Source organism: Bos mutus, chromosome 5, assembly GCF_027580195.1.
Source record: "Bos mutus isolate GX-2022 chromosome 5, NWIPB_WYAK_1.1, whole genome shotgun sequence".
Lineage (NCBI taxonomy): Eukaryota > Metazoa > Chordata > Mammalia > Artiodactyla > Bovidae > Bos > Bos mutus.
This window is the reverse complement of record NC_091621.1, coordinates 62,488,034-62,776,391: the sequence shown is the minus strand read 5'-3', so window position 1 is coordinate 62,776,391 and position 288,358 is coordinate 62,488,034. Positions and strand designations below refer to the sequence as shown.

Sequence of the window (288,358 nt, the reverse complement as noted above, 5' to 3'; positions counted from 1 at the left end):
GTTTCTGTGGCTAGAGACCAGTCCTTCTGTCCCTCGGTAATCTTAAACAGGAACAATCTGTACTGAGTTCCAGTAATTAGAAGTGTGCTTGAGTTACTGAGGAGTAAGACTATAAGAAATACACAGAGGATCTATGGGATGACACATACTTACTGTTTGTACTTAGAACATGATTTTATAAACATGAGAAAGACATAGCTGCAAAATCGTCATACAGCTAATATAAATAACTCAAGCCAAAAATATATCTGAGGCTCTAATGAACTTATTTAAGTAATTTAAGATTGATTCAAACATTGTCAAAACTATTCTTTATTTTTGAGTTATGTAGATAGCTAAAAAGAAAAAAACATACTTGAGATCATAATAAGATCCCACAACAAAGGAGAAAAAATGCAGTCACCCAACACTAAAATAATTTGAAATGCCTTCATGTTCCCTCTTCATGGCCATTATGACATACCTTGATAATCAAGAAAGGCAAAACCGATTGTCCTTGCTTATTTCACAGGGTTATGGCAAGGCAAACATGAGACAGCAGGCAAAGAGGAAGTTGAAAGTAAGAGACAATACAGTATACAATGCCTTGGTAATTTCCAGCACGATTATTTAATGGAAGAGGGGAAAACTCTCCTAGCTGGTCAAGACGTGGCAGTGGAGAAAGAATCCAGATGTAGATTCAGAAGATAACTTCTTTGCATAATCTTTGCTGACTATGTTTATAGAAGTAAATGTCAAGGTAAGCTTGGCAAGGAACAAAAGAGATGAGTCACATTTCTCCAGTCTCATTCCCGAGATGTTATCTTTTACCTTTCTGAGTATGTACAAGGCTGACACTGGGTTTCTGATCCTTTATGGGAAACAGTATGCAAACTCTCAAATAAGAGCAGGGCAGTCATTTTTCATATGTGCTTTGTTTTCATTTCTATGACTTGGAAAGACCAAGTTTCCAAACGCAGAAATCCATGTAGTTGCCCTGCAATGCAAGTCCTTGCTTGCACCCTGGACTTAATAAAGCAATTAGTTTTAGACAGGCTCTTAGAAGCGAATGTAAGCTTTGAATTGAAAACGCTTTTCTCTGTGTCTTGCTTTCACATCAGACATAGCCAAGTTCATTTAGAGAGTAGAAAGGTGTGAATAAGACTTGTCAGTGCCTCAGTCTTTTTGTGTTTTAAGTATATTTTCCTATGTCTCTGGAACAGCCATTATGTCATAACCCGCCAAACCAACAGGTGTTAACAGCAAGAAACTATGCCAATTGCTTTTAGGATACATTGACTTTTATGGCTAAAAATCTTGACTTAATATGTTAGTAGAAAAGACTATTTTACAGCTTCCTTAGAGCTTTATAATGAGAGTGGGATAGCCCTTTCTCAGCTATAATATCTTGGATCATTGTCTCATTTTTTGCTTTTCTTTTATTCCCAAACTTCTTTACAATATTTTATATTTGTCACCTCTGTTTCCTTCCTATTTATTCCTTATTTTCTTGTGGTCTTAATTCAGCCCCGCTACTATTCTAAAATTTTCTTCACAGTTAGTCACTAGTAACCTTTTAGGAAACGCATGTAAAGACGTCTTAAAACTGACTTTTTTGGACCTTCCTGTGACGGTTGCTTTGTTGCTTGCCCCACTGCCTTAAAGTCTTCCTTTGGTCTCTTAACTTCTGTGATACTATATAAGACTCATGCTCAGAACCAGCAGATAGGCTCAGTTTCTCTATTTGGATTATGGCGTAAAACCCTAAAGTTATTCTGTACTCACCTCCGTCTCTTTTCTACTAAGTCTTCACTCTTTTCCCTTCGTAATATTCTTTCTCCTTTTTCCCTTCCAAATCCCACTGTTATCACCCTTGTCCAAGTTCTGTGTCAGGCTTGTTCTTAACTGGCCTCTTTGTATTCAGTTTTTCCTCATTCCAACTGTTACTAAGCTACTGCTAGATTTTTTTTCCCCAAACACTTTTTTTAAACAACTCACTCCATCAGGCTCTGTGCTTGAACGTGGCTGGATTCAAGCCATTTGGGAATGCGTCTGTTTGAGATGTATTTCCCTTAAAACTAGACAGATACTTACAGTGAAGATGCAGATCAGTGACTGTCTTGGATGCAAATGCTGAGGTGGGCCAATTTAGTCTGATGCTTGGAGTCAGATTCCGTAGCCTAGGGGTCAGGGCTCTGCAATCAAGGCAATTAAAAGAGTGAAATGTAGCTTCTGCAGAACTGGGTTGAATAATATTAAGGGCTTTAAAGCAGAAAACTCAGGCGAGTCTGAGGACAAACGAGAGTAGGTATTACGGCATGTGTTCAAAGGAAAGAGCCAATCAATGGACTGTGTTGAACCAAGTTTCGTTCTTATACTGCTAGAGATGATGCAGATGAAGGGGCAGTGGTCAAACTGAGTTCTATAGTTTCTGCTGGGATTTTTTTTTTTTTCACTTAATATGTCAAAATTTTTTCTGTTTCAGTACATAGAGTAATACATTATCTTTAAAATTTTTATTGAAATACAGTTAATTTACAATGTTGTGTTAGTTTTAGATGTACAGCAAGATGATTTAGTTTTAGTCTTTTTCAGATTCTTTTCCAGTGTAGATTGTTATAAGATATTGAGTATAGTTCCTGGTGCCTTACAGTAGGTCCTCTTTTATTGTATTCATAGTAGCATGTATGTTAATCCCAAATCCCTTATTTATTGTTCCTTTCTCCTAACACATTCTTTTTTAAATTTACTTTTAATTGGAGGACAATTGCTTTGCAATGTTGTGTTGGTTTCTGCCATACAACAACATGAATCAGCCACCAGTATATAGGTCCCCTCCCTCTTGAACGTCCCTCCCATCTCCACCCCATCCCACCATCTAGATGGTCACATAGCACTGGGTTGGACTCCCTGTGTTTTATAGTAATGTCCCACTATCTGCTGTGATTGTTGCTTATGGAGTAAAGAAATAGGCTAAGGATTTTCTAGGCTGATTTGCAGGAGGGTGATTCTTCCATGAGTTCCTTTATATGGACCAATTGTATTAACCAAATGAATGTAATTAATTGTTCCCTAGCCCATTCTAGGGGCCTTTCAGATAGCTCTAGTGGTAAAGAACCTGCCTGCCAATGCAGGAGACAGAAAAGACATGAGTTTGATCCCTGGGTCGGGAAGATCCCCTGGAGGAGGGCGTAGAAACCCATTCCAGTAGTCTTGCCTGGAGAATCCCATGGACAGAGGAGCCTCAAGGGCTACAGTCCATGGGGTTGCAAAGAGTCAGACACGACTGAGCGACTAAGCACAGCACAGCACAGCACTACATGCTGGAGAACCCCCAAGTGATATATTCCCACTATCAACTTCCTCCACTGTTCCTATATAAGCCAGCTCAAAGTGCCTACTTTGCTCCTTAAAGCTTTTTTCCCCCTCCTGCCACTCATTTGCTGCGTAATCCACAGCAGTTAATTCCGTTACTATGTATCCTTTTTTTAAGAAGATGTAAAGACCTTGAAGAAGAGCTAAAGAGCCTCTTGATGAAAGTGAAAGAGGACAGAGAAAAAGTTGGCTTAAAGCTCAACATTCAGAAAACGAAGATCATGGCATCTGGTCCCATCACTTCATGGCAAACAGATGGGGAAACAGTGGAAACAGTGGCTGACTTTATTTTGGGGGCTCCAAAATCACTGCAGATGGTGACTGCAGCCATGAAATTAAAAGACATTTACTCTTTGGAAGGAAAGTTATGACCAACCTAGACAGCATATTAAAAATCAGAGACATTATTTTGCCAACAAAGGTCCTTCTAGTCAAGGCTATGGTTTTTCCAATGGTCATGTATGGATGTGAGAGTTGGACTATAAAGAAAGCTGAGCACCAGAGAATCGATGCTTTTGAACTGTAGTGTTGGAGAAGACTCTTGAGAGTCCCTTAAACTGCAAGGAGATCAAACCAGTCCATCCTAAAGGAGTCAGTCCTGAATGTTCTTTGAAAGGACTGATATTGAGGCTGAAACTCCAATACTTTGGCCACCTGATGCGAAGAACTGACTCATTGGAAAAGACCCTGATGCTGGGAAAGATTGAAGGCAGGAGGAGAAGGAGACGACAGAATGAGATAATTAGAAGGCATCACTGACTCAATGGACATGAGTCTGAGTGAACTCCAGGAGTTGGTGATGGACAGGGAGGCCTGGCGTGCTGTGGTTCATGGGGTCACATAGAGTCAGATACGACTGTGACTGAACTGAACTGACCTGAAAGACCTTGAGGGCAGAAACCTTATCTTTGTATTCTATCACTCAGAAAAGGACTCTGCACACAGCATGTACTAAGTGCTTTTTTAAAAGGGTGGTATTGATCATCTGTTTCATTTCCAATGGACGATGTCCTAAGAGAATCAGCTTCATGTTTTATGTAGTCTAATGTGGGATGAACCAGGAGAGGGCAACTGGCATTTACCTCACACTTACGGTGTGTTAGGTACCATGCAAATTTTCTCTTGTAATAATAATAAGAACAGCTGGCCTTTATTTAGATTTATTGTGCCTTGCATGAAATGAAGTGATTTATATACATTATTCATTTACTCCTTATAACGACAATGTGGGATAGGTCTCATTGTTTTGGTCATTTTACAGATGATGTGATGATACTGTTGCTTAGAGAATTTTAATTTTTAAAAGTTAAGTGTTAAGTTTCACAGCAGTTAAGTGTAGAGGTGGACCTCAAAAATCTTTCAATCTGCTTTTACTCTATTGCATTGCTTTAACTGCAAGAATAAATGTTGAATGAACATACAATTTCAATACACATCTCATCTCTTTCTTCATCAACTACTTGGGTTTCTCAGTATCACTTGGAAAATTGTTTGAAATGCAATTTTGCAGACCCCACAACAGACCTGCTGAATCAAACACTCTACAAGTGGGACCCCCAAATTTCTTTTAAGCAAAAAAGATCTGGATGATTCCGATGAATGTTAAGGCTTGAGAACTGCTGGCTTGTCTTCTCTCTCACTGTCAGTATCTTTACATGGCTCTATACTTATTTATAATTCATGCTGAATGCCTGCAGTCTATGTATTGTATTTTATTATATGCCATCATTGAAACTGTATTTGAATTTTCCTTTATATTTTCCAATTCCTATTTTTAATTTGTCTTGTGTATTCTTGGAGGCTGCTTTTGGTGAATGAGGCCTCACATAAAAAGCACAAAAATATTGTATGTTGAGTGTACTTATGTGAATGCCAGTTACTATATTTCAGGATAAGCCTCAGATCTGTTTTCGCAGGGTCCTGGACATTTTGTATTTACTGGGAAGGAAGCAGAATGAGAAGCAAAACTTAATCCATTCAGGAAAGATTTATCTCTGCCACTTTATGCCCTTTGTCAGAGGAGCTAAACATTTTGGTCATTGATTTCACCTTGGTAAAAGAGAAGGTCATTGCCTTCTCTTCCAAGCTTTGCTGGGCATCGGTAAGGATGGCAGCATATAAATTGTTTCTACATCTCTCAAGTCTACCTGGGATTCACTGGAAATCTGCCCAGATGTTCAAGATTTGATGATGCATGAGCTAAATGTTCATCTTCTCTTCTCTAAAACATAATGATTGTCTACTGCTCATTTTAGCCATCGGGCTTTTCAGGACCAGGTGTCTATTCCAAATGAATGAACGTTTCCTGCCCTGCTCTTCTCACCTGCATATCAAACACATTGAACCTTATGGAGTTGGTTTTGAAGATAATGTTAGGCTTTATGAATGTTTTCTCCCATTTTCAACAGGGAAATGAGTCAGAAATGGCAAAGTGAATAGTTAATTTCCCTTCTTTTTATGCAGCTCTCCTGTTATATTTATAATAAAAGTGTACTTTACTTGAGTCTAACTCAGTTCATTTATTCTGATTTTTGAATTTAAAATACAAGTAAAGTGACTAAACTAGTTTACAAGATTTAAGTTACTTCTTTTTCTTGTGTGTTTAAGGGAAATGACCCTAATGTTTATCATTTGGATCTTGCTTCTGTATTTAAAATTTGCTTAATAAAAAGATCTTCTTTCTTTTCCCTCTGTCTCTCCTCCTTCATTTCCCCTTCCTCCTTCTGCAGCTCCCGGCTCCACTTTAATTATGAAAAAAGAAAAGAAAAGCCAACAATATTTGTTGAGCATTTATTCTGTCCCAGGAACTGTACTTTCTTCATTAACTACTTGGGTTTCTCAGTATCACGTGGAAAATTGTACTTACTTCTTCAGATTCTTTTTTCCAACTATTTTATTCATGGTAATCTTTCCTACTCCCACTGGCTCACGATCATCTTTCTACTGAGACTTTCATTCTCTAGACAATGTGTCACGTATTTCTATTGACTCAGCTTCGTAAACCTCCCTTAAATCTATCCTTACTGCTCTATCATCACTGACTGACTCATCTTTCAGCCTAAGTATCTAACAGAACTCTTAATGGGTTTCCCTGACCTCATTTTCTCCAGCCTTTAGTGCACATGTATTTTTATCACTATCAAAATGATCTTTCCAACATGCAAATCTAGTCAGTGATTAATTCAGCAAAAATTTATTGTGTGTCTACTGTTTTCCCAGATGCTTTGTGCTGTGAATATTTCTTTGAATATGGCAAGGTCTAAAACCTCAAAATATTCCTATTTGGCAGAGAAGACAGACGAATAATTGGACAATTATTATGGAGTGTAATATGTAAAAGGATAAAAATATGTGCACAGTATTAAAGAAGGAAAAATGAGTCTTGAGCAGTGAGTTGGTAGAGAGATTTAGGAAAAACTTGTTGGGCAAAATAATATCCTGTAAGGCATCTCAAAAGATGAATACAAGATAATTTAGGGAAGAAGATGAAGGTCAGGCTGGACATGGATGCTAGAGGAAAGGATTACCAGGGGTAATCTTTAGCAAAGGCAACAAAAAAGAAAGAGCTTGATGTTTTCAGAACTAAAGAAATTCTGTTTATTGTTAGTTTAAGCTCCTAATTTGGGGGATAGTATATTATATAACAGTAGATAACTAATGCAGGAACTGAAGGGCTGTTTACAAAAATAGTATAAAGAAAATTTGAACTAGATTGGCAACTACAGAGATGGAGAGAAAGATATGGACATAAGAAACCCATAGGAATTAAAATCTTTAGGATATGGTGCTGACTAGATGGTAATGAGAGTGAGTGAGGGAATAGAATCAAGGATGACTCTCCGGATAAATTCCAATTTGGCCATAACATAGACACTACTCCCCCCATACTTAAAACTTGTTAATGTTGTTGTCCAGTTGCTCAGTTGTGTCCAACTCTTTGTGACCCCATGGACTGCAGCACGCCAGGCTTCCCTGTCCTTCACCATCTCCTGGAGTTTGCTGAAACTCATGTCCATTGAGTCGGTGATGCCATCCACCCATCCCATCCTCTGTCATCCCCTTCTCCTCCTGCCTTCAATCTTTCCCAGCATCAGGGTCTTTTCCAGTAAGTTGGCTCTTTGCATCAGGTGGCCAAAGTACTGGAGCTTCAGCTTCAGCATCAGTCTTCTAATGAATATTCAGGGTTGATTTCTTTAGGACTGACTGGTTGGATCTCCTTGCAGTCCAAGTGACTCTCAGGAGTCTTCTCCAGCACCACAGCCTAATAAAGGCACTTAGCCTTTATTGTCCAGCTCTCACATTCATAAGTGACTACTGGAAAAACCATAGCTTTGACTATATAGACCTTTGTAGGCAAAGTAATGTCTCTGGTTTTTAATATGCTGCTTAAGATTGTCATTAACAAAACTTGTTAATGGTTCCTCATTCTTTCTAGGAAAAAGATAAAATATCAACATAGATAGCTCTGACTCTACAAGCTGACTCTTTTCTTACCTTACCAACTTTATTACCAGTTTCCCCCTTTTATTTCCCCTTCTACTGCTATTGATTTGGAACATATGCTCTCTTGCTTTTTCTTACTTTTCTTCTGATGATCTCTATTTTAGGAATGTCTTTTCTCTTTGACTCAACCTCAACTGCTCACATGTACTTCAACCACATAAAACATTCTTTTAAGAATACCATGTTTCTCCCATCCCTCCACCCAAGTTAAATATTTGGTTTTCTTTGTTATTGCAGCATTTTGAGCCCACCAGGCTCCTTTGTTCATGGGTTTCTCCAGGCAAGAACACTGGAGTGGGTTGCCATTTCCTTCTCCAATGCATGAAGGTGAAAAGTGAAAGTGAAGTCGCTTAGTCCTGTCCAACTCTGAGCGACTCCATGGACTGCAGCCTACCAGGCTCCTCTGTCCATGGGATTTTCCAGGCAAGAGTACTGGAGTGGGGTGCCATCGCCTTCTCCGAACTGCCTATACTAGCATCCGATATATAGTGTCCTTGGTCTCTCCACAGCCTGATCATTCGATCAATTTTTAATCGGTTTGTGATTTTTTTCTTTATTTTTTGTTACCAATAGTAAAATCCTTTCTATTTCTGACCTTTCTTCATATCCCAGTAGTCCAAGAAGATGAGAGGCACATGGAGAATCCCTGGTGTCAACTTACAGTTTGGACCTAAACCCATAAAGCCTAGGCTAGATGAGCCAGCCCACAGACCATGCACGGATGTGTGGTCAAGAAAAAAATGCTGCTTTTTAGAACCACTGAACTTCAGCATTGTTTGTTAAACAGCGTTATGGCAGCAATCGCTGACTGATAAAATCAGTTCCTTTCTTTCTTTCCCTTTCATTCTCAATGCTACCATCCTCTTTCTTTCATTATTCACCTGTAGTATTGCTGTAGACCACTGAGAAAAGTCTTCCAACCTTTAATTTCTTTTCCTTTCAACTTATTTTATGTACTACATCAGATAATCTTCCTGCTCTAAACCGTTCAGTGGTTTCATATTATTCTTCAAATAAAGTCCAAATAAGTAGTCTGTCTCCATTTACTGAAATTCTATCTGTCCTTCAACGTCCATCTCAAATGTCACTTTCTTTAGAGACCACTGTCTTCCTTCCAAGTGATGGGCTCTGGTTTCTCCCAAGGACTTTAGCATCTCCCCTGTTCTTCTGTGCCTCAGCCCCTGGTGACGAGCATTCTGTTCCCTGTTTGGTTTTTTAGATTCTCTATACAAAAAAGCTTGTGATATGTGATATCATACAACATTTATCTGTGTCTCATCAAGCATAGTGCCCTCAAGGTCCATCTGTGTTGTCCAAATGGCATGATTTCCACTTTTTTGAAGCAAATATATGTATACATATAAGTATATATACACACACACATCCCCTTTATTCATTCATCTGTTGATTTTTCCAACTTCTAAATATTGAAGCTCTCCAGCATTTAGTCAGTGAAAACTCTATTTTTGTTTATTCTGCTTAGAACATTTCATCTTCTTGAATTTATGGACCGATATATTTCATTAGGTTTGAAAAATTATTGGTTATCGTCTCTTCAACTATTGCCTCTGTCCTCTTCTTTTTGTAAATCCAATTATATATGTTAGCTTTCACAGTGCCCTGTAGCCCTATTAACACATGCCTAGATTTCTCTTTTCTAGTTTATTTTTTGTGAACTTTCCCAGTTTTCTATTTTTCTTTTCAGTCTGGTATAATTTTGTTTTATATCCTTCCATGAATTCTTAATCTTGGTAATTACAATTTTAGCTGTTTTCAAACTCGCTGTGATTTCTTTTTATGGTTTTCAGCTGTCAGCTTTCTATGACTAAAGTAAACATGATTGTCTTAAGGTCTAATTATGGAAATTTCAACATCTGCAACCCTGGTGGATCTCTCTACTGTGTACTGTTTCTGTCATATCTCCTTGTGTAATTTAGTATCTTTGATTGTATGTCAGATATTATATTTGAAGTTGGTTGTAGAATACTTTGAGGCCGATGTATATATTAGGTTCTTTGATCTAGGCTCTAAGAGTTTTTATGAAGTTCTCAAGGGCACTAGCAATCTAGGATTACCTTAATTCCGAGTCAGTATTGAGATTTTCCGGATTACTCAAATAATTTGAAGTCAGAATCTTTGATACTTTCCTGAAGATATGTATGTTTTTGTAATAGATAGGGATTTACTTTAAAAATATGTATTTATTTATTTGGTTGCGTTGGTCTTATTTACAACACGCCAAATCTTTTGCCGCGTCCTGCGACTCTCTCTAGCTGTGGCATGCAAACTTAGTTGCCCTGTGCCATGCGGAATCTTAGTTTCCTGACCAGGGATTGAACTCGCAACCCTGGGTGCACTGGATCCTTGCATTAGAAGGTGAATTCTTAACCACTGGACCATCAAGGCAGTCCCAGCATTTACATTTTAGCAAAGGAATTATCTTGTTTACTTTCTTGTTATTCTCACTCTTATGCACTCATAAAATCTCATGAATTTAAACATTCGTATACATTTGTGAGGCTTGAATTTGTTTTGTAACCCTGGATGTCTCCCTTGAATTCCAATCTTGTATATCCAGTGTCTGCTCAGTTGTCTCAATTCAGATATTTAACAACATTTTCAAATTAAACCTGTCTGAAAATAAACTCCAGCTTTTCCCCAAAGCCTGCTCTTCTTGAAATCTTTCCAATCTCTGTTGATGGCAGATCTATCCTGGATACTTTGTCTAAAAATCGTAACACCATTGCCTACCAGGTCTCCCTGCGTCCACATGGAGAGTAAGATACCTTTTGGATCTCATGAGGTGTACCACATGGTATATTTTTGACCTCTTCTGCTACTTGGTTCCTAGTTCTTAGCTGGTTTTCAAACATTCCAGGAATGATTCAGGCTTTTGGAGGTGCTCACCCCTCTACCTGGACCATATTTTCTTCAGACAGCCACAAAGGAAATTGTGGGTCTTTTTTCAAATGACGCTATCCGGGAGGCTTTTTCTGACCACCCTGCTTGCATTTGTTATCTCCATCCTGCTCTAATCCTTGCCAATGTCTCATCATTCCCTGTAATAGTTCTCCTGCTTTATTTTTTTAGATAGCATTTATCATCCTCTGCAATACTATTTTATTTCTTTATGCTTACTTCTTATTTTTCTGTCTCTCCTCCCATTCCATTAGAATATAAGCTTCACAAGGATCTTGATCCATTTTCTTTACTAACAAACTCCCAACACCAGGAATATATTGCATGGCACATGATAACGTTAAATAAGTATTTGTTAACTGAGTTAATGTTCCCAGTCAGAGGAAAAAAGTGCACTTTGTGGTCATTTTCAGAACTGAAATCTTATTAATGCAAAAAGGCTGTTTCCCTTTGGGCCAACAAAGCAAGATTGCTTAAAATATGATCAACAAGAAATATTTAATCCCTCAAACTTTATCCTATTAAGTTGATTGCAGCTGTCCAGTTTATAATGAAATGCCAGTGGTTACTCTAGTTTTATGTTATAAAGGAACTTTGAGGCAGCAAATAAAAAAATGTCACTGAATTGATATATGCTGACAATTCGATTACCATCTGCTTCTCTATGCTTCTGGCATAATCAATTGTGAGTACTTATTTTTGTGTTTACACAGTGAAAGGCATTGGTGTGGTGTTTCACACAGACCACTTTAATCTGCCTGAACAGTACTTTGATGAACTTCTGAGAAATGGCAGTGACCAAAATCTCTTGCCAATTAGATATTTGAGCCAGGACACATCAGGACATTGACTTAGATGTTTTAATATTATTCTACTCACTGCTCATACCTTAATAGGCTTTCAAAACATTAAATGCTAACCAAATTCTGAGAATTTATTTTTAATCCTGATTTTACAGATGAGGAAGCAAATGGGGAAGAAGTTAAATGGCTTATTTAAAGCTGTGTCACAAATTAACAGCATACTGGGACTTTGTGCCAGGCACTCTTGGCTCATGTTTCTAAGTTTATAAATGTCATGATTTGATGCCAGCATAATCCAGGAATCTAGGCCTGAGGAATATAATTTATCTTCTGGGGATGCTGCTGTGATGACTGGAGACTTCCCTGTTAAAATCCAGGGTCTGAAACAAGACCTGGTTCCCATTGATAAACAATGGAGCTCTAACGTGTGTTTCTGTCCTTCAGGAAGAAGCATCATTTTGGTGTTTCCCCAACCTTATAGATAGAGGGGCTAAAATAATATGCTTAATGGAAAAATAAAGAGTTCCACATGTTCTGATGTTAGTACAATGGAGTATTATAGTTTATAGAGTTAGAATTTTCTTCTCCAGGAGAATAGACTTAAGTTAGGTATCACTTTGCTAGACAACCACACACTCAGTTATAGATATGTGGAGTAGCTTGCTGTGTATCAAAATCTATGTGTTCCTTATTGGGTATAAGGGATTATTACTGTATCTTGTCCTCGGGCAAGGACTCCTTTCTTTATATTAGAAAGAGAGGCTTAGAAGTATAATTATACTTGGTTAAAACTGCCAATTGGTTGATGAGGCTTTTTAAAAAATTCTTTCATATTCTTAGTTTCCTCATCTGTACAATAGTGATCATTGTAGAATCTCTAACAAAGTTGTTATAAGAATTAAATACAATAATCTCAGGTTGAATGTTTGGAACAGTGCTTGGCACATGACAAGTACTAAATGACTGTACTGTCATTCTTCTCATTTTCCTCAGAGCCATTATTAAATGATGATGATTATTAAATGAAGATGAGAACACATGCTCTTCAGATGAATACAATGGAGATAGTGAGGAATTCTTTTCATCCCCTATATTTCAAAGATCAGCTATGAGAGCTTTTGCTACCAGATGCAAGATAAGGACATCAACTACTTTAATAGGTAACTCCAACATAGAAAGTCAACAGCTAAATTAGAATTGTAAAGCAATAAAAGCAAATGTCAAGAAAATATTAAGTCATTTTTACTTAGATTTTTAAAAATGGCAAGAGTATAATTACAGACCGTAGTTGAATAGTTAATTGATGTGAACCCAGAAAATAGAAGTTAGCGTGAAGGTAGCAGTATAAAACTAATGTTAACAGGTGGCATATAAATAACAGAAATTATGGGGAGGTGAGTGAGTAAATTATTTGGTGGGAAGATGGTCGCTACCTAGCCTAATTACAAGTCTATGAAGATGTCCAATGTGGCAGACATAGATTGTCCTATCTGTATCCTTTCCAACTTTCTTTCAATGTGTCCCTTTGTATTGCAGAGATTGGGAAGCTAAAAACCATTTCTCCTCGACTCCTTTAATAATGAGTGCCAAGTGTAGTTTAGGTCTTATCAGTCAGCTGAACCTGTATAAGATTTGAATTTGTACCTGAATTATGCCATGAAAAGAAGAGCAAGGAGTCTCCATTTTTCTGGTTGAGATTGCTGTAGAGGTGGATGGCACTGGGTCTGGCCTTGAAAGTGGCTGCCCCTAGAGTTCAGTTTTAAGGTTGATTTTGATGTCTGCCTTGTTAATTATTTGTGCCCAGTTTTGCCAGCAAGGTGTACATTTTCAGACAGTCTTATCATCGTTAATTAAACAAATAAATCACATCAAATGTCAACTATTATTATTATTGTTATTACTTTGTTAAGAAGCAGAGTACAATGTTGAAAAATGTCATGAGGACATTTTTCAACACTCATAACTGAGTTGGGATTACCCAGGCTCTGCCACTAACAGCCTGGTGACATTTGGCAAGTTTCTTAACTCTCTGTGTATCAGTTTCTTCATTTGGAAAGTGAGGATAATAATATCTTCCTCTGAATGTTGTTGTAAGGATTGAATAGTCAGTATACATAAAGTGCTTAGAATGGTTCCTTGCTTGTGGTACATATATGGCATCAGTTCAGTTCAGTTCAGTTGCTCAGTCGTGTCCGACTCTTTGCGACCCCATGAATCACAGCATGCCAGACCTCCCTGTCCATCACCAACTCCCGGACTTCACTCAGACTCACGTCCATCGAGTTGATGATGCCATCCAGCCATCTCATCCTCTGTCGTCCCCTTCTCCTCCTGCCCCCAATCCCTCCCAGCATCAGAGTCGTTTCCAGTGAGTCAACTCTTCGCGTGAGGTGGCCAAAGTACTGGAGTTTCAGCTTTAGCATCATTCCTTTCAATGAACACCCAGGGCTGATCTCTTTCAGAATGGACTGGTTGGATCTCCTTGCAGTCCAAGGGACCCTCAAGAGTCTTCTCCAACACCACAGTTCAAAAGCATCAATTCTTTGGTGCTCAGCTTTCTTCACAGTCCAACTCTCACATCCATACATGACCACTGGAAAATATATGGCATCAGCTGTTATTAATATCTTTCCAATTTGTTAAATGTGAATTTGAGCATTAAAGTGTCTAAATGATGTGAAATTCTGACTTATTAAAAGAGAACAACTAGTATTTCTGGGAAAACTTGGATTTCAGTGATTTTAGTAACTGAATATTTTTTTTCCACATTTGTGAAATAAACATACATAGAATAACTTTTTTGAGTTCACCTAATAAAAGCAGTGTACATAGATTAAATTATTCAGATAATTCTTAATATAACATAGTTTGCTCCACAAGAGTAATAAAAAAGTGATCTTTCTGTAGCTCTTACCGATGTTTATTGGAACCTAATGATTTTTTATTCTTATAATTTTTATTTAAAAGGAAGACGTAAATTATTAATACTCTGTCACATTTCCTGAGTTCTTTTTTTTTTTAAACTTTACATAATTGTATTAGTTTTGCCAAATATCAAAATGAATCCACCACAGGTATACATGTGTTCCCCATCCTGAACCCTCCTCCCTCCTCCCTCCCCATACCATCCCTCTGGGTCGTCCCAGTGCACTAGCCCCAAGCATCCAGTATCGTGCATTGAACCTGGACTGGGTTCTTAAATTGTTTAAAGTAGGGTGATGATTTCAAAGAAAGAAAGTCAAGATATTTTTGATTTGCTATAGAAGTAAAAGTAGGCTATGGAATGAATTTTCTCTTTTTTGTCAGTTAGCCTATTTGTGGAACATTAACATCTTATCTTTATTTTTCCTCCTCTAATGGAAAGGTGACTATTAATGTTTCATTTTTCAAACATCAAGATATATGATCAGAAGGTGAAAGTGCTCGGGTATGGATACACGGGAAATCCAGTGCTTCTTTGTTGGCATTTGGTGTTGGGGGTGAGGAGCGCTGCCCCCAGACAACGCGGGTGTTCTGAGCTCCCTGCTCAGCACTCCCTCTGCTCTACTCCCGAGGTGCGCCGCACACGTTCACTGAGTAAGCACAGAGGCTCTCTGACAGCAGGCAGGCTTGCTGTATCAGGTCCTGCCCTGCCCTGGACTGATCCTCCTCAGGGATGTCAGCTGCCTTTGCTTTCCTTCTCCGGTCTTGTCTCTAGGATCTCTGAGACTCAAGGAAAGGGTCAGCCACCAGTCAAAAATTTTTATGTCAGTTCAACAAACAGACATAAAAGTCAAAGAATTTCGGGTTGCTCGCATTCTATGTAGAAAATTCAAAGTTAATGACTGATAAATCTATCTATCTATCTATCTATATATATAGATTTGTAGTAGAAAGAATATTTCTGTTTTACAGTTTGCCTCAGAATTCATTTGGGGGAAGGATAGACCCTGTTTAAGAAAGTACCCTCACGGTCACTGTGAGAATGATCTGAGAAACTGCCCCTGACACACCCAGCTTTCACTTTCTTCACTCTCCTCCTTTTTTCTCCTATGGGCTTGGTCAAAGTAGGATTGACTGAGATCAGGGGGATCTGCATTGCTCACTTCGTATAAGGATAGGAGAACTTTGTGTTTCTGAAAGATCAAGCGAGACAAGGAGAGAAGTTCTTAGAATGAGGAAGATAACAGAAAGATTTAGATCAGCACTATATATATAAAATATTTTTATATTTATTTATTATTTATGTTTGAAATTATATGTAAAATATAATATGTCATATAGATATATAATTTAAATTTTTCTAGTAGGAAGACTTAAAAAGAAAATTGTGAAGTTAATTTTAATAACATGTTTTACACTAACAGCATGTCCCAGTTTTGACTAGCCAGATTTCAAGAGCTCAGTGGCCCCTGTGGCTAGTGGGGACTATATTGGGCAGCACAATATAGTGAGAGGAGCCCTAGCATCGTTACAGTTCTGAGTTGTGGGAACAGATGAGGGTTCTTAAATTAAAAACTTTAATTCATTTTCTGTGTTTTGCCAAGATTTAACCCCCTCTCCACCATCCCTGTGTGTTCAGTAAAGTGCTGTAATTGTATGTAGAGTATTTTTTTGAAAGTTATTTTTATCTGTATTGGCAGGAGTACAGTTTCTTAAGTATTCACCCAAGCCAAGAACATAACGTCTCCCCCTCGTTTCCAGAAGTCTGATAAAGCCAAGTCTCATTCATTCTACAGCCTTATCATCTCCTGTATTCCTCTCCTCCTGTATCTCCACTTCGCTTTGTTTGCACTGTACATGAAAAAGAAAAGGGGCTGCGTTCCACAGTTGAACTATACAAGGCAGAGAAATAAAACAGCCATCAGAAAACAGATGTGAGTGAGATAAGAACCCAGCCTCAGGTCTGACTTTTTGTGACCCCATGGACTATAGCCTGCCAGGCTCCTCTCTCCATGGGATTCTCCAGGCATGAATACTGGAGTGGGTTGCCGTTTCCTTCTCAAGGGGATCTTCCTGACCCAGGGATTGAACCCGGGTCTCCTGCCTTGCAGGAAGATTCTTTACCATCTGGGCTATAGGGAAATCTCACAAGAATCCAATTGAAAGGACAAATCAGAGAAGCCTTGGAGATATGGCAAGTTTCCCACTCTGTATTGGATGGGAACTTGACTCACTTTTATTCAAGTACTAAAATTAATTTTGGAGAAGTTCATACCGTTCAAACAAGTAGTAATTTTTATGGGAAGGCATAAGTGTGAGATCTGAGAAAGTGTACCTAGGATGAATTAACGTAGCAATATTCTATCTTGGGAAAGTAATTTGCTGACCAGAACTAAATTACAGGTCGACAATATGGTATAGTACAGGTTTGCATACAAAACAAGTATGAATTGACATATGGTTATTTATAGTCTTTGTTTTCGCATTTAAGATGACTACCATATATTTCATAGCAGGAATATTAATGTATAATGGGGTGCTCCCTCAGACCCCATGATCAGATGTGACATAATATAAAGTATATGCACTTTTCACTTTTTGAAGTCCTCAAAATTTAGAATCCCAAATTCCAGGTGACCTCTTGAGTTTCCGGTAAGGGACTGTCGACCTGAATTTGGATTGAAGGTGGGGTGAGGGCAGGGGGAGGAGGAATGGGAAAAGCTTTCCTAAAAAGCCTGACATCACAGCCTTGGCTTGTCAGCTTTCTGCTTACAGACACACCGCTTCTTCCGTGGTGACTGAACAAATGTTCTTTCTCTCTTTTCCTTAGCAGCCCTCATATCTTTCATTCTTTGTTGTTTGTCTTCTACCTCTGAAGTCCTATAGGGCTGTGTACAGGTCTCCACATAAAATTCAAGCAGTGTTGGACAGTTGGGGCAAACTCTTGAGTCTCAAAGTAAGAGTTGCTATTAATCAGAAGTTCACTTCAGAATTTTTCTGATGCAAAAGAGAAGATTGACTCAGGTTGATTATGTTTGAATGTGTTGCTTGATCTTGAAGGCGTCTGGAAAGCAGAACATGGGCAGTAAATATGGGCTAATGTTATGCATCTGTCACTAGTTTATATATAGCATAGTGATTCTAATCCTGCTGGAAGAGTAAGCAGCTCATGGCGTATGCTACTCAGGTATACGATCTAAATCTAGAGACTCTTTCATCTAAAAGAGTTAACAGTTCTCTAGATGGGGCTATTTGTGTGTCCTTTTTTAAGTGATTGAAGTACAACTGATTTACAGTATTGCGTTAATTTATGCCGTATGGCAAAGTGACTCAGTTATATACACACATATACATTGCTGCTGTTATTCAGTCACTAATTTGTGTCCTACTTTTTGCAACCCCATGAACTGTAACATACCCAGGCTTCCCTGTCCTTCACTATCTCCCTGAGTTTGCTCAAACTCATGTCCATTGAGTTGGTGATGGTATTCAATAATCTCATCCTCTGTTGCCACCTTCTCCTGGCCTCAGTCTTTCCCAGCATCAGGGTCTTTTCCAGTGAGTTAGCTCTTCGAATCAGGTGGCCAAAGTATTGGAGCGTCAACTTCAGCATCAGTCCTTCCAGTGAATATTCAGGGTTGACTTCCTTTAGGATTGACTGGTTTGATCTCTTTGCTGTCCAAGGGACTCTCACGAGTTTTCTCCAGTTCCCCATTCGAAAGCATCAATTCTCCAGTGCTTAACCTTCTTTATGGTCTAACTCTCACAACTGTACATGACTACTGGGAAAAAAAATGCATGTACATAAATATGTATTAATATTTGCATTCTTTTTCATATTCTTTTCCATTATGGTTTATCACAGGATATTGAATATGGTTTCCTGAGCTATACGCTAAGACCTGGTTGTTTATCCATTCTGTATCTAATAGCTTACACCTGTTAATCCCAGACTCTCAATCCATTCCTTCCCCGCCCCCTTGACAACCACAAGTCTGTTCTTTATGTCTGTGAGTCTGTTTCTGTTTTGTGGGTAAGTTCATTTATGTCATATTTTAGATTCCATAAATAAGTGATTGCTGTTGCTGCTGCTAAGTCACTTCAGTCATGTCCGACTCTGCGACCCCATAGACGGCAGCCCACCAGGCTCCCCCGTCTCTGGGATTCTCCAGGCAAGAACACTGGAGTGGGTTGCCATTTGCTTCTCCAATGCATGAAAGTGAAGTCGCTCAGTCGTGTCCAACTCTTAGCGACCCCATGGACTGTAGCCCACTAGGCTCCTTCATCCATGGGACTTACCAGGCAAGAGTACTGGAGTGGGGTGCCATTGCCTTCTTCGAAATAAGTGATTAGATGGGGCTAAAAGTGATCATGTATGGATGTGAAAGTTGGACTGTGAAGAAAGCTGAGCACCGAAGAATCGATGCTTTTGAACTGTGGTGTTGGAGAAGACTCTTGAGAGACCCCTGGACTGCAAGGAGATCCAACCAGACCATTTTAAAGGGGATCAGTCCTGGGTGTTCATTGAAAGGACTGAAGCTAAAGCTGAAACTCCAATACTTTGGCCACCTCATGTGAAGAGTTGACTCATTGGAAAAGAGTCTGATGCTGGGAGGGGTTGGGGGCAGGAGGAGACAGGGATAACAGAGGATGAGATGGCTGGATGGCATCACCGACTCGATGGACATGAGTTTGAGTAAACTCTGGGAGTTAGTGATGGACAGGGAGGCCTGGTGTGCTGCGATTCATGAGGTCACAAAGAGTCAGACATGACTGAGTGACTGAACAAAATCTGTTATATACCCAGAGAATAATTTATTGATACATGGCCACAGAGATGTGTATATTTCTTGGGTATATTTAGAGGCATCCACAACAGTCTGATATTTTGCATCTTTCTTTATATAATGCCTGATGCAAACTCTAGGAAGGAGTTTGCTCTCTCTGAAATTGAGAGTCCTGCATGACCAAAAGTCTTTGTTCCCCACAAATCTCTTCAGATTATTTTTTTCTGTTTATCTTACTGAGCCAAACTTCTTTCAAGAATTATATCTCTTCTATGTGATATTCATTTTGAAAATGCTTCTCTTTCTATGTACCAATGACAGAATAATGTGTTCCTTGCTGAACAGAATGCTGAGTAATTTCTTATCCAATAAAAATGAAAAAATGAAGCTGTTCAGAAGAAACTTCCAAATGGCCTGCAAAGAAAACTCCAAAGAGATACACCAGCAAGCTGGGAGATCAAAGGGTAACATTCAGGACACATCCATTTGCATTTATCTTTCATCTGGGCAGCGAGTAATATGCCAGTCATTGGCCTTTTACTGTTTCTAAGGCAGCAAACAAATATTATAGTAACTGGAGAAAAGACCTGCAGCCTTGTGGTCGATAAGAGAAAACTCTAAAGTAGGCCTTCAGTTTACAGACAACTATCGTGATTGGTTTTCAGTCAGAGACCAGACGGAGCAGTAGTGATTGGCCTGTGCTGAGTCATCTCACCACAGAAGAGTAAGGACCCTTTCTCCAGAAAGATGCATGCATACACAGTGTTACATGACTTAGGTATTAGCGGATGGGTTCTCTGAAGCCTATGTCTATACACAGAATAATTCTAGAAAGAGAAGAACATAGGAAGCAAGTATAAATATGTTTTTTAATTTTTTTTTTTTTTTACTTTTAAACTCTGTTCTGGAATATAATGCTTTGTTTTGTATCTGTATCTTAAAGAAATTACTAAGAAAAAGTAATGGTCAGTTATTTAATTCTGGAATTGTAAGTGACTAAAATAATAGATAATAGGAATCACAATAAGATTAATTTCAAAATCCTGGCAGGACAGACCATCTTGAGATTTTCCCAAGGTCTAAAGTGTCAATTTATCTGGAGACTAAAGGAATTTTATCAAAAGAGCCTCTGTGGGAGTAGAACCACCTTCCTCATACTTGAGTTAATGCTGCCGCTCCGCAGCATGAGTTTGGACCTTTGAATATTCACTATCTCCTTTAGATGCGCTTCCTGTGGATGGTGTATGCTGCAGAGTGGAGGGAATAATGGGGCTGAGAGGTCAGGGTGGCAGGTAACCAGGCACTAATATCTCTGTGAATGGTCTCCAACTTAAAAGACATTCAAGAATTACTGTTAACTAAGGAGCATACTCATGCGAAGAGATGACTCGTTGGAAAAGACTCTGATGCTGGGAGGGATTGGGGGCAGGAGGAAAAGGGGACGACAGAGGATGAGCTGGCTGGATGGCATCACCGACTCGATGGATATGAGTCTGAGTGAACTCTGGGAGTTGGTGACGGACAGGGAGGCCTGGCGTGCTGTGATTCATGGGGTCACAAAGAGTCGGACACGACTGAGCGACTGAACTGAACTGAACTGAAGGAGCATACTGAATTCCATGCCTTATGGAATCCAGCAACACTATCTAAACATTAACTTTCCAGGGCCTCGAAATTCACTTTCTGGGCAGTTTTCATAGCTATTGTCTTTGTCTCCCTTTTGGGCTGCTCCAGTGGCTCAGTGGTCAAGAATCGGCCTGCAATGCAGGAGACACTGGTTCAACTACTGGGTTGGGAAGATCCCTTAGAAAAGGAAATGGTAACCCACTTTAGTATTCTTATCTGGGGAATTCCATGGCCAGAGGAGCCTAGTGGGCTACAGTCCATGGGGTGACAAAAGAGTTGGACGTAACATAGCGACTCAACAACAATGACTCATATTTTATTCTTTTTACAACCAGCTATGACTTCCACCCACTCCAGTACTCTTGCCTGGAAAATCCCATGGACAGAGGAGCCTGGTAGGCTACAGTCCATGAGGTCACAAAGAGTCGGACACGACTGAGCGACTTCACTTTCACTTTTCATGCATTGGAGAAGGAAATAGCATCCCACTCCAGTGTTCTTGCCTGGAGAATCCCAGGGAGGGCAGAGCCTGGTGGGCTGCCCTCTATGGGGTCGCACAGAGTCGGACACGACTGAAGTGACTTAGCAGCAGCAGAGTCAGAAAAATGACTTCCTGGTGGCTCAGATGGTAAAGCCTCTGTCTACAATGTGGGAGACCCGGGTTCAATCCCTGGGTAGGGAAGATCCCCTGGAGAAGGAAATGGCAATCCACTCCAGTACTATTGCCTGGAAAATCCCATGGACAGAGGAGCTTGGTAGGCTACAGTCCATGAGGTCACAAAGAGTCGGACACGACTGAGCGACGTAAGAGATGTGGCTTCGATGCCTGTGTTGGGAAGATCCCCTGGAGGAGGGCATGGCAACCCACTCCAGTATTCTTGCCTGGAGAATCCCACGGACAGAGGAGCCATATGGTCGCAAAGAGTCAGACACGACTGAAGTGACTTAGCATGAATGCACATGGTGGTTATTATTGCCGTTCTTATTTTTTGGATGAGGAAATGAAGGTCAGAGAAGTCAAATAACTTGCCCCCACATCCGCGCTGTGATAAATCTGGGACTTCAAGTTTTTGATTTCCCTCCTTTTGACTCAATCAAGAACAATACATTCCACATAGTGACACTTCCAGGCATTGGTGTGGTTATCACTATCAGTAAGGATTTGTAAAATGAAACTGAGTTCTTCTAGGGCAGGAAGGATCAGGGCTACACAAGTGTGCTAAGCTCTAAGAAGCATGGATCACTGGGGCATGGTCGATAGAGAATAGTGGCTCTTGGGATTTGGGAATTTGGCAGCAAAAAACATAGAAAATAGAATCCTAAAAAAGAAAAGAAAATAGAATCCTTACTTCTCAGTTCTCTCAGTCTACTCTAACATAGCACAGTTTGATGATGAGGTGGAAGGGGTCTTTAGAAATGAGAAAAATAAAATAAAATAAAATAAAAAAGCAGAGGCCCAGTCAACCTTGTGCTTCATTCTTTAGTAAAGAAGATGCTGGGAAGCTTTTCCCTCCCCAATTCCAGTTTAAAGCTGAAAGGCCAGAAGTACTAGAACAAATAGTGACCAAGGCACAGTATGTTCTAAACCTCATGACAAAGTAGATGCAGATAAATAGCAGGAACTGGAGGGCACTCATCCAAGAGTCTTGAAGGAACACAAGAATAAAATAGTCTGCAGGTCTAAGGCAATTTATAGTCACGGATGACCCTTGCGTGTTCCAGAGTTTGAGGACAGGTAACAAATCCACTTCCCTGTTAACAAAAAGTTCAACATTTGTTGCTGATTTGTTTTTATTTCTACTTAAAGCAATCAATTCACAAATGTTCATTGAGTATTTTGTGTTAGATATTATGACTTATTATGTTTTTGACGTTTCAGATTGAATTTTACTAGATTTCCGGAAAGCTCAACCAATACCCAGACATTCCACAAGAATTCTTACAGATATAGCTAGCAGCCTGCCTATTCAGGACTTTAATCTATTATAAGTTAAATACCACTAGTTTAGGAAAAGAAAATCACAGACCAATACCCAAAACCAATAATATAGTTGAGCAAAATTAGTTTTCTTTCAAGTAATTTAACAGATGATGTTTTATGGACTTTTCCTAAATAGAAATTAAGTTTTTGAATGAGGATTACAGCAAAGTGTATGTTTATTTATTTTCTGTCCTGCTAAACTAGAAATGGTTCTCTGGATTTTTTAAATAGAAGGTTAGAATGGCTTTGGATTGATACTTTTAAGTTCTTTTATTCCACACTTTTCAGTCAACTTACAAAACTATCAGAAAAAAAGAATTTTGATAGAGTCTTTAACAGTGGCGATATTCACCCAAAGATAAGCAGTATATAGGTGAAAAGGTACTTTTGCTGATGGTTTTTAAAATGCAGCAATTAAGGCAAGATACTTTAGCAGCTGTAGATGTTGCAAACTTTTTTTTTCTCTTTAAATAATACTAATCTGTAAAAGACAGCTGGATTTCTGCTCCCTGCTCCATCTTTCCATGGCTCAAATGTTAAGGGAAGACAGAGGACCTATGGGAAAGGAGAGCGAGGAAAAGAAAGAGTCACACTTGGCTGTTCTTAAAACTAACTGCATTACAGCCCCCTGACTGTTGCTAGGACCAGGGTAGTAGTAGTTACAACGAGTCTGCAACATATTTGTATATCTTTTAATTTTGGATGACATAGTATGATTATACATTCCTAGAAAGCCTTATGTAATGGTGGGTCATTTAATAGTAAGATTCCTTTCTATTTTATCTTTTCATTATATATATTACCTGGTTCAAGAAGTGAGTTTTTTTTTGTTGTTGTTGTTGTTGTTGTAAAGGGAAGGAAGTTAGACTTCAAGAGATTAGAGGAGGGTTTGTTTGACCTTCCTAAATGTAGTCATTCTCAGAGACCTGTATTTTATAGATGGTAATAAAGTTTTTCTTATGTCTACCTATCAATTAATGCTGGTCTTTGAGTGAGAAATTAATGTGTTCCTCAGAAATTGTTGCTAGTTATCTGGAAATTTTCCTCACATGGAATAAGGAGTCAACATTATGTCTAAATGTAGCATGAAGACAGAGTTTATGAATGTGCTCTTCTTTAGAACTACTGTCAAAATTATGGAGGGTCAACATGTTTTTTTCTGCTTTCTGAAGTAAGTATTGGTTGAGCTGAATTGTGATGAGTTGAATAGTATTCCAACTTCAGGCTTTTGTTCATATTTGTATCTCCAGACTCTACAAAAAAAAAAAACATCTTGAGCATCTATTAAGATCTGGGACATTGTGATGTTTAGGAAGATGCTGTTCAGTCACATGTCATGTCCAGCTCTTTGCAAACCCATGGACTGCAGCACACCAGGCTTCCCTGTCCTCCACTATCTCCTGGAGTTTGCTTAAATTCATGTCCATTGAGTTAGTGATGCTATCTAACCATCTCATCCTCTGCTGCCCTCTTCTCCTTTTGCCTTTGATCTTTCCCAGCATCAAGGGCTTTTCTAGTGGGTCAGTTCTTCGCCTCAGGTGGCCGAAGTATTGGAGCCTCAGCTTCAGCATCAGTCCTTCCAATGAATATTCAGGACTGATTTCCTTTAGGACTGGTTTGATTCCCCTGCAGTCCAAGGGACTCTCAAGAGTCTTATCCAGCACCACAGTTGAAAAGCATCAATTCTTCAGCACTCAGCCTTCTTTATGGTTCAGCTCTCACATCCGCACATGGCTACTGGAAAAACCATACCTTTGACCATACGGACCTCTGTTGGCATAATGATGTTTTTAAATATGCTGTCTAGGTTTGTCATAGCTTTCCTTCCAAAGAGCAAGCATCTTTTAATTTCATGGCTGCAGTCACTGTATGCAGTGATTTTGGAGCCCAAGAAAATTAAGTCTGTCACTGTTTCCACTTTTCCCTCTTCTATTTGCCATGAAGTGATGGGACTGGATGCCATGATCTTAGTTTTTTGAATGTTGAATTTCAAGTCAGCTTTTTCACTCTCCTCTTTCAACCTCATCAAAAGGCTCTTTAGCTCCTCTTTGCTTTCTGCCATTAGAGTGATATCATCTGCATATCTGAGATTGTTGGTATTTCTCCTGGCAATCATGATTCCAGCTTGTGATTCATCTAGCTGGCATTTTGCATGATATACTGTGCATATAAGTTAAATAAGCAGGGTAACAATATACAGACTTGACATAATCCTTTTCCAATTTTGAACCAGTCAGTTGTTCCATGTCCAGTTCTAACTCTTGCTTCTTGACCCACATACAGGTTTCTCACAAAACAGGTAAGGTGGTCTAGTATTCTGGTATTCTCTTTAAGAATTTTCCGCAGTTTGTTGTAATCCACACAAATCAAAGGCTTTACTGTAGTCAATGAATCACAAGTAGATGTTTTTCTGGAATTCGCTTGTTTAGAAAGATAGGCTTTAATAGAGAACTAGGTTGCCATTGTGGTTCCATTGCTAACTAGCCATGTAATTTCTTGATGTCTTTGTATCTCAGCTGTTTTATTTGTAAAATATAATATTAGTGCCTTCCTTATAGAGTTAAGGAACATAATGTATAGTCTGGGATTGTGTTCAGATCTATTCCTTGCCCTTCCCCAGCTCTACTTTGTGTCCTAAAGAGGCTGACTCCTGGGAGCTACATTTCCCCAGGCTCCTGTGTCAGCAGACTGCTGGTTGGTGAAAAATTGAGGGGGTGGAAAGAAGGGAGCCCTGGAGAAGGGAAAGGCTATCCACTCCAGTATTTTGTCCTGGAGAACCCCATGGACTGTATGGTCCATGAGGTCGCAAAGAGTCGTACACAGTTGAGCAACTTTCACATCACATTCACAAAGAAGGGAGAGGCCAAGGCATTTCTCCTTCCCTTGTGGCTCAGATGGTAAAGAATCTGCCTGCAAAGCAGGAGGCCCAGGTTCAATCCCTGGGTCAGGAAGATCCCCTGGAGAAGGGAATGGCTACCCACTCCAGTATTCTTGCCTGGAGAATCCCATGGAGAGAAGAGCCTGGCGGGCTACAGTCCATCAGGCCGCAAAGAGTCTGACACGACTGAGTGATAACACTCTACAGTCAGGGATATTCTTGGGCAATGGCTGTATCTTTTCCAGGGCACGAACCCCTGCTGGACAGATGCACTTTGCTTCCCACTTCCTTCAGGTGTCCCTAGCTTCTAGGCTCCTTCCTCCGTTTTCTCTCCATCCTATGGGTTAGGATGGCTTCCTGCTACTACTGCTCTCTGACTTTACCTCACTCTTCCCTGTTTGAGTTTCTGTCCCTCCAATCACTTGTATAACTAATTCCCTAAATCAATTTATCTGTCACAGATTCTTAACATGGTTTCTGCTTTCCCGGTAGGTTCTTTACATGTATATAAAATATTTAGAATACTGCCTGGCCAATAGTATTTTCTCCTTAGATGATAGGTGTAAACAAATATCGGAGAAGGCAATGGCACCCCACTCCAGTACTCTTGCCTGGAAAATCCCATGGATGGAGGAGCCTGGTAGGCTGCAGTTCATGGGGTCACTAAGAGTCGGACATGACTGAGCAACTTCACTTTCATTTTTCACTTTCATGCATTGGAGAAGGAAATGGCAACCCACTCCAGTGTTCTTGCCTGGAGAATTCCAGGGATGGGGGAAGCTGGTGGGCTGCCATCTATGGGGTCGCACAGAGTCGGACACAACTGAAGTGACTTAGCATAGCTTAGCATAGCATAAACAAATATAAACCAAATGAGGAATCTGGAAGCAGTTTGGAAGTAGAAATGAGGAAATCTGTAAGCAATTTAAGTATAAGGAAAAAACCCACAGCATCCTTTTCCACAGTTCCAAAATCTGTAAAATCTCTGAATACCTGAGTTTTTAAAAAATAAGTTTGTGGCAAATTCATTTGATTACAATGAACTGACATGTTTCATTGCATAACATGGGTGTGTTTTAATCACAGAAGACTGATCAGGCTCCACTGGGAATGTTAAGTAACAAATGGTATGTGCATATATTCTCTATATAAACTCCCCAAAATTCTGAATTCAGAAATTCACTGGACCCAAGGATTTGGAACAGGGGATTGTGTGGTCATATCAGATTTCAGAAAAAGAAAAAAATTGAAATGGCTTTGAAGAATGGAAGTGACAGGAGATGGGGAATTCTGAGTAAAAAGGCAATTCTAAAGAAAAATGTGGAAAAAAGAAAAAAAAATAAGGTGAATGTGAAAAATAGTAAGTAGGAGAAGGAGGAGGAAAAAAGAGTAAGTAGGACACAGATTATAAAAAAAATCTTCAAATGTTGGATTTTATTGTTAAGAAATAGAGAGCCATTGAATTTTGAGCAGAAGAGTGACTTAAATAAACATTGTGCTTAAATAAGTATTTATCTAGGTAGTCCACCATAAAGAAAAAAAACCTTTTAGAGATGGAGATGCGTTTAACAGGCTAATTTAACAGGATGAGTAAGTGCAACTGAAGTGACATAGTGGCATGCCAAGCAAAGCACAAATATAGCATCTATAGGACTTGATAAGTAATTGGATATGGGGAAGAGAAAGCATGATGGTTAATTTTATGTGTCAGCTTGACTGGGCTAAAGGATGCACACATAGCTGATAAAACTTTATTTCTAGAATATTTCCAGAAGAGATTAGTATTTGAACCAGTAGACTGAGCATAGATGATTGCCCTCACCAATGTGGGTGGGTGTCATCCTGTCCACTGAAGATCGATTAGAACAGAAAGACCAAGAAAGGGCATGGCGTGGAACACCCGTCTGCTCCTGCCCTTGGACATTCGTGCTCCCAATCCGTAGGCCTTTAGACTTGGGCCAGCACTGACCTGCTGTCTTGGTTCTCAGACCTTTGGGTGTGAATTGGATCTATGCCACTGACTTTCCTGGCCCTCCAGGTTGCAAACTGCAGATTGTGGGCTTTCTATAATTGATTTCTTTCTGTATGCCTTTATATAACCTATTGATTCTGTTTCTCTGGAGAATCCTGACTACTACAGAAGGCTATATAGAATGATTAAGGTCTCGTGTGGGCAACTGAAAGATCAGTGCTGCTGTTGGAAGGGACAGGCTACCCACCCCAGTATTCCTGGGCTTCCCTGGTGGCTCAGCAGTAAAGAATCTGCCTGCAGTGTGGGAAATCTGGCTTCAATCCCTGGGTTGGGAAGATCCCCTGGAGAAGGAAACCACTACCCACTCCAGTATTCTGGCCTGGAGAATTCCATGGAGTCTGCCAGGAGTCTGGCAGGCTACAGTCCCTGTGGTAGCAGACTAGAACTTTGACTTAGCAGGTATACATACATGAGGCAGAAAGAGGAGCAAGTTTTTGTGGAAGATAGTATGTTTAAGTTATGACATATTGAGAGACTCAAATATTAAAGCAATTTGGAAATGATAAGATATTTATGAAAAAACAGATATTTATGAAGATGACAAGTAAATATCAATTTTGGTAGAGTCATTTATGGATTCATGAGACTTTGAGAAAATCAATTTTGAGTATGTTTTTCATTTGAAATTAACATGTAGAAATCTGACTGCTGAACTGATGGATTTGCTTTGGTAAACCTCTTCAAAACAAAAGCCTTGGCAATGCTAGAATTTAAATATATATACTTCAGGGGAGCAGTCTTGGGTGTTCATTGGTAGAACTAATGTTGAAGCTGAAACTCCAATACTTTGGCCACCTGATGCGAAGAGCTGACTCATTTGAAAAGATCCTGATGCTGGGAAAGATAGAGGGCAAGAGGAGAAGGGGACAACAGAGGATGAGATGGCTGGATGGCATCACCAACTCGATGGACATGGGTTTGAGTGAACTCCGGGAGTTGGTGAGGGACAGGGAGGCCTGGCCTGCTGCGGTTCATGGGGTTGCAAAGAGTCGGACATGACTGAACCACTGAACTGAACTGAACTTCAGGTAAAACTAGAAATTTACATTCTGATGTTAACAATTCATTTCTCTAGCAAATGTGCCACAGTTCCAGAATTACAAATTCAATGAACCCATAATTATGAAAAAAATTCCAGAGTGACATTTATGATTTTCACTTCTTGTGAATTTGGAATTACCATTTTAAGGTGATATGAAAATTCTTATTCTTTTAAAGTAGTTTATAAAGTGGACATTTATCACTTTTTTTGTGACATGTCAGTCACAAAACCACAAGCATATTTCATCATTGCTCAAGTACCACTGAAACTGCAGTGTCACAGAAACAGATGGCCTTCTCTAATTATAGAGAAAGTGCCTTGCTTAAAGGCAAACAGTCTTCAAATTTACATCTAGCTCCTTTTCATTTAGTGGGTCTCCTTGTGGCTAGAGTGGAATTAACTGTGGTGAAATACACACAAAGACACCTGTATTAGCGTCTTTAGAGCTGCCATAACAAAATACCCCAGATGGAGTGGCCGAAGCAACAGAAATTTACTGTCTCGTGTGTTTGGAGGCTGTAAGTCCAAATCAAGGTATGAGCAGGGTCGGTTCCACTTGAGATCTGTGAGGGAAGGATTTATTCCAGACCTCCCTCCTTGGATTATAGACGGCTGTCTTCTTTATGCATGTCTATCTGCGTCCAGATTTCTCCTTTCGTGAGGGCATCAATCATACTGGATTGGAGCATACTTTTATGATCTCATTTTAATTTGATTACCTCGTAAAGACCCTATCTCCAAATAAAGTCACATGTTGAGGCACCAAGAGTTAAGGGTCTACCCTATCTTTTTTTTTTTTTGGCAGGGTGGGGGGGACACAATTCAACCCATAAGAATACTTCCTCATAAGTAAGGTATATTCCTATGACTCAAGTGCTCCTAAATCCCACTTTAATATAGATAAATATTAGAGAAAGGCTCTGGAATTTCTTGAGAACTAAATAGAAAGCTTGCTGCTGAGCAGATGTAAGGACCTCCTGGTTGGTAGACAGGCACAGCTCTTTCAAGGAGGAAAATTGGTAATAAATGAAAGATGATTATTTCCTGAATGAGTCCTCTTTACTTTTAGAATAAAGATATTATCTCCAAAAAACTAGAGCCTGGATACAACATAATTGTCTACCTATGATTAAAAACAATAACTTTGATATGGAAAATATTTTGAGAGGTACTTTTATCTCATTTAAGTGTTTGTCTTAACTTTTTATTTCCTTAATTGTAAGTTTCTAATGACAGGACTTTGTCTTACACTTGCTATGTAGTAAGTTTGTCAAATGAATGAGTAAACTAATGAGCAAATGACACTGTTATATAGCACTGCATTATCATTTGGGGGAAGAATAAGGAAGAGGAGATGAAAAATGAATAATAGAATCCTGTATAAATAGAATTAAAATGATATCATAGAACATTATAACTTAGAGATTTTGGAGATCCTGTTAAGTGGGAAGTTTATTTTCTCCTTTTACAACAGAGGATTGAGGTTCAAAGATGTCAATGTTTCTGATATCATGGGACCAAGTTAGTAACATGGTGCAGGCCTTTTGAAATCAGTTTTTTTTCTGTTGCTGTTTTTTTTTTTTTTTTTTTAAACCAGTAATCATTTATTTTCAAGATTTGTAGGTCAACTGAGGGTTGACTGCTCTCAGCTGGACATGGTTGGTGGCTCTGTTGAGACAGTCTGGGCTCTGCTCACACATCTGGAAGTCAGCTGAGCTAGGCTGCACTTGACTTTGATTTGACTGTTCGCCGTGTCTGTCATTTTTCTCCTAGCAAACTTGAGTATGTTCTCACGTCAATGACAGAGGAGCAAGAGAGCAAGCCTGATTGTGCAAGCTCTTTCACACTTTTGGTTATGTCGTGTTGCTAATATTCCATTGGTGACGTCAAAGGGCTGAGCTCAAGGTGAAGGGATGGGATCTATTTTTCCTCTTCAGTGAAAGGAGCTGTGAAGTTACATGGCAAAGGCCATGGATATGGGGGGTAGGTTATGAAGAATTGAGGCTTTAAACTACTGCAAGTGATGAATGTTGGGGAGGGTGAAATAGAGGGTGGGAGTTCATGACTTTTTTTTTGGCTAAGAATAAGGTACATGCAATCTTGGCTCTACTGCACATTTTTGAGAAAATTGGCTGTCCTCAGTTCTTTTATCTATGAGCAGGGATTAATGATATCTGTTATTATTGGATAATTGTAAAAAATAAAGAGGAAGCACTTATAAAACATTCATCATGTAGTATATTTTGAACTTATATTAGGTCTCTTCCCTCTTTTCCAGAGTAATTTAGGGGTGTACATCCCTAAAAACCAAAAAGACCATTACAAAGCAAAAGACGAATAGACACACAGGGTACCGATATACAGTAGTGCTTTAATATAGAAGAGGAACAAAATAGGAGAAAATTTTCTTGGCCTGAAGAAGATAACAGAAAGAAGATTAACAGAGAGGACTGGAGAGGGTATTCCAAGAGTAGAGGACAATAAAAGAAAAACAAAACAAAATGTGGGGATTATGTCAAAATGAACATATTTAGAAGATTGTCTCACTCCAGTGTTTTCCCCTATGTGGGAGACTAGAGAAAGAGGCCAGTCCCAGGTGGGTCCTTAAAAATTTTTGAAAAAATTCTCTCACTTCCATCTGGTCTCTTCCTTTCCTCTCCTAGGATTTTTTAGGGATTTGTGAAGAGAGGACTCAAGGAGGCTGGGCTTAGATATGCTTTGTTTCTCGCCTGTCTTCTGGTCTTTTCTCACTGCTTATTCTAACCCTTGCTAAGAATGCATGTGGCATTATTTGTTTTTATTTGTAAAGCATTGGTCGATGACCAGCTCTGTGCCAGGCGTTGTACCTAATGCTGAGTAGAGGTGATGGAGTGGTGGTGGTGGTGGTGGAGGACATATTACAGAGATGTCTGAAGATGGTTTCTGCTACCAGGGAGCTGCATATTCTCCATTTGCCCCCACCCCCGATAATCTCCTCTCTTTCCCCTGCACTGTCTCTAAGGCTGATGTCTTGCTTTCTGGCTTCCAATGGAATTCAGTCAATAAACTATTAGCAAGAGGTCAGAGACTAGGAGATAAGAGAGTTTGGTTCCTGTTCTACAGGCTTGTCAGTTGGCTTTGGCTACACCCCTAAAAGGGCTTCCCTGGTGGCCCAGCGGTAAAGTATTCACCTGCAGTGAAGGAGACCCAGGAGACATGGGTTCAATCCCTGGGTTGGGAAGATCCCCTGGAGGAGGAAATGGCAACCTTGCTGGGAAAATCTCATGGACAGAGGATCCTGCTGGGCTATAGTTTATAGGGTCACAAAGATTCAGACACAACTGTAATGACTGAGCACACACTCCTTAAAGTCAGAGCTCCTGTTCCCTTTCCTAGGAGGTATGTATCCAGCTTCTCCTGAGTTCTGGTAAGTGCTCCTTCCTAGGCTTTTAGGCCTAGAGCTGGTGATGATTTCTGTGTGACTAATCCTGGGGTGCCTCATCAGTACCTGGTGGTTAATCCACCCACACCTTTGCAGATGCCCCTTCACTAACCTTCTTCACTTCTGATTATGTCAGGGTTCCTCAGGACCCTGACCCAATACACCTTTCTACTGTAAAGTCAGAATGGAAGTTGAGAGACAGGTGGTACTAATGTGCTCTTTCCAAAAGGAAGCTTTGCTGAATTAGTGATATCCTATTTAAAAAAATATATTTCATACATTTGCCTTTTTGCTTGGAAAATGCTTTCATCGGGGCTATGTGTATCTCTGACAGAGAAGACAGCAGGTACTGTGTAGTGTAGTGGCTTTTCACCTCCCTCCCTCTACCTTTGCTTCCTTCCTTCTTTCTACCCTCCTTTTCTCCTTTCTTCCTTTCTTCTTCTGTTTACTTGCTATGCACAGAAAGATAAAAGAGATGACATTTGAAATTGAAGCAATGTTTGTACAAAACCATAGAGCTGGTGTTTTGTGGAAAGAAGTCAGATAATTTGGTTCCCACTTTATATCAGGAAAATTTAAAGTGCTGGCGTTTCTATTCATGCATTATACTGTTTATGACATACTTCTAACCTAAATACCTCGCTCTCCATGACCTCCCTGCTGCCTTGCAGTCTGTTGCCAAATTATATATATATATGACTTGTACAATATCTCAGGGATTCCCAGGTGGTGCTTGTGGTACAGAACCTCCCTGCCAATGCAGGTAGACATGAGACCTGGATTTGATCCCCGGTTCGGGAAGATCCCCTGGAGGAGAAGATGGCAACCCACTCCAGTATTCTTGCCTTAGAATCCGTGGACAGAGGAGCCTGATGGGCTGCAGTCCACGATATCTTAAGAACTTATTTTCTTTGATTCTATATCTACATTCGTCTTAAAATCTTACTCTATGGTGCATTTGAAATAAACACAAACTTGAATGTATGATGACTTAATTAGGTTTTTTTCTTCAAAGCCAAACTCAACTTAGCTCACCAATCCCATGTACAATTCTAGCAGAAACTCATTCTTAAATGCAAGGGTACCACAGTTATGCCATATATTCCTGGATGGGATATCAGACAAGAGCCTGCTCTGGGGTCTGGGTCCTGCCTGCGTTGTTTCCTGTCTCATCCTCTGATGTTCAGTCACATGCGGCCAGGCTGAACCATTTGCAGTTCCTCAAACAGCGCTGTCCCTGCCTCTGCTTTCAAACATGTAGTTCTTTCAGCTGAGTAAACCATGCTCCCCTTTCTCTCTCATCACCTTCTTTACTACAAGTGAATGAACAAATATCTAGTCTCTTTATTTGACCTCTCCTTCAGAAAATTCAATAAACACCTAGTTTACAAAAATCCTATGGAAGAAAAGTTATTCTCATTCCAAAGATGGAGAACCTGATGTTCAGAGATATACTCAGAATCATAAAATTGATAAATATGTGAGCTGTGCAGATGGAACTGAAATTTTTGTTTCTGACTCTAAATTTTGTGTGTCTCTCTGTACTTACCATAACCTATTTATTCATGTAGCAGATGTTTGTGGAACTTCTCGTATGTATTAATCACTGGTATACAGAGACAGTTTAAAAATTCTCACAGTTCAGTGGAAATGGTGCATATGTGGAGAGATAAGCCCAACAACTGGAGAAGAATTAAATGGCAGTAGAATTAGAGGGAGAGAAAAGGAAAAGTGCCTGCCCTCTGGGAAGCTGTGAGAAAACCTCCAAGAGAGACAACATTCCAGTTAGTCTTTAAATGTAAGTAAGCCTTCATTGGAAAAGACTCTGATGCTGGGAGGGATTGGAGGCAGGAGGAGAAGGGGACGACAGAGGATGAGATGGCTGGATGGCATCACTGACTCAATGGACTTGAGTCTGAGTGAACTCCGGGAGTTGGTGATGGACAGGGAGGCCTGGCGTGCTGTGATTCATGGGGTCGCAAAGAGTCGGACACGACTAAGCGACTGATCTGATCTGATCTGATCTGAAGCCTTTCCTAAAGTGAAAGTGAAAGTGAAGTCACTCAGTCATGTCTGACTCTTAGCGACCCCATGGACTGCAGCCCACCAGGCTCCTCCACCATGGGATTTTCCAGGCAAGAGTATTGGAGTGGGGTGCCATTGCCTTCTCTATGAGCTCTATGCTGCTGCTGCTGCTAAGTCGCTTCAGTCGTGTCTGACTCTGTGCGACCCCATAGACGGCAGCCTACCAGGTTCCTCTGTTCCTGGGATTCTCCAGGCAAGAATACTGGAGTGGGTTGCCATTTCCTTCTCCAGTGCATGAAAGGGAAAAGTGAAAGTGAAGTCACTCAGTCATGTCTGACTCTTCGCGACCCCATGGACTGCAGCCTACCAGGCTCCTCCGTCCATGGGAGTTTCCAGGCAAGAGTATTGGCGTGGGGTGCCATTGCCATGCAGCTTAGCCTCTCCTAAGCTGAATGCAATTCAGGCAGGGATAACTGATACTTTACTTAAAATCTTGGTAGTTTGTTTATTATGCATTGACTTACGTTTAAGAAAGCATTTACTTTTTTGGCTGGGCTGGGTCTCGGTTGTAGCACACAGGATCTTTGTCAGGGCATTCAGGCTCCCGCAAGGCATGTCCTGCGGCCTGTGGGCTCCTAGTTCTCCGACCAGGGATGGAAACCGAATCCCCTGCCCTGGATGTGGTTCTCAACCCCTGGACCACCAGGAAAGTACCTTGACTTAGAATTTTAAAAATATTACATTAAAGTATTCGTCTTGATTTTTTTAGGTTTTTTTTTTGTGTGTGTGTGTGTGCCCCTTTAAACTTTGTGTTTGAAGTAACTTTTCAAGTGAAAGATGACAGTTTAGTTTTGGTAGAGTGAAAAGTGCGAATTGGTATCAGTGGTGGGGAGTTGGAGACTGTCCAAAGATATGGCGCCTGCTGGATTGTGAAGTGACTGAGTAACAGACTAGAAATTCTGGTTTTGATTTTTTTTTAAATAGTCCTTGGAAGTCTTTTTGAAAAATTGAGAGTGGTAAAATCAGATTTAAACTTTGGAAAATCTCTTTATAGATTACTCAGTGGAGGGGGTAAGATTTGAATGTGGCAATAAATTAACAGTTGGTTTCATCAAATAAGATTAATATTTAAAATCTAAATAAAAGCCTAAAAGATAGTTATGAATTGGGAGTAATATGATCTTATATTTAATTGTAATTAAAATTTTCTGTATTAATTATATAATTAATTCTTTCTTCATGGGATGCTAATTTGTCCAAGATTTTTGAGGGGGATGAAACTGGAGCCTATTATACAGAGTGAAGTAAGACAGAAAGAAAAACACCAATACAGTATACTAACGCATATATATGGAATTTAGAAAAATGATAACGATAATCCTGTATACGAGACAGCAAAAGAGACACAGATGTATAGAACAGTCTTTTGGACTCTGTGGGAGAGGGAGAGGGGGGAATGATTTGGGAGAATGGCATTGAAACATGTATAATATCATATAAGAAACGAATCGCCAGTCCAGGTTCAATGCAGGATACAGGAAGCTTGGGGCTGGTGCACTGGGATGACCCAGAGGGATGGTACGGGGAGAGAGGTGGGAGGGGGGTTCAGGATGGGGAGCACGTGTACACCCGTGGCAGATTCATGTTGATGTATGGCAAAACCAATACAATATTGTAAAGTAATTAGCGTCCAATTAAAATAAATAAATTTAAATTAAAAAAAACAAAAACCGTCTTCTCTTCTACTTTTTAATATTTTATTTGACTCTAAACTGTAAAATGATGGTAAAGTGCAGCTTTACATCTCCATCCCATAGTATCTTATCTCATGAACATTGCTTTATGTGTTTTCAAAAAAATCAACAGCATAAACCTCAGGGTTGATACTGTTTCGCATGTCACCACCAAGTGAAACACACATACACACAAAATAAGTGCAAAAATCCTGAGCAATTGAAAGTATCTCCCAGTTACTCAAGAGTTGCCTCCCAATACTCTACAAACTTTTTCAACCCTAATAAGTAGAAGGCCTCTCCACCACATGACTGTTTAACTCATTTAGTCTAGTTTTTTCATTTGTTGACTTAGCAACAGTCTTTGACTCTGAGACCTAAAAAAATACATGCTATAAGCAGTAAATGCTGATTTACCTAATCAAGTGAGCATCCTTGAAGACAATTAGTTCAAATATAGGTCAACCAGAGTATGTCATGTTTTATTAAGTTGTGCTGATTTTTTTGAGAGGGTTCTCAGAGTAACTATACTGAAGAATTAAGATATGAAAATGATAAGTGATGGCAGCATTTAATGTTCCTGATCAATTTGCAATATGTCATCAACAAGAGTCGTAGCAAAAAAAGGTATGAAGTTAAAAGGCTTGGAGCATAAAAGGTATGGAGCAAAGGCTAAGGTAAGCTTTTTCCTGGCAAAATACGAATTACTCTGGAAGGTAATACATAACTTTATTTTGGTAGTAACTTCTGGCTGACCTGAAGGATATTGTTTAATAGATTTTTCTAAGTGTTCTTGATAGATTTTCTTCATGAACCTCAATGCTAAGTGCCGCATCTTGGATGTTATCATCTCTTTTTTCAGTGGCCAGAGAAAGAGTCGTTGAGAAGCCCCTCTCTAGTTTGTTAAACAGACCATCTTTAAGCAATTAGGAAAATGAATATGTATCTCTAGCAGATGTTAGTTTGGCTCTGCCGTCATCTTTCCTCCCCTTTTCTCCTTTGTTTTCCTTGACCCTTTTATACTTTTATATTTACATTTAGGTCTATGATCCATTCTGAGTTTTTTTTATAAAGTGGAAGTACAAGTTAAGGTAATTTTGGTTTTTTTGCATATGGATGTCCAGTTGTTCTTGCACCACTTGTTGAAAAGAAATCCCCCTCCATTGGATTGTTTGCACATTGCCAAATACCAGATGCCTGCACTTGTGTTTATTTTTCTGTTTCACTGACCTTTGCTCTTTCACCATTACTCTGTTTTGATCACTGAAGCTTTATATAGCAAGTCAGAAAAATCAGATACTGTGATTCCTCCAACTTTGATCTTCCTTTGGTTTTTAATTGTTTTGGTTATTCTAGTTCTTTTACTTCCTTGAAAGCTTTTAAAATCAGCTTGTTTATATTGTCTGGGAAGAAGAATCATGCTTCTTCTGGGTTTTTAATTGGGATTTCATTAAATTTATAGATCAATTAAGGGAGACTCCTTATCTTAACAGTATTCTGTCTTCCAATACATGGATACTGTATATCTCTTCATTTTTTCATCTCTTCTTCAATTTCTTTCATCTATGTTTTGAAGTCTTCAGCATATGTATCATGCATGTATTTATCACATTTACACCTTAGTATTTCATCTTTTTTGGAGTTGTTGTAAATAATACTTTTTAAAGTTTTCGTTTTTATTTGTACATTCATAGTATATAGAAACAGGGATGGATTTTTATATTGATGTGACACTGCTAAACTCACTCTTAGTTCTAGGAGCTTTCCTTAAATATACCTTGGGATTTTCTATGTAGAAAATCATGTCCTCTGCTAATAGAGGTTGTTTTATCTCTTTCTTTCCAAACTAAATGAATACCTTTTGTTTTTTCTTCTCCTGCTTTTTCGCTATGGCTGGAATCCCAGGAATATTGAAAAGGCATGGTGAGAGCAGACATCTTTGCCTTGTTCCATATCTTAGAGCACATTCAGTTTTTTACCACTAAGTATTATATTACTTGGTATTTTGCAGATTCCCTAATTGATTAAGAAAGTTTCCTTCTATTTCTACTTTTTTAAAGATTTTTTTAAAATACCCTGAATAAGTTTGGATTTTGTGGAAGCCTTTCCTGCCTATATTTATATGATCGCATGGTCATTCTTCTTTAGTGTATTAATAAGATACATTACATTGATTTTTGAATGTTGATCCAGCATTGAATTCCCTGGATAAATCATACTCCGTCATGATGTATTATCTTTTTAAAATATTCCTAGATTCAATTTCCTAAGGTATTTGTATCTACATTCATGAAGCATATAGTTCTGTAATTTTATGTTTTGCACTTTGGTATAAGAATAATGTGGCCCACTTAAATTAGCTTGAAAGTATTATCTCTACTTTTATTTTCTGGAAAAGACTGTGGAGAAATTGTATTATTTGTTCCTCAAAGATTTGGTAGAATTTGGCAGTGAAACCATTTGCGCCTAGACTCTGCTTTGTTGGAATGTTTTTGAATTTTATTTAATAGTTGTATGACTATCCAGGTTAGCTATATCTTTTTGAGTGAGTTTTAGTATATTTCTGATTTTAAGAAATTGGCGCATTTTACCTAAATTGTTAAATTTTAGGACATAAACTTGCTCATTATATTCCTTTACTATTAATATTCTTTGAAGGTCATCAATGGGGGCTGTATTGACAATCCCTCTTTCATTATTTATATTAATTGTTTGTGTTTCTCTCTTTTATTCTTCATCAGTTTGGCTAGTGGTTTATCAATTTGTTTGATTTTTTTCAAAGAACCATTTTTTGTTGTACAAATGTCCTGCATTGTTTTTTGCTTTTCAATTCACTGCTTTCTGCTCTTTATCATTTCCTTTCCTCTACTTGCTTTGGATTTAGTTTGCTCTTCAAATCTCTTAAGATAGACACTAGACTTTTCTTTTTTCCCAAGATAGGCATCTAATGCTGTAAGTTTTTCTCCAAGAAATGCTTTGGTTGAATCGCACAAATTTTGATATATTTTATTTTCATTTTTATTTTGTTACAAATATTTTCTAATCCAACCTCCCTTTGCAGCCTTATCTTCTAACACTTCCCTCATGTATTAAATATCTTGTGTTGCAGGTATTTTAGTAAAGAAAATACTTTTAGAACTTTAAAAATTTTTAGAACTTTTTCTAAAACACTGTTTTTGTCAGCTGATGAAGTAGGCACTTTATATATACTTGTTTGACTTTATGCTTTTGTTCCTTTGCTTTTGATGTTTCTGTTACTGTGAATATCCTTTTTATTAGCTCAATCTGTCAGTCTTATCCTCCTCAAATGTTATATGCTTTCTCTGATCACTTCCTGGCGAAGCAATATCTCTTTTGAGCTCCTGAAGTATATTGTGCCTTGCTTATGTCATTTAATAATTATTTCCTTAGAGTTACCCATTTTCTTTGGCTCCAGAGCAGTAGTCCCCAATCTTTTTGGCACTAGGGACTGGTTTCATGGAAGACAATTATTCCATAGACTGGGAGTGGGGTGGGAATGGTTTCCGGATGATTCAGGCACATTAAATTTATTGTGCTCTTTATGTCTAATCTAATGCCGCCATTGATCTGACAGGAGGTACTGGTTCGTGGCCCGGAGGTTGGGAACCCTTGCTCTAGAGAATACTGGTAGCTTTACTCTGAGTAAGGCAAACAGTGGTCAGAGAAAACAGTTTTTCAGATTTTTTTGATCGCAGAATATCCGTAAATGGCTTCTTTGTGTACTTGATTACTCCTACAGATGCCAATATACCTAATTATGTGGTGATGAGCGAGGCAGCATCTGCTGACTCTTCTTTGCCAGCTAAACTTACACCCAGAATGCTGAGGAATATTTAACCTGTTCTTTGCTTAGGGTTTCCAGTGATAAAAAATCCAGAGTGTACACATTTGGCATGTCTGTGAAAAATTCTGTGTTGCATCTGTAGTCTAACTCATCCCCAGGTACCAGATAAGAATCCATTCTCTTTCTTCAAGGCTTCTCTTTCTTCTTCTACCACTGCCCTTCCTTCCAACACACTCTGCTTTTGTCCTTTTTATTCCTTCTTTTCTCTAGTTCCAAGTCTCTACCTTCCTGCCTGTTCGAGTCACAGCCCTTCTCCCAGTAGTTAACAAGACCCTTGTCTTATTTCTTTCAAATCATACACTACTGTATATGAAATAGATAACCAACAGGGATGTAAGGTACAGTAGAGGGAACTATGCTCAGTATTTCATAATAACCTATAAGAGAAGAGAATCTGAAAAAAATATGTATGTGTGTAAAACTGAATCACTTTGCTTTCCACCTGAAACTAACACAACACTCTAAATCAACTATACTTTAATAAAAAATAAATAAAGCTGGGAAAAAACCCCAAATCATATGGATGAAGATTTGGCAATGTGAGTCACTGTTCTTCTTATGACTGGATCTGGAGAGGTAGATGTTGCCTCAAGAAGTAGGGAAGGGTGGTAGATTGCCTCGTACATTCAGTTCAGTTCAGTTATTCAGTCATGTCCGACTCTTTGTGACCCCATGGACTGCAGGATGCAAGGCTTCCCTGTCTATCACCAACTCTTGGAGCTTGCTCAAACTCATGACCATCAAGTCAGTGATGCCATCCAACCATCCCATCCTCTGTCTTCCCTTTCTTCTCCTGCCTTTAATCTTTCCCTGTATCAAGGTCTTTTCTAAGGAGTCAGTTCTTTGCAACAGGTGGCCAAAGTATTGGAGGTTCAGCTTCATCATCAGTCCTTCCAATGAATATTCAGGACTGATTTCCTTTAGAATTGAGTGATTTGATCTCCTTGCTGTTCAAGAGACTCTCAAGAATCTTCTCCAACACCACAGTTCAAAAGCATCAATTCTTTAGCACTCAGCTTTCTTTATAGTCCAAATCTCACATCTGTATATGACTACTGGAAAAACATATACAGATGTGAGATTTGGACTATAAAGATTATTGTGTGGATCATAATAAACTGTGGAAAATTCTGAAAGAGATGGGAATACCAGACCACCTGATCTGCCTCTTGAGAAATTTGTATGCAGGTCAGGAAGCAATAGTTAGAACCGGACATGGAACAACAGACTGGTTCCAAATAGGAAAAGGAGTACGTCAAGGCTGTATATTGTCACCCTGGTTATTTAACTTCTATGCAGAGTACATCATGAGAAATGCTGGACTGGAAGAAACACAGGCTGGAATCAAGATTGCCAGGAGAGATATCAATAACCTCAGATATGCAGATGACACCACCCTTATGGCGGAAGTGAAGAGGAACTCAAAAGCCTCTTGATGAAAGTGACAGTGGAGAGTGAAAAAGTTGGCTTAAAGCTCAACATTCAGAAAATGAAGATCATGGTATCCAGTCCCACCACTTCATGGGAAATAGATGGGGAAACAGTGTAAACAGTGTCAGACTTTATTTTTCTGGGCTCCAAAATCACTACAGATGGTGACTGCAGCCATGAAATTAAAAGACGCTTACTCCTTGGAAGGAAAGTTATGACCAACCTAGATAGCATATTCAAAAGCAGAGACATTACTTTGCCAACAAAGGTTTGTCTAGTCAAAGCTATGGTTTTTCCTGTGGTCATGTATGGATGTGAAAGTTGGACTCTGAAGAAGGCTGAGTGCTGAAGAATTGATGCTTTTGAACTGTGGTGTTGGAGAAGACTCTTGAGAGTCCCTTGGACTGCAAGGAGATCCAAGCAGTCCATTCTGAAGGAGATCAGCCCTGGGATTTCTTTGGAGGGAATGATACTAAAGCTGAAACTCCAGTACTTTGGCCACCTCATGCGAAGAGTTGACTCATCGGAAAAGACTCTGATGCTGGGAGGGATTGGGGGCAGGAGGAGAAGGGGACGCCAGAGGATGAGATGGCTGGATGGCATCACTGACTGGATGGACGTGAGTCTGAGTGAACTCCGGGAGTTGGTGATGGACAGGGAGGCCTGGCATGGGGAGGTGATTCATGGGGTCGCAAAGAGTCGGACACGACTGAGCGACTGATCTGATCTGATCTGATCTGACTGGAAAAACCATAGCTTTGACTGGATGGACCTTTGTCTCTGCTTTTTAATATGCTGTCTAGGTTTGTCATAGCTTTTCTTCCAAGGAGCAAGCATCTTTTAATTTCATGGCTGCAGTCACCATCTGCAGTGATTTTGGAGCCCAAGAAAATAAATTCAGCCACTGTTTCTCCATCTATTTGCCATGAAGTGGTGGGACCCGATACCATGATCATAATTTTTGAATGTTGAGTTTTAAGCCAGCTTTTTCACTCTCTTCTTTCACTTTTAACAAGAGGCTCTTTTGCTCCTCTTCACTTTCTGCCATAAGGGTGGTGTCTGCATATCTGAGGTTATTCATATTTTCCCAGCAATCTTGATTCCAGCTTGTGCTTCATCCAGCCCAGCATTTCACATGATGTACTCTGCATAGAAGTTAAATAAGCAGGGTGACAATATACAGCCTTGACATACTCCTTTCCCAGTTTGAAACCAGTCTGTTGTTCCATGTCCAGTTCTAACTGTTGCTTCTTGACCTACATACAGATTTCTCAGGAGGCAGGTAAGGTGGTCTGCGATTCCCATCTTTTGAGGAATTTTTCACAATTTGTTGTGATCCACACAGTCAAAGGCTTTGATTTAGTCAATAAAGCAGAAGTAGATGTTTTTTGGAACTTTCTTGCTTTTTTGATTATCCAATGGATGTTGGCAATTTGACTTCCTCTGCCTTTTCTAAATCCAGGTAGAACATCTGGAAGTTCTCTGTTCATGTACTGTTAAGCCTAGCTTGGAAATTTTTGATTATTACTTTGCTAGCATGTGAGATGAATGCAATTGTGCAGTAGTTTGAGCATTCTTTGGCATTGCCTTTCTTTGGGATTGGAATGAAAACTGCCCTTTTTTAGTCCTGTGGCCACTGCTGAGTTTTTCAAATTTGCTGGCGTATTGAGTATAGCACTTTCACAGCATCTTCTTTTAGGATTGGAAATAGCTCAACGAATTCCATCACCTCCACTAGCTGTGTTCATAGTGATTCTTCCTATGGCCCACTTGCTTTCACATTCCAGGATGTCTGGCTCTAGGTGAGTGATCAGTCCATTGTGATTAATTTGGTCATGAAGATCTTTTTGTACAGTTCTTTTGTGTATTCTTGCTACCTCTTCTTAATATCTTCTGCTTCTGTTAGGTCCATACCATTTCTGTCCTTTATCAAGTCCATCTTTGCATGAAATGTTCCCTTGGTATCTCTAATTTTCTTAAAGAGATCTCTAGTCTTTCCCATTCTGTAATTTTCCTCTATTTCTTTGCATTGATCACTGAGGAAGGCTTTCTTATCTCTCCTTGCTATTCTTTGGAACTCAGCATTCAGATGCTTATATCTTTCCTTTTCTCCTTTGCTTTTCACTTCTCTTCTTTTCACAGCTATTTGTAAGGCCTCCTCAGACAGCCATTTTGCCTTTTTGCATTTCTTTTTCTTGGGGATGGTCTTGATCTCTGTCTCTTGTACAATGAATCAAGTTGAAAACAATTGGCATGTTAAAATGACTCAGAAAATTATTTAAAACAAACCTTTTTATTCAGGAAAATGTGCTGAACTGTGTTTTTAAAAGCAAATCAGTGTTGGTCCAAGAAGACTTAACTAAAGTTACTTTGAACATTGCATTACTCTGTTAGAAGCCTCTCAGATTAAGACTCTTTAGTGAGATTATAGAGGTGAAAGGAATAAGCATGATTCACGTTTTTACTCAGGGGAACTTGTGTTCCTTCAGCTAGGAAGGCAAATCCTTCTTTTCATGCATCCTTAGGTTCTGCCCCTAAGTTTTTTTTTCACATTGAACACTTCTTTCATACCATGTGTCATACTGGGTAGATTGGCAACTCCATTCCAGGTGTGGTCCTTGTCTGGGGGTAAAGATGGAACCGATACCAAGGTGACTGTTATCCTGGCTTGCTCTTTTAGCTTTTGTCCATACTGAGATGAAGATTGAAGTTTCATTTCAACAACCCAGACATATATATCTATTTAAACAATGGCCAAATGAAGTTCTTTTTTTTTTTAATTTTATTTTATTTTTAAACTTTACATAATTGTATTACTTTTGCCAAATATCAAAATGAATCCGCCACAGGTATACATGTGTTCCCCATCCCTGTTCTTTAAAATAAGACTTGGAATAACTGAGGTCAATTCTGAAGACACAGTATAAAGCTATCAGTAATTTAAAGATAAGTTTTAAAATAGTAAATATAGGGTTATAAGTGACAAATTGCAATCAGTTCAGTTCAGTCACTCAGTCGTGTCTGACTCTTTGCAACCTCATGGACTGCAGCACGCCAGGCTTTCCTGTCCATCACCAACTCCCAGAGCTTACTCAAACTCATGTCTATAGAGTCAGTGATGCCATCCAGCCATCTCATCCTCTGTTGTCCCCTTCTCCTCCTTCCTTCAATCTTTCCCAGCATCAGGGTCTTTTCTAAGGAGTTAGTTCTTTGTAATGGTGGTCAAAGTATTGGAGTTTCAGCTTCAGCATCAGTCTTTCCAGTGAATATTCAAGACTGATTTCCTTTAGGATTGACTGGTTTAATCTCCTTACAGCCCAAGGGACTCTTAAGAGTCTTGTCTAACACCACAGTTCAAAAACATCACTTCTTCAGCGCTCAGCTTTCTTTATAGTCCAACTCTCACGTCTATACATGACTACTGGAAAAACCATACTTTTGACTATATGAACTTTTGCTGGCAAAGTAATGTCTCTTCTTTTTAATATGCTGTCTAGGTTGGTCACAGGTTTTCTTCCAAGGAGCAAGCGTCTTTTGGTTTCATGGTTCCAGTCACGATCTGCAGTGATTTTTGGAGCCCAAGAAATTAAAGCCTGTCATTGTTTCCATTATTTAACCATCTATTTGTCATGAAGTGATGGGACTGGATGCCATGATCTTCATTTTCGGAATGTTGAGTTTTAAGCCAGCTTTTTCACTCTCTTCTTTCACCTTCATCAAGAGACTCTTTAGTTGTTCTTGGCTTTCTGCTATTAAAGTGGTGTCATCTGCATATCTGAGGTTGTTGATATTTCTCCTGGAAATCTTGATTCCAGCTTTTGCTTCATTCATGCCAGCATTTCTCATGATGTACTGTGCATATAAGTTAAATAAGCAGGGTGACAATATACAGCCTTGACGTACTCCTTTCCCAATTACAATATGTATACTTAATAATCACTCTTTATTAGAGAAGAGAAAAACATTGGATTGTTTTTAGTTTCCGGCTATTACAAATAAGTCGTAACTTCCATAGACATCCGTGTATAAGTTTATGTGTGAATTGATACTTTCATATTTCTCTGGTAAAACCTGGAAATAGAAATTTTCCATCATATAGTAGGAATAAAATACCTTTTAAAGAAATTGTCAAACTGTTTTTCAAAGTAATTGTACCATTTTACATTTCTAGTACCAGTGTGTGAGAATTCCAGTTGTTCTGGAATTTTTAATGTTAATCTGTCTTTCCCTAGTTACAAATGATGTTAAGCATCTTTTGATGTGCTTATTTGCCATCGATACATCTTCCTTTATCTTTCTTGGTGAAGTCTGTTCAGTTTTTTACTCCATCTTTAAAAGTTGGGTTGTTTGTTTTATTGAGTTATAAGAAATACATATATGTATATATGCACACACATATATGTTTTCATTCTAGATCAATCCCTTATTAGAAAAATGTTTTTTTAAATGTTTTTTCCCAATAGTTTTTGAAGAGTAAAAGTTTCTAAATTTGATGAAATAAAATGTGATGTTTTTATAGTTTGTGGCTTTTGTATTATATTGAAAAATCTTTGCAAAAACAAGGTGATGAAGATCTCTTGAATTTTCTGCTAGAAAATTTTGCTCTTAATTTAAGGTTCACGATCCAGTTCAAGTTAATTTTGTATAAGTTCCCTAACCATGTGGCTCTCCGGTTGTCCTAGCACCATTTGTTAAGATTCTCATTTTCCTATTGAATTGCATTACATTAGCACAGCTGTGGAGAAGGCAACGGCAACCCACTCCAGTGTTCTTGCCTGGAGAATCCCAGGGACGGGGAAGCCTGGTGGGCTGCCGTCTATGGGGTTGCACAGAGTCGGACACGACTGACGCGACTTAGCAGCAGCAGCACAGCTGTAGAAAACAAATTGATCATATATGTACTGATCTATTTCTGTATTCTCTATTTCATTTTTCTGAGCTTATTGTCTGTGTTTTCAATAATACTATGTTGTTATTTATTGTAACTTTATAATAGGCCTTGAAATCGAAAAGATAGATCCCTCAACTACATTCTTTTTTTTTTTTTAACATTCTTTATTAAAATTGTTTTGGTGGTTCTCTGTCCTTTGAAGTTTTACAAAAATGCCTATTGAGACTTTGGGATTCCATTTAATCTATAGACCAATTTGGGGAAAAATGACATCCAAACAATATTAAGTCTTCCAATCCATGAATACGGTGCATGTCTCCATTTACTTAGGTCTTTTAATTTTTGCAGAATATTTTAAGTCTTTAATGTACGGAGCTTATGCATATTATGTTTGTTCTTTGAGGTTGTTCTTAAGTTTTGTTAGAATAAATCAGAGCAACCTTTAGCCTTAGGTTAATTTGCTTCACTACTGAAGTAATACTCTTCCTAACACTTTGCCCAGTACCCTGTGAATTACAGTTTTCCACTGTGTCTTATGGGAACTTGAACTATTCCTAGCCCTAGATGGGTTTTATTTGTTGTTGTGGTTTTTGCTGGCATCAAATGGTTTATACTTACATGCGTATACTAACCAATACTCAACTGCATTTTTAAGGGGGGCTTTCTGCAGGTCTCAGGAATGCTCTCCAGTCTTCAGTACTCTGTCTTGCAAACTCTGCCTGTCTCAGACTGCTGCATCTCTGAGCTTGTCTTCTCAACTCAAAGAGATCACCAGTCTTTGCCTGGGATTCCCATCTCTACTCAGACGCTAGACTGAGGCAATCGAAATGCTCGATACTGTGTCTCAGAGTGATCACTGTCCAGTGTTACCTGACATCTGGTATCTGAAAACCATTGCTTCATACATTTTGTACAGGTTTTTGGTTGTTTCAGTTGGGAAGTTAAATCTGGTCCCTGTTACTCCAGTTTTGCCAGAAACAGAAGTAATATTGCTTTTAAAATATTCCTTCTACAGCTTATCTTTTAGCATTTGTACATTTAAAAAATTTTTATTATTTTAATTGGCGGATAATTGCTTTACAATGTTGTGTTGGTTTCTGCTGTACAACAATGAGAATCAGCTATGAGTATACATATAACCCCTTCGTCTTGAGCTTCCCTCCCAGGAAGCTCCAACCCAGCCCCATCCCACCCCTCTAAGTCATCACAGAGCACCGAGCTGAGTTCCCTGTAATATACAGTCCCTTCCTACTCAGTATCTAGTTTACACATGGTCGTATATATGTCAGTACTACTCTCTCAATTCGTTCCACCCTGTCCTTCCCCTGCTGGTGCACAAGCCCATTCTCTACATCTGTGACTCTATTCCTGCCCTACAAAGAGGCATTTGTACATCTTTATTTTGAAAGTTATATCTCTCTGCCTTTATGTAAATTATGACTTTTAAATTTTAATGGTTGCTTTTGAGGTGAATGTTTCAGGTAAAACTTGAATCCTGGTGGAGAACTGAGACATAATATAGAAACGATTGTGCATTTGAAGGCTTATTAATCACAAAATGTGGCTTTCTAAGAAAAGTAAAGCAGGCGCCAAGTAGGTCTGAAAATGCCCTGAGCCAGCAGGGAAACGGAGATGGGCTTGGCTTTTACTTTGATTATGGGGTGGGACTACTCACCCTGGGGCAGGCTTACATGGTTTGAACTTGTGCTGGAGCCAGAGGAGAGCTCTCTTATCAGCTTGCCCACATGTGGTACAGAAGAAGACGTGGGAGTGGCAAGGCTTGAAAGCTGTCAACACTCAAACATCAAAAATGGAGTCATATTCTTAATTTACAACTCACTCTCATATTTGGCTGATGACTGAAAAGAGTCATGTTTCATTTAATTGAACTTGACCTTTTTAAAGTAAGTCATTATGGCTCTATATAAGTCTTCTAGCCTGAGGTCAGTAAGGGAGGTAAAAGCTTTATTAAATGCCCAGCAAGAGCCCAGCATTGTGATTTTGAGAAGGGAAATGAGCATTTTGATCCCATTCAGTAATGTTTGGAACTCTGATGGGGCTGAGGGAGTGAGGCCTTGTACTGTGGCTTTAAGTATGTGCAGAACATGTGAAATCTTAGTTTATATTTTGGGTATATACAAGGCAAGGTATTTCCAAAGCTCTTTAAATAAAGAAAGTAACCTTGAGTAAGAAATTGTTCTTGCTGGACTAGATGAACAGATTAATGACACTGACTAAACAGGTTTTAGAAACGTACAAATGGTGCCAAAATTTCTCCAGGGCATCCTGTACATGAAGTTTTCGGTTGTGTTGGCTTTTGGGTTCTATCCATGCTTTGAGATATCCTAGTTAAAGCAGCAACCCTTCAGTGAACATCCATCACGTGTTGGTATTCCTAAAGCACTGTTCATAAAATACAAAAAAACCCCACCTCCTTTGCTATTCTCTCAGCTGTTAGAACTGGACATGGAACAACAGACTGGTTCCAAATCGGGAGAGGAGTATGTCAGTGCAGTATATTGTCACCCTGCTTATTTAATTTATATGCAGAGCACATCATGCGAAGTGCCAGGCTGGACGAAGCACAAGCTGGAATCAAGACTGCTGGGAGAAATATCAATAACCTCAGGTATGCAGATGACACCACCCTCATGGCAGAAAGGGAAGAGGAACTAAAGAGCCTCTTGATGAAAGTGAAAGAGGAGAGTGAAAAAGTTGGCTTAAAGCTCAACATTCAGAAAATGAAGATCATGGCATCTGGTCCCATCATTTCATGGCAAATAGATGGGGAAACAATGGAAACAGTGAGAGACTTTATTTTGGGGGGCTCCAAAATCACTTTAGATGGTGCCTGCAGTCATGAAATTAAAAGATACTTGCTCCTTGGAAGAAAACCTGTGACCAACCTAGACAGCATATTAAAAAGCAAAGACATTACTTTGCCAACAAAGGGCTGTCTAGTCAAAGCTATGGTTTTTCCAGTAGTCACGTATGGATGTGAGATTTGGACTATAAAGAAAGCTGAACATCAAAGAATTGATGCTTTTGAACTGTGGTGTTGGAGAAGACTCTTGAGAGTCTCTTGGACTGCAAGGAGATCCAACCTTTAGTCAATCCTAAAGGAAATCAATCCTGAATATTCATTGGAAGGACTGATGCTGAAGCTGAAACTCCAATACTTTGGCCACCTAATATGAAGAACTGACTCATTGGAAAAGACCCTGATGCTGTGAAAGATTGGAGGTGGGAGGAGAAGTGGATGACAGAGGATGAGATGGCTGGATGGTATCACTTACTCTGTGGACATGAGTTTGAGTAAGATCCGGGAGTTGGTGATGGATGGGGAGGCCTGGTGTGCTGCAGTCCATGGGGTCGCAAAGAGTAGGATATGACAGAGCGACTGAACTTAAGTGAGTTCCCAAGGGGCTCCTGAGATAGCAAAGGGATCTTTGAGAGGGCTGACTTTCTCTGGAAATAAGGCATATTTATATGGCCAGGTACTGACAGGTAAAAGCTGTAGTTAAGATGGCCCCTCCTGTAGGTAAGACATGCTAGAATGGCCAAGTTTGTCTCTATCCTGTGGAGACCATTTCTATTTTAGCAGAGAGGCCTTGGGGGCCTTGCCGAGCTTGCAGAGCACTGTATTCATAACCCAAAGCATAATGGGCAGCTGGGTGTGGAGGATCATGGTCAAGGCCCGTGAGAGCTTTAGTTTCCAGGATGACCCAGAATAGGGTCAATGATTGTCCCTTTAATGCAACAATCTGATATGGCAGATATCCCAGAAGTCTGTGGGTGACCTATGGCCATCATGGATGGTCCATAGACTTCAACAGGCAATAGAGGGAGTTGCTAAAGCCTCAATATGGGGGAGTCTCTGGGGGAACACTAAGGAGAGTGCTCTAGTATTGTTATTTGGACAGATTCTAGAGCCTTTATTGTGAGGACTCTTCATTGAAGGTGGGTCAATTTGGGAAAAACAACATAAATGAGATTAAGAAAGATTTAAGTGAGGAATATGTTGCCATCAGAACCTAACGAGGCTTAAAAGATGTTGAGCTTGTTTTAGCATTGTGGGTGCTTAGAGGGTTGACAGCTGTTTCTTGACAGTGCTGGGGTGGAGTGGCTGTTAGGAACGTGACAGTGGTGTGTACTGCAGTGACGACTCTTCCTCAGATAGGTGACTGACCGTAAGTAGTCTTTATACAACAGGAGTGGGCCTGTGTAGTCCACAGTGTATCAGCCTTCCCTTGAGTGCTGTCTAAAATTAGGGCCCATGCCTGGTTGAGCCATACATCCGGTGGTCACAGGGTAAGAGTCATTCTCCTGAGTTTAGAGTCAGTCACAACTTAGGCTGGAATCAAACTCATGATTCAGTCCGAGATACACAGATAGATTTGGTCCAGGACACATGACCCAGGGTATCTTTAAGGAGGACCCCAAACTTATACTCCTGTCTCTAAATGTTAGTTTTGAAAACTTTCTGCTTAGGTCAGTTAAGTCAGAGAGACTCAGTAGGACACAGCAAACTCAGCACAGAGCAGCACAGCTCAGAGTGCAAGCTTGCCAACACGCAGCAGCAAAGCTCAAAGAACATACTAGATAGCAGGCTGCAGAGCCAATTGCTTGATCCAATACATTCCCTTTATACCAGTTTGCATCAGCATAGGAAAAGAAAAGTCAATAGTACATGGTTATACTGAAACACAGAGCTCTTAATTTAGTATATCAGTTGAAAAATAACTACATTACAGTGTGGCTGGTACCCATAGAAGTAGGATGAAGGCACAAAAGGGAGTGTAGTCATCTTTTAGGTAGAGGAGGATTTAAAGAGAAGGGGACACTTGAGTTGTTCTGGAAGGAAGATTTGGAGTTTGCCAGGTGGAAAACTGATGGAGTAGGGATGAGGTGGATTGGTATTATAAGCTGAAAGAATTGTACCTGCAAAGATGCGCAATAGTTCCTTTAAGTAATTATAAGAAGCTCAGGATGGTTGAAGCAGACCATTCACAACAGCAGTTAGGCTAAAGCAGAAAATGGAGAGCTTTATGTTCCACTTAAGGAAAATCATGTTAAAGTTTGCATTTGGAAGATCAGTACTACAGCAGTATATGAATGGCTTAGGGGAAATGTCTAGAAGCAGGGAGGCCCAAGGCTATTATTAGCCCATGTGAAACTTTTATGAAAATTAGATAATGGTATCCTGGATCACAGCAAACTGGACAATTCTTAAAGAGATGGGAATATCAAACCACCTTACCTGTCTCCTGAGAAACCTGTACGCAGGTCAAGAAGCAACAGTTAGAACTGGACATGGAACAATGGACTGGTTCAAAATTGGGAAAGGAGTACATCAAGGCTGTATATTGTCACCCTGCTTATTTCTTATTTAACATCTATGCAGAGTACATCATGTGAAATGCCAGGCTGAATGACTCACAAGCTGGAATCAAGACTGCCCAGAGAAATATCCACAACCTCAAGTATAGAGTTGACACTACTTTAATGGCGGAAAGTGAAGAGGAACTAAAGAACCTCTCGAAGAAGGTGAAAGATGAGAGTGAAAAAGTTGGCTTAAAACTCAACATTCAGAAAACTAAGATCATGGCATCCACTCCCATCACTTCATGGCAAATAGATGGGGAAAAAATGGAAACGTGACAGATTTTATTTACTTGGGCTTCAAAATCACTGCAGACAATGACTGCAGACATAAAATTAAAAACACCTACTCCTTGGAAGAAAAGCTATGACAAACCTGAACAGTATATTAAAAAGCAAAGACATCACTTTGCTGACAAAGATCCATCTAGTCAAAGCTATGGTTTTTCCAGTATTTGTGTATGAATGTGAGAGTTGGACCATAAAGAAGGCTGAGCACTGAAGAACTGATGCTTTTGAATTGTGGTGCTGGGGAAGACTTGAGAGTCCCTTGGACAGCAAGGAGACCCCCAATCCATCCTAAAGGAAATCAACGCTGAATATTCATTGGAAGGACTGATGCTGAAGCTGAAGCTCCAATACTTTGGCCACCTGATGTGAAGAGCTGACTTGTTGGAAAAGACCCTGATGCTGGGAAAGATTGAGGGCAAGAGCAGAAAGTGATGACAGAGGATGAGATGGTTGGATGGCATCATATGCTCCATAGACATGAGTTTGAACAAACTCAGGGAGACAGCGAAGGACAGGGAAGCCTGGGGCTCTGCAGTCCATGGGGTCAAAGAGTCAGACACAACTTAGCGACTGAACGATAACAATCCTGTCTCAAGCTATCTTATTTATTGGAAAATTCACATTGCTGATTACAGTGGATGTTTTATTGTGAAGTGAGAAACTTTTGTAAAAACACATATAAATATACAATGCTCATAAAGTAAATGGTGCCTTCATCAACAATTTCAAGTGTGGTGAATGTACAGAGCACAACCTGTGTGAGCATGCATATCTATTATCTGTTAAAGCCAGTAGCAACACTATAAAATGATATAATCCAAGGGCTTGATTATTATATGATTATTATATGATTATTCAGACTTGAAATTCTAGCTGTAAAATTTGAAAAAGGAGTAGGACTCTTAAGAAGGCTCCTGTCCCTTGGGAAATGGGTGGATAATGGTGTCATCTACTAAAATGGATAATAATAAAGGAAACAAAAGTGGACTAAGGAAAAAAATAAAAAAAGGAAACAGGGTGGTAGTTGGAGGAGATGTTTTAGGAAATGATTGTTTGGCTTAGTTTTAGACATACAGAATTTGTAGTGTTTTTGAATTTACCTATAGGAGAAGGCAATGGCACCCCACTCCAGAACTCTTTCCTGGAAAATCCCATGGATGGAGGAGCCTGGTAGGCTGCAGTCCATGGGGTCGAGAAGAGTCGGACACGACTGAGAGACTTCACTTTCACTTTTCACTTTCATGCATTAGAGAAGGAAATGGCAACCCACTCCAGTGATCTTGCCAGGGATGGGGGAGCCTAGTGGGCTGCAGTCCATGGGGTCACACAGAGTTGGACATGACTGAAGCGACTTAGCAGCACCTTAGCAGCATAGGCAGTTAGGGTCTTCCTAGGTGATGCTGGGGGTAAGGAACCTGCCTGCCAGTGAAGGAGACGTAAGAGATGCAGGTTTGATCCCTGGTTCAGGAAGATTCCCTGGAGGAGGGCATAGTATGCTTGCTTGGAGAATCTCATGGACAGGGGAGCCTGGCGGGCTACAGTTCATCGCGTTGCAGAGTCGGACACAACTAAAACAACTCAGCGCACATGGACAGGCAGTTAGATATGCTGATTTGGAACTCAAGACGAAACAAGTAGATTTAAATCACAGACTTAATAGTCACCAACATACTGGTAGTCTTGAGAGTCCCTTGGACTGCAAGGAGATCCAACCAGTCCATTCTGAAGGAGATCAGCCCTGGGATTTCTTTGGAAGGGATGATGCTAAAGCTGAAACTCCAGTACTTTGGCTACCTCATGTGAAGAGTTGACTCATTGGAAAAGACTCTCATGCTGGGAGGGATTGGGGGCAGGAGGAGAAGGGGACGACAGAGGATGAGATGGCTGGACGGCATCACTGACTCGATGGACGTGAGTCTGAGTGAACTCTGGGAGTTGGTGATGGACAGGGAGGCCTGGCGTGCTGTGATTCATGGGGTCGCAAAGAGTCGGACACGACTGAGTGACCGAACTGAACTGAAAAGACATGATAATATGTCATGCTTAATTACAGGAAGTTGCATGGCTGAAAGAATCAAAAGTAAGCATGGTTCCTTCATCTCTTTCTCCCATTTTTTCTGATACTGTCTCATGGTTCTTGTATGATTTTATCCGGGGAGAAATTGAGTCTCCCAAACAACTGGTATCGGATTGTCATTCTTCTGCCCTGACGTGTGGGAGCTTGGAGACAGATTTAATTCAGCTTTGAAGAAATGAAGCACTGTGCCTTCTCTGGAATCTACTAATTCATACTCTGTATGTAGAGGCAACAAAACCTCCTGGTTGAAGACACTGGCTCTGGAGGCCAGTGTTCCTTCAGCATGAGAATGAGGCATCCTAAAGTGGAATATGGCACATACAGAGAAGAACCAGCAAAATGGGGATAACACAGTGATAAGGGAAATCGGGACAGAGAAGCAGTGGGCGAAGTGGTTAGGGACCTTGACTCTGAGATCAGATTGCCTGGGTTATAATGCAAGCTCTGCCTCTTACTTGCTATATTAACATGTTAATTCATTTCATTGAGTCAATTTCCTCATCTGTAGGATGGGACAATAATGGAATGACCTCACAGAGTTGTTTTATTAATCATAGGATTCAACGAAGTGATGTGTATAAAACTTTTAATTTAGTGCCTACCACATTTGTTTTTAGCAAATGCTAGTGATGTGCATTTTATGTAAGGAATTACGTGCTTGCTGTCGGTGGCTGTGTCTTTACAGTCTGTAAGGAAAATGTACCTATAATTAATTGATACTTTTTCTAATTTATTCATAAAAGGATTTGATGTGGCATTATCATTAAATATAAAGAGATCAGAATGAAAGGACAAATAAGTTGAGTCATATAAAGCCAAGGAGACACAGAAGCACATGCCATAAAGTCCAATACTATATCTGCAAGTGGCTGTAATTCAACTTATCAAAGTAAAAAGAGTGGAGTATATGTTTTAGGCTGTTCCTTCTTTCGAAGATAGTTCCTGGGGTTATGGCCTTTGTATATTTTCACTCTGCACTCCTTTCATCTTGGCAGTAACGTTTCACTCTTCTTGAAGAGAAAATGTTTTCAGAAAGGTCTTTTCTCTGGTCTTCCCAATTTTGATTATGTGTTCTACCATATGCCCAGATCAGAAGTAAAACTTTGGGCATGTCTTGGTTCCTTTCTCCCTGTATCTCCTCCATGTCTTCCTCCTTTGCAGTGCCTCTCCCATCAGATCTCACATTTCCATTCTCACCATCATCCCTCTGGTTTAGATCTTCATCATTTCCTGGATGTCCTTTTATTATTTCCCTGTTTTTTTCCCCTCTTCCATTTGATCTCACCCTATGTCAGTCTCTCTGATAAAAACATCCCTACCAGATGTAGCTTCCCCAAACAGTTCTAATCCTATTATCCACTTGCTCAAAAGCTTTGAGTGGCTCCCTATTGCACTCCAAGTAAAAGATAAACACCTGATGTTCAAGGGATGCTCACAATCGAATCCCACTTTTTATTTCCAGATTTATCTTTTACCGTGTTCCACCACATAGCTGTGTTCTAATTACTTCCCCCAGTGCTTTCTTCTTTCCTGTTCCTGCATGTTTAGAGCAATGTCTTAATTGTCTCTGTGTTCTGTGAAACACAGAGCAGAATGCCTTGCTTAAGGTAGAGAGTTCAGCTAAACACTGGAGTTTTGTGTTTTGTGAATTCAAAACCCATGGAGTGCTGCCCTCTTTTGGTTACAGTAGCCCAGGGTCCAAACCACCAAATAGGGCATGATGCTGAATGACTCATCTTTTCCTTTTGGTTAGAACCCTCATGGAAACAAACAAGGCAGGGTGAAATAATTCCATCCTCTTTTCCCATTTTATCTAGCTTCACAGATTGTTTGTTTAGGAAGATAGAAAGAAGAAACAATTCTGTATAGAAAACTTGGACCTCTACTGATTCAAAATCATATATTATATGTAAACTCAGAGCTGGAGTAAAGCCAGTAGTACTTTGAACATTTCCAGAACTCCAAGAATATTCAGATTTTAACATAGACTTTTATGTAAAGATTAGGGGATGATCAAAGAACATATATTCCCTAAAGGCTTTCTAAGGTTAAGGACAGGCTCCAGATTAAAAGGATACTGAGGCGAGTAGCAAGGTGAGTTTTTCATGCTGACACTTGGTATTCGATCAAGTAAGAAATAATGTGACCTGCCCTAGAATAAAAACAGTATTTCTCCTTTATTTCTTTAAATTAATTTTTTTATTGGAGTATCGTTGATTTACAATGTGATAGTTTCTGCTGTCCAGTGAGTCAGTTACACATATACGTATATCCACTCTTTTTTAGATTCTGTTCCCATATGGGTCATTACGGAGTAGTGAGTAGAGTTCCCTGAGCTATCCAGTAGGTTCTTACTGATAATGAGTACCTCCGCAGGGCCTTGCTGGGGCCCCAGTTTGTGACCTCACCTGAGCCAGTCTTGAAGACCCAGAAGAAGTAGAGAGGGAGAATGACTCCAAGTCTAATAAGAAAGATGGTCATATTTTAAATAAGGGATGACAGGATAATAGATGCTCAGGAAAAAGATCCCAAGTGAATAAGGTCCTTGATTATGGTATGAATGTCTAGGGCTATTAATTTTAGAGCTTTGTAAGCATGTCTTTGTGGTGAATCACATTGAACCTCACTAGGTATGAAGACGGAGAAGGCAATGGCACCCCACTCCAGTACTCCTGCCTGGAAAATCCCATGGACGGAGGAGCCTGGTGGGCTGCAGTCCATGGGGTCGCTGAGGGTCGGACACGACTGAGCGACTCCACTTTCACTTTTCACTTTCATGCATTGGAGAAGGAAACGGCAACCCACTCCAGTGTTCTTGCCTGGAGAATCCCAGGGACGGGGGAGCCTGGTGGGTTGCCGTCTGTGGGATGGCAGAGTCAGACACGACTGAAGCGACTTAGCAGCAACAGCAGCAGGTATGAAGAATACGAATAGTAGATAAGCATGCACTGTAAAGAACAGGAAATCTCAATTAAGGCAGGCCTTCTGCTTTATCTGAGATGTCAATAAAACCAAACTTCCTTGGATCTGAAAGGGAAAGGCCTTCTAACACTGAAACTCAGTGGGTGACAGGATGCTCCACACCTCTCGGAGGAGGATGGAAAGGCTGCTGCCTAATGCAATCTTGGCACCATCTTTGATGAGGAGCTAATGTTAGCAGAAAGATCAGGTGTCAGTCATGACCAGAGTTATTCCTTACTATCTTGAGAAGGTCACCGGATTGCTGCCCCTTCTTTTTTGAAACCTGATCTGGGGACCACAAACAGCCACAATGAGTTGGATCACTGCCACGTGTTCTAAATTGGGCTGACAAGGCTGACTCAGTGCCAGGAGCAGACACAGGATGCAGCTTGAAATATTCAGATGGAAAGTGGGTCGGGTTCTTTTTCATTTTCAGGAATGCTATTTGAGGAGATAGGATTGTATAAGAACATCAAAGAGTAGATTGTTGATAAATGAGATTTGTCTTGCATTTGGGTAGAGGAGACCCCCAAAAGTCTGCCCCTTTTCCATGTTAAATTTTCGGTCGTGGATTACTGTGCTGTCTTGGGAGGCTGCTGTTTCTTTCCAATGTGGTGGACCTTCTCTTTAACATTGTAAATTTAAAATTTGTTGGTCTGTATGAAACAATGGAAAAATCCTTCTTGTGAACAAGGATATGTACAAAGCCATAAATACAGTTTCTTTTATTTCTGTGTGAATTTTCAAGCAGCACCTCACTAGAGTTGAACTTTTGCTATGTAAATAAAGCCATCTGGTGTATCCAAAGGATTTCAGTCTCTAGAGAACAGGATCATAAACAATTGATCCTCCCAGAAATTTCAGTATGTAAGTTTGAGTGGTGCTTTCCCACAGCACGACTTTAATTATTTTATCTGGTTTTAATCTTCTAAGGGCTTGATAATGTGGTCTCTCTAATCTAATGTTTTATTGTGGGTATATAAGGGAAAAGTCTACCCCACCACTTTTATTAATGTAAAGAAAAATGCATCCTTTTAGGTATTTTGCTGAATGGATCACAAATAGATGCTCAGATTAAGAGAGTTTGGAAGACGGAAGTATATTATTCCATTTTTCTGATGGGAAAATGAGACATCGAAGGGATAAGTTCAAGGTCCCACGTACCACAGCTATTAACTACTAAACGTGATCCAGATTTTGTGAATCCCGGTTGAATAATCTTTTTACTTAACACTGTCTTCAACTTGATGTTTATTTTCTTTGAGGGATGAATATCAAGCATGTCTCTTAGCAAAACAAAGAAAATCCAATCTTTGACCAATTGACCAAATAAGACCCACCAGCTGGGAAACTGGTTGTCTCATAAAAGTGAAATTAGCTTTATTCTGCTTTTCTTTTTTCTTTAACCTCTCCTGCCCTCTTTAGTAGAAATTGTTTAGTATTGTTTCATTTCATGGAAGAAATGAATTTCTGGGAGGCTTCTGAAACTAGAATATGTTTGTCTAGAAGACCAAAAGGGATTGGTCACAAAAGTCTTATTCACTGAATGCTGGCCAGAGAGTGACTCAATCCACAAAGCTGTATTAGAATCTTAAAGATGAACGCCCTCTGCCTGGGTCCCACACCCCAAAAGTAGCATTTCTTTGGTCAGGGTTGGGCTCTCTAAAATAGTTCTAAACATGCAGGCCAGGTGTGAGAACTACTATTTGATGCACCTTATTCCACAGAGACAGTGAGCTTGTGGATTCCAGTCTTTCTGCTAGGGTGGTCTTCTGAGGAATAATTTTAAGTGAAGCTAAGAAATCAGATATCAATATCGAATGAGGCTCAAGAGGGATAGAAAACAGCTGAATGTAGTGAAAAGACTCAAAACCTGTTTCCACTTTTTCCCTTAGGTTTGACTAGACCTCCAGTAAAGCTTGGGTGGTTGGAAGTATGGAAGGAACATAGATTGACAGGGCCTTCTGACCGTGGCCCCTGCCAGAACTGGCCCCAGCTCCTCCGGCACCATTTTCATAGCAAGTTGAAATACTATGGACTCTGCCTTTTAAATTTGGATGTGTAACAATGCTGGGGGCTTTCCAGGTGGTGGCTCAGTGGCAGAGAGTCTACCTGCGAGTGCAGGATATGAGTGTTGGATCCCTGGGTCAGGAAGATCTCCTGGAGAAGGAAATGGCAACCCACTGCAGTATTCTTGCCTGGGATATCCCATGGACAGAGAAGCCTGGCGGACTACAGTCCATGGGGTCTCAAAGAATCAGACATGACTGAGCGATTAAATAACAACAGTGTAACAATGCTGTTGTTTTTATGATTTATTTTGGCACACAATGGCATTAATAGCAAGCATCTTCACTGAAATTATATTTGGATGTGACTTATGCACACACTGATATCTGCTGAGCTATTTGTTTGGGAACAGAATGTGCCCTGCCTCTTAAGTGACCCACAAAAGAGCCTCCTGGGTCCAGTAGAACATATACTTCAACTAGTACAATGTTTAAATACCTTAATGCTTAGAAATAATACAAAGACATTCAAAGGAGTATAAAAAATAGTTAAAGCTGATGTGTACTTTTTCTCCTGGACAAGAAGATATCACTGGCATCAGGTCAATGTTTTCAGTTTGGTAAGAAGCTATTCAGGAGTTTATTTAATGACAAAACCATGGACAGAGTGAACCTTGTAGCTTGGTATGAGAATTCAAGTTTCGCTTAGTGTTAGTATTCTTAGTGGTTCCTCTTTAAGAAGAGTTCTTCCTTTAATTTCCCAAGCTGGTGTGAAGGAGTCTGGTGAGGCTACAGCAAAGAGGGAGAGGACAGCTCTCTACCTAAGGCAGCCAGTTCTCTGCTCAGAGACTGTTAGCGTGAGGGACTGCACTGGGAAGACTGCTCTGGGGGTAGTTTCATCCATAGGCGTGAGACCACTACCTCTTTACTTTTTAGGATAGATCCGTTCTGGCCATAAGACACACTTTAAGTTTATATTTATATTATGGCCTTATAAATATTGGATATTGCCAGATACCTATTTTAGAACAAGGCAGGGAAGTGCTAAGTGAATTTTTTTTTTTTTCAGAAAACCACTCGATGTGTTGCTTAATACATTTAAATTTACTCAAATTTAATTCCTAAAGTTTTGTTCTGTTTGTTATCTCTCCTTCAAAATAAGAATGCCAGATCCAAACAGTTAACTTGTTATTGAGATGGCATATTAAGAACCTTTTTGACAATTGGTTCTTTAAAGACTTTGCTGTTAAACTAGTTTCTAAAGATTCATTGTAACACATAATATACAAGAGTGATGCTCAGGGCCAGCTAGTGTGAGTGAGTTCTGGTCCCAGCTCCTCTACTCACTAGGTCTGTGACATTAGCAGCAAATCATCTTGATCTCTGTTCCTAGAGCTACAGAATGCACAGGAACTGCTACACTGACTTTAAATACTATGGTGCACTTAAACACTTTGCATTTCATTGAGGAAATTCTAAAATGAAATTTCATACAGATTTGCTTTCAAAACATTCATCTCTGTGTAAATTATTACTTTATAATAATTTATATAATATATGTATAAATAATAAATATTTATATAATATATATATAATACTATTTAAGTAGTCATCACTTAGAAGAATCACAATTTATACTCAAGAATATGTACCAAATTATTTGTGAAAGAGGTAGCAAGATGGATCCCCACCGACCCCCCTGCCCAACCCTCGCTCTTTCCTTCTATGGGAAAAATCAGCTTTCCTGGCCTGTGTCTCTTGGAAGTTCTGATTTTGTCTCTCATGGATACTCTCAGGACATATGGCAAACTTTTGATGAAACTAGTGTGACAAGTCAGACTCCAGAGCCAGACTTTCTGCTTGGCGACTGTTTCCGTTCTCACAGACTTTGCTGTGCAGCTGGTTTTCTACCTCCAGCAAAACCAGTGCAGTGACGCGAGGGCCCGGCCTGCATGTGCAGTCACTGTCCGCTGCGTTGCCCTGATTGGGATGGCCTCTGTCCAAGATCAGTGGTCGCCCCCGCCCCCTCGAATTCTCTCTCAGAGCCTTACTCTTAGTCCCTCCTTCTTTGCTGAACCATATGACCTTACTTTCTCACAGAACTCTATGGGAAAATAGAGGCTACGTGTGTGCTCCATTTGGTTAAAAGTGAATTTCCATGCAGGAAATGTTGCTTTGTCTAAAATAAGGTCCTGGATTTAACATAAAAAGGGAAGTTTCTCCAAGATTCTGTGAAGCATTACCCAACTGAAACTCTTGTCGCTTAAAAATAGCCTGTTCTCTTAATAGACAGGTCTTTTTGAAGGAAAATGCTGTGTAATCCTGTGTGAAAAAGGATATGTATATTTTTGTCCAATGTATTATTACATTTTAAATGAGGGAAATAGCTGTCAAATCAAAAGCTTTGATAATTGATGAAAATAATAAAAACCTAGTAAGTGGTTGTTAGAAATTATGTTTAATAATTTTTAACCATTAAACTCCTAAAAGTAAGCACAGGGAGTGTATAGTATATTTCAATATTTCATGAATAAAAAGAAAATTATTACTTTGATAATCAGTTGAAATCGGAGAAAATGTCCTCTTCACTGTTACACAGTATGGGCTTATTCAATATGATTTTTAAAACATATCTGTTGTTTTAGAAAATTATTGGTAGAGTTATAGCAGCAACATTTAGATAATTGGATATCTGTAATGGACCCTCTAACCCCCTTAATCTGGAAAATATAAAATGTCCTCTAGATGGAGCACCAAGACTTTCTTTGTTAAGATAAGGAAGTCTTATTTTTATAAAAGGAACCCCAGGACTTCATTTTAAACAGAAAATAAGGAACTTTTTCTTAACTTTGGCATGTATTACCCAGAAAACCTACTATTAGATGAAGGAAATGTTATATTTCAGGCCATTTATCCTTACATGTAAAATGTGTTTGATTTTTAATTCTCTAAGTGAGATCCACTGAGTTCTGGCATATGCATGAGCCAGAAAAGCTGCACATGTTCTCTAAAGACTTGAGTGTGAGTATGAGGGGGGATGGTGAAGGCTTAGAGCCACAGAGGTCAGGAAACGGCCCTTTACTAGACAGAAGCATCTCCAAAGGTGGCTGCAATGTGTACCGAAGAAGTAAGCATGAATGTGAAATATATAAAGGAAGCTAGAAGTCACCTAATGCATTCCTCTTATTTTGCCAAAGAAGAAATTGAGACCTAGAGAAGTAGAGGTCTTTCTTTTAGCCTGATGAAAATAGATGGGGAAACAATGAAAACAGTAACAGACTTTATTTTCTTGGGCTCCAAAATCACTGCAGATGGTGACTGCAGCCATGAAATAAAAAGACACTTGCTCCTTGGAAGAAAAGCTATGACCAACCTAGACAGCATATTAAAAAGCAGAGACATTACTTTGCCAACAAAGGTCCATCTAGTCAAAGCTATGTTTTTTCCAGTAGTCGTGTATGGATGTGAGAGTTGGACTATAAAGAAATCTGAGCACCGAAGAATTGATGCTTTTGAACTGTGGTGTTGGAGAAGACTCTTGAGAGTCCCTTGGGCTGCAAGGAGATCAAACTAGTCCATTCTAAAGGAAATCAGTCCTAAATATTCACTGGAAGGACTGATGCTGAAGCTGAACCTCCAGTACTTTGGCGACCTCATGCGAAGAACTGACTCATTGGGAAAAGATCCTGATGCTGGGAAAGATTGAAGGTGGGAGGAGAAGGGGACGACAGAGGATGAGACGGTTGGATGGCATCACTGACTCAATGGACATGAGTTTGAGCAAGCTCCGGGAGTTGGTGATAGATAGGGAAGCCTGGCGTACTGCAGTCCATGGGGTTGCAAAGAGTAGAACATGACTGAGTGACTGAACTGAACTGGATTAGTGATATCACAGATAAAATTGAATGAAGCTTTGTGGTTTTAGAAGTCTGAAAACACATTTTCTTCTAAAACACATTTTCCTTTGGGAATTATGTTCCCAGAAGCGTATGAACTCTCACGATGGAAACTGACATGTACCATGAAATTCCTTCTATATAGCCAAGGTTTAGTCTTATAACCTAGTCTTTGAGGAACTTAAATCTTGAATAGAGTTTTGTTTTTTTTTTAGATAGGAAACTGTGAGTTCATTTCTTAGATAGCCTTATAATCTAATATGCATTTTACTAAGCATGATTCTTTTTTCCCCTAGCTTTACTGAGATTTCACTGACATCGTGTAAGCTTAAGGCGCACAGCATAAGGATTTGAAATCCATACACATTGTGAAATCTAAGCATGATTCTTCAATCTTCCTATTAGTTCTGTGAGATGGCCAGTAATCCTTTTGCTCTGGTTGCCCAGAGTTAGTTTACTTACAACTAAAGAACCTTGTGATTCCAGCAGTTACCATCTACTCAATAATGAACTTTTAAATTTAAATCACCCAGCAAAGTTGCCTTAATTGAATAATTTAAGAGTATTTAAGACTGATTTGTATAGGAAACATTAAAGCACTCTTATCTAATTGCCTTGACCAGAAACATAATCAGAATATTATGTTCTAGATCTTTTGAACAATGGCAAAAGTTGAATTCTAGTCATTAACCTGACAACACTATTGTAGTAAATACTTCTTTCCTCAGTAAGAAAAGTTTTCCCTTATGTACTATTATACTAGAGAATGCTCTAAAATTATATTTAAGATAGCATTTACATTCTTTTCTGATGATAAAAGTAATACAGATTTATTTTGCTCAGGCTTTTTCCTAAACCTAAAAATTATGTAAAATGAATATTGCCTCTTTTCCTGTTAGAAATGAGAAAAAAATCCTCCAAACTGGTAAAGCTGTACAAATAGTAAGCTATAGAAGTATGTGAGTCAGACTAAAATAACAGTGAAATATTATGGCTGTTGAGATATTTTCCTTGTTCAGATTCCTTTTGAAAAGCATTTGGCTTAACCCTGCTATGTCAAAAATGTGTATAAAAACCTCATTTTTCTTTCTAATGTAATTTCTTTTAATATACCCAGCAACTAATCACTCACTTCCACCCCACCCCCATTGGCTAGTATCTCAGAATATAATTTTTTAAAAGGAGTTTGATGTTTATAAAAGTTTCTTAAGCTATTATAACTAATCTTTGGAATGATGCAGTATGATATGAGTTATAACCTGACAAGTGTCATGTTTTAACAATGAAATCTACTGGAAACAGGCCATTCTTATCTTAATGACGTTTTAAGACAAAATTTGCAGTTTGGCTCAGGTTGTGAAACAGGGGAAAAGAATGCTCCAAAGCCGGAGAGCAGGCACACTGGCTTTCCGAAGTGCGCCAGCAGAGGGCTTTCTGGGCTTGCTGCGCGTGCCTTGTTAATGGCAGATTTATAGTGCAATTGAAGAAAAATTACCTCATAAAATATAAATTCAGATTAAAGGGAAGTCAATTTCCTAGATATAAGCTACCTAATTAGATAGAGAGGCTGGTTGTAGATTGAAATTTATATGATTTATCTCAACCTAATGTTTGACGTTTTGATGTAACATTCTTTTGAAGGTCACAGCGTGTGTTAATCCGGTAGAAGTGCAGATTGTGGGGTCCACATCTATTAGATTTGGATACTGGGGTGTCTTGCTGTGACTGACACTATAGTGGCACTGGAGCCAGGTCCTCCTGACTCAGGAAAGACTATTGTTAAATTTGCAGGAATTTAATGAGTCAGACATGAAATTAAAAGATTCTCACTCCTTGGAAGAAAAGCTATGGCAAATCTCGACAGCATATTAAAAAGCAGAGACATCACTTGGCTGACAAAGGTCCATATGGTCAAAGCTATGGTTTTTCCAATAGTTATGTACGGATGTGAGAGCTGGACTGTAGAGAAGGCTGAGCGCTGAAGAATTGAAGCTTCTGAAGTGTGGTGCTGGAGAAGACTCTTGAGAGTTCCTTGCACTGCAAGGAGATCAAGCCAGTCAATCCTAAAGGAAATCAAACCTGGATATTCACCCTCTGCTGGCTTACTTTTGAAAGCCAATGTGCCTGCTCTCAGGCTTTGGAGCATTCTTTTCCTGTTTCACAACCTGAGCCAAACTGCAAATTTTGTCTTAAAACGTCATTAAGATAAGAATGGCCTGTTTCCAGTAGATTTCATTGTTAAAACATGACATGTCTGTTTATAAACCATATCATACTGCATGATTCCAAAGATTAGTTATAATAGCCTAAAAAACTTTTGTAAACATCAAACTCCTTTATAAAATTGTATTCTGTGATATTAGGGGTGGAAGTGGGTGATTATTTGCTGGGAAGGACTGATGCTGAAGCTGAAACTCCAACACTTTGGCCATCTGACGAGAATAGACAACTCACTGGAAAAGATCCTGATGCTGGGAAAGACTGAAGGCAGGAGGAAAAGGGGGTGACAGAGGATGAGATAGTTGGATGGCATCATTGACTCAATAGCTTTGTGTTTGAGCAAACTCAGGGAGACAGTGAAGGAGAGGGAAGCCTGGCCTGTTGCAGTCCATGGGGTTGCAAAGAATCTGACATGACGTAGCGACGCAACAACAAAAATGAGTCAGTTGGTTTCACATTTGTAGCTCAAAATTGGCGATGGTGGGAGTATTTACATGATGGAAATCTGCAAACACTCTAAATCTGGGCCCTCCTTTCCCCGCCGAACTGGTTGATAAACATTTACCAGCCCATCACTGGATATATAGATTTGAAAAAGGGGGAGATTTTCTTGAGAATCATGCCGTCTCAAACCATTTTCATGCCCATACATGCCGCCTCTGTCCAGCTTGGCTGAGCGCAGAGAAGGTCGTTCCTGAAGATTTGGTTTCAGTGTATTCAGTATTGGGAGGTCAGTTTGGCTGGGTCTGGAGATGGCTCTGGAATACCTGTGGGGTTTGGTGGGGAGGGGGCTGGGCGGGTGAGACAGTGAGTGCAGGCCTCCGTGTATCTGTGAGCACTGGACCGCTGCCCCTCTCCCCTCATCCGTTGTTTATTTTCTCCCCTCTGATCTTTCGCAGGATGTAGTAAATGAGATTGTCCCAAGTGAGGTTAACCTGTCTTAGTTCTGTCTTGTAAAATGCTGTAGCCTTTCTGCTTCACACTTCACATGCCTTTTGGCATTGATGTAATCATATTATTTATAAATGTGATGGGGCCTCAGTTTTATGGACACCACACACAGATGTGCAATAAAAAATTAAATTCTTAGTTTTTTTCTGTTGCTGACCTTATTATGAACACCATCCAGGGCTTCTCCTTGGTTGGCTTAGGTTAATGTCCTTTAGACTTCCAGTTCCTTCCCCAGCTGGCATCTGGGTGTGGGGGTGCACTTGTCTTGGACTGTCTGTGGGACTCTGAGATTTGTGCAGCGTTCTCTGAACTAGTGCAGGTCTCTGCTAGGAGTCGCTGGTCTGGACTCCTCAGCAATCTTTGCTATATAATCAGTCTTATCCCTCATGTTTTTCTGATGTTCGCAGCTGCTTATGGAAGCTTCTGTAACTCTTGCCTTGTTCCTCTGGTTGTTTTCTCTGATGGTACTGAGCTCTGATTCAGCTCTCACTGGCTTTGTGGAATACTTTAAAGTCTGAAAGTATGGTCATGCAGTCCAACCCGCAGATTTCTGCTTCTGAGGCAGTTCAGATAACTACCGTCTTGAAGGTTCCGAAGTCAGCCTCTCAACAACCTTCTGCAGCATTCCCGTGGAGGCCTGGTCTCGTCTGTCAAGTGGCATCTGTCCAGTGGCTGGGAGAGCGCCACTCAGGTCTGCCCTTGACTTACTCCAGCTTGGCTCCTACCTTCAGCATGTCCTTTGTGGAGCCACCTTCTTTCCTACCATTGGTTCTTTCTCCTCCCCACAGTCTTTCTGGATATGTGTGATGACCTGTAACTCTTTCCTCTTGCCACATTGGGAACCCTATATAAAACTCTATGACCCAATTCCTTAGTCCTGCCTCTTAATATGTAAGAGTGGGAAATAAGTGTCTATAGTATAGAAAATCTCCTTCGTCATTGGAAAACCTTGGCTTTTAAGCTTATTATCTTTTGCAGACAAAATATCCTATTTTGTAGGCTTGAAACTGAATATTACATTTTCCTCTTTTCCCTCTGAATAATATGAAATCCCAAATGTGGATGTACGCCTCCTTCTAACTTGGGAAGGGTCATACACATAAAATTGCAAAGGAGTAAAACATATTATTGATAACATATTTAAAACATTATCCCTGTTACATACTTGTCACTTCGCTCACCCTCTGGGTTATACACTTCACGAAAGAAGGCTTTCCTATGGCTTAAGAACGGTTCTTTCTTTTTTTTTTAATTAAAAATTTTTTCTCTCGGCCATGCCTAATGGCTTGTGGGGTCTTAGTTCCCTGACCAGGGATTGAGCCTGGGGGCCCACAGCAGTGAAGGCGCCTAACCCCTGGACGCCAGGGTACTCCCCAAGAGCTGTTCTCTTCTGAGCAGCCTCTTAGGGTTTGTGTTTTTAGTAACTCCCTCTTTGCGGTTTATCCCTATCAATTCTTAAAGAAGTAAATATATCCCTTTGAATAAGCAAACAAGAAACTCTACATGGGCTTCACATAGGGTCAAACTTGCTTTCCTTCTAGTGTTTCCTATCTCTAGAGACATCACCACCCACTCAGTCTTGCCAGATAACATCATCCTTTACACCTTCTTTCCTCTCATGCCCCACGGCTGATTAACTAGCAAATTCTATTTCTCTACTTACAAATGTTTCTCGAATTAATTTCTTTTTCTCACTTCTCACATCTTTCACCCTAGTCCAAATTACTATCATCTCTTAACCATTTCTTAACATTGGTCTTTTGCAGCTGTTTCCATGCATTTGCTTTCATTCCCAGTGAATGTAGAGTAATCTTAAAACAAACAGATAAATAAAAAATACAATTTATTGTATGCATGTGTGTATATTTATGTGTATATATTATGATATGTGCACACATACATACATATGTATACATACATATGGTGTTTTAGTCTCTAAGTCATGTCCGACTCTTTGCGACGCCATGGACTGTAGCCCGGCAGGCTCCTCTGTCCATGGGATTCTCCAGGCAAGAATACTGGAGTGGGTTTCCATTTCCTTCTCCAGGGGATCTTCCCAACCCAGGAATTGAACCTGGGTCTCCTGCATTGCAGGCAGATTCTTTACCAACTGAGCTATGAGGGAAGCCCACATACATACACATACATATATATGTAAAATCCTGTTTATGTTACTCCTTTGCTTCAAACTCTCCACTACTTTCTATTCTTCTGAAGATAAAGTCCAAAATTCTTTATTGTTATTCAGTCACTCAGTCGTGTCCAACTCTGTGACCCCATGGACTGCAGCATGCCAAGCTTCCCTGTCCTTCACCACCTCCCAGAGTTTGCTCAAACTCATGCCCATTGAGTCGATGATGCTATCTAACCATCTCATGCTCTGTTGTCCCCTTCTCCTGCCCTCAATCTTTCTCAGCACCAGGGACTTTTCCAGTGACCTGGCTCTTCGCATCAGGTGGCCAAAGTATTGGAGCTTCAGCTTCAGCATCAGTCCTTGCAATGAATATGTAAGGTTGATTTCCTTTAGGGTTGACTGCTTTGGATCTCCTTGCTGTCCAAGGGACTCTCAAGAGTTTTCTCCAGCACCACAGTTCAAAAGCGTAAAAATTCTTACTTCTTCTTCTTCCCAAAGCACTTGAATGACCTCTCTTTGCTGCTTCCAGATCTCAACTTTGTTTTCTTCTCTCCCTGGCTCACTCTGCCCAGAGGCACTAAACCTTTTATTTCTTCAAATTTCCTGTTCTCTCTCCTTCTTAAGGCATCTACATAAGCTGTTTTTTTCTGCTTGGTAAAGCCTTGGTTCTCTCTGGTTAACTCCAGTTCTCAGTTTAAAAGTAACCTTCTCTTAGAAGTCCCTTCTGACCCTCCCCTTTCCTGCAAGTCTTTTTCAAGACATCTTGTGCTTTCTTTAAGAGCACATATTGCAATTGCATAATTTCATAATTATTTTAATGTTTTTTACCTCACTGAAGAAAGAGGCTAGCATATTCATTTTTCTTTTTTTTTTTGCCTAGAATTATAGTGCCCTTTTAATTATAGTGCCCATCAATGAAGAGATGCTTTGAGTGTTTTATCTTTATATGTTTTATCTTCATACTAGCTAACATAGTCGGAGAAGGCGATAGCACCCCACTCCAGTACTCTTGCCCAGAAAATCCCATGGATGGAGGAGTCTGGTGGGCTGCAGTCCATGGGGTCACGAAGAGTCGCACGTGACTGAGCGACTTCCCTTTCACTTTTCACTTTCATGCATTGGAGAAGGAAATGGCAACCCACTCCAGTGTTCTTGCCTAGAGAATCCCAGGGACAGGGGAGCCTGGTGGGCTGCTGTCTATGGGAATCGGACACACACAGAATCGGACACACACAAAATCGGACATGACTGAAGTGACTTAGCAGCTAACATAGTGTTTTACCCCCAGTAAATGTCCTAAAACTTATACCAACAAATAATTATTTTCTCTATATTTTCCCCTCTGCCTCTTGCTATCTTCTCATCCATAGGAAAAGGAGAATTCTTTGTGAGATATTTCTGTGAAGATCAAAGCAATCAAACTCAAACCAAGAAGTAAGCCAGGTGTTAGATTCTGAAATATTGAATTCAACTTCATGTAGCAGTTTGCTATCAGAGACTTTTTAAGAAAATGTCCTTTGGACCTTCTAATGGATCTCAGTTGCCTCCAGGAGCAAGTTCCTTATATTTAGCATGGAACATAAGGCTTTCCATGATCTGAACTTTGCCTCCCTTCCTCGCTTTCTTTTCATCACACTTCATCCTGCCCAGCAATCCTACCTACCAGACCCACGCATCAGGAAAGGGAAATGATCATCAACATCATTGTTACCATCCCCACTAACAACATTTGTTAGGAATTAGTTTATATCAAACACTGTGTGAGGGCTTGTGGGGACATACAAAGATGTAAGTCAGAATCACAGCTCTCAATCACCTCTTAATCTAATAGAAGTGACAAATATGAAAGATAAATTGCAATATAAATTAGTTTAATAGCAAGTGCCAAATAGTGGTTGAGAACAGGAGTATAATTTCCTGAGATGCTAACGAGTGCTCTGCTTTGGTTTTATCTTTCCTCAAATAAATGTGACTCTGGGAGGAGATACTTAATGTTCTGCCCATCTCTTCAAAGATAAGTCCTATGATTTATCCACTGCTTTGTGTAATCTTCCTTCTTCCTCATCTTCAAAATTATTGCAATCATAATCTGAGTTCAGGATACAAAGAAACGAATATTTGTCAGTGACCAATGGGGCCTCATCCAAGATTCCTTGAGCCCTTCGCTCACTAACTTTACAAACTCCACTTAGATGTGGAGAGCAAATGCGCGGATTCATTCACATGGTGGAGTTAACGAGATCCGTTGGATAACGGCATGCATTAAAACACAAAAGTAAAGAGCCTTTGAAAACTCTACTTCCCTAAGGGTCTTATAGCAGAGGCATATATTAATTAACAAATAGTTTTGAGATGAGGAAAGGAAGTGATCAAACTGTGTTCCATGCCCTCAAAACCCCACAGTAGGTGGGAAAGACCAGTAAATATATAATAATATATTGTTCTGAGAGCAATGACAGTGGTGTGGACGATAGGACTGAGCACCTTATCACTGGAGAAAGGCTACACAGCAGAGGTGATGTTTAAATTTAATCCAGAAGATGAGTGAAAATTAGCTTTGGGAATTCCCTGGTGGTCCAGTGGTGAGGACTCTATAATTTCACTGCCAAGGGCCCAGATTCAATCTCTGGTTGAGGAACTACCTGTTGAGGTAGTTGAGGAACACAGAAAAGAGAAGACATATGATTCTGTAACTTGGAGAATATGAATGAAGAACTGGAAACAATAATCTACCCAGGGGTGTTCCTACCTGTTGTCTGTTTATACCACATAATTTGTAGATGAAAGCCTTCATCTCCAAGCTACAGTGCTGAAAAATGTCTCTCGAATCCCCAGTCTTGTCACAACTCCCTGTGTCATTGAAGTTGCCACGGCTCCTACCAGTGAAGTACTGTAAAAGAAGTGTAACCTAGAGGTTCCCCTGGATCTGGCCCTCAGATAGCAGAATAGCCGTATTCAGCACACTGCTTGGTGAAATCTATTTCATGTTGCCTTGCTTCTGTTTCTCTTGGGCTTATCACTCATAACTCTCATCTCCCACTCTTATCTAATATTTTTCAAGAAGGCTTTTTGGGGAAAATGTAACATATTTGGGTATATATACATCCTAGTTCTCCAGTTTTCTCCTGTCTAAGCAGACAGTTTGGGAACCTTGGAATAGTAGACCACACCTAATTTTAGTATCTCTTACAGTTAAGCAGAAAGTGAAGAACAGCTAAAGAGCCTCTTGATGAAAGTGAAAGAGGAGAGTGAAAAAGTTGGCTTAAAGCTCAACATTCAGAAAACTAAGATCATGGCATGAGGTCCTGTCACTTCATAGAAAATAGATGGAGAAAGGCTACGCCTCTGCTGGTGTGATGCTGCTACATCACAGCAGAGGTGATGCTACACAGCATAGAAAATAGATGGAGAAACAGTGGAAACAGGCAGACTTTATTTTTGGGGCTCCAAAATCACTGCAGATGGTGATTGCAGCCATGAAATTAAAAGACGCTTACTCCTTGGAAGGAAAGTTATGACCAACCTAGACAGCATATTAAAAACCAGAGACATTACTTTGCCAACAAAGGTCCATCTAGTCAAGGCTATGGTTTTTCCTGTGGTCATGTATGGATGTGAGAGTTGGACTATAAAGAAAGCTAAGCACCAAAGAATTGATGCTTTTAAACTGTGGTGTTGGAGAAGACTCTTGAGAGTCCCTTGGACTGCAAGGAGATCCAACCAGTCCATTCTGAAGGAGATCAGCCCTGGGATTTCTTTGGAAGGAATGATGCTGAAGCTGAAACTCCAGTACTTTGGCCACCTCATGCGAAGAGTTGACTCATTGGAAAAGACTCTGATGCTGGGAGGGATTGGGGGCAGGAGGAGAAGGGGACGACAGAGGATGAGATGGCAGGATGGCATCACCGGCTCAATGGATGTGAGTTTGAGTAAATTTTGGCAGTTGGTGATGGACAGGGAGGCCTGGTGTGCTGCAGTCCATGGGGTCTGAAAGAGTTGGACACGACTGAGCAATTGAACTGAACTGAACAGTTAATAGGAGGTCATTCCCAAGATCTGTAGTTGGCAAGCTAGAGACCTGGGAAGGCCAATGGTATACTTCTTGTCCAATTCTGAATCTGAAGGCAGAAGAGGACACATGTCCCAGTTCAAAACAGTCAGGCAGAGACAATGAATCCTTCCTTGCTTGCCTTTTTATTCTATGCAGTTCTCCAGTGGGTTGGCTTGAGGCCCACCCACACTGGGGAGGACAATCTGCTTTGTTCAGTCTACCAATTCACATGTTAATCTCATCCAGAAATACCTTCACAGACACATTCAAAATACTACTGATATTTAACTGAATATCTGGGCATCCTGTGGTTCTGTCAAGTTAACACATAAAATCAGCTATGGCCATCCTCCATTTTCTTAGTTTCTCTGTTTCAGTTATGGATCATTGCATGTCAAGGAATAAAACCCTAACCAAGTTAATTTAAGTAAAAAAGGAAGTGATCGGGTAGATGTAGTCATGGAAACTAAAAATGTGGTGAAGCATCCTCGCTATCACTTTCTCTGCTTCCTTTGGAACATCTGTTCCATTCTCCTATTTCTTTTTGCAGAATAGCTTTCTTTGCTTATGTAACAACATACATGACTGGAAAATAGCTGCCATCTCTAATTCTGTGTGAACAAAATGTTCCAGGGCCCACAGCCTTATGACAACATGTGACTTTTGTCTCTATGATTTGTGTTTCAATACCTGAGAAAGAGAACTGGATCCATTGTAGGACCACCATGTATTATTTTGCTTAGAAGGCAATGGCACCCCACTCCAGTACTCTTGCCTGGAGAATCCCATGGCCGGAGGAGCCTGGTGGGCTGTAGTCCATGGGGTCGCTAAGAGTCGGACACGACTGAGCGACTTCACTTTCACTTTTCACTTTCATGCATTGGAGAAGGAAATGGCAACCCACTCGAGTGTTCTTGCCTGGAGAATTCCAGGGACGGGGGAGCCTGGTGGGCTGCTATCTATGGGGTCGCATAGAGTCTGAGACAACTGAAGTGACTTAGCAGCAGCAGCAGCCTGTCCCCAGTGGCCAGAGAATGTAAGGGCATGTTAGTTCCTGTTGCTGCTGTAACAAATCACCACAGACTTAATAGCTAAAAACAACGCAAGTTTGTTATCTTTTGGTTCTGAAGGTCAGAAATCTGAAATGAATTTCACTGGGCTAGAATCAAGATGTTGGCAGAACTGCATTCCTTCTGGAAGCTCTAGGAGAGAATCTTTTCCATTGCCTGCTTCTAGAAGCTCCTTGAAATCCATGGCTTATGGCTGCTTCATCCCTCTTTGAATCTCTCTTGCATGCCAATTCTTTTGATTTCTGCTTTCACTGATAAGGACTCAGTGGTTACATTGGGCCCACAGGGAACTAAATTAACTAACTTCATTTCATCCATAAATCTCTTTTGCAGTGTAAGGCAAAATTCACAAGCTCTGGAAATTAGGACATGGATGTCTGGAGCCATTATTCCACCTATCCTAGTGAGAGCTGCAAAGATAAGATCCCAATGGAGCAGAAGCTATGTAGCCTCTGGGAGGAATTCCTCTACAAAAGAAGTGTCGAAAGAGGAGGAAGCAAATTAGCAAATTAAATAACAGACCCATTTCATCTTCCCAAACAAAGGACTGTTTACTAGTAGGTGATGAGTCTGGCTCTCCACCTCCACTTAAGTTTTCCAACCTCTGTTTTGTTCTCCTCCAGGGGATCTGTCAGTGTCTCCATATGTGTAATTCACTTGCATTTCTTTTTTTGGAATAGAATGGACTAGTTCGGTATTAATCTCCCCAAAGCTAGATTCCCTTTTACAACACAGATGCCTAACCTCCTTAGATTCATGGATCAGAAAACACTGGATGTGATGGAGCTGGGTTTGAGAATCTGTGCTTATAATACACTCCCTAGGTGATTCTCGTGTACACCAAAGTTTGAGAACCACCTCTGTATTCTACAGTAAAGTTGATAAACTTATCTTGTCAGAAGAGAAGACTGAAAAAAACCTTCCAAGGGAACTAGTATGTTTTCACTGCAGCTTTTGGGAGAAACTGATAACAATTTTGCATGTAACTCAGTAAGACTAATTCAGGCTGGGAGCCAGAGAAGAGGTCATGTCAAGATAAGGGGGAAACACTTTTTGGGGCTGATCTGACCTTCATGTGACTCTCAAATCACAATAAAGGGCTTAGGTGTTTTTTTTTTTTTTTGAGTTATGTTTTCATATTGATTTGTGCTCTGCTGAAAACCACAACGATGCCATGTCTCTAAAGGCAGTTTTTCTGTGTTAACCTTGCCAGCCTAGTAAAGGTAGAAGATGATAAGCTGATGTTTGACTCTCCAGGCTGCAGATTGCAGTGGCTATTGTAAATTTTCGTCAGATGTCTGAGTTGGAATCTTGGTGTTATATGAAGCCATCTCAACCATGACATTTAGGGATCTGACAGGTTTTGATGTATTTTAAATAATTTGATCCAAGTAAGAGATGTTCTCCAAGCCAGGCTTCAGCAGTATGTGAACCGTGAACTTCCTGATGTTCATGCTGGTTTTAGAAAAGGCAGAGGAAACAGAGATCAAATCGCCAACATCCGCTGGATCATGGAAAAAGCAAGAGAGTTCCAGAAAAACATCTATTTCTGCTTTATTGACTGTGCCAAAGCCTTTGACTGTGTGCATCACAATAAACTGTGCAAAATTCTGAAAGAGATGGAAATACCAGACCACCTGATCTGCCTCTTGAGAAATCTGTATGCAGGTCAGGAAGCAACAGTTAGAACTGGACATGGAACAACAGACTGGTTCCAAATAGGAAAAGGAGTACGTCAAGGCTGTATATTGTCACCCTGCTTATTTAACTTATATGCAGAGTACATCATGAGAAACGCTGGACTGGAAGAAACACAGGCTGGAATCAAGATTGCCGGGAGAAATATCAAGAACCTCAGATATGCAGATGACACCACCCTTATGGCAGAAAGTGAAGAGGAACTCAAAAGCCTCTTGATGAAAGTGAAAGAGGAGAGTGAAAAAGTTGGCTTAAAGCTCAACATTCAGAAAACGAAGATCATGGCATCTGGTCCCATCACTTCATGGTAAATAGATGGGGAAACAGTGGAAACAGTGTCAGACTTTAATTTTTTGGGCTCCAAAATCACTGCAGATAGTGATTGCAGCCATGAAATTAAAAGACGCTTACTCCTTGGAAGGAAAGTTATGACCAACCTAGACAGCATATTCAAAAGCAGAGACATTACTTTGCCAACAAAGGTCCATCTAGTCAAGTCTATGGTTTTTCCTGTGGTCATGTATGGATGTGAGAGTTGGACTGTGAAGAAAGCTGAGCACTGAAGAACTGATGCTTTTGAACTGTGGTGTTGGAGAAGACTCTTGAGAGTCCCTTGGACTGCAAGGAGATCCAACCAGTCCATTTTGAAGGAGATCAGCCCTGGGATTTCTTTGAAGGGAATGATGCTGAAGCTGAAACTCCAGTACTTTGGCCACCTCATGCAAAGAGCTGACTCATTGGAAAAGACTCTGATGCTGGGAGGGATTGAGGGCAGGAGGAGAAGGGGACGCCAGAGGATGATATGGCTGATGGCATCACTGACTTGATGGACTTGAGTCTGAGTGAACTCCGGGAGTTTGTGAGGGACAGGGAGGCCTGGTATGCTGTGATTCATGGGGTCGCAAAGAGTCGGACATGACTGAGCGACTGAACTGAACTGATGAGATGTTTTGATATGCTTTCTTTGTAAGTTTGTAGTTGTTTTGAATAACTTGGATATAATTAATACAAGAGTTAATGAGGTAAATATTTACCTGTGAATCATCAGTTCAGTTCATTTCAGTCGCTCAGTCGTGTCCGACTCTTTGTGACCCTATGAACTGCAGCATACCAGGCCTCCCTGTCCATCACCAACTCCCAGAGTTCACCCAAACCCATGTCCATTGAGTTGGTGATGCCATCCAACCATCTTATCCTCTGTTGTCACCTTCTCCTCCTGCCCTCAATCTTTCCCAGCATCAGAGTCTTTTCCAATGAGTCAGCTCTTTGCATCAGGTGGCCAAAGTACTGGAGTTTCAGCTTCAGCATCCGTCCTTCCAATGAACACCCAGGACTGATCTCCTTTAGGATGGACTGGTTGGATCTCCTTGCAGCCCAAGGGACTCTCAAGAGTCTTCTCCAACACCACAGTTCAAAAGCATCAATTCTTTGGTGCTCAGCTTTCTTTATAGTCCAACTCTCACATCTATACATGACCACTGGAAAAACCATAGCCTTGACTAGACGGACCTTTGTTGACAAAGTAGTGTCTCTGTTTTCCAATATGCTGTCTAGGTTGGTCATAACTTTTCTTCCAAGGAGTAAGTGTCTTTTAATTTCATGGCTGCAATCACCATCTGCAGTGATTTTGGAGCCCAGAAAAATAAAGTCATAGATGACTCTATATTAAAGTCTAATTCAGTTGAGAATGTATGTTGCAAATATACAGAGTAGTAGCCTAGAAAATAAGAGCATATAATTTTTGATGTTGGTGGTTCTGTTTTTGGCAGTACAGACGATTAAACAACCTAAAAATTTGTCAGCTATTAAATACCTGGGCATGCTGAATAAAAAAGTAGTCATCTATCTAAGTGATTGGATGGAAGTAGGGAATATCACCAGAGGCCAAAAACAAAGCAGAAACTAGATTTGGCATTCCCTCACTTTGAGTCTTGGATCTGAATTTATACTTAGTACATTGGGAACTCTCAAGTTGAGAAATTTGCATGAAATTCCTTACAGCAGTTGGCAGAAGCAGATAGAAACTCTTTTTTGGAGGAGCACATTTTCACCCTTGGCAGTAAAGAATCATCATAGAAAATGTTGTACCATACATGGACCCCAAACTCAAAATTACAAAATCTATGAGGTAACTTACTCTAAGTTTGAGAAGCAAACACAGCCAGCAACAAGGTTAGGAACCTCCTCCCCTTGAGAAATTCAGGTAACTTTATCCCTCAGCAACTCTAAAATAAGTAAGTCCAAAATGATTGAAGATTAAAATGGAATTGAAAACATGAGAAACCAACTTAATTTATATTGTTATACATACATATAGGGTATTGTGTATTACACGATATATTATAAATGCACATGCAATGTGCTGTAGTATGTAAGTACTTTAGAAAAAAGAACTATAGGAAATACTGGTTTTATATCTTGAACTTGATGCTAAAATGTTGGCAAGATGAAACTTTAGTTGTAGGAACATTACTTCTTTCAAGATGAAAGATAGTGGCACCATAGCAACTTGAAAAGTGAATGTCCCTATAAAATAATACAGTAACTTCTGTGGGTGAGCTTTAAATTGAAATTATGGCCAACATAGATCTACTCATGACACACAGTCTGTATTTAGAAAAGTTAAGATAGATGTCATCTGCAAATTAAATTACAAGAAATACCAGCAAGTGCCAAGCAACACACTTTGTGAAAGCATAAATAGAACACTGAAAAACTACTTTGTAACAAGGCAGTTACGTTCAGAGTGGTTAAAATCAAACCAAAGATATAGGATTCGTTTTGCTGCTCAATGATAACGTAATTCCGGATAAAATCACTAACCTGAAATGTGTTAGGTTTAGTAAAGCAAGGGAGGAATAATTGCATTTCACTAGTGAATGTGATATGATGGGAATCAAATGTTATCTATTTTAGATTTGATTTCAGTGAATGAAAAATGAGTGCTATACGAATCACCAAAGAAGTTAATTTTTCTTAAAGATGATAAACTTAATTAGAAATGTTCCTCTATTATTGATGGATAACTGTAAGCTCAGCAATTCCCCATACCTGCCAGTTGTTTTTAATGTGATGTGTTGAATGTGTTTGTCAGGTGTCAGCTTTCTAAAGATCATATTCCATGTGGGAAAATCAGAAAGGGAACTGCTTATCCCATGCATTATGTAGTCGCCTCAGACTTCTTATGAACTTAATATCTCTTCACAAGCAGGCGACTGACTCACTCTTTGCCAGAGTTCCTTTGTCAGGGTAGAATGAAATATAAAAGCTGTCAACTAAATTTTGACAGTAATAACTTCATGTGGCAGCAGTTATAAATTCTTCTTTTGTGTGTGGTTCTGGGTTTAATCTTTCATCTAAACTCTCTATTGTAGTTATCCATGGAAGTCTATTTTGCTTATTTCATGCAGCCTACCATTTAATGTAATGACTTCATAAAACAGTTAGTTGAAAAAGAACTTGCAATTTCTGGTATTGTTTTCTCTGCCATTGTTCATTCTACTAATCTCCCGCCTCCTCTAAACCTGGATGCAGGAAGAATAGAAATCCAGCATACACTAAACCTCTAGCTATAAAAGAATGGTCACCCTGAGAAGTCCCACTATAATTTCTACTGTTTTCTTTACTAGACAATTTAATTTATAGGTTTTAAATACATAGAGTTCAGAATAGAATAAGAGTAATAAAAATGCCAGATGATATAGCCTTGGAATTTCCAACTTTAACTCGTGAAAATAGTTGCGATGCTTTTGAATTGAACGTTTAAAGATACTGTATGAAATTTGAGATGAAAAGTTGAGAGTTCTTACATTTGAATTAAGTACGTAAAGTATCTAAGTATTATATTAGAAAGAAATGCTTTTCTCAGGCTTTATATTGCTGTTTACTTATCCTTCCTCACCAAGTTCTGGTAGTATTTAGAAATAACTGTAAACATTATCAAAATGTTTCTTTTTTGAACCATGAAATTTAACTTTGGCTGCCATTTTTTATTTTTCTATAAGTATGACACTTGTGAAAAGTTTTAAGTCAAGCAGTTACCAGAGTGAGGAAAAAATAATCCTAAAATATGATTTATAGAATCTTCACATTTTAGGTTGATTTTTATAGGAAACTATGAAGCTAAGAGAAACGGTTTTAAATTAAGGCGGGAACTTAGTAATGTGTATGTTATATACATTTTCATGCTTTTCAGAAAGAGGTAATAAATATCTTGTGTAAACAAATTTGGTGCATTGAATTAAAAATTTTTTGTAGGAAAATTATTGTTCTCTAAACAAATTTCAAGCTTTAAAATTTATTCTGTATTCACATCTTAAGTGTGTAGAATATTAAGTTTAAAAGGTACATATTTTTAGACCAATAATTAGAGTGTAAATATAAATAACTAGGTCTATCTGTTTAGAATTGTATTAATTTATTGTCTAATTAGTTTGAGTAATGACCAATAACCTTTTGATAAATATTTATTAAACACATACTACACTTAAATTATTTAAAGTAATTCATCAAAATTTTAAAATGAGTGGTACATATATGTGTGTGTGTGTAGGCATAGAGCTACTTGTATTTTGAGGGAGTTTATGTGTTTCTTCATGCTTAAAATATGAATTTAAGGGAAACATCTTCTCTTGGCTCATAGAACTGGCAATTATATAGGCAGTGGAAAGGCATTAAGATCATGTAAAACAAGAGTAAAAGATTATTAAGTTTGAGACATAGACAAGAAACTTTATATAATAGGTGTTGGGCATGCAATGTATCAGGATATCAAGGATATTTTCACAGAAAAGACCTGAAAGTCACTGCATAAAAAGTATCTGAGTACAGCAAGATATGAAGAACTGCTGTGTATTTTTGTCTCAAAGGTAGTTCTTGTGTGGTTAGAGATTCTTTACTACTGTGACCCATCTGCTAAGTGAGTCTGATACTTGTGCAGGAAACAGGGGATCTGTTATGGAAATGTGCACCCACTGTACAATCATGGCCTTCACTCATTTATGGGCTTAGCTCATTTCTTTGAAGTTGGTTGTGAAATATTAGAGCTGTTCTCTGATACTAACCCAGGCAATCAGTCGCTTCCAGAGAAGAGTGCACTTTCTGCTGAATTAAGAAGTCCTTCCTTGTTGTCTAATTGGGTGCATGTCATAGAGGATGGAAAAACAGGGTGTGAAGGAAGGTTTTCAGGATTAAGTGAGTTACTTTATTTTCTTTTTAAAATCAAATATTAGACTATCATCTTTTTGTATTATTTTCTGCTTCAATTGAGGAATATTTAATAGAAAGATCTGTGGGCACATGAACAGATCAACTTAAACTACACTGTAATGGGACTAGAGTTGAAAATATATGCACATAATTTTAGTTTACTTATAAATCTTAAAGAAAAGTTTATGAGAACATTTAGACATTCTGGGAATGACTGATAGGATTGTATTTCATCTTCCTTCAAAGGACAGTAATTATTTCATGAATAAAACATGGAAGAGATCAACAGTTAGGAATAATGTTTATCTCTCATGACATCAGGAGATAATAGTGTTTTTTGTTTGTTTGATGCTATGTCTTTCGAAGTCATAAAAGGCTAATAATATAGGCTACAAAGGGTATGCTGTGCGGGAGTGGGGTAGGGTGTAACACACACGGGCTCAGGTAAGAAGCTGCCATGCATTGCTAATGAGAGACTCAGCCAAAGGGCTGCCTGCAAGTCCCAAAGCTTCAGGTGCTCTATGTGGTTAGAAAGGCTGGAATTCCTTTTTTAATTCCTTTATTACAAAGCTATATTTATAAGAATTAGAGCCCTCTACAAATACTCATACTTCTAAGATGCCATCATAGTAAAGACCAACAATTTAGTTACATTTCAGGGGAAAAGGCTATACTGAAATGAACATTGTGAGAAAACTCAATTTAATGATACCTTGGAGTATATTCTTGCTTCATATACTGCTGTTTTCATTACAAGGTAAGAACTCATGTTAAACTTTTATCTTATCTTATTGTTTTTTAGTCTTTCTTGTGAATGGTGGAAACTGTCTCCTCTTATACTGTAAAACACTTTGAAGTCATTAGAATGGGTATATACTAAATGACACTCAGATCATTTTTTGGGAAACTTTTTAATAATGTGGATAATTTGGAACTTTTAGTTTTAAATTTATGAGTATCTTTTTAAAATGTTAAAATCATGATTTTATTATGCTATAAAACTGTACTCGAAGAAACTCTGATTCCCTTTCTCTTCTAAATAATTGTTTAAAATAGTTGTATAAATTAAACGTTTGAAATTTTACAGTAGACAAGGAGACATTGAGTATTTAAACTTTCTTGATGTCATCAAGTCAAAGAATGGCAAAAGAATGTCTTAAGAAGGATTTAACATTTGAGACTAAGAACTGATTTTCAATTATATCAAGATATTTATAAATTAATTTTATAAAGTATTTTTATGGCAGAAAGCATTTATTCACATTTAGCCATACATTTATTTACATTTAATCACTGAAAAGGGCTGTATATTTTGGGACTTGTAGAGGAAGTGGGAAAAATTACTAAAGGTGAAAAGCTAGCATGGTTACAGACACTATCTTCCAATCCTAATAGTGACTGAAACTCCAAGAAAAAATAGTCTTAGAGTGTTGAGAGCTGGAGGGGACTTTGAAGATCAACTTGGCCCCCACCATCATTTTGTGATGCGCTTGCTGAACTTCGGTATTTGCTACGTGGTAGGATGGGACTAAAGCTTGGATCTCTGTCTTCAAGACTAGTGCTTATTCCACTGTATCATGCCCTTCTATGTGCACTGCCCATTCTTTCTGGGTTACTGGTCACCCTGATGGCTCATAAGGAACTTGCTGGTCAAAATCTCAGTCTGTATTTTAGAATTACATTTAAACTTGTTTTATAATCAGAACATGTGGCCAAGATATTTGGATAATTTTTTCATTCTTATCACATATGTTTATCTCTGGCAGGCTATATTTGTACATCATCCATCTTGACGAGAACATCAGAGTGAGTATTTCTTGTTCTTCATGTCCTCTGAAACATAAAGATAATGGGAACGAGCCAAACTCAGCAGACTGTGCATCTGCTTTCAAAAAAATTAATGCAATATTTTATAAAACAAGGGCATGAGATGTAGTTCTTTAAACATTTCCACAAATTAAAAATTATTAAGTGTTTAGTTCCTTATCAACAGAACAAAATTATTTCCTTTTATTTTAATTATAAAAGGAATTTTGGTGATATCCAATGACTGTGGATACTAAGGAGATATTATTTTCATTTCAAAAGAAGTTATTAATATATTCAGTAATTTCCTATTGTTATCATTAGTATGCATCATTGATTAGAAACGTGCAATATTCTTAACAGATTAAAGCAGTTTTTAATGATAAAAAGAATAAAATGGTTCTAGCAGTCAGTAATGAAAATTATTTTTTGGACTAGATTGATCTGTTTAATGAAAAGCAGAATTATACCTATTTATTTTGATAATGTGGTTTGATGCACTTACTCACAGTAATGTTAATCTGAACACATGGAAAAGAGAGAGAATTGAGTATTCCATTTGAAAAAAGTCGACGTGCACTTGCCGGATACTTATGAAGTATTTTATGAAGGCATGTGGAGCAATTATCATGCATGTTGGTGCTACAGTGTTAGGCTATTTTGTTTATTTCTCTATCTCAAAGTTCCTTCCTAAAATGCAGTTTACATCAGTGACTGAAGAGATCTGGGGACACTCCCGAATTTTGTAAAATGAGACAGCGCCACCACACAAATCTAACCCCTCCAAAAGGGGGAGGGGGACCTTTTCAATGTTAAACCAAGAAAGACCTCTTTGATAAAGTGATGGAAATCTGGAGGAAAACATCAGCTCTCTCTTGGGAAAGGCTTGTTCAGGTTGCCTAGGGGCCTTTGACTATACAGGTTCTTTTTGTTTTCTTCCAGAAACAGGTTTAATGAAAATCTACAGAAAAGAGCTCTTTTAGCAGCCCAGGTAGGTTATGCCTCAGATGGAGAGAGAAGCTGAGAAATAATCCATTGTGCTCTGGGCCTCTGCTGTCACTTCAACAATGAGACCTTTGTGGAGGCAAATAAAATGCTAAAAACAAGACAAGGAGGAGGAAGAGGCAAAGTAACTTCTCCAGCGCTGTTCTGTGATGCTCCAGTTCAGGCTTAGCTCACAATTACTTGTTTGTGGTCAAATGCTTTTCTGCTATTCATCTCAGTTCCCTACTGATAGGTTACCACAATTTGTGAGAGATTTAATCTCATTACTTGCCAGAACATTTTAATTGGTTTAAAAATTAAGTACAATATCAGAGGACAATGAAAATAGGACAGATACAAGCAAACAGGAGCAGAGAAAGGTGTGAATGATCTGAGTTAAGCACCACAAAAGGGCCCCAGAAGGGTCCTTCCGTCCTGACAAACAGGTTTTATATTATCTAATAAATCCAAATTATAGGCACTGATGAAGAAGTGACTTTTTTTTTTAGAGGGGTTGAGTAGCACTGAATTTGAGGACACCTTTTTGCTTGAGTCCTTTTATCTAAATGATATTCTGTGACATAATCGTAGTATCTTCAAATTATGGTTGGAATGTTTAAATGGGTGGATTTTTAAAAATAGTTCTCTGTTAAAGATGGACGGTAAGATAGAGAATCCTGACTCAAAAAGGTATTTCTTTGGAAAGTAATATGATTTGAGTATTTATGTAGCAGACAGCTTATATATTCAAGGTCTTTGTCAAATGCTGAATTGTAATCAATTTCTGTTAGCATTTTCTGATGGATGCCTAATTATTTTATATTTAAAGATATAAATATATCTGTAATATATTTTAATATTTAACTTAATTAAAGATAATTGGGAAAAAAAGAGATATGATATGCTGTTGTGACAATTCAGAAGACAGAACTAATTTATCCTCAACAAGAATGAAGATCTTTCTTTGTACTAGTACAGGCAAAGAATTGTCTTTGAAAGGGAAACACTTTTTATTTCTAAAAAGTATTTTGTGTATGTAAGTACTTAATGTATCATGTGAAGTGGTTAAAATGGTTTTTCTCTGAGAAATGTTAAGTACATGTTTACCAGTAGGCCATGTTAGCCACAAAAAGACATTCACACAACTCAGTAGAAAATTTAATTTTTTTTAATTTTATTTTTAAACTTTACAATATTGTATTCGTTCTGCCATATATCGAAATGAATCCACCACAGGCATACACGTGTTCCCCATCCTGAACCCTCGTCCCTCCTCCCTCCCCATACCATCCCTCTGGGTCGTCCCAGTGCACCAGCCCCAAGCATCCAGTATCGTGCATCGAACCTGGACTGGCGACTCGTTTCTTACATGATATTTTACGTATTTCAATGCCATTCTTGCAAATCATCTCACCCTCTCCCTCTCCCACAGAGTCCAAAAGACTGTTCTATACATCAGTGTCTCTTTTGCTGTCTCATATACAGGGTTATTGTTACCATCTTTCTAAATTCCATATGTATGCGTTAGTATACTGTATTGGTGTTTTTCTTTCTGGCTTACTTCACTCTGTATAATAGGCTCCAGTTTCATCCACCTCATTAGAACTGATTCAAATGTATTCTTTTTAATGGCTGAGCAATACTCCATTGTGTATATGTACCACAGCTTTCTTATCCATTCATCTGCTGATGGGCATCTAGGTTGCTTCCATGTCCTGGCTATTATAAACAGTGCTGTGATGAACATTGGGGTACACGTGTCTCTTTCAATTCTGGTTTCCTCAGTGTGTATTCCCAGTAGTGGGATTGCTGGATCATAAGGCAGTTCTATTTCCAGTTTTTTAAGGAATCTCCACACTGTTCTCCATAGTGGCTGTACTAGTTTGCATTCCCACCAACAGTGTAAGAGGGTTCCCTTTTCTCCACACCCTCTCCAGCATTTATTGCTTGTAGACTTTTGGATCGCAGCCATTCTGACTGGCGTGAAATGGTACCTCATAGTGGTTTTGATTTGCATTTCTCTGATAATGAGTGATGTTGAGCATCTTTTCATGTGTTTGTTAGCCATCTGTATGTCTTCTTTGGAGAAATGTCTATTTAGTTCTTTGGCCCATTGTTTGATTGAGTCATTTATTTTTCTGGAGTTGAGCTGTAGGAGTTGCTTGTATATTCTTGAGATTAGTTGTTTGTCAGTTGCTTCATTTGCTATTATTTTCTCCCATTCTGAAGGCTGTCTTTTCACCTTGCTTATAGTTTCCTTTGTTGTGCAGAAGCTTTTAATTTGAATTAGGTCCCATTTGTTTATTTTTGCTTTTATTTCCAATATTCTGGGAGGTGGGTCATAGAGGATCCTGCTGTGATGTATGTCGGAGAGTGTTTTGCCTATGTTTTCCTCTAGGAGTTTTATAGTTTCTGGTCTTACGTTGAGATCTTTAATCCATTTTGAGTTTATTTTTGTGTATGGTGTTAGAAAGTGTTCTAGTTTCATTCTTTTACAAGTGGTTGACCAGTTTTCCCAGCACCACTTGTTAAAGAGATTGTCTTTAATCCATTGTATATTCTTGCCTCCTTTGTCAAAGATAAGGTGTCCATATATGTGTGGATTCATCTCTGGGCTTTCTATTTTGTTCCATTGATGTATAAGAAAATTTAATTTTGAGATAAACTTCATTCTTGTAGAACCTACTAGATTGGAGAACCTGTGAAACATACCCCACAGCTGTCACATTAAGCAGCCTATGGATGGGCTTATTCTATTGACCATTTGGATTTTTTAGAATTTGTATAATTTACCCCCCAGAGGTATGTTAATGCCTGCATTTTGTTTATAAGTGAGAAATGCACTTGTCTTGATTTCTTTTAGAGAGACTGAAGAGCTGGACACTTCTATTTCCTGTAGCTGGAGAACATGCACCATTATTTAACATCTGAACAAACTCTAAGAGAAGAAATATTAAAGAAGGGCAATGAGGTTGCAATGATGCCTTGCACAGTTTAGGACTGAAATTTCATCTGTGACAAAGGCCATTCTTGTCCACAGATTCACTTCCCCACTCTAGGAACACGGACTGATCTGTGCACCCAAGGACTCAGGAGTACGTTGACAATGAGTTAACAGTGAGCAGAGGAGGGTAGACACACACTTCTGTGAATGTCCCTATAATTGTGCACGTTCCCTGTGCTGCCCTTGTGCAACTGTACCTGTCCGTTGCGCACTGCAGTGACTTCTCTGTGCTTCTCGCCCTCCTGTGGGTTTGTAATTGGCACTGAAGAGGAATGGGCTGTCCTCTTTCGTCAGTTATGTGAATACATGCACCCACAGCTTGTAACTTTTCTTTGCATTTGTGTCGCATTTCAAAACTCTTCTCCTGAAAGCAGAGGCAAATTGTTTATTAGAGGGTACGGGCAATTTGTATGTGCAGGAGCGGGGGAGGGGGAGGAAAGGGAGCCAGGGAAGGGAGAAAATCCAGCTCATCTCTGTCAATGAGGGGTCTTCCTGCTTTAAACATCTGGGGCTCAGTCTTGAGGGCATCCCTCTGAGGAACTGTGTAGAGTGTTTTAGAATTGTTTCTCCAAGGAATCGGGTAGCTGGGATACTTATCCACCCACACCTGCCTCTCATTGATGGAGGGCAGCTTCTGGGGGCACTTAAATCTCCTGAAAGGCATTTCTCTTGTCTGTTCTGCTTGGACTCTACCCTAAGGCAGAGACGAAAAGAAGCTCGTGCTTGAGAGTTTCAATGTGCTCAAAAGCCCAGATGCAGGGAAAGTTCAAGATGGGCTAAGAAGTTGTGAGGAGGGGCATCAACAGAACATTTTGTAGTCATGGTTCTAAACAACTTTGGGAGGCAGATCACTCCCATTTGCGTAAGGTCTATTTTTGGTTCCGTTGGTATTTGTTGACAACATAAAAGGGGCCGTGCTAGAGATATAACCATGAACAGCTTGTTTTCTAGAAACTCATTGTCTAGTGGAGGCAGACCTGTAAAGAAGTCCTTTTTGTGTAACTTGTTCACTGAATCTAAGACACCACCCATTATTTGCTATTGTTTGTATAACATGAAAAATGAAAAAAAAAAACCCTCCAATTATAGACATAAGCTATGCCATTCTGAGTTCAGATCTGTTATAAAAATAAAAGCTGTGTGTCATATCTTAGCATTAGTGAAACACCGTGATGCACGGAATGTCGCAGTGAATAGGATGTTGTGGTGACCAGGAGGTGGGTGTCCTAGGTAGTGACTGTGATTCCCATGGAGGAGGTATAGCCTAAGTTGAGTGAAAAACGAATTGTGTATTTTTGTCTTGGTCTAGTGTTATCCAGTGTAATTAGTGAACTTTAATCAGTTTTTGCTTAATAATGTAAGGAGGTAACATATTTACAAAAACTTATTATGTGCCTAGCACCATTCTTGGTGATTTACTTATCTCATTTCATTTAGTTCTCACAATTCTGTGAGACAGTTATTGTTATTCCATTTTACAGATTGGGAAACTGAGACTGAGCAGGTTAAATAATTTGTTCTCATTAATGAGCCTGTAGAGCCACAGCTGAAGTCAATATATACTGTTAGTGAGCACCAGCAATGATTCATTAGCACCCACATGAGAAGAGTTCGGTGCCCGGTAATATCGGTGGTTGTGTTAGGTTTAGGCAGTCCCAGACAATATGGCTAGAGAGAGCATAAGCCTTGTCTTGGGGGAATCCAGGTCGTAGACAGTTGTGAGTCTGACTTAGTGGGAAGAGAGAGGAAAAGGTAAAAAGAGGAGGCTGAACAGTGAGGACAAAATCTTGGAAGAATGAAAGCAGACAGCAGTGAACCTGGAGCCGTGATACGGGCCAAAGACTTTAGAAAAGAGCCTTGAAGTGGTGAGTGTGGGTGTCCTTTTTTCTGCCATGGGGCAGCTTTGCCTGTTAAAATAAGATGTTACCATGTAGAAAGGAGACCAGAATCTGTTGAAAAAGGGCTTTGTACCTGAAATCACAATCTTTATCCTGCTTTCTTCTTATCCTTCACTCTTTCCAGTTTTTCTAACATCTTCTGGTAGTCAATTTAACTATTACATGCCAAATTTGGGGAATACGTATTCTTCTGGTGAATGTAAAAATCCTGTTGGAAAGGACATTGCCCCAGATCATACACTAAACTGGCATTAAATTGGAATAAAAAGCCATAATCGATTAGTTTTAATAATCCACAATTATTTACTACTACTCCTCAGTCATGTCTGACTCTTTGCGACCCCATGGACTGTAGCCTACTAGGCTCCTTTGTCCATGGGATTTCCCAGGCAAGAGTACTGGAGTGGATTGCCGTTTCCTTTTCCAACTACTCCATATTAACCTCTCTAAATCTTATAATTTTATCTGGGTTCCTTAGATTAATATAAATCTCTTTCTTGCTAATCTTCTATATGTGAGGTATTATGCTGGAGCTACATAGTGAAGTATGTATCATTGTTCCCATTTCACAGACAAGTAAAAGAAGGTGCTAAGCAGTTAAGAAATTTGCCTTGGAGTAAAAAGTGGCAGAATCAGGCCTCTAATCCAGAACCTTTTGATTCTATAATTCATGCTCTTAATGAATACCCTGATGTCCTTTGGGCTCTATAAAAAGATACATGTCTATGGGAGAGGGAGAGGGAGAGGGAGAGGGTGGGAAGATTTGGGAGAATGGCATTGAAACATGTAAAATATCATGTATGAAACGAGATGCCAGTCCAGGTTCGATGCACGATACTGGATGCTTGGGGCTAGAGCACTGGGACGACCCAGAGGGATGGTATGGGGAGGCAGGAGGGAGGAGGGTTCAGGATGGGGAACACATGTATACCGGTGGCGGATTCATTTTGATATTTGGCAACACTAATACAATTATGTAAAGTTTAAAAAAAAAAAAAAAACCCACCACCACCACCACCAACAAAAAAAACACACACAAAAAAGATACATTTAACTGCTCTGTGAACTTTAAAGTGGCAGCTCTTTGGAGACTCAGGATGGCACACTCACACTTCAGCGGCTGAGGCTTCTGTGGATGGTATCTTGCCCAGATGGGTTGCAGGCAGTGGGTACATCCCTGTCTGTTGGTCCTCCAGTCCCATGCATTTTTAAATATTTAAATATTTAAAAATATTTAAAAACTGCTACTTCTGCAGGCAAGGCAGTCAGCTAATGCAAAGATTAGATTCTGACCAGGCTCTTTTCCAAAGAGGGCAGGGAGGCAGAACTGAGGTCAGAGAGGATGAAGGACTTGTCAGATTCAGGAAACAAAACCAAACCTTGAAGTCAAATCTAACTACAACCCAAGAGGAGCCCTTTCTGCCGCTCCAAGATTTTGCCTTAATAGTCCAAGGAAAAATGGAGTCAGCTGTTTATGATTTCTGTGTTTGTAGCTGTTTTCCAGGTTTTCCAATTTGCATGTTCGCCTTGAATTAAGTAATTTAATTCTCTTGAATTCTGATTTCTTTCTTTTAAAGTTTGAAGCAACTTCTCCAAGATACTTCTTCCATGAAGCTATTAATTGGGGTGAGAGCAAAATAAAAGGTCAGTGCTAACTCTATGGTTTTGTATTTGCTTCTCAAAAGACCCCTTTGGGGCGTATAGTGAATGAACTCTGTAATTTCCATATAATGCATGATGGAACTGAGCCAGGGTGGTAATAGGATCAGTTTAAGTTTACTTCACATAGAAATATGAATTATATTTGAAAACAAGCAAGGCTAAGCAGACAAAGCTCATAACTGTATGACCAGGAAAGATATCAGTGGATATCAGACTTTTTTTTTTTTCCTGAATCAATTGACTCTTTGACATTGCTCTTTTCGCTTACCAATTTCTCATTTCCATTTAGCAATATGCTAATGGTAGTTTGAAATTCAATTTGATTTTTTTTTTTTTGTATTTAAAAAAACAGGGGTTTCTGACCAGTTTTGTTTTGGTATCTGTTTTCAGGAGAATAAACAGGGTTGTAAATAAATTTTTGAAAGTGATAATTATGTATGCTTATGTAATTACTTTGACATTTATTGATTGGAAAAATACAATATTGTGACTTAAGATAAAATTCAAAGATATATGTATATATGTACCCCCACCAGAAAAAGAGAACTGCATTTAAATTTATGACAAATGTCATTTTTATCTATATTTATGATCAAAATTAAGACAGCTCATTCCTCCTCAGTTAAGATATAATTAGAGAGTTGTATGTCTTTAAAAGTGGAGACATTTTAGATCAATGGATCTTAAGGTGCAAGGGTAATAGAGTTTTAAATTCTTGCCTTCTGCAGAACTGTGGTTAAAATACCACAGTTAGACTAGTGCCTTTCATGACCTTACCATATTCCAAAGAGAGCCAGTCTTTAGTAAACACTTTATGGTCACTCAAAGATGTTCTCTAGTTCTCTTGATGTGTTGCTTAAATCCTTCCTGTTGAGCTTTGCCAGGGTCTCTTGTCCTCTCCTTATTAGAGGAGGGATTTTCACTGTGATTCATTTGCAGCTTTCAAACTCACTCAGGAACTCATAGTTTCTTTCTTTCTCTTTCCAACATAATCCTTCGGGGTGATTTTTCTTTTCGTGAAAGAAAAAATATTTTTCATGACAACCAGCAGCAGCTTTGGCTTCTGCCCCATTAAAATTAGCTATGGGTCAGAAAGAATGCGTCATTTGCAATTAAGCCTGACGATTAATGCACAGCTTCAAATAGAATGTTTAATCGTTCTCTTAAAAAATAAGAATTTCTTTTCGAATTCTATATTGTGCCTGATCCCTTGAGCTAATGATGGATGTTTTTCTTTAATACCACATTTGCTCCTGGAGAAGTAGCTGATCAGTTGTGCAGCTGGTGCCAAACTCTGTCAAGGGAATCATCTGCAGCTTGTGTGTTTCTGGTTCTCATCATCTGGGACAGGGATTCCTTACATGGGAACTTGACCTTTCAATTGCTTGAAGGAGGCTAACCTTTGCTCTCAGGGTAGTTTGAGATGTGAAAGCCTGTCTTTCTTATTTCACAGCACACATAATGAAATGAACTAGAAAGAGACTTGAGGAGCTTAATTCTTTAGCTTATCAAGGCAATAGGCCCAGGGTTCTATTTGAGTTAACAGAGGTTACAGTTAGTCCAAGCTAAATCTTGACAGATTGTGTTTATAAAAACTGATGCATGCCAGAAGATAACTAATTTTTTTTTGCCCTTCAGGTTCTTGTCCTCATGAATGCCTTAACGGAGCTTTTTGTTCTAAGGCTGGTACATGTGACTGTCAAATATTTCAGGCTCTTGGGACACGGTGCCAGATTGGTAAGTTTCAGGGATACTTCTGAGAGAATTATGAGGTGCTACAGAGAGCATGAAGGCATAATTTGCTGTATTAGTGTTCATCCTTTGGGATTTGGGACAATTATATTGTGTTTTAACTAGAGTATACATGATTTATTTCCAGTAATTTTGAAACAATGTGAAAGAAAATGGATATGCCCTCTTTCACTTCTCATTGAACTCTACTAGTTCAAGTATTTTTTGTTTTTAGATTTTTTAATTTAATTTTTAAAGTATCAGTTCAGTTCAGTTCAGTCCGTCAGTCGTGTCTGACTCTTTGCGACCCCATGAATCGCAGCACGCCAGGCCTCCCTGTCCATCACCAACTCCTGGAGTTCACTCAGACTCACGTCCATCGAGTCAGTGATGCCATCCAGCCATCTCATCCTCTGTCGTCCCCTTCTCCTCCTGCCCCCAATCCCTCCCAGCATCAGAGTCTTTTCCAATGAGACAACTCTTCCCATGAGGTGGCCAAAGTACTGGAGTTTCAGCTTCAGCATCATTCCCTCCAAAGAAATCCCAGGGCTGATCTCCTTCAGAATGGACTGCTTGGATCTCCTTGCAGTCCAAGGGACTCTCAAGAGTCTTCTCCAACACCACAGTTCAAAAGCATCAATTCTTCGGCGCTCAGCCTTCTTCACGGTCCAACTCTCACATCCATACATGACCACAGGAAAAACCATAGCCTTGACTAGACGGACCTTTGATGGCAAAGTAATGTCTCTGCTTTTCAACATGCTATTAGGTGGTCATAACTTTCCTTCCAAGGAGTAAGCGTCTTTTAATTTCATGGCTGCAGTCACCATCTGCAGTGATTTTGGAGCCCCAAAAAATAAAGTCTGACACTGTTTCCACTGTTTCCCTATCTATTTCCCATGAAGTGATGGGACCAGATGCCATGATCTTCATCTTCTGAATGTTGAGCTTTAAGCCAACTTTTTCACTCTCCACTTTCACTTTCATCAAGAGGCTTTTGAGTTCCTCTTCACTTTCTGCCATAAGGGTGGTGTCATCTGCATATCTGAGCTTATTGATATTTCTCCCGGCAATCTTGATTCCAGCTTGTATTTCTTCCAGTCCAGCGTTTCTCATGATGTACTCTGCATATAAGTTAAATAAGCAGGATGACAATATACAGCTTTGACGTACTCCTTTTCCTATTTGGAACCAGGTTGTTGTTCCATGTCCAGTTCTAACTGTTGCTTCCTGACCTGCATACAGGTTTCTCAAGAGGCAGGTCAGGTGGTCTGGTATTCCCATCTCTTTCAGAATTTTCCACAGTTTCTTGTGATCCACACAGTCAAAGGCTTTGGCATAGTCAATAAAGCAGAAATAGATGTTTTTCTGGAACTCTCTTGCTTTTTCGATGATCCAGTATTATATTGTTTTTTCCGTATTTTTTCTATCATGGTTCAAGGATATTGAATACAGTTCCTTGTGCTATACAATAGGACCTTTCAGTTTACCCATTCTACATGTAATAATTTTCATCCTCTAGTCCCAAACTCCCAGTCCATCCCTTCCGCATTCCCATCCACCTTGGCAGCCACAAGTCTGTTCTGTATGTCTACGAATCTATTTCTGCTTTGAAGATAGGTTCATTTGTGTCATATTTTAGATTCTACACGTGAGTGATATCATGTGATATTTGTGTTTCTCTTTCTGGCTTACTTTGCGCAGTGTGATAATCTCTGGGTCCATCCATGTAGCTGTAAATAGCATTAGTTTATTCTTTATTTTTATGCTGCTAAGTCACTTCAGTCGCGTCCGACTCTGTGCGACCCCATAGACGGCAGCCCACCAGGCTCCCCCATCCCTGGGATTCTCCAGGCAAGAACACTGGAGTGGGTTGCCATTTCCTTCTCCAATGCATGAAAATGAAAAGTGAAAGTGAAGTCACTCAGTCGTGTCCGACTCTTAGCGACCCCATGGACTACAGCCTACCAGGCTCCTCCGTCCATGGGATTTTCCAGGCAAGAGTACTGGAGTGGGGTGCCATTGCCTTCTCCATTATTTTTATGGCTGAGGAGTATTTCATTGTATATACATATCACAACTTTATCCATTCATCTGTCAATGGACGTTTAGGTTGTTCCATGTCTTGGCTATTGTGAATAGCACTGCTATGAACATAGAAGAGCATGTATCTTTTTGAATTATAGTTTTTTCCAGATGTATGCCCAGGAGTGGGCTTGCTGGGTCATATGGCAACTCTATTTTTAGTTTTTGAGGAACCTCCATACTGTTTTCCGTGATGGATGTAGCTATTTACTTTCCCACCAGTGGAGTAGGAAGGGTCTGTTTCCCCACATCCTCTCCAGCATATTTGTTATTTGTAGACTTTACATGATGGCCATTCTGACCAGTGTGAGATGGTACCTCATGGTAGCTTTGATTTGCATTTCTCTGATAATTAGTGATTTTGGCCACCTGTGTGCCTTCTTTAGAAAAATGTTTATTTGGGTCTTATGCTCATTTTTTTATCGTGTTGTTTGTTTTGTTTTTTGTTATTGTGCTGTGTGAGCTGATTGTACATTTTTGGAATTAAGCTTTTGTTTCTCGCATCACTTGCAAATATTTTCTCTCAGTGCACAGGTTGTCTTTTCTTTCTAAGCTTTCCTTTGCTGTGTAAAAGCTTATGTTTGGTTAGGTCCCATTTGTTTATTTTTTGCTTTAGTTTCTGTTGCCTTGGGAGACCGATCTAAGGAAATATTGGTATGATTTATATAAAATAAAGCTTTGCCTGTGTTCTTCTAGAAGTTTCATGATGTCATATCTTCTATGTAAGTCTTTAAGCCATTTTGAGCTTATTTTTGTATGTGGTATGGAGTGTTCTAGCTTCATTGATTTACATGTGGCTGTCCAGCTTTCCCAACACCATTTGCTGAACAGACTGTCTTTTCCCCATTGTATATTCTTGCCTCCTTTGTCAAAGATTAATTGACCATAGGTATATGGGTTTATTTCTGGGCTATCTATTCTGTTACATTGATCCATCTGTCTGCTTTTATTCCAGCACCACACTGATTTGATTACTGTAGCTTTGTGCTATTGTTTCAAGTCTGGGAGGGTTAGGCTTCCTGCTTTGTTATTTTTCCTCAGGATTGGTTTGTCAATCCTGGACTTTTATGGTTCATATAAATTTTAGGATTATTTGTTCTAGTTCTGTGAAAAATGTCATGGGTGATTTGATAGGGATTGCATTAAATTGGTATTTCACTTTGGGTAGTATGGCTATTTTAACAATATTAATTCTTCTAACCCCAGAGCATGGGATATTTTTCCATTTCTTTAAATCGTCTTCAGTTTCCTATATCAATATCTTATAGTTCTCAGGGTATGAGTCTTAAACTTCCTTAGTCAGGTTTATTCCTAAAGTACTTTTAAAAAATGTGATTCAAGTGTTTTTTTCCATTTTAAATTGTATTGCCCCATTAAAACCAGGTTTCCATTCATCTTTCTTTTGCTTTATAAATTAGATTTTTTATTTGAAGCCACTCTTTCTTTTCTGACTTTGAATTAATGGCATATTCTGTACATGGGCTTCTCTGGCAGCTCAGACAGTAAACAATCTGCCTGCAATTCCAGAGACCCAGGTTCGATTCCTGGGTCAGGAAGATCCCCTGGAGAAGGGAATGGCTACTCACTCTGATATTCTTGCCTGGAGAATCCTATGGACAGAGGAGCCTGATGGGCTGCAGTCCATAGGGTCACAAAGAGTCAGATATGACTGAGCAACTAACACTTACACTTTTTTTAAGAGAGAAATAGTATTGAGAACTCTTCAAAGCAGAGGGTTCTTAAACATTTTTTTTATCCACAGTATCTAATATAGGAGCCTATATCAATAATAAATAATAAAATCCATTTGTTTAATGAATATTTACTGAGCATCTACTAGATCCCAGGCTGGACACTGGGAAAAGTGAATAATATAGACATGTTTCTGCCCTGATGGAGATTACAGTCTAGAGGACAGGACCAGGATATAAGATAACAGTAATTACATTTATGATGTGCTATAAAGTGCAAGATTTTATGAAAATATGCAACAGACATAAGGCATACTACCAGAAAAGACTGCCTGAATAATGAATAGCTAGCTCTGTATTTTTTCCTGAACAGGTCTAAGTTGGCGAAAGCTAATACATTTACATAAATTACAAAAAGAAAAGATACAATTGTGCCTTCTCTCTATGCTACCTATAAAGTATATTAACATACTCTAATGTCTTAATCAATGAATGCTCAGTAAATGTCACTGATTCCCATATTAATCTAGAAAGATGGGCCATCCACAAGGGTGTAAAGGGAGATAGACATGAAGGCACAGGAGATGAAGTTGCATGCTTTAAGACAAACAGTGCTTACAATGTGACCAGTTTGAGGTCATGAATTCCAGTATGCTTTGGGTGACTAATGCTCCTCATTCCCAGGTCCCAGATTTATAAACATGACTTTTTGGCCAATGATTAGTTTTCTCTGTGGATCCTAAGTTATTTTCAAAGAATCGCAGAGACCAGAACATTCTAATGCTGCCAGTGTTAATTTTTAGGATACTTTGTGGTGACATTTCTCTTTTTTAGAGCCATTATATTTGCTATATCACTATCACCTTCTTTTACTGTATCATTCTTCCCTCTCTTTCTCACCTCCAAAGTCTTTGTTTGAAAGCAAAAATTAAGGAAGTTTCTAACATAAATTCTTTCTTCAACTTGAAGACCATGTCTTTCTTCAGGGCAATTTGATAGTTTTGAGAGCTTTATGTTAGGTATTTTTTCCTGTGATATTGTCCACCAAAGAAGTAAACATTTATTTTAATGAAAATTAGAATCACCTACCATGACTGATGGAGAAGGCAATGGCACCCCTCTCTAGTACTCTTGCCTGGAGAATCCCATGGACGGAGGAGCCTGGTAGGCTGCAGTCCGTGGGGTCGCTAAGAGTCGGACACGGCTGAGCGACTTCACTTTCACTTTTCACTTTTATGCATTGGAGAAGGAAATGGCAACCCACTCCAGTGTTCTTGCCTGGAGAATCCCAGGGACAGAGGAGCCTGGTGGGCTGCTGTCTATGGGGTCGCACAGAGTCGGACACGACTGAAGCAACTTGGCAGCAGCAGCAGCAACCATGACTGAACTTTGTAAGAAACAGGTATCATTTGTTTTATTCTACTAAATATTATCCTCTTTCTTTTCAGTGCCAAACATGGGCAATGGCAGAGATGGGATTTGCAAAACCTGGGGGCAATACCACTTTGAAACTTTTGATGGCATCTACTATTATTTCCCAGGAAGCTGTTCTTACATTTTTGCAAAGGACTGTGGTAATTTGGAGCCTCAGTATACTGTGTGGGTAGGTGATCCTACGACATAATTAACTTAATTATTTATGGCCAAGTCTGTATTTTTAAAGTACTAGACAGATGATGAAAAATATATAGTAATCATAGCATGAATACTTAGTGCTCTTATTAGGGAAGGAGGGGGCTGATTCTGAATGGGAAGGGCCAAATTTGTAACTATTTTGAGCATGTTTCTATGAAGATGGGCCCTAGGATTGGGAGAAGACTGGTTTGGATCCATAAGGTAGGGACATGTAGGCAATGCAGGAATGTCTGTATCATGGATATCGTAATAACAACTCCAGTTGATATACTCATTTTTCAGTTTTTATTTGATCAATTCAAAAAGAGAGGGTAGCTTCAGGCATCAATCATGTTACTTGACATTTCCAGTGTGATGGTCATCTGGATTTCCTTAAAAGACATATCTCACTGTGAACTGGGGACTGGAGTTTATGAAATGGAGTGTATGAATTACATAAACACAAGCTAGAGGATATGGGGATAGGTAGCTAATTTCTAGGTAGATTATACTATATGACTGAACTCAGAGTTAGTTCTTAGTTGCAGCATTCTTGCTTCAGAAGAATTCATAGGAGAAACATCTCAAAATGTAAGCTTCAGAGTGCCTCTGGCTGTTGTAAGGAAGTCAGGAAGGGACCTTTTTCCCTGCCTGCGTTTTCCTCTGAATTTTCTGATATCTCAGCAAAACCAGAAAACCGGAGTGCTGTCCTGTTCTAAATCTAAAACCCTCCATAACCATCATGTGTTTGAAGCTCTTTTTGAATCTCTCTGACGTGTCGGAGTTGCCTGAATCTCCTCCTCTCTTAGACGAGGGAAATATTAAAAATTCAGTCCTGATGCTGTTTAACAGTAACAAATCCCTATGACCTCAAAAGAAAATGAAGTCTATTGAAAGTTAACTTATGGGACATAAGGATAAAAAATTGGAGGTCTCTTTAGATAGGGGAGTTAGTGATATGCGTTTTTAGTTCATACAGGGCTCCTGTTCTCAGTTCACTGTTGTCCTTTACTCCTCTGCTCTGGGAAGGAGTTACTGAGTTTATCACTCAAACACCTTCTGACTCACATTGAAATGTTCTTGTCCAGTGGCCCTTTTGAGGACTAAGGTGTCAACTAGATAATTGAGAGAGAATAACACACAAAGCTCAGCTGTGCTTTCAGAGTTAACAGATATTGTTTCTACTTGGCTCTGTTTGGTTGGTGGAATTTGTTTTCACATCAACAAATCCATTTATTTTAAATGTCATCTTTTCTCTGATTGTCAAGTTGTTCACCTCTTTTGTAGAAAATTGGAAAACTTCAAAGAAGTCTAAAAATACTATTAGAATTATCAGTCAAGACTTACTAGTGCTAATGGCTTCATATATTTCCCTCTAAATTTTTCCTCTGGAGTTTATACACACTTATAAAGTTGAAACTTTACTATGTATAATTTTCTTCCCCACAATTTCACCTAAGAACTAAGAACTATTTTCCACGTCACATGTTTTTGACAAACACAAATTTTGTTAGCTGTACTTGTTCCAACTATGGAGTAATGAAATTATTTAATTATATTCTGTTTTAGACATTTAGATTTTAAAATATTTCAGTATTTTAAAAGACATGTATTTATAAATATCTTTATGCCTATATACTTTTATATTTTTGACTCTTTTTCTTTAAATTCAATTTTATTTTTATGAAAATAATATACTTAGTTTAAAAGATTGCATCAAGATACATGAAGGTAGAAATAGCCCCTCTTTCCTTCACTCCTTGACCCCAGCTAAAATCTGACTTTCCAAAGGCAATTACTTCATTTTTTTTAGCTATTTCTTCTTGTTTTTACCTAACACATTAAAATGTGCTATTATTTCTTTATTTTTCAAAGTTAGGACTTATTTCTTCACTTTTTAGTGTGCAAAATGGGAAGTCATCTGTCACATTATCCTTCCTGCCTCTACTATACACACACACACATACACACTCACACTCACACTTTCCTTCCCTCTTGTTAATGGAATTCTATCACTGTTATTGGTTACATCATATGTGGTTTTTATATTATTGTCATTTACATATTTTACATATATGAACAATAGCTATATAAGTATTGTTGAGAGCCGAGCCTAATGTTATTGTGGTTTCATATCTCTTTGTACAATTTTATGGAATTAAGTTATCTCTTTTTTTTTTTAACTGCATTTTCTATACTTTAATCATTTTTTTCCTCTAACTCTTCTCAATATGGTCAGATAAATCAGGCTGTTTTGGTTTCTCTTTCCTTCCCACGAGTTATCCCTGTCTCAGTTTTTCATTCTCCTGTGCCAGTTGGGACTGGTTGCTTTTGAGCCTACTGTACACCTAGCATTTGGAATTTCTTTTCACATTTTCCTGGTGAGTTTCATTCTTCTCTCTCCTGTATTGGATTCCTTGTTTCTTGTGCTTAGTCACTCAGGCATGTTTGACTCTCTGCGGCTCAATGGACTGTAGCCTACCAGGCTCCTCTGTCCATGGAATTTTCCAGGCAAGAATAGTGGAGCAGGTTGCCATTTCCTACACCCGGGGATCTTCCTGACCCGGGAATAGAACCCCCATCTGTTACATCTCCTGCATTGACAGGCAGATTACCCCTTGAGCCACCCTTGTTTCTTAGGTCCTGTGAAATGTCTAGCAGTTCTTGAATTTTTGTTTATAATTGAGACATAGGCTCTGAAAAGCTTATTGGACGCTCTGCTCACGGGGACAGTGCTTGTTTGTAGTGCTTTCTGGAGAGGGACACTTGTGTGTGGACACTTGAAGGGGCAGGAATCCTTTCCAGTCTTAACCAGTTTAACTCAAACTAGACACCCTTGACTTCAAGTTCCTGGAAAAAACTTGGGCAGACATCTTATGTTTAGACTACCTGCTCCTTGGAGTATGTGCCTATCTTTTGTAGCAACAATTAAGATGGCCTTGATTAGTGAAGGCAAGTGATGGATTTGACTAGTGGTTACTCACATCTCAAAGTGCATAGGAGAGAAGTTTTTGAAGTCTTGCAAATCACTTTCAGAATTTAAAAATTCAATTCCTTCTGATTTCTGATCATTTTGTGTATGATCTTTTAAAATGTACCCTCTCTTTACAGAAATTTTTAGTTCTTCTCTGTATCCCCAACATTCTGAGATGTCATGTGAGTTGCTCTTTTTTTCATACATTGTGCTGGGTACGTGATGAGCCCTTTCTAGCATTTCAAACAATTCAGTTTGGGAGTAAGATTTATTTCTTAATTTCCTGTCTTTTAGTAATTTTGTAGCTCAGATATTGGAGCTCCTGTTCTGAGTGACTGATTCCTTAATTTTCTCACTGATTCATTTCTCTTTTCCATTTTTTTGCTTTTTTGTTTTGATATTTCTTTCCAATTATTATTTATTTTCCATAGTTATATTTCAATTATAAGTTTTTCCTATATTATCAGTATCTAATCACTTATTTTTATTCCTTGAATTTCACTTTTAGCATCATTTTTTTGTTTGTTTCATAAATGGCATTTTCTCACTTTTCTCCCTGAAGATACCAATTATGGATTTTGGGAAGTTTATTTTTCTGAATTGTTTTTGACTCCTTTAGTCTCCTTATTTTGGTTTATTTGGCATCCGCCTTTCATGTTGAAGGCTTTCATCAAATGATCCATGAATGTTTATTCACATTTGAGTATTACGTTCTAAAAGCTGGTTAGAAGCTCTGAATATGTGGATGGGGACTTTCTTGCCTAGTGGGAGATTGAGCAGGGAACCTCTAGTTTCATTAAATAAGCCTCAGATATTGGTATCTGTGGGGCTTCCCATGTGGCTTCGACGGTAAACAATCTGCCTGCAATCAGGAAACCCAGGTTCAATCCCTGGGTTGGGAAGATCCCCTGGAGAAGGAAATGGCTTCCCACTCCAGGATTCTTACCTGGAGAATTCCATGGACAGAGGGGCCTGTACAGTCCATGGGGTTGCAAAGAGTCAGACATGACTGAGCAACTTTTACTTTCACTTCATTAGTATCTGTACATCTTTTTCCATTTTGTTTCTTTAAGGAAAATCTTCCACTATCCTGCCTGAAGTCCTGTGTCTGGACTCCTGGATACTGAGAACATTTTTGTTATACTTCTGCTTTAGACTTTTGCATTTGCTATTCCTTTTGCCTAGAATGGTCTAAATATCCATATGGCTTGCTCCTATATCTCCTTCATCTTTACTACTAGAATTTCCTCTTCTCAGTGAAGCTTTTGTTGGCCATTCAACCTAAACTTCCCCTACCCCCACTGCCAACAACCCTTGATAGACACGCTCTTTGTCTCTTTTCTCCATTTAATATTTCTCCATGTCATTTAGCCCAGGATATATTTCAGTTACATGTAATTTTATTTTTTATTAACTGTTTTCCTCTAATGAAATTCATTTCATGAGGACAGGTATTTTTGTCTATTTTGTTTGACTAATACATTTTCCAGAATCTAGAACAGTCCTCAGTACACAAGTGATCGGTAAAATTTGCCTATTAATCACTAAATTAATATATATTACATTCTTGCAATATTAAAATTTCATATTATCATTGGTGATTTTCCTTATCACTTTTAAGCTTTGAAAGTTCTTTCCTATCTATAGTAGTAGCTATAGATAGTATAGTAGTATCTATACTACTATAGTATCTATCTGTAGTTATCTATATTTTTTTCAGTTATTTTCTGGTGTCATTATTTGGACCTTTAGAGGTTTATGTTGGTGGTGGAGTAAGAGAATCTAATATTCCTCTTCTCCTTTCTTCCTCTCCTCCTCTCTTTTCTTCCTTACTTAAAGAGATTTTTTTTTTACTAGTAAACTAATTTTCTCATCAAATTTTTGATAATTGCTCTTTCCTAAAGTGCCCACACAATTTTATTTTTAGAGAGTTTTAGTTACTTTTGCAACCTTTAAACATTACTCTATGTTGAACTTCATTTGAAACTCTATTTCATGATTTTCTGTTTCATGAACAGGTAAAAATTATGGACATGAAAATTACAAATGTGTTTCTTGGTGGTGCCCTACTATCTTCCTATCAGAACTATTTTTTTTTTTTTCCGGTACATACCACTTAGTTTTAGAATATTACATCCTGCATGTAAAGATTCAGCTCATTTACATAAGTTACGCTTGTACTTTATGACGCTAATTCTGTTGTCCGATTTCTGAGGTCAGTATCTTTTTTTCTCTTGGAAATCCTAAATGTAGTCATAATTTTGTAAAGGGTTATGGAACTAATGCCATAACACTGTAGACATGCATTGTGGACTTAATAACGCAAATGAAAGCATGTATATGTGTTGTTGTTGGTTTCTGTGCTTTCTCTTTTTTTCTCCCTTTAAGGTTCATAATAGCCCTAAATGCCTTGGTTCCGTGTATTATTGTTATCGCTCGATCAGCTTGTTCTTTTCAGACCAAGAAGAAATTCGAATTTATGGGCATGAAATAAAAAAGAATGGAATCAGGTAAGATATGATAAATGATACAGTGAAATCATCACAGATTAACAGAATTTCTAACTATCTCACTCTGGAACTGAATGTGGAGAGCAGGAAGAGAGGGTTTCTCCAACAGTAACCTTTGAGTTGGGCTTCCCAGGCAGTGCTGGTGGTAAAGAACTCTCCTGCCAATGCGGGACACATGTGAAACACAGACTCGACCCCTGGGTTGGGAAGGTCTCCTGGAGAAGGGAACTGCTACCCACTCCAGTATTCTTGCTTGGAAAATTCCATGGACAGAGGACTATGGTGGGCGCTGGTCCATGGGTCGCAAAGAGTCGAACACAACAGCAACCTTTAAGTTATAGCATTTGCTGTTGTCCTTTAGTTGCTAAGTCATGTCTTTTGCGACCCCATGGACTATAGCCTACCAGGGTGCTCCATGCATGGAATTTCCCAGGCAAGAGTACTGGAGTAGATTGCCATTTCCCTCTCTGGGGATCTTCCTGACCAGGGGTTGAACCCATGTCACCTTCAGTAGCCGGTGGCATCTTTACCACTGAGCCACCAGGGAAACCCTGAGTTAGAGCATACAGACATCAACATTTCAGTAGCTCCAAAGCCAGCCAGGTAACAAGAAATCTTAAGTTTAGCCTCCCTAACGTCTGTGCAGGATACACATACACTTACATTGGTAGAAATAAGATTGTTACATCTACTTGTAAGAGAGATTAAGGAGAAATCCTCATAGTTCAACACTTAAATTATTTTTTGCCATCTTTCATAAATTTTTTCTTCTTCTTTTTTTAAACAGACAATCAAAATAAAACTAAACCTCTGAAAATCCTTTCCAAATTGTGTAAATGAAGTTTAGGTGTCAGGATTTTTGGTTAGAGTTAGGGTCAATAAATAACTGGTCTTGAATAGATAAGAGAGGGACCCACTTCTAGAATTGAAACTTTTGGGGAAATGGATGTTAATTTATTTGATAGAAGGTTTTGTACATTTTAAAGTAGAAGTACAGTGTAATAATCTATCTTCCAAGCTTAATAAGTATAGAAATACCCAATTTTAAGTTGCCTCTCAACCCTTGACACACTCTCTTTTCTCTGCTTAATATTTCTCCATGTCATCAAACATAGTATATATTTTAGTTACATTTTGTCATAAATTTTATTAACTGTTTTCCTCTAATAAGGCATATTTTATGAGGGCATGTATTTTTTTTTTCTGTTTGGCTGACATTATTTTGTCAAGAAAAGTAAATTATGTGATAGAACAATTCTATCCATCATTCAGAATTCACCAGCAAGTGTTTGAACCATGGGAATTCTTTCTGGTATAATAGCTGTACCAACCTATGAGCTTGCTTTCTCAATTTAGAGTCCTCAAGAGGCAGCAGGTGGCAGCAGAAAGGCTTTAGAGGAAGCACCAGGGGAGGCAGGCTGTGACCCAGGGTTTGTCACGGGCGAACAACCCCAAGCAGCCCCTCCTGGGCTTATTTTCTTGATCAACTGGGTTCTGTACTTTTCAATTTCTTATAAAAGAAAGCTTATCCATTTGAATGGGAAGATAATATATTTACATATATATTTCTTAGAGCTGAATTTAAATAGTGGTTTAGGATTTTTATATGGAATTTGGGGTAGCATAGTGGGCACTTAAAATTATAGTTTTATAAAACAAAAGTGTCATTCGATTAGATTTTCAAGAATACTAATCCTTTGTTAAATCTAGGAGATCACATTTAAATTTTAACTCAGAGAAAATATTTTTTTGAAGATTTCCATTTGTATAGTAAGAAGAAGATGGTTTCCTTATTATTCAGCTAAATTGCTTATAATAATGCTCTTCTTGGCCTAGGGCCTATCTCATAGCAGGTGCTAGAGAAATGTTTACCAAAATGAAATAAAATGTGTGAGACTCTGCACCTCATCTTTTACCTTTCTCGATTTCAGTTGCCTCCCCTGTGAAACAAAGGGTTTTGGTACATATGCACCTGTGGATAATTTTCAGAATGAATCTGTGCATTCATTTTAGTTTGCATTGTTATTGTCTCCTGCCTGGGTCACAAGGGGTTTTTCTTAAATTTATGGGAGATTATCAAATCTTTGGAATCACCACTCATCTCTACTAGCATCTTTTATTTTGTTTTCAAAAATTGTGTACTTAATCAAATTTACTGTGAAAGAGATCACGTGACAAATGACTAAACCAAGGAATATGCACAGCAGAACTATACCTCCCTGCAGTGAGCATCCCATGGTGATGGAATATCTTTATAAAACATGACTCACTTTTCTCAAGTATAGCTTTTGTAAACTTGCAAACTTCAAAAATATTATTCATACTAACTCTTACCTTCAATTTAAAATGAATTTCTTGTGTTTTTAATTTTAATAAGTATAGATTATGACAGGAAAGTCTTCTTATTTATTCTTCAATGTAAATTTTAGTTATTTTCTTATTCTTAAAATGAAATCTTATGACTAGATAATTATCTACAAACATACTTGTGCAAATGATTACAGACATTTGAATCGTTTCTTTGGGGACTGATACTGCTGCTGCTAAGTAGCTTCAGTCGTGTCTGACTCTGTGTGACCCCATAGACGCCTATCCCTTTAACGAGTATTCTTAATTTTATAGTTTTTATTTCATGAAGCCATGTTCACTTCCTGGAGAGGAACTCAATAATTTAAAATTTTTGAGAGAAATATTTGAGCATACCTACTCACCTCTCATCTTACTCACATTATTGTTTGTAATTTTCAGTTAGCGTGGCTATTTTAGTAAAAATGATTTTTTCCCCTCATTTGCTTAATTACTAACACCTGCTCTTTCCTGTAATACTTTCTGATGGAAGGAGGACAGTGTTCTTTCAAAAGCATTCTAGGTGACTTACTGTGCTTTTACAATGCCTAACTGTTTCCTTCAGTTCTCTTATGTCTCTCGGTTCTCTTGTATGTGTATGTGTTTGTGAAAAATGGAAAGACTAGACATTGGATCAGGAGTTTAACTATTCGTGTGACCCTTGCTTAAATAGATCAAATTGTATGCAACTTAAAAATTATGAATATAATCCCTATGCAATACTGCATGGAAAGTATCTTTATTCTTAAAGATATACTTTGCAGCATTAAAGCTGTAAATCATAATTAATCATGCCTAGACTTTTTTTGTGGGAAAATGATGATTTGTATCAAAGTGATATTTTGGGGATAGGAGCTCTTAATTCCTTATAGCCAATATTAAAACAAAATTAAACAACATCACACTCAAGCAATGTGTTTACATACTTTGAGCATTGTTCATTCTTACTTCAAAATTGTTGAGCAGCATTTTTAGATTATCTTAAACTCTCTGGAAGTATAAAATCTAAATAAGTATGCAGAAATAGGTATAATTTTTCCTGCATTTATTTCAATATTAAAATTTCAAAAATGTTGAGATTTTCTATAGGGTGGTTCCTTGGGAAATCTAATTGCATGGTTTATTCAACAATTTTGAATCATAATTATCTTTTATTTCTCAGTCACTTCAAGGAAGAAATAGATCATCTGTAATTGATGTTTCATCATAATTCTTAGATTGCCTGTGTTCTGTTTTTCAAGTTTAACATTGCCTCAGACAATTGGACAGGTTTTCATTGAGAAACTAGCTGACTATATTCTGGTGAAAACAACCTTTGGATTTTCACTGGCTTGGGATGGAATATCTGGAGTTTACTTGAAGTTGTCTGAGGAGCATAAAGGGAAATCATGTGGCCTGTGTGCAAACTACAATGGCATTCAATCTGATGATTTCATCATTCAGCAAGGTGAGCCGGGGAGGAGAAGAAATGGTGGGTACCTCTGCGGCCTTTCTGCACCTATCACTGTTTATATCCCCAGAAGGGTACAAAACTTGTTCGAGGTTGGGTAAAAAATGGTAGCTATTACTTGCCTGCTTACATGATTTTAAGTGACATTTGAACAGGAAAATGTTTTTGTGTCATTCTTGAAATCCATGAGCTAATTTACATTTGTTAAATTAATACAAGTCAGGTCTTACTCATGTAACAAATACTAACTGAGCATTTACTTTGTGTCTGGCACTGTTGTAGGAGCTTAGGATATGTCAGGGAACAAAGCAAAAACTCCTCCCTTCTTGGGGCTTATATTTTAGTGATTCAAACCCATTTGGGGCAAACTTGTCTACTTTTGGACAAAGCATGTTTTGCTTCTAGTCTGGATAGGAATAAATTAAATGACTGCCACACAATAGTTCTGTAATATAATAAAATGTAAGCAGAATTTATAAAAGTAGAAAAATAACTTGGAAAGATTTTTTTATCATGTATGATGATGTACACGTCGTTCACACAACTTCATTCTAAGTCATGAAACGAATCTTGGTGAGCTATTAAAAATAGGTTCTGTTTTAGTATGGGTACTAGTGTGCAGTGGCAACAAGACAAGAGAATTACAGGACTCACTCATGATTTGCAGCCACATATAAATGTCTAATAAAAAAGAATACTGTGCTTAGTGCCAGCAGACCTGGCTTTGAATGTTGTTCTAAGTCTTACAAGTTTTATAACTTGAGGCATCTCAATTAATCTCTCTGATACTCAGTTTCTTCAGCTGTAAAATAGGGATTAAAATAATTTGGAACTCACAGTATTCTTAATAATAATAACATAGATTCATACTATTTATAGTAATAGTGAATATGAGTACATGGGCTTCTCAGATGGCTCAGTGGTAAAGAATCTACCTGCTAAGCAGAAGACGTGAGTTTGATCCCTGGATCAGGAAGATCCCCTGGAGAAGGAAATGATATCCCACTCCAATATTCCTGCCTGGGAAATCCCTTGGACATAGGAGCCTGACAGGCTACAGTCCATGCGGTCAGAAAAAATTGGACATGATTTAGTGACTAAACAACAATAACAATATGATTACATAGCTATGTTATTCCCAACTCTTACAACATCATTCATGAAAGTGAAAGTAGCTCAGTCATGTCTGACTCTGCAACTCCATGGACTATACAGTCCATGGACTTCTCCAGGCCAGAATACTGGAGTGGGTAGCCTTTCCCATCTCCAGGGGATCTTCCCAACCCAGGGATCGAACCCAGGTCTCCTGCATTGCAGGTGGATTCTTTACCAGCTGAGCCATGTAAGGTGGGTGGTATTTTCTTAATTTTACAATGAGGACACAAGGGGATGTGCCTGATGTAACATAGCTTGTAAATGGTACTATCAGAATTGAGCTATAGCTCCAACTCACTCCCAATGCTATGCCTAGATAAACATGGGAGATATTGAATTCAATCTGTAAACTGCTATATAATACTTTTTGTTTTACATTATAAAATTAATAAGAAGAGTTGCCCATATGTTGTGTTTTAAGGGGATGAAAGTCCTACTTAGAGTGTGAGTTCTGCAATCAAATTCTGCTTTGCCACTTATTAAACTTTCTAAGTTTAATGGTATACTAGTAGTGTATACTTCATAGAGTTGCAAGGTTTAAATGAGATAATCTGTGTAAAATACTTAATACAGTGCCTGGCTTGGCAAATTGTTAATTACTGTTATTTACTGTTAATTATTATGTTAATTATTTACTGTTATTATTAATTACTGTTAATTACTGGCTAATTTATAGTCATCTCCAAGTGTTCTCAATAAGCCTATAATGGAGCTAACAGGAAAATGTTTGATTGAAGACATTGCTTTTAGAGGCCATTGTTAATATGCTAACATTTTCCCTGTATGGATACTGCTTCATCAGTGTTAGTTTACTAGTAGCTAAAGAGCAGGGCTTCAAGGAGTCAGTTTTCTTACATAAAAAATGGAGATAATAATAATAACCCTGAGGCCTTCCCAGATTGTGAGGATCTAATGAGAAAATGTAAATGAAAGTGTTTCAAAGTGAGCACAATGCAAATATGCAGCATAGAGATCATCCTGAAATGGTGTTTTGCATCCAGTTGGGTATTTAGAAATGAGAGAGTTCACAAAGTTGGCATGTTGAGACTGTATTAGGAAGTAGGGTTTTGGACCCAGGCAGAACCAATTAGATGTTAATTGTTGATTTCTTTTTCTTCTGTATCAAAGCTTTATGAGTATTACTGAGAAAAGAGTTAAAGAAGACTGCTATGGGTAACTTCCCCGGGAACATTTAGGGAGCACAGTCCAGAAACGAGGGTAGAAAATAGCATCTGCTCTTGTTAGAGGCAGAGAGATTCAGATTAGGATTTGAGTGAAAAATCAGACAGACTTTGGTAAGCTGGAACACGGAATGGTTGCTCGCAGTGACATAATTGGGCTGCATGTAGAGGACTGTCAGCAGGTTATTTGTGGGAGAAGACCAGAAGGAGGAAACTTGACTGAATTATGGCTGAGCTGGCAGTAGGCAAGAAGGACCCTGGAAAGTATGTGGAAGAAGCCTGGAGAGAGCTTTCCGCTTTTTCACAATTTTATTTAGTGTATAGTGTAAAGCAGGCTTCCCAGTGGCACTACTGGTAAAGAACCTGCCTGCCAATGCAGGAGACACAGGAGATGAGGATTCAGTCCCTGGGTCAGGAAGATCCCCTGGAGGAGGACACAGCAACCCACTCCAGTACCCTTGCCTAGAAAATCTCATGGACAGAGGAGCCTGGCGGGCCACAGTCCATAGGGTCGCAAAGAGTTGAATATGACGGAAGCGACTTGGCATGCCGTAGTGTAAAGCAGAATTATTTAAAAAACTACCTTGCAATAATTTATAAGGATGTGACTAGAACCTGCCTATTGATTTTCTTCCATACTGTAATAATGCAAGAAGATGTCCATTGTTGAGCTGTATTACCTTTAGCTTAAAGATGCCCAGTATTCATATATTCCCTCCCTTTTGAACCTTCCTCCCATCTCCCATATGTGTACCTAAGGCTGATTCATGTTGAGGTTTGACAGAAAACAAGAAAATTCTGTAACGCAATTATCCTTCAATAAAAAATAAATTAAAATAAAAGATACCTAGTATTTTCTTGAAATAGTCTGTACTTTGCTGATTAGATAAATCTTTAGAGGCAGAGCGGTAGTTTGACTGAATACGATTGAATTCATCGTTTCTTAACAGTGATTAAAATTGTATTTCTCTGTGCATTCCTATGCATTCTTCAGGCATGATTTCACAAAGAAATGAGCCTTTTCAGAATTTCTGTAGATATAGAAAGATTTAAGTTTGTTGTCAGATTGAGATTCTTATTCCATAATTCATGTCTATAGCTAGGTACACATCATCATAGAACCCCTGATTTTCTCTTGTTTTTCCAGCATAATAATTAATAGTTTCTCTCTTTCACTCTCACAAGTGTCCCAATATGGACAATAAATTACTTCGTTTGTAGCACATTTTATATGAAGCATTTTAATTTTAGTTTTGCAGGCTTCAAGACCACCAGTTGGTTTGGATTTAAAGTCTCATAGTAATGCAATGCGGTGTAATAAAAATAAGCTAAATATGTGGTGAAAAGTTGGAATTAAAATGACCTCTACAGGATTGCCCAGGTTGTTTAGTTACATTAAAATTTGTGTATAAATATGGAAAAAAGTTGGTCCTAGGACGTATTTTTGATTCTTCAGACCTTTAAAAATATGCTGGAGACTTCCCTGGTTGTCTGCAATTAAGAATCCACTTTGCAAAAAAAAAAAAAAAAAGAATCCACCGTGCAGTGCAGGGGATTCAGATTCAATCCCAAGTAGGTGAACTAAGATCCTCCATATTGAGCAACTAAGCTGGTGCATCACAACTAGAGTGTCCGTGCACTGCAACAAAAGATCTGCGTGACACAAGGAAGGTCCAGACGTGAGGGTGAAGTCGCTCGGTCGTGTCCGACTCTTTGCAACCCCATGAACTGTAGCCTACCAGGCTCTTCAGTCCATGGAATTTTCCAGATAAGAGTACTGGAGTGGGTTGCCATTTCCTTCTCCAGGGGATCTTCCCAACCCAGGGATCGAACGGGTCTCCCTCACTGCAGGCAGACGCTTTACCATCTGAGCCACCAGGGAAGCTCCTAAGTGCAGCACAAAAAGCCAACGCAGCCAAATAAATAAATACATATTTTCAAAAAGACCTTTGAAGGAAAAACTTACGATGATGCTTTGAAATGAAATGTGACTATACATTTATTTAAAATGAACATTAGTTTTCCCTCTTAAAAATTAAGTATGTTAGATCCAACCTATACTTTGTTGAGTGTGACACATTTCCACAATATCAGAGAATGAGGTGAATCAAACATCTAGGATTCTAATAATCTATTTAATAAACATGGCAAACTTCCTCGTATTTATTTGTTCCCTTATTTAGCAAATATATTTTGAGCACCCACTCTATACAAGATAGTAAACTAGGGATCCAGCAATAGGATAGCTTAGACAAGCTCTCCCCCTTAATTTAGTAGAAGGCAAAATAAATAAAGAGACAAATTAAAACACAATATTTGTGAGCAATAGCAGCCGTGAAAAAAGGGGGAAAGGGGACTGATAGAACAGTGTTTGTTTAGGGGATCTAGATCACATGCCAGAGAAAGCTTCTCTGAGGAGGTCATACTGAACAGAATTCCACATGAAGTCAGGGAGACAGCAGAGGGAAAGTTGGGGGGAAGAGTAATTTTGAAGGGGGAGATGCAAGAGCAAAAGCAGAAGCAGGGTGGGAATGAGCATAAGTGAAGAATGGTATAAAGCCCGAAAGCTTGGAGTTGGTTGACCAAGAATAGGAGTTGATGATGTAAGAGAGTTGGGGTGGGATAGAGTGGATGAGGAGGTAGGGAGTTGGGGGAGTGCAGAGGCCAGATCAGAAAGTCTTTCAGGCCCCAGTAAAGTTTGGGATTTTATACTAACAGAGCAAAGCTTTCTTATGGATAAACTTCCACAGTCTTTCCAACAATTGGTACTAGTAAGTAGACATCTTCCTATCTGGAAGAAACTGAGAGTAGTGAACCATTCGACTTGCTATTTTTGATTCTCGTGGTGCAGTAACTTGTATTGCCTGGTAGACCTGTGGCTGTGTATATCTCAGTGGTGGAGAAGCTAACACTCAGACACGAAGGCTAGCTGTTAGATGGAACTTCAAGATGTCATCTTGTTTGGATCTGCTAAGGAATCACGGTTTCAGATTCTGCCCTTGTCTGAATGTGGGGCAGAATTCACTTTCACGTCAGGCCCTGAACTTGTCCTTTGACGGGCAGATGGCCCAGAGTGCTCTCCAGCAACTGTCTGCTTATTGCTGCTGTACATTAGCTCCTGCATCTTGCTTCAGAATAATGCTGGGAAGGCATGTGGATTCTTAATCTGTCCTGAGCATCTTTAGAAACACTATTCATCATATTCACATGAAATGAGTTCACTTCTTAGTCCCCTCTTCTCCAGCTGTCTTTTCCAGTTTTTCATTGTCTGTATGACCATCCTCTGACATCTCCACGAGGGTCCTAGGTACCCCCTAAATGAAGCTACAATTTTAGTAAGGTTCCGACTAATGTCAACTAGAATGAAAGGGCTGTTTGAAAATTTTTATACCAAACTTTTACTTATGTTTTTAGTTGTATGCATACTTTTCTCCTCTTTGCAGTATACACTACAGGCTAATTAGTACTTTACTGGTATGCATGTGGTGCCACTCACTTTCAACCCTCCCCCATGTTCCTTCAATGAAGTTTTCTTTTTCTACTCCAATGGTATTATTGGTATTTGGTACTTAAACTTTGTTCAGTGTATCTTTATGGATATTATGCTAAAGTAATTCTATAGTCTAATATCATTGGTAATTATAAAGTTACTGAGTTTAGCTTTTTGACCAGAAATTTTATGTTGGTGAACTGTGTGTTTGTGGAAAGTGATCCTATTACACATATTTGTGTGTGTGTGTTTGTGTGAAATAGAGGACTATACAGAAGACATTGCTGTGTTTGCAAATACTTGGTCGGTGCAAACTCCAGATGACACCAAATGTGTACCTACACCCTCAGATTTTCCAAATCCTTGCTCCAGTGGAATGCCAGCATTTGAGGTAAATATGATGTGAAAAAATTTGGCATGTTGGATACAGCACACGTATAATTGTATTTGTGTGTTTCACACTAAACATTTTTAGTGTAAACACAACATAATTAAACACTATTAAATTCCAGAAATGTAATGCAAGAAGAATAAATTTGTGTTTACTTCCAAAACAATGAATGCAATGAGCTTCATAAAAGTGGTGCTCATTATGAAAGTAGTTAGAAAATGTTGTTTAAATTTATAAGCCTTCATACCTCTCTTTCCTAATAAGAACAGAGAATCTTGCAAATAGATCAATGGAAAAAAAATGAGAGTACATGCGTATCATTTAGTATGTTCTAGTGACTACCATCTTTTTCTGCATAGGCAATCTTCTTCAAGTGTCAGATCCTGTTGCAATTTCCCTTTTTGAGCTGCCATGAATATATTGATCCATATTTGTATATTGCCAGCTGTGTTAATGATCTTTGCAAGTAAGTGAAATAATTAGCATTTATAATGAAATTCTTTTATCCAAAAAGAAGAGCAAAAACCATTCTATAACTTTACTATCTCAACAGTTGACGGAATGTAGTGGGAAATGTAAAACATAAGCTGTACTAGAGCTATTAGAAACTTACTGGGTAATAGTCATGTTGCATTTGAAAATATGTGATGATAATGATGATGATGGTGATGAAAGTTGCCCAGTCGTATCTGACTCTTTGCAACCCCATGGACTGTATAGTCCATGGAATTCTCCAGGCTAGAATACTGGAGTGGGTAGCCTTTCCCTTCTCCAGGGGATCTTCCCAATCCAGGGATCGAACCCAGATCTCCTGCACTGCAGGCGAATTCTTTACCAGCTGAGCCACTAGGGAAGCCTGAAAATATGTGGGTTACTTTGAAATAGCTTTTGATATTGATTTCTAACATAATTCCACAGTGATAAGAGAACATACTTGTATGATTTCAATACCTTTAGGCCGTGAAACTTTTTGCAGCTTGTTTTATGTCCCTGGATATGTTCCAGTGTCTCCTAATTTATAGTCTATGGGAACTTGAATAGAATTTGTATCCTACTGTTGTATGAAAATTGTATAAGTCTTAATTATTTTTCATTGGTTCATGATGCTTTCCAGGTCTACCATATCCTTCTACTTTTCTGTATATTCATTCTATTAATTTTTGAGTTTGATATCGAAATTCCAACTAAAAAAAGTCTAAATAATAATGAAAATATGAAAAAATGAGATATGAATGAAATTGATGATAAAGTTACAGATTCTGCTAAGACCATTGCCTTATGTATTGCCTATGTGTATAACTGAAAGAAATGCTAAATATAAGCAGAAAATTAGGGAAAATAAACATATAATATTTTTCACACCAAGGTTACAAGCTCCTGCATTCACTCCTGGGGTAAGAACACCAGACAAAGGTGGTTGTCTAGGGAGTAAATTCAGTGAGACTCATCATAATATATTCATCAATATAGATTACCATTATTAAAGTCTTTTTATTTTTTTCACAAATTTAACAAGTAAAAGATACATGCACACCAATATTCATAGCAGCGCTATTAACAATAGCCAAGATATGGAAACAATTTAAGTGTCCATGAACAGATAAATGGATAAAGAGGATGTGGCATAAGGGGACACATGTATATGTATGGCAGATTCATGCTGATGTATGGCAAAAACCAACACAATATTGTAAAGCAAATGTCCTTGGATTCAAACTAAATTAAGAAAAAAGGTGTGACATATCTGTATATTCCATGGAATACTGCTCAGTCACAAAAAGAATGAAATAATGCCATTTGCAGCAACATGGATGAACCTAGAGAATATCAGGCTAAGTCAGAAAGAGAAAGACAAATACCATATGCTATCACTTACATGTGAAACCTAAAATGTTATGCAAATGAACGTGTTTATGAAACAGAAACAGACAATCACAGAAGACAAGCTTACATTACCAAAGGCGAAAAGCTGTGGGGAGGGATAAATTAGGAGTCTGGGATTAGGAGATACAAGCTACAGTATATAAAATAGATAAAGAACAAAGTCCCGCTAAATAGAGCAGGGAACTGTATTCAATATCCTGTAATAAAACATAATGGAAAAGAAAATGAAAAAGAATGTGTATATATGTAGAACTGAATCACTTTGCTATACACCAGAAACTAACACAACATTGTAAATCAATTGCACTTCAATTACAAAAAAAATTACCAAATGTATGTGATTAGCTATCTTGAATGTTAGAGAGTATCTCAGGAAATGTTTAATATGCTTTTATTTTTTAAGTATTCCAAGAAGTATAAATGGTACATGGAAACATTGTTATGAAAGACCAGACTAATTTTTTGTTTGAATAAAACCTCTGAAATTAAATCCTGGTAGCTTGTTAGGAGATTTAAGTTTACCAAAGGTGAAAACAAAGAGGAAAAGTTGAGGTAGTGTGAAATTATGTTACTTATAATCACTCTCAGAGAAGGCGATGGCACCCCACTCCAGTACTCTTGCCTGGAAAATCCCAGTGGACGGAGGGGCCTAGTAGGCTGCAGTCCATGGGGTCACTAGGAGTCAGACACAACTGAGCGGCTTCACTTTCACTTTTCACTTTCATGCATTGGAGAAGGAAATGGCAACCCATTCCAGTGTTCTTGCCCGGAGAATCCCAGGGACGGGGAGCCTGATGGGCTGCCGTCTATGGGGTCGCACAGAGTCGGATACGACTGAAGCGACTTAGCAGCAGTAGCAGCAGCAGCATAATCACTCTGCCTTTAACTAGATTAAGATAATTATAAAAATAATGAATGCAATTATATTTTCCAGATATTAAAATGAGATTGTTCGGGATGCTTGTTAATTTTGAGTTAAGTACAGTTATACCTTTATTTGTATGTATAGTCTAAATTTCAGAGATTTTTTAACTAATGCAGGAGCTTTGAAAGAATACTCCCTCTGCCCAAAATATTGAGTGCTGACCTTTTTTTATATTTAACAACATTCTGTTCTCTATTTGGTTTTACTTTTCATCTAAGTGCTGTATTGTTATCTCTGTTCTATCGCTCTGTTTTGGAGGGATCTGTAGGTAGTCCATTGCCCTGATTTCTGGCAGATCCAGAAAAGTCATTCTCCATTTATTAGTTGGGATATTGTTAGGCTGCTTCAATTGGCAGAATATCAGGGGCTTCCATTAAATTGAATGCTTGTATTTCTCTCACATGAAGTCCAGGCTGGCAAGTGGTCTTGGGTTCATAGTGTGTGTCTGTTCCACGAGTTTTCCATTGACTCAGTGATACTATTGGCTATATCATCTCTCAGCGTCTAGGGTATTATTCTCAATTTCATTGTCAAAAACTGTCTCACCACTGCCATGTCCATCTTTTAGCCCTTAGGAAAGGAGAAAAGGAAATAAAGAACTGTCATAGCTTAGTCAGTAAAGAATCTGCCTGTGGTGCAGGAGACCTGGGTTCAATCCCTGGGTCGGGAAGATCACCTGGAGAAGGAAATGGCGAACCCATTCCAATATTCCTGCCTGGAAAATCCCATGGACAGAGGAGCCTGGTGGGCTACGGTCCATGGGGTTGCAAAAGTTGGACAGGACTTAGCGACTAAACCACCACCACCAGCATTTTTAAGGACAAGATCTAGACGTTTCATGCACATTTTTACTTTTAACCCTTTGGCCAGAACTTAGAAACATGGCCACTCCTAGAAGTAAGGACAGCTGGGAAATGTTGTCTTTGGCTTGGCAGCCATATGCCCAGCCAAAACTTGCAGGTTCTAATATTAAAAAGAAGAGGGAACTGGGCACAAAATGTAGCCTATTGTACCTGCTTCATCTGAAATTTCATCATTAAGAAGTTAACATTTTTGTCTCTTGAAATTTTGTTGTGTTTATGCTTTGAATTTTGAAACCTAGTTGCTTTCTTTAGAGCAAATAAAAACAGCAGACTAGTGAAACTCCTTTACTGGTTGAAATCAACTGACATCTAAGATATGTACTTGAGCTGAAGAAGCCAGGCAAAGCAGCCATGTAAACCAAAGAAAAGACTATGCAAGTGAATAAGTGTGCATTGATAAAGTGGGAGAGGGAAGGTACCAGAGCTGGCCTTTCACTGTCCTCAATAGTCCATCCAGGACTACACCCGCCTACATTCTTTTTCCCCTAAAGGAGATTCTGTTCACTTCTTATATTAAAGGAGTGCCTCACAGGGATTCTATACCATGATTATATAATTATGAATCTGTTGAATACAAATTTCCTGCTTGGATTAGGATAGTATATTGAATTCAATTTAATACATATTTCCTGAGTGTCTATTCTGAGCTGAGCATTATGTCAAATCTTGGCGCAATAGAAACAATTTCTTATGTTGATTTTTAATTTATTTTATTTTACTTTAAAATTCTTTTTGTGTGTTGATGTATGGCAAAACCAATACAATATTGTAACGTAATTAGCCTCCAATTAAAATAAATAAATTTATATTAAAAAAATAAAATTCTATTTGTGAAGTAAAATTGATTTACAATATTATATTAGTTTCAGCTATATAACATAGTGATTGCATATGTTTATGGATTATTTTTTATTTAGAGTTATTATAAAATATTGACTGTATTCGCTACACTGTACATTACATGCTTGTATCTTGTTTATTTTATACCTAGTAGTTTGCACCTCTTAACCCCTGTTTTCTCCTATTTTGTCCCACCCCACCCCCTCTCCCTACTAGTTTGATAAGCACTAGTTTTGTTCTGTTTTTCTTTTGTTATATGTATTCATTTTATTTTGTAAAAATCTGACCTATAAGTGAAAACACACAGTATTTGCTTTCTTACTAAGCATAATACCCTTCAGGCCCATCCATGTTTCTGCAAATGGCAAAATTGTGTTACCTGTTTTGGCTGTGTAATATTCCATTTATAATATTCCATATATAATATTGTCTTTATCCATTCACCTGCTGATGGACACTTAGGTTACTTCCATATCTTGGTTATTATAATAATGCTATGTGCTAAGTCGCTTCAGTCATGTCCGACTCTATGGGCTGAAGCCTGCCAGCTCCTTGACCATGGGATTCTCCAGGCATGATACTGGAGTGGGTTGCCGTGCCCTCCTCCAGGGAGTCTTCCCAACCCAGGGATCAAACTCTTATCTATTATGTCTCCTGTATTGTCAGGCGAGTTCTTTACTACTAACTTCCCTGATGGCTCAGACTTTAAAAAACCTGCCTGCAATACAGGAGACCTGTGTTCAATCCCTGAGTTGGGAAGATCCCCTGGAGAAGGAAATGGCAACTCGCTCCAGTATTCTTGCCAGGAAAATCCCATGGACAGAGGAGCCTGGCAGGCTCTAGTCCCTGAGGTCACAAAGTCAGACACGACTGAGCAACTAACACTTTCACTTTTAGTGCCTCCTGGGAAGTATGGCAAAACAAATTTGGGGTGTTTCCAGAACACAAAAAGTGGGGCTGGAGCATGGTGAATGGGAGAGAGAGAGAGGAGATGAAGTTAGAGAAGTAGGCACGGTCTAGATTACCTAGAGTCTTAGGGCTCATAGTAAGGAGTATGAATTGTTGCTTGATCTTATTTCATATAACCTGACTATTCTCAGGAGATCTGAATTTGCCTTTTGCCTAGTTTCTTAACTTCTGCTTATTCCAGGTAGGTGTACTGTGTTTTAGCCTGGATTATGTTAGAATGTCAGTTAATTTGCTTAGAATGTAATAAATCAAGGGGGGAGAAGTAGTACAAAATGAAAACGCAAGGCCCCTTGTTAAAAAAAATTGCTAAGCATTCAAGATAGTGACAGCAGAGCATTAAACGAGTACAGGATCCAACTAAGTGGCAGCCTTTTTAAGAGCAGAGCCTGTGTGACTGATTGCACAGGTCACATTCCCATGAAGCTGGTTCTGATCTTGATAAATTTTATTTGAAAAAAATGAATGCCTTCTACTGATGAAAAATTAATGCTGCTGTGAACATTGATAAGCATGTATCTTTTCGAATTAGTGCTTTTGCTTTCTTCAGATATATACCCAAGAGTGGAACTGCTTGATCATCGGGTAATTCTATTTTTAGTTTTTTGAGGAATTTTCATTCTCTTTCCCGTAGTGGCTACACCGTTTTACATTCCCACCAGCAGTTCACTTGAGTTCCTTTTCCTCCACCTCTTCACCAACAATTTGTTATTTGTTGTTGTTGTTGTTTTGACAACAGCCGTCCTGACAGGTGTGAAGTGATATCTCATTGTATTCCCTGATGATTAGTGATGGTGAGCATCCTTGCAGGTGTCTGTTGGCCATGGAAACAGAAACACTTAGAAATAGTCCCTGTCGTAGGAACTCAGATTCTCATGGGGCAGAAAAACAGGTTCTCAGCAATTGTACATGCTTTAAACGCAAAGTACGGTGAGTGTGGAGGAGAGAACTACTAACCTCCTCAGGGAGTGCCTAGAGAAAATGATAGCTGGGTTGGAATTTGAAGGATGATACAATACCAGTCCTTGAACTCAGGTCCTCCTCATTCTGCTTCTAATAATGCTGAACTTAGCAGCAAGGAAATGCTTCTAATCTTGCCGCACACAAGTCAATTGATTAAAAACAACCGTTACTTAATGAGTATTTTCCTTATTAACATTAACATCCAAAATGGAAAAATAAGCTAATTTTCCCCTCAGTAAATAATTTGTTGCCCAACTGTTGTTTTTATGCAATGCCATGTGTAATGTGCTTAGTACAGTTCCTAGTGTAACACAGACACAACAAACGGTTTGGATAATAGTTGCGTTAGGTTGGAAAACCAATATTCAGTTACTTTATTAGCCTTCAAGGCCTCCATTAATTGTAGGAAGAAATGCATATGTTTAAAGTAAATCATAAATTTAACGTCTTTCTAAGAATTCAACGATTTTAACTTACCCTGTTTTTCAGAGACTTGTTTGGAGATTTAGAATATTTTCTGTGCTTCTGAAGTCTACAGTCCTTTTTGTTATTCTAAAGCTTAGTTAATTGGACTAGATAATCTGCATGACTCCAGTTACAGTAACACAGGATAAGGGCAATTTGAGATCAGTGGTTTTTACAATAGAAATACTGAAAATGCTAAGGTCCACAAAATACAACATTCTTAAGGGTGTAAAGGTATTTAGCTATTTAGACTTTCAGTTGGGTTGTAAAACAAGCCTGCTATCTTATAAACACTGTTGATTTTATAGATGCCTTGTTAATCTGCTTTGGGAATTGGCTGACCTCTTATATTTGTTTGGGGGAGTTTCTAAGGTGATTATAAAAAAATACTTAGAGATTATTCACTCTTGGCAGCATTAGCAAAGTAACTGGCTTTAGTAATTTAAACCTGAAAGAATTAAAAATCTTTTAAATCTCAGATGAAATGCTGTTTATTTAATCCTTCACAAGTGCTTATTATTAGTATTGATTTTATTCCAGCATGTAAACTATCAAGAGCATGGTGAATAGAAATCATTTTTCTATTTAGAAATCTATCTTAGAAATCATTTTCATATTTTATGTTTTTATTGTGATAGAATTATTAAATAGGATTAATTAAAATAATATTGATAAGATTTATTAAGTTTTGAAAGGTCTGGGATGTTTTGTGTGGGAGCAAAAAAATACAAAGATTCTAGAACAAATGTCATAATTAGAATAGAAATCTTTTTCAGTATGGTACTCCGTTGAATCCAAAGAAAAAATGGCCAAATTATTGAAAGACTTAAATGAAACAATTTACTTAGTCTTTTAAATCTGGGATCCCATGTTTATATGTTTTCTACATTATTGGGGCTTCCCTGGTGGCTCAGATGGTAAAGCGTCTGCCTACAATGCGGAAGACCTGGGTTGGATCCCTGGGTCAGGAATTTCCCCTGGAGAAGGAAATGGCAACCCACTCCAGTACTCTAACCTGGAAAATCCCATAGATGGAGGAGCCTGGTGGGCTACAGTCCATGGGGTCACTAGAGTGAGACACGACTGAGCAACTTCACTTCACTTCTAATATTAGTTGATCAACTAATATTAGAATATTCACCACATAGTCAGCTTTTCTCCAGAACAAGAGCTCAAGGGCACAGTTCCTGTCAATATTTCCTGTATGATTTTTGATATCTTTTCACTTTCCAGAACTCATGATGATGAAACCTATTGTCGAGCGGCCACCGAGTATGCTAGAGCCTGTTCCCATGCAGGCTACCCTATTCAAGATTGGAGAGATGACTTTCCAGCATGCAGTATGTTTCCTTATTTTCCAGCCATGCCTGTGTACTTCTGTTAATTTTAGGCTTATCCTAGTACTTAAAACTTACCCTACTTGTCAAAACTAGTGAACTGCAAAGACTTGGTATTGATGCAATAATATTGGTAAACTTTTGAATACTTTTAAAACACTCTAATCTGTGTCTTTATCTGGCTTACTTCACTTATTATGATAATCTCTCACATATGTTGCTGCAAATAGCATTATTTCATTCTTTTTATGACTGAGTAATATTCTAAGATAAATACCATACAATAATGTATACATGTGGAATCTAAAAGATAAAAAGAAACACATGAACTTATTTCTGAAATAGAAAGAGACTCACAGACACAGAAAACAAACCAAGGGGAAAAGAGAGGTGGGGGGAAGAATAAATTAGGAGGCTGAGATTAAACTATACACACTACTATGTATAAAATATATAACCAATAGGGACCTACAGTATAGTACAGGGAACCATACTCAGTATTATGTGATAATGTATATGGGAAAATAATCTGAAGAAGAATTTATATATATATATAGTGTGTATAATATATATTATATATGTATAACTGAATCACTGTGTTGTATACCCAAAACCTACACAATATTGTAAATCAACTATACTTCAATAAAAAAATTTTAAAAAACAAACAAAAAAACACTGTAATCTTTCTCAAAGAGAGTTGAGTAGCGTTGACTTACTGCTCACCTGTTTGCCCGTTTTAGTCGATAAGTGTGATGACAGCTTTGTCCATCGGGATTGCATCAGTTGTTGCCCACCAACCTGCACGTTTGAGAAACAGTGTCTTGGGAGCAATCTCCATTGTCTTGATGGATGTTATTGCCCAGATGGTAAGTGCTTCGTGAAAGAAACTGTGTCTGCACTCATTGTGACTAGTACCCTGTGATCCAAGACTCATGTCTTTGTGTCCTCTCTTGGGATGTTAGGGCTATTGCAAATTTTCTCTCCTTTTAGGATTTGATCCTTAAAGTGACTATAAGGAATGGATGCTTTTCTTTAATAAAAGGCTTTGATCCCTGGATCAGGAAGATTCCCTGGAGAAGGAAATGACAACCCACTCCAGTATTCTTGCCTGGGAAATCCCATGGACAGATGAAGCTGGTGGGCTGCAGTCCATGGGGGTCACAAAAGAGTTGGACATGACAGCAACTAAACAACAGCAACAATAATTTATATATTTTCATTTTTTAAAGACAAAATCAAATTTAGAAAAAAAGTCTTCATATCTTGGTAGTACAAGATTTTAGTCCTGATGCAGTTTTAATATTTGTAATTAGAAGTGACATAGCAAATGATAGAGATGGGATTTAGATCTGCAATACAAATTAATAGATATTTATAAGAACATTGAGGATTTATCCAAACTCCTTTATTTTTGCAGATTAAAAAATAGAATCCCAGAGAAGTTAAGTGATTTTCCCACTGTCATGCACTTAATATGAGTGAGGACTACTTAAAATCAGATCTATTGACCTCGGGCCATTGTTCTGTCAATGCTACTCAAAGCCCATTGGACCAGTCCCACGCCTGAACTGTTTGCTCCCAGTCAGCAATGTGATAAGGACTTTGCACCAGAACATAAATCCATACACCAGAATATAATTCCTTTGACTAGAAAGTCTTACTCTGAAAAATGATCAGCTGCATCAAAGAATGTGCTTGGTAACATTGGTTCAACCACCTTTACTCTTTAGAAAGAAGTAACAAATGCAGTTCTACTGTACTAGCTCTTTGGTAAACGTTTCCTGGCTCTTTATTATCTGTGTGATGATAGTGTAGCTCTCATTTTCACATAAACAGAAATTAAACAGAATAACATCAATACTTTCTCCCTCCTCTCCTCCCCTCTTCTCTCAAAAGCAAAGACACATTAGTTGCCCTATTTCTGTGTTGTGAATCTTAACATCTTGATAGCAGGTAACGGGGTAATAAAGTTGAAAACCGCTGAAATAGACCCTTATAAGGTAGCTACTGATTGAGTCAGAGCAACTGAGCTACTGATTGAGACAGAGCCAGGCTCCTTAAAAGTAATTTGTATTTCTAGCACCTAGTGAAAGCAAGTGTTCAATAAAAGTTGGCTGAATTATTATATTCAAAGAATATCATTCTTCTTATTTCTTTTGTGCATTTAATATATATTTTTCTTAAATAGGCCTCATAATGGAAAATGGGACTTGCATCTCCTTGGAAAACTGCCCATGCAATTTTCATGGATTAGCTTATTCAGTTGGCTCAAAAATTGAACAAGAATGTACTGAATGGTATGTGATCAATTACAGCTAATTATTTCTGGGTACCTGACTAGGTGACAATTTTACCTTGACATATGTTTAAGGAGATATACTTTTTACTGATTTTTCTTCCAAAAATTCTCAGACTCAGTTTCATTGTATTTAAAGCCTTTGGGAGGTAGGAGGGACCATCTATATTTTCTTTTATGATGTAACTCTTCTCACTTCTGTTGGTAATTCTATAAATTTTTATATCCATGTGATACACTGTTGAATAATCACTAATTTGCACATGCTTTTACTCATAGGATTTGACGGTTCTCTTGTCCTTCTGTATTGAGTACTTTAAAAAGTGACTCTTCATATCACCAATCTTGGGCCATGATTAGAGACTTTTCAACATTCTTAAATTAGCTAACTAGTTAGCTACTATAGCCAAAGATTAAATTCCTCCAGAGCAGTCTAAAAAGAAATAGAGGTATAAATGTCATTAGGCAATTTTCCCTTTGCTGTCTGTGTATATAACTGAAATACAATTGAAAACTAACCCTGTTCTTAGATACTGATTTGAATTCCTGCCTTTCAGAGATTATTCTTTCCTCCAAAATTCATTATCTGTTTGGTGGTAGAAGGCAGAATTTATCTTACAAAGGGGACATCTTATTTCTCTCTTTTAATGTCTGATGATCTGCAAAGCCAACTTTAAAAGTTTTTAGTAGATGACATGACTTATTAATCTTAACTCGTTGTATGTATTTCTCTAATGATACGGGTAAATGCTTTACTGTGTGTGGCCTTTTTTTTTGGTTTAAGCAATGAGGGAAGGACAGAAACAGAAGTTCTCTGTACTTTTGTTCTTGACTAATCTGTACTACCGTTGTATCATCTTCATTGATTTTTAAATATGGCATGCCATAAATAATAATTTAGGTACTGGCCAGTCCAAGTTTATCAGTTAATTGAACTTTTGGAGAGATATTTTTCAGGTCAGATTATTCTGAACCTAAGAAACATGATACATTCGATACATTAACCAATACATTATTGCAAACATTCACACAATTTCTCTGTGCAGTTAGATTAATATTTTTATCATTTTATTTAGTGTGTGTGTTGGTGGAGTTTGGAACTGCACTGAGCATGACTGCCCAGGTAATCTTTTAAAATGTTTTTAGAGAAAATGTCTTGATTTTCTTGAAACTGAGGAGGAAGCTTGCACTGATGTTTTATAAGGTCTTCTTATGTGTAACAAGAGATGTAATGATCTTTAAATCCAGATATTCAGAGGATAAGTGGAAAATTGAATAAATGATAGCTCTGAGCAGACAACTTTGGTAAAAATGTATGAAAATTGCACAAATATTATAAACTCTAAAAAAAAGTGGAATAGCCATCATTAAATACATTTAAAATTTAATCAAATAGTATAATTTAGCGAGTTTGTCAAACTAGTAAATTTTAAGCACTTTAACTATTCTTTTTGATACCTGAATAGTTACACTATTGGCCTACTGTTTTTTTTGACCTACTGCTTTTTAAGAATAAACATAACTTCTTCCTCCTTCTCCTTTTCTCCTTTTTCCTTCCTCTTCTCTTCCTCCCCCAACCCCTGCTTCTCCTTCTTCTAGTTCAGTGCTCCATTGTAGGTGATTCCCATTTTACGACTTTTGATGGTCGACATTATTCTTTCATTGGAATGTGCCAATACATCCTTGTAAAAGGAACTGGAAAAGATAAATTCACAATTACTTTACAGAAAGCTCACTGTGAACAGGTAAGAGCATTTCAAAATGACCAGAGGAGTGTTCATTTTTTTTTTTTTTGGCTCAAACTTCTTATCTAGGTTAAAAATAGTAACATGAATGGGTATAGTTGTTTTCTTCAAAAATCAGACACCATTGATTGTTAAGATGCATCATTATTCTGTATACCACAATGAAAAAAACATGTTGATGATTGATCTATGTATGCTATTAACTATATCATGTATCCTGATTTCAAAGATATCAAAATATTAAAAAGTCTTATATACTATATATTTATTGAATTTTCTTTCTTAAAAATAGTGTTTATATGTATAGATTTTTGAAACATTTCATATATGACTGCACAATAAGCAATGTTTTTTGTTGCCTCAAAACTGCTGTCTTAAAGATGATTTTTGACAGAGAATTTAACAAGTTTCACATCATTCTAAATAGATATGATGGCTCTTTTTTTTAGCATATGGGAATATTTATTTTAGACCTTTTCTTGAAATAAACACATCTATAATTTGTAAACAAAGAAACACAGGTCTTTCATTTCTCTTTCTAAATCAAGTAGTCAAAATTTTGCCAAAATGTTTTATTCTACTTTTATTCCAACATAAAATGGTTGTTTTCAACAAAATTCCAATCTAGTTTATGAGCTTTTTTTAGTTTGATTTTTTTTTTTCCTGTGCAGTATGTCAGAGTCTTAATTAGCTTTCTACATGGAATTGTAATTCTCTTGGTTCTTTTCTGTACTGAATTTTTTACATCTAAATACCACAGATGAATTTGGAAAGGTACTTTATATTCTATGGAAAAGTAATTCTTCGCACTTTATTGAAAACATTTCTATTTAATAATCTGTGAAAGGCATATATATGCACAAGGTGTATTTAACGTAAAGATATAGTTTATTAGTAATGGGGCTGCATGAGATTCACAATAAAATGTGTGACTACTTTATAATATTGCTTATCCTCTAGTCTTCTGTATACCAGAAATTTTTATCTGTGTGCGCTCTCTCCTTTCTTCTCTCCTTCACCTTCTCCCATTTCTCTCTTCCATTGTCCTTGTCCCTGACTAGGTCTCTCTTTTTCTCTCTCATTGCTTTAACTGATAATTTGATTTTTATGCAGAACCTTGGCTTGGTCTGCCTTCAGTCTGTAACTCTGATTCTGGAGGATGATTTTAACAAACAAGTGACCCTCAGTAGGGGAGGACAGATCCTCACCAGTCCCAACCAAGGCTTCAGTCTGAATGGTAAGAAGCAATGCCAGTGGTATACTTTTCTTACACTAACAATAACAACAACACAACCTCAATGGAGTCTTCTCCATTAACTGATGAACCTAACATTTATGGAGTGCCTATGTGTTTCCAGGTCCTCAGCCAAACTTAGTGGAGACCACCACGTTTATGGGGCTTAGTGTTTATCTCAAGTGGCATTAGTGTTTCTCTCTAGTGTCATATGGGACAGTGCAGACACAGAGTATTTCCATTGTTGCATAAAGTTCTATTGGGTAATGCTGTGCCTGGATATTTTCAGTTTGGATTTGATGCTGAAACAGTGGTAGCCATCTGAAAAACACTGAAAGAGGCTAGGGAGCTCAAGTGAAAATGGAGATAACTTGAGGTTTTGAAGATTGGCTTCCCTGATAGCTCAGTTGGTAAAGAATCCTCCTGCAATGCAGGAGATCCTGGTTCAATTCCTGGGCTGGGAAGATCTGCTGGAGAAGGGATAGGCTACCTATTCCAGTATTCTTGGGCTTCCCCAGTGGTTCAGCTGGTAAAGAATCTGCCTGCAATGCAGGAGACCTGGGTTCGATCCCTGGGTTGGGAAGATCTCCTGGAGAAGGGAAAGGCTACCCACTCCAGTATTCTGGCCGGGAGATTTCCATGGACTGTATAGTCCATGGGGCCACAAAGAGTCGGACGTGACTGAAGAACTTTCACTTCACTTCAAGTGGCCTAGAGTTTGGAAGAGGAAACATGCAAGTAAATGACCACTTAAAGATATGATAAACTCAAAGATATGCACAGAGACTTCGGGAGTCTAAATGATTAGGTATGTCTCACCCAGCACTGGGTGTGCTGGTGTGGTCAGGAAGCTCTTCTTAAAGAAAGGATATCCAGTTGAGCTTTTACAGCTGAGGAATTGCCAGGATGAAGGAGATGGGGAAAGTGTTCTAGGCATAGCAAAGAGGAGAACTATGGAGTATGTATACTAGCTTGGCATTGCTACAGCATGAAGAAGCTAAGTATAGAATGTCCAGAGATCAGAACAGGGAAGGAGATGGGCATGAGAATGAGGACGGCCTTACTTTTTTGAGTGAAGTATAGCTGACTTAAAGTTTCAGGTGTACAACAGTGATTCAAAATTTTAATAGATCAAAGCCATTACAAACAATGGCTGTATTTCCTTTTGCTGTACAATAGACATCCTTCTTGCTTATCTATTTTATACATAGTCATTTGTATCTCTTAATCTCATGGGGAAGGCCTTATATATAGGGCATTCATACTTTGTAATTTCCTGGGAGGCTGTGTTCATGCTCGTGTTTTAGTGTGGTTACTTATAACAGTCACTTTTGCTTTCAGAAGTGCTTGATTTGTATTATAAATTATACGCTCACTCAGTGTCATCCAAGGGTATTGATTGAACTTGATATGAAATTGATATGCAATTGTTATTATTTGACTTTATTCATGTACAAAGATGACAACCTCATATGCTTCAACCAAATAAGCAAGTGAGTTTTAATGAGGAGACTGACAGTTCTTTTCTTCTTGGTAGACTACTATAACAACACTATGGACATGGATTTGAGAAATGTTAGAAAGGAGACATGGAGAATAGTCAGGACATTATTAGAGTAGAGCATCGGAGAAGGCAATGGCACCCCACTCCAGTACTCTTGCCTGGAAAATCCCATGGATGGAGGAGCCTGGTAGGCTGAAGTCCATGGGGTTGCTAAGAGTCAGACACGACTGAGCGAATTCACTTTCACTTTTCACTTTCATGCATTGGAGAAGGAAATGGCAACCCACTCCAGTGTTCTTGCCTGGAGAATCCCAGGGACGGGGGAGCCTGGTGGGCTTCCGTCTATGGGATCGCACAGAGTCGGACACGACTGAAGCGACTTAGCAGCAGCAGCAGCAGCAGAGTAGAGCATATAAGGATTTGAGGAGAAACTGATACAAGGCAGTGACAGTAGAAAGGGAAAGAAGAAAACAGATTGAACTTTTAGTTAGGAAAAAAAGTGTTATCTGCTTGGCGATGGAAGGGCAATTAGAAAAAGGATCTGTTCAAAGAATAATCCTCAGATTTCTGGGTTTGATGACAGACTGATGACAGAAATTGTGATAGGGACTGCAGGAAAAACTTTTATGGTGGCGAAAGTCAGGTTCGGTCTTTTTTTTAAAACTGTTCATTGGAAGGACTGATGTTGAAGCTGAAACTCCAGTACTTTGGCCACCTGATGTGAAGAGGTGACTCATTGGAAAAGACCCTGATGCTGGGAAAGATAGAGGGCAGGAGGAGAAGGGGACGACAGAGGATGAGATGGTTGGATGGCATCACCCACTCAATGGACATGGGTTTGGGTGAACTCCAGGAGTTGGTGATGGACAGAGAGGCCTGGTGAGCTGCGGTTCATGGGGTCACAAAGAGTCGGTCACGACTGAGTGACTGAACTGAATTTATTTTAATTGGAAGATAATTACTCCACAATATTGTGATGGTTTTCGCCATACATCAACATGAATCTTGAACACAAGTTTCTCTTCTGTAAAGATATCTCATAAAATGATGCTTCTGTCGTGCTGTGCTCTCTTTTTCACTGAATGTCTAGAGGGAATGGGGAATTTTTGAAAAAGTGCCACTTCCTTATTGAATCATGACCAATTTGGGGGCCATAACACACACACACACACACACACACAAGTAAAGGAACACAGATCTAATTTTAAATGTCTGACTATTGAGTTGTGGTACATATATACAATGGACTATTACTCAGCCATTAAAATGAATACATTTGAATCAGTTCTAATGAGGTGGATGAAACTAGAGCCTATTATACAGAGTGAAGTAAGTCAGAAAGGAAAACACCAATACAGTATACTAACGCATATATATGGAATTTAGAAAGATGGTAACAATGACCCTGTATGTGAGACAGCAAAAGAGACACAGATGTATAGGACAGTCTGTTGGACTCTGTAGGAGAGGGAGAGGGTAGGATGATCTGAGAGAATAGCACTGATACATGTATATTACCATATGTGAAATAGATCACCAGTCCAGGTTCAATGCATGAGACAGGGTGCTCAGGGCTGGTACACTGGGATGACCCAGAGGGATGGGATGGGGAGGGAGGTGGGCGAGGGGTTCAGGATAGGGGACACATGTACACCCATGGCTGATTTATGTCAATGTATGGCAAAAACCACTACAATGTTGTAAAGTAATTAGCCTCCAATTAAAATACATAAATTAAAAAAAAAAGTCTGACTGTCTACCCTCACCCCTTATGAAATGCTTGCCAACTGAAATTACACATAAACCTGACATTCTGTTAAAATTATCTGCCCCTCCAGAAAGAAGGACAGAAGGGAAATGGAAGAAAAGAAAGCAGGCACAGGGTGGCAAAAATTGGCCCTGGGGCACAGAGAGCTGGGAAGAAGTCTTTTGGAAGCAGATCCCTGATGTTGCACATTAGCATTTCAGAGCATTGCCTGTGAATCTCAGAGCTGATTTATGTATGTTCTTTTCCTGCAGGAATTGTTGAAATTCAGACTCTGTCATCCTTATTTATTCTTCTAAAAACCACATTTGGTTTAAAGATTCTGTTCGCTGTAGATGGGGAAAGAATTTATATTCAGCTAACTAGTGCGTGGAAAAGAAGAACATTAGGTCTCTGTGGCACATTTAACGGGAACATAAGGGATGATTTTCTGTAAGTATGATCTCTGAACATGATGTGATGACTAGTAACTTAGAGGATATAAATTCTTACATTAAAAATGTTTACTTAACTGATAACAGCTTAGTCATCACTGTTCCAAGAGCTTGACATGGATTATTATATTTAAATATTGTAGGAATCCCCTGATTAGTCACTCTGTTTTATAGATAAAGAAGCTAACTGAAACACCAAAGTGACAAATAAATAGCTCAAAATCACTTAGCTCAAATCAGTGGAGCTGACTCTGAATTTAGTTACCAAGACTCAGAGCCTAAGGGCTACCCATGGAATAACTTCCCACTATTCTCTGTCACCTGTCAAGCTTAACAGTATTTTATTTTTCAAAAACTGCTGCCTTAAAAAAAGGCTTAGTATCATTTGGAATGAATGACAGTAAATTATACTTTAATAATATTGATATCACTTGGTATGAGTGATATCTCTAAAGCAACATTGTGGCATCTCAGTTAATTAGATTTTGTCATAGTTGGTGTTTTATTAGGGGAAAAAAAAGCAATAAAATACATTTATATCCCTTGTATTGACAAAGCACTTTCACCTACTTGTAGAAAAGCCCAGAGTATAGCTTAATATAAATGCTTGGCACACCTGTTATTGTGCTAAGCACTGTGGGAAAATTAGGGTAGTAACATGTGGTCCCCATTCTCAAGGAGCTGATGTTGCAGACTGGAGGGGACAGCTGTCTTTAAGAAGTAATTCATTCAGAACTTCCCTGGTGGTCACTGGACTTCGCCTTCCAGTGCAGGGGGTGTGGGTTTGATCCTAAAACTGGGAGCTAATATGCCACATCCTCATGGCCAAAAAAACCAAAACATAAACCAGAAGCAATATCGTAACAAATTCAACAAAGACTTTAAAAAGGTCCAGGTAAAAAAAATCTTTAAAAAAGAAACAATTTGTTCTAGGTAAGGTATTAAACATGCATGCATGCACACACACACATACAAACACATAAATCCTGAGGTAATTTCAAAAAGTTGTGTTGACCTGTGTGGCCGTGGCTAGTAGCACAGCAGAATTTTAAGTAGGCAAGTGTGGATTGGGTAGGCAGGGAATATTTCCTGAAGGAGCCATTTTCCAAATGCCATTTTAAAAAAAGCACTTCTGTGTATTTTTCCTGCTTTGGGTTCTTTTCCCTTCCTAATCTTCCTCCTTAACTCCTATTTATTTTCAAACCAACACAGTCATTATTTGCTTCAAAAAGTGAGTTTATATCCCATCAAAGTTAATTTTGACTCTATTATCTATGAACATCAGTCATTGATTTGTCTGATTTCCACTTAAAACTGCAAGAGCTTTGAGAATAAAGACCACATCCTCAATAAATCCTTTTATTCTTAACTAGCATAGAACCTTATATGCCCTAGACAGTTGAGCTGAATAGAGATAGGACCTTTGATATAGTACCAAGAAGAAAAATTGCATCAGCAAAGAGAAAGGGCTTTAAAATTTTTTTAATTTCAAAAGAGAGCTTCTTTTATCTTTTCTCATGTGTAATTTATTTGCTTTTAGGTCATTTAGGTTTTTGTTTCATTTATAGGTAGGTCAGAATATTGATATCTTTATCACATTTGTGAAACAGAAATATATTAAGTGACTTGGTTAAGATGTACAGAAGTGGCATTAAGCTTTCTTTCTCTTCCCGTTTGTCAGAATGGGTTAGTAGTCAATGTTTAACAGATGGTAGATATGTCTGCCTCTTTCTAAGGCACCATGTATAAACATTCAGGCCTGGTAACAGTGATGGATAATATTTCAGAGATAATTTTCAAACATTGTTTAGCTTTCCAGCATACGCAGTTAAAATTCCTTGCATCACAAAAGTTAATGTGAATCTTCAAACATAATGGAATGTGAAATATTAATTGCTTGAAAGTTTATTTTGTATGGCTTGTTTTAGTAAGTTAACCACGGTGAACTGAAAGGCTATTTTGTAAAACGAAATGCCGTAAATAAATAGGTCTACATTTTAGCTCCTATTTTTTGGTATTTATTATTTTAAGTGAATTAAGTGAAATAAAAGAGCCAAGCTCTGAGTCAGTTGCTCCTGGGAAGCCTGAGTACACCATCACCTTGACCAGTTATCTTATTGTGCTTTGTAGGGTGGAGAGGGATGGAGAGGCAAAGAAGGAGAAGACCTAGTTCAGGTTATGCAATTCCTGTGAGTTTGTGTTCTCGTTGGGAGCAAAATGAGATTTTGGATTGGGTGTTTGTTATAATTCTATATAGTTTAGAATAGTTTTATTTTGAGGGATAGGAAAAAGAAGGAAAGTGAAGTCGCTCAGTTGTGTCTGACTCTCCGACCCCTTGGACTGTAGCCTATGAGGCTCCTCCATCCATGGAATTTTCCAGGCAAGTGTACTGGAATGGGTTGCCATTCCTTCTCCAGAGGATCTTCCCCACCCAGGGATCCAACCCGGGTCTCCTGCATTGCAAGCAGATGCTTTTACCATCTGAGCCACGAGGGAAGCTAAAAAGAAGGAAAGAATGGATATAAGGAATGAGGATTGTGGAGTGGCTTGTGTGGCTCCCTTTTCTTCTCCTGTCTCAGTCACTGTGATGAGAAGCTCTGTATAGCTTTGTAATGGTGATTGAAATAAATGGTAAGCCAAGTAGTTATGCTTACTAAGACATTAAAAGGGCCAAGATAAATGCTGGTCTACTGCTTGGCCATGCTGTAGCAATTAATGCTGTTATGGCTTGCATTAGTAAAGTTTTGCTTGGTCAGATCTTCCTACAGGAAACCTAGTCCAACCTGATTCTCTAAGTGGTTCTGACGGTATTTGACACAGTTCCAGTAGGGATTGTCTCTCAGTATCTAGCGTCTGAAGAGTTAATAAATCTTGACCGCTGGAGGGAGCGTTTTAGTGTCAGACTCTTAAACATTGTTGTGGCTTATAAGCCTAAAGGGTAGATATTTCTATTCCATTTTGGTTTGTTGAGTAAACTTGGATGAAGAGTGTTACTTATACCATTTCTCCTCAATTTTCATTTTGTCTGTTTGCCCAACTTCACAATGGAGCCTCAGCATTTCAGGCCTCATAATGAAAATTGAAGGATCCCAGAAGTATAGACTATGTATTGTTTAGGACATTTGTCTTTACCTTGAAAAGAATCATGTGAGCTCCCTACCCCTACCTCCCTAAACACATTGATGTTTTGGTTGTTTGCATTTTCATTAAGTTGGTGTGAATTACATTTGAATCTCCACTCTTTGACACTGAGTGTTACCAGCTGAGTGAACGTTAATATTTTCTCTAAGCTTCTGCTTTTCCTTCTCTCTAAAGTGGGGATAAATGTGTTTTCTTCACAAGGCTTATTGAAGTGATTATTAAATAAAATCATATATGTCCAAGATTTGACATGGTGTAAAGTCTTAATAACAGGAAGCTAAAACCATGTGTATTTTAAAATGTAATAAAACACTTCAAACTCTAAGATATTCTTGTAGATTAAAAAAGTAGTATTCTTTTTTCAATATCTGAAGACTCTGAAGGAAGGAAATAAATGGGAGAGACTAAGAGAATATTTGCTTTCTAGTTCTCCATCAGGCATGATAGAAGGTACCCCACAACTTCATGCAAATGCATGGAGAGTTTCTTCAACTTGTTTTGCACCTGTTCATGTTCCTGTGGTGGACCCCTGCAACATTAATCAACAAAACAGTAAGTCTTTCTGCATGTAAACCTAGGAAAAAGTTCTCTTTATTACTGTAATTTTGTAAAATTAGTGATTTTAAATTCTCATTTTCTTATGATAAATCAATGCCATTCCTTATGTATTTTTGTTTAATACATATGCATCTTTATGCAATCTAGGGTACTTTAAAAAAGAACTCCAGAAGATGACTATTTCATTTATTATTCTGCATTCATAAATTTCCTTGTTTTAGGTGCTCAGAAATCCCTCAGTCGTCCTCAAATGTGACCTAGCGTTTTGTATGTTTCAGATTCTTTAAATGCTAAAGAAAAATCTCTGGAGTATTATAATGCTCGTATAATCTTGGGATGTTCAGTTTTGGTTCTGCAGCATGACAGTGCATGTGAATTCCTGTTTATTACTGTCACATGATGAGTTCCTACTCACAGAACATATTACTGCTTCATAAGCAGGAGGCCAGTGATCCAGAAAGGCTTTGTGCCATCAGGTGTGCGAGGATGTGAGATGCTCACATTCCAGAGTTTCCGTTTACAGCGATAGTGCAACTCACATGCCAATAATTTGGGGCTGGACTTTTTTTTTTACTAAAGCCACAGCAGACCATGGGAAAGGCTGGTTTACTATTCAATAAAATAAGGCACTTTTTTTGGTAAAATCACTTTGTGAAAAAAGTTGATGTGCATGCTTAAATAGACATTTTTATAATTTAATATTGTTCCTTTAATTATTTTGGCTAGCTTACTGTTATTTTGTGGTGGTTTTTCAGAGGGATTCTGTTTATTGTTCTGTGGTCCTTATTATTAACTTGTGGTTTTAGTGTCCTGGAAAGAACACAAGATAATCTTGATTTTGTGTGTGTGTGGGGGGTGGGGGTGGGGGGTGCTCAGTCATGTCCAACTCTTGGCGATCCCATGGACTGTAGCCTGCAGAGCTCCTTAGTCCATGGAATTTTTCCAGGCAAGAATACTGGAGTGGTTTTCCATTTCCTACTCCAGGCATCTTCTTTTACTACTGGCTTTTTATCTAGGTCAACTTCTAAACTTAAAGACGTTTGTTAACATCTTGGGTCATTTTTCCTATCTATAGTAAGAGGAATAGACTAGAGTCTTTTGCTTTCTATGATTTAATGCTTTGAACCTCATTTCCATTTAACAACACTTTCCTTCCCATTCTCTCCTCAACTTTTTACTAATAGATCTAGTCCTTCTCATTTCATTTTTCTTGCTCAGTTTGTTTCTAAATTTTTCAGTTCCTTCCTTGATAATTCGATAAATATATTTTTAATGTTCTTATTAGTATGTACCTTTTATTTATTTATTTATTAAGCTTATCTTTTATTCCATTACTCTGTTGCATTGCATTGATTATTTTCAAATACTAAACTAAACTTTCATTCATAGGATAAACCTTATTTGGTGATGATGGATTAGCATCATCATTAGCATTTTTATGTATTACTAGATTGCTGTTATTTTGTTAAAGATATTTTACTTATATTATGAAGGACATTTGTTTATATTTTTCTTTCAGTGTCTGTGAGATTTGTGGTATCAGGGTTATGCTAGTCTAAAATTAAGTGGCCAGCATGTTTGATTGAAATTTTGATTGAATTTACCAATGAAGCTATCTAGACTTTGATTGAATGTTTGATTGAATTTACCAAGGAAGCTATCTAGATTTCAAGTTTTCTTCATTAAATTATTTTTGATCTCTTGAAAAAAAACAGCATGTAAAACTTGGAGTAGAGTCCAGTTGATGAATTCAGTTTTTCTCTGGTTGTTTCTTTAATGACTTCCTTTATTACCTGTTATTTTGTTACATATATATATTTATCACTTTTGTCCCCGTATCATATATCTTCTATGACTTATATGTTTTAGATATTCTTTTTCTTCATGTTTGCCTTGAACAATTTTTTTTTAATTTCAAATAGGTAAATTCAAAAACGTCCCAAGAAAGTAAAGTAAATAGACAAAAGTCAATTCTAATGTGTATTCTGAAGGATATTTTTAAACAAAGATTTTCTGAGTCACCCTTTCACTTAATGTCAGTAGGAATATTTTTTGATCTACAAATCCTTAGAGCATATGATACAAGTCTTTGCTTGGAGATCCTGGTGATTGGAAGTGTGCATGCCAATAGTACACTGTTACATAGTCTGAATCATTTGTTTTCACATGTTATGTGCTTAACAATACAAAAATATAATACTCAGGTAACTACTCATAATTAGCATGTGTTTCCAATAATATTTTTTAAATACTTCACAAAATAAGTTCAGCATAATTCCTTAATAGTGAACAAATTCTAAAACTCTAGCAGCTCATCTTGTCTCTCAAAGACAACGACAACTCCACGACTGATTAATTTTTATCCCGTGAGGAAATCAGTGCAATTGAGATCCATTACACCAAGAAATCACACTAGGCTTTTTCAGAAAGATGAAATCTAGATTGTTTTGTCAAACTTGGTTGCTCCCACTGAGAATTATATCTGATCAGTCTTTCTCAAGGGAAAAAGTCAACAAATTCAAGATCTGATTACACATATCCCCTCAAAGACTTGGTAGTGGTACCTCAGAGCCTTTAGCATATGCTCCATTATCAATTTCTATTAATTATTCATTTATTCACAGATTCATTTATCAAACAGTATTGAGCTCCTAATATTTACCAGACATTGAGCACTGTGCCAGTGTGGATATTGCATTCAGTGATTATGTGCCATCCACCTCATTACCATTTACCTCAGAGTCTCCATTGGGGTGAGACGATTCCCAGTCCTTCCTGGATAATGTATCCTGGGGAGTTGCTGTAACATCCATAACCTAACACTATTTTTATTGTGTGTGGTTGTCTGGAGATAAACCTTCTAATACTCATCAATTATTTATAGCAAAATTGGGGTGATTTCCCAAGATGATCCACAGGCAATGGGGTAATTGAGGCCACTTCTATCAGTGAACCCTTCTGATACTCAAGTTATTCAGGTATGACACAATATCTTTTTTTGCTAAAAGAATATTAAATATGGAGTAAGTGCTGTTACCAATATTACTGAAAATACCCCCACCCCCCAAAAAAAGTATAAGCTGAAGATACTCTTATTGAATGCGCAGTACAGTGTATTTCTAGGAAAACAAGATGCCTTGGCTAGTGCTGGAATTTGATACTTAGGGGTATTTGATACTAGCTAGACTAGTAAATGAAGGGCTAATGGGGTTCTTTGTCTGTTAGTTGGATATGCAGCACACTGTGATGTTATCTACCAGGAGCTCTTTGCTCCTTGCCACATCTACATTAGCCCTGGGCTATACTATCAGCTGTGCCGCCACGATGCATGCAAGTGTGGAAGCGCCTGCCTGTGCAACGCTCTTGCCCACTATGCCTACCTCTGTGGCCAGCGTGGCATTCCCATCGACTTCAGAGCTCAGGTTTCATTCTGTGGTGAGTATGATGGCAGTGGCCCTGATGAAGATGATCAAATAGCACTTCAGAGATTTTTGCATTTGTAATGACTGCTATTTTTTTTAATAAAAAGTCAACATTTGCTTAAGTTATTTGAAATACTAATATAATGTGTCAACATGAAAAAAATGGGGGATTACTTTATTTCTTAAAATTGGTGCTCTGTTACATAAGACAATACCTTTTGACTATTTTTACCATAAGCAAAATTAGAGTGTAGCTATCCTGGCTTCTCCTGTATTACGAGCAGATTTCTTCTCATCTAGAAGTTGGCAAATTAAACCCTTGGGCTTCCTGTATTTTGTAAATAAATTTTACTGCCCATATGTTTGCATATTTAGCTACAAGGGTAGAGCTGGGTAGTTGTAACAGAGACTGAATGGCCTGAGAAATTTTAACTATTCACCATTTCAGTTCAGTATGGCCTGAGAAATTGAAACTATTCACCATTCAGTTCAGTTCAGTTGCTCAGTTGTATCCAACTCTTTGTGACCCCATGGACTGTAGTACGCCAGGCCTCCCTGTCCATCACCAACTCTCAGAGCTTGCTCAAACTCATGTCCATTGATTTGGTGATGCCATCCAACCATCTCATTCTCTGTCGTCCCCTTCTCCTCCTGCCTTCAATCTTTCCCAGCATCAGGGTCTTTTCAAATGAGTCAGTTCTTGGCATCAGGTGGCCAAAGTATTGGAGTTTCAACTTATCCTCAGACCTTCTAATGAATATTCAGGACTGATTTCCTTTCAGATTGACTGATTTGATCTCCTGGCAGTCCAAGGGACTCTTAAGAGTCTTCTCCAACACCACAGTTCAAAAGCATTAATTCTTGGTGCTCAGCTTTCTTCATAGTCCAGCTCTCACATCCATACATGACTACTGGAAAAACCATAGCTTTGACTAGATGGACCTTTGTTGACAAAGTAATGTCTCTGCTTTTTAATATGCTGTCTAGGTTTGTCATAGCTTTTCTTCCAAGGAGCAAGTGTCTTTTACGTTCATGCCTGCAGTCACCATTTGCAGTGATTTTGGAGCCCAAAAAAATAAAGTCTGTCATTGTTTCCATTGTTTCCCCATCTATATGCCATGAAGTGATGGGACCTGATGTCATTATCTTCATTTTTTGAGTGTTGAGTTTTAAGCCAACTTTTTGATCTTCTCTTTCACCTTCATCAAGAGGCTCTTCTGTTCTTCTTCACTTGCTGCCATACGGTGGTGTAACCTGCATATCTGAGGTTATTGATATTTCTTCCAGCAACCTTGATTCCAGCTTGTGCTTCATCCAGCCCAGCATTTCAAATGATGCACTCTATATAGAAGTTAAATAAACAGGGTGACAATATACAACCTTGACGTACTCCTTTCCCTATTTGGAACCAGTCGGTTGTTCCATGTCCAGTTCTAACTGTTGCTTCTTGACCTGCATACAGGTTTCTCAGGAGGCAGGTCAGGTGGTCTCATATTCCCATCTCTTAAAGAATTTTCCACAGTTGATTGTGATCCACACAGTCAAAGGCTTTGGTGTAGTCAATAACGCAGAAGTAGATGTTTTTCCAGAACTCTCTTGCTTTTTCCATGATCCAGAGGATGTTGGCAATTTGATCTCTGGTTCCTCTGCCTTTTCTAAAACCAGCTTGAACATCTGGAAGTTCATGGTTCACATATTGTTGAAGCCTGGCTTGGAGGATTTTGAGCACTACTTTGCTAGCCTGTGAAATGAGTACAATTGTGTGGTAGTTTGAACATTCTTTGGCATTGCCTTTCTTTGGGATTGGAATGAAAACTGCCCTTTTCCAGTCCTGTGGCCAATGCTGAGTTTTCCAGATTTGCTGGCATATTGAGTGCAGCACTTTCACAGCATCATCTTTTAGGATTTGAAGTAGCTCAACTGGAATTCCATCACCTCCGCTAGTTTTGTTCATAGTGATGCTTCGTAAGGCCCACTTGACTTTGCACTCCAGGATGTCTGCTCTAGGTGAGTAATAACACCATCATGGTTATCTTGGTCATGAAGACATTTTTTGTATAGTTTCTGTGTGTTCTTGCCACCTCTTCTTAATATCTTCTGCTTCTGTTAGGTCCATACCATTTCTGTCCTTAATTGTGCCCATCTTTATATGAATCGTTTCCTTGGTATCTCTAGTTTTCTTGAAGAGTTCTCTAATCTTTCCCATTCTATTGTTCCTCTATTTCTTTGCACTGATCACTGAGGAAGGCTTTCTTATCTTCCTTGCTATTCTCTGGAACCATTAGCTTATTCCAAAAAAAGTTTGCTGACTTCTGCTGTAGTCCATCTTTTCAGCTGAGTTAGATGATTTTTTTGGAGGCATCGGTTAAGAGCCTATCAGTTCCTTGCCTTGAGAAGGACCAACTTTCATTTTCCATTTCCTTAAGAGTTAAATATAAAGTCGAAAATCACTTTGACCCACCCTCGCTTTCTCTACTTCAAGTTTTGGATTTTTTTTCTCTCTTTACCGCTGTCATCCAAAGAAGTTATCTTCCATTCCCCTCCACCCTGGCTTTTTTTTTCTCACAAGAGCAGTTGTATGATTAACATTATTTCAGTTGTTTTTCCCAGCATTTCTGAGGTGTCTGTGCAAGTGTGTTTTTAGAATATTTTAGTTTGCCTACTTTAATCAATTCAGTTTTTTTCTAAAAAGAAATTGGAAGGATTTAGCCAAAGATATAGACATGATTTAATAGGCAAAAAACAGGATCTGTGAGCATAGATCAATAAAATCAAGTTTTGTGTTACTTGTAGATGACAAAGCTTACTTAGGATTAAATAACGTCATAAAGAAGATGATGCCAACATAGCGGTAAACAAGTTTAAAATGTGAGGACAGTAGGTTTATTTAGACGGATAAAATTCTTTAAATATATCAAGAAAATTATAGCACAGGCTGTAAAAGAATGATATGAAATGTCACACTTAAATATAGTTCACATAGAAATTTTATTCCTCTCTGGTTAAACTTCTATTGAGGCAAAGAGTTGCTTGCTTATTTATTTATGTTATAGCAGTCGGTAGTGTCCTCGGTTTACTGGTGTGGCAGACCTTCTGCTTTGGTGATCTGTGTCTATCGTGGACTCGTCTCCCAGCACACCGTGCTCTGGCCTGTGCGCTCTCTCTCAGTTGCTGCTTCTCTGTCCTCAGGGGTGGTGTGTCAGAAAGGCATGATGTACCATCACTGCTCTTCCTTCTGCCGCCGCTCCTGCGTCTCCCTCTCCGCCCCAGAGCAGTGCAACGATGACTGTGCGGAAGGCTGCAACTGTCCTGAAGGCAAATACTATGAAGACACGCTGAGCTTTTGTGTTCCCATGTACGTCCCAGAAATGTGTTGACAGCATCCAGTTTTTAACCTCTTGTCTCCCTTACAGGATAAAGGGGCTGCCATGCCTGTTTCTTTTCTCCCCGTCTTTTTAAAAAAAAATCTAATCGACTCAGAACCATAAGTTTTTTTCCACTATTAAATGTCAGTTTTTCCGTAAAATAAGTGGGCATATATGCAAGCATCTGCTTGTGAGTTGTTTCTTTAATATTTCTTAATATCCTTACTCTTATGTATTTATTTGTTAACCCTGTATGTACTCACAAATCGCTGCAGAAAGAGCTAAGGAATCTGATGAGTCACCCCGAAGTTCATTCCCACGTGCTTTTGCCGTATCAATAATAATAGCAAGGTTTATGTTTCTCTGTCATGTGGCAAATTGTAGTAGCAGGATTGTAATGTCTCTCAGCATTCAGAAATTTCTCAAATCTCACATGACATAAAGACTTTGTTGTCTACATAGAGTTACACGATAGATTGGTTGTATTTCTCTGAAGTGCCTCCAGGGACATTTTTGTGAGAGAGACAACATAGTCTGTACTGTGACGAAACAATACAGAGTATGAGTTTTGGGAAACAAAATCTAAAGCTGCACAAGATTTCACATTTGCAGAATTGCATGGAATTTTGTGCAGTAATGTTATTGCTAGACTGTGCCTTAAAAGTACCAATACAGCATGTGGTCTGCTTGAATTTCAGTGTTTTTTTTTTTTCTTAAATATATCCTATTTTGTTAACTTAACCTTTTTTTTTCCCCCTTACAGATTTCACTGCCGGTGTCATTACAGAGGCAGTATTTACCAACCCGGAGAGCTCATCCCAACACCCTCAGGCTTATGGTAGATTTCAGTAACGGTGATTGTTCTTGACAAATGACATGGAGTAATGTAAATTCTTAACCAAATCCATAAATTGAAATATGACATCCGTAATTTGAAAAATACAGATAACCTTAATATATAAACTTTTAAACCATATGTGTGACATTTATATATATGTAACCCAAATATATACATATATACATATGTTCATTAAACCACACACTCACATATATACATATATATATATTTCATTTCAACGTGAATGCCTTAATCTTATGCTCATAACTGCAGAAAAGAGCTATGAGTTAAAGTGTCAGACAGTGAAATGGAATGCCTCTGATCAGTTCTCAATAGTTAAGGGTGAGATGGCTCTCCCCTTAGTTCTCAAATAATAGTTAAGGGTGAGATGAATGGTCAGATGCTGTAAGTTACTGAGGCGTTTTAGTTTTGTGGCTTATCCATTGGCTCAGAAAATGCAGTTTCAAATTGGAATTCACCATGTCACCCTCTGGAGTCAGAGTGTTGCCTCCCAAAGGACAGCCATTCTAGTGAGAAAATGCTTATTCATAAGAAAACACTCCTTCGAGTTGTAACCTGTTAAAAATGTAGACATGTCCATGCAGCAGTCCTCGTAGATCTATATCCAACTCCTAACCTCCTTTTAGTTGCACCATAGAACCCACAGATAAGAACAGACGTAAGAGGGTAGTAATAATAAGCATTGCAATAATCATATCTGCCCTTTCCTGTGCACTTTCTGTAGTCCTGGTATCACTCTACGAGTTTTACATCTATTAAAACACCCATCACTCTAACCCTAAGAGGCAGGTACAGTTGCTGCAGCCCCCGTGTGCAGGTGAGGAAATGAGGCACAGACAGTTAAGCACCTTGGTAACAAAGCCAGGATTCGTTCCTGGACAGCCTGGCTCTGCAGTGCTTGCTCTGTTGTCTGTTTTGCTTTGCAGCTTATTTTGTATCCTGGCAGAATATTGTTTATGCACAGTTTGTATTTACTGCTATGTGCATCTCCCTTCCTTTCCCTCGGTCGAGATGCAAAGGCAACCAGCTCTTGGCTCTGTCTACAGCAGGTTGTGCTATTAGCCAGAGTTTCCCAAGCCACAAATCTGGGAGCCGTCTTTGACTCTCTCCTCCTCTTCAACACCCCTACCCAGTACACTGCCAATGACTTTAGATTTTATTTTTTCCATGCAGTTGGAATCCATTTCCTCCTTTCTGTCACCACTGTCTTAGCAATGCCTCTCAACATCTCTTCCCTGGACGTTTCTACTTGATCTTCTTGTCTTTAGTTTTGTCTCCTTCCATCCTACCAAGATGCTATATTGTTCTTAAACTTAACATAATTGAATTTAAGTAAACTTGCAAAAACAAAGGAACCTTCCCACCTCAGTGAGAAAAAAAAAATTCCATTTGTCCCATGGTCTCATTTGCCATTCCTCTTAAAAAGCCCGTGTCCCAGAATCAGTATGATATGAAAGGCCTGGTTCTGTGACCTGAGATCCCTGTGTCTCGGTCCCTCTCTGCCGTTCGCAGTGTGAGTCATATTTCTGAGGGTCATCCTAGTGTTAGATGAGGAAGAAGCATATTTTTTGTATGACATGGCCCTTCTCTGTTAGTCAGCTTCTTCATCTGGGCTCAAATATAGAAAACATGATCTAGTCCAGAGCTCGAGGCAAAACTGTTTATGTTGGGCTTATTGAGAATTGGTGTAAAAATCTTTCCTTATCATGATAACTCCTTAAGTGATTTTCACAATTCATATTGCCTGAATTTGGTTTTTGCCTTATGCCCTGACTTTGGAACTCAGGTTTTAAGATGTGACCCCACTGTCTCTTCTGCGCTGCTGCCAGAATGACTTTCCTAGAATTCAAACCAACAATATAACATCTCTGTTTAAGGTCTTTAGTGACTCACTTCAGGGATAAGGTCTTAGTGTCCTAATAGAAGCTGGTCTTTGACACTTTGCTGAAGGCCTCTCCGGTTACGTTGCATAGAAAGCTATTCCACCCCTACATCTTCACTCAGTGTGACAACATTCCTACTTTATCTATATTGTAACCTCCATGCTGTCTTCAAAATTTTGCAGACTTTATCTTCTTTGACTGCCCTAATGTCAATTGCTAACAGATTTTGAAACATTGTTATGTGCTTTACTTGTATTAATATATCTTAAACATTTGTATGTTTCATGTCACACTGGCTCAGTTATTTATTTGTACGTCTTTCTCTCCTACTGGAACGTAGTAGGCGCTTGGGTAAAGACTAAGAATTTTGGTCATTGAATTCTCCATGCTAATCACAGTGCCTCACACAGATACACAGATTTTGATAAAAATCTGCTGAACTGAAATAGCTCTCTTCAAATCAGTTCTAAACCAATAACTTATTTACAAAAACTTCTGGGAAAAAAAATCTTTTTTGTCAATTCTTGCATGTTATATTGTTTTTTAAACAGAAAAGTCTTGAGGTTTGTTTCATGAATTAACTATCTGTTTACTTCTACTAGCCAGTGTTCAAATGGGACTGTGAAATGTGATGAATTAGCAACGCCCTCTACTGGTAAGATCTAGATAGATGTTTTTCTTAGAGAGGAGGCTCTAGTACCGTCCCTACTCTTAGGGCAGAAGTTTTAAATTCATCACAGCCCCCCTTGCGAATGCACATGGAGGAATAGCCTTAGGAATGCTTTTCTACATGGTGCTCTGGTGCTTCCTAACTTTTTCACCTCCAGAATTATAATATTTGTTGGACAGTGTGGGGTGAACATGTAAGGCTGCTTAGGGCAGAGCTGATCAACCAGGGAGGCTGCCTGATGCTCCCTATCCCAGCACCACCTCAGGTCTGCCAAACGCTTTCGGGATATGTATCCAGGCACCTGTTGGAAGTCACTTGTGCAATAGCAGTTGGGAAACCCTACTCCAGATCAGCAATTCTTAGATTCCGAATGTACACACAAAAAACCTAGGGATTTTGTTAAAATATTGATTCTGATTCAGTAGGTCAGGGTGATGCCTGCAACATTTCTGTTGATGGCCAAAGTGATGCTAATGATACGGGGTTCAGGGCTACATTTTAAGTAGCAAAGCTTTAGGACTAGCCATCAATTATCAATGGTATGTAAAATGACATCGACTGCCACCTCTTTTGAAAATATATTATGATTGCATATCATTCCTGAAGATCATATATGTTAGGAGACCCTTTATATTACTTATTTTTCACCACACAGAAAGCCTCAAATTTATGGTCACTGGGGAGAAATTCTAGGCAAATACTAAACAAAGCTACTTTCTGTTGATTTTAATGCATAGCAAGAGTGTAGGCTGATAAAACCAACTGTGAGCTATTGCTTTGTTATTTATTTGCACAGTTATAAATTTTCTAAATTAGCTTTGAGTTAATTATATGCCCTTGATTCAGTGTATCAGGATTCAGGCTGTCTAGGGCTTATTTACGGAGAAGACAATGGCAACCCACTCCAGTACTCTTGCCTGGAAAATCCCATGGACCGAGCAGCCTGATGGGCTGCAGTCCATGGAGTCGCTAAGAGTCGGACACGACTGAGCGACTTCACTTTCACTTTTCACTTTCATGCATTGGAGAAGGAAATGGCAACCCACTCCAGTGTTCTTGCCTGGAGAATCCCAGGGACGGGGGAGCCTGGTGCGCTGCCATCTGTGGGGTCGCACAGAGTCGGACACGACTGAAGCAACTTAGCAGCAGCAGCAGCAGCAGGGCTTATTTACAGGGTATGTTCATGGACTGCACACATAGTTGGAAGCTGTTGGGCCCTCCCGCCCTTGACTCATTTGCATTGGGTGGCTCAATATTGAGGAAAAGGAAGCCCAGGTGGCCAGGCTTCTCGCAGAGGAATCCCCAAGTTTCCTTTTGGCCCCACATAAGAAGTGGTAATCCCTCTGAACTCAAAAGCTTTCTGGAGCAATATGTAGCCCCTGTAATTATGCCCATTTTCTGCACTTCCACATTATAGTGAAAGGAGTTAGTCACTCAGTCATGTCTGACTCCTAGCGGCCCCATGGACTGTAGCCTGCCAGGCTCCTCTGTCCATGGAATTCTCCAGGCAAGAATACTGGATAGAATACAAGGGGGTAGCCATGCCCCCTCCAGGGGATCTTGAGACACAGGGACCCCAGGTTCGATCCCGGGCTCCCTGGGTCTCCTGCATTGCAGGCAGATCCTTTACCATCTGAGCCACCAGGAAGGAGTTACATAAATAGTGACTCAGGGATGAAGCAAGACCTAAAAGTATCACGTGTTTATTGTAAACACATAGCTTTGTAAAAGTTTAAACGTATGGTACTGTCAGTCTTCAAAAAATGATAATATATGTTTAGATTAATCACAATACCCTGTTTCTTGATTTCAGGAAGGTATATACTAGTTGTTTAGTTGTTTTCTTATGGAAGGCAGCTAAAGTTTTCAAACTCAAAATAGATTTTGGAAATTTAGGTAATTAAAGGAAATCTGGCTAGAGAATGGTTTAAGCTCATGAACCAAACATCACAGAGTAAAATCAGTTATTACTGGGGTCATCAGTAATTACTGGTAAAATATATTGTGTTCCGTAGTTAATTGAGTTTTAATGACAAACACATGTAAATATGATTATGTGTATGGAGCAAATACAAAGTTAAACATATTTTGTCTGTGCCTTGTTCCTGAAGTTCACATCTGCCCTGAGGGAAAACAGTATTTCGACTGTAGGTTTCCTGACCCTCAATTACCAGCCGGTGGTATAAACTGTGAAACGACATGTGCAAATTTGGCTATGAACTTCACTTGCGCCCCATCATCACCCTGCATAAGTGGCTGTGTTTGTGCTCCAGGGTAAGCACATTATTTTCCTTGATAATACAGAATGTTTAGGATTTGATAGAAAACACAAGAGCACTTAGAACATTCTTTATAGAAATAGCTAAAATTGTGTTCTGATTGGTGGTTAGCTCTGAACTGGTAACTAGATTACTGCTGTAGGTATTTGTCTGTGCTTATGGGACATATCACTTTCATGCATTGGAGAAGGCAATGGCACCCCACTCCAGTACCCTTGCCTGGAAAATCCCATGGGCAGAGAAGCCTGGTAGGCTGCAGTCCATGGGGTCGCTAAAAGTCGGACATGACTGAGGGACTTCACTTTCACTTTTCACTTTCATGCATTGGAGAAGGAAATGGCAACCCACTCCAGTGTTCTTGCCTGGAGAATCCCAGGGACCAGGGAGCCTGGTGGGCTGCCATCTATGGGGTCGCACAGAGTCAGACATGACTGAAGTGACTTAGCAGCAGCAGCAGCAGCATGGGACATATTACATATGTGTGAGATGCATGCCACATAGAACACATGACTAAATAATGTCACAATATGTTGTGTACATGATATAATTAATGCAGTGAATTGAGGGGAGCACTCATTTCAGGATGGACTTAGCATTTATCCCCGATCCAACTGTGATTTTGGGAAAATGACAGTGAGCCACTTTGCATTCAAAATACTCGAACTGCATTTATTTTGTATATTCTTTTTCTTAATTTATTTATTTATTTTAATTGGAGGCTAATTACTTTACAATATTGTACTGGTTTTTGCCATACATTGACATGAATCAGTCACAGGTGTACATGTGTCCCCCATCTGGAACCCCCATCTCACCTCCCTCCCTATCCCATCCCTCTGGTTTGTCCCAGTGCACCGGCTTTGAGTGCCCTGTTTCATGCATCAAACTTGGACTGGTGATCTAGTTCATATATGATAATATACATGTTTCAATGCTATTCTCTCAAATCATCCCACCCTTGCCTTTTATCACAGAGTCCAAAAGTCTGTTCTTTATATCTGTATCTCTTTTGCTGTCTCACATATAGGGTCATCATTACCATCTTTCTAAATTCCATATATATGCATTAATATACTGTATTGGTGTTTTTCTTTATGACTTACTTCACTCTATATAATAGGCTCTGCTGCTGCTAAGTCACTTCAGTCGTGTCCGACTCTGTACGACCCCACAGACGGCAGCCCACCAGGCTCCCCCATCCCTGGGATTCTCCAGGCAAGAACACTGGAGTGGGTTGCCATGTCCTCCAATGCATGAAAGTGAAAAGTGAAAGTGAAGTCGCTCAGTCATGTCTGACTCTTAGGGACCCCATGGACTGCAGCTCACCAGGCTCCTCTGTCCATGGATTTTCCAGGCAAGAGTACTGGAGCAGGGTGCCATTGCCTTCTCCTATATAATAGGCTCTAGTTTCATCCAACTCATTAGAACTGATTCAAATGTGTTCTTTTTAATAGCTGAGTAATATTCCATAATGTATAGGTACCACAGCTTTCTTATCCATTCGTCTGCCAATGGACATCTAGGTTGCTTCCATGTCCTGGCTATTATAAACAGTGCTGTGATGAACATTGACATACACATGTCTCTTTCAGTTTTTATTTCCTCGGTGTGTGTGCCCAGCAGTGGGATTGCTGGGTCATATGGCAGTTCTAGTTCCAGTTTTTTTAAGGAATCTCCACACTGTTCTCCATAGTTTCTGTCCTAGTTTGCATTCCCACCAACAGTGTAAGAAGGTTCCCTTTTCTCCACACCCTCTCCAGCATTTATTGTTTGTAGACTTTTTGATAGCAGCCATTCTGACTGGTGTGAGATGGTACCTCATTGTGGTTTTGATTTGCATGTCTCTGATAATGAGTGATGTTGATCTTTTCATGGGTTTGTTAGCTGTATGTCTTCTTTGGAGAAATGTCTGTTTAGTTCTTTGGCCCATTTTTTGATTGGGTCATTTATTTTTCTGGTATTGAGCTGCATGAGCTGCTTGTATATTTTTGAGATTAATTCTATGTCAGTTGCTTCATTTGCTATTATTTTCTCCCATTTTGAAAGCTATCCTTTTCACCTTGCTTATAGTTTCCTTCATTGTGCAAAAACTTTTAAGTTTAATCAGGTCCCATTTGTTTATTTTTGCTTCTATTTCCATTACTCCGGGAGGTGGGTCATAGAGGATCCTGCTGTGATTTATGTCAGAGAATGTTTTACCTATGCTTTCCTCTAGGAGTTTTGTAGTTTCTGGTCTTACATTTAGATCTTTAATCCATTTTGAGTTTATTTTTGTGTATGGTGTTAGAAAGTGTTCTAGTTTCATTATTTTACACGTGGTTGACCAGTTTTCCCAGCACCACTTCTTAAAGAGATTGTCTTTTCTCCATTGTGTATTCTTGCCTCCTTTGTCAAAGATGAGGTGTCCATAGGTGCATGGATTTATCTCTGGGCTTTCTGTTTTGTTCCATTGATCTATATTTCTGTCTTTGTGCCAGTACCATACTGTCTTGATGACTGTAGCTTTGTAATATAGTCTGAAGTCAGGCAGGTTGATTCCTCCAGTTCCATTCTTCTTTCTCAAGATTGCTTTGGCTATTCGGGGTTTTTTGTGTGTCCACACAAATTGTGAAATTATTTGTTCTAGTTCTCTGAAAAATACCACGGGAAGCTTGATAGGGATTGCACTGAATCTATAGATTGCTTTGGGTGGTATACTCATTTTCACTATATTGCTTCTTCTGATCCATGAACATGGTATATTTCTCCATCTATTTGTGTCATCTTTGATTTCTTTCATCAGTGTTTTATGGTTTTCTATATATAGGTTTTTTGTTTCTTTAGGTAGATTTATTCCTAATATTTTATTCTTTTTGTCACAGTGGTGAATGGAATTGTTTCCTTAATTTCTCTTTCTGTTTTCTCCTTGTTAGTGTATAGGAATGCAAAGGATTTCTGTGTATCAGTTTTATATCCTGAATTTACTATATTCATTGATTAGGTCTAGTAATTTTCTGGTGGTGTCTTTAGGGTTTTCTGGCCACCTCATGCGAAGTGTTGACTCATTGGAAAAGACCCTGATGCTGGGAGGGATTGGGGGGCAGGAGGAGAAGGGGACGACAGAGGATGAGATGGCTGGATGGCATCACTGCCTCGATGCACATGAGTCTGGGTGAACTCCGGGAGTTGGTGATGGACAGGGAGGGCTGGTGTGCTGCGATTCATGGGGTCGCAGAGTCGGACACGACTGAGCGACTGAACTGAACTGAACTGATATAGAGGATAATGTCATCTGCAAACAGTGAGAGTTTTACTTCTTCGTTTCCAATCTGGATTCCTTTTATTTCTTTTTTTTTCTCTGACTGCTGTGGCTAAAACTTCTAAAACTATGTTGAATAGTAGTAGTGAGAATGGGCACCCTTGTCTTGTTCCTGACTTTAGGGGAAATGCTTTCAATTTTTCACCATTGAGGATAATGTTTGCTGTTGGTTTGTCATATATGGCTTTTATTATGTTGAGGTCTGTTCCTTCTATTCCTGCTTTCTGGAGGGTTTTTATCACAAATGGATGTTGAATTTTATAAAAGGCTTTCACTGCATCTATTGAGATAATCACATTATTTTTATCTTTCAATTTGTTAATGTTGTGTATCACATTGATTGATTTGTGAATACTGAAGAATCCTTGCATCCCTGGAATAAAACCCACTTGGTCATGATGAGTCAGTTCTTTGCATTAGGTGGCCAAAGTACTGGAGTTTCAGCTTCAATGTCAGTCCTTCCAAGGAATATTAAGGACTGATTTCCTTTAGGATGGACTGGTTGGATCTCCTTGCAGTCCAAGGGACTCTCAAGAGTCTTCTCCAAAACCACAGTTCGAAAGCATCAATTCTTCAGTGCTCAGCTTTCTTTATAGTTGAACTCTCACATCCATACATGACTACTGGAAAAACCATAGCTTTGACTAGACCAACCTTTGTTGGCAAAGTAATGTCTCTGCTTTTTAATACGCTGTCTATGTTTGTCATAGCTTTTCTTCCAAAGAGCAAGCGTCTTTTAATTTCATGACTTCAGTCAGCATCTGCAGTGATTTTGGAGTCCCCAAAAAGAAAGTCTGTCACTGTTTCCATTGTTTCCCCATCTGTTTGCCATGAAGTGATGGAACCAGATGCCATGATCTTAGTTTTCTGAATGTTGAGTTTTAAGCCAACTTTTTCATATCCTCTTTCACTTTCATCAAGAGGCTCTTTAGTTCTTCTTCACTTTCTGCCATAAGGGTGGTGTCATCTGCATCTCTGAAGTTATTGATATTTCTCCCAGCAATCTTGATTCCAGCTTGTGCTTCATCCAGCCTGGCATTTCTCATGATATACTCTGCATGTAAGTTAAATAAGCAGGGTGACAATATACAGCTTTGATGTACTCCTTTTCCTATTTGGAACCAGTCTGTTGCTGAACATGTCCGGTTCTAACTGTTGCTTCCTGACCTGTATACAGGTTTCTCAAGAGGCAAGTCAAGTGGTCTGGTATTCCCATCTCTTGAAGAATTTTCCATAGTTTGTTGTGGTACACACAGTCAAAGGCTTTGGCATAGTCATTAAAGCAGAAGCAGATATTTTTCTGGAACTCTTTTGCTGTTTCGTTGATCCAGTGGATGTTGGCTATTTGATCTCTGGTTCCTCTGCCTTTTCTAAATCCAGCTTGAACATCTGGAAGTTCACGGTTCATGTACTGTTGAAGCCTGGCTTGGAGAATTTTGAGCATTACTTTACTAGCATGTGAGATGAGTGCAATTGTGTGGTAGTTTGAACATTCTTTGGCATTGCCTTTATTTGGGATTGGAATAAACCGACCTTTTCCAGTCCTGTGGCCACTGCTGAGTTTTCCAAATTTGCTGACATATTGAGTGCAGCACTTTCACAGCATTGTCTTTTAGGATTTGGAATAGCTCAACTGGAATTCCATCACCTCCACTAGCTTTGTTCATAGTGATGCTTCCTAAGGTCCACTTGACTTCACATTCCAGGATGTCTTGCTGTAGGTTGGTGATCACACCATCATGATGATCTGGGTCATGAAGAACTTTTTGTATAGTTCTTCTGTGTATTCTGGACACCTCTTCTTAATCTCTTCTGCTTCTTTTAGGTCCATACCATTTCTGTCCTTTATTGTGCCCATCTTTGCATGAAATGTTCCCTTTGTATCTCTAATTTTCTTGAAGAGATCTCTAGTCTTTTCCATTCTATTGTTTTCCTCTATTTCTTTGCATTGATCACTGAGAAAGGCTTTCTTATCCCTCCTTGCTATTCGTTGGAACTCTGCATTCAAATGGGTATATCTTTCCCTTTCTCCTTTCCCTTTTACTTCTCTATTCACAGCTATTTGTAAGGACTTCTCAGGCAAACATTTTGCCTTTTTGTATTTCTTTTCCTTGGGATGACATCTAATCTTACCACACTGTGATCAGAAAAGATGCTTGAAATGATTTCAATTTTTTTGAATTTACCAAGGCTAGAGTTATGGCCCAGGATGTGATCTATCCTGGAGAATGCTCTGTGTGCACTTGAGAAAAAGGTGTAATTCATTGTTTTGGGGTGAAATGTCCTATAGATATCATTTAAGTCTAACTGGTCCATTGTATCATTTAAAGTTTGTGTTTCCTTGCTAATTTTCTGTTTGGATGATCTATCCATAGGTGTGACTGAGGTATTAAAGTCCCACACTATTATTGTGTTATTGTTAATTTCCCTTTCATACTTGTTAGCATTTGCCTTACATATTATGGTGCTCCTATATTGGGTGCATATAGTTATATGTTCTTGGATTGATCCTTTGATCATTATATAGTGTCCTTCTTTGTCTCTTTTCACTGCCTTTACTTTGAAATAATTAAAATTCATTTTATCTGATGTGAGTATTGCTACTCCTGCTTTCTTTTGGTCTCCATTTGCATGAAATATCTTTTTCCAGCCCTTCACTTTCCGTCTGTATGTGTCTCTTGTTTTGAGGTGGGTCTCTTGTAGACAGCATATATTGAGGTCTTGTTTTGTATCCATTCAGCCAGTCTTTGTCTTTTGGTTGGGCAGTCAATCCATTTACATTTAAGGTAATTATTGATAAGTGTGATCCCATTGCCATTTACTTTGCTGTTTTGGGTTTGAGTTTATAAACCTTTTCTATGTTTCATGTCTAGAGAAGATCCTTTAGCATTTGTTGAAGAGCTGATTTGGTGGTGCTAAATTCTCTCAGCTTTTGTTTGTCTGTAAAGCTTTTGATTTCTCCTTCATATTTGATTGAGATCCTTGCTGGGTATAGTAATCTGGGTTGTAGGTTTTTCTCTTTCATCACTTTAAGTATGTCCTGCCATTCCCTTCTGGCTTGAATAGTTTCCACTGAAAGATCAGCTGTTATCCTTATGGGAATCCCCTTGTGTGTTATTTGTTGCTTTTCCCTTGCTGCTTTTAATATTTGCTGTTTGTGTTTGATTTTCATTAATTTGATTAATATGTGTCTTGGGGTGTTTTGCCTTGGGTTTATCCTGTTTGGGACTCTCTGTGTTTCTTGGATTTGTGTGGCTATTTCCTTCCCCATTTTAGGGAAGTTTTCAAATATTATCTCCTCAAGTATTTTCTCATGGCCTTTCTTTTTGTCGTCTTCTTCTGGGACTCCTATGATTTGAATGTTGGGGCATTTAACATTGTCCCAGAGATCTCTGAGGTTATCCTCATTTCTTTTAATTCTTTTTCCTCTCTGCTTCTTTTATTTCCACCATCCTATTTTCCACCTCACTTAGCCTATCTTCTGCCTCGGTTATTCTACTGTTGGTTCTCTCCAGAGTGCTTTTGATCTCAGTTATTGCATTATTCATTATTGATTAACTCTTTTTTAATTTCTTCTAGGTCCTTGTTAAACATTTCTTGCATCTTCTCAATCCTTGTCTCCAGTCTTTTTATCTGTAACTCCATTTTGTTTTCAAGATATTGGATCATTCTTCCTATCATTATTCTGAATTCTTTTTCAGGTAGACTCCCTATCTCCTCCTCTTGTTTGGTTTGGGTGGGCACTTATCATGTTCCTTTACCTGCTGAATATTTCTCTGCCTTTTCATTTTGTTTAGATTGCTGTGTTTGGGATGGCCTTTCTGTAGGCTGAAAATTTGTGGTTCCTCTTTATTGCCAAGGTTTTTCCCTGTGGGTGGGGTTGGACTAGTGTCTTGTCAAGGTTTCCTGGTTAGGGAAGCTTGCATCGGTGTTCTGGTGGTTGGAGTTGGATCTCTTCTCTCTGGAGTGCAATGAAGTGTCTAGTAGAGAGTTTTGAGGTGTCTCTGGGTTTGGCATGACTTTGGGCAGCCTATACTTTAATGCTCAGGGCTGTGTTGCTGTGTTGCTAGAGATTAGTGTGGTATGTCTTGCTCTGGAACTTGTTGGTTCTTGGGTGGAGCTTGGTTTCAGTGTAGGTATGGAGGCTTTTGGATGAGCTCTTGTCAGTTAACGTTCCTTGGAATCAGGAGTTTTCTGGTGTTCTCAGGTTTTGGACTTAAGCCTCCTGCCTCTGGCTTTCAGTCTTATTCTTACAGTAGCCTCAAGACTTCTCCATCCATACAGCACAGATGATAAAACATCTAGGTTAATGGTGAAAAGATTCTCCACAGTGAGGGACACCCAGAGAGGTTTACAGAATTACATGGAGAAGAGAAAAGGGAGGAGGGAGATAGAGGTGACCAGGAGGAGAAGAGGGGGAATCAAAAGGGGAGAGAGCAATCTAGCCAGTAATCAATTCCCTATGTGCTCTCCACAGTCTGGAACACCCAGAGAGGTTCATGGAGTTACATAGAGAAAAGAAGAGTGAGGAGGGAGATAGAGGTGACCAGGAGGAAAATCAGATCAGATCAGATCAGTCACTCAGTCATGTCCGACTCTTTGCGACCCCATGAATCGCAGCACGCCAGGCCTCTCTGTCCATCACCAATTCCCGGAGTTCACCCAGACTCATGTGCATCGAGTCAGTGATGCCATCCAGCCATCTCATCCTCTGTCATCCCCTTCTCCTCCTGCCCCTAATCCCTCCCAGCATCAGAGTCTTTTCCAATGAGTCAACTCTTCGCATGAGGTGGCCAAAGTACTGGAGTTTCAGCTTTAGCATCATTCCCTCCAAAGAAATCCCAGGGCTGATCTCCTTCAGAATGGACTGGTTGGAGGAGAATAGGGGGAGTCAAAAGGGAAGAGACCAATCTAGCCAGTAATCAGTTCCCTAAGTGTTCTCCACGGCCCAGAATACTCAGAGAGATTCACAGATTTAAGTAGAGAAGATAAGGGAGAGGGAGGAGATAGAGGTGACCTGGGGGAAAGTCAAAAGGGGAGAGAGCAATCAAGCCAGTAATCACACCCCTAAGTGAAAATGGATACTGAAGATTAGATTCTTAAAGGTACAAAATTGATACCAAATACCACAAAGCAAAGATTTAAAATCTAGAGGTTAGACCCTCAAAAATATATTAAAAATACAAAACAAAGTCAATCACAAAAATTATAAATATATATATATGAAATTTGCTTTAAAAATAATGCCTTTTTTTGAAAGGTAATAATAGGTTATAAAAATGAAAATTAAATGAGTAATAAAGAACTTAAAAATAAAAAAAATTTTACAAATAAAAAAATGACATTGAAACATGTAAAATATCATGTAAGAAACGAGTTGCCAGTCCAGGTTTGATGCATGATACTGGATGCTTGGGGCTGGTGCACTGGGATGACCCAGAGGGATGGTATGGGGAGGGAGGAGGGAGGAAGGTTCAGGATGGGGAACACATGTATACCTGTGGCGGATTCATTTTGATATTTGGCAAAACTAATACAATTATGTAAAGTTTAAAAATAAAATAAAATAAAATGATAATAGTAAATATATGTCTAGGAATTTCTCTGGAGCTGTTGTGGGCAGTGTGGGGTCAGTTCAGTTTCAGATAGTTCCTTTTTCCAGATTATACTTCTTCTCTAGGTTTATAAGCCCTTTTTAATGCTTAGTCAATGTTAACTACAGGATTTTAATCTGTTGCACCTGTGACTTCCAGAGCAGTTCCCTCTTCTTTGTTTTATTTTGGCTTCCTCTGTTTACAAGTCTCTTCAGTGTCTAATTTCCACCCTGACACAAGCGGGTGAAGGTGGTCACTTATTTAAGCTCACTTGTTCAGTTGTGTTGTGGGGAGGGAGGAACACTGCAAACAAATTTCACTTGCACGTATGGGGAGTGCTTGCAGTGTATGGACCATACTGGGTTTGCCCCAGCTCATGGAGCGTGTGCTCTCCGGGTCTATGTTGCTCAGGCTCCAGGTTGCTCTACAGGGGTGCTGTCCAAAGCAGACCCGACATTTCATGCACTTCCCAGGTCTAAGCCACTCAGGTTCAGGTTCTCGGGTACTCCACAAGGGCACAGACTTGGTTGGGTGTGCGTTTTGTGCCTTTCCCAGGTTTGAGCAGCTCAGGAGGCCAACTGCTTTGCGAGCACACTGTCCGAGGTGGTCTGTGCATCTTAATCACCTCCCTAGTCCTGGCCGCTCGGTTCCCCAGGTGCACTGCGAGAGCACCGTCTCAGCTGTGCCGTGTCTCCTCTGGGGAGCTGATGTCAGGCTTCGATCCTCCTGGCAGATGTCAACCGTCCAAGATCCCAGGAAGACTTGGTTAGCAATTGGGAGCCTGCTCACAGTTTGGTGGAGGATGCCATTTCTGAGGCTGAGATTGCCCCTTGCCTTCCGGCTCTGGCTGTTGTACGCCTGCCTCTCCACCTCTGGCAGAAGGCGTGGAGAGGAGAGGCCTGCACGCAGCCAGCTAACTCTCCTTTGATATTCGCTCAATCCTTTGTTCTGTGAGCCGGCCAGGCTGCGTGTTAGTTTAGAGCCTTTGGCGGGAAAGTTCTCTTTCTCTGTCTCTCTCTGGCTATCCCACAGTTTGGGTTGCTATCTTACATTAGCTCCCTCAGGTTGTCCTCAGGGCATTCAGGCCCAGTCCTTACCCTAAGCACCAATGATGCAACCCGTGCCTCCCTGTCCAGTCCCCGCTCATGGGTGGCAGATGCGAGCGTCTGGGCTACTTCTCTGCCGGGAGTTGCAGTTAGGCACATATTCTCTGGATTTTGTGTTTTTTCCACACCACCTCTCCCCCTATTTATGTTGCCCTCTGAGATTCCATAACTCCCCACAGACCCAGGGTGAGAGAGTTTACCTGCTATTTGGAAACTTGTCCTCCTTCACGACTCCCTCCTCAGGATGGGTCTCTGTCCTTCTCTTTTGTCTCTCTTTTTGTCTTTTATATTTTGTCCTACCTCATTTTGAAGGGAACAGGCTGCCTTTCTGGGTGCCTGGTGTCCTCTGCCAGCGTTCAGAAGTTGTTTTGTGGAAGTTGCTTAGCATTCAAATGATCTTTTGATGAATTTGTGGGGGAGAAAGTGGTCTCCCCATCCTATTCCTCTGCCATTTTGGGACTGCCCCTCTTCTGTATATTCTGTTGGCTATTACTATTGTTGATGTTAAGTTATATTATTAATACCAGTTTCCTTATCTAATGGATATTACATAAAGTGGTGTGTTGAGGTTGTTTAGGGCAGTGGGTAACAGTGGGAGCTCTGGCTTCAGACACACTTGTTTCAGATCCCAGCCCTGTAGGTATTAGCTGAATGCTTTTTCTGCAAGTTCCTCTAAAGACCCAATTAAGCATTGTGAAATGTGGCATGTTTGTGTATTTGTGCACATGTGTGTATACTCAATAAATATGGGTGACTATTTTATGACGGGCTTCTCTTGTGGCTCATCTGGTAAAGAATCCGCCTGTAATTTTGGAGACCTGGGTTTGATCCCTGGGTTGGGAAGATCCCCTGGAGAAGGGAGAGGCTACCCACTCCAGTATTCTGGCCTGGAGAATTCCATGGACTGTATAGTCCATGGGGTTGCAAAGAGTTGGACACGCCTGAGTGACTTTCACTTTCTTTCACTTTTATTTTATGGAAGCATAATTTACTCTTACCTTTGTAAATTTCCTTTAGTAGCAGAAATCCCTAGTACTCATGGAAGGTAAATACAGAATCTGGTGGCTATTCATGTCCTCGCAGGCACACGTGGAATCTGGCCTCACTGGCCTTCCCTCTTCTGATGATGAATAGAAGCAGTGCACAGAGGGAGAGCCACCTAAGGCAAACAGGTCACCCATTCTTTCTCGATGAACATATTCACACAAAGTGATTTCTGAGCTCAATTCATATCAGCCAGGAGCAAAGAAGAGAGAGGTTTTGTGGTCTGTTTCCCAGGAGATTCACATTTGTCTAAATGGTCCCCACCTGAAATAGGTTGAAGAGACAAGTAACTTGGGACTGTATCAATCTCTTTATTAAAGAAAGGACACAGAAGGAGTGTGGAAGAACAAAACCTTGCATGGGAAAATAAAGGCAGGTAGAAAGCAGACCATAGAGCAGACAAGCAAGGAAGGCATTTTAGTAAAAAGGACAAAGGAAATAAAACCTTTGTTTTATAGTAAACTAATTGAGCCCTACAACATTACTTGATTTATTTGACTTGATTATGACTCAGGGATGCATGGATGATTAGATAAAACTACGTCCTAATTTTGTTTCATATGCTTGTGGTTGATGCTATTATTTTAGAAAATATCTATTTGCTGTCCTCTTTGACTTTTATTTCAATAATGATTAATTTATTGGTCAAATTTTATTATAAAAACTTAAAGTCATTTTCTTCCACCTTCTCTTGTTTTATTGAAATAAATAAAGTTTGAATTGATGAAGAGTCTTCTGCCTGTTTAGAAATAATTTTGTAACATAGAACTTTCTATTATAAAGTTGCTTATGGTACTATGATTTGGATTGACTTCCATGTGACTTGGGGGGCTTATTTTAGGACGATAAGCCTGGTATCACTTGTTTTTGTGGGGCTTCTTATAGTCCCAGCAGTTTTTCAAGTACAAATGAACTTTAGTTTAGAAATCACTGTGGGTTAAATAAATGTAAAGTAATATAGCAGAAAGAGACGTACAAAACCGGGATAAAATGCTGACCCTCTTTCTTATTAGCTAAAGTACCTCAGGGTAAATCTTAACCACGTGGAGTCTCAACTTTGTTTTTTTTTTTTTTTTTTTTAAAACAAATGTACTATCTACTTCATAGATGGTTGAGTATATGCAGCACACCAGTCATATGGTAGGTGCTCAGCAAATGTTTATTTTATGACTAACCCCACTTCCCAAACCTGCTTAAAGCAGACAACTCATAGTGATTTACAGCTCTCTTCTTCCTTCTTCCAGTTTTGATTATGTTATGTTATGTTTGATTATGTTATGTGTTATGAAAAACTCATCAGTCATCAGCATAACCATTTAAAACCACTACTTTGGCTGGTTGTATAAGAATTGTATTTATCACATTTAATGTAGTATAATCTACAAAAATACTGAATCACTATGCTGTACACCAGAAGCTAATATAATATTACAAATCAAAGGCTAACAGAGTTTTGCTAGGAGAACACACTGGCCATAGCAAACACCCTCTTCCAACAACACAAGAGGTGACTCTACACATGGACATCACCAGATGGCCATTGAATCAGCTATACTTCAATTAACAACTGAAGTGAATGATACTTTAGGAAATAAAAGAAATGAGAATTAAAAAAAAAAAATTTGGTGCAGTTCAGTGAGGCATCCCTTATCTAAACAATTCAACATCCAGTGTTTACAAACTACCTAATGTGTGGGACATTTTGTTAAGATATAGGGAAGACAGTACTAGAACACACGCATGTAAGAAAACAATAGAATCTACCTTATGGAATTGTCATTAGGATTAGATGAGTCAATGATACATGTAAAGTGAGTGAAACAATGGCTGGGCCATGGTTAACACTCCAAAATACTAGTTTTTGTTATTGTTTTCTCTATAAGACATTTAATGAATTACTTGCAGTTCATTGGATGACCCCTCCAATAAAGGTTTGTATAGATTGCTGCGTATAGGGAGTGTGGTACATAAAAGATTGCACTAAACTGGATCTTCAGTGGTGAGAAAAAGATCTTTTAGTTTTCTAGGCAGAAGATGCTGTGCTCAGGGAAAGTGACTGAAAGTTTGGGAAGGTTAAGGGGAGAAATTATGGGCTTCAGGGCATTGTTGTCTAAAGAAAGCAAACCGAATGAGATGATGCATCATTCATATAGATAGTTTCACACCTTCACCTTTACGCAACTACTGAGGGTCTGCTCTGTGCTAGACATTGGAACACAACCATTAGCAGGATATTCATGGTCTTTTGGAGTGAAACTTAAAGTCAAGTGGACAACATACACATTAAATAAAGACTCACTTTACTGTGTTAGATGAACTGTGAGTGAGGAAGCAGAGAACTAGGGGAACATAGGTGATTATTTATATTTGAGAGCGGAGGCAAGAAGTCAGGATTCCTGACTTCTGTGTTAATATTTGAAGCAAATATTGAAGAAAGGTAGCCTTCCTTCCTCTTTAATTGTCTTTTCAGAATACCGCATGTTACCCAGAAATTTAGGCTCCTGTCTCTGTTTTATTGTACTAAGCGATAGCAAAAAGTTTAAAATATTGCATCCAGTCATTTGCCTGGCCTTTATTTCTGTGATATGAAAGATACTGTGTGGTAAAATAGGGGGAGAAAGACTGGATTTGACTCTTCCATAGGTTAGATAGAACATGCTTACAACTGTTGTAACCAATATAGACGATTTTGAATATGACAAGATTGCTGATTTTTTTAAAAACTGAAATTGGTAGTTGATATTAAATAGAATTTGCTTCTTCACTGGAAAGGATGGCAGAGCACAAAGGAAAGTGTTACATTCCTGAAAGCTGTCCCTGTATTTGGAAAGATTGGGAGTACCTCTCAGGAGAAGTGATTGCTACACCATGCTATACCTGGTAATGAGATCCGTTTATTTCACAACTTCTCTAAGAAATTGTGCTAGTTTCACTCATGTTGTATTTACTTAATGTGACGAATTTCATAAGAAAGCAAACCAAATCTGAGTAAATACGATTTTAAAGGCCTTCAGGAGTTAATGGGAAGCTACTACATACAGGGGGATCATTATTTTTATGCCTATTTGTTTGACCAAGAAGCAAAAAATGAACTATGATAATTTGAAAATATAATAGGAAAAACATATCTCAAATTTATAAATAATAAATGTTCCAAAGAGAAGGTCATGTTTGATGGAAAATTTTGTTTGAAAATAATCCAAAAGAATACCATAAAATAAAATTAAAATACAGTGTCCTTGAAATGTGGATAAAAAATCAAGCTTGTGAATAAGTCCTGTCTGTGACTGAACAATAACAACAAAAGGTATTGAAATGGACTCAAGGAAAAGAGATAACATTGTAGTCTTTTGGCGACCGGCAGGTGTATCTTTAGTTTTTCATTCCATCACCTGTTTTCAAGTGACCAGGGCACAATTTCTAGGCTTGTTTGTGATGTCTTAAGACAGAGTGGTAAATATATGCCTTATCTAACCCTGTAATAAAATGTTATCAGAAAGAATTGGCCATATTTATAAGCGCTATTGACACAGTGAATACCCTTCAATACAAACCTTCCAATACTTATGCTCCCTGAAAAATACTAATTAGAGCCGCATTTCCTAGAAAGGTAACAATGTTGATGTTGTTTTCTAATAGTGTTTGTCGACGAGGAATGTTCAATTGCTCATATTATCCATGCCCAGCAGTATGCACAATATATGGGGACCGGCATTATCATTCTTTTGATGGACTGGAATATGATTATATCAGTGATTGCCAGGTATTTTTGATAAAGGTATGTCACAGTTGTTATTGCTGTTTGGTCACTAAGTCATGTCCTACTGTTTGCCACCCCATAGACCATAGCCCTCCAGGCTCTTCTATCCATGGGATTTCCCATGCAAGAATACTGGAGTAGGTTGCCATTTCCTTCTCCGGGGTATCTTCCTGACCCGGGGATCAAGCCGAGGTTTCCTGCATTGCAGGCGGTTGCTTTTACCGCTGAGCCACCTGGGAAGCCAATGTCACAATTGCTTGCTTTAGTTACAGTTATGTAGAGCGTGTAGAAAACAAGTATGGTAGACCCGTGACATAGCACATCTACATATCATTAGTAAAACTTCTAAAAGCTACAGCAATTTTAAATTAATTTCCTTAACTAACTGCTAAGTTTTATTATTTGTAAGTGATGAGCTAATTTCATAACCTTTCTGTGCCTCTGACTTCTCATTTGTAAAATGAGGATAATAATTGTCCCTATCTCCCAGGGGTAGTTCTCAGGGTTGAATGAAATAAATATATGTAAAGCTTGCATATAGTACTTACTATTTAGTAACTGCTCAGTAAATATCAACCATTTTTATTTTTCTTTGTTTAATTTGGTGAATGTAAATATAGCACATTAAATCATGTATTGGACCATGTATTTGTTTATAGTTGTAGCAATTAAAATGACATTATTCTCATTTCTAGACATGCTATTTTGTTGATATGCTTTGGTTAAACCCTGGGCTTTGTATATCTGATAGAATCCTTAAAAGTTTTAGGAAGAAGTTGCCCAAGAATAAGCAAAATAACATCTTTTCATCCAGCAAGGTAACCTGTGATTTTCTTGAATGTGTGTTTTCTTCTGGGTAAGGCTTTTATGTTTTTAGCATATGTCAGGAAAGTAGGCACATTCCCATTTTGTATTAGTTATTTTAAATAAAAAACAAACAGTAAATCATAGCCTTCCAGACTTAAGCAAATCTCCTGCTATGTTTCAAGGGAAACCACTGAGTTTCCCTTTCAGTACTATTTTTAGCCTCCTTTATGAACAGTTTTAAGTTTCTTAAAGAATAAATCCCTTGGAATGAATTTGGCAGTTAGAAAATTATAGAAGATGACAAGTTGCCTGTAGGGTGTGTGTGTGTGTGTGTGTGGTTTTATCTTGGAGCACAGGAAAGGCACAGAGAATACATATCCATTCTATGAGTATTTGTCCTCTTCAAACAAGTATTTAGCAAATAATTTTACATGAAGATTTTCTTACCTCTTGAAGTTTAGGTTGTCAATTGAGAAGCCTGGAAAAGTAAAAAGCAATTTAGAGATTTGAATGCATAAACTGATACTTTTTTTTTTCCCTCATAATGTTTCAGACTGATTTTATACCAAGTCCTTGCTTCCCTTGATATTTAGGTGTTCTGATGTTCCTTAAGAACCCTCTTCTTTTGCATTTCTGGCTGTTACGCTCTTGTAGTCCTTCACTATCTCTTCTGGTTCCTTCTTTGTCTCTTTGTTGCCTTTTCTTTTTGCATAAGTCCTAAACCATAGATGACGGAGTTGGCCCCTTCAGGGCAAGGACCAAACCCTAGTCACCATTGTTTTAGTAGTGCTGGGCACCATGCTGGGAACACTTGTCCACTGAATGTTTACTAAACGGGATGTCTGTGCTTGGGTCTCTCTCCTTTTCTCCTAATGCTTAAGTTCATCCACCTCTTTAATCTTAACCTCACCTACAAGCTGATGAGTTCCAAATTGACATGGACAGCTTTGACCTTCAACTTCGAGGCTGTCTTCTGACTCAAGTTCATCCCTATCATAATACATATTTTTCATTCTGTTAACCTTTCTAAGACTCACATTGCTATCATGTCATTGCTTTTTAAGAACTGCTGCTGACTCCCATTTACTGGCTTCCATAAAATTGAACTTCTCAGGAAAATCCTTCAAGGGTTTTTCTCAGGGTATTTTTCTGTACCTGATTGGCTCTACTCCCTCAAAGTGACTTTTCTAGTTCATATTTATCTGTTCTGTTCTTACTCATCCTACAATATTTGATAGTCCTCATGTCAAAAGTAAGCAATCCATTACATTCTGATTATTTTATATGCTCAGTTAGGTCATGTATCATTTTATGTCAGGGTTCAGTGTTACACTTCTTTTGGGTTCCTCACTAGGGCTAGCACAATTATGGTTGTATTATAAGAGCTAAAAAAATTACTTGCTCTGTTTTTAACCATTTTTTAAGAGGGTAGAATTCAAAAAGTTACACTTAATTAGTAATCTTATATTTGTTATACATGCATACACATGCCTTCAACATGAAGTATATAGAGCAGTGTTCTTAAACTTTATTATGTATGCATATAACTTGGAAATCTTGGTAAAATCTAGGTTCTGATTTTATGTGTTTGGAGCAGTATCTTGGAGTCTGCAATTTTAAATAAACTACTCTGATGTTTCATGTCCATTGTCCACTCTTTGAATAGGAAGAATGTAAATCATTTCCTTCTTTAAAACACCAATTGTAACTATTTTTGAAATTCTCCTCTTCTTCTGAATAGTAAACTTTGTCATATCCAGAAAAAACAAAGTATCATGGACAATACTGTATCAAATATGACCATCAATCCGTTGACAATACTGTATCAAACACTGAATATATCATTAAGGTTAATTAATGATGCTTTTCGTGGTTTCATTTTAAGTAGCAAAGCAAAAATTCTGCCAAATTTGTTTTCACTTTGTGTATGGAAAAATTATTTAGAAGTATTTACTGAAAGCATTTTAAACCTTGTCTGTGTATTACCATCTTTGTAAACATTTTCCAGTGTGTGGCCTTTGCCCATATATTATCATTTCATTCTTTAGTACGCAATTTTCAGGGCCTATTAAATGTAAACTGTGCTAGCAAAGACGTTCCTTCTCTATATATTAGGGTAGATTTCTCCAAGAAAATTCTGAAGTTTTGACAACAGGGATCATACTCTATATTTCTTTTTTCCTTCCCCTCCATCATTTTGCAAAATGCTGGGCATTTAGCAAACCCTTAATAACTACTTATTTGATCTGCCTGGCTCTTCCTTAACTCATCTGTCTTTGCAGTAGAGAAATCATAGTATTTTCCATTGTATTTTCAAATAATGATTTTTCTTAATTGAAGTATAATTAATTCACTATATTATGTTAGTTTCAAGTATACAGAAAAGTGACTGTGCAGAAAGTAGAATATTTGTCTCAATTCTGATTCCTGACAAAATGAAATTATCTTCTTATATCTGATGCTGAATGATGATAACAGTCATTTTTATTGGTACTGAATATAAGAGTGCCATTTTATTTGGCAGGCGAGAGCCATTAAAGTTTGGTTTTCAGGTTTGTAAACCCCATTTCCTCTCATCACTTTAATTTGCTGCTATATTCTTCTGTAAAAATACATACATCATATTCAGTCTCAAGTTTTAATGAGATATGCCTACCTGTAAGTGAGAAGACATGTCGCAGGAAGTATCAGTCCAACATTTGGATAAAATGTTAAATATCTGGGTTAAGATCTATCATTAGGGTTCATGTAGCAAAAATTAGGTATAAAGAGTATGAAAAATCTAAAGTTGTAAGTTTTAGAATTGTATATATTTTTTTTCCTCTGCCAAGCAGAATTATGCTTTTTTATTTAATAATGTTCTTTAAAAAAATAAAATGTGCTTACAAAAAATAATCTTTGAAAATTAAGAAAAGAAAACTTATGTTAGTAATTAATTAGAATTATACTAGTGAATTATTGATTGTATTATAATGAGCATATTTATTGAAATTAATAAACCAGAACCAGGACCCCAGAATGGATGGGTTAGTTTGACCAACATATTTTTGACAAGCCAAGAAATAGTTTAGTTGACTACGGAGTAGATAATTATTTCATACCAAAGACAAATTAGTGATTAACAAATGCAGCCTAGTAGTCATGGCTTTGAAATGTTATCATGTCAGATAGTAAATTTTTCAATGCTTGAGATTTTCTACTGCAATAGTTTTATAATTTTTTTTTTCCTTATTCAATCTGCTTCTCTTTTTCATGGCAAGGTTTTTTTTTTTTTTTTTTTTGAGAATCAACGTTTCCTTTGAGAAGGATAGAATGACTGCCAACACCATTCATTGACTTGCTGCTTTTTCAGAGGCAGCATTCACTTCTGTGGATAGCATATTTAATTCCTTCTTCTTTGTCAGGCAGCTCTCTTTCCTCCCTGTCTTGATTACAAATTCTAGGCTTTATCTTTGTCATTTGTAAAGCATTTTTATTTGGTAAAACTTATCATTTACTTTTTTGGGCCCTATGAAGGATATAGTAATCTAATTCATAAAAATTTCACTTTTATTTGCCAATTGGACTTTTAAAAATTAATACTTACTCAACTTTATCTTAAAGTATAATGTTACTTGACTCTGACATTCAAAGGAATAGTAAACCTGTTTTTTAATCTCTGGATTGTGGAGTCTTAGGAAACAGTTCCAAGCAAATACTTACCCTATCTTTGTTTATGTTTATCAAACTTTAAAAATTCAGGTTCTCTGCTATTTTATTCATTTTGAGGCTGTTTATGTTATACTGTACTATACTGTAAATAGCGCTTGGAATATAGCCCATTATTTTTTACGTATAGTGCAGCAGACCTATGACAAAGTCATAATTGTATTTCCTGAGGTAAGACTTTTTTAAGAGTAAAGAGAGTTGAGAAAGCAAACAGCAACTTGACCTGTGCTATAAGCTCAGAGAAAGAGAACACTGGGTGTTTTTAGCAAAAGTGAGAAATTTAATATTCCAACTCCCAGATTTCAGAGTCAAACTTTGCTTCCATTGTCTATGACAAGCCACAGCCCTGCTAGTTTTCTTCCTATAACTTGTTCTAGATTTGATTTTTCAGCATTCTGTTCAGTTGATACCACAAACGTTTGGTGCTCTCCTGGTCTCTGAAAAGCCTTCTAATACTGCTCTCAAATGTTTGTACCTTGCATCATTTTTCATATCACTATTTTTCTGTGTGATTTCTGTGTGTCAGGACCTATGCTGAAAAGTGAAGGTAAAGGATGTGCAACATAGATATGAGTCTTGCCTCCTTCAAAATTTAGACTGGTGTGAGAGAGTCTAAATCACCAAATCACGAGATCCATATAAAATTGCAACTGTAAAAGTTAATGATGACATTTGCAAAATCCAGTTCAAACTTTTTAATGCTTATCTTCCTTTTTGGAAGTACTTCTTGCTTTGTATTCTCTGAGGTATTTCTTCCGCCTCTGCTGGTCTTTGTCTCTGACCCCTCCTCAGGCTCTTCTGGTGGGCTCTTTCTTAAAACACTAGGTCGCACAAGTTCCATATTTTCATGTCTATCTTCTCTATAAGATTCTTAGTTGCTTGTAATCTCATAATATCTTGAAGGGTAGACCTGTATGTATTTGTATATGTGTGTATGTATTTATCTATTCATCATCCATCCGTCTGTCTATCTAGGGAAATGAAAACAGAGAGGAAAAGAAGTCAAAGGAAATCATTACACTCTATTTAAGCAAATATAAAGATCTAGATGGAGCTTTCTCTGTCAAATAAGAGTAAAATGAAAATTAATGGCACAGTAATTATAAAACAGTGTGGCACTTCAAAAGAGAGAGAAAAAGAAGTAGCATGTAAACATTATATGAAAATTTCACTGTGAATAAAATTTATCCCCCATAAAATAAAAATATTTTCTGTCTTCCAGAGGTTATGAAAGAGATGATGGAATTAACTAGTAAAATTTTAAATGTATATTCAGGGACTATAAGTAAGTGAAAAAGAAAATGATAAAAGTAAAGAACAAATTAAAGACCAAAACACATTGTACAGTTGAGATGTAAGCATTTCTTTTAAAAAATAAGCGTATGATCTTTTGCTTCCTGTCTTTTCCTTTTGGGTGAAATGTGAGAGATAATCTAATTGGCTAGAGTTGTCTGTGTGTGTGTGTGTATGTGTGTGTGTGTGTGTGTGTATGCGCAATACAGTCCCTTGGCCCATCAAAGAAAGTGCTGCTTTGAGGCCATTCAGCTGTGGAACATGAAGCATGGCTGCCTGAGGCTGCTGTATCAGCAGTGACTTTCCGTGGTATAGTTATCCTTCAAAGGGGCTGGGACTATGACAAGTCTTAAACTGACATGTCAAGTAAAATAATATATTACCTTGAGAGGTACTGATGTTTTATAGTTCAGAATCAGTTGGGAGAATATTCTCTGTCAATGTTTTCAGTACCTAAACATAGACGTTTTGAGGAATCCATGTGACACATGGCTCTTGACCTTTTTACTCTAGTTTTGTAATCATTTCTTACTGTGTTGCTTGGCAACTCTGTAGCATTATCTTCAAACCTAATATTAGCTTGAAATATATTAGAAATGGAATTTGGAGAAACATGGCTCATAGGAATCGATATTGTTTCAAGTTACTGTCAGCATAACATGATATTACCAGGCAGACCATACAATATAGACTACTTCTTGGCATTTCTGAGTTAATATACAGACTAAAGCTAATACTGAGGCACTTTAATTAATAGTAATGGAAATGTAATGGCAATAGAAATCCTTGCAGCCAGCTTTTCAGATCCCTTAATCTAATAACTCTTGCTGACAAAGGTTCTTATAGTCAAAGCTTGGTTTTTCCAGTAGTCATGTATGGATGTGAGAGTTGGAGCATAAAGAAGGCTGAGTGCCAAAGAATTGATGCTTTCAAACTGTGGTGCTGGAGAAGACTCTTGAGAGTCCCTTGGACTGCAAGGAGATCAAACCAGTCAATCCTAAAGGAAATCAATCCTGAATATTCATTGGAAGGACTGATGCTGAAGCTGAAACTCCAATACTTTGGCCACCGGTTGCAAAGAACTGACTCATTGCAAAAGACCCTGCTGCTGGGAAAGACTGAAGGCAGGAGGAGAAGGGGATGACAGTGGATGAGATGATTGGATGGCATCACTGATTCAATGGACATGAGTTTGAGCAAACTCTGGGAGATGGTGAAAGATGGGGAAGCCTGGTGTGCGGAGTCCATAGGGTCACAAAGGGTCAGACATGACTGACTGAATAACAACAACAGAGAGGAAGCAAAACAAAACCCTGATGATATATATGTTTCTTCTTTGAAAATCATTCATAAGGGCATAAAAGTATGGCATTATTTATTTTTTTTGAGTAATACAATGCCATAATCATCTTAATGACCCTTATTATTCTTCTTTTCAAAATTTAGGCAATACTTTCGAAAAGAATTGTTAAGAAGAAGAAAAAGTTCTCAGTTCCTATGAAGGAAGGAAAACTGGGTCACAAAGAGACACATTAATTACTCTGTCAACAGCATTCATGTAAACCTGTCTTCTAGGCAATGTGCTATAGTAATTCCTAATAAGACAGAATTTGGCCAAACCAAGAAATATGCTGTGCTAATATTCATATTGTTGGTGATATAAAAAACTAAGTATGGAGAATTTATATCAAGACCTATATGATTTCCAGACGCTTGAGAGAATTGTCACTTTCCTTTCTATGATATCCCACCTTTCACAAGTTAGTGGAAGGGCTCAGAGCATTGGGGCTTTAACTTTCATAGCGATAAGGACTTCAAAGATGTAATGAAAACCATGGCTTTTCTTTCTAGAAAATTATGCATACTCAAAACAATCTTTTACAATGAACTTCCAGGATCTATAGAACTATTGAAACCAATTCATGAAAATGGGATACAAAATCAGAAACCGTGTTTCCAGAGAGTGAGTTCTTAGTAGATTGGAGAGGGGAGTAGCTGAAGGCAGGTGAGGGTGAGGAGATGGAGAGCAGGTTAGATTTAGAGTGTGAGAGATTACATAACATTCTCTGAAACTAAACATTCCCTATAACCTACAATTGAATTTTCTCCTCAACCATTTCTAAACTCTTCCTAATTTCTCTAGAAGTTGCATTAAGAAAAAACAGGGTTTTGAACTCTGTTCTTATTTAGCTAAGTGACTTTGGACATTCATTTAATCCTTAACCTCTGTTTCTTTATCTATAAAATGGAGATAATACATAATTCAAGAACTGTGATAAGACTTAAATGAGATCATGCATGTAAAGTTCAAAGTAAGCCCTCATATCATATGCATTATTTTATTTACTAACACAGTATCAAAGTTTTATATTTATTTTGATTTTATCTTTAGGCAAATAATTATTTAGCCAGAGAACTCCTGAAAATACAACAAAAGATATTGTCTAAATGAAAAACATCTCTTTTACAATTTCCTTAAGTGACATATCTTATTGGATATTTGATGGGAAGAAACTGGTTGATAAATTTGAACTGTAATGATAAATGAAAAGTATGAAAAGGCAAAAAGATATGACACTGAAAGATGAACTCCCCAGGTCAATAGGTGCCCTGTATGCTACTAGAGAAGAGAGAAGAAATAGCTCCAGAAGGAATGAAATGGTTAAGCCAAAGTGGAAACACCCAGTTGTGGATGCGTCTGATGATGAAAGTAAAGTCCAATGCTGTAAAGAACAATCTTGCATAGGAACCCGGAATGTTAGGTCCATGAATCAAGATAAATTGGCTGTGGTCAAACAGGAGATGGCAAGAGTGAACATCAACATTTTAGGAATCAGTGAACTAAAATGGACTGGAATGGGCGAATTTAATTCAGATGACCATTGTATCTACTACTGTGGGCAAGAATCCCTTAGAAGAAATGGAGTAGCCCTCATAGTTAATAAAGAGTCTGAAATGCAGAACATGCGTGCAATCTCAAAAACGACAGAATGATCTCGGTTCGTTTCCAAGGCAAACCATTCAATATCATAGTAATCCAAGTCTATGCCCCAACCAGTAATGCTAAAAAAGCTGAAGTTGAAAAGTTCTATGAAGACCTACAAGATCTTCTAGATCTAACACCCAAAAAAGATGTCCTTTTCATTATAGGAGACTGCAATGCAAAAGTAGGAAGTCAAGAGGTATCTGGAGTAACAAGCAAGTTTGGTCTTGGAGTACAAAATGAAGCTGGGCAAAGGCTAACAGAGTTTTGTCAAAGAACACACTGGTCATAGCAAACACCGATTCCAACAACACAAGAGCTGACTCTACACATGGATATCACCAGATGGTCAACACCGAAATCAGATCGATTATATTCATTGTAGCCAAAGAAGGAGAAGCTCTATACAGTCAGCAAAAACAAGACAGGGAGCTGACTGTGGCTGAGATCATGAACTCCTTATTGCAAAATTCAGACTTAAATTGAAGAAAGTAGGGAAAACCACTAGGCCATTCAGGTACAATCTAATTCAAATCCATTATGATTATACAGTGAAACTGACTAATAGATTCAAAGGATTAGATCTGATAGACAGAGTGCCTGAAGAACTATGGACGGAGGTTCATAACATTGTACAGAAGGCAGTGATCAAAACCATCACCAAGAAAAGTAAATGCAAAAAGGCAAAATAGTTGTCTGAGGAGGCTTTACAAATAGCTGAGTAAAGAAGAAATGCAAAGGAGAAAAGGAAAGATATACCCAGCTGGATGCAGAGTTCCAACAAATAGCAAGGAGAGATAAGAAAGCCTTCCTAAGTGAACAATGCAAAGAAATAGAGGAAAACAATAGAATGAGAAAGACTAGAGATCTCTTCAAGAAAATTAGAAATACAAAGGGAACATTTTATAAAAAGATGGGCACAATAAAGGACAGAAACAGTATGGAACTAACAGAAGCAGAAGATATTAAGAAAAGGTGGCAAGAATACACAGAAGAACTATACAAACAAAGATCTTAATGACCCAGATAACCATGATGGTGTGATCACTCACTTAGAGCCAGACATCCTGGAATGTGAAGTCAAGTGGGCCTTAGGAAGCTTCACTACAAACAAAGCTAGAGGAGGTGATAGAATTCCAGCTGAGCTGTTTCAAATCCTAAAAGATGTTTCTATGAAAGTGCTGCACTCAATATGTCAGCAAATTTGGAAAACTCAGCAGTGGCTACACGATTAGAAAAGATCAGTTTTCATTCCAATTCTAAAGAAAGGCAATGCCAAAGAATGTTCATACAATGGCACAATTTTCTTGGACTCCAAAATCACTGCAGATGGTGACCGCCAGCCATGAAATTAAAAGACACTTGCTCCTTGGAAGAAAAGGTATGTCAAACCTAGACAGCATATTAAAAAGCAGAGACATTACTTTGTCAGCAAAGGTCCATATAGTCAAATATATGGTTTTTCCAATAGCCATTTATGGATGTGGGAGTTGGACCATAAAGAAGGCTGAGTGCTGAAGAACTGATGCTTTCAAACTGTGGTGCTGGAGTCAGCTCTTGATCTGCAAGGAGATCAAATCAGTCAATCCTAAAGGAACACAATCCTGAATATTCATTGGAAGGACTGATGCTGAAGCTGAAGCTCCAATACTTTGGCCACATGATGTGAAGAGCTGACTCATTAGAAAAGACCCTGCTGCTGGGAAAGATTGAAGGCAGGAGGAGAAGGGGACAGCAGAGGATGAGATGGTCAGATGGCATTGCCAACTCAATGGACATGAGTTTGATCAAGCTCCAGGAGATGGTGAAGGGTAGGGAAGCCTGACGGGCTGCAGTTCATGGGGTTGCAAAGAGTTGGACATGACTAAGCAACTGAACAAGCACAACAAATAATAAAATGGAAAGAAAGCTTTCTTGGAACAACATTTTAAGAGGAGATATTATAGATAAAAGTTTAAAGATTGAGCTAAATTGCTATATTTTTATTAAATTCTTTACATTATGAGATCAAAAATGATTTTTATTTTAGAAGTAAGTTGTATTTCATTTTCAATACAATTCATTATAAATCTCAGAATTCTTTAAGATTTAATGAAAGATAAGTAAAAATTATGTATAGTATAGATTTATATTAATATAATATTTTTGACATTTCAGAGTACAGATGATTCAGATATATCTGTCATTGCCCAGAACAAGAAATGCTTTGACAACGATATTGTTTGTTCTAAAAGTGTTTTGATTTCGGTTGGGGCCACTGAAATTTACCTGAATGATTCTCCTTACAAACAGGTTAGTGAATTGTTTTTTGTAAAATCATTTTAACTTGTCCTGAGTATACTGAAAAGGAAATAGAAGCAGTTTTAGGTACTTTTCTTTATAAGAGGTTACTGGGTTTTGATTTTTTTCTTTGTCATTTTATGTGGCTTCAGTAAATCATACTCGATTTGTCTCTTTTGTTTATACTCTACATCCCCATTTGCCAATTCTTTCCTTGCCATCAGTAACCTGGAGTATCTCAACATTATCCAAGCTATCCAAGCTAGCCTCCAGTCTTAGATTTTCCCCTCTGATCCGTCTCGCCAGACTACGGCCAGGCTGATTTTTCTGAGATGGATATCTCATCTCCTGTCACCCTTGTGCTTTGAAACTTTCAGATGACCTCCCATTGCCCTTACAAGGCCTCCCCAACCTGGCCATGGCCACCTCTCCTGCCACGTGTCTCATCACTTTCTGCTTCAAGCCCATGTTCTAGAAATTGGAGCTTTATCAGTTCTTCAAATGCTCTATAGTTTCCTCTCCCCTCTGATCATTCATGAATGCCATTGCTCCTACCTGGATCAACCTTTCCACTTAACCTGCTCCTGTGTGACGAGTCTTATCTCCTTCAAGGAGATCCTCCTCGTGTGCTTAAGCTCCCTGTCAGCGCATGCATCACACTTTGGTGAAATTCCTTGTGTGGTGGTCTGTCTTTTCTATTTGTCTATGAGTTCTGTGGGAATTGAGACCAGTTTTCTTTGTTCACTCTTATATACTTGGAGCCAGTGCAATTTGAAAGAATGAATAAATTTCATTCACTCATTCATTTGTTCCAAATCTTTATACCAAAATATGTGTTAATTATCGGGGCCACAACAATGAAAAGCCACTGTGCTTTGCCTTTAAGGTACTTGTACTCAGTTGAGGGAGCCATTCAAGTAAATTAGGCTGTGCGGTGTGGTATGCGATGGTAGGACTGTGCTTAGGAAAGCGGGACCATCCCTAAGAGGAAGACCTAAGCCAACTTGGCATGTTGAGGGTAGTCGTAAAGAGCGTAGCCTTTGCAGTCAGTCAGTACTCACTGAGAACCCCTGTTCTGTCACCTGCGAACTCCGTCTCTTGGGGCAACCCCTCCAGGCTGCAGCTTTCACATTTGTAAATGTGGGGTGATTATGAAACCCACTTCTTAAGTTCATATGAGAGTTAAATGAAAGATGTATTTCAGGAAATTCCTCTCCTCCTCCCCTTCATCCTCCTTATTTTTGAAGGCTCAGAAGACATGCTTTGGGGAAAATGATTGGAACTGAGTCTTTCAAGGTTCAGCAGGTGTTAGCAAGGTGAGGAGAGAGCATAGAAAGATAGCACAGAGGAACAGTCATGCCGAAAGGAGGAGAGTTGAAAGATAAAGTGGCTGTTTGGAGAACTCAAGCAGTTTAGTTTGGTGGAGGTAGATGGGGATGGTGGACGGAGGGTGAGGCAAAGAAATTCGGGGAGGAGTGTCCACACTGACTTTCACGCAGGAAGCTCAGGGACAAGGCCAGTTGATAGGATGGCTGTGTAATATATTTGAACTTACTTTACAAAGAAGACATTTTGGAATTAAGCAACATAATCTGACATGTGGCCTTTAAAAGTGGCCTATTTCTGAATTTTTAGATTAGCATTTCTAAATCTGGTTTGCAAAAATTCTGCATTCAAATCATCTAGAATATTAATTATAAGAGCTGGTTTGTGAACTCCACACCGGTATTAGAATGGCTGGAGCTGATGACAATCGATACTTTAATGGTACCCCAAATTCTTCTGTACACTAACATTTGAGAATCGGTGCCCTACATCAGAGCTCATGTCCTAGTCAGGAATGTTGAGACCAAGCAGGCAGTGATCAAGACTTGAGTAAAACAGAGTTTGTATAAGTCATGTTGACATCTTTTTGAAATAATTACTGCAGTTTGGGGTAGACTTCAGCTGCATATTCATTTATCTGTGAAAGTTTTCTCTAAGAAAAAGGATGTGTTTTAAAAAAAAGAAAAACTGAAAATAGTAAATGCTCTTATAAAGACTGTTTGACACATTTTTGAAGTGGTAATTGCAGCTCGGTGTAGTTTTCGTATTCCAGTTTTCACCTGAATGGAGCTGTTGATGAATCTCCTTCATATCAGTTGTGAAGTATAAAGGAAGATGAAGAAAAATCATAAAATAGTTTGACCCTAACAAATCCCTGGTTAATATTTTTTCTTGAACATCAAAAGTGAAAATAAGTACCATTTATTTTATGGCAGATGGATTGCTCATTTAGGAGACGGAAAAAAACCTTTTATTTTTTCAATTAATACACAATTCTAATTTTATCAAGTATGTAGGATATCAATATCTTATGAGTTTATTTAAGCTGTATTTTAAAAATTTTAATTCTTCACTTTTATAACTTATTTTTCTAACATCACTAGCGTTTATTTACAGTGCTGTAGTTCTCCTCTGAAGTGGAGGTCTCTATTTTGGGCAATGCATAATACTTCATTCTTATAAGAAGAAACATCTTTGCTTCCTAATCTGAAAAGAAAGAAGTATAGTATCTCCTTCTGACCAAAGAGGATTGTTCTCTTGTAGCAAACTGCCCTGTCTAATAAAAATGAAGGATTTAGCTCTACAGGCAAATATAGAGGATGTGCTTTTACATCAGGATAACTAATACAAAACCAATCTGAAGGAAGTCCAATAATCTTATCCAAAGATTTATTTTATGTTCCAGTGATATGTCAACCAGCCTGAGGGAAGTTTAATAGGAAAATACATGACAAAGTATTTCATGGATTGAAAAGGAGCTATAAGCCACAAACATTTCACTTACTTGCTTTGATTATTGCTGCTCAGGCTGGAAGCTGAGAACTATAAGTAGGCCAGTGCAAGAAGGTATTAAAAATATGTGAGTTACCCTTGATCTAGAAGGTGCAGATACTGCCATAAACTTGACAAAGTACATCTTTCTAGGAGCTAACATTCATAAAGGGAGGAAGACAGATAATAAAGCCAAAGACAAATCAGATGATGAAAAGGTCCTGAAAAGTGTAATCAAAATGATAAAAATAGATTCTATGGCAGAGAGTGATATGGCAGCCTGATATGCTACATTTTGTGGACCTAGTGAAATGAAAATGTATACCCCTTTGATAAAAACAGGGATTTTTTTTCCTTTGTTTTGTAGTCTTCTTGACCTGCCATAGTGTTTTCTCTTTATTACTTAATGCCTTGCTTACTTGGACACAAGTATACTTCCAGGTTGAATGCAGACCCTTACAGGTACTGAGGGCATTGCCCCATAACTCCAACTTGGTACTCGGAAGCAGAAAGAAATGAGGTTAGGTAGAGTTCACTAACAAAATATATACTGTCCTATATAATATACTGAGCACTTGCAAGTATGATGTTGGTTTAGGAGACTGAAAACTTCTTGTGAATATGAATTTATTTAATTTCCCCTGTGAAAGATTTATAAAAATGTACACTCTAGTACAGTGTTTCCCAAACTATGCTTTTGTTATTACTTGGGAGAAAAAATAGCCAAAGGATTTCATATCTCCTTCACAATTTAAATTTTGCTTCTAGTTAAAATTTTGCTTTATTTACTTTGACTTAACCATGTATTTTAAAAATTATTATGTGAGTTAATTTCAGTGTTAGAGTCAGCATAGTCTTTTATAGGGTATAGCTCTTACCCATAAAGAACATCGCATATTTTCACTTTAGGTTGAAGGTACTCTAAATTTTCCCAATGCATTCCATCTCTAGTTTCTCCCTGCTATTATCCTTTCTAGCACACACATTATTTTCTTTTAGTACACAAACATCATCTGTCACTTTAGTATTCCAAATCCTCTGTTGAAGGCATTTTGCACATGAAATAACAGCCATTGACTGTAATGGGTAACTTGATGGCAAAGGGTCTCAGACTATGCTTGTATGGAATCCGTGCTGTAGCTCTCTGTGCTTTCTCTAGTTCTGTAAAAATCTTGAACTTCCTGCCCCCCAAGCCTTTATTCCCAATGGTTTCTTTCCTCATTCCATTTTTCATCCCTGTTTATTTTCCTATTTATGATCTCTTACAGATCATATGTCCTACCTCTTGCAAGAAGCCTTCCTAAGTTCCTTTGATGGAAATTCATCTCCTCATCCTCCTTAGCAACTCTTTCTCTCTCTCTATAGACACATACACACACATTTTGTGCTTATTCTTTTCAATTATGCAAAGTCATACATTTTTGGTTGTTGTTGTCTCTGAGTCCTGTCTGACTCTGTGGCCCCATGGACTACAGCACACTAGGCTTTCCTGTCCATCACTATCTTCTGGAGTTTGCTCAGATTCATGTCCATCGACATATTTGGTACTCAATCATATTTATTAACCATCAATATAGAATTACTGGGTCAGCAGGTATATCTGTTGCAGGAAGGGAGACCCCTTCCAGGGCCCAAAACTGGGTTCTTGTCTAACACTCGGAAATGAATTGTCCAAGGAGACACATGTGCTGACAAAGCAAGAGATTTTATTGGGAAAGGGCACCCGGGTGGAGAGCAGTAGGGTAAGGGAACCCAGGAGAACAGCTCTGCTATGTGGCTTGCAGTCTCGGGTTTTATGGTGATGGGATTAGTTTCTGGGTTGTCTTTAGCCAATCATCTGACTCCTTCCTGCTGGTGCAAGCCTTGTTCAGCCAAGATGGATGCCAGAGTGAAGGATTCTTGGAGGTGGTCCGACATGTGGTGTCTCCTCTCGACCTTTCCCGAACTCTTCCAGTTGGTGGAAGCTTATTAGTTCCATGTTCCTTACCAGGACCTCCTGTCGTAAAACAGCTCATGCAAATAGTTACTATGGTGCCCGGCCAGGGTGGGCGGTTTCAGTCAGTGTGCTTCCCCTAACAAATCCGCCTAATGTACTCTATGCCCATGCCTTGACTGCTCTTCTGTATAACTGAAATACCTTTTTCTCTTTGCCCATTTTTCTATCTTGAGCCTATCTACTGGTTTGTGTCTTGTTACCAATTTTATGTTTTTCCAATTTTATTCATTTGTTTTGTCTTTTGTTATAAAATTAAGGAAAGATAGGGGTAAGCAAAAATACTAGTACATAGATATTTATTGACGGATATTAATTTAATTAATGTTTGCATTTTGGTGAGAAAATAAGAAATTCACTTTTTTCTTTATTATGTTTTTTCCCTTTTTTTTGAAGAAACGATCAGGTTTTTTTCTGGAAAATAAACCAACATATCAGCTGTGGAAGGCAGGGTACTACATGGTAGTATACTTTCCAGAGAAAGACATCACTATTCTTTGGGATAAAAAGACAACCATCCATATCAAAGTTGGACCACGGTGGAAGGTAAGTCAACCTATTTGGTAGGTCAATCCAAATGAGATACAAGAAATGAAATTGCATTGGACTTTTTAATGTTTTATGGAAATAAAACGATTGATGAAATGAGATATTTCTCAAATGATTGAGAAATGTTATATTTTTAGAATAACTAACTCAGATCCCAGGGAAGAGTAACTTTACCTTGTGTTGCATACTCTTCTTAACTTCAACTTTACAGTGTCCAGTTTTCCAAAGTTACTTAGTTAAGCTTTTATTCCCACTCCCTACAGTATGATTATATGATATTGTTTGTAATACGGTTGGATTTATTACAATTTGTGTTCCATCTTTTCCTCCATTTTCCAGATATTTTTAAGCTTATATACAGTAAAATTCTTTAAAAATGTAAAATAATTTATTTTTATGATCTTCAACTCTATGAATTTCAACAAATGCATGGAGCTGGGTATCCACCACCACAGTTCTAGAAAGAACAGATCTGTCAGCTTCCAAATTTCTTCTGTGTTGCCCTTTTTTTGTCAATGGCTACTTCTTACCCTTCACTCTGGGCAACCGCCGTATAGTTTTCCCTTTTCTGGATACAGTATAAATGAAATCACACAATATATAGTCCTTTGGGACTGACTTCTTGGACTTGATGAGACACATTCAAGATTCATTAGTATTTTTGAATGAATGAATTGTTTGCCCCTGTTTACTGCTGGGTGATACTCTTGTTGTATGGATGTACTGGTTTGTTTGATCCATTAACGGTTGAACACTCAGTCCGGATTGTTTACAGTTCTTTTCAATTTATATTTTACATTGTTTTAATGATTGCTTATTATTAAATATTGTATTAAATATTATTAGATATTTTTATTATTTTAGATGTTTAAAATTTTAGTCCTTAAATGTTGAAGTGAATATAGAATATTTCATGGTAATTTTCTTTTCCTTTAGAACAAATTATCTGGATTATGTGGAAACTTTGACAAATGTACTTCAAATGATATGACCACATCCAATAACTTGGAAGTGAGAAATGCCCAGGTATTTGGAGATAGTTGGGCATTAGGACAGGTAAGTGGTATATATATATTTTAGAACAAAGCAAATATTTTCTGGTGTACTTATCCACTAAAACATTTTATTCTTACAGGAAAATTTATTTAGGTAATACTATTTTATGTAATATTTGTGTAGTAACTTATAGTTGACAGTCAAACTGCTTTTACATTTAATTTCTCATGCAATCCTTGTTATAATCTGTTAATATAAAGGGTATTGACTCCATATTACAGATGAAGAAATTGAGGCTTAGGAAGGTTAAATTCCTTGTCTACTATTGTGTATCCAGAAAGTCACAGAGATGATGTTCAAATTCTCATCTTTTAATCTCATGCTTTTCCTTTCTAATGCTCTTTCAATGTATTTATGTTTCTAATGATGTATCTTTATTCAACTCAAGGTAATGAATAAATGAAGAAAGAATTTCTTAACATTTGTTCTCCAGACATGGCTGTGTGTGGGGTGGGGTAAAGAGTGAATTCATAGCCAACTACCTTAGGGAGCAGTTAGGATGAATTAAGTCAGGCATATTTCTTTTTTGAAGGATTTCTTGAGGCATTATATGCCTTCAGGAGAGGGATGTGTTTGAAGGAATTCCCAAATCTACTGACACAGAGCTTATGTTTTGTATATCAGTTCTCAAAGAAATAGTTTTCTATGGGACACAATCTGAGAAACGCTGAACTAAGAAAACAGTCAAAATGGAAATTTGTTCTACTCTTTTCTTCTTCTTTTTTAAACCTATTTTTTATAACTAAAAATAGAGTCTGCAACTACAATTTCCTGGTTGGTTACTATTTGATTAGTTGTTTTACTATTTTGCCTAGTTTACTAATATATCTAAATCTCTTTAAAAAATTAAAAGGGGATTGGGGTTAAACATTCACCCAATTTAGTAAAATTTAAGCAGTATATTTCATTGTGGTCTACATTAAAAATTATAAAGATTTTATTTTTTGATATAAAATAAATTAAGGAGTATTTAATTTATAATCATACTTAAATATTTAGACCAAAGAATTTTAAACTCATTTATACCTAATAGACAAAGCTGAAAATTAAAAAAAAAAATTCATTCAGTAAGTTCTGCTTAGCACTTAATGTTTTCCAAAAGATATGAACACATAATGTGATTAAAACAGCCACTGACCTTGGGAATTTGGTTTAGCAGATGAGGTAGAAAAATTAACAATGGCACTATGAGACAGGTGCTTTGATATAGGTGTATACAACATGGAGTTTGTGGTCAAAGGAAGATGCCGTTGAGTTGATTCTCACAAGACTCACAGGCACTATAAAACGGAAGGTGATGGGAAAGAGGGTAGCAGCAAAGGAAGGAGCAGCCCTTTAGAAGGCATCAGGAAGACTAGAGTGAGTATGGTGTCTGTGTGCTAAGTTGCTTCTGTTGTGTACGACTCTTTGTAAGTCCATGGACTATAGTCCATCAGGCTCTTCTCTCCATGGGATTTTCCAGGGGAGAATACAGGAGTGAGTTCTCATGCCCTCCTGCATGGGATTTTCCCAAGCCACGGACTGAACCCATGTCTCACATTTCCTACATTGGCAGGCAGGTTCTTTACCACTAGCACCACCTGGGGAGAAGGCAATGGCAACCTACTCCAGTGTTCTTGCCTGGAGAATCCCAGGGATGGGGGAGCCTGGTGGGCTGCCGTCTATGGGGGCGCGCAGAGTCGGACACGACTGAAGCAACTTAGCAGCAGCAGCAGCAGTGCACCCTGGGAAGCCTGAGCATAGTGGTTGTTTTTGTTTGGTTGCTCAATCACGTCTGACTATTTGTGACCCCATGGACTGCAGCACGCCAGGCTTCCCTGTCCTTCACCATCTCCTGGAGCTTGCTCAAACTCACGTCCATTGAGTCAGTTATGCCATCTAACTATTTTGTCCTCTGTCGTCCACTTCTTCTGCTTCCAGTCTTTCCCAGCATCAGGGTTTTTTCTAAAGAGTCAGTTCTTCACATCAGGTGACCAAAGTATTGGAGCTTCAGCTTCAGCATCAGTCCTTCCAATGAATATTCAGAACTGATCTCCTTTAGAATGGACTGGTTTGATCTCTTTGCAGTCCAAGGGACTCTCAAGAGTCTTCTCCAACACCACAGTTCAAAAGCATCAATTCTTCAGCATTCAGCCTTCTTAATGGTCCAGCTCTCACATCCATACATGACTACTGGAAAAACCATAGCTTTGACTAGACAGACATTTTTGCTGGCAAAGTAATGTCTGTACTTTACTGTCTAGGTTTGTCATAGCTTTTCTTCCAAGGAGCAAGCGTCTTAATTCCATGGCTGCAGTCACCATCTGCAGTGATTTTGGAGCCCAAGAAAATAAAATCTGTCACCGTTTCCATCGTCTCCCCATCTATATGCCATGAAATGATGGGACCGGATGCCATGATCTTTGTTTTTTGAATGTTGAGTTTTAAGCCAGCTTTTTCATACTCCTCTTTCACCTTCATCAAAAGGCTGTTTAGGTCCTCTTTGCTTTCTTCCATAAGGATGGTATCATCAGCATATCTGAGGTTATTGATATTTCTCCCCATAGTCTTGATTCCAGCTTGTGAGTCATCCAGCCTGGCATTTCGTATGCTGGACTCTGCATAGAAGTTAAATAAACGGGGTAACAACATACAGTCTTGACATACTCCTTTCCCAGTTTTGAACCAGTCCGTTGTTCCATGTCTGGTTCTGTTTCTTCTTGTTCTGCATAGTGATTTCACAGGAGGCAGGTAAGGTGGTCTGGTATCCCCTTCTCTTTAAGAGTTTTCCAGTTTGTTGTGATCCACACAGTCAAAGGCTTTAGGGTAGTCAACGAAGCAGAAGTAGATGTTTTTCTGGAACTCTCTTGCTTTTTCTATGATCCAACGGATGTTGTCAATTTGATCTCTCATTCCTTTGCCTTTTCTAAATCCAGTTTGAACACCTGGAAGGCTCTTGGTTCATGTACTGTTGAAGCCTAACTTGAGAATTCTGAGCATTACTTGCTAGCATATATATGAGTAAAACTGTGTGGTAGTTTGGACATTCTTTGGCATTGCCCTTATTTGGGACTGGAATGAAAACTGACCTTTTCCAGTCCTGTGGCTGCTGCTGAGTTTTGCAAATTTGCTGGCATATTGAGTGCAGCACTTTCACAGAATCATCTTTTAGGATTTGAAATAGCTCAGCTGGAATTCCATCACCTCCACTAGCTTTGTTTGTAGTGATACTTCCTAAGTCCCACTTGACTTCACATTCCAGGATGTCTGGCTCTAGGTGAGTGGTCACATCATTGTGGTTATCTGGGTCATGAAGATTGTTTTTATACAGTTCTTCTGTGTATTCTTGCCATCTCTTCTTAATACCTTCTGCTTCTGTTAGGTTCATACTGTTTCTGTTCTTTATTGTGCCCAACTTTGCATGAAATGAGTCCTTGGTATTTCTAATTTTCTTGAAGAGATCTCTAGATCTTTCCCATTCTGTTGTTTTCCTCTATTTCTTTGCATGGATCACTTAGGAAGGCTTTCTTATCTCTCCTTGCTATTCTTTGGAACTCTGCAGTCAGATGGGTATGTCTTTCCTTTTCTCCTTTGCCTTTAGCTTCTCTTCTCTCATCTGCTCGCTGTAAGGCTTTCTCAGACAAACATTTTCCCCTTTGAATTTCTTTGTCTTGGGGATGGTTTTGATCACTGCTTCCTATATAATGTTACAAACCTCTGTCCATAGTTTTTCAGGCACTCTGTCTATCAGGTCTAATCCCCTGAATCTATTTGTCACTTCAAGTATATAATTGTAAGGGGTTTGATTTAGGTCATACCTGAATGGTCTAGTGATTTTCCCTACTTTCTTCAATTTAAGTCTGAATTTGGCAATAAGGAGTTCATGATCTGAGTATGGTACCTTACAGGAATTTTATGTAATTCATTATGGCTGTGGTAGATGGTCTGAAGTAGGGAATGGCTGGAATGCAAAATACAGGGCTGCGATATTCATGTGCTAGGATCTAGACATGAAGGCTGTTAACTAGGCAGTTATAATCCAACTCAGAAATGTTACATTTTGAAGATTTAGAAAACTGTTCAAATTTGAGAGACCTGAAACATCAGACTCTGTTGAAAGGATTGCCAAATGAAGGATTGATTTGGAGAATTCAAGGAAGTCTCCTGTCTTTCTGGATTACTGGTTAGACACTGGTGCTCTTCTACAAGACAGGGCAAAGAGGAAAGTTGGTGGTAGGGGGCAGTGGGGACAAGACAGTGGTATAGAGAAAAATACAGGTCAGGATATGTTGAGAGAGAAGTGACAGAGATTTTATGTGGAAATGAGACTTCAGAAAAGAGACCTGGGATGGGAATATGGAAATGTCCAAGTTTGGAGATTTCAGAAAAGAGATCTGGGATTCAGCAGTTACTATTATATACAGGAGGCTTCCCTTGTGGCTCAGCTGGTAAAGAATCCGCCCACAATGCAGGAGACCTGGGTTCGATCCCTGGGTTTGGAAGAATCCCTGGAGAAGGGAAAGGCTACCCACTCCAGTATTCTGGCTTGGAGAATTCCATGGACTGTATAGTCCATGGGGTCACAGAGTCTGCTGAAGGCCTGAGAAGTGTATAGAATGAAAAAAATAAAGACTTGAAGGTCAAGCCTTGCAGAGAAGGGAAGTGGAATGAGGATGGGGAATAGCAGCGAATGAATCAGGAGGAAACCCACCGGGAAATGTTGCCACCAGAAACACGTGAGCCATGTAAGAAGGATAAAGTACTAAACAGAGTCAGAGACAGGGAGAGATCAGGTGAGATGAAGACGGAGACGTTGCCTTTATATTTAGTAATGAGGAGACCAATGATCACCTTTTCCAGGCCGGTTTGAGGGCGGTGGATTAGGAGAGGCAGAGACCAAAATTGCTGAGTATCCGGGAGGCAAGCTGTAGCTGCTTGAATATATGTGACTCCTCAGAGGATGGCTTGTGATAGAAATGAAAGCTGTGAAAATTAAAGGAAAAAGAATAATTTGCTTATGGAAAATTTTTAGTCATATAACACTACAGTGGACAGTTTAAAAATTATTTAACTTCACTCTCTAATATTGTCATGGCTTTAACAGTAAATTTAGTTACTTTCAAAAATAACATATGCTATTAACATGAGCCGGCTGAGCACAGGTGCTTTCGGTAAAGTCTGTCTAAAAGAATGAGAATATATTAGATATGATTGTAGTGGTTGAAGTCAGATTAGGTTACTCTGATTTCAGCTTCAGAAATTTCCTCGTCGGAAACTTTCTTTTCTCCCTTAACTTTTTCCACAGTGCAAAACCCCGGTTGAATCATTTAAACCCTGCGAGGCACATCAGAACAAATTTCCTTATGCCAAGAAAGAATGCTCCATCCTGTACAGCGATGCTTTTGCTTCTTGTCGCAACGTGGTGAGTGAATACTTTATTAAACTTTCCAACTTAAACAACTACTGCAGTGTCTATAATACTGAGATTAACTGGACAAATAATTTAGCTGCCCATTGGTTTTTTAGGTATACTACCTAACCCTTATTAGGAAGACCGATTTGGTCATTTGTTTTTCTGTAGAACTGGCACATTAGGTAATTTACATTCTTCCTCATGTCACCTTATTAACAGAGTACATTTGTACATAATATTTGTTAATGGTCTTTTTCAGCTTACAAAACATTTTTATGTCCATTATCAAAACTATAAATCCTTAGTTTTCTTTGGAGAACAACACCGAATGGCATTCTTCTCCTTAACCCAAAGTATAGTTTAAAATGATTATTAGTGGCACATTTAAAATAGTTTTAGAAGCACATCCCAAGATGGAATGTAATTTATTTAGACATTAACTTTCTAAATGTCTTTCCAACATAACAATTTTAGATCCCAATAGAAGTTTTTAAAAGCAGCTTAAGATATTATTAAAAACAAAGTACGTTTGGAAGCAGAACATTCTTTTAATGCCATGCAAATATGCCAATAATGAAACAAAATATGAATCTGTTGTATTGAAGATATTGAAATTGTATTTGTCAGTCCTATTCCCTGTTTTGCTAGTTCTTTGATCTTACACTTGCCTAATAAATTCTTTTCATTTGGGCAAATAGAGGTTTGAGATATTTAGAACTCTCTAGGTGGCAGTGTTAAGCTGATTATAGCAAATTTTGAAAATCTACCAGTTAGTTTTCTTTTAGAAGGCTGAATTTTAATCAACTGTAGTTAGTACATTTTGAAATTAATTTATCTTTTACTTCATTTCAGATTGATGTCACTTCTTTTGCTAAAAATTGTCATGAAGACACATGTAACTGTAATCTTGGTGGGGATTGTGAATGCTTATGCACAAGCATAGCAGCATATGCATACAAGTGCTGTCAGGAAGGGGTTTCTGTTCACTGGAGATCACCTACTCTTTGTTGTGAGTACCCTAGTTAGAACATCATTAGGTGGGAAGCTTATAAGGAGATTCATGTTGTCTTATCTTAGAAATGATACCATGGAACTCATGGAAATCAAATGTAAGATGAGTAAATTTTATATTCTTTTGATAAGGTATATAAATTGTAGTATAGCTAAAGGACTTATAAAAGAAACTTTGAAGTAAGTTTTTCTGTTCTGTGTTTGACTTATCACTGTAACATTTGAATTATAAATTATATACCATCCTTGGAGAAATTGTTTATAACTCTCTTATGGCTATGAAATTCCACTGTTCTGGTAATAAGAAACATTGTTTTAAAAACATCATTTTGTATTTGTATTCAGATTTGACCTTTTAAACTTTTCATTTACTCCTATAGATAGTACATCATCCGATAAACAGCTTATGATTTTAACCCTTTTAGCGGACTATAGACTGGCTAATATATTTGCCTACCTATAAAATAATCTTAGGAAATTTTATAAATTATTAATAGTACTCTTAAAGAATCCTCTTAGCTTAGAGAAAATTCCCAAATAATGATGTCATTCTGAGTTCTTTCACCTGGTTATTGGTAAATCATATTTTCCACATATTCAAGATAAGTGCTCAGATTCTTATTTAGTTTAACATTTCTTCTTTTATCTTTTTAGCACTTGATTGTGAATACTACAATGAAGGTATGTGAGAATATCAGGATACTATTTAATTAATGTATCTTTGGATTCACAGTTTTTGAACAACTTTTCTGGGAACAGAGTATAAGTAGTTCATAATTTGTCATACAGTTAATCCTTGAACAAGGCAGGGGTTGAGGGCACTAACCCTCCGCAATTGGTCACCTTCGTATTTACAGTTCTACACTCTCAGATTCAACCGACCATGGATTGTGTTGTTCCGTTGCTTAAACTGTGTGTAACTCTTTTGTGACCCCATAGACTGTAGCCCGCCAGGCTCCTCTGTTCATGGAATTTTGGAGGCAAGAATGCTGGTGTGGGTTGACATTTCCTTCTCTGGAGGATCTTTCCAACCCAGGAATCAAATCCACGTCTCCTACATTGGCAGGCAGATTCTTACACTGAGCCACCAGGGAGCCCCGCAGTGCTATATGCTTCCTATTGAAACAAATCTGCTTAGAAGTGGACTTGCACAGTTCAAATCATGTTGTTTGTGTCAACTGTATGACTCAGTGAAAGCCATTGCCTTCTAAAATGTATCTAAATTTCTAAGTATTTGTGTTAAAATTTATTCCCTTGAAAAATAATAGTGTTGTAACTAAGTTCTCAGCACCTAGGAAGCTCTTAGTAGTCCTAGAATGACATGAAGGGATGAATGAATGAGTAAAGTTAGCTAATTTTTTTGGTAAAAAGGATGAAGGATACACATACCTTTTAGCATTATGAATAAAAATGGACATTGTTTGACCTCTATTATGCTGTGGAAACTAAAGAAAGAAATAATAATATAGAAATTTGTTTAGCCATCATTTTACAGAAAATAATTATTTATATATTATTAGAATGAGAACTTACTGATTTAGTAATAATGAAAGTATCCCAGTCCCCCAAACATTCAAATTTGCAACTGGAAGTCTAAGAGGAGTCATTTCAGTTCAGTCTCTCAGCCATGTCTGACTCTCTGCAACCCTGTGGACTGCAGCACACCAGGCTTCCCTGTCCATCACCAACACCCGGAGTCTACTCAAACCCATGTCCATCGAGTCGGTGATGCCATCCAGCCATCTCATCCTCTGTCTTCCCCTTCTCCTCCTGCCTTCAATCTTTCCCAGCATCAGGGTCTTTCCCAATGAGTCAATGAGTCTAAGAGGAGGTGCTGCCTAAAACCAAGACATAGATATAGGAGACTGAGCATTATATCCTCTTTGAAAATGCCAGACATTAGCAGAACCGATGCTGCTTTTTGTCAAACCTATTTGATGAGGAAGGCCTAGCCACTGAAACCTAATTCAGACAAAAAAAGATGATCCAGGGAGGTGTCCATTTTATTAGTAACTGGGCAAAAACCCATGATGAACAGGTTAGATTTACAGTTATAGGAGAGCTGACCCATTACAGAAAAAACCCGAACCACCAATCCAAAGTGTTTTTGGTGATTTACTGAGCCAGGGAGAAATCTGTCAAGTATAAAAATACAAAGAAAGCCAGAAATTTTTGGTAAAATAGAGATGATAAATTAAAAAGAAAATGGATATTTTAGTCAGAGGAGCCTGTTGTGCTGTAGTCCTTGGGGTCACAAAAAGTCAGACATAACTTAGTAACTGAACAACAACAAATACCTAATAATAACAATAGTTTTTGTTGCATTAATGACATCTTTATCATATAATTTAAGCTTGAAAATATGCCTGAAAAGCATAACATTATTATTATTATCATTATTGACACTTTACAGAGGAAGAAATTGAGCATAGATGAATGAAGTAACTTGGTCCAAGTCACATAGCCAAAATGTGGTAAATGGATTTATGAACAATCTAAGTCTGAACCAATGAGCTTGATCTCTATGCTGCACTGTCTGGTAATGGTTAGCAACGTCCTAGTCTAGGGATGACCACAGCACATCATTATCATATGCTCTAACACAACGTACAGACTGTAATATGAGAAAATGCGCCAGTAACTCCCTCACTGAGGAATTCCTGCCTCATACAGTTCTGCTGTGAAAAATCTCCATCTGTGCCTTTGTACTTTCTGGTGTTCCTTCTGCAGTCTCTTGGAAACAGAAGCAGAATTTTCTATGAATATTGAATTTCTACCTCTTGCTGCTTCAGATGTACTGCTTTTTGTCAATAAATCTGCTGCCTTTCTTTCTTCTAATGTGTTACAAGATTCTTCAAACCAGTTCTTCTAGTTTCATTTGTTAACACTGTATTGGTAGTATTCAGAGGGTGAGCAAGGGACATTTTGCTTTCATGAGTGACAGAGATTCTGTTTCCTGTGATCCAAGTAATAGGGGATAGAGTCAAACTACCAAGGAGAGGAAGAGATTGTGACAGTAATGCAATGCCTAAGGTAGATAATTGAAGGGGAATGAAGAGTTGTGGAAATTGTTGATACTAATAAAAATAAATCATTTAAAATGATTATCCTTAATTTGTTTCATCTCAATTTCACAACTATTGTAAAATTACCTAGTCTTTGCCCAGTCATAGCTGGTGTTTTCTCTGGTCACTATGTTCAGTTCAGTTGAGTTCAGTCGCTCAGTCGTGTCCGACTCTTTGCAACCCCATGAATCGCAGCACGCCAGGCCTCGCTGTCCATCATCAACTCCCGGAGTTTACTCAAACTCATGTCCGTCGAGTCAGTGATGCCATCCAGCCATCTCATCCTCTGTCGTCCCATTCTCCTCCTGCCCCCAATCCCTCCAGCATCAGAGTCTTTTCCAATGAGTCAACACTTCGCATGAGGTGGCCAAAGTACTGGAGTTTCAGCTTCAGCATCATTCCTTCCAAAGAACACCCAGGGCTGATCTCCTTCAGAATGGACTGGTTGGATTTCCTTGCAGTCCAAGGGACTCTCAAGAGTCTTCTCAACACCACAGTTCAAAAGCATCAATTCTTTGGCGCTCAGCTTTCTTCACAGTCCAACTCTCGCATACATACATGACCACTGGAAAAACCATAGCCTTGACTAGACGATGGTGTGAAAGTGCTGCACTCAATATACCAGCAAATTTGGAAAACTCAGCAGTGGCCACAGGACTGGAAAAGGTCAGTTTTCATTCCAATCCCAAAGAAAGGCAATGCCAAAGAATGCTCAAACTACTGCACAATTGCACTCATCTCACATGCTAGTAAAGTAATGCTCAAAATTCTCCAAGCCAGGCTTCAGCAATACGTGAACCGTGAACTTCCAGATGTTCAAGCTGGTTTTAGAAAAGGCAGAGGAACCAGTGATCAAATTGCCAACATCCTCTGGATCATGGAAAAAGCAAGAGAGTTCCAGAAAAACATCTATTTCTGCTTTCTGGACCATGCCAAAGCCTTTGACTGTGTGGATCACAATAAAATGTGGAAAATTCTTCAAGAGATGGGAATACCAGACCACCTGACCTGCCTCTTGAGAAACCTATATGCAGATCAGGAAGCAACAGTTAGAACTGGACATGAATTAACAGAGTGGTTCCAAATAGGAAAAGGAGTACGTCAAGGCTGTGTATTGTCTCCCTGCTTATTTAACTTATATGCAGAGTACATCATGAGAAACGCTGGGCTGGAAGAAGCACAAGCTGGAATCAAGATTGCCGGGAGAAATATCAATAACCTCAGATATGCAGATGACACTACCTTTATGGCAGAAAGTGAAGAGGAACTAAAAAGCCTCTTGATGAAAGTGAAAGTAGTGAAAAAGTTGGCTTAAAGCTCAACATTCAGAAAACGAAGATCATGGCATCTGGTCCCATCACTTCTTGGGAAATAGATGGGGAAACAGTGGAAACAATGTCAGACTTTACTTTTTTGGGCTCCAAAATCACTGCAGATGGTGACTGCAGCCATGAAATTAAAAGATGCTTACTCCTTGGAAGAAAAGTTATGACCAACCTAGATAGCATATTCAAAAACAGAGATATTACTTTGCCAACAAAGATCTGTCTAGTCAAGGCTAGTCAAGGACACTATGTTATTAAAATACTTAAATTATTCAAAGCAAATGCAGAGATAAAAGACTGTGATTCTGTAGGAGGAAATGTTTTTAAAAGTAGGAAACTTCAGAGGTTGCTGCTGAGATGAGTTTATAACCACTCATACAATGACTTTGTATAATATTTTCATGTTCATTTTTATGGAATTTGCTAAAAATATAAAGGTTCTGTTGTTATAAGGAGTAGAAGACTTCAATATTTTGCTAAAAATTGTTACATAAGTTTTTAAGTTCAGAGTGATTTTGTTGGATCGGATATACTTGTTGCTGCTGCTGCTAAGTCGCTTCAGTCGTGTCTGACTCTGCAGCAGCCCCATAGACGGCAGCCCACCAAGCTCCCCCATCCCTGGGATTCTCCAGGCAAGAACACTGGAAGGGGTTCGAATATACTTAATACTGTGTAAATAATCAATACAGGAAATGATTGCTTTTAGTATAAGAAATTATAATTCGCCCTACAGAAGATTAATGATAAAGTCAATGACTTTTGCTGTCAATTGCTAGTGAAAATGCTGGAAAATAATTCACATGCAAGATATCCATCAACCGGGAGTCGATTCAAAAGCTTTCAATTTTTATACAAATGGATTTCTCAGATGACAATTGTCTCTTCACATTGCTGTAGGAAGGCACTTGTCTTGTAGGGGAGAGAATATTTTGTTTAGTGGTCTGTCTCCTTTCTCCTATTCTCCTCTTGGACATCTGTGCCTGAGGGTGCTTGGAGCTCACAAGCTGTATTTGTATATGTCTTCTTCATTTTGAATTGTATTTCATAATTTATACATCTATGTACCCATTTGTACATTATTTACATGACACAAATCTATGTATTTATATGTTTATGTATATTTTCTTCTTAAAAGTCTAGGTTACTTCTGTCTTTCCTAGAAAAGGAACTTGTAGATGGTGGAGATGATGATGCAGTTCTCTTTGGGTGTTATAGGTATTAACTCCCAGAGAAACTGTGCAGGGTATACATTTGTAACCGCTCATAAAGTCTTCACTGCATCTGATCAGTTCCATCTTGGTGTGGGAGCAAAGGTTTTCAAATCTCCATGTGTCCTCAAGGTGTCTGAAAGTGAAAGTCGCTCAGTAGTGTCTGACTGTTGCGACCCCATGGCCTGTAGCCTGTCAGGCTCCTCTGTCCATTGAGTTCTCCAGGCAAGAATACTGAAGTGGGTAGCTGTTTCTTTCTCCAAGGGATCTTCGCAACCCAGGGATTGAACGCAGGTCTCCCACACTGTAGGTGGATTTTTGACCATCTAAGCCCAACCGTGTCTGGGTCCCTACTAAAGCTCTTCTGTCATGGCTTAGAAGTGTCTCGTTGACGAGTCAGTGGATGGGACAATGCTTGAGAATGACTTGTTCTAGAATCCCTTCTCCTGGCCCTTGTGATGGAAATTTTGGGTCTTGCTCGCCTTCCTGTTTGGAAGACTTTTAAACCCTCTAATTCAATTATCTTCTCCCCTTCTCTTATGCCTGGTCTTGGTCCTGAAAGGGGAAAAACACAGGTGGTTGATTTCTTTATTTTTTTTTTCCCCTCCATCTTAAGAATAGGCTGGGAAAGGAAAACTGTCCTTGAGATAAAAACTAGAGAAAAGAGGAAAAATGAAATTCACTGAGGGCAACCAGATTGATCTTTTATGAAATCACCTACCACACCTATATTAGAATTTTATATAACCTACAACAAAAATATCTAAATATAACTGTAGAAAGTACACAGCTAATAATTATGTAATTTTGATAATTCAGAAGAAACATCAAAATTTTATAGTACCTCACTTATTTTAAAATGTTGAATGTCATAAACATTGGGTTGAAGGTAAACTGACCTTATTGTCATGAAACAATGCATAAGTTTATTTTGAATATCAGTGAGCTTTTAAAATAAATTATATACTTTTCTTTCTAAGATGAAGTTCTTAGAAATATTACTTTGAGTTTCAGGTTTAGTTCTATACTAACTAGTTTTTTTTTACTACAGTATTTTCCACTTTATATGAAGTGATATAAGTGCATAGAAATGATAACATAAGTAAAATGACACTTGACTTCTCTATTCAGCGTCATCTTATTTTTCTTCTCTATAGACATACCTCACTGATGACATTCAATAATTCCCAAAACAGTAAAATATTATATATCATATCTGTGAATTCTGTTTTAATGCAATGAACCTACTAAGGAGAAATGATGTTTAGAAGACTAACAAAATACCTTCCATTGATAGAACTAAACTTAAGTTTATGGACAGTAGAATATTAAAATATCAAAGTGAAAGTTTACCTAGACAAATATCTTCACAGAGGTGAGAAAATTTGAGGTCTAGAAATCTTGTCAACCTTTTATTCATCACTGCTGAGTATTCGTGTATGTATACATATACACACACATTCATGTACATACATATTCTAAATTACATATTCTAGGGACTTCCCTGGTGATCTAGTGGTTAAGACTTTGCCTTTCAATGAAGGGGGTGTGGGTTCAATCCCTGGTCAGGAAGCTAAGATCCCACATGCCTCATGGCCAAAAAACCAAAACATAAAAACAGAAGCAATATTATAATGAATTCAATAAAAAACTTTAAAAAATGGTCCACATCAAAAGAAATAAATTACACATTCTAAATACATATGTATATATTCCAGATCAATATAATGTATCCTTTTTAATAATTTTATTTACTCATTTATTTTTGGCTCTGCTGGGTCTTGGTTGCTGTGCTGGCTATTCTCTGGTGGAGAGTGAGAGTGAGTCTCGAGTGGCAATATATGGGCTTCTCGTTGTGGTGGCATAGGCTCCAGGGGTCACGGGCTTCAGCAGTTGTGCTGTGTGAACTCAGTAATTGTGGCGCCAGGGCTCCAGAGCGCAGGTTCGATAGTTGTGGCACATGGACTTAGTCACTCTGGGTCACGTGGGAGCTTCCCCGACTAGGGATTGAACTGGAGTCTTCTGCTTTGGCAGACAGATTCTTTACCACTGAGCGACCAGGGAAGCCCCGATATGGTCTTTTTGAAAAGAATTCAGTTATTTTGTTAATGATAAATGTTTAAATGCTCAATGATTTTGGAGTACTTTTGTTATTAAAATTTATTCCATTGAAATGATAGCTTGAAATGTAAAAATCCTATGCAAATTTATAATTCTCTCATCTGCATTTGACTAGGGCTTGGAGAAGGACCATATATGCTGGCAAGTTATGGGCAGACTGGCCTTATTCTGGGAGCCAATATAACCAGTGGAAGCATTTTCTCTCTGCCAAGAAGTAGTATTCGTGGCAGTTTATTTTTTAATTTTATGATCACTCCAGGCCTTTTCAAAGAGAAGGCATCATGTAAGTAGAAGTTGCAACTGAAAATAAGGATGTAGTTTACCATTGACTCTTTTCATTTATTCATGCAGTAAATATTAATTGGGGAATTTAATATGTTTATGACATCTTTCTAGGTGCTGTAAACGATTTGAAATAAAATAAGACACTGGCACACGAACCAGCTCTCTCTTTTGTGTATAAAATCATTTCTTTGCTTATCTATTGGCATATATATATATAGATGCAATTAGAATGGCAATTGTTTGTTTGGGTTTTTGGTCCTTGGTAAAGCACAGCTTCAATTTTCATTCTATTGGTCACAGAATTTAATTTGAAACTTTTGGCTATTTTTTAAAATAGTCTGCTGATAATTAACATGTGAAAGATTTTAATGCCAGATTAAAGAGAAAAGTCATAATTTAATATCAAGGAAGTTAAATTAAGAGCATAAATCAAAGTCTAGACAATCATTGAGACAGACTGTTATCCGTATGTGGCCTTGTCTCTCTTGGTACCTGGGTCCTCATTTACTGGCTTGCCCCTGTACATTTATACTGGTTGTATCCACTTGGCATCTATTCTAACTGATGATTTGTGTCTCTTTCTGATGCGTGATGTTCAGGGTACATTGTTAGTATTCTAACCCTGCTTAGAACCATGCATGGTGTGTTCTGTAAACATAGGAAATATTTATTGAATGAATGAATCTGACATAACTTATACTAATTTAGAGAACTCTCCTGATTTCCCAGTTAAAATAAATTGCTCTATTCTTGTAAAAAGAGCTCCTTTAGTTCTTTTATTCTATGAAAACACCTATCACAGTCTAAGTTTTCATTTATGCGTTATATATTTTTTTCTTTTATAATTTTTAAATTCTTCTTTTCCTATTCCAGTGCTCAGTAGAAGGGTTTGTATATTTTAGGACACAGTGAATGCTTTTTGAATCATTTATTGGACTTGAGAGAGCTCTTTATTGTATAACTTAAAATAATTAATGTTTTTAATAGAAAAATCCTTAGGTCAAATTAAGTAAGACCTAAAGAAATTAATGCCTAAGAAATTAAATCTAAGAGCTCAATTAAGAGACTTATGCCATGGGTTTTACAAATACAGGGGAAACTTTTAAAGCACATAACAAAAAAGCATGACGCTGCTCAAATGCTTTGTAGTTGTTCATTAGCTTTTTGATCATCTCTAGGGAAATAAGACAATAAGGTTGAGCAAAGAGTCATTTCTTAATGCAGTAAAATCACTTGAAAGAACATTTGCTTATTAAGAATTCAGTGATATTGAAATGCAGTGACATGTCTAAATTGATCTGTTTCTCTATTTCTTTTTCTTTTCTATCATCTAATTTAGCCATTTGTAGATTTTGTACATTTGAAAACGCTAAAGCTTGCAAGTGCAAATGTATGTCCAATTAATTATTCAACTATTTGTATAGAGTTGTACATTCTGGGGTCCTAGGTTGACATTTCTTTATTTTTTTTTCTTCCTCCATGAACATGATCAATTATTTTAAAACATAGAACTTGTGAAAGCCTGATATTTTTAGAGCTGTCACTCATGCATTGCATGAAAATATAATTTTTTCCTTTAGAGATCTGTAATTCATCCCTAAAATCTTTGAGAATGGCATTAACTATTCATGCCAGTTGTGCATTTCTGTTTTGTCGGCCTTATACGTGAATTTTACAACGCCAGTGCTGATGATCCGCCTTCTCCAGAGAACCCAGGGAGTTGTCTAACAGACTGCTCTGTTTTCCAGCATTGGCGCTCGTTTCCTTGGAATCTGCCGAAAGGCCCAACTACTTTCTCTGTGTCCACGATGACGACACTCTTAGTTTGAAACTGTGGGAAGCGAATTCAGCCTTTCATCGGAGAGCTACGTTTTTTCACCATCAGGACCTCTGGATTCCTGGGTACAGCGCTTTTGAGTTATACAGCAAGAAAGGCTTTTTCATTATATTGACAGATTCTAGTGCCAAAGCATCAAAATATGATGATTCTGAAGAATTTAAACACTTAAGTAGCTTCAGTGTGGAAGGTATGTGTCCTGAGATGTCCATATATTAAGTAGATAATTTAAGGAGTGACAAAAAATATATTAGATTTTTAACTTAAAAATTATTTTAATGTGTATAATTAGTTGTATGACCTTAGTGAGTTTCTTAACCTCCTTATCCTTAAGTTTACACATCTGTCTCATGGAAGAAATAATACCTACTTTATAGGGTTATTTTGCTACATAAATTAATGTAGTAAATTGTTTAGAATAGCCTTAAATGACATTATTTTTTAGGATTGCCTCAATTTTTACTTTCAGTGCTGTCTGAGCTTTGGAAATAGAGCTTACCCATTTCTTCTTCTTGTAGAGTTTTGTATCTACTTTTTCTTTCATAGACGGCTACTTCTCACTTAGTCTGATTCTTTATGACAAAGACGATGTGTTTATCTCTTTGAATACTTCGAATACTTTGAATGCTTTGAATGTGTTCTTTGAATACTTTGGAGTCCAATTGTACTGACCTCTAGATTTTTCTGGTTCAGCAGAATCCCCGTCTTATTTCTAGAGATCCTTGCAGTTCTATAGCTATTGAATTTTCTAAATTTCAGAGAGGAATCCTCACTGCCTCACCCAGTGTTTAAAAGTCATGCTTTATTTTCAAAACCTAAGAGCTCAATATTTGCCTTGGGTCTCCCAAATTTTTTCATTCTAACCAACTTTTCTAAGTCATTTCTAAGAAAGCTAATTATTTGCTTTTTTTGTTGTGGTTAAATTTCTATAAATCTGTTTGGATGTTAGAAAATTCAAAGTGAGTCACTCAGTTGTGTCCGACTCTTTGCGACCCCACACCAGGCTCCTCCATCCATGGGATTTTCTAGCCAGAGTACTGGAGTGGGTTGCCATTTCCTTCTCCAAGGAATCTTCCTGACCCAGGGATTGAACACAGGTCTCCTGCATTGTAGACAGATGCTTTACCATCTGAGCCACCAGGGAAGTCCAAATTCAAACTGAGCTTCAAATTTTTTCAAGAAAGTTTCAAGAAAGTTCAAACTGAGCTTCAAATTTTTGCCTATTGAATGGGGTTCCTGGTCTCATGAGAAAGAGTCACTGACATGTGTATACAATATTCTGTAGAGTAAGTGTGATAGTTTTACTTGAGTTTAAAGTTGAATTTTGAGAGCCTCTATTTCCCCTCCATTACACAAATCCACTCCATCATAACCAGACCCAGTGGCCTTACCTGAGCTTTGGACAACTGCAGTCAATGGCATCATCCGCATCTCAGAAACTCATCTTTGTGGGCTTCCCGAACTTAGGAGACACTCTGGGTTTATTCTAGTCTTGGAACCAATCCTCTTTTATGACCCATGATTCTAGTAACCCAGGCTTAACTATTATTTTAATATTGAGATGCTTAAGTGCCTTCCAGAAAGCCTCATTTTCCTTCTCATACCTTGGAATTAAATTCCATATCTTAAGTCCAAGTAACATAACCTGTTTCCTGAACTTTCTGCCTTACGGAGCTCTCTTCTTCAGAGATAATCTTGGACTGCTGCAGAAAGACTGCTCTGTGACAGGGGAAGGGGAAAGTATTAGCTGAGTTTGCAGGAGAAAAAGCTTCCATTAAGGGAAGTTTTTGTAACTACGAGCATGTATTATTCAAATCAGTTCATTCATTTATGTCATCAGATAATACTTACCATGTGCAATGAGTTAAATTCTATGAGAAGAACAAAGATGGAGTGTTCTCCTTAAGCTTCATGTCAGGCAATATGTCTTTGGTCTTGCCATTTTCCTAATTGAATTTGGCATGTCACTTGGCTCCTGTTAGCCTCAATTCCCTCATTTATAAAATGGAGATAATATTCACTCAACAGGGTTGTTTCAAGGATAAAATAGAATAATGGACAAAAAGCTATTTTACAAAAACTTAAATTCTAAACAAGTGTGTGCTATTATCATGATACGTAGATCACTGAACACCAGCAAAACATAAATAAAGGAAGGTGATTTAGAATTGTCCTTAGTCTCCTCCTACCTCTTGCTTTTTTAAATATTTGGAAGAAGAACTAAGATTCTGATGTTCAACCTGAGCATGAAATGCCTTGATCACCAAGCAGTTACGCTGTTTCCTGCCCCCGCCCCCAATCTCTGCCGCCCTGTCTTTTCAATCAAAAAAGTTTCAAACCCTAAAGGGTTTACTATTAGAAATCACTGCATTCCAAGCTGCCCATTAAAAATATACACAATCTGAACTTCATTTTTTTCCCAGAAATCCAGGCAGCAGTGCCCTACAGGAGGATGTGTGAATGGAAATACGAGCCTTGTGCCACTCCCTGTTTTAAAACCTGCGGTGACCCTGCAGCTCTTGCGTGTAAATTTCTGCCACCGTAAGTCACGTTTAACCACTAATGAACAGATTCTAGCATTAGCAGATTCTGTTCCCAGTGATTATTTTTTTAGCTAAAAAAAATTCTCAAGAATAATTTATTCTAGTTACTCATTCATGAATTTGTTTCGTTTTATTCACGCAGTAGTTATTGAGAGTCTGCTCTATGCCAGCAATTCTTGTAGCTGCTGGGATACAGTATTGAACAAAGTACTTACCTTTCTTTAGCTTAAACATTTTGCTGCACTGAGGCAAAGAATAAAAAATTAAAATGTAAATATATAATGTGATCTATTGTTTAGATGGATTTATAATGGACAAAAATAAAGGAAGGGAAAAGGGAGCATAAAACAGATGTGCGTGTTTGCTCATTAATATAGGGTGGTCAGGGAAGAACACGTTGACAAGGCAAGATCTAGTAAGAGATGTGAAGGAAGTGAGGGAACTAGCCATGTGGGTGTCTGGGGAAAAACCCTTTCAACCTGAGAGAAGTATAAAGGTCCAGGGTGGGAATATGTCTGGTGTGTTTGAGGATGAGCACGGAGGCCAGTTAACTGGGGCAAAGTGAACAAAACTGAGAGACATAGGAGAAGAAACCAGAAAAAGTGGCTGGAAGTCGCACAGGGCCTTGTATTCTGTCGTGAGGACTTTGTCTTATTCTCTGAGTAATGCCTGGTGTACTTCGGGGCAGAGGAGTGGACTTCTTCCTTTGACAAGTTTACACTGGCTCTTGCACTGGCTTTGGGGGAGGGGAAGAACAAGGGCAGAACTCGGCAGTGACACAGACAGGACATGAAGGGAATTTCACTAGGTTGGTAGCCCTGGAGGTTATGGGGGGAGTGAACAGATTCTGCCTGCATTTTGAAGTTAAGGCCATAGGGATGCTGATAGATTTAACATCAATTATGAGAGAAAGAGGCTTCCTCGGTGGCTCAGTGGTTAAGAATCCACCTGCAGTACAGGAGACACAGGTTCGATCCCTGGGTTGAGAAGATTCCCTGGAGGAGGGCATGGAAACGCACTCCAGTATTCTTGCCTGGAGAATCCCATGGACAGAGGAGCCTGGTGGGCTACAGTATATAGGGTTGCGAAGATTCGGACATGACTGAAGTGACTGAGCACGCACGCATGCACACGAGAGAAAGAGGAGGTAAGGGCTCCAGGTCAGATCTCGGCATTTCATTGATTTCAGAATCATATGAAATTGCCGTTTTTGTGGTCAAATCTGGTCAAATATCAACAAACTCAAATGATTCAATTTAATGGAAGGACTGAGTTGCCAGCTACTGAGATAAGGAAGATATTAGGAGGAGAAGTTTAGAGGAAAAGTCAGGAATTTGGTTTCAAGGATTTTAAACTTGAGACTGAAAATTATTCTTTGGATTTGGTAATCTGGAGAATAGGAAGAGGCAAAATGGAGATTGACAGTATAACAGCTATTTTTTTTTTTTAAAGCAGTTTTTTTGTAAAGAACAGAGAAATGCAGCAGTAGTAGGAGGGAATATTTTTAAATGAATCATATTCCATTAGTTATTTATGAGCTTCTGCTCTACAACTAATACTGGTACTACAGAAGTTTCTGGCATATGAATAAGTGAGATGCAGTCCCTATTTCAAAGAGCTCAAAGTCTTTAGGAAGAAGACAGGAACACCAACAGATAACTGACCGTACAGGGAAAAGAGGACCAGAGGAATAAATGCCACAAGCGCAGCACATTGAAGTGTTTATATATAACATGACGCTCACTGTGCTAAGTGCTATAAAATGGGTAATCTCATTGTTCCCGTTGTCAGAAGAGGAAAAAAACCAAGGCACGGGGAAGTTAAGCAGCTTGCCTCAGACCACACAGCTTTCAGGCAGCTGAGCCAGAGTTTGAACACTGACATCCTGTTGGGCAACATGTGCTACGGGAACAGAGGGAAGGAAATGATCATTTCAGTTCAGTTCAGTCGCTCAGTCGTGTCCAACTCTTTGCAACCCTAATGACTGCAGCACACCAGGCCTCCCTGTCCATCACCAACTCCCGGAGTTTACTCAAACTCATGTCCATTGAGTTGGTGATGCCATCCAACCATCTCATCCTCTGTCGTCCCCTTCTCCTCCCACCTTCCATCTTTCCCAGCATCAAGGTCTTTTCAAATGAGTCAGCTCTTCGCATCAGGTGGCCAAAGTATTGGAGTTTCAGCTTCAACATCAGTCCTTCCCATGAACACCCAGGACTGGTCTCCTTTAGGATGGACTGGTTGGATCTCCTTGCAGTCCAAGTGGTGCTCAAGTCTTCTCCAACAGCACAGTTCAAAAGCATCAGTTCTTTGGTGCTCAGCTTTCTTCACAGTCCAACTCTCACATCCATACATGACCACTGGAAAAACCATAGCCTTGATCAGACGGACCTTTGTTGGCAAAGTAGTATCTCTGCTTTTTAATATGCTGTCTAGGTTACTTTTGTTTAATTTTCTTAAAAATGAAAACAACCAGTTCTTTCTGAAAAGAAGCCGCCACCACTCACTTGGACCCTTCACATTCACAAACCTATTTCCTGTCTCCTCTGGAAGCCATCAGGAGGCCGGGAAATAACAGGGCCTTCATAGGGAGGAGGCCATGCTGGGGAGTGCTGGGGAGGAAGGGAGAAAGAGAGGCGGACAAGAGCAGCCCTGGAACTGGGAAGGAAATGGAGCTATATTTGAAGTGGCATTAGGCTAGTTTGTTTCCTGTGGCATACACAGTCCCCAGGGTGGTTGAACCCAGATCTTCAGCGCTTCCACTGTGTGGTCTGTAGATCCCCCGGAGTTTCTGTTTTGGTATGATTAGAGCGTGGAGCAGAGACTCAGGATGAAACTTCACCCCTGCCAAGCCAATTCTCATCTCTGTCTTCATCACTGTTTCCTTTCTACTGCTCCCCTTTTCCTGGCTGAGGCACCTCACTGTGGCTCCTCCTGGTCCTTGCTGTCCTGAGAGGAGGCTCAGGTACTGGGGTGGCATGTCAGCATCGCCCTGCACACCTCCTCCAAGTCCCCACCACCACGCTGGTTCTAGAGGATTTCGGTTTCTGGCACATAGCAAGTGTTGAAAATAAAAATATCTAGTGGAAATGAGAAGTTTCATAAAAGATGCCAACTAGCATACCATAGAGCCCATATGTAAGTAGAGTTATTCCTATTACATAATATACCTATTATAAGAACTGTTCTGCATCTGAGGCGTGTTTATCAGTCAGAAGTTGACTAAATTACCAGTTGTATGACAGAGTAAAGGGAACCCTGCTGTGTGCAACCATGAAGACATTTTAACGGAACAAGTTACTGGGTTTGGGAAGATATTTTTAAAAGAATAGCTGTGGTTTTGACTTGCATAAAGCAATTGCAAAATAATTAAGTTGCATAAAAAAGTGGTGTTTATTTAATTTGAGGATAGCCAACTGTCCCTGATATTTTCAGTAATTTAGTAGCTTTTTCTTATGTGCTTGACAAAGTTTAGAGTAGGATAAGAATATCATATACTGGTTAAAGTTTTATTATTTAAGTTCATTTTATGAAATAAATAATTGGTCTCATAAGCTAAGCTGTTAAGTATTTCTTAAAAAAATTTGTGAAGGAAGTATCCAAGAGGTGACCACGCAGTCTCCTGTTAAAAGAGAAGTTAGCTTTTCTTGGGTTCGATTTCCTTCCATGAACAAGTGCCCTCTGGTGGCAACACGTGCCCAGAGTATCAAGTTAGTTCATATCCACACTGAATTGGAAAGGGGTTGTGAGTATTTGGGTCCAAACTTTTACTTTATAGTTAAGGCAATTGGAAATATTTTACAATCACTGAGAGATCTTCCTGGCTGTCCAGTGGTTAAAATTCCACTTTCAATGCAGAGTGCACCGGTTCAATCTCTGGTCAAGTAACTAAGATTCCATATGCCGCATAGCCAAAAAAGTTTTATTTAAATAAGTAAAATATTAAAAATAGTATTATAGCCTGCTGGTGTATTTGAGAGGCAGACAAGCAAGCCTTTTAAAAACCGTATGTATGTTAATTCTCTCTAGTATGTGTGAGTCTAAGAACTGGCTGTACTTGAAGGGTATATTTCTTTTGAATCAAAATAAATTGGACTCTGAGACCCAACTGAACGAAAAGGAAGATGTAGTCTCAGTCATCATCTTGGCTTCATTCCCTTAGAGCAGAAGCATTTCAGGATGGTCTCATCTGTTTTGGGCTGATGATTCCCAAATCCATTCTTCTTGAAATTTGGGATTCTTGAAAGTGCAATGTGCCACATAAAAGACCAGATGTTTCGGAGCTTGAAATTCAGTCTGCTTAGGCTCATATGCAACCACCCCCTCTCTAAGCACTGCTGCTATTTCAGACACAGGCCCTGAGGCTCTTGGGAGAAGTGTAGCCTCGGCCATTCCCCTCCCTGTCCTCCAAGAGCAGCCATGTCCCGACTCCATGTCTGCCACCCAGAGATTTCTAATTACTTTCCAATGACTTTAGGGCTTAATAATAGGCAGAGACAGCCACTGAACATTCTGATTTGGTTCTACCAACATCCTTGTAAATATTCAAATAGTGTGTCTTATCTTCTTATATGTGAGGGAGTGTAGGAAAATAACAGTATGATGAATATAGAGTAAAATCACAATAAAGGATTCTTCTGCATTTCCAGTAATTTATGGAACATGGCCTTGGTGTGTGCCAAATTTAAGTGTATGTTTTGAATGTTCTGTGTTCAAATTCTGCCTCAATCATGAATATTTCATTATCATCCACTAACCTGTGGTTTCATACAATGAGGTATGATGGAAAATAGCAAATGGAGCAATCCTTAGTGTTTGACAAGGCAAATAGAAGAATTATAGGAAAACTGTATCTTAATTGCATATATTAAATGCCATATATTGTTATATTAAATTTTTTTCTTTAATTTTTTTCATGTGAAGGATTGAAGGATGCTTTCCCTATTGCCCTAAACATATGATCCTTGATGAAGTCACTCTTAAATGTGTTTATCCAGAAGACTGTAAGTATGAATCTTACTTAACTTATTCTGAAGTGTAAAATACATGAATATATTTATACAGTGGCAAGTAACTATAAAAACAGACATTTTAGACAAACAACAAACCTTCATAAGATTCTCCTTCATTGTCTTTTTCAAAGTGGTTTTTTTTTTTTTTTGGTTCTGAGTTACTTTTCGGTTTGGTTCGGTTCAGTCACTCAGTTGTGTCCGACTCTTTGCGACCCCATGAGTCGCAGCACACCAGGCCTCCCTGTCCATCACCAACTCCCAGAATTCACTCAAACTCATGTCCATCGAGTCGGTGATGCCATCCAGCCATCTCATCCTCTGTCATCCCCTTCTCCTCCTGCCCCCAATCCTTCCCAGCATCAGAGTCTTTTCCAATGAGTCAACTCTTCGCATGAGGTAGCCAAAGTATTGGAGTTTCAGCTTTAGCATCATTCCTTCCAAAGAAATCCCAGGGCTGATATCCTTTAGGATGGACTGGTTAGACCTCTTTGCAGTCCAAGGAACTCTCAACAGTCTTCTCCAACATTAAAATTATGCAAATTTTTCTTCTAATATTCCTCTTGCATCCTCTCTCCCAAAACATTTTCCTTATATGAACATTCTTATATGAACTGTCTGGGCCTCACTTTAAGCAAAACAGGTTAAAGAAGAGTATCTTTGTTTCTTTGTAGGCATACCTCTGATTCCCACAGAACCAGCATTAATTTCACCAGGTAAGCCATCTCTACCCATGTTTATAAGTATTGTAATTTTAGACATTAAACTTAGCATTATGTAACTTAGATCTTGGCACGCTTAAACAGCTGCTGGTGTTAGTTATACCCAGCCCACTGGAGAACCCAGCAGTCACTTTTGTTTCACTGAGTAACTGTTTACTGGATCAACGAGCCACATTTTCAGAATGGTTTCTGCATCTGGTCTGTCTCTGTCCCATTTCAGTTAGTATAGATAATGAGAATGCCTGTCACATTTTTGCCTAGAATTTGTTGTTGTTGAGCCTCTCAGTCGTGTCCAACTCTTTGTGACGCCATGGACTGCAACCCACCAGGTTTCCCTGTCCATCACCATCTCCCGGAGTTTGCTCAAACTCATGTCCATTGAGTCGATGATGCCATCCAACCATCTCATCCTCTGTCGCCCTCTTCTCCTGCCTTCAGTCTTGCCCAGCATCAGGGTCTTTTCCAGTGAGTGAGTTCTTCGTCTCAGGTGGCCAAAATGTTGGAGCTTCAGCGTCAGTCCTTCCAATGAATATTCAGGGTTGATTTCCTTTAGGATGGACTGGTTTGATCTCCAAGGGACTCTCAAGGGTCTTCTCCAATACCACATTGCAAAAGCATCAATTCTTCAGTGCTCAGCCTTCTGTATGGTCCAACTCTCACATCCATCCATGACTACTGGAAAAACCATAGTTTTGACTAAATGGACCTTGTCAGCAAAGTGATAACTCTGCTTTTGAGTATGCTGTCTAGGTTTGTCATAGCTTTTTTTCTAAGGTGCAAGTGTCATTTAATTTTATGGCTGCAATCACCATCTGCAGTGATTTTGGAGCCCAGGAAAATAAAATCTGCCGATTTCCCACGTTTCCCCATCTATTCGCCATGAAGTGATGGGACCAGATGCCATGATCTTTGTTTTCTGAGTGTTAAAATTTAGGCCAGCTTTTTCACACTCCTCTTTCACCTTCATCAAGAGGCTCTTTAGTTCCCCCTCGCTTTCCTCCATTAAAGTAGTATCACCTGCATATCTAAGGTTGTTGATTTTTCTCCTGGAAATCTTGATTCCAGCTTATGATTCATCCACCCCAGCAATTCTCATGATGTACTCTGCATATAAGTTAAATAAGCAGGCTGACAGTATACAGGCTTGATATGCTCCTTTCCCAGTTGTGAACCAGTCGGTTGTTCCATACACGCTAAGTTGCTTCAGTTGTGTTTGACTCTTTGTGACCCTATGGACTATAGCCCCCTAGGCTCCTGTCCATGGGACTACCCAGGGAAGAATACTGGAGTGAGTTGCCATTTTCTCCTCCAGGGGACCTTCCTGACCCAGGGATTAAACCCTCATCTCTTACGTCTCCTGCACTGGTGGGCAGGTTCTTTACCACTAGTGCCACCTGGGAAGCCCTTCATTTCCAACTATTGCTCCTTGACCTGCATACAGGTTTCTCAGGAGGCAGGTAGGGTGGTCTCTTATTCCCACGTCTCTAAGAATTTTCCAGTTTGTTGTGATCCACAGTCAAAAGCTTTAGCGTAGTCAGTGAAGTAGAAGTAGATGTTGGCATAAATCCTCTTGGATGAGGCTGCTATTAGCCCTACCATAGAGACTGTGGGCTCCAGGACTGGGCTACCTTAGGCCAAACAACTAAGGGGCCTCCCCCATCAGCAGAAAATTGGATTAAAGATTTACTGAGCATGGCCCTAACCACCAGAGGAAGACCCAGCTTTCCCCACAGCCAGTTCCTCCCATCAGGAAGCTTGCATAAGCCTCTCTTATTTTTATCCATCAGAGGGCAGACAGAAGAAGCAAGAACTATAATCCCATTTTAGTCTGTAAAAATGTCATATTCTGTAGAAGTTACATCTAATAAACCATGAACCCAGCTTTTAGGACCAAGCAATAGAAGTTTTTATTCTACTTTATGATAAGTTGTTAGAATATATAAAATAAGTTATTTATAAAATTTATTTAATTCTCTGATGTCATTGTGGTAGACTGAATAATGGCTGCCCAAAGATGTCCATGTCGTCATCTCCAGAATTTGTGAAAATGGGACCTTGCATGCTGCAGATGTGATGAAGTTAAGAATTTTGAGATGGGGAGTTTTCCTGAATTATCTGTGTGAGCCCAGTGTAATCACAAAGATCCTTATAAAAGAGAAGGAGGATGGTCAGAGTCAGAGGAGATAATGCATGTGAGAAGTCAAAATTAGCAGGGAAAGACAAAGGGAGAGGGGGAAGAAGGGAGAGAGAGAGACTGAGATTTGAAAATATTATCCTGTGGTTTTGAAGATGGAGGAAGGGGCCATGATGCATCAATATATTGATGCAATCAATAGTTGGAAAAGCAAAGAAACAAATTCTTCCATAGAGACTCTAGAAGGAATACAGCCATTGATTTTTCCAGGACTGGGCTGCCTTAGGCCAAGCACCTAAGGGGCCTCCCCCATCAGCAGAAAATTGGATTAAAGGACTTCTGACTTCCAGAACCGCAAAATAATAATTTGGTGATGTTTTAAACCACTAAACTTGTAATAATTTGTTTATAGCAGCCACAGGAAATTAATATGGTCATTTTAGATAGTATCAACAATGGATACTTCAATTACAGCTAGACAAAATTTCAGCCCTTCATTTTGGCACAAGGAGTTCATCAAAGCTATATATTGTCACCCTGCTTATTTAACTTATATGCAGAGTACATCATGTGAAATACTGGACTGGATAAAGCGCAAGCTGGAATCAAAATTGCTGTGAGATTATCAATAACCTCAGATATTTGGATGACACCACCCTTATGGCAGAAAGCAAAGAGGAACTAAAGAACCTCTTGATGAAGGTGGAAGACGAGAGTGAAAAAGATGGCTTAAAACTCAACATTGAAAAAACAAGGATCATGGCATTTGGTCCCATCACTTCATGGCAATATATGGAGAAACAATGGAAACAGAGACAGACTTTATTTTCTTGGGCTCCAAAATCACTGCAGATGGTGACTGTGTGTGTGTGTGCTCAGTCGTGTCCAACTCTTTGCAACCCCGTGGAATGTAGCCCATAAGGCTCCTCTGTCCATGGAATTTTCCGGGCGATAATTCTGGAATGGGTTGCCATTTCCTTCTCCAGGATGGTGAATGCAGCCATGAAGTTAAAAGATAGCTTCGGAAGTTGGTGATGGACAGGGAAGCCTGGCATTCGGCAGTCCATGGGGTAGCAAAGAGTCTGACACGACTGAGCGACTGAACTGAACTGCTCCTTGGAAGAAAAGCTATGACCAACCTAGACAGCATATTAAAAAGCAGAGACATTACTTTGCCAAGAAAGATTCAAATAGTCAAAGCTATTATTTCTCCAGTAGTCATGTATGGATGTGAGAGTTGGGCCATTAAGAAGGCTGAGTGTGGCAGAATTGATGTTTTCAAACTGTGGTGTTGGAGAAGACTCTTGAGTGACTAAAAAACAACAGTCCTTCAGACTTTGAATATTTTGGAGACATCTTTATTACTAACAAAAACTTTAGAAGGCATCTTACAAGTATGTTTCCGTCCAGTTCAGTCGCTCAGTCGTGTCCAACTCTTTGCAACCCCATGGACTACTGCATGCCAGGCTTCCCTGTCCACCACCAACTCCCAAAACTTGCTCAAACTCATGTCCATTGAGTTGGTGATGCCATCCAACCATCTCTTCTTCTGTCGTCCCCTTCTCCTCCTGCCTTCAAGCTTTCCCAGCATCAGGGTCTTTTACAATGAGTCAGTTCTTTGCATCAGGTGGCCAAAATTTTGGAGTTTCAGCTTCAGCATCAGTCCTTCCAATGAATGGTCAAGACTGATTTCCTTTAGGATTGACTGGTAGGATCTCCTTGCAGTCCAGGGGACTCTCAAAAGCCTTTTCCAACACCACAGTTCAAAAGCATCAATTCTTTGGCACTCAGCTTTCTTTATAGGCCAACTCTCACATCCATACCTGACTACTGGAAAAACCATAGCTTTGACTAGATGGACCTTTGTTGGCAAAGTAATGTCTTTGCTTTTGAATATGCTCTCTAGGTTGCTCATAGCTTTTCTTCCAAGGAGAAAGCATCTTTTAATTTTATGGCTGCAGTTACCATCTGCAGTGATTTTGGAGCCCCCCTCAAATAAAGTCTCTCATTGTTTCCATTGTTTCCACATCTATTTGCCATGAAGTGTTCGAACCAGATGCCAAGATCTTCATTTTCTGAATGTTTACCCATCATATTTTCCCTTTCAATGGATACCTTCTTTACCACATCCTCAACTGGGGTCTTGATTAGTCCATAGCATCATCTATTCTGCTTGCAAGGAAAACATTCTAGAGATTCACTGGGAAATGAATCAACCTCGCTATGTATTTTAAGAATTCAACAAAATTTGTAACTCCTGAGCAGTCTTTAGTGATACTATTGATATTTCTACCAGTTCAAACAAATGTGTTGACACCATCAAGGCAGTGAAGGTGTTTTATAGAATGGTGCCTCAAAGCCAGTACTCTGGAATCAGAATTCCCAAGTTCAAATTCTGCCTTTGACACTTACCAGCTTACTTCTCTACAGCTTAGTCTCCTTATCTGTAAAATGACAATAATATTATTATCTATACTTCACAGGGTTCTTCTTAGAATTAAGTGAAATAATCTGTATAAAATTTCTGATCATGGTGTCTGTCACAAATGAATTTTATGCATGATCAATACCACTTCACCAATGTTGGGGACCTCTTTATTTCCTTCAGGTCCAGAAATGATTACTCCATCAGACTTCACTGCAATTGACATGCTAACAACAACAACAGGTTTGGAATGTGAGGTATGACTGCATAATATCTTCAGCTATCTCTCATTTCCTGATTGTGTCTATTAATGTTTCTGTATCACTATCCAAACGCTATTAAAATTCTTTTGGTATGCTCTCAAGTCTTTCTTTGTTAAATTAAGTATGCCTTCAGTTCAGTTCAGTTCAGTCGCTCAGTCATGTTCAACTCTTTGCGACCCCATGAATCACAGCACGCCAGGCCTCCCTGTCCATCACCAACTCCTGGAGTTCACTCAAACTCATGTCCATCGAGTCAGTGATGCCATCCAACCATCTCATCCTCGGCCATCCAGCCATCTCATCCTCTGCCATCCCTTTCTCCTCATGCCCGCAATCCGTCCCAGCATCAGGGTCTTTTCCAATAAGTCAACTCTTCACATGAGGTGGCCAAAGTATTGCAGTTTCAGTTTCAGCTTCAGCATCAGTCCCTCCAATGAACACCCAGGACTGATCTCCTTTAGGATGCCTTCAGTTCAGTTCAGTTGCTCAGTCGTGTCCGACTCTTTGCAACCCCATGAACTGCAGCACGCCAGGCCTCCCTGTCCATCACCAACTCCTGGAGTTCACTCAGACTCACGTCCATCGAGTCAGTGATGCCATCCAGCCATCTCATCCTCTGTCGTCCCCTTCTCCTCTTGCCCACAATCCCTCCCAGCATCAGGGTCTTTTCCAATGAGTCAACTCTTCGCATGAGGTGGCCAAAGTACTGGAGTTTCAGCTTTAGCATCATTCCTTCCAAAGAAATCCCAGGGCTGATCTCCTTCAGAATGGACTGGTTGGATCTCCTTACAGTCCAAAGGACTCTCAAGAGTCTTCTCCAACACCACAGTTCAAAAGCATCAATTCTTCGGTGCTCAGCCTTCTTCACAGTCCAACTCTCACATCCATACATGACCACAGGAAAAACCATAGCCTTGACTAGATGAACCTTTGTTGACAAAGTAATGTCTCTGCTTTTGAATATGCTATCTAGGTTAGTCATAACTTTCCTTCCAAGGAGTAAGCATCTTTTAATTTCATGGCTGCAGTCACCATCTGCAGTGATTTTGGAGCCCAGAAAAATAAAGTCTGACACTGTTTCCTCTGTTTCTCCATCTATTTCCCATGAAGTGATGGGACCAGATGCCATGATCTTCATTTTCTGAATGTTGAGCTTTAAGCCAACTTTTTCACTCTCCTCTTTCACTTTCATCAAGAGGCTTTTTAGTTCCTCTTCACTTTCTGCCATAAGGGTGGTGTCATCTGCATATCTGAGATTATTGATATTTCTCCCGGAAATCTTGATTCCAGCTTGTGCTTCTTCCAGTCCAGCGTTTCTCATGATGTACTCTGCATATAAGTTAAATAAGCAGGGTGACGATATACAGCCTTGACGTACTCCTTTTCCTATTTGGAACCAGTTGTGGTTCCATGTCCAGTTCTAACTGTTGCTTCCTGACCTGCATGTAGGTTTCTCAAGAGGCAGGTCAGGTGGTCTGGTATTCCCATCTCTTTCAGAATTTTCCAGTTTACTCTGATCCACACAGTCAAAGGCTTTGGCATAGTCAAGAAAGCAGAAATAGATGTTTTTCTTTAACTCTCTTGCTTTTTCCATGATCCAGCAGATGTTGGCAATTTGATCTCTGGTTTCTCTGCCTTTTCTAACTGTCAAATATTTCTTAATAATTAGATTCTGGTTACACTAAGAAAAACAAAATGAAATGCAAATGACCTCTTAAAGATGAGTCCTTAATAACAATAATTTTTGTGATAATTAGGTAGAATAATAATTACATGTGTTAATTTAATTAGATAATTTATTAATTTACAATAATAATTAAATGTGATTCTTTAATAATTCTTTAATGATGATAATTCTTTATAATAATAGGGTATATTTTGGGTTTCTCTATAAACTGGGCATTCAAAAATATTTATCAAGCAGGTACTATATACCATCTGTTGATCTGTGCACATGTTCAGTCATGTCCGACTCTGTGCAACCCTTTGAACTGTAGCCCACCAGGCTCCTCTGTCCATGGGATTATCCAGGCAAGAATACTGGAGTGGGTTGCCATTTTCTCCTCCAAGGGATCATCCATCCTGACCCAGAGCTCAAACTCGCATCTCCTGCGTCTCCTGCATTGCAGGCAAATTCTTCACCTGCTGAACCACTGGGGCACTGTGCAAAATGACGAAGATATATGAGTACAAGATAAGGTCACTGAATCCCAGAGCTAGTAATTGTCTTGGCTGAGACTTTAGAAATTATCTCCTTACTCCAAATATGCCACTTGTTCTGATAAACCAGTTATTTATCCAACTAACATTTATTCAGCACTATTGCTGGCTAGGAGCTGTTCAGGTAAATTACTGCTTTTACAGAGTGTACATTGTATTGGATTCTAAAGTAGACAATAAGCAAAATTAATTTGCCAAGTTATATAAAACATTGTAGAGATTGGTGCTCAGGAGAAAAATAAAACTATTTTTGATGAAATGATTTTCACTGAGCCTCATTAATAGAGTAACTGTTACTTTAAAGAAAAAATCTGAAAAAGTTGAGAGAGTGAACCATGCAAAGAACCATGCAAAGCAATCCAAGCAGAGGGATCAGCAAGTGCAAAGGCCCTGAGCTGAGAATGTACCTAACAACCTAAAAAAATGAAAGAATAGCAAGGAGGTCATGCAGTGAGTCCAGAGTGAAATAATAGGAAATAGATTATGTAAGGCCTTGTGGGTGATTGTAAAGACTGTGGCTTTCATTCTAAGTGACTTCGAAAGAGCAAAGGGAGATTTTTGAGCAGATGAATTATATGATCTGCATATGTCATCTGCAGATCTGAGGTTATTGATATTTCTCCTGGAAATCTTGATTCCAGCCTGTGCTTCCTCCAGCCCAGCGTTTCTCATGATGTACTCTGCATATAAGTTAAATAAGCAGGGTGACTATATACAGCCTTGACGTACTCCTTTTCCTATTTGGAACCAGTCTGTGGTTCCATGTCCAGTTCTAACTGTTGCTTCCTGACCTGCATGTAGGTTTCTCAAGAGGCAGGTCAGGTGGTCTGGTATTCCCATCTCTTGAAGAATTTTCCACAGTTTATTGTGATCCACACAGTCAAAGGCTTTTGCATCGTCAATAAAGCAGAAGTAGATGTTTTTTCTGTATGTCTTCTTTGGAGAAATGTCTATTTAGTTCTTTGGCCCATTTTTTGATTGGGTCGTTTATTTTTCTGGAGTTGAGCTGTAGGAGTTGCTTGTATATTTTTGAGATTAGTTGTTTGTCAGTTGCTTCATTTGCTATTATTTTCTCCCATTCTGAAGGCTGTCTTTTCACCTTGCTAATAGTTTCCTTTGATGTGCAGAAGCTTTTAAGGTTAATTAGGTCCCATTTGTTTATTTTTGCTTTTATTTCCAATATTCTGGGAGGTGGGTCATAGAGGATCCTGCTGTGATGTATGTCAGAGAGTGTTTTGTCTATGTTCTCCTCTAGGAGTTTTATAGTTTCTGGTCTTACGTTTAGATCTTTAATCCATTTTGAGTTTATTTTTGTGTATGGTGTTAGAAAGTGGTCCAGTTTCATTCTTTTACAAGTGGTTGACCAGATTTCCCAGCACCACTTGTTAAAGAGATTGTCTTTAATCCATTGTATATTCTTGCCTCGGAACTCTCTTGCTTTTTCCATGATCCAGCGGATGTTGGCAATTTGATCTCTGGTTCCTCTGCCTTTTCTAAAACCAGCTTGAGCATCTGGAAGTTCATGGTTCATGTATTGCTGAAGCCCGGCTTGGAGAATTTTGAGCATTACTTTACTAGCGTGTGAGATGAGTGCAATTGTGCGGTGGTTTGAGCATTCTTTGGCACTGCCTTTCTTCGGGATTTAGTTTGACCTTAAACCTGATTTTCTGTCTACGAAATAGGGAAAAATTTTAATACCTACCTCACAGGGTGTTTTTGTGGAAATAAAATGGACTAATTAGAACGATGTCTGGAGCATAGTAAGTAGATGATATTTATCATTGCTACAGTTATTAGTATAATTTATATAGAATATAATTTATAAGCTTTGAAAAATCTGCAACTTTATCTAGAAGTCTGTAAGCTATATGTAAAAAAATAAATTTTAATGATTCTATCCAGATACTGCCCAACTGATATTACATTTGATTTTTAATGAAATATTTGGATAATATTAAGTTGTTATTTTTAAACTGACATTAACAGAAGTCTTAATCATACTAACTTTATACAACATAATATGAAAGGTCAACTGCCACTGTTTTAAGTCTGCTTGCAGAACACTGATCTAGACAATTTAGGACAAGACTGCAGTTTTCTCAGAAGTTGAGTATGTGGGCAGTTCTGATATCAAATCAATATTAAGGTAAAATTAAATGAATCATACTGCTGAGTATTTTAGAGAAGATACCTCAACAAAAGCCACTGTGAAATTTTCATTGTTCATCTTTCAAAAGATTCTGTATTTAGTAAGTGTATACTATAGGCAATGTGAATGGGAAATTTAAAACGTTAGTTGAAAATGGAAAAAAATGCATTAATTTTCTTTTTTATTAACAGCCTCAACAATTTGATCCTGTTTATAATTGTAGCCAATATATATGTCTTAACATGGAATGGAAGTTGTACAACTGGTCTCTTAATTGCCCAAAGGACTTGGAAATGCCTGACTGTGGTTTCCGGGGAAGACCTGTTCAAGTGAATAGTGATATCTGCTGCCCTGAGTGGGAATGTCCATGTGAGTTTTATCAGTTTTAAATCAGGGGGAGATGGTTATTTTTTTGAAGCTATCACTTCATCAAGTCAAAGTTCATTTGACTTATGATTTTGGCTTCCAATAGCTTTTAAAGTTGCTTTTTGTCCAACATAATAAAACCAATTTGAAAGATGTTTTTAAAGGAGAAGTTGTTACTGTAATACAAATAATTAGTTAATAGACTAAATCTACTCTCTATCACTTTTTAGGTCGGTGTTCCATGTTGTCAGAACTCAGCATTATTACTTTTGATGGAAATAATGCAGCATTATATAGTATGGCTTCTTATATCTTAGTAAGAATTCCTGGGGAAGTTATAGTTGCTCATATTGAAAAATGTTCCATGAATCAGGTAAGTCATAATTTATTTTTGTGTCATTTATTCATAAATCTAGCAGCTGAAGTATGTTGCAACATTAGGTATTCCCACAATAAAAAGGGACTCAAGAATTCACTGAGATTTATCTTCTGGTACTTAAAACATGAATATATTTCAAGTGAATATATTTAGAAGCATATAATATTAATCCAAATAATGTTTTTAAAAGTCAAATAGTGTATTTTTTTTTAAGTGTTTTATCTTTATACCTTTTTTTTTTTTTTTTTCCCAGAATGGAAACTCATTTAAAAAGCTAGTGAGTATTTGGAAAATGTTTAGTAAATTACTTCTATTTATTGCTAAAATTATGTTTAACTCCATAAAGTTTCAATTTTTTTTCAATGAAGGCTTCCTCTGGAAGAGTCTCTGGACTTTGTTTTAAGAAGTTAAATTTGACCACATCTCTACATAAAGTACTTGTCAATCGGGTAGCAAGAAAGGTAGGAACACAAAGTTAAAACATGTCTTCACCTTAGATGAAACTGAGAAATTATGTAAGTACAGTTATTTCCCAAAAGAGGGGAATTAAGCATATCAGTGGATTTCCATTGCTACGATGTCTAATCATTCTTTTTACGGACAGTATAAAAATGTGTTTCATAATCTTATATGTCTCCTACCATAACCTCCCAACTGTTGCAAATGTTTCTCCTTTTGTGAGGTTAACTGAAACTGCCATGTTAAACATTCTAAAGCTCTCTCGAGAATGTGAGTTGCTGAGCTTCCTAGTGTTAGAGTTAATGTTAGTGTTTCAAATTAGACAAAGTGGAAATGAGGTGAAAGAGGGGATCATAAGGTTGCAAAGAGTAGCAGGCAGCCAAGAATACCAGAATGAAGACCATGGAGAGAACAAATGGAAAGAGTAGGTTTGAAATATTGATACTGTTGACTGATAGCTAAAATAAGAAAAAAAAAATGAAAGAATATTTAAATTTATTGAAATAAATGGGAGAAGAGCAATGCATCATTAAAAAGCTGGAAAGGAGCCTTTTGATTTTACAGGGAAAACCTTTATTCCAAGGAATTATGCTTCCCCAGTAGGAGTGTTGAGAGCTGGATGACTCACTCAGACATATAGTGCAGTGTGTGCTCAGTCGTGTCTGTTTGCAACCCCGTGGTCTGTAGCCCACCAGGCTACTCTGCCCATGGGGTTCTCCAGGCAAGAATATTGGAATACGGTACCATTTCCTCCTCCAGGGGTCTTCCCAACCCACAGATCAAACCCAATCTCCTGCATTGGCAGGCAGATTCTTTACCACTAGCGCCACCTGGGAAGCCCTCAGATAACACATGGTGCTCTCAAAAATAGAAGAAAGCAATATGTAAAGATTTAGCTCAAAATGGCTGAGATATTATGTGTTTTTCAGAAATAATTCTGTTAGCACAGGCCATAGATTCTGAACTTGAAACAGTGTTAAAGCAAGTCTATATTCAGTAAAATGTCAGAAAGTTTAGGAGCAGTGACCCCATAGGAGACTGACCCAGCCTTGCCTATGAGTGTCCAGGAGTCTACGGCAGAGGCATGGGTTGGTGGTGGCCTGCTGCAGGGTGAGGGGCACTGAGGTCGGCAGTGTGTGCATTGGGATCTTCTGAAGGAGGTTGCCATTATCTTCATTACCTCCACCATAGTTTGGTCTCAGGTCAAACAACAGGGAGGGAACACAGCCCTCCCTGCCCATCAACAGAAAATTGGATTAAAGATTTACTGAGCATGGCCCCGCCCATCAGAACAAGACCCAACTTTCAGTCAGTCTCTCCCATCAGGAAGCTTCCATAAGCCTCTTATCCTTCTCCATCAGAGGGCAGACAGAATGAAAACCACAATCACAGAAAACTAATCAATCTGATCACATGCACCACAGCCTTGTCTAACTCAATGAAACTACGAGCCATGCCATGTAGGGCCACCCAAGACAGATGGGTCATAATGGAGAGTTCTGACAAATCGTGGTCCACTGGAGAAGGGAATGGCAAACCACTTCAGTATTCTTGCCTTGAGAACCCCATGAAAAGGCAAAGATAGGACACTGAAAAATGAACTCCCCAGGTCAGTAGGGGAAGAGTAGAGAATTATGCTACTGGATAAGAGTAGAGAAATACTCCAGAAAGAATGAAGAGATGGAGCCAAAGCAAAAAACAACCCCCAGTTGTGGACATGACTAGTGATGAAAGTAAAGTCTGATGCTGTAAAGAACAATCTTGCGTAGGAACCTGAGATGTTAGGTCCACGAACCAAGGTAAATTGGAAGTGGTCAAACAGGGGATGGCAACAGTGAACATTGACATTTTAGGAATCAGTGAACTAAAATGGACTGGAATGTGCAAATTTAACTCAGATGACCATTATATCTACTACTGTGGGCAAGAATCCCTTAGAAGAAATGGAGTAGCCCTCATAATCAATAAAGAGTCTGAAATGCAGAACATGCGTGCAATCTCAAAAATGACAGAATGATCTTGGTTTGTTTCCAAGGCAAACCATTCAATATCATAGTAATCCAAGTCTGTGCCCCAACCAGTAATGCTAAAAAAGCTGAAGTTGAAAAGTTCTATGAAGACTTACAAGATCTTCTAGATCTAATACCCCAAAAAAGATGTCCTTTTCATTATAGAGGACTGGAATGCAAAAATAGGAAGTCAAGAGGTATCTGGAGTAACAAGCAAGTTTGGTCTTGGAGTACAAAATGAAGCAGGGCAAAGGCCAACAGAGTTTTGTCAAACAAAGCACTGGACATAGCAAAAACCTTCTTGCAACAACACAAGAGACATGTGTTAGACATCCCATGGACATCACCAGATGGTCAATACTGAAATCAGATTGACTTTGTTCTTTGTAGCCAAAGATGGAGAAACTGTATACAGTCAGCAAAAACAAGATGGGGAGCTGACTGTGGCTCAGATCATGAACTCCTTATTGTAAAATTCAGACGAAAATTGAAGAAAGTAGGGAAAACAATGACACCATTCAGGTATGACCTAAATCAAATCCCTTACGGTTATACAGTGCAAGTGACAAATAGATTCAAGGGATTAGGCCTGACAGAGTGCCTGAAGAACTGTGGATGGAGGTTCCTGACATTGTACAGCGGGCAGTGATAAGATCATCCCCAAGAAAAAGAAATGCAAAAAGGCAAAATGGTTGTCTGAGGGGGCCTTAAAAAGAGCTGAGAAAAGAAAAGAAGCAAAAGGCAAAGGAGAAAATGAAAGATATACATATTTGAATGCAGAGTTCCAAAGAATAGCAAGGAGAGATAAGAAAACCTTCCTCAGTGACCAAAGCAAAAAAATAGAGGAAAACAAGAATGGGAAAGACTAGAGATCTCGTCAAGAAAATTAGAAATACCAAGGGGACATTTCATGCAAAGATGGGCACAATAAAGGAAGGAAACAATATGGACCTAACAGAAGCAGGAGATATTAAGAAGAGGTGGCAAGAATACACAGAACCATGCAAAAAATTTTCATGACCCATATAACCGTGATGGTGTGATCACTCACTTAGAGCCAGACATCCTGGAATGTAAAGTCAAGTAGGCCTTAGGAAGCGTCACTATGAAAAAATACTAATGGAGGTGATCAAATTCCAGTTGAGCTATTTCAAATCCTAAAAGATGATGCTGTGAAAGGGCTGCACTCAATATGCCAGCAAATTTGTAAAACTCAGCCATAGCCACAGGACTGGAAAAAGGCAGTTTTAATTCCAATCCCAAAGAAAGGCAATGCCAAAGAATGCTCAAACTACCACACAATTGCACTCATCTCACACACTAGCAAAGTAATGCTCAAAATTCTCCAAACCAGGCTTCAACAGTATGTGAACCATGAACTTCGAGATGTTCAAGCTGGATTTAGAAAAGGCAGAGGAACTAGAGATCAAATTGCCAACATCTGTTGGATCATTGAAAAAGTAAGAGAATTCCAGAAAAGCATCAACTTCTGCTTTATTGACTATGCCAAAGCCTTCAACTGTGTGGATCACTACAAATTGTGGAAAATTCTTAGAGATGGTAATACCAGACCACCTTACCTGCCTCCTGAGAAATCTTTGTGCAGGTCAAGAAGCAATAGTTAGAACTGGACATGGAAAACAGACTTGTTCCAAATTGGGAAGGGAGTACGTCAAAGCTGTATATTGTCACCCTGCTTATTTAACTTACATGCAGAGTACATCATGAGCAACGCTGGGCTGCAAGAAGCACAAGCTGCAATCAAGATTGCTGGGAGAAATATCAGTAACCTCAGATATGCAGATGACACCACCCTTATGGCAGAAAGTGAAGAAGAACTAAAGAGCCTCTTGATAAAAGTGAAAGAGGAAAGTGAAAAAGTTGGCTTAAAACTCAACATTCAGAAAACTAAGATCATGGCATCTGGTCCCATCACTTTATGGAAAATAGACGGGGAGATAATGGAAACAATGAGAGACTTTATTTTTGGGGGCTCCAAAATCACTGCAGATGGTGACTGCACCCATGAAATTAAAAGATGCTTGCTCCTTGGAAGAAAAGCTATGACCAACCTAGATGGCGTTTTAAAAAACAGAGACGTTACTTTGCCAACAAAAGTCCATCTAGTCAAAGCTGTGGTTTTTCCAATAGTCCTGTATGGGTGTGAGAGTTGGACTCTAAAGGAAGCTGAACGTCAAAGAATTGATGCTTTTCAACAGTAGTGTTGGAGAACTCTTGAGAGTCCCTTGGACTGCAAGGAGATCCAACCAGTCAATCCTAAAGGAAATCAGTCCTGAAATTTCATTGGAAGGACTGACGCTGAAGCTGAAAATCCAATACTTTGGCCGTATGATGTGAAGAACTAACTCAATGGAAAAGACGCTGATGCTTGGAAAGATTTAAAGCAGGAGGAGAAGGGGACGAGAGAGGATGAGATGCTTGGATGGCATCACTCACTCAATGGCCATGAGTTTGAACAAGCTCTGGGAGTTGGTGATGGACAGGGAAGCCTGCTGTGCTGCAGTCCAGGGGGTCACAAAGAGTCAGACATGATTGAGCTACTGAACTGAACTGAAACTTACAGTTGAATGCATGGCTTTTTTGGATGGTAGAATATCTATATATATCTTCGACTTTCATAAGGTTGGTATATAATACTGGGTAGGAAATAAGTTTGAACCTGGTCAGCACTATGGTTTTGAGCATTTGGGTGGAAGGGCTTATTTTCAGCTTCAGCTGAACTGCTGATTGGTCATGTATTCAGTTGAAAACTTACTAACTTAAAAAATCATTTAGTGAGTTTATGTGATAAAATGAAACAGTTCCTGATCTCAAGTAACTTGCAGTTGTGTGTGGGGTGCGTACATGTAATTTTTTTGCCAACTAAAGGCAGCAGTAGCCAAAGTGATAAGAGTCATGACCAAGATATCATGGAAACAGAGATAAGGCTCATTTAAATGCTGTGTATAGGAGGGTCAAATAGATATTTTTGGAGAAGTGACACCTGAGATAAATCTTAAAGAATGAGTAGAAATTCAGCGGGCAAAGGATGTTTCAGCTTGAGGGTAGCAGTATGAGGAAGATTTAAAGATTAGAAATTGGATGGTTAGTTAGGTATAAATTTGAGAATTTTACTGATAGTTATATAGCTCGTGGTTCATTGTCATCACTGTTATTTAAAGCACTGTTTTCAAAGTAAAATCCTTAGATTGCTTATAGTAATATTACAAAGAAAGCGTGTTAAAAATATAAAATCTAGAATCCAGCTGAAACTTGAAAAGTAGAATTTCTGAAAATCCTAATCTTTACCAAGCCTCACAGGTGGTTGTTATGAGCATTATAAGTAAAGAAACACTTATTTAGATCAAAGAGAGAACCCAGATTAAAGACCTCAGACAGACGCTCTACCGTCTGAGCCACCAGGGAAGTCCGATAAAAAGCTTTATCTTAAATTTATATTAGGAAGTAATAGTGTAATCAACATATATTGAGGGAAGCAAATTAAAATAGTATAGAACTTAGAGGAAGGCTTGGTTTTGTAGAAAGCAAAGGGCACTGTTGCCGTTTACTCGCTGAGTAGTGTCTGGCTCTTCCGTGGCACCATGGACTGTAGCCCACTGAGATCCTCTGTTCATGGGGTTTTCCAGGCAGGAATACTGGAGTGGGTTACCATTTCCTTCTCCAGGGCATCTTCTCGACCCAGGGATTGAACCCGAGGCTCCCGCCACATCCCCTGCATTGGCAGGCGGATTCTTTACCACTGAGCCACCTGGGACGCCCCCAGATATTGAATATAACAAGACACGAAAGAACAATACAAGAATTTAGGAGTTCTGAGAAACTGACACCACAGGGTGTATATTAAAACGTAAACATCGCTCTAACAGGTGTACATGCATTATGTCATTTTAGGTAGAGGTGGATTCTGCTGTTGTGCCTTTGCCCTTTTCAAATCAAGATCTGTCCATAGAGGATTCTGGTTCAATGTATGTGATTACTACTCCAGCTGGACTAATCATAAAGTGGACTCATCTTACGGGGATCGTAGACATTCATTTTGGCTCTCAATTTAATTTGTCATCCTATACAGAAGGACTTTGTGGTGAGCACTGCTTTTCAAATATCTGTTTCTTTTTTTTGTTGTTTTCTTTCTGTTCACATTACACAGCTTTGGCCCCTCATTCCCTGCTTGTTTGGACTGAAGAGATGTTACTAACCTTCAGTACCTCATGTGAATACTGAAGGAAACAATGTCTTTCTATAAATGGAAAGGAAGAAGCAAGATAATACAGTTCAACTTGGGTGTTTTTTAGAGATACATTCTTACCACTGTTGCTACAATACTGTTTGCATTCCTACTATCTCATCTTTATTAAGCATTAATGAAATCTCAGGCATTATTTTACAAACTTTATCTCATTCGATTCTAGCAGTAACCCTAATAAGTAGGCACCAGTGTTAATTTATAAGTGATAAAAATGAGGCATAGAATGATGAAAAACTTTGTTTCTTACTTACTTTTTAAAGTTTGACATCAAAGAAAGCTTAGTTAAGTCATCTTGAAAGGTATATTCAGGGAGCACAATGTTCTGAATATTAGTCCCAGTTTTGTTATGAAGTGTAAAGCCTAGATGTGCCTTTATGCTTAGGTTTCATATCACAATATGTTATATAGATACATAGTTACAAGCCAAAGGAAACAAATTAGAAATATCTCTAGGTACATAAAAAAAAAAATTCTGACTGGTGTCTGCTAGGCGATATCCCCTTTACAGATGTTTAAGTGAACATCAGTTTCCTTATCTTTCAGATGGGAATAGTAAAATCCACCTTCAAGATTGTTGTTAGAATTGAATGTGAAAGTTAATGTAACACTCTGAAAACATTGTTTAATGCAGTCAATAAATATTAGCTTAGCACAAATATACCTATTTTAAGCTCACTAAATATTAATTGAGTAAAAGTTTATGGATGAGTTTCTGAGCATCTGACCTTATGCTTCATACCAACGACTCAAAAGAAATAGACCAGGTCCTCGCTCTCAACAAACTGCCTGAAATACCCAAATTTCTTCTTAAAAAATGTAAAGCCTTTAGTGGAAAATTTGGCTAAAGTGGTTGATAATTTTCTTGCCTGCTTAGAGCATGCTAAACATAGCACAACCTTCTCTGGTGACTTAAGTCATCGTTGCGGAAATAGTTATTGAGTATGCACTGAATTGTGTGTGCATAAAAATTGAATAGGTATCACTGAATAATAACTCAGAGACATTGGGGATGCATATGTTTTCTGGTTTATCACTTCTGTGTGCTATGACTTCTGTTTGCTTTTCATGCTTGTTTTCTTCTTTTACTGTCACCTTGTCTTTTATGGAGACAGCGTGCTAACTGGATTCTTAGCTAATCATTACAGAGAAGGGGCTAGGGTCACCTTTTTGCTAACAAAGATCACCCTCTAAACTTCTACAGTGGGAGAGAGGTGGTTTCTTTAAAGAAAAGCAGGGTGCTGGCTGATAGAGTTGTCGTGACCCAAATTGAGCCTGGACACCAGAATGGGAGGTCTATATTGACAACTTGTTCTACAAAGAACTGTGAAGTCTGCAGGAGTGGTGGCTGGAGGTGCAATGAATACATTTTTTTTTACTAGCAATTACCTTTCCCCAGGAGAGTTTAGACTTTTAAAATAGCTATTTTACAGTATAGTTGGCTTAACTTGAGGTATTTTTATTTTTGTTTGTTTGCTTTGGTTATTTATTTTTTTTTCACCGTATTCAGTCTCCTGTATATTTACAGGTATGGCACAACTATGGCAGCTGAAACCCTTATTGATCTTTATATAACTGCTTGAGGATTAAGATTTGATACTTGAAAAAAATGTTTAACTCATATTTTTTATAGCTAGGAGTCTTAGGAATTAAGAAAAAATTATATCTTAGAGTAGAGTGGAATTCAGGTAAGGTATGATCAGGATCTAGGTTCATTTCTTTCTACTTCCCTTGGCTTTGCACTTGACTAGATAAAAAGTAAATTATGCCCACTAGGCTGGGGAATACCTTGTCAGATTTAAGAACTACTTCTTAAATTAGGAGATGGTGGTAATAGCGAAAGAGCACTAAGACAGAATCAATCTTCTCTTTCTTCTCCTATGATCTTTTCACAAATCTTGACTTCTAGGATCATGGTTTCTTTCTTACCTGGTTAAGAAAGGTCTACACAATTTAATCCATGTGTAATTTTTTAAAAAAATCCATCAACATTAGAGTCAAAGGACATAAATTCGGTACTTGATTCAGTAAATTATTTATTAATTTTAAAGCAGTTATTGAGTTGATTTATTTCTGCTGGCTATACTAGGTTAAAGTTAAAAGCATTTTCTTCTAAATGTCACACATCTTTTTAGGAATTTGCAATGAAGATCCAGACGATGATCTAAGGATGCAAAATGGCACAATCATTACAAATATGGAAGACATAGAATTGTTTATTGAGAGCTGGGAAATTGAGAAATCATTTAAAGTAACAACAAGAAGGCCTGCCAGGAATTGTACTGAGCAAGACTGCAGTCACTGCATTGAGTTATTAAATAGAAGAGTTTTCACCCCATGCCATGATGCAGTAAGTTGAAAGCAACCATAAATCAGAACTGTTGTGTCAGATATGTTGAGAGTAAAAGCCAATAAATTCTTGTTCTTGCCATGATGTTCTTCCACTAAGAATAGTTTATCCCCAGGGGAATTCAAAATCATTCACTGTTTATTGACTTACAGAACAGGAAGAATAACTATCTTTTCCCCTATGTATTTTAATGACCTGTGTCTCCAGCTTTCAAGAAAAATGAAACGTTGTCCTATGAATAAATTCCTACAGAGGAAAGAGATGAATGCCACTCGATAACTCAGTATAAAACCCAAGACAGTGGGGCTTTAGTCAGCTCTCAGGTGTAGACTTATAACAGAATCTGCCACATATTCAATTTAATTGTTCTTTGTTAGTCTCTAACTTCCTGACTTTAGGTGACTCAATTCAGTTCAGTTCAGTCGCTCAGTCATGTCTGACTCTTTGCGACCCCATGAATTGCAGCACACCAGGCCTTCCTGTCCATCACCAACTCCCGGAGTTCACTTAAACTCACGTCCATCGAGTCAGTGATGCCACCCAGCCATCTCATCCTCCGTCATCCCCTTCTCCTCCTGCCCCCAATCCCTCCCAGCACCAGAGTCTTTTCCAATGAGTCAACTCTTCGCATGAGGTGGCCAAAGTACTGGAGTTTCAGCTTTAGCATCATTCCTTCCAAGAATACCCAGGACTGATCTCCTTTAGAATAGTAGATATTTAAACAACCTGTATTGTTTTAAAAAAAAGGATTCATTGTTAGAAACAAAGGACAAGCAAATACAGCATTTCATGAATCATTAAATGAAAAGTTGGCGAGTATCAAGCACCTACTAGGAACCATGTTCCTAGTATAACTCCTATGATACAAAGATGAGTAAGACCCTCTCCTTGCTCTCAAAAAGTTTAGAAGGAAGGCAAGTCCGTGAACAGATTCATCACAGTATACACTGTGGAGATGAATAGGAGCCCACATTAGAAGACTTCCCAGAGTTTCAGACATTTGAATTATTTGGAAGGATGTTTGCCAGGAGAGAAGAAGGAGAAAGGGAGACCGAGGCAAAGAAAACAGTATGACAAGAGCTGGGTTGCTAGAAATGACTGTGTTAGGAAAACATTGAAATAGCTTAATGCAAGACTATAGGGAGGAGTCTGGGAAGGAGAGCGAGTGAACTGTCAAAGCAGAAGGACCCCACTCTGCAGGTCTTCTGTGCTCCTCTGCTGACTGTGGACGCCATAGATCTCAGCCTGTGCTATGAGTTTCCTGAAGGAAAGTCATGGGATAAAAATGGTGCATCTTCAGTTTTACTCAGAGATTGGCAGGCAAATACATTTTAAATGTTTATGTTTTAAAGTGCATGCGTATAAAAATGAAAAAAAGTGCAAATAATTTTAAACTCATCTCAGTGCCATTGTAATCTATCTTTTTAAAGCATAACAACTTTAAAAAATTGCTTTTTTAACTGGGAACTTATAAGATTGATTATTAAATCAGGAGACTTTTCAGCTTGACTATTCAAGGCATAGTGAAGCAACCCAAGATATTATTTAATCTCTGATAGTCCCAGCTTTCCCTTCAGATCGTCCCAGTGAATTTGACAGCAAAAGAAGGGGTACTGTTTATTTAGTTTTCCTACTTCTAATATTCATCCTCGTTTGCAAATGTCCACATAGTAGGCAGATGATCTTTTGAAAATGGAAACACAATTGGATTATTTCTCTACCTAAAATCCTTCGGGGTCTTTCACTTACTCTTAGAATTCATTCTTAACTTCTTATCAGGGCTTATAATTTCCTTTGTGCTTTGGACTGCCTGCTTTTCCAGCTTCCCCTTGCGCTACACTTTTCTGGTTGTCTAAGGTCCGGGCATTTCAGTCTCCTTTCAACTGTTTCACTATTTCAAGATTTTCCTGTGCATGGGCTTTTATGCCTGCAGTGTCCTAAGCTGGAACACTGCCCACCTCTGATCTCTTTAAGCATGGTGACGCCTCTTGCTTCTATATATAGGCTTTAACTATGAGATCCACCTGCCAGTACAGGAGATGTAAGAGACATGGGTTCAATTGCTGGATCAGGAAGATCCCCTGGAGAAGGGCATGGCAATCCACTCCAGTATCCTTTCCTGGAGAATCCCATGGACAGAGGAGCCTGGTGGGCTACAGTCCCTAGGGTCTCAAAGAGTCAGACATGACTGAAGCAACTTAGCATGCACAGATAACATTTATCTTATCTAAACTGTGTGTTTAAACAATTATAAATTCAGAAGTTACATCTAATATTATGCAACTTTAAAGATCTAAGGTCAAAGAGGAACTGTTACAAATATTGACTTGCTACTACCTTTTGATTCTCCAAATAGTTTTAGTCTTGGAGAATCAAAAATCAATCTAGCTTAGGGCCTTCAGTTCAGTTCAGTTCAGTCACTCAATCATGTCTCAGTCTTTACAACCCAATGGATGGCAGCACACAAGGCTTTCCTGTCCATCACCAACTCCCGGAGCCTACTCAAACTCATGTGCATCATGTCGGTGATGCCATGCAACGGTCTCATTCTCTGTTGTCCCCTTCTCCTCCTGCCCTCAATCTTTCCCAGCATCAGGGTCTTTTCCAATGAGTCAGTTCTTCTCATCAGGTGGCCAAAGTATTGGATTTTCAGCTTCAGCATCAGTCCTTCCAATGAATATTCAGGACTGATTTCCTTTAGGATTGACTGGTTGGATCTCCTTGCAGTCCAAAGGACTGTCAAGAGTCTTCTCCAACACCACAGTTCAAAAGCATCAATTCTTCAGAACTCAGCTTTCTTTATAGTCCATTTCATACATGACTACTGGAAAAACCAAGGCTTTGACTAGACGGACCTTTGTTGGTAAAGTACTGTCTCTGCTTTTTAATATACACTCTAGCTTTTTATTTTTCTTTTCTTTTCTTCCAAGTAACAAGCATCTTTTAATTTCATGGCTGCAATCACCATCTGCAGTGATTTTGGAGCCCCCCAAAATAAAGTCTCTCATTGTTTCCATTGTCCCCCCATCTATTTGCCATGAGATGATGGGACCAGATGCCATGATCTTAGTTTTCTGAATGTTGAATTTTAAGCCAACTTTTTCACTCTCCTCTTTCATTTCATCAAGAGGGTCTTTGGTTCTTCTGCCATAAGTGTGGTGTCATCTGCATATCTGAGGTTATTGATATTTCTCCCAGAAATCTTGATTCCAGCTTGTGCTTTATTCACCTCAGGGTTTCTCATGATGTACTCTGCATATAAGTTAAATAAGCAGGGTGACAATATACAGCCTTGACACATTCCTTTCCCAATTTGGAACAAGTCTGTTGTTACATGTCCAGATCTAACTGTTGCTTCTTGACCTGCACAAAGATTTCTCAGGAGACAGGTAAGGTGGTCTGGTATTCCCATCTCTTTAAGAATTTTCCACAGTTTGTTGTGATCCACACAGCCAAAGGCTTTGGCATAGTCAATAAAGCAGAAATAGATGCTTTTCTGGAACTCTCTTGTGTTTTTGATGATCCAACAGATGTTGGCAATGTGATCTCTGGTTCCTCTGCATTTTCTAAATCTAGCTTGAACATCTTGAAGTTCATGGTTCACATAACATTGAAGCTTGGGTTGGAGAATTTTGAGCATTACTTTGCTAGAGTGTGAGATGAGTGCAATTGTGTGGTAGTTTGAGCATTCTTTGGCATTGCCTTTCTTTGGGACTGGAATGAAAACTGATCTTTTCCAGTCCTGTGGCCACTGCCAAGTTTTCCAAATTTGTTGGTATGTTGAGTGCAACACTTTCACAGCATCATCTTTCAGGATTTGAAGTAGCTCAACTGGAATTTCATCACCTCCACTAGCTTTGTTCATAGTGATGCTTTCTAAGGCCCACTTGACTTCACATTCCAGGATGTCTGACTCTAGGTGATTAATCACATCATCATGGGTATCTGGGTCATAAAGATCTTTTTTGTATAGTTCTGTGTGTTTTTGCCACCTCTTCTTAATATCTTCTGCTTCTGTTTGGTCCGTACCATTTCAGTTCTTTACTGAGCCCATCTTTGCATGAAATGTTCCCTTGGTATCTCTAATTTTCTTGAAGAGATCTCTAGTCTTTCCCACTTTATTGTTTTCCTCTATTTCTTTGCATTGATCACTGAGGAAGCTTTTCTTATCTCTCTTTGCTATTCTTTGGAACTCTGCATTCAAATGGATATATCTTTCCTTTTCTCTTTTGCATTTAGCTTCTCTTCTTCTCTGAGCTATTTGTAAATCCTCCTCAGTATACTATTTTGCTTTTTGCATTTCTTTTTCTTGGGGATGGTCTTGATCACTACCTCATGTACAATGTCATGAACCTCTGTCCATAGTTCTTCAGGCACTCTGTCTATCAGACATAATCCCTTGAATCTATTTGTCACTTCCACTGTATAATCATAAGGGATTTGATTTAGGTCATCAGATACCTAAAATAACATAACTTATCCCAGGGCACAATGTGTCTCTAGGTTTCACCACGAGACTTTTGTGAAAAGATGTGGATCAATTATACCTACTTTTGGAACCATGAATGTGACGCCCTTTCTGCATATGTGGCTGTATGCAACAAGTTTGGCATTTGTATCCCATGGAGAGCACCTGATTACTGCTGTAAGTAGCACAGCTGCAAACTGTATTTTCTAACAATCCAACATTTCAGTTTTTTTGCATTCACATCTTTCTTTTTATTTTCATCACAAAATAGTTGTGTAAGAATAAAATGAATGTAAATGTAAACTATAGTTAGAGGTCATCGCTCCCCCTTAAGCAACTTCTGTTTTTATCCTGGTATAAATTTAAAATAAGGGGGAGGGTCAAGAAGATGGAGTAGCAAGACCCCGAATTCCCCTCCTTCAACAGACGTACCAAAATTACACTTACAGATGAACTATCTATGCAACTGACCAGAACACTAGCCGAAAAGATATTTCACAGATAAAGAGATAAGAAAAGAACAACACCAGAATGGGTGGGAGAGGCAGAGATACAGTATAGTCAGGACCCATACCCCTTGGTCTGTGACCCACACACAGAAGGTATACACAGTTGTAGACCTCCTTCCTAAGACGTGAGAAGTCTAAGCCCCACTTTGGCCTCCCCAGCCTAGAAGTTCTGCACCAGGAAGAGGGGTCCCCAGAACTTCTGGCTTTGAAAACCAGTAGGGCTTATGCTTGAGAAAGCTGGAGAGCTATAGAAAATAGAGACTCTGCCCTTAAAGCAAATGCAAAAATTGCCTGTGCTCGCAGTCCCAGAGCAGAGGAAGTAGTTTGAAAGGGCCCTGGGGAGGAACGACTTGCTGATGTTGGAGAGCCTCCAGGAAAGGCAGGAGGCACCTAGGACTCCCCTGGGGGTGGAGATGCTGACAGCATCCATTTTGGGAGCTGATTCTGTGATCACACTGGCACTGGCAAAAGACTGTTTTGGAATCCTCCCCTTGTCTGTTAGTTCCAGAAGCTTATCTGCCCTCCAGTGAGCCAGAGCCAGCCTCAAGCCTTTCAGGATCTGCAGACAACCATGCAGAAAGCCTGCCCCAGCCTCCAGTGTCCCCCAGACACTGTGGCATTGCAGCCTCCTGGCCAAGGGCCAGCCTGGCCTACCAGGGCACCCACAGTAGTGGGCGCTGCCACAGCTAAGGCGTGCACATAGGCTGTGTAGGGGGCACTCCTAGAGCTCTAAAGACCAGAGAGAAGTGTGCCCTGATAACAAAAACCAGAAAAAGACACCAAAGAAAAGAAAATTACAGCTCAATATCACGATGAACATAGATACAAAAGCCCTCAATAAAACAGTAGCAAACTGAACTCAACAAAACGTTAAAAGAATCATGCATTCTGATGAAGGGATTTACCCCTAGGGATGCCAGTGATGGTTCAGTATCTGCAATCAATCATTGTGATAAGCCACATTACCCAACTGAAGAGTAAAAATCATCTCAATAGTTTTTTTAAAAAAAAGCTTTTGACAAAATTCAGCATCCACTGATGATAAAACTCTCTCAACAAGCTGCGTACAGAGGGAACACAGCTCAACAGAATAAAGACCATATTTGACAAAACTACAGCCAGCACCATACTCAACAGTGAAACATTTTCATCTCTTGCCTCCCCAAGTAGAATACATAGAAAAATAATATATTGGAGACTCTAGTTACATGATTCCACTTCGGAAATAAAGCAGCTCCTGGTGTGCTCTCCCCAGTCCTCTCCTCTCCCCACAGCCCCAGGTGTTGTTGTTCAGTTGCTCAGTTGTGCCAGACTCTTTCTGACCCCATGAACTGCAGCATGCCAGGCTTCCCTGTCCATCAGCAACTCCAGGAGCTTGCTCAGACTCATGTCCATCCAGTCGGTGATGCCATCCAACCATCTTGTCCTCTGTCATCCCCTTCTCCTCCTTCCTTCAGTTTTCCCCAGGATCAGGGTATTTTCCCCCAAAGGTAATCACTATTCAAGAGTGGGGTTGCTTGATTCACTGGGAACATATGACATCTTCAATATCACTAGATTGTGAAATTTTTCTCCACTAATATCTTACTGGTTTACACCCCTGCCATCTGCATGTTCATTTTTTTTGTGAGTATGACTTTTTAAGATCATGTAAAAGCAAGACAAATTCTCTGAAACATCGTTTAGAAACTGCGCAGCAACAGTAGATTCTTTTGACAGTGAAGGATTAAGCCTAAATATGCGGCATTTTTCTTTTTTAGGACTTGGTTGAGTTGCATAGTTAAAACATATTTCTGTGCTTATTCTGAGTGGACTGTTGGATCTCCTCCCACTGCACAGAGCCATAACTTCATAATAGTTGACTCTATATTTATGCCAGCCAAACTTGGGCTGCCTGTTGGTAGTATTTATTTGATATAAATCAGATGAACTTTCCCTACTGTAACTTAATACTAGCTGGACACCTGGAAGATGCTCAAAAATACTCATTGATTGTTTCTAATTTATGGATACGTAATACTGAAAAATGGATTTGGAAGAGGCTGAAAGTGTGCAAAAATTTACTTTCAGAGAGAAAACTGACATTTCTTCCTCTTACTAGAATTCAAATAGGTCACTTTTATCATTAGCAAATTCTGTCCTCGGTTATTCTTAGCTCTGACTTGTCCAGAGGGGAAGGAATATCAACCCTGTGTGCGACCTTGTGAAGCAAGAACATGTCTGAACAGATGGTTCTATGGACATTCTTCATGTTTGAATTTAAGAGAAGACTGTGTGTGCAAAAATGGAACCATTCTTCACAGGCCAGATTCAACTCAATGTATTCCAGAGAAAGAATGTGGTAAGCAGAAAAGTAAAAACAACACCTTAGGGACCCCGGAAATAAACAAATAAGACTTTTTTTAAATCTTGGAGAAAAGTGCTGAAAGGATTAATTAAAGTTCGCCCAAGTGTTGGAAAGGAAACAAGTATGTTGTTCGATTGTAATATGATTTCAATCAAAGTTGCCCAAACTGGGGGCTTCAGTGGTAATATGTTTTATTTCTACTTATGCCTATAATAACTGGAAAAGAATATGGCAAATTAAGAATGAAGAGAATAGTATGTGGACTGAATTGAAATTCCAGTTATTTCATGTATTAATGACTCTGCTTTACATGAGCCTGAAGTTGTGCATCTGCAAAATGTGGAAAGTAATAGGACTTATACCACAAGGTTAGTGCGAGGATACACAAAAAAATAGAAAGGATTTTACAACAGTGCCTAGGGAAAAATAAGCACTCAAGAAGTTTCAGAAAGTGTTAGTATCTGGGAGAAAACATTGAGTATTTCTGCTTTCATTTTCAACCCATTTTGACACATAGTCTCCATGGTGGTTGTGGATTTGAAAAAGTGCAAAATTGAGAAAATTGCCATACAGCACTTTTTATCTATCACAGGGGTCTTTGTTATGGTCAAAAGTAAAGATTATAATTAAAGGGGAAGGCAAGCAGCAGCAAATGCATATATAGTTTCAGAAACAAGTTTGTATTTGCCATTGAGAAAATATTTGTGGAAGAATTTGAGACTAAACAGGCATGCTTATATTTGTTTTTAGGGACCTGAGAGATTGGTTTGGTAGTAAATAAAGAAAAGTCCATTGGAAGCTTGGAATATGGTGATCACTTCATTTATCTTTATTATCCTTAAAGAATTACTAGAGGGCTATATTTGTCATTAAGTAAAATGTTTATAATAAAATGACCAGAGTCATTAAACAATATTTGCTTGACTGCCTACTTTTCACATGTAGATTTTAAAGCTGGAATCTTTTGAATTGTGCTATGACAAACATGTTAATGTGAGGTTAGAGACTACCTTGTTTTCTAATACTACTCAGTTTTTATAGTTAATATTTTAAAACTAATTTAAATTTATGTTACTGAGTTTGTTTAAGCTAAATAAATTGTACTAGCGAGACTTGAATACAAAATAATTAGCAGATCATCTTATTTATAGAAGAGGTCATGCAAATTTACAGACAGTTGTAGAAGGGAAAAATATTTTCCATGGACTACAAAAAGTTCATTCAAGAAAAATGTAAGCTAGCAGTTGATGAACAAAAAGAAGAAGCTGCGAAAAGGTAGATAACATGACGGGTTCCCTGTGCCCATGGACCAAGTCACAGTCTGAAGTCAAAACATCGCAGCTTGATTTATTTTCGTGCCCAAGTTCTAAGTGATATAACATTGACTGTCTTTTTAAGCATGCACTGATAGTGAAGACCAGCCTCGAAGTGCTGGTGAAGTTTGGAATGGGGGCACTGACGAATGTGCCCCGTACAAATGTTTCGCGAATGGAAGCATCATTCCCATAGAACCTGAGTGCGATGAACAGCCCTCGCCAGTTTGTGAACGAGAAGCTGAAGTCATCCTGGGCTTCGTTGATAGGTGGACCTGCTGTTCAAAGGAAGTTTGCAGTATGTATGCAGGCTGAAGCCTTACAGTCTATTAATGCCACAAAATATGTTGATATTCTTTGAGAAAAAACAGGGCATATATGATGCTTGGTGTTAAAAAAAAAATGTACAGGGTTAAAGTAACTATTGCCATAAATGTCACTTACACTTTCTCAAAGCAACTTTTACCTCATTATAGTTTTGTTGATTTTGCAAACAGACATGCAAAACTCTAGCTATTATAAATTAATAACAGTCTGAAAGACATGACAAGATAAAGGATCTGGGAGTCTTTGACTTAGGATAACCAAGAGTCAAAGACAGCAATCAGTAACCTTAAATCTGCTGCCTTTTCACATATGACCATTCTGTGAGCTGAATGGGTTTAATTGCAGTGTAAAAACATGCATATTGAGAATCCTTTTCTTTCTTTAAGTTAGAACCTCAGGATTTTAGTTGTGCACATAATTTTTTTATATTTCTGATTATTTCCAGGATGTGACATGACTTTGTGTGAAACTGCCATTCCAACATGTACAAATAGTCAAAAACTGGTTGTTGGCCATAGCCCCGTTTCTTGCTGTCCACAGTACCAATGTGGTGAGTGATGAACTAGGAAAAGTGAGATGCATTGTTCACTCAGAGTAGTGGATTAGGTTCTCATTTTTGTGTCTACAAAAAAATTTATCAGATTGTAGAACTGTCTTGTAGTTTTATTTTTAAACCTATGACTTCTTTGTAAATATGTATGTATATGAACTTTAATTATATTTATTATATAGATTATCAGTTCAGTTCAGTTCAGTCGTGTCCGACTCTTTGTGACCCCATGAATTGCAGCACGCCAGGCCTCTCTGTCCATCACCAATTCCTGGAGTTCACTCAAATTCACGTCCATCGAGTCGGTGATGCTATCAAGCCATCTCATCCTCTGTCGTCCCCTTCTCCTCCTGCCCCCAATCCCTCCCAGCATCAGAGTCTTTTCCAATGAGTCAACTCTTCACATGAGGTGGCCAAAGAATTAGAGTTTCAGTCTCAGCATCAGTCCTTCCAATGAACACCCAGGACTGATCTCCTTTAGGATGGACTGGTTGGATCTCCTTGCAGTCCAAGGGACTCTCAAGAGTCTTCTCCAACACCACAGTTCAAAAGCATCAATATAATTAGTTCATTTTAAAGATCTTAATTTTAGTAGAAATATGTATTTTAACTGTGTACATTTGTATGTTTTAAATATAAAAAATCTGCTATTTTCTATATATTTCTTCTGAGATTTTATAGCAGTATATATACATATATATACACAAACATATACATGTATATAGATGATTAATCATGTATATATGATTAAGATAAAGTATATATATATTTTAAATGTCTATTTACATATATTTTTATGTAAAATACTTATTTTTTATATTAATAACCTGCTATTGCCTATATATTTCTTCTAAGATTAAGATTTTTTAAATGAACTAATTATTACTAAATTCAAAGAGAAATGAACCACACTATTTCATTTATTCATTTTACTCTATATAAATTTCCAAATATCTTTGCATTTTTGCAGAATGTGACCCATTCAAATGCCCCAAAATTTCAATACCAGAATGCAGAGAAGATCAATTCATGATTCAGGTTCAAGAGGAAGAGACTTGCTGCTTTTCTCCTCTCTGTGGTAAGTGTTTTGTGAGATCATTTCTTGGAAGAAGAGGAAAGATCAAAGGAAAATCTCTTATTTGGTGTGAATTTCATGGAACTCATGGTAACCAAATGAAATTCAACTAAATTAGAGTGGTAGAAAAAAAGATATAGCATTTTAAATGATTATTGATAATTATTACAATTAGTACTACTTTTCCCTATTGACAGAGACTATGTATATAAGTCAAAACCTAATCAAAGATAATATAATCAATTAAAAGATAAAGCTAGCACATAGTTCTTTTTAGAGAAAAGTTTTAGTCCTGACTTTCCTGAAGAACTAAGTAAATAAAGGACTCTACTAAGCAGAGTAACTCTTTAAAACTTCATCTGCTGTATAGGATATGTACGGGATGTGTAAGCACAGTGATCTCGAAAGAGAAATGAAAGGTGTCTAGAAAATGACTATATTTGGTGCTGTATATAACTGGACTTTCAAAAATAAACAGTTCTCTCTTTTCCATTCCGTTGGGGAATTATCATATCAAAGACTGGTGATGAATGTAGGTTTCAGATAAACCCATATAGATCACAGCACTTCTTTTTGTATAATTTAAGTTTCTTTGACTGCAATGGCAACAACTGATTGATTCTACATAGCCTGCTGCTGCTGCTGCTGTTAAGTCTCTTTAGTCGTGTCTGACTCTGTGCGACCCCATAGACAGCAGCCCACCAGGCTCCCCCGTCCCTGGGATTCTCCAGGCAAGAACAATGGAGTGGGTTGCTATTTCCGAAATTGCTCAGTCGTGTCCGACACTTAGCGACCCCATGGACTGCAGCCTACCAGGCTCCTCCATCCATAGGATTTTCCAGGCCAGAGTACTGGAGTAGGTTGCCGTTTCCTTCTCCAATGCATGAAAGTGAAAAGTGAAAGTGAAGTCGCTCAGTTGTGTCTGACTCTTAGCGAAACCATGGACTGCAGCCTACCAGTCTCCTCCATCCATGGGAGTTTCCAGGCAAGAGTACTGGATTGGGGTGCCATTTCCTTCTCCGCTGCATAGCCTATACACAGCCAATTATTGGGAGAATTGGGGGATCAAGATTTTGTAGGATTGAGATGAAGCAGAACAGCCAAACCCTGTGAAGGAGAGAAACCAGCTTCTCTAGGTGGCAGTCACTAATGACTGAGTCAGCCACATCCATTTATTTCCTGTCTTGATGTGCCTCTATGACTCAAAGGCTATAGAAAGATATTCTGACTCATCTAAAGTGGGTTTTTCCTACACAAAGACTGATAAGAGTGAGGCATCTTTACTAAGAGTCACTCTAAGACTGTGTGGGTGGGGCATTTCCTCAAATTCATTGAGAGTTATTATCAAAGTATAATAAGAAGAGATGGCAAGAATACACAGAAGAAGTGTACAAAAAAGATCTTCACGACTCAGATAATCATGATGGTGTGATCACTGACCTAGAGCCAGACATCCTGGAATGTGAAGTCAAGTGGGCCTTGGAAAGCATCACTACGAACAAAGCTAGTGGAGGTGATGGAATTCCAGTTGAGCTATTCCAAATCCTGAAAGATGATGCTGTGAAACTGCTGCACTCAATATGCCAGCAAATTTGGAAAACTCAGCAGTGGCCACAGGACTGGAAAAGGTCAGTTTTCATTCCAATCCCAAAGAAAGGCAATGCCAAAGAGTGCTCAAACTACTGCACAATTGCACTCATCTCACACGCTAGTAAAGTAATGCTCAAAATTCTCCAAGCCAGGCTTCAGCAATATGTGAACCGTGAACTTCCTGATGTTCAAGCTGGTTTTAGAAAAGGCAGAGGAACCAGAGATCAAATTGCCAACAGCCTCTGGATCATGGAAAAAGCAAGAGAGTTCCAGAAAAACATCTATTTCTGCTTTATTGACTATGTCAAATCCTTTGACTGTCTGGATCACAATAAACTGTGGAAAATTCTTCAAGAGATGGGAATACCAGACCACCTGATCTGCCTCTTGAGAAATTTGTATTCAGGTCAGGAAGCAACAGTTAGAACTGAACATGGAACAACAGACTGGTTCCAAATAGGAAAAGGAGTTCGTCAAGGCTGTATATTGTCACCCTGTTTATTTAACTTATATGCAGAGTACATCATGAGAAATGCTGGACTGGAAGAAACACAAGCTGGAATCAAGATTGCTGGAAGAAATATCAATAATCTCAGATATGCAGATGACACCACCCTTATGGCAGAAAGTGAAGAGGAACTCAAAGGCCTCTTGATGAAAGTGAAAGTGGAGAGTGAAAAAGTTGGCTTTAAGTTCAACATTCAGAAAACGAAGATCATGGCATCTGGTCCCACCAGTTCATGGGAAATAGATGGGGAAACAGTGGAAACAATGTCAGACTTTATTTTTCTGGGCTCCAAAATCACTACAGATGGTGACTGCAGCCATGAAATTAAAAGACGCTTACTCCTTGGAAGGAAGGTTATGACCAACCTAGATAGCATATTCAAAAGCAGAGACATTACTTTGCCAACAAAGGTTCGTCTAGTCAAGGCTATGGTTTTTCCTGTGGTCATGTATGGATGTGAGAGTTGGACTGTGAAGAAGGCTGAGTGCTGAAGAATTGATGCTTTTGAACTGTGGTGTTGGAGAAGACTCTTGAGAGTCCCTTGGACTGCAAGGAGATCCAACCAGTCCATTCTGAAGGAGATCAGCCCTGGGATTTCTTTGGAAGGAATGATGCTAAAGCTGAAACTCCAGTACTTTGGCCACCTCATGCGAAGAGTTGACTCATTGGAAAAGTCTCTGATGCTGGGAGGGATTGGGGGCAGGAGGAGAAGGGGACTTCAGAGGATGAGATGGCTGGATGGCATCACTGACTCGATGGACATGAGTTGGAGTGAACTCCGGGAGTTGGTGATGGACAGGGAGGCCTGGCATGCTGCGATTCATGGGGTCGCAAAGAGTCGGACACGACTGAGCGACTGATCTGATCTGATCTGATCTATTATCAAAGTTGGAAGAAGGATACTAAGGGTTCAGAAGAACATGTGCCTACTGTATTGTTCATCCATAAATTGGAGCAATCAAGAGTAGTGAATTAAGAAAACTTTAGTAAATCAATGGTATTTTGATCCATTGAGATACCATCAGTTGATGGTATCAATCAATACCACTGATTGAGATCCATCAGTAAGAACAAATTATTCCTGAAATCTCAATGTCCTATACTTCTGGTAAGATGGTTCTTTTATATCACTGTGCTTGGGAAAGTATAAAATAATGCATTCAGATAGTATTGTTTTATGACCAAATAAGGAGATCTGTTTTTAAAATGCGTGTTTTCCTTGTTTCCTGTTTTGTTTTATATAATGTACTTCATTTTGATTTTATATGTGTACAGTAATTTGAACTTATAACTAGCTTGTTTTTAACTCAGCCATGACTTGGCCTTTTTGTTTCATCTTTAGTGTGCAAACCTTGCACTGAACCTGTTCCACTGTGTACTGACGGAGAATTTCTCACTGTGGATCTTAATACTACACACTTCTGTTGTCCTCAGTATTACTGTGGTAAGTATATTTTAATTAATTACAAATATTGAGATATGTTTGGCATTTAAGAAGTCCAGCGCCTCTTTTAAAAATTTTTTGAAGCTACTTTTTAATTATTTGATTTAGTTAGTCTTGGAGGCATTTGGTCTTCATTGCTGCCTGCGGGCTTTCTCTAGTGGTGGTGAGCAAGGGCCGCTCTGCAGTGCAGTGCTCAGGCTTCCCATTGGGGTGGCTTCTGTTACAGAGCATGGGTTGTAGGCACGTAGGCTACATTCATTGTGGCGCATGGGCTCTCAAGTGTGGGCTCAGTAGTTGACGCTCAAGCTTAGTTGCCCAAGGGCATATGCGATCGTCTCAGACCAGGCATCAAACCCATGTCCCCTGCATTGTCAGGCAGATTCTTAACCACGGGATCACCAGGGAAGCCTCAGGCCAGTGCATGTTAGTCGTTTGGTTATATCAGACCTTAGTTGATTTCTAGCATATTAAATATAGCATGCTTCTTGGACAATTTTGTACCTCCCCAAAATAGATTAGCTATGACGTTTCTCCTCATTCTAGACTTTCCAGATTTCCAAGTGATTCCGTACCCTTTTCATTCCTTTCTCTTCTTGTGCCCCTGCCATTTCTCAGGGCTCCTGAGCAAAGGAGCATGTCCTAGCTGTACTAGTATTGTTGTATCTGCTTGTGAGTCCTTTGTTCTGTCCTAATCGACACATTGCAAATGGGTGGTGGGTGGGCAGCTCTGGGGAGATCCCACTATATCAGTAATGGCAGTGAATGATAGCTAGTGAAAACTAGCATTTAAATGAAATTAATCTTTACCCATGTTATTTTTTTAATTTAGTGTGTGAGCCAAATCTTTGTCCTATGCCTCTATTCAACTGTGCAGAAGATATGAATCTTGTGAAAGAAAATGTATCTGGTCAATGTTGTCCAACATGGCATTGTGGTAACTAATATTTATATTTTAAAATCTTATTACATTATATTAGTATATTATGATCAATATAAACATGTTGATTTTTGCCTTTTAGAATGTAGCTGTGAAAATCTTGTTATGCCAACTTGTGAAGTGGTAAGAGCACATATTTTGACTACATTTTAATATAATATAAATCAATTTTTTCTTCCTTTATTTCTTTAATTTCTGATTTCTTCTCAGAGTAAATGGAATTATTCTCTTTAAGTTGTAGTTAAGTGAATTAAAAGAAATCTGCTTTGATATAGGGAGCAGTCAACTTTATATTTTGCTAGAGATAGGAAGTTCAGTTCAGTTCAATCGCTCAGTTGTGTCTGACTCTTTGCCACCCCATGGACTACAGCATGCCAGGCTTCTCTGTCCATTACCAACTCCCAGAGCTTACTCAAACTCATGTCCATTGAGTCAGTGATGCCATCCAACAATCTCATCATCCATCTTCCCCTTCTCCTCCCACCTTCAGTCTTTCCCAGGATCAGGGTCTTTTCCATTGAATCAGTTCTTCGTATCAGGTGGCCAAAGTATTGGGGTTTCAGCTTCAGTATCAGTCCTTCCAATGAATACTCAGGATTGATTTCCTTTTGGATGGACTGGTTGGATCTCCTTACAGTCTAAGGGACTCTCAAGAGTCTTCTCCAACACCACAGTTCAAAAGCATCAATTCTTTGGCACTCAGCTTTCTTTATAGTCCAACTCTCATATCCATACATGATTACTGGAAAAACCGTAGCTTTGATTAGATGGACCTTTGTTGGCAAAGTAATGTCTCTACTTCTTAAATGCTGTCTATGTTGGTCATAGCTTTCCTTCCAAGGTGCAAACATCTTTTAATTTCATGGCTGCAATCACCATCTGCAGTGCTTTTGGAGCCCAAAAATAAAGTCTGCCACTCTTTTCCTTGTTTCCCCATCTATTTGCCATGAAGTGATGGGACCAGACGTCATGATTTTAGTTTTCTGAATGTTGAGTTTTAAGCCAACTTTTTTACTCTCCTCTTTCACCTTCATCAAGAGGCTGTTTAGTTCTTCTTCACTTTCTGCCGTAAGTGTGGTGTCATCTGCATATCTGAGGTAATTGATATTTCTCCTACTGCTGCTACTGCTAAGTCACTTCAGTCGTGTCTGACTCTGTGCGACCCCATAGATGGTAGCTACCAGGCTCCCCCGTCCCTGGGATTCTCCAGGCAAGAACACGGGAGTGGGTTGCCGTTTCCTTCTCCAATGCATGAAAGTGAAAAGTGAAAATGAAGTCGCTCAGTCGTGTCCGACTCTATCGACCCCATGGACTGCAGCCCACCAGGCTCCTCCATCCATGGGATTTTCCAGGCAAGAGTACTGGAGTGGGGTGCCATTGCCTTCTCTGGATATTTCTCCTAGCAATCTTGATTCCAGCTTGTGCTTCATCCTGCCCAGTGTTTCTCATGATGTACTCTGCATATAAGTTAAATAAGCAGGGTTACAATATACAGCCTTGATGTACTCCTTTTCCTATTTGGAACCAGTCTGTTGTTCCATGTTCAGTTCTAACTGTTGCTTCTTGACCTGCATATAGGTTTCTCAAGAGGCAGGTCAGGTGGTCTGGTATTCCCATCTCTTGAAGAATTTTCCACAGTTTATTGTGATCCACACAGTCAAAGGCTTTGGCATAGTCAATAAAGCAGAAATAGATGTTTTTCTGGAACTCCCTTGCTTTTTTGATGATCCAACAGATGTTGGCAATTTTATCTCTGGTTCCTCTGCCTTTTCTAAATCCAGCTTGAATATCTGGAAGTTCATGGTTCATGTACTGTTGAAGCCTGGCTTGGAGAATTTTGAGCATCACTTTGCTAGCATGTGAGATGAGTGCAGTTGTGCAGTAGTTTGAGCATTCTTTGGCATTGCCTTTCTTTGGGATTGGAATGAAAACTGACCTTTTCCAGTCCTGTGGCCACTGCTGCGTTTTCCAAATTTGCTGGCATATTGAGTGCAGCACTTTCACAGCATGATCTTTCAGGATTTGGAATAGCTCAGCTGGAATTCCATCACCTCCACTAGCTTTGTTCATAGTGATGCTTCCTAAGGCCCATTTGACGTCACATTCCAGGATGTCTGGTTCTTGGTAAGTGATCACACAATGTTATTTTTTCCACTGGTGACTGAATCTACCAGTCTTAAATCTACATAAGTTCACTGGTCTAAAATGAAGCACAATTTTGAAAATATATTATCTCAACATTGAAAGTGTTCCCAGTGAGTCTTTAAGAAAGTGTACTAACAGTGCATTTGTTTCAGAGGAGGAGGAGGTATAAATAGGTAACTAGCTGTCTGTACCTTCTTAGGAGTTGTCTATGAATGTGCAAATCTTCTAGGAATTACAAAAATGTAACTTATAGAAATAATAATTATAACTCTGGTATCACTTATTTAACTATTTTAGATGGACACTTACTATATGGATAACCATTGGATATGACACTTTGCAAGTCCTTTTTTTTTTTCTTTAAATATTTACCTCTATGATATGCCTCTAAGACTTGAGAAAGATAATATATTTTTGGCCTTATCTATCAAAGAAGACATGTTTGGGCTTCCCTCATAGCTCAGTCAATAAAGAATCTGCCTGCAATGCAGGAGACCCCAGTTCAATTCCTGGGTCAGGAAGATCCCCTGAAGAAGGAAATGGCAACCCACTCCAGTATTCTTGCCTGGAGAATGCCATGGACAAAGAAGCCTGGCAGGCTACAGTGCACAGTGTTTTTTTTTTTTTTTTTTAAGTACATTATCTAAGACACTGAAACAAATACTTAATAATATATTTCTTTTTTAGTAACAGCTTTATTGAAATATAATTCACATACCATACAATTCAGCCATTTAGAGTGTGAAATTAAATGGTTTTTATTTTCCTTACAGATTGTGCAACCATCAGTACAATCAATTTAGAAAGTTGATCCTCTGCCCCAAGAAACTCTGTACCTCTTAGGAGTTACTTGTGTCCCTCAAAATCCCTCAACCTAGGAAATCACAATGTACTCTCTATCTCTATAGATTTTCTTATTCTTAATATTTCATGTAAATGAAATCATATAAGACGTAGTCTTTTGTGATTCCTTTCACTTAGCATAAGGTTGTCAAGATTCATCTGTGTTATAGCATGTATCAGTACTTCATTTCCTTTTTCACTCTTAAATAATATTCCATTTTATGGATATAACCAGACATTTGTCCAAATAAAATATGTAGTGGACAATAGCTAATAATAATCATTAACTATTAGTTAGTAACTCAGATGGTAAAGAATCTGCCTGTAATGTGGAAAGAATTTGATCCCTGAATCAGAAAGATCCCTTGGAGAAGGGGGTGGCTACCCACTCCAGTATTCTTGCCTGGAGAATACCATGGACAGAGGAGGCTTGCAGCTCAGTCCATGGAGTTGAAAGAGTCAGACACGACGGAGTGACCAACCCTTTCACTTTTTCAAATGCAAATCAGAACTACAGTGAGAGATCACTTCATACTCACTGAAATGACAGATATTAATACATGTTGGCAAGGATGTGGAGAAATTGGAACCCTCATGCTCTGCTGTGGGAATACACAACTAGCTGCTTTGGGAGCAGTCTGGTAATTACTCAAAAGGTTAAATATATAGCCACCATATGACTCAGCAATTCCACTAGTAGATATACATCCATAAGAAATGAAAACATACGTCGCCACAGAGCTTCAGTGTTCATAGCAGCACTATGCATAATCCCTGAAAAGTGGAAACATCTTGAGGTGACTTTCCTACTAACTGTAAAGGAGAGGGATGCTTGCTTGAGAATAAAAACAAAATACTATCATACTTGATTAATATTAAGTACTGGTAGAACAATGAAGGAGCTATTTCCTCTGATTGACATTGGGTACTTAAGAGAATAAAAGTGTAACCAAATCCGTGACTAAGATCTCAGAGGAAACAAGTTAGGAAGGAAGATGAGAAGATTTAAGCCTAAGCTTGAGAGGACAGTCTGGGCATTGTGCTCTAACTATTGAAAAACAGGTAAGTGACTTCAAAGAGTTAGTGAGAGCCTACTTCCTTATCTAATCTTCTGGAAAAGTGTATGCAGTGAGAGAGCTTGATTTATTACTATTTTAAACTGTATATTTCTAATATTTTATTTCCAGTCCCACTGGAATTGTATAATGACTAAAAGTCATAAAACATCAAATGTGTTAATGTTTATGAAATTACTTTGCAACCCATAAAGCACTATAAAAAGTAGAATATTAATAATTATGGAGGAAGTGCCTTTTATATATTACTATGAATTTATCTGAATTATTTTTTGTGTTGATAATCAAATTAGTGTTTTTACTGTCATATGAAAATTAAAGATACCCAGGAAAAGTTGATGTTTAAATACATTCTTGAAACTTTAGGCCTGAGTCCTACTTGAGAAGAACCAATACAATTTTCCTAGTAAAGAAAAGTTTAAGTGTTGCTTGTGACAGCAATTTACTTAGTATCTTGCCTGGAAAATGTCATGGACAGAGGAGCCTGGCAGGATCTAGTCCATGGGGTTGCACAGAGTCACACATAACTGAGCAGAGAGCAGAGCAGAGAGAGAGAAAAAGATTATAGCACTTTCTGCACATCAGCTTATTTGAAGCCCTTATACATATTGATCCATTTGTTTCTTTCAACAGTTCTAAGAGGCAGACAGTATTATTATCGCCATTTTTTAAATGAGGAAGGTGAAGAGGAGACTGGTTAAGTAACCTGCCCTAGATCACACAGCTAGTAAGTAGCAGAGCAAGATTGGCAGAAGGGCGGTATTGTTCCTGAGCCTGTGTTATTAATCGTTCACTCTTCTGCTCTTGTTTTATATGCTATAGCAGCGTTGCTCTGTGCATACATCAGAGTTCTGGACCACCTCTGTAGAGCATATCAAGAACATTTTCCTCAAGAGAAGTTTCTAGGATTAGCAAGCATTCTCTTTATCTTGGATTGCCCACTAGAAGCTCGGAGTCAAGCAGTATAATTTTAAAGTTAGGACAATCCATAAAGATCATCTTATCCATCTTCACTCATTTAATAGATAAGGAAATTAAAGTTTAGACAGACTGTGTGATCTATGATCATGTTGCTTATTGTGAGTTTTTTTCCTTAGGCTACTAATTAAATGACTGCTGGGTTAATCAAAGCTTGTTTCCTATCAAATATTTACTATGAAGTTGCTATGTGGTTGTGGGGTAGGATACTTATTAGATGTTATATTGTGTATTTTTTCAATGGTAATACAATAAACTATGTTGGTAAGTCATATAATAATAATATCTTTCTGATAGGGAGAATTTACTGCAATAGACTACAACTTTCAGAGTGACTGTGGATGTGTACAGTATCTCTGTGGTAACTATGTCTTTGAAACTTTTAAATGATAATCATATTATTGGTATATGTTATTCAGTATTAAAAATTAAATTAATTTTCATTTTTAAAAATTAAAAATTATTTTGAGATATATTATACATTTTAAGCCATTTGCCAGTTTTTGAGTATAAAAACTACTTTTTAATTTTTTTAAATTTTATTTAATTTTTAAACTTTACAATATTGTATTAGTTTTGCCAAATATCGAAATGATTCTGCCACAGGTATACCTGTGTGCCCCATCCTGAACCCTCCTCCCTCCTCCCTCCCCTACCCTCCCTCTGGGTAGTCCCAGTGCACCAGCCCCAAGCATCCAGTACCGTGCATCGAACCTGGACTGGCGACTCGTTTCATACATGATATTATACATGTTTCAATGCCATTCTCCCAAATCTCCCCACCCTCTCCCTCTCCCACAGAGTCCATAAGACTGATCTATACATCAGTGTCTCTTCTGCTGTCTTGTACACAGGGTTATTGTTACCATCTTTCTAAATTCCATATATATGCGTTAGTATACTGTATTGGTGTTTTTCTTTCTGGCCAGAAAGAAAAACACCAATACTTTTTAATTTTTTAATTTTCTCTTGTGTAATATTCCTAAATGTTCTGAGAAACTTCATAAGTGAAGTTGCTCAGAAACTTCATAACAAGACATAAAAATGATTCTTTTTCCAAGGCTTCACAGAATTTAAAGTTGATGCCAATGTTCTTTTTTGCATATATAATTTAATTTAAAAATAGATAACATCTAAAAGTGAGAGATTTTTGTTCACTCTTTTATAATTATTGGTGTTAACACTGTATGGCATAAGGTTGATTTTTCTATGAAATAACAAATCTTCATATTAAGTAGGTTAATAGAAAATAAACAGTTGTTCAATATCTTGACACTCTGGTATTTTTATATGAGAGAAGAATTAAATCCAGCATTGGCAAGGCACAAAGAGTTATTCCAGCCTACCTAAAGCCACTTTCAAAGATGTGATAGCACGGTGTATCAGCTACCTTCATCGTAAAGGATGACTTATATAATTATATATTTTGCAGCACAATAAAATTGAAAATTTTTCTCTCAAAATACCAAACATGAAATGTTACACAATACCTTCATGAAGAGGCCTTCTGTTATTGATTAATATTTTTGCCTTCATTTATATCCATTCCCCCAAATTGTCATGTTATGTTTCCAGAAGAGGGAACAGCAAGTAGCTTGATGATTACTTTAAGTTAATTCTAGAATCTGCTATATACTATAGCTTTTAGAGAAAGTTCAAACAATAAATAGTAGTTGAGTTTATATGTAATTTCTTACTGTATGTTAAGGAATAAATGTCACATTCATTATTAAGTGAACTCTTGAGCTATTAACAATATATAAAGTTAAAGATCTTTATTGGTTTTTAAAAAATTGCACATCACAATAAAAACATAGTCTTAAATAAAAGTTCTATTGATTGATTAATAAAAAACCTGAATATTGTACTTTTTGTTGACTTTTTAATCTTTTCTTAGAAAAGGATGATGTGTGTGTATTTCAAGAAATATCAGTATTGAATCCTGGCCAATCTATGATAAGGTATTTGGAAGGGGATTTTTGTTACATGGTAGAGTGTCTCGAAGAAAAAGATAACCATACAGGCTTCCACACTTTGAACTTTACAATGGTGAATTGTTCAAAAGAATGTGATATTGTAAGTATTTTTTCTAAGTCCTTCTGGTACAAGTTCATTAATCTTAAAATGGCAGCTGTAGAATTTGAACAAGTACATACTCTGTAATTTAAAAATATACACTTGAATAGTGCTTTAATAATCTATTAATTTGTAATGTATCTATATAATACAGTATCCTTTTCCTGTGTATAACCTTGAATTTCAGAAGTCTTATTTTCTATACAGCTTGTTTGACCTGAGCTTTTTACATCTGCTTGATGAATCTTGTCTGCGAGATGTAAAGGTTAACAACTACTTCACCTCTAATACAGCTGTATAAAGTTATTTGATGTGCCTCAAATTCAACCTTAGAAATGTTTACAGATATTCTAAGAGAGCATAATTTTTAAAATTTATTTTTAACTGGAGGATAATCACTTTACAATGTTGTGTTCGTTTCTGTCATACACCAGCATGAGTCAACCATAGTCTGCATATGTCCTCTTCCTCTTGACCCTCCCTCCAAGAGCATATGTTATAATGGGAAGCACTTTCAGAACTAATTCATTAAAAATACCAGTACTGTTGTTGGCTAATCCAAATTATTATTCCTATGCACAGCACCAGGTATATACTCCACCTCCAAGTGATTATGATTGTTGTGGTACCTGCAAAAATATATCCTGCAAATTTCAAATGGAAAATGGAACAACAGTTATATATGAGGTATGAATTACTTCACTCCTAAAATGTATTTCTCTGGAGGGTAGCTCTCTGTGCTATTTTCTGAATAAGGTGTTCACATAAATTTGAAAAATCTCTCTCTCACACACACAGTATTCTACATACAAGAAGCACACCCACATAGAGCACACTTGCAAGACATAGTTAGATGCAAGACATAGTTAACAGTTTAAAGTCCATGACTCCTTTTGCGAAGGAGCATATTTAACTGGTTTCTCAAACTTACTTTATCAGAGATCCTTACTTTTCCCCCAGATGTTAGGAATGGGCTTCGAGAAATGTTGGTTTCTAATCATTAGAACAAAGGAAAAGAGTGTTATTCACTCATTTGAAATGAAGCATTTTAACAAAACTCTGAAACTCAAGATGTTAGTGCTTTATTATTTTAGGTATTGAAGATTTCAGTAGGTAAATATAAGAAAAGATTTAAGATATTTGAAAAATTTTAAAAGATTTCAAGAGTAATGAATGCCGTATCACATCTTTCCACAATATAATAATTATTCAGAATTCTTCCATTATCTCATAATAAATTACTCTATGGAGGTTTGCACACTGACCTACTCTTTCCCTTTTTTAGAACAGAAGAAGGGAACCCTGTAATTTTAGTACAGTTATTAGTGATGTCATCAGATTTGGGAGGGTCACAAATTCTGATTATAATTTGCATTACCTGAGGGTAGTTCCAATTTATTATTGCTATTCTTAAGTTTTTTCCATTAATAGTTTAATTATATGGAGGTCTTATTTATGATATTCTTAATTACATGGAATTAACTATATACCCAAAAGAAAAACAGATTTCTCCAACCCTGTGCATTTTACTAAGTAAGAAAAAGTTAACAATTATCTTATTTTATAACAATATAACATATGCTTGTCCATTTGTTTTATAATTATGTGAAAATAGTGTTATTGATTTAAATAATGTTGATATTATTCATCTGTTTAATCATAGCAATATTTCTGCTTCATATTATATTTTTTAAAGAGGGAGTCTTGAAAAAGCAAGCTTATAAAAATGATGAGGAGACAGGTGTCAGTGAGAGAAAATGAATCAGAAGTTACTTGAAAATATATAGTAATGTGGGGATTTTAGTAAAGAGCAACATGAACTATAGATGTCAATAAGCCAGGAACTATTGGTGTATATAATCAGTATTCACAGTGAAAACCCTGATATTTAAATAAAATATTAAATTATGTTTAGAGTATTTATTGTGAACACAAGTAATATAGGTAAATATTCATCAAGATTGTTATAATAACTCTTAGCTGTTTCAAAGATAAGTTTTATTTATCTAGAAATCTAATTCCTATGGAACAAATAATTTTTGATTCCAGATAAATTAGAACATACTATTTGAATTGAATATTAGAATTAATATTTGATTTTGAATGTTTTATCTTATTTTAGACCTGGACTTGTAGATCTTTTCCAGTTGAGGTTCGTAAGGACCTGAAGACATTTATGAATTAAAATAGAATCTACAGAAAAGGAAGCTTGTCAGAATTTTTGCTGGTCCACAAAGAATCTTCAAGTCAGAGATTGATTAACATTTTAAAATTCAGATTATAAAAATATATAGATTAACAATTACAGCCTAATAGTTATATTATAATTAGTTTCAGCTGATTTTATTTGTAAATAGGAATTCTGAAATCAGGAGTGAAATAAACAGTTACTATCTTAAAAATTTGTTAAAGAATAGGGATACATTTTAAAATAACCAGAAGGTATAGAAAACTAGAACTATGGGTGAATAATCACTATCATCCAAAGATTTTTAAATTTTTTGTTGATAAGGGAGTAGAAGAAAAAACAAACAAGCCTCAAGTGAGGAGTCATACTAACTAATATGATTTGTTGTTTTATAATTAGTGAGGGAATATTAGAGCAAGACCTTTGACACTTGGCCAAATTAGATAATTAATTTTGTAGTAGAAAAAGATGCTGAGTTGCTTCTTCCCTCTCTATTGTTTTGTTCCACATTGACATCTCAGTTCTAGTATGAAATCAAACACACCCACCCACCTGCCACATACATGTATTTTTAATCATTTTAGATAAGTTTAGGTACAGCTCCAGACAGACATTTTATGTCACAAGAAGCTCTCTAAATCTTGACTTGACTTTTGATTCAGTAAGATAGGAAACATTCTACTTATGAAATACGGCAGATTTTAAGAAGGAAACAGAATCTTTCTCTTTTATTTTTAGGAGGGGAGCACCTGGCACTATAATTGTACAACATTTGAATGTGTTAAGACTGATGAAGGGGCAATGATTCTTAACTACAGTATGGTCTGTCCACCTTTTAATGAGACTGAATGCAAAATGGTTTGTACTTTGTTATAGCCAAGAAAATTTAGCATTAACTATAATTTTTAAAATGCACATTAATATGTTTTCCAAGGTCATACATACATGCTTTATTTGTTTTGGTAAATGTTTATTTTCATATATACATAAAAGTTTGATTATATTTCCTCTTTGGCAGTTTGAGTTGTATATGGCACTCCAAATAATTTTGACTCTCCCTGAATGGACATGATACTATCTCTGGGTTTTTATTATGCAGACCAAAGGATTATTGAAAAATCTTTTGATTAGCCGACTTAGCCTCTCTTTCAATATGGATTAGTAAACTAATTGATCTGAACTTGGTCAAGTTTCTCTTTCTTAAACCCACAGCAGACTTTTGATGTCATTTGCTTTTCGATGCATGCTGGCCTAAGGGAGGCCAGAGTTTCTCTGAGCATGGACCACTGTGAAGCTCAGCTTATGCCGGAGCACAGCTGATCGTTCAGTTTTGCTCTTCCAATTCCTTATTCTTCCAGAGAAGAGCCCGCTGGGACAGTAGATTTTTGAAAGTCACATAGTTTTTTAAAAGATTCTTTGTAGCCTTAATTATTTAGGAAATAATAATCCCTAATGAAAAGTAAACTTTACTCTGTTGTGTGAGGCAATATTTTTCTTTCAGTGTAAAGAAATAGCATGATTTCACTGACTTTTTTCAACATGTGCCCTTTTAGTGATGATGGTTAGCTAGCTGGCTGAATAACAAGATACAGTATGTACCAAGGTAATAGAATTTTAGCTCTTTAAAGAATCTTAGGCATCATCTTATTTCACAAATCCATTTTTATAGAATAAATTATTCTTTTATTTGTATTATAATTAGCGAGTTACTAAAAGCAATCAGGCAATTATGGTAAGAATTCCAAAAGATAATCAATGAAATTTTCTTAATTTAGCCTTTGATAAGAGATATTCAGAAGTAGAAGATTTGTTTAAAATCATAAAATATTAAAGAAAAAGAGATATCATTTTAACATTCAGTTCTATCAGGAACTCAGTCTAGTCTTGAAAAGTAGTTTATTTCAAGGAGTCTAAAAAACACACTGATCTCTGTTTAGAGTACCTCTCGACTTGGTAAGAAAATCTTTTGTTTTATTTTAAATATGTTCTTTTAATTAAGTTAATCTTTTTGCACACTTTTTCATAGTACTTATGAATAAATAACAATTAAAAAAAATTAAAATATCTGCTCCTAATTTTAAAAATAAAAATTGTTATTAGATATAGTTGTTTCAATCTTTTTCCTATAAAAGTCTTTGTGATACTTAGTAAATATATTGAAAAGTTAGTTTTTTATTTCTAATCTAGGAGGAAATGAATAAACATTGAGCTTTAACACTGTTCCTCTCTCATCCTAGAATGAAGGGATTGTGAAGCTTTATAATGAAGGCTGTTGCAGGATCTGTAAGTGAGGACAAATTATATATATTAATTTGATTAGTTTTAATTGTTCATGACTATGATTTTTCTCATAAGATTCACTTCTTACATTGCAATGAGGGAAATGTATTTTTTAATGTATATTATTTAAATGTTTTTATGGCAAGTGGTTGATTATTTTGTAACTTAGTCTTTATCTTCTGGAACATAAATACAGTTTTTAATGTAGGTGAATTTTAATCTAAATTTAATTTAAATATTAGAAATGTCTTTCTTGCTGCATTTCTCCAAAGGTATTGCACAGAATTTCAGTAGGGTTCAAGTTTAAAAAGTACTCTATGACCAAATGTGCTTTAAACTACACAAAATTGTTATAAGACTCCGATAAGGACATAGAGAGTATGATATTTTCCAAACCTATTTGAACAAATCTATGGTTCTATATAATTAATACATTTGAGAAATACCAATTTAGTGAGTTATATTTAAATAATATGTATATAAAATATCCCATAAATATAAATAAACATATTTATTTGAATTATATGGTTTATTTCATGGTGCTTTATAGCACCCTTTGAAGAGTGTTCAAAGTAGAGGAAATGGCAAAGCACAGTCATAGCACAGGGATGAAAGTGATAAAAGAGGATTAAGGACATTAAAGGTCATGTTAAAGATGAAATAGAATAGAGTGGTATTTGTGCAATTTTTATTTGTATGCTTATGAATTTATTTTTCAACTACTTGTGAGTTTATGTCAAGATAAAAATAGAAGTGTTAGAAAAGTTGGCATAAACAGTAATTTTAATATTGTTTAGAGAAGTTTTTGGGAAAAAGACTTCAACATGATTCAGGTTAATAATGCCATTGTGGAGCACTGGATTCTTAGTCACAAGAATTCTGTAACCCCATGTTTTATTATTAGAGAAGTGAGTGTATTTATGTTATCTGAGGGCAGACAAGGGACTATCTGTTTGACTGACCATATTACTACTATTGGTTGTCAGCCACACGCCAACAGTCTATCAAACCCATTGCAGATAACACTGCAACCAGTCTTCACCACAGTTCTGGGAAGTGTGTGGGGAAATAGGTATGATTTCCCTTTCAGTTGAGGAAATGAAGGTTCAGAAAAGTGGATTACACTCATAATCAGTGATAGACTTAAGTCTATCCAGTGCCTGGCATCAGGATTGTTCAGTTTGGCCCAGCTCCTTGAAGTTGCAGAATCGTGACAAGCTGCCTTGTTTTCTCTAATCTGATGTGTAAGGACCTGTGAAGTAGTTTCTGCTTTGGCATTAGAGAACCCCTGTCTGTAGTCTTTGCTTTTGGGTGACCAGGCTTTATCAGAAAGACTGCAGATGTTGGCTATTATCATAGGTATATGCTAAACAACATGTGTTACAATTATAACAACACTGAGGAATGAATAGAAAATGGCTCTTGGCACAAACAAATTCAGTCAACTAGGATGTCCCAGTTTCATTTATTGAATGAATGAACATAAACAAATTTTTGTTGAGTGCCTCTCATGTAGCAGACACTCTTTTAGGTACTGGTACTATGACAAAGGATGAAACAACCTCTGCCTGCTTAGTGCATGTTATCAAGAAGGGGCGGAAACAATAACTGGTAAATATACACCATTACGTCAGTACTGACGAATGGCATAAAGAATAACAGTGCAGAATACAAGGGATGGAGAGGGAGGGGAATTGGGTTGTTCATTAAGTGGGTGATTAGAGAATGCCTCTTTGATGACGTGTCAATTGAGTAGGGACTGAATGTCCTTGGGAGCCAGCCAGGAAGAGTGAAGGGTGTTCAAAGTGGAGAAAGTGGCCAAGTGCAGTCATAGCATAGGGGTTAGAGTGATAGAAGAGGATAAGGACTTATAGGTCATGTTAAAGAGGTTTCTTTCTTGACTAGTCTTTCTTTTAAAACTTGTATGACAATAAAAGTGTTAATGAAGTAACCAGTGTGTGAAAGCATCGTAAGACATGAAACAGCTTGCCCTCTGTCACCAGCACTGAGTCTCAGGCCATGCTGTAGTTGGGAGGTCCAAGAATGAGAATGACCAAGTATAAGAGACTGTTGTTCTTCAGAAGCTCAGTCATGTTGGACCCTTTGAAATCCCATGAACTGCAGCATGCCAGGCTTCCCTGTCCTTCACCATCTCCTGGAGCTTGCTCAAACTCATGTCCGTTGAGTCAGTGATGCCATCCCACATACATCTCATCCTCTGTCATCCCCTTCTCTTCCTGCCTTCAATCTTTCCTAGCATCAGGGTCTTTTATAATGAGGCAGCTCTTCCCATTAGGTGGCCAAAGTTTTGGAGCTTCAGCTTCAGCATCAGTCCTTCCAATGAATATTCAGGACTGATTTCCTTTAGGGTGGACTGGTTTGATCTTCTTGAGGTCCAAGGGACTCTCAAGAATTTTCTCTAACACCTCAGTTCAAAAGCATCAATTCTTCGGTGCTCGGCCTTCTTTATGGTCCAACTCTCACATCCATACATGATTACTGGAAAAACCATAGCTTTGACTAGACTGACATTTGTCAGCAAAGTAATGTCTCTGCTTTTTAATATGCTGTCTAGGTTTGTCATAGCTTTTCTTCCAAGAAGCAAGCATCTTTTAATTTCATGGCTGCAGTCACCATCTGCAGTAATTTTGGAGCATAAGAAAATAAAGTCTGTCACTGTTTCCCTTATTTCCCCATCTGTTTGCCATGAAGTGATGGGACCAGATGCCATGATCTTAGTTTTCTGAACGTTGAGTTTTAGGCCAGCTTTTTTCACTCTCCTCTTTCACCTTCATCAAAAGGCTCTTTCCATTCCTCTTTGCTTTCTGCCATAAGGGTGGTGTCATCTGCATATTTGAGGTTATTGATATTTCTCCCAGCAAACTGGATTTCAGTCTGTGTTTCATCCAGCCTGGCATTTCACTGATGTATTCTAGATGTAAGTTAAATAAACAGGATGACAATCAATATACAGCCTTGACGTACTCCTTTCCCAATTTGGAACCATCCATTGTTCCATATCTGTGTCTAGCTGGTGCTTCTTGACCAGCATACAGGTTTCGCAGCAAGCAGGTAAGGTAGTCTGGCATTCCCATCTCTTGAAGATTTTTCCACAGTTTTTGTGATCCACACAGTCAAAAGCTTTAGCATAATCAATGAAGCAGACATATATGTTTTTCTGGAATTCTCTTATTTTTTCTATGATCCAGTGGATGTTGGCAATTTGATCTCTGGTTCCTCTGGCTTTTCTAAATCCAGCTTGTACATCTGGAAGTTCTCAGTTCACATACTCTTGAAGCCTGGCATGGAAAACTTTGCTAGCGTGTGAAATGGGTGCAATTGTGCAGTAGTTTGTACATTCTTTGGCATTGCCCTTCTTTTGGACTGGAATGAAAACTGACCTGTCCCAGTCCTATGGCCACTGCTGAGTTTTCCAGATTTGCTAGCATATTGAGTGCAGCACTTTCACAGCATTGTCTTTCCGAATTTGAAATAGCTCAACGGGAATTCCATCACCTCCATTAGCTTTGTTCATAGTGATGCTTCCTAAGGCCCACTTGACTTCACATTCCAGGATGTCTGGCTCTAGGTGAGTGATCACACCATCGTGATTGACTGGGTCGTGAAGATCTTTTTTATGTAGCTCTTCTTGCCACTTCTTCTTAATATCTTCTGCTTCTGTTAGGTCCATATCATTTGTGTCCTTTATTGTGCCCATCTTTGCATGAAGCATCCCTCTGCTCCCTTGGTATCTCCAATTTTCTTGAAGAGATCTCTAGTCTTTCCCATTCTGTTGTTTTCCTCTGTTTCTTTGTGTTGGTCATTTAGGAAGTTCCTTGTGTGCACCAGGACTGAGGGAAAGAAGCGGTGATCCCCACAAGAGACTGAGCCAGACCTGCCTTTGAGTGTTTGAGTGTCTCCTGCAGAGACACAGCTCAGCAATGACCTGCTGCAGGGACAGGGGCTCTGGCTTCAACAGACCTGGGAGACACTGCGTGTGGCAAAAGTCCTCTTGGAGATGGTTGCCATTAGCACCACTGTAGAGCTGCTGAGCAGACGACCCATAAACTGGAGAACAATTACACCAAAAAAGTTCTCACACTGTTTCAAAAGTTGTAGGGCCTACAAGAGATTTCCCAACCTGGGGATCTGGCAAAGGATTGAGAACCTCCAGGGAAACAGACTCTTGGAGGGCACAAACAAAACCTTGTGCACACCAGGACCCAAGATGAAGGACCAGTGTCCTCATGAGAGACTGAGCCAGACTTGCCTCAGAGTGCCTGGGAGTCTCCAGCAGAGGTGTGGGTTGACAGTGGCCTGCCATGGGGTCAAGGGTACTGACTACTACAGTCTTAGGAGCAGCAGCATGCTGACATAAGTGCTTTTGAAGGAAATCACCATTACCTCCATTACCCCATCAGCAGAAAATTGGATTAAAGATTTATTGAGCATAGCTTTGCTCACCAGAGCAAGACCCAGTTTTCCCCACAGCCAGTCCCTCCCATCAGGAAGCTTCCACAAGCCTCTTATCCTCATCCATCAGAGGGTAGACAGAATGAAAAACCACAATCACAGAAAGCTAACTAACTGATCACATGGACCACAGCCTTGTCTAACTCAATGCAACTATGAACCATGTTATGTAGGGCCACCCAAGATGAACAGGTCATGGTGGAGAGTTCTGAAAAGGGACTGGAGAAGGGACTGGAGATGGGACTGGCAAACCACTTTAGCATTCTTGCCTTGAGAACCCCATGAACAGCATGAAAATGCAAAAATAGGAGACTGAGGAGGAGACATAAAGAGACTGGGGGAAAACCAGAGTGTGCTCTTAGAGCCAAGTGCAGAAATTGTATCCAGGAGGAAAGACTGATGGATTGACACAAATGTTGCTGAGAAGTCAAGTAGGAAGAGAACAGACATAACCTTTGAATACAGCAACTGAATGAAGGTCCTGGATGATAAGAACAGCTGAATTTCAGGCTATCTTGCTACCCATCTAGACTTTAACCAGAGTAGCTTAACTTTTATATACTTCACATCTTGGGATTTCATACAAGCATTTGTTTTAAATAAAGATATTGTGACTAAACTCACTTAAAGATTGGAGCTCTAACTCCAGTCTTTTGCAAATAAGGAAACTCAGCAGAATGGTTTAATGGTATTCCTAAAGTGACAAAGCAAATTCTTAATAGTAACAGGGTGAGATAAGAACCTTGGTTGTTTTGCATCCTGATTCAGGGATTACATCCACTATCATACAGCATTCAGTTCAGTTCAGTTCAGTGGCTCAGTCGTGTCTGACTCTTTGAGACCCCATGAATCACAGCATGCCAGGCCTCCCTGTCCATCACCAACTCCCAGAGTTCACTCCAACTCACGTCCATCGAGTCGGTGATGCCATCCAGCCATCTCGTCCTCTGTCGCTCCGTTTTCCTCCTGCCCCCAATCCCTCCCAGCATCAGAGTCTTTTCCAATGAGTCAACTCTTCGCATGAGGTGGCCAAAGTACTGGAGTTTCAGCTTTAGCATCATTCCTTCCAAAGAACACCCAGGGCTGATCTCCTTTAGAATGGACTGGTTGGATCTCCTTGCAGTCCAAGGGACTCACAAGAGTCTTCTCCAACACCACAGTTCTAAAGCATCAATTCTTCGGCGCTCAGCCTTCTTCACAGTCCAACTCTCACATCCATACATGACCACAGGAAAGACCACAGCCTTGACTAGATGGACCTTTGTTGGCAAAGTAATGTCTCTGCTTTTCAATATGCTGTACAGCATTAAATATATATTATTGGGTATATTATCAAGTGACAATCCATCATGCACACAGAGGCATAATAATATATTACTTAATATAAGGCATTTTCATTAGAAATTGTGACATCATTTCAGAGCCATAGAATCAAGTATGAGTCATCCATACATTTCAACATGGTTGGTAACAATTCAGTTACATTTATGCATAATTTTACATTAATATCCATTAAGATAAAGTGATCTTAAATCTATCAACTTATATTTTAAAAGAGATTTATATATGTATGTATGCCTTAATTATGTACATGTGTATTTACCTATATATAACATGGTTGATTTTTTAATATATAATATTAAAATATACCCTGCACACACAGATTGATGTTAGCATTACTCCATGTGTAGAATATGTTTGATTTATGATCATAGTAATTATTGAAGACAATAAGGTAAAGAGATAAATATAAGGCTAGAAAATATGTGAGAAAATATATGTAGAAATTGAAAATAAATATTGAACATAAACTACGTAAGAGTAAAATTTCACCTATCTCATTATAGAAATACATTTCATATCAATATATGTTTTCAATTATAAATATATTCATATGTTTAATTGAATTAAGAAACAATTTGACATGAACCTTTGGATGAATAAATACATTCTATGTTTTATCAGGTAAACGAGAAGAAAGAATATGCCAGAAAGTGATTATCAAGTCAGTTATAAGGAAGCAGGACTGTATAAGTCAAAGCTCTGTAAGTGGATAAATATAATTTGTTATGTAAAAGGTCGATGTCTTTCCAGAAGTATATGTGTGTCAGCACTGGTAAGCAAACAAAATGCCAATACTTAAAATATTTAACTTTGAGATTATCCCTACATTCTAAGAATAAAATATTCTGTTTGTGAAGAAGTGTGAATTTATTCTTGGAATAAATAATCAACAGTTTATTTCAATGATAATTTCAATCCAGAGAGATGGAAATTTAAATCTAAATATACTTGACCACATATTGTCTTAAGTATGCAATTTTAATTAGCAAAAATAGTCTTGTGTCTAAGTTTGCCCACTTTTATAAGACCTATATGATTCTGTAGTCTACTTAGTTGTGATATAATACAACTTAAATAGAATCATTAGATTGTGATTAATATATTCCATAGATCTGTCTAGTTATGTGTGCACATTTCATACTTTGAGTTACGTCTGATTGCCATCTTGGACAATCAATATGCTACCTTCAGTTCAGTTCAGTTGCTCAGTCATGTCCAACTCTTTGCAACCCCATGGACTGCAGCATGGGAGGCCTCCCTGTCCGTCACCAACTCCTGGAGTTTACTCAAACTCATGTCCATTGAGTCAGTGATGCCATCCAACCATCTCATCCTCTGTCATCCCCTTCTCTTCCCGCCTTCCATCTCTCCCAGCATCAGGGTCTTTTCAAATGAGATAGTTCTTCTCATCAGGTGGCCAAAGTATTGGAGTTTCAGCTTCAGCATCAGTCCTTCCAATGAATATTCAGAACTGATTTCCTTTAGGATGGACTGGTTGGATCTCCTTGCTGTCCAAGGGACTCTACCTTAGTGGAATCAATATCACTGTTTTAAAAGTTTTAAGACGTTTTTCTCATTGTCTCTCCTTACAGATAAATGTTGCATCTTGCGATGGAAAATGCCCATCAGCCACCATATATAACATCAATATTGAGAGCCATCTAAGATTCTGTAAGTGTTGCCGTGAAAACGGGGTGCGCAACTTGACGGTGCCGCTCTACTGCTCAGGCAACGGCACCGAAGTCCTGCACACCCTCCAGGAGCCTATAGACTGCACGTGCCAGTGGAATTAAGCTCTTGGATTCCAGGAACTCTATGCAGCATCATAAGGTCAAATGCAGTTAACTTTATCAGCTCTTTTTAAGGCGCCTGGCAGATTTATACGGTTTAATAATAATATGTATTTTTCAGACTATTGGATATGGCAGTTTAACACTTGCTGCAAAATCTATACAATTTCCAAGAAAAATTAGGTTTATCGATTTAGTCTATTTTACAGAATCAAATGAACTTAAGGTGTTCAGCTGAAATTCTGTTATGTATACAACTGCAACATGAAATTATATTCTCATCTATTAGAAAGTTGTTTTGTAGGTTTCTTTCAGTTCATTCAATTTTTATTTTATTTTATTTTAAAGTCTCCCATAGATATTAAAATTAAGATACCCTTTTATTGCTAGTGTTTATTCTGGCAAATGTAATCAGCTAATCGTGACAACTTTAATTTAGATAGTCATAAAGAGCGGTCTGCTTAGAGACAGATCATAGAACAATAGGATATTATATTATTTAAATTCTGAGTGGACATTAAGGATGTAATTGCAAATTTCCCTTAGTTTGCAAGTTTATCACATAACCAGAGAAGCTGTATGACTTGTACAAATTCATTTGGTATAATAACGTAATGAATGCATGTTAACAGTTGGATTAAGTCTACATCTTTTGCCTTCCAGTAATGTGTTCTTTTCTTTTGAACAGTATGGTAAGGTGTGTATCACAGAACCTTTTATTCCTAAAGAGTTTGCTTTGCCTAGAATTAATAACTTTAAATTCAGTGTCTTTAAAAAAAGGAAAAATGCCACATGTACATATGTATATACATCCATATAATAGTTAGCTGGATAATAAGGAATAGGGAAACAGAGTATCAGTTGCTAAATAGAGGAGAGAGATCTTGGGGTTTTATTTTTATTTTTTACCATTAAAACTGTTTTAAAATAGGTTGTTATTATTTAATGTTCAGTTAGCTATTTACTAACTCTTAGATGTCTGGTTTTTGAGATGTGTTCAATATTTGCCTAATTATTGAAGCTGCATGCTATTTTTCTGTTCATGTTGCTGTTTTGCCAATGAAGGATGAAATAAAGTTGTTTGAATGTATTAATAATTCTACAATGGAATTCTGTACTTTTTAAATACAGTAGATTATTGACATTTACAACGAATATATTCTGAGTTTTTTACAAATCTCCCAATTCTTTGCCACTCCTAATGTATAGTTATAGATTTTATCTGTAAAGAGGAGAGCATGCCCCACTTAGTATGATTGCTGTGAGGATCAAATGAAGTCAAACATCAGTGAGAGAACAGTAAAACTGTACTGAAAAGCAGATGTGGGAGCCTGGTGGACTAGGCTGAGCTAGGTGATTTGTTTCTATTACAAAATCATGCTACCCAGAAAAATTACAACAGGTTAGATATTTGGGGCCTCCAAGGTTACTTAGAAATGGATAAAAGAATGAAATGAATATTTAATCTTCAAAGCCCCAGTATCTACTGTATATAAAAATTGATTTTATCTTATTTGTGCATAATAACACTTGGAAGTATTCTGTCTAAGACATTAACATTTCAATATTTGTTGACTCCTATTAACATCCAGACTGAATCAAATGCTTTTGGTTAAAATATGTTCACACTTTGCTGAAGGGAAACTGTATGGACCTCAAAGGAGGCACATAATATTGTATATTGTCTACCATGATTTCTTTATTTTCATGTTCTGTTAAATATTTACTATTATGTTAAAGTACTGAATTATCTCTAAACACATTTGTGGGGAAAAAGGGAAGCCTTTTCCTAGGACTGCATAAACATTCTAAATACAACACACATATATTGAGCACCTCCTATGTGCCAGGCACTGTTCTAAGCTCTGAGAATATGGGCAATATAAATAGACACAGTGCTTACCCTCATGTCACTCACAGTCTAGTGAGAAGGTAGGTATTGGATAAATAAGCACACCTATGGAGAAAGTGCATGAAGGTGAACCCAAATTCTAGTTCAAGGTGGCCATAAATCAGCAGAGGGGGTACAAATAGACTTTCCATAAATGGTGCTGGGACAACTGAATAGTAATCTGAATAAAGAGATGTTAACTCAGGGTCGATACAGTCTGAGATATGAACTTCTCCATGCAGAACAATATATTTTTTGACTTTTGAACTATATCTGTATCATATATTCCTCATTTTAAGTTAGCTATAAGTATAAAGGATCTTAGAAAAAAACAGTCAGGAAAGGAGACTGAGAAAGAATAGTCATTGAGTTTGGAGTTAAGCTCAGAGCCTCAGTGAAGCAACCACAGAATCCAAGGAAATAGAAGGTTGTACAAAGGATTGGAGTTATGATCTGTCAAATGTTGATGAGTCATTTGATTTATAGAAATGGAATTCATTTGTGTTTCTTTTTACGAACAAAAGCCAAAATGAAGTGGCATCTGAGTTTGGGCTGGTATAATAAAACAGCATAAACTGAACAACTTAAAAACAACAGACATTTATTTCTTACAGTTCTAGAGGCTGGGAAGTCCAAGATCAAGGTGCCAGCAGATTTGGCATCTGGTAATGGACCAGCCTCTTGAGAAACCTAATATGCAGGTAAGGAAGCAACAGTTAGAACTGGACATGGAACAACAGACTGGTTCCAAACAGGAAAAGGAGTATGTCAAGGCTGTATACTGTCACCCTGCTTATTTAACTTATATGCAGAGTACATCATGAGAAACGCTGGGCTGGAAGAAGCACAAGCTGGAATCAAGATTGCTGGGAGAAATATCAATAATCTCAGATATGCAGATGACACCACCCTTATGGCAGAAAGTGAAGAGGAACTAAAAAGCCTCTTGATGAAAGTGAAAGAGGAGAGTGAAAAAGTTGGCTTAAAGCTCAACATTCAGAAAACGAATATCATGGCCTCTGGTCCCATCACTTCATGGGAAATAATGTGGAAACAGTGTCAGACTTTATTTTTTTGGGCTCTATAATCAGTGCAGATGGTGATTGCAGCCATGAAATTAAAAGACGCTTACTCCTTGGAAGGAAAGTTATGACCAACCTAGATAGCATATTCAAAAGCAGAGACATTCCTTTGCCAACAAAGGTCCGTCTAGTCAAGGCTATGGTTTTTCCTGTGGTCATGTATGGATGTGAGAGTTGGACTGTGAAGAGATCTGAGCATCGAAGAATTGATGCTTTTGAACTGTGGTGTTGGAGAAGACTCTTGAGAGTCCTTTGGACTGCAAGGAGATCCAACCAGTCCATTCTGAAGGCGATCAGCCCTGGGTGTTCTTTGGAAGGAATGATGCTAAAGCTGAAACTCCAGTACTTTGGCCACCTCATGCGAAGAGTTGACTCATTGAAAAAGACTCTGATGCTGGGAGGGATTGGGGGCAGGAGGAGAAGGGGACGACGGAGGATGAGATGGCTGGATGGCATCACCGACTCGATGGACGTGAATTTGAGTGACCTCCAGGAGTTGGTGATGGACAGGGAGGCCTGGTGTGCTGTGATTCATGGGGTCGCAAAGTCGGACACGACTGAGCAACTGAACTAAACTGAACTGAACTGAATGGTCTGCTTCTTGGTTCAAAGACAGCAGTCTTCTTGCTATATCCTTTCATGACAGAAGGGTTAAAGGACTTTCTGGTGTCTTATAAAAGGACACGAATCCCATTCATGGGGGCTCCACTTCGTGTTCCATTCACTGCCCAAAGGGCTCACCTTCTAATACCATCATATGAAAGGTCAGTATTTCAACATATGAATTTTGAGGGAACATAAACACTCAGCCCATTGCAAATGAGTTGAAAGGTGATGAGTAGATGATTAATTGGATCAGTATGTGCACTGTTCGTGATGTACTCATACCTAGATTTGGTCAGATACATGCTTATGTTTCTGCAGCTGAACCCACTCCCATCTCCATGGTAGTTTCTCCTCCCAGACAGCCTGAGGCACCTAGGCAGCAACAGCACAGCACATGTGCCGTGGGTCCAGACTCACCCATCTGCCTCCTTGCCTTATTCTGACCACTGTCTCAGTCTTCTAGAGAGAAAGGACTGCATCCTTCCCCCATGCCTTCCATAGGGGATCTGGTTTTTCCCACCACTTATGAGCCCAGAAAAAGCACCACACCCCCTGATCACCCTGAAGAACTGAGAAATGCAGCCTGGGAAAAAAAAGGGGGGGGGAAATTAATACTCTGTGGGATAAACTTTGAACAATGAAGGACAGGTCCAGGAACCAGAAGGTAAACTGCTCACTGTCACTCCTCATCCTCAATGACTATTCCAAGATGTGTGGTTCCATTTGGCCTTTCCAGATATATCTGTGTTTTTTGTAAGCAGTGGCCTGCTCTATAACAATTGGACTTGTATTAGCGTTTGCTCCTCTTCTGTCTCACTCTCCTTAAATCAGTTCCTTCAAGAGTCTTCTTCACCTCAGTAAATAACAATTGTCAAACAGCTGTCAAACTACATTAAAACTACAAGTTGTGATTTATAGCTCTTTAAATCAACAGAGTTTGATTTACTGTCATGTTGGAAAGAAGAGTAAATAACAAACTCTCTTGTATTGTTTGTAGGAAAAAAATATAAAACATGCATATGAATAATTTCTATTGTTATTTTGCTGGTTTTTCTCCCTGCCTCCCCTGATCTGATATTCAATTAAGCATAATTTTTAATTTATTTAAGGATTTGTAGTGAAAGCAATCTTGAGAAAAAAGAACAAAGCTGGAGTTAGCATGCTGCCTTACTTCAGACTACACGACAAAGCTACAGTAATTAAAATAATATGGTACTGGCACAAAAACAGATACATGTATCAGAATAGAGAGCCCAGAAATAAACCCACACACCTATGATCAATTAATTTATGACAAAGGAGGCATTAAAATACAGTGGAGAAAAGACAGTCTATTCAATAAATGGTACTGGGAAAATTGGACTGCTGCTGCTGCTGCTGCTAAGTCGCTTCAGTCGTGTCCGACTCTGTGCGACCCCATAGACGGCAGCCCACCAGGCTCCCCCGTCCCTGGGATTCTCCAGGCAAGAACATTGAAGTGGGTTGCCATTTCCCCCTCCAATGCATGAAAGTGAAAAGTAAAAGTGAAGTCACTCAGTCGTGTCCGACTCTTTGTGACCCCATGGACTGCAGCCTACCAGGCTCCTCCATCCATGCAAAAGAATAAAATTAGAACATTTTCACATAGCATATACAAAAATAACCAAAATGAATTAAAGACCTAAATGGAAGATCAAAAACCATAAAACTCCTAGAAGAAAATATAGGCAGAACACTATGACATAAATCATAGCAATATTTTTTTTGAATCTGTCTCACAAGGCAAAGGAAACAAAGGCAAAAATAAATGGGACTTAATTAAACTGAAAAGCTTTTGCATAGCAAAAGAAAGCATCAACAACAGAGAAAGACAAGCTACTGAAGGGGAGAAAATATTTGCAAATGATATGACCTATAAGGGGTTGATATCCAAAACATATAGACAGAGCATACAATTCAATGTAAAAAAAAAAAAAAAATTGAACAACCCAATTTAAAAATGGGCAGAAGACCTGAATAGACGTTTTTTTCCCAAGAAGACATACAGAAGGCTAACAGGCATATTAGCCTTGAGAAAAAAGTGCTCAACATCGCTAATCATCAGAGCAATGCAAATCAAAACCATAATGAGATATTACCTCAAACCCATCAGAATGACTATCATCAGGAAGTCTACAAATAAGAAATGTTGGCAAAGGTGTGGAGAAAAGGACCCCTAGTACACTGTGGGTGGGAATGTAAATTGGTGCAACCACTATGGAAAACAAGATGGAAAGTCCTCAAAAAACTAAAAATAGAACTACCATATGAACCAGCAATGCCACTGTTGGCTATATAGCCTAAGAAAATGAAAACACACCAGAAAAAAATAAACAATCTAATCAAAAAGTGGGAAAAAGACCTAAAACAGACATTTCTCCAAAGAAGACATACAGATCACTAATAAACACATGAAAAGATGCTCAACATCACTCATTATTAGAGAAATGCCAACCAAAACCACAATGAAATATCATCTCACATTGGTCAGATTGGACACAATCAAAAAGTCTACCAGCAATAAATGCTGGAGAGGGTGTGGAGAAAAGAGAATCGTCTTACACTGTTGGGAATGCAAACTGGTACAGTCACTATGGAGAACAGTGTGGAGATTCCTTTAAAAGCTGGAACTAGAACTGCCATACAACCCAGCAATCCCACTGCTGTTTATACATGTGGAGGAAACCAGGACTGAAAGAGACACATGTACCCTGATGTTCATTGCAGCACTGTTTACAATAGCCGGGACATGGAAGCAACCTAGATGTCCATCAGCAGATGAATGGATAAGGAAGTTGTGGTTCATATACACAGTGGAATATTACTTGGCTATAAAAAGGAATGCATTTGAGTCAGTTCTAACGAGGTAGATGAAACTGGAGCCTATTATAAAGAGTGAAGTAAGCCAAAAAGAGAAACACCAATACAGTATATTAATGTATATATATATATACATATATATGGAATTTAGAAAGACGGTAATGACAATCCTATATGGAAAGCAGCAAAAGAGACACAAATGTAAAAACAGACTTTTGAACTTTGTGGGAGAAGGTGAGGGTGGGATGATTTGAGAGAATAGCATTGAAACATGTATATTACCACATGTAAAACAGATGACCAATGCAAGTTCAATGCATGAAGCAGGGCACTCAAAGTCGGTGCTCTGGGCCAACCCAGAGGGATAGGATGTGGTGGGAGGTGGGAGGGGACTTTAGGATTGGGCAACACATGTGCACCCATGGCTGATTCATGTAGATGTATGGCAAAAACCATCACAATATTGTAATTATCATCCAATTAAAATAAATTAGTTAATTTAAAAAAGGAAATGAAAACACAAATTTGAAAAGATACATGCATTCCAATGTTCACAGCAGTGTTATTTACAATTGCCAAGTTATGGGAACAATCTAAGTTTCCATCAACAGTGGACTAGATAAAGATGTGATATATACATGCAATGGAATACTGTTGTTGTTGTTTAGTCACTCAGTCATGTCCAACTATCTTGTGACCCCATGGACTGTGGCTTGCCAGGCTCCTCTGTCCATAGGATTTCCCAGGCAAGAATGCTGAAGTGGGCTGCCATTTCCTTCTCCAGGGTATCTTTCTGATCCAAGAATCAAACTTGAGTTTCCTGCATTGCACGTGGGATTCTTTACTACTGAGCTACTTGGGAAGCCCAAAATGAAGTATTACTCAGCCACATGAAATTCTGCCATTTGCAACAATATGCATGGACCTGGATGGTATTATGCTTATTAAATGTTGGACAGAGAAACACAAACACTGTATATTATCACTTATAGGTGGAATCTAAAGAATAAAAGAAATGAGCAAAGATAACAAAACAGAGACAGACTCATGGATATAGAAATCAAGCTAGCAGTTACCAATGAGGAAAGGAGAAGAATGAGGAAAAAGATAATGGTAGGGGTTAAGAGGTACACACTGCTGCTACTGCTGCTAAGTCACTTCAGTCATGTCTGACTCTGTGCAACCCCATAGACGGCAGCCCACCAGCCTCCCTCATCCCTGGGATTCTCCATGCAAGAACACTGGAGTGGGTTGCCATTTCCTTCTCCAAGAGGTACAGACTACTATGTATAAAATAAATAAGAAACAGGATGTAATATGCAGCACAGGGAATATAGCCAATATTTTATAATAAAACTTGAAATGAAGTTTAAAATATAAAAGTATTGAATCACTATGATGTACACCTAAAACTAATAGCAGTTCAGTTGAGTTGCTCAGTTGTGTCCAACTCTTTGCGACCACATAGACTGCAGCATGCCAGGATTCCCTGTCCATAACCAATGCCCAGAGCTTGCTCAAACTCATGTCCATCGAGTCAGTGATGCCATCCAACCGTCTCATCCTCTGTCGTCCCTTCTCCTCCCACCTTTGTTCTTTCCAAGCATCAGGGTCTTTTCCAAGGAGTCAGTTCTTCGCATCAGGTGGCCAAAGTATTGGAGCTTCAGCTTCAGCATCAGTCCTTCCAATGAAAACTCAGGACTGATCTCCTTTAGGATGGACTGGTTGGATCTCCTTGCAGTCCAAGGGACTCTCAAGCATCTTCTTCAACACCACAGTTCAAAAGCATCAACTCTTCAGCACTCAGCTTTCTTTATAGTCCAACTCTCACATCCATACATGACTACTGGAAAAACCATAGCTTTGATTAGACAGACCTTAATTGGCAAAGTAATGTCTCTGCTTTTTAATATGCTGTCTAGGTTGGTTATAGCTTTTCTTCCAAGGAGTAAGTGTCTTTTAATTTCATGGCTGCAGTCACCATCTGCAGTGATTTTGGAGCCCCCCAAAATAAAGTATGTCACTGTTTCCACTGTTTCCCCATCTATTTGCCATGAAGTGATGGGACCAGAAGCCATGATCTTCATTTTCTAAATGTTGAGTTTTAAGCCAACTTTTTCACTCTCCTCTTTCACTTTCATCAAGAGGCTCTTTAGTTCTTCTTTGCTTTCTGCTGTAAAGATGGTGTCATCTGCATATCTGAGGTTATTGATATTTCTCCCACCAATCTTGATTCCAGCTTGTGCTTCATCCAGCCTGGCATTTTGCATGATGTACTCTGCATAGAAGTTAAATAAGCAAGGTGACAATATACAGACTTGATGTACTCCTTTCCCGATTTGGAACCAATCTGTTGTACCATTTTCGGTTCTAACTGTTGCTTCTTGACCTGAATACAGATTTCTCAGGAGGCAGGTAAGGTAGTCTTGTATTCCCATCTTTTGAAGAATTTTCCACAGTTTGCTGTGATCCACACAATCAAAGGCATGGTGTAGTCAATAAAGCAGATGTTTTTCTGGACCTCCCTTGCTTTTGCGATGATCCTTCAGATGTTGGCAATTTGATCTCTGGTTCCTCTGCCTATTCTAAATCCAGCTTGAGTATCTGGAAGTTCATGATTCTCCAAGCCTGGCTTGAAGAATTTTGAGCATTACTTTGCTAGCATGTGAAATGAGTGCAATTGTGCAGTAGTTTGAACATTCTTTGGCATTGCCTTTCTTTGGGATTGGAATGAAAACTGCCCTTTTCCAGTCCTGTGGCCATTGTTGAGTTTCCAAATTTGCTGGCATATTGAGTGCAGCACTTTCACAGCATCATCTTTCAGGATTTGAAATAGCTCAACTGGAATTCCATCACCTCCACTAGCTTTGTTTGTAGTGATGCTTCCTGAGGTCCACTTGACTTCTCATTCTAGGGTGTCTGACTCTAGGTGAGTGATTACACCATTGTGGTTATCTGAGTCATAAAGATCTTTTTTGTATAGTTCTTCTGTGTATTCTTGCCACCTCTTCTTAATATCTCCTGCTTCTGTTAGGTCTATATTGTTTCTGTCCTTTATTATGCCCATCTTTGTATGAAATGTTCCCTTGGTATCTCTAATTTTCTTGAAGAGATTTCTAGTCTTTCGCATTCTATTGTTTTCCTCTATTTCTTTGCATTGATCACTGAGGAAGGCTTTCTTATTTCTCTTTGCTGTTCTTTGAAACTCTGCTTTCAAATGGGTATATCTTTCCTTTTCTTTTTTGCCTTTAGCTTCTCTTCTATTCTGAGCTTTTTGTAAGGCCTCCTCAGACAACCATTTTGCTTTTTGCATTTCTTTTTCTTGGGAATGGTCTTGATCACTGTCTTCTCTACAATGTCACGAACCTCTGTCCACAGTTCTTCAGGCACTCACTCTATCAGATCTATTCCCTTGAATCTATTTGTCATTTCCACTGTATAATTGTAAGGGATTTTATTTAGGTCATACCTGCATGGTCTAGTGGTTTTCCCTACTTTCTTCAATTTAAGTCTGAATTTTGCAATAAGGAGTTTGTGCTCTGAGCCACAGTCAGCTCCCAGTCTTATTTTTGCTGACTGTAGAGAAACTAATATAATATTGTAAATACACTATACTTCAATAAAAAAGAAATTTTATATTCTTGAACTTTTTCTGCAGTTAAAATTATATATGCTGTATAGTATCATATTCCATTAAGTAAATATTACAATTTGTTTAACCAGTCTATAATAGGTACTAAATTTGTTTCTAATTTTCTATATTTTAAATCCTTATGCATGAAGTGGAACTGAGGGATCAAATAGGATCAATGTGCTGATGAATTTTCCACATGTCTTTCCTTATTTGTCTTTCACAACTGCTGAATCAACTTATTCCTCCCACAAGAAGGTTATAAGACTTTTTTTTTACTAATCCTTTATCATCATCAACATTAGATAGGCATAGAAATTTGTCCTTGTTGATACAGTAAGCAGAATACGTCTGTTCACATTAGTATATATGTCTGCGTGTGCTGCTCAATTCAAATATTTTTCTTATTTTATTTCTTATCTTGTCTATTTTTTTCTTTTTGCATTTTCTTAGTGGTACTTTCACAGTGTGCCTATCAGGAGAAATAATTTGACAAGCTTTAACTTACCTGTCCCTACCTTTAAGGTTGTAGTATAATTAATATACTCTGGGATTTGGGGTTCCATTTAAAAAATTAAGTTTTCATTAATAAAACAAACCTCTTATTCATGTCGGTTTTAAGAGATGAATCTGAATAAACTGCTTATATATTCTATTCAATAAAGTTGGAAAACAAACAAACAAACCTGTCCCCTAAGGCTCTGGTACCCAAAAGGAGAACAGAGGCTCTGAATGGGAGTTGGGAGGCCACCAAGCTTTTTCTATGCTATTAATTACCGTACAGTGTTTCAAGATTACCATTCACAGTACACAGAAAATAACACTAGTGAAATCTAGATATCTCCACAATTTCTTCAAATTAAGCTACTGAGAACATGTGTGGTTACAATATATAGTCAAAAGACTCCAAGATATACAATAAGGAGGACTCTGATCAGAGGGTCTGGAGCCCAAGTGGATTAGGATCCACATTTATGCTAATATTGCCAAGTAGGATCTCTGTCGATCATTTTACATTTTGGTCCCTGTATTAAAGTGCTCATCTGACGGGCGAGGATATGCTGAAATCTGACTCAGGTTCCTCAAGCCGGGTCATGAACCCTGCATGATAGATGCTGTTTCTGCGCAGAAGACGAAATTCCTTTTTCTTTGCACAAAGGCACTGGCCTCTTGCCAAACCACACACCCATCTTTGGGACTGCATCTTTCCAGAGGGAGGAGCCTGTTCTAATAACTCCTGAGGTAAGAAAGGGGAGGCATTTTCTAATTCATCCATCAGACACTGTGCCTTCTTCTAATATACCTGCCATTCAGTTCAGTTCAGTTCAGTCGCTCAGTCGTGCCCGACTCTGTGACCTCATGAACCTCAGCATACCAGGCCTCCCTGTCCATCACCAACTCCCGGAGTCCACCCAGACCCATGTCCATCGAGTCAGTGATGCCATCCAACCATCTTATCCTCTGTCGTCCACTTCTCCTGCCCTCAATCTTTCCCAGCATCAGAGTCTTTTCAAATGAATCAGTTCTTTGCATCAGGTGGCCAAAGTATTGGAGTTTAAGCTTCAGCATCAGTCCTTCCAATGAACACCCAGGGATAATCTCCTTTAGGATGGACTGGTTGGATCTCCTTGCAGTCCAAGGGACTCTCAAGAGTCTTCTCCAATACCACAGTTCAAAAGCATCAATTCTTCAGTGCTCAGCCTTCTTTATAGTCCAATTCTACCTGCCATTAGTAGGCACTTATTGATAATTTGCACAAAGGTTAGCTTCTCTCTGTTCCCAGCTTTCATTTCTTTCTAATTAAGTCTTAAAAATGGCTATATTGCTTGAAATGAAATCTCGCCTCTAGATGTGTGGAGGGAAAAATTTCAGAGTTTTTCACTAATGACTGCTAATTTGAAGGCTTGAAGTTCTGGCTAAAATATTATATTATTAGTTTATCAAAAATGTTATCTACTACCAGAAAATACAGAGATTAGCAATCCTTGAGAAGATGTAAAGAAAATTATGTCTACTGAAAAGTATGGAATTTAAGTTTCCTGCCTTCTCAATCAAATTTATTTTGTGTCAAAATTATGTGTTTGTTTTTTCTATTAAAACTATAAACATATATAAATACATTTTAGCTTTGTAACCCAATTTAATAGTTTTACATGTGAGTAAACTATAATGCTTACCATCAGTGTCAGTGGCTCCATTATTTAATTCTTATGTTTGATTTATTTCTTGGCTGTTTAATTTCAATCTCCAAGTTATTGTTCTCAAGAAAAGTACATGGATTGTATATCTTCCAAGTTTTTACTCACAGTGTATCATGACAGCTAAGATCTTGGGCTCTCAGACCAAGGAAGTACAAATTCCAATACTAACACCTTCTTTTCCTGTGATTCTAAGTAAATTTAACAATTTTGCACTTCATAGTTTTCAAATTTCTCACTGGGCTAGTGTAAGGCTAATGGAACTAATGCTCGCAAAGCACTTATTATCTTTTAAAAAGGATTTGTATATTATTTTACAAGGAGATCTTCTGAAGGAGATCAGCCCTGGGATTTCTTTGGAAGGAATGATGCTAAAGCTGAAACTCCAGTACTTTGGCCACCTCATGTGAAGAGTTGACTCATTGGAAAAGACTCTGATGCCAGGAGGGATTGGGGGCAGGAGGAGAAGGGGACGACAGAGGATGAGATGGCTGGATGGCATCACTGACTCGATGGACGTGAGTCTGAGTGAACTCCGGGAGTTGGTAATGGACAGGGAGGCCTGGCGTGCTGCTATTCATGGGGCCGCAAAGAGTCGGACACGACTGAGCGACTGAACTGAACTGTATGTTATTTTATACAAATAACTTTGTATAAAAGTTAGAGGTTATAGTTTGCTTTCAAAACTGTAAGTATGGTTTTACTGCATTTAGACATTGAGTGTTGCAAAAGAAACATTTGGTTCTAGCTGATATTTGGTTCCGTCATGTTTCTTTCCCTTTTTCTTTTGAATGATTGCATATTAAAATTTTCCTTCAAGTTTTGAATTTTGATAATGTGAAAATGTACATAGGCATGGTTCGTTGGTATTCTTTTGATGTTTGAGATCCTCCAATCTTCACAGAATCCTCTTCTAAAATTCACAAGAAGTATTTCTTCTACTGCTTTTATATTTTTATTTGTTATGCTTAACTTTAACCTGGTTTTATATTCGGGAATATGAATTATGTGCATGCTGTTTCTCCTTACGCTTGTGACATTTCTCTCATATGCCATAATCTATTTGTGTTTTTGCTCTACATCACTGTAGAGGTTTTCAGGCTTTTCTTCCATAGTAGTTATTCATACTTGCTGTGCTTCCATCACCGTGGATTATAATTCTATGAATACATATTTAGTTTCCTTGCATTTATTCTTATCAAATTCCCTTTTTAACCATCTTTAAACTTCAGGTTGTTTTCTATGTATACCACACCATTTTTTCCCCTCTCAATACTTTTCTCTATACCTCTGTGAAAATCATGTCTTTTTGCAAGCTTTAGAGAAAACCCAAAACTTTACTGATTTTTTTTCCCCTGAATTTTGCAACAGGGTGCTTGCATTCACCAGGCTGTTCTTCCTGTCATTATTTTTTACAATGATATTCTTTGAAGTATTTTTCATAGGTCTCACAGCTTATTTTCACGTCACTTTTGTTTATTAATAAATTATATGGGTTGCCCTTTGTTGTTGTTTAGTCACCAAGTCATGTCCGACTCTTGCAACCCCATGGACTGTAGCCCGCCAGGCTCCTCTGTCCATGGGATTTTCCCAGGCAAGAATACTCCAGTGGGTTGCCATTTCCTTCTCCAGAGGATCTTCCCAGCCCAGGGATAGAACTTGTGGTTCCTGCATTGGCAGGCAGATTCTTTACCACTGGGCTACCAGGGAAGCCCCAGGGATTGCTCTTGGTTATATTCTATTACCGGAGAAGGCCATGGCACCCCACTCCAGTACTCTTGCCTGGAAACTCCCATGGACAGAGGAGCCTGGTGGGCTGCAATCCATGGGGTAGCTGAGGGTCGGACACGACTGAGCGACTTCCCTTTCACTTTTCACTTTCATGCATTGGAGAAGGAAATGGCAACCCACTCCAGTGTTCTTGCCTGGAGAATCCCAGGGATGGGGGAGCCTGGTGGGCTTCCGTCTATGGGGTCACACAGAGTCGGACACGACTGAAGTAACTTAGCAGCAGTAGCAGCAGCATACTCTATTACCACTTGAGGAATAGTGAAAATTTTCTTCTCCTATTTCCAGCTAAAGTCAAATCCTATTTCACTTCCCATATTCTAGCTGGTATTTTCTAATATTTCTCAACTGTGCAGAAGTGATAGCTCTTCCTTATATACTTTCATGCTTCTCTGATTGCTCAAAATTCGTGAAAAGCTACAATTTTCTTCTTTCACAACAGTTGTTTTTTTTGTTGGCCATCGTTCTTCATCTATGCTGTTTATTTTGTGATGGCCACTCATAAAATACTGTGGGGTACTGATAGAATCTGTTGTTTCCTGGGAGCTACTATGTCTGAATAGGTATAGAAAGACCAGAGAGACAGTTAAAGGAACTTTAGCTACTTTTGAAAGGTGCAGTTTTGTAATAATATGGTTCCTGAACAGTGTTTGGTATTTACAGATCTCAAAACCCTAAGTTTAGGCATAGGAAATGGGAGAGATGTAAGTTATTTCCTTTCCTTTCTCCTGGGAGACGTTGGTCTATCTATAACAGGATTTCTTCTGAAATCAATTTTGTTCTGTTAAACAATTTCAATTTGTGAATTTCTGTTTTTATATTTTTGTTTCTTCACTGTTTAGAGAAACATTAGCTAGGGATACATTAAAGTGCTGATGATACACCATTTTAAACTTGAAGATCCATTTTAATATTTTTTATAGTGCCCCAAATTTGGAAACACCTTAAATAATCTACAATTCTAAAGTTTGGATTTTGTTTTATAAGTTATGTGATATCCATAAATTGGATTATTATGCATAATTCAAGGCTATATTTTCAAAAATTCTTTATTGAAGCAGCATGTTGTGTGAACAAACGCAATATATAAAAGTAGATAATTTCAATCTTGCTGAAAAGATATATATGCACAAACAGTATCTTGGGAAGAAACAGATAAATATTTTCAACACTCATTATCTTGGGCTGATGGGATTATGGGTAAATTTATGGAAAATTATGGTAAATTTTCCATGTATACAGAGATATATACATCTTTTGTACACATCTGCATACCAAAGATGTATACAAAATATGTACTTCTCTTTAAAAGCAAGTGTTTCTTTGGGGATTTAAAAAAATAGATTTATTTTTAAAAGAAAAAGTGAAGTCCTTAGAGAAACAACTTTGGTAGATAGGATGAAAAAATAAAAATTACCCCGAAGAATAAATTTTATTACTTAAGCAGTACATAAAGAATTCTACTCATTCTTTGCGCTTTTCTTTAGAATTAGGCATTTTGAATAATATAAACCTCAAACAAACATTGTAACACTTAATAGAAGAGAAAAATAGCAAACTGGTTGGTTAAAGGAGTAAAGGAGTCTCTATTCTAATTTAGGTGGAATTTGTGGCCCATATTTTAAAAGAATGATGTTTATTTATATTAAAAGAGAAACTCCCACCAGCCTTTCAAGATTTACTAACACGGTAATTGCTTCTCTTCACTTAAGAATTAAAAAACACTGAGGAGGACCACTGCCTGTATCTATCATTGTCAAAAAATGACCATATTCAGCAGCTTGATTTTGGCTAAAATGGCAGCATATCCTGTGTGTTTATGTGCCACATGAAATTGGAATAGAATGCATTTTCTTCTCATCTGTGATGAACACTTATTTTTTGTGTCCTTCCTTTCCTGGATTGGAACTATATATTCCATAATCCATATACAATACTTTTTGCACTCAGATCTTATCACTGATTGTGCTTTAGCACAGTACAAACTCAGAACGCAAACAGCAACTTTGCACAAAATGTTTATACAATTTTGAAAAGATGTCTTAAGGAAATAAACTGACTATAATATTAAGTTAAAAAACACTTAGCCAAATATGTAATTATTCAATTAGGAGAAGAGTACAATAAAGTCAACATTTAGAAAATGATTTCTTGACTTTAGAAAGTACATAGGATATACATGTATTGGACTTGTGCTAAAGGTAGTACCTAAATATCTGTACTTTTTAAGTTATATTCATCTCCTTGGCCTAGCCACAGCTGCTCTAAACTATAACAAATAAGGCAAAATTAATTATTTAGTCAGTGAGCAAAGTGAAGTGAAGTCACTCAGTCGTGTCCGACTCTTAGCGACCCCATGGACTGCAGCCTACCAGGCTCTTCCGTCCATGGGATTTTCCAGGCAAGAGTACTGGAGTCGGTTGCCATTGCCTTCTCCAATGAGTCAATGAGCAAGGAGATCCTAAAGCTCTTTTTGTGATTAATGGTCAGGAGAACAGACTCCGGCGCTAGACTGCGTAAATCCCAGTGATGCTGTTTACTAGTCTGGGAGGAGGAGCAATGGCACGAGTGCCAATCCAGGGGATGCCTTCAAAGAATTTAAGATGACCAGACTCTGAGGCGGGCAAGAGAGAATGAAATCTGGGACTTGAATGCACTGACCTCTGCTTCCCTTCCTCTGCCGGCTTCATCTCTCCCAGGGTGCGCCCAAGGCTGTTCCATGTTCAACTTTGATAACTGCATACACAGCCTTGACCACGCAGCTTTGGTGAAACGGTCTTTATTATGTTTGTTGACCAAGACAAATGGGCATCTGCCTCTGAGCTCTTGCTAATCAGCCGATTGATTACACTGACTACTGGGTGTGAATTAGCTTTCTATTGCCAAGAAATGAATTACCAGAAATTTTGTGGCTTGGAGCAGAATGTTTATTAACTGACAGTTTCTGAGGGTCTGGAGTCTGGACAGGGTTTATCTGGGCATTCTGCTCAGGATCTCACCAGGCTGAAATTAACTTGTTAGTTGGAGCCGTGATCCATCTTGTGAGGTTTAGGGGCCCCTTCTTCCAGGCTCATTCAGGCTGTTGGCAGAAATTAAGTTCCTTGTGATTGCAGAAAACTGAGGCCTGTTTTTTTGCTGGCTGAGGCCTGGGGCACACTCTCAGCTATTGGAGGTGACACTTATGCCCCACCACTTGGCCTTCTCACATCACGGCTGCTTACCTAAGAGCCAGCAGGAGACTCCCTCTTTGTTCTGCTAAAATCAAGTCTTGTATAATGCAACACAGTCATGGAACTGACTACTGTTTTTACAGGTCCCATCAACCTTCAGGTGAGGGGACAGTAGAAGATGTGACTACCTGGGTCTGAGAATATTAGATGTCATCCTAGAATTCTGCTTACAGTAAGGCTTAGAGTAATATGCTTGGACCAGCCAGGATGGTTGGTCATCTCTATGAACTTACAGAGCTCTGTCATCCTCTACTCTCCTATAAAGAGGGGCTAATTTATCCAGCTTAGAAGATTTAAGTAAGATTTAAGTAAGCTTTTATGTTGGTCATTAATTTTTTTCTCAACTTTTTCAAAGTGTAAGGATAATGGACCTTCTCCTTTGGATAAAAAGCCCTTGCAGTAAGTCAGGATTTTACTCTGTGTCCTTTCCTTTCCCTCCATCTAAGATACTTTCTTCATCAAAGCTTCTCAGTAAAAGTTTACTGAACTGAATTCATTACATATATTAAATGTGTTGATAATCTCATTTGGAAGTAAATTCTCACCCATCCTGGCATGCTTGTTAACAAATCTAGTAGGAAAGCCATAAACGTCATGAACCAGCCTTCTGAACGACTTCACAACTACCCTGTCCTGGAGATGAAGATCCTTGTTTAGTCCCAGTTCTCAACATGACATTTTCATTGTTTAGTCCACACAATGGATATAGAGAAATACAAATTTTAATCTTGGATTCTGAAGCATAGCCAAAAACTCTTTGTTGAACATAACATTTTCATTCAAAGTAAATTAATTTGGATTGTTTTGGATAATTAAATATTTTCATAAAAAAGAAAAATAATGACTTTTCATATTATATAAGTGAATATGCTAAAAGAGAATACCATATATTTTAAGGAAATTTTATAATGTAGAAAAGACCAATCCTAAGTGTAGAACTAAAAAGCTGATTTTTTTGGCATCACATTTAAGAAATCAAATACAGATGAAAAATGCTACTAATCCATCTTTTATTTTCTTTCTCTTTTAACTCATGCCAGCAAAATAAAGCTTAGGAATTCTATATCAACAATGTCTTTCCATTAAATAGTGGTAGAAATATGGCTCACTTTGATTACATATCAGCTTATTAAAAGTGTTATTTTTGTGAGAAAATTTTAGTAAAATATCTTCTTTGAAAGAGGAAATTTTAAAAAATCTGTTAAGAACAGGAGACATGAGATAAGGAAAGACAAAAAATAGTGCCAATAGTACTCATTTTTCCAGTTCAGAAGATTTAAAGGAAAATGTTTCTTTATGTTGATCTTTAATTTTTAAGTACGGTTCTATTTAAATATTAACACAGTACACATTTCTACACTCGGGAATGGAATAGATTTTGGCCACTCTAAAGGTTAACACATAGTTTAAAAAACAAAATTCAACTGAGCAAATTTTAAAGGTCTTATTGGCTTTATTTATGAACGCATGAAAGGAGCAGCACCCAATCTAGCAGACAGAAAGGAGCTCCAAGAAGCTACATAAAATGAAAGATTCTTCTGGACAAAAGGAATCAGGAACAAGGAAGTTATACTAGACAAAAAAGCAGATGGTTATGACAAGCTCCCTTTCCTTTAGGTAATGGCAGGGGTCTAGATTACGTAACTAGTGCTGATCAGGTGATTCCTGATTGATGGATTTAAGATTCCATTTCTGGGGAAGCTGAAAACACAATTAAGCATCAATTTGGTGATGTGGAGCTTAACATAAGTGACTCCATTTGGGGCCTATTGTTTTGTTTTTAACAACATTAAGAAAGATTCTCATGAACATTGCAAAGGGCTCAGAAAGACAGAGTTCAAGACAAAACCAGAAGTTTACAGTAATATTATAAATCGTGCACGAGTTTTTTCTAGAGTGTCATGACTCATGTCAAAATTTCCATTTGCTTTTTCCAAAAAACATTTTTAATCTTTACAATGTAGTAATCCAAGTGCCACCTAGAAAAGGGAGATAGTAGTTTCATAATATTACTTCAGCATGTATTTATTCAAAAAAATATATATTGAGTATCTACCATATAAGGTATTATGATTGACTCCATAGATAATATGAAGACCAATGAAATATAAATCTTACCTTCAGGGAGATTATAGTTTGTAGAGGTGCCAAGATGTCCACAGATAACTGTATAAAAATATAATTCAGTGAATCATCCATTAGAGGCATTAAGTGCCAAAGAAGCATAGAGAAGGGGATAGGACTCTTGTAAAGAGTACCTAGGAAAAGTTGCATGAAAAAGGTAAAGTAGAAGGGAAATTTTAAGGGAAAATACAGAGAACTGAAAGTGCTTATAAAGTGAACTGAAAATGTTTCTGAAAGACTTCAGTGGGCCGAGTAAGGAATGAGGAATGCTGAGGAGCCATCACAGTCATTTTGATATGAAATTAATATTAGAACTGACTTTTAGGAAGATTAATCTTAAGACAGTTGAAAATGGATTAAAGTAGGGATGTAAAGAATCTGCTTGCAATGCAGGAGAGCTGGGTTCAATCCCCAGGTCAGGAATATCCCCTGGAGAAGGGAATGGGCTTGGAGAATCCCATAAACAGAGGAGTCTGGTGGACTACAGTCCATGGGGTAACAAAGAGTCAGATAAGACTGAGCTACTAAAAAGATAAGAGGCATGTTAAAACTGTCTCTTGTTATGTTAATAAGGTAATTTGGGGACCTAAGAATGGGACTGATTGTCAGAAAATCAGTCATGTGATTAGACGGTTTGCTGACTTTCAAGCTTGCCCCCAACTTCTGGAGAGGGGAGGAGAGCTGGAGGTTAAATCAATTACCGATGGCCAATGATGTAATCAATCATGCCTTTGTAATGGAGCCGCCATAAAAACCTCAAAAGACAGAGCTTGCAGAGCTTCTGGATTGGTGAACACATGGAGATTTGGGGAGACTAGGTGACTTCAAGATTGCATGGAAGCTCCACTCCCCTTCCCACATGCTTTACTCCATGCATCTCTTCAATCTGGTTTCTCCTAAATTATACCCTTTTACAGGCTCAGATGGTAGAGTCTGTCTGCAATGAAGGAGACCCGAGTTTGATCCCTGGGTTGGGAAGATCCTCTGGAGAAGGAAATGGCAACCCATTCCAGTATTCTTGCCTGGATAATCCCATGGATGGAGGAGCCTGCCAGGCTACAGTCCATGGGGTTTCAAGGAGTCAGATATGACTGAGTGACTTAGCTTTCACGTTCAGTAATATAACAGGTTTCCTGAGTTCTGTGAGCCACTCTAGCAAATCAATTAAACTCAAGGAAGGGTCTGTGTCAACCTCCAATCTGTAGTTGGTTGGTCAGAGTGCAGTTAACAGCCTGGGCTTATGAATGCCATCTGGGGGTGGGGGTCAGTCTTACAGGACCGAACCCTCAACCTGTGGAATCTGATGCTATCTCTGGGTAGTGTCAGAATGGGTTGAATTGTAGGACACCCAGCTGGTATCCCAAGGTTTGCTTGGTGTTATGGGGATGTGTCCACATCACCGCTGCTAACACATACACATACACACCTCACATGTTGGAATTCAGTTCAGGAACCCAAAGATTAGATGAATTTAGATAAAGCAACTTAGAAACAGCAGCAGCAGCACCCAAGAGGAGTAAGTTTATGCCCAGAGTCAGAGTACACAACACTCAGCAACTCCTTCAGTAGAACTGAAGCTCCACGTAGGAAGGAGTAACCACATCTGTTGCTGGTCCTCAGTGCTTAGCACTCAGTATTTTCGACTAAATGAATCACTGGAATTTAAACATGAGGAAGGGGAGGGTATCGTGTTTACTTATATGTGTGTCCTGTTTCTTTCTCTATACCTAATTCCTAGTCCAAATGAAAAGATAAGGCAGGAAAAAGGCCACACTACTTGATAGGATAATCCTTCAGGAAGGAGAACTTTTTAGGAAAGCCCATTGGTTAACTTGCTACCAAGTTTATTGACCTACTGGAGTTGTTGTTGTCAGTTGGTGTTGTTAAGTTGCTTAGTCGTGTCTGACTCTTTGCGACCCCATGGACTGCAGCACGCCAGGCTTCCCTGTCCATCACCAACTCCCGGAGTTTACTCAAACTCACGTCCATTGAGTCGGTGATATCATCCAACCATCTCATCCTCCGTTTTCCCTTTCTTCTGCCCTAAATCTTTCCCAGCATCAGGGTCTTTTCTAATGAGTCAGCTCTTAACATCAGGTGGCCAAAGTATTAGAGCTTCAGCTTCAGTCCTTCCAATGAATATTCAGGACTGATTTCTTTAGGATGGACTGGTTGGATCTCCTTGCAGTACAAGGGACTCTCAAGAGTCTCCTCCAACACCATGGTTCAAAAGCATCAATTCTTCGGCGCTCAGCCTTCTTTATGGTCCAACTCTCACATCCAAACACGACCACAGGAAAAACCATAGCCTTGACTAGACGGACCTTTGTCCGCAAAGCAATGTCTATGCTTTTTAATACACTGCCTAGGTTTGTCATAGCTTTTCTTCCAAGGAGCAAGCATCTTTTAATTTCATGATTGCAGTCACCATATGCAGTGATTTTGGAGCCCAAGAAAATAAACTCTGTCACTCTTTCCCTCGTTTCCCCATCTATTTGCCATTAAGTGATGGGACTGGATGCCATGATCTTAGTTTTTTGAGTGTTGAGTTTTAAGCCAGCTTTTTCACTCTGCTCTTTCACTATCATCAAGAGGCTATTTCATTCCTCTTTGCTTTCTGCCATAAGGGTGGTGTCATCTGCATAGCTGAGGTAATTGATATTTCTCCTGGCAATCTTGATTCCAGCTTGTGCTTCATCCAACCTAGCATTTTGTATGATGTGCTCTGCATATAAATTAAATAAGCAGGGTGACAATATATAGCCTTTATGTACTCCTTTCCCAATTTTGAATCAGTCTGTTGATCCATGTATGGTTCTAACTGCTGCTTCTTTACCTGCATACAGGTTTCTCAGGAGGCAGGTGAGGAGGTCTAGTATTCCCATCTGTTTAGGAATCTTCCACAGTTTGTGGTGATCCACATAGTCAAAGACCTAGTGGAGAGACTGATGTAGCTACAAAAGGCGATGGTGTTTTTGATGGCTGCTTATTTAAAATGCAATTGTTTGCCTAGCAAATGTGTGACAAAAAAAATATTGAAATATATACACTTTATTTAATTCACTTGATGGGTTTTTACGTATTTTTAGCAATTTCCTGATTTTTCTATCCCCCAAGACTTATAAGTTTAAACTTAAACTGTATAAGTTTAAGATGCGCAGCACAATGATTTGATATATGCATATACTGTGAGGTGATTACCACAAGTTTAGTTAATGTCCTTGATGGCTTTTTAATTTGATCATATTTCTCAAAGACTAAAAGCTAACTCATTGGCAAGGGAATCCTTTTGTTATATATTGCCTTGACACGTTCCACTTTTAGAGACTAAATATATGTAGGGCCCCCAGGAATTAAAACAATATAAGTATAGTTCACATTTATAACTGCCTGAATTAAGACATAGTCTGTGTCATCATGAAGTTCCTAATCTGGCTAAGAACATGAATACATAAAAAGGAAACGTTTATGTTAAAGTATAAACAAAGTTCTATAGGAAAACACAGATGCAAAGGTTTATGGCCTGTTATTTCATTGAGGGTATAAATTAGGATGCCAAGAAGGAGTGGAAAGAGGTGAAGTTGTTAAGTGAATTTGGCCAGAGGTAACTCCTGGTGGCCGGAAAAGGCAATGGCACCCCACTCCTGTACTCTTGCCTGGAAAATCCCATGGGCACAGGAGCCTGGTAGGCTGCAGTCCATGGGGTCGCTAAGAGTCAGACACGACTGAGCGACTTCACTTTCACTTTTCACCTTCATGCACTGGAGAAGGAAATGGCAACCCACTCCAGTGTTCTTGCCTGGAGAATCCCAGGGACGGGGAGCCTGGTGGGCTGCCGTCTATGGGGTCGCACAGAGCCGGACACGACTAAAGTGACTTAGTAGCAGCAGCAGCACTCCCGATGGTTCAGCAGTAGAGAATACACCTGCAACACAGGAGATGCAGGTTTGAGCCTTGCGTTGGGGAGATCCCCTGGAGGAGGAAATGGCAACCTGTTGCAGTATTCTTGCCGGGAAAATCCCATGGACAGAGGACCCTGATGGGCTACAGTCCATAGGGTCACAAAGAGTCAGACACGACTGAGCGACTGAGCACCCACATTGTAAGAGGCCAAGAATCAGAAAAGACTTTTAAGTAGGCACCTAAAAGAAGCTTTTCCGTTTGCTCATGTGATTATTTCAGAAAGATCACAGTAGGTAACAGTGTGGAGGAAAGACTGGGTATATCAGATAAATGGAAGTCCAAGTATGAGTTTACCTGCCGTAATGCCAGTGAACTTCATTAACTGTCACTCTATTAAGTAGTTATACTTTACTAAACACTTCACAAGCTTACTATTGGCCACAATAAATTTTTAGAGATATGTTGTTTAGTCACTCATTCATGTCTGACTCTGCAACTCCAAGTTCTTCACTATCTCCAGGATCCCCTGTCCTTCACTCTCTCTTGGAGTTTGCTGAGATTCATAGTGGTTGATGCTATCTAGCCATCTTTACCTAGTTTTTAATTAGTGACTTTCCATAGCTGTTATGTTTGTGAGTAGACAGATCTTCTCGAAGTCTTTGGTTCTGTGTTCCTTGAAGACTGAGGTACAATATTGGCAGGGCTGGAATTACAGGGAGGGGAGAGACAGTAGTGGAGGGAGGAAATAAACCACAGATACAGTGCTACCTCAGAGAAGGCAATGGCACCCCACTCCAGTACTCTTGCCTGGAAAATCCCATGGACGGAGGAGCCTGGTAGGCTGCAGTCCATGGGGTCGCACAGAGTCAGACACGACTGAAGCGACTTAGCAGCAGTAGCAGCAGCAGCAACCATCTCATCCTCTGCCACCCCCTTATCCTTTTGCCTTCAATCTTTCCCAGCATCAAGTTCTTTTCAGAGAGATTACCAGCTAGTAAATGGAGCCATAGGATCTGAACTGAGGTTCAGCTATCTTAAACATGGCATATATTTTCCAGAGAGAAAAATAATTTGGTTTTCAATTAAGCCTTTGATTGCAGGAATAGAGAGGACGTTATCATCCTAAAAATGTTTTAGAAGAAGAACCAAAAGGATTTTTGAGTTCTTGGGTAGTAAGGGAAAGAATCTGAGAATGTAGAGTTGGTGATTTTTTTTTTGGGGGGGGGGTTGGCTTCTCTCTGTAGGAAAGGCTGGGAGAAGGAAGATCATGAATTTAGTTTTGGAAAGATGGTTCTGAGTTGCCTATGGTGGACAGCCAGGTGTAAATGGTCAATGCAGACCAGTATATAGTGCTCTGAAGCGCTGGAAAGAAATGAGATCCAAGATGGAATGACTGGGAGTCTGAATATGGCTGAAAATCATGAAAGGGAATGAAATAACTCCAACTCTAGGAAGGTGAGGCAGGGTGGGAACTGGGAGTGCTGGCACATGCACTTAGACCAACATCTTTTAGAGAAACAATACAAAGATGCTGTAAGGGTCTAAATTAGTTGCATAAATGCAGGGATGGGGCAAATATTAACAATAAGACACAAAAGGGCCACAAATCAACGGCCATTTCTGAGGTGCCAAGAGCAAAATCAGGATACTGTATGTAATCCTTGCACACACAGCCACTGAGGGTGTGCACAGACCACCAACGCCACCCCTCAATCGGCCGCACAGACCTGCCCTCACCTCCTTTTATGAAACCGACTCTTCCCACTCCCCCTCCAGGAATGGGCAAGGGCACCTGTTTCTTGCTCTCACTTCTTCCAGGTGCAGCAAGAGTCCCAGTAAAACCATGTCTGAATTCTTCATCTGGCCTCTTAACAATTTCTGATTAGGAGACAGGCTGGGACCGGAAATCTGGGACCTGAGACCCTTTGCTGCAGTGCTTGCACATGGACAAATGTCTCATTGTGCAACAAAATACAAAAAAAACTCATAAGGACCTAAAAATAACTACGTGCATGTGCAGTTGGGAAAAAACATAAAGAACAAGGTGTACACACACACAATTCCACTTCTGAGGACTCAGGAGCAAAAGCAGGGCATCCCCAGGGCACTACATATGCACCCAGCAAAGGGAGGAGCAGACCACCTAAGCCACCCTGTCCTGACCCCAGACCCTCACCCCATGTAGGGAACCAGCTCGCCTGACTTAGGGAGGGAGCAAGCAAGGACACCTGTTACTTGTTTTCGCTCCCTCCTGTTGCAACACAGGTGCCAATAAAGCCTTGTCTGAATTTCTTATCTGGCTTTTTATCAGTTTTTACTGATTAAGAAGTCCAAGAACCCTGGCTGGTGACAATCATAGAGTTTAAGGACCCTAGTAGTAACAAAGGCATCTTGTTGTGTTTTAGTCACTTTTGAGTTGGACTCTTCGCAACCCTATGGACCCTAGGCCGCCAGGCTCCTCTGTCCCTGGGATGTTCCAGGCAAGAATACTGGAGTGGGTAACTATTCCCTTCTCCAGGGGATCTTCTCCACCTAGGGATGGAACCCAGATCTCCCACATTGTGGGCAGATTCTTTACCATCTGAGCCACCAGGGAAGCCCGAAGACGTCATGAGTCAAAACAATTTTTAAGTTGCCAATGTCAAGGGTGACTTGGCTAAGATGATAGAGGAACCAGGAGAGAGTGATGTCAGGAAAGCTAACTGAGAAGACCTGAGGATAGAGGAAGGGCTCCAGCAACATTGTCAAACACTGCAAAAACCAAACAAGCCAACAGCCCACACAGCTGTTAACAATGAAGGAAGGTGGCTTCATACGAAGCCCAAGGATGAACTTAAAACTGGGATTTTTTTCACAGTCAAGGCCAGTCGACTTGTTTTTCCTAAGAGGCCAATTCATGTTCTCCTTCACCGCCCTATCCTTTACTCCCTTCTTCTACGTAGTGTAAGTCTCCTTCAAAAATCGATGATTTGAGGGACTCACTTCCCACTCCTTTCCCCCTCCCCCCTACTTGCCATTTCCTTGGCGACCATCACTTAATTAACCCAGGGAGAGAGAGGGCGTTGCCGGAGGGAACAGAATCCACCCGAGCAGCTGCTGAAAGAGCTGGAGAGGAGCGAGGGCTGGCTGAGCGGAGAGAAGCACGGAGCAGGCGCGAGGTGGGGGCGATGTGCGGCTCCCCACCTCCGGGACCCGGTCTCTGGGGCGCAGCACGTGTCGCGCGAAACTTGCAAAGCGCGGGCTATGCGACTGTGGCTCAAGGTCTGGGTGGTGTCGGGGCTGCGGGGATGCATTGGCACCCGCAGGTTCCTCCTCTGAGCACCCATCGCGCCTTGGCTCCCAGGTCTCTGATCTTTCTTCTTTCTCCACCAGTCTAACCATTCTTAAAATCCCCGTCTTTTCCTTTAAACTCTGTTCTTTCCTCCTTTGTTCAAAAGTGGACTATTGCTAAAACGGCGCGCCTCGGGGCTGCTGCTATTTTTTTCCTTCACTTTGGGAGCAACGGCTGAAACTTGAGAGCTGAATTTGAGTGGGGTTGGGGCTTCTGTTCTGGAGAAGGAAACGGCAACACACTCCAGTATTCATGCTTGGAGAATTCCATGGACAGAGGAGTCTGGTGGGCTACAGTCCATGGAGTCGCAAAGAGTCGGATACGACTGTACAATTAACAGTGGGGCTTCTGTGGTGGCTCAGACGGTAAAGAATCCGTTTGCAGTGCAGGAGACCCAGGTTGGATCCCCGGGTCAGGTAGATAGATCCCCTGGAGAAGGAACTGGCAACCCACTCTAGTACTCTTTCCTGGAGAATCCCATGGACAGAGGAGCCTGGCGGGCTGCAGTCCATGGGGTAGCAAAAAAGCCCGACGTGACTACCAACGTACTTTTTGGACTTGAACAGGCAGCTGGGAGCGATATTTGCATTTTGGTGTTTTTGTATAGCACACAAACCTTCGAAATTCTACTTGACTGCTTAGATTTGGGGAGAGGGGAGTTAATAACAGAGCCCCGCCAAGGGAACGCTCATAACAGGTTGCTGAGAAAAATGAAGAGGGTTAAAGCTTTGCAGTTTTGTGGAGGAGCCTGTGAATTGAATGATTAGGTATTTTTTAACCAGGCTGCATTTTATCTGAGGTGAACACCTGCTTAAGGTTTAAGAACACCTACAGAGGATTTTGTAGGAAGAAACGTGCTTTAAAAGAACGGGCTTTACAAAGTTTTAAGGTTGATCCTGGGGACCTATTTGCTATTAATGGTATTTCTCAGTTTTAGACATATGTATTTCTTGGGGGGAAAAAAAAAGTTTTTTTTTTCTTTATACCTCAAGTTGAATGTGAGAGTTGAGTCCCCAGCGATTAAGATTCCTGGGACAAGTTACACAAGCTTTTTGAATCAATGCATTTTTAAAACAAAAGAAATTGAATACTGAATTGTTTTTCCCATTTAAGTTTCAATTTCATCCACAGTATTTGAAATATTTTTCAGAAAGATGGTATAATTTTAAAATGTGAGGAATTACTTCCAGCAAAGTAGCACTGTGTAGGTGTTCTAGATTTTCATTAATTAAGCTTAAATACTTTCACACAATGCAATGTAATTTTGTATAAATGCCTGATAATTCATTTGATTGCTAACACTTCCTTTGTATTTAATTATGGCAGCTCCTAGAAGAAAATTGTTTGGCTGTTTGTCATCTGTTGAAAAGTATTGATGTATCCAGTTTTATTGGGTGGACAATATCACGAAGCACTTACTTATCAATGCCTTAATGTTTGGTTGGATGAGCAGTCTAAATCGTAAAGACATGATTTTAAAGTGGTACATGCACAACCTAAGGAATGTTCAATAGTTTAATTTTGAAGCTAAAAATATACATGTTTAATTGAGCTGAATATACTTTTGCAGATGGAGAAATCAATTATTCTGCTGCTCTGCATACAATATGTTGCTAAGGTAAGATATTTTTTAATGTACCCTTTTTGGAAAAACGAATGGGCAAGAAGTTATTGCATTGAGTCTATTTTGGAAAATAGAGTATAAGAGAAATAACACTAAATATTAGATTTAGCATCTAAGAAAAAATGTCTGCTAGGTTGCTTTGCAAATATATGCATATTGGTGGCAGCTGTTTTCACTGCTTGCAGATTGTTTGGGGGGATAATCACTGGAGAAGGAGGGATCAGAACTTGGTAAAAGACCAGGTAATAGTGAACCATTTTAAAGTTGTTTTTGGTAGGAAGTTTGATGAATATATCATTCTCTTGAGAGTTGAATTCTTATTTGTCATCTAGGGAACATAAAAGTCTCTGATAATGTGGTCTGGCTGTTTTGCCTCAATTGCTAATATTTTCTTTACCTAAAATGAACCAAGGTTTTAAAATTAGAGTCAAGTGAGTGTTTTGCACTCAAACGTAGGTTCATTCTGAGTGTTGTCAACAATCTGTTATCATCAAGGCACACAGTCTGGCGTGCTAGGACGGTGTGCTGGGATCTTGTTTCTTTATCCCCGTTGACCCCAGAATCACCGAGTTTCCTACTGTGCTGCATGTGGTAGTTGCTCAGTTGCATCCAACTCTTTGCAGCCCCGTGGACTGTAGCCCACCAGGCTCCTCTGTCCATGAAAATTTCCAGGCAAGACCACTGGAGTAGGTTGCCATTTGCTATGCTATGGGATCTTCCTAACCCCAGGATCGAGTACACATCTCCTCCTTCAGCAGGCGGATTCTTTACTACCAAGCCACCTGGGAGCCCATGGTGTTTCCTGCTGCTGCTAAGTCGCTTCAGTCGTGTCCAACTCTGTGCGACCCCAGAGACGGCAGCCCACCAGGCTCCGCAGTCCCTGAGATTCTCCAGGCAGGAACACTAAAGTGGGTTGCCATTTCCTTCTCAATGCATGAAAGTGAAAAGTGGAAGTGAAGTCGCTCAGTCACGTCTGACTCTTAGCGACCCCATGGACTGCAGCCCACATGCATCTAAAGTTTGCCTGCTTTCATTTTACTTGCCTTTCTTTTACTCATTATTATAGTTGATTTACAGAGTTGTGTTAGTTCCTTCTGTACAGCAAAGTGAATTGTTTCTACATATATCCACTCTTTTTGAAAGATTCTTTTCCCATATAGGTCTTTACAGAGTGTTGAGCAGAGCTTCATGTGCTGTATAGTAGGACCTTGTTAGTTACCTCTTTTGTATATAATGATGTATATATGTCAGTCTCAACCTTCCAGTTTGTCCCTCCCCAGCCTTTCCCCCTTGTAACCATAAACTTGTTTTCTGTATCTGTGACTCTTATTACTGTTTTGTAGATAAGTTCATTTATATCATTCTTTTTTTGATTCCACATATAAGCGATATTCATACAATATTTGTCTTTCTCTGACTTCCTTAACTTAGTATGATAATCTCTAAATCTATCCATGTTGCTGCAAATGGCATTATTTTGTTCTTTTTTTTAATGTTTACTGGCCTTTAAGTTTTTTCCCAAACTGTGCTTATAAATAGTGTATCCAATGGATGTTATTTAATTCATGTGTGGAAATTAATGTTTCTAAAATATTTTAAAATTATAATTTGGTATAGTCTAGGTTTCATTTTTGTAAATTTGCTTATGAAACATTAACCAAGAATGCATTTTAACTTTTCTTCAGCATTAGTTTTCTTTCTCATTTCAGATCTCAAGAAGTTTCCACTATACACCAAAGAATAAACAAACAGCAGTTTTTATTGAATGGGATGAATTTCCTAAGGGAGGAAGTCCTGAATTTTATTTTTTAAAATACCAACTTGTTAATAATTTTGCTCAAAAAGTAAGGCATCTTTTATTTTATGGCTCTGATAAAAGTGAGCATAGTAAGTCTGTTATAACTAAATGCCTCATCATAAATAGGAATTTAATAGCTATTGCAATTTCTTACTTAATTTTACTAATATATATAATTCTAACATTTTATGAACTATCTTTAATAACTAGATCAGAATAGTATTTGACTATTTCATCATCAGAATGTTTATGAATTTTCCTTTATAGAATTTACATACTACACAATATTTAAAAAAGTAATATTTTATGTAAAAATAATTTATGTATGTTTGGATTTCATATTGGAAAAACTGCTATGAAGATACACAGCAGTCAAACTTCTAATTATAGTGTATCTTACATGGTTAATAAACATTTCTTAGGCAAATGAACCTCCTTATTTACAGAATGTTCAAAAGATTCTTGCAGAACCACCAAAGTTTCCAAAATCAATACTAACACTAGAAGAAAATGAAGATTATGACATCATTATACAGTCTGTAAAATATGGACAAATTTTAAGTGAAAAGTCATTTCAAACTCGTAAGTAGTGTGTGTTGTTCAGCTATCTTACCTAATCTTAAAAGGAAAAATGTTTTATTACCAGATAATTTGAATTTTACAATGATGAACAGATATGTAACGGTAATCAAAAACACATCATGATAGTATTTTGCTTGATTATAATTTAGTTTTCAAAATTTACAGGAACTTGAAGCTAAAGTAAGAATACACTTTTCAGTTTTGGCATTTAATGTGTGCCAGTATGGTAGATAGGTTTAGTGAAGATTTACGTATAATCCAGATTACCCTTAACAAACTATAATGTGGATTGTAATCTGCTGTAATTCATTCATTCTAAATAGAGTACCAGAAACTCCCATATAATCCAGGAAAGATTTTGTAGTTAGATCAAGTTTTTCCATCATGGTGAATCTTTGGTAATCAATATCCTTTGTGTTTCATTCCGTTTTATTTGAAACTGTGCTAATTATTTGCCCTGATCTTTTAGGTGGAGTATCAGCTAGAAATATTAAAACAGTAGCAACAAGTACGAGTGTTTCTTTTAACTGGAGTGTGCTATCTTCCAATGATATTTTGGTGTCAATATCGCTTAATAATTCTTCACAAATTATGCAGAATGTCATGTTTTATGAGTGGGATGACTTGAAACCTGCCACCTTATATGTTTTTACACTTGAATTTAAACAGTTGCATTTGGATTTTATAAATATACTTCAGAGATTGGATATTCAAATTGAAACAGGTATGTAGATATTTATTAATGTATGTATTATGTATCTTGTAGATAAATTGGTAGCCTTTAAAAAGTGATTCAGCCAAGTATTAACCAGTGTAAACTACTTGTAAATGAATTAGCATAGTCCTCTTTTTCTAACTATATTATTCCGATATTTGACTGATTTATTGAACAAGCCGGGTTTAGCTGGTAAAGATAATTTTTCTTCCATCACTTCTTTTAAACTGAACCAAGTGGGTGCTCTTTCCTTTAACTCTGACAGTGGTTCATATAGATTTTCCAGGAGATACTGGAGGACAGAGGAGCCTGGCGTGTTATAGTCCATGGGGTTGCAAAGAGTTGGACATGACTTAGTGACTGAACAACATATAGAGTCCATGAATTTTTAGGTAACTTCAATATACCAATGAATGGTCTCATTTTCAGATATTAAAGTATCATTAAAATGTAGTATAACATAGAAATATTTCATGAGCACACCCAGAATGCAGTGGACCCTCATAAATAATACAAGGTGAGAAGTATAGCTCAGCAGACTTAGAGTGCTAACTACCAACTCTGGTCTCAAGTTATTTTTCAGAAACATAGCATCAAATTGGATGCTAGGACATTTAGAGAGATTCTAGTCCAGAATGGTTGCTTTATGGTATGTCAATGGATTGTATCTCTAAGAGGGAAATTTGTTTAAGAATCTGTGTCAAATAAATCTATCTTTCCTGAAGGAGGAAAAAAATATATAAATTTTTCATTCTATTTGAAGTTTCTCTATTACTCATCCCCTATCAGACCTGACCTAAATTTAAAATACTGCAAGGGGGAGCTGAATGTGTTCAATTTTTTGTGTCTTCCTATTTCCTGTTCCTTCTTACACGTAGATTTGAGGACAGAGTCCTAGATGGCTGATAGGGGCAATGCACTTTCTGTGATGGGCTGAGTCCCATTTCAACACCCTGTACAGGAACATTAAATGAATCACAATATCTTTTATAATAAATTTTGTTAATAAAAAGACAATAAGGTAGTTAAAGCATTTCCTCTCATACTTCTTCCCCAAGGAAAACAAGACAACAGTTCAAAATATTCTTTACAGAGTGAACTAAGTCAGAAAAAGAAAAAAATATATGTAACACATATATATGAAATCTAGAAAAATGGTTCTGATGACGAACCTATTTGTAGGGTAGGAATAAAGATGCAGACATAGAGACTGGATTTGTGGACATGGAGGGAGAGGGTGGGATGAACTGAGAGTAGCACTGACCTATATACACAACCATGTGTAAATAGATGGTGGGAAGCTGCTGTATAGCATGGGGAGCTCAGCTCAGTGCTCTGCCGTGACCTAGAGGGGTGACCTGAGGGGGATGGGAGGGAGCTAAGAGAGGGAGGGGATAT

General features: G+C 38.5%; 1 protein-coding gene across 1 annotated transcript; it reads left to right on the top strand.

Annotated features, from left to right (window-relative positions):
- The first annotated feature begins 86,775 nt into the window (after positions 1 to 86,775).
- Positions 86,776 to 256,680, top strand: OTOGL (otogelin like). Its single transcript, XM_070370120.1, has 56 exons — positions 86,776 to 86,817; positions 89,347 to 89,497; positions 91,154 to 91,252; positions 96,471 to 96,625; positions 101,999 to 102,120; positions 105,708 to 105,913; positions 112,006 to 112,133; positions 112,493 to 112,599; positions 120,273 to 120,379; positions 121,120 to 121,245; positions 122,568 to 122,676; positions 123,752 to 123,798; positions 124,275 to 124,420; positions 125,534 to 125,657; positions 129,178 to 129,355; positions 132,926 to 133,050; positions 136,282 to 136,491; positions 139,668 to 139,833; positions 140,607 to 140,681; positions 143,188 to 143,240; positions 145,367 to 145,529; positions 159,349 to 159,456; positions 160,216 to 160,354; positions 171,285 to 171,419; positions 176,614 to 176,763; positions 177,703 to 177,822; positions 183,107 to 183,223; positions 184,067 to 184,223; positions 184,880 to 184,906; positions 192,060 to 192,227; positions 193,978 to 194,256; positions 196,490 to 196,607; positions 201,533 to 201,612; positions 202,293 to 202,334; positions 207,083 to 207,156; positions 211,723 to 211,900; positions 212,128 to 212,270; positions 212,530 to 212,553; positions 212,645 to 212,737; positions 218,657 to 218,846; positions 221,144 to 221,358; positions 225,862 to 226,003; positions 228,491 to 228,676; positions 230,081 to 230,293; positions 230,768 to 230,872; positions 231,843 to 231,950; positions 235,388 to 235,489; positions 236,319 to 236,423; positions 236,509 to 236,549; positions 241,766 to 241,829; positions 243,366 to 243,544; positions 244,127 to 244,231; positions 246,471 to 246,590; positions 247,970 to 248,015; positions 254,451 to 254,530; positions 255,422 to 256,680. The coding sequence occupies exons 1-56, from the start codon at positions 86,776 to 86,778 to the stop codon at positions 255,620 to 255,622; spliced, it is 6,993 nt and encodes a 2,330-aa protein (XP_070226221.1). The 3' UTR covers positions 255,623 to 256,680.
- The last annotated feature ends 31,678 nt before the right edge of the window (positions 256,681 to 288,358 follow it).

Coding starts and splice junctions, on each gene's coding strand:
- OTOGL (XM_070370120.1), top strand. CDS start 86,776: ATGGTTCTAAACAACTTTGGGAGGCAGATCACTCCCATTTGC. Junction 86,818..89,346: donor GGCAGATCACTCCCATTTGC/GTAAGGTCTATT, acceptor CTGTGTTTGTAG/CTGTTTTCCAGGTTTTCCAA. Junction 184,224..184,879: donor GAGATCACCTACTCTTTGTT/GTGAGTACCCTA, acceptor TTATCTTTTTAG/CACTTGATTGTGAATACTAC.